The 288358-nt window shown below is 36.1% G+C and overlaps 1 protein-coding gene across 4 annotated transcripts; it reads right to left on the bottom strand.

Moving 5' to 3' along the window:
• Positions 1-116695: 116695 nt before the first annotated feature.
• SATB1 (SATB homeobox 1) lies at positions 116696-237503 on the bottom strand. 4 transcript variants are annotated; one of them, XM_083376140.1, is made up of 13 exons: positions 236809-237503; positions 211931-212016; positions 209253-209488; positions 206207-206383; positions 205543-205669; positions 204695-204818; positions 179168-179279; positions 173870-174318; positions 166208-166420; positions 158088-158243; positions 129498-129701; positions 128822-128917; positions 116696-118338 (listed from the first exon to the last, which is right to left on the bottom strand). In XM_083376140.1, the coding sequence occupies exons 3-13, from the start codon at positions 209461-209463 to the stop codon at positions 117841-117843; spliced, it is 2367 nt and encodes a 788-aa protein (XP_083232266.1). In that variant the 5' UTR covers positions 209464-209488; positions 211931-212016; positions 236809-237503; the 3' UTR covers positions 116696-117840. The 4 variants fall into 4 exon arrangements, with proteins under 4 accessions (XP_083232266.1, XP_083232264.1, XP_083232265.1 ...); XM_083376138.1 differs by lacking the exon at positions 236809-237503 and adding an exon at positions 212878-213196; XM_083376139.1 differs by lacking the exon at positions 211931-212016.
• Positions 237504-288358: the final 50855 nt, after the last annotated feature.

The raw sequence follows: 288358 nt of genomic DNA, 5'->3' as shown, positions 1-288358 counted from the left end.
TGCTATATCAGAAATAATTGAAATAAGTGATTTCTCATCAACCAAACATGGTGTAGCCCAGATATACAAGTTTCCATTTTCATTCTGATACATCCAAAGGTTGTGCTCAGGGAGAAAGGCAAACTGCTCACGAGGGGATTGTAGTAGCCAATGGACATACATGCAAAGATAAATGTACATTACAGTTTTTCTTGTATTTAATTCCCCCCCCCCCCCCGCATTACTAGGATCTTCAGATTTTAATTGTATGCATCATGATTTGTCTATAACTATTTTGCCCAAATTGGGACATCTGCAGTGTGGGGGTGAAAATTCAATTGCAATTTGGTATCACAGCTCCACTTTGTTTTTACACACACACACACACACACACACACACACACACACACACATTATTCAATGATAGCTATGATTAGTTCAACAGAACATTCAGGACTGCCATCTTGACTTTTTCCAAGGAGGCATCCTTGTTGGGAAGCATCAGCAACAATGTGCTGGAGAATTCCTCTCTTCCTCTGGAACAGCTATCCTGGGAATCCCTGAAGAGTTGCCTAAAAATACTCCTGTATTATATTTTTCAAGACAGAGCACCTAAGAATGAACCATAATAAGTAATCTTAAACTTTTAACTATTTTCATCATTCTATAATCATAAATGGAAGGTCATTATGCAAAGTGCTCATGCTACATAGCTGAGTGTTGTAAGCATGGTCATAGCTAAGTTGTGATAGCAAGAAGGTTAGCATACTTCTTTAATTGCTGTGAAGTCGATTTGTTTCAGTTCAGGAGTTAGCTATTGTAAGAATCCCATGTCAATAATGCATGCTGTGAAAACAATATGTGGTGATGATAAAAGCAACTCTTCAGATGACATGGTGATGACAGAACTGTCTGGATATAACATGTTGTTTTCAAAAATGATACATCATAAGCATAAATAATATAGCTCATCTCAATTTTTTTATCATCTGTGTGAAACAAAATGTAACTATAACAGATTTTTAGGTACCAGGTGGCTGGGATTTTCTATTCTACCAGGTGGTACTTGTGGATATTTTCTGACTGCACCATTTTATATTCATATACTTCAGTGAAAAAGTTATAATATTTCCTTTGCAGAATGTTTACAAAGACCCAGTCTCTACCTTCACCATATATAGCTTATGGCTATTAACTATGTCATCAGTACAGAAGGTACATGATATTATTCACGTAATTGGCTCTAGAAAATGACACATGATTCCTGCAAAGGTGAGGTGTTTGTGAGCCAAACAAGGGATATTTTTGACACAGATTCCTTTCTGTCCAGATGAAGGAAACTGGTGGCTGGGGTTTTTGATAGAGGAAATTGAACCTTTTAGGGAATATTTGGGGGAATATGTGCCAATGAGGGAAGTACATAAGGTAAATCAGAATTTCAAAGGAGTGGACATACTGAAATCTCTCCTCCCCTCCTGGCATGTATTTCTGTTTAGAGATCTTCATGATATCTCTTTATAGTGGAGGGAAGGAACCTCCTAAAGCTCAAAGGCTACAATTTATGTGAATAAATGTAGTTACCTTTTACAAGTACTATTTAAATTTCTTATTTGCCACTTTTTAAATATTTTCCCAGACATCTGAATTTGGGGAACTATATGCACTATAGGTAATAATAATAGTAATAGTAATAGTAATAATAATAATAATAATAATAATAATAATAATAATAATAATAATAATAATAATAATAATAATAATAAAAGTTGGAAGGGACCTTGGAGGTCATCTAGTCCAACCCCCTGCTCAGGCAGGAAACTCTATACCATTTCAGAAAAATGGCTGTCCAGTCTCTTCTTAAAAATTTCCAGTGTTGGAGCATTCACCACTTCTGGAGGCAGGTTGTTCCACTGATTAATTGTTCTAACTGTCAGGAAGTTTCTCCTTAGTTCTAGGTTGCTTCTCTCCTTGACTAGTTTCCATCTGTTGCTTCTTGTCCTGCCTTCAGGTGCTTTGGAGAATAGCTTGGCTCCCTCTTCTTTGTGGTAGCCCCTGAGATATTGGAACACTGCTATCTTGTCACCCCTCGCCCTTCTCTTCATTAAATTACACATACCCAATTCCAGCAACTGTTCTTTATAGGTTTTAGCCTCCAGGCCCTTAATCATCTTTGTTGCTCTTCTGTTTACTCTTTCGCGAGTCTCAACATCTTTTTTACATCATGGTGACCAAAACTGGATGTAGTATTTCAAGTGTAGCCTTGCCAAGGCATTGTAAAGTGGTATTAATACTACACGTGATCTTGATTCTATCCCTCTGTTAATGCAGCCCAGTAATGCTTTTTTGGCAGCTGCAGCACACTGCTGGCTCATATTTAAGTGATTGTCCACTAGGACTCCAAGATCCCTCTCACAGTCACGACTATTGAGCAAGGTACCAGCTATACTATACCTGTGCATTTGGTTTTTCCTGCCTAAATGTAGAACCTGACTTTTTTCACCATTGAATTTCATTTTGTTAGATAGCACCCAGTGTTCAAGTCTTTCCAGATCCTCCTGTACCTTAAGCCTATCTTCTGGAGTATTGGCTATTCCAGCCAGCTTGGTGTCATCTGCAAATTTGATGAGTTCCCCATCTATCTCCTCGTCCAAATCATTGATGAAGATGTTGAAGAGCACTGGGCCCAGAACAGAGCCCTGGGGCACCCCACTACACACTTCTTTCCATGTAGATGCAGTTCCATTGAGGACCACATGCTGAGTACGGCCGGTCAGCCAGCTACAAATCCATCTGGTGGTGATGCTGTCTAACCCACATTTTTCTGTGTTATCAAGTAGTATGTTGTGATCTACTTTATCAAATGCCTTACTGAAGTCCAAGTAAATTATATCTACAGCATTCCTCTGGTCCACTAGTTTTGTCACTTGGTCAAAGAATGCAATAAGATTTGTCTGGCATGATCTGTCTTTGATAAATCCATGTTGGCTTTTAGTAATGACTTTGTTTGCCACTAGGTATTCGCTGATTCATTGTTTGATTATCTTTTCCAGAATCTTCTCAGGTATTGAGGTCAGGCTGATAGGTCTGCAGTTTCCTGGATCTATTTTTTTCCCTTTTTTGAAGATGGCAACTACATCAGCTCTTTTCCAGTCCTTTGGTAGTTCCCTAGTGCTCCAGGATCTTTGAAAAATATAGCTCAGTGGCTCTGAGTTCACATCTGCCAGTTCCTTGAGAACCTTGGGGTGTAATTCATCTGGTCCTGGTGATTTGAACTCATCTAGGCTGGACAGGTACTCACTTACCATTGTCTTGCCTATCTTAACTTGTGTTTCTATTCTGTTTTTTATGGCACTGTTTTTGATAGGTTGGACTGTTTTTTTTCCCCTTTGTGTAAAGACAGATGCAAAAAAATGAGTTAAATAGTTCTGCTCTTTCCCTGTTGCTTGTCACCTTCTTGCCACTTTCCCCCAATAATGGACCAATCATTTCCTTAACCTTTTCTTGTTTTTTACATGTTGAAAGAAGCTTTTTTTGTTATTTTTGACTTTGGTTGCAAGCCTTAGTTCATTCTGAGCCTTAGCTTTCCTCACTTCATCTTTGCAGGCAGGGGCTATTTGCTGATATTCTGCCTTAGTTATGTGTCCCTCTTTCCACTTTTTATACTTGTCCTTTTTATCTTTCAATTTATTAGAGAGTTCTTTATGCAGCCATGCTGGTTTCTTTTGAGAGCTGTTATTTTTCTTCTTTGTTGGTATTGTGCTAGGTATTATCTCACTTTTCAAAATTTCCCAAGCTTCTTGAGTTGTTTTCCCTTTAAGATTCTCATCCATGGAATCCTTCCCAAGCTTTCTCTAAGTTTTTTGAAATTAGCTCTTTTAAAGTCCAAGACTCTAGTCTGACTGTCTTCTATTACTTGTGCTTCCAGAATGTTGAATTCCAATATTGCATGATCACTTCCACCCAAGGTTCCTATGGCTTTGACACATTCTATCATTTCATCTCTGTTAGTGAGAATTAGATCCAATATGGCTAATCCCCTAGTTCCCTTCTCTACTTTTTGGGTGACAAAGTTGTCTGCTAGGTTTTTCAGGAATCTGTTTGATCTTCCACTTGGTGCAGAATTTGTCTCCCAGTTGATGTCAGGGTAATTAAAGTCCCCCATTACTATCGTGATATTTATTTATTTTTTATTTTAATCCCATTTATATCCCGCCCTTCTCCGAAGACTCAGGGCGGCTTACACTCTAAGCACAAATCAATGTATGCTTCCTACATTCCTTAGTTAGCTGACTAGCAAAAAGTTCATCTATTTCCTCTCTTTGGTTGGACAGCCTATAGTATACACCTATGACAATGTCATTTCCCCCCCCCCTTTTATATTGACCCAAATGCATTCAAGATTACAGTTTTCATCATTGTTGTGCTTTATTTCTGTGGAGATATAATTATTTCTTATATGAAGAGCAACTCCACCTCCTCTTTTGTTTGGTCTATTTCTTTTAAATAATTTAAATCCCTCTAGCTGTGTGTTCCATTTGTGGGTTTTGTCCCACCATGTTTCCGTAATGGCAACAATATCATATCTGCTCTCATTTACCTGAATTTCTAGTTCACCCTGCTTGTTCTAAGATGGCGGCGCCTGGAATGGCTGCGGCTGCATTTGTTCTTGAAGGTGAATAGTTTTGGGAGGGATATAGTAAGGGCTATAGGCCACATGATCAGGAAGATTTTAATGTGTTTGAGCAACATGGTGGAACTAAGGTAACATACGACATATGACCGACAATCTTTGCTGGCCTGGCGAGTTTCTAGTTGTTTTGAAACTGTTGGTGAGACCGTTAAAAGTCGTTGGCGCTGTTTGAATTTGTTCTACCAGCAGCAAGATCTGACTGCTAGCCCAGTGATGGATTCTACTGCAAATCAGGGCTGTTTCCAGAGGAGGCACAGGAGAGGACCTGGAGCTTATGGGGCGAAGGAACTGGATGAGGCTGTCGGCAGGCCCAGAGGAAAAGAGAGAGGCTTTCGGAGGAGTTGGTGGCGGCGGCAGCAGCGTGCTCCAGGGGCGAAAAGAAGCAAGGCCTCTTTAAGGAAAGGATGGAAGAGTCAGGATCAGAAAAAGGAAAGAAGGCAAGGTTGTCAGAATACAAGCTAACTTGAGGGCTAATCCACATGGAGCCCCATTTCCATCTGTCCTGTTTGCCATCGTTCACTCCCTAGAGACTAAAATGGACAATGTGAAATTTGAGCGGGCCCCAAACAAGGAGTATGTGGTGACCCTTTGAGAGCTGCATGCAACGAAATTTCATTTTGATGTATGCCGATTGGTGTACATTCAAAGTGACAATAAAGTTATCATCATCATTACTGTTCATACTCTGTGCATTTGTGTATAGACATTTGAGTCCTTGATGATAGACCTTGTGTTTACTTTCTACATAACTTGTGTGGTACCTGAGTTCCCCTATTTTCTTAGATTGCTGGGGACAGGGATGTTCTGTATCAATTAACTCACTGTCCCTGTTGTTTAGTTTAAATATTCCTCCAGAAAATCTGTGAATTTATTGCCAAGTAACTCAATCCCTTTCTTGGATGGATGCAGACCATCTCTTTTATACATTTTTTCATTGGATCAGCTACAGACATCGTGATTAATATAACCAAAGCCTTCTCCTTTACACCACTCCTATAGCTACAGGGTTCACATCTCTTTACATCTTATCTAATTTTAAGCCATTTTTTTTCCTTTTATAAGCCAGAAAATAATGCTAAGTTAAAAACAAACAAACCTTGTTATGGTTTAGCCAACCCACATTAATAGATAAACTTTCTTTATTTTCCTCTTATGAACACTACCATTATGAAACACATTAATTGGGGTTGCACAGTTTGCTTGACTTTGAATTAGAAGCCAACAGAAATGTTCTATCATGAACTACCTACATGGTTGAGGTCATACAACAGTGCTGGGCTAAAATGTGGTTTCTTGGTCTATGGCTCCTGTGTCTGAAACCACAAACTATTTTTTTTTAAATCTTAAGGTTCTGCTTCATTGCATCTGCCAGTCATAAGGATGTTATTTCTCTTTCTATTATAGTCTCTCTTTCTTCCTTAGATTTATATCTAATCTTTAGTGCAGCCTACAAAGAATGAAATCACAATACAAACATTTATGAAACTGGCAACAAAAATTACAACAATACAGTTTATAAGAAAAAAACCCCCATAAAAGCTGTCACTAGCCATAAAAACTAGTACAAAGAAGTATAAAAATTAGTGGTCCTGATAAAACATATCAGGTTTAATAGCATGGGGTTTGCCCCCCCCCCCCAAAAAAAAGAGCCAATAGGTAAATCTCCAAAACAATTAGGATATAATCGCTTCCAGGCCAGAATCTCTATTTTTATGAGGAACAAGTTATTCTTCTGGGAAAGGTGGAAGGAAAGAGAAGAAGAGGAAGATCAGAGACAAAATGGATGATCTCAGTTACAGTGCAATCAGTGCACTATTGGAAAACCTGAAAGACCAGATTATAGATAGATTGTCATGAAGAAATCTATGTGGTCACTAAGCATCAAAAACAAGTCAGTGGCACATAATCATCATCAACTATCACAGCCGAAGATTTTGAAATATCCCTAATGTATTTGATGTTTTAATTCTAGACTGTGTTTTCCATTCTATCATCCCTTTAAAATCCCTGTCCCTCTAGCTTTTCTTGGCTTGATGGAAAATGCCTATTGTTTTTTATTAGAATAGAACAGGACAGAATAGAATGGAATGAACTGGAATAGAATAGAATAGAATAGAATAGAATAGAATAGAATAGAATAGAATAGAATAGAATAGAATAGAATAGAATGGAATAGAATGGAACGGAACGGAACGGAACAGAACAGAATAAACAGAAGGGACCTTGGAGGTCATCTAGTACTTGCTATGGTATCAATTCTACTGCCACGCTGAACATTTAGAGGAATTTTTGGAATAGGTTTTTTGATCACACAATTATATTCACGTTCTTGAAATTTTTTTGGCAGCCCCTCCATTCTTGAATACTATCTGGCTCAGGAAGAGTGGTGACTGCATTTAATTGCTTTTAAATTTTTTTACAAAGCTCTAGAACAGGGGTGTCAAACTGCTGGCCCATGGGCCAGATGCATCATAGCAAAACTGCACAAACCCCATTTCCGGTATTTGCAAAAAAGTCGTGATACATCACGACACGTCATGTGACATTGCGAGTTTCACACCCTTGCTCTAGAACTATGGCTCTCAGAGCCACTTTGTAAGAATTTTACATGGAGTTTAATTGCAAAGCAACAGGTTGGATTATTTCAAATAGGGTAGGAGAGCACTGACTGATATAGACTCATGTCTTGGCTCTACATGTATTCAAGGCTATTCAAGGATGCCAAATATTATTGCAAGTGTGCATATGACCCTATCACTCTGTCCCTAGATAAAGCTGAGTTGACAGAATCCAGGAAATATGATGGAAATCACTCCATGAATTTAACTCAGTGGAGGCTAGGTTGATAGAAAAGAGGCCAGCACAGTCTAGGTTGGTAGAAAAAAAATGGTTTTTAAATAACAATTGAACATACTTCTTTCTTGTCCTAGAAGAAAATACCCAAAGTTGAATATGTGAGCCTTCTGAAACTATTTTTACGGATTGGATAAGAAAGGCTGAGAAGTCCTGAACATTGAATCTGAACCAAGAGAATTGAAAATTAAATTAAATGATGTATTCAATTTATAACAGCTTTTTGTTTCCTTTCAGACTGGAGTAAATAACTGGGGATCTGATCCTGAGTCAGGATACCAAACATAGTAGGAAAAGTTTAAAAATTTCTTCCTTTGCCACTTTCCATAAATAGTTTTTCTCCCAGATAGTATCTGCAAAAGATCTACCACAAATCTACTACAGGATGGAATTGTGGGCTTGCCTTCCATTCTCCTTCTCTTATATGATTTTGTTCTTGCTTTGGGCACAAAAAGAAAAGCTAATGTTCCCTAATAACTTGAGCTAAACTGTAAGTATTAAGACTCCTGTTACAGCATATCATACCAACTCTGCAATTGTTAGGACTTGTGAGTTTCTGATGATGAAATTGAATTTATATCTTGCCTTTCTTTTTATTATAACACTCAAGTTAGCCTGCAATAGAAGTACAAAGTATAGAACAAAATTCATACAATTAAAATAAAAATTAAAGCAATTAAAAATAACAAAATAGATGAGCTTTTACTATCTGTATAAATACTGGGAGATGGGAGTCATACTGGGAGATATATAACATTCAAGCTTCTGGAAATAGGGCACCTTCAGAATAAATTCTTCTATGGATGGAAGCAGACTAATGGGGATGGTTTATAATTGGAGACTTATCCCACAGATAATATGGGCTTAAGTCTTTCAGACCTTTAAAAGTAATAACAAATATATTAAATTGTGCTACATAGACAACTGGAAGTTGTTGCAGATCTTTCAGATTACTGTATACATTATATATTCCTATGCAGTGAATGGTCATCTGTCTTGCATCTGCGTGTTCATCCAGTTGCAAATTTGGGATACTTATTACAGTAGTACTTCATAAAGAACTTTGCATCAATCAAAATAGGTTGTAACCAAGATTGGATAAGTGTCACTAAGCCCAACCTGCACAGAAAATCTGCAGTTGGCATTCTAACTGCCATTCTGCAATTGTAATCTTGTCACAGCTAGCACTTGCAAATACAGTGACATCTGGAACATTCCTAAACTGCACGAGTGCAGCGCAATCTCAAACAAGCTTCCTCTGTATCCTGGAGACAAACTCTTTCATTATTAATACTACCTCCATTTTCTCTGGATTTAATTTTACCTCATGCAACACATTATTTATTTATTTATTTATTTATTTATTTAATTTATATACCGCCCTTCTCCCGGAGGACTCAGGGCGGTGAACAGGGCAATACATAAAAACTAGATACAAAAATTAAAAATTATTAAAACGTGATTAAACAATGCCCATAAGTTAATACAAATTAAAATTGAAGTTCATTTATAAAAATCCCACCCTGTCCCATCAGGCCAGGCCAGCTTGTTCAAAGAGATGGGTTTTAAGATCGCGCCGGAAGGAGCGGAGATCGGGCGCCATCTGGAGCTCGACCGGAAGATGGTTCCATAAATCCGGTGCACCCACAGAGAACGCCCTCCCCCTGGGGGCCACCAGTCGGCATTAGATTAGATAGCTTTCAGGGATACTGGTTGTTTCTTCACAGTTTGAAAACAGATAATGGTAGGTTGACTCAACAGCATATACAGTATATACAGAATAACAGAATTGGAAGGGACCTTGAAGCTCTTCTAGTCCAATCTCCTGCTCAGGCAGGAAGCCCTATATCATTTCAAACAAATGTCCAATCTCTTCTAAAAAAACTTCCAGTGTTGGAGCATTCTCAACTTCTGGAGGCAAGTTGTTCCTCTGATTAATTGTTCTCACTGTCAGGAAATTTCTCCTTAGTTCTATGTTACTTCTCTTCTTGATTAGTTTCCATCCATTGCTTCTTGTCCTGCCTTCAGGTGCTTTGGAGAATAGCTTGACTCCCTCTCCTTTGTGGCAGCCCCTTAGATATTGGAACACTGCTATCATGTCCTTCTTTTCAGTAAACTAGATATACCCAATTTTTAAATATGTTTTAGCCTCCAGTCCCCTAATCATCTTTGTTGCTCTTTGCAATCTTTTTTTTTACATTTGTGGCAAAACTGGATGAAGTATTCCAAGTGTGGTCTTACCAAGGCATTATAATGTGGTATATGGAATCTCACTCCAAAATTTTGAATGTTAAGGATCATATGAAACAAGACACAGCTCAGCTAGATGCTATAGTACAATAAATTGAATGTTAGACAGTAATTCCATAAATTCTGTCCATGTATTGATAGGAAAGAATGAATCATTGCAAAATAATGCTTCAAAGCCCAGTTCTGGCAGATGGACAAATGGATACCATATTTAATCCTATTGAAAACTTCTGAGAGGCTAAGGAAAAACATAGGGGCCTGTAATCAAGCTTTAGGTGCAGCTCTGAACCATTCCAACTTGTTCAGTTACACAAGAAAGACTCTCAAGCCCATGGTTATAAAAAAATCCAAGTGGCTACAGAAGAAGCAAATCTGGATCTGAGATTTTCACTCTCAAAGCATATGGTTAACTTTCCCTTGTTCCCATCCACCCCTCTGGTTATCAAAGAGTGTCCAATTAGGTGCTAACAAATTGTTTGGGTAACAGTCCTTGCCTTTGTGGGCTGAATGGTTCTGCATTCCTTTGTGTAACCTTGGAACAACCAGCAAATTTCATGGGATGGCACGATACATAGTTTTGCTTCCTCATGCTAACCCTCTTCTCCCACCCCACTACTAATTCTCAGTACTCTTAACAAAGCCACTAGTTGAGTCTAAAAAATCAGTTTCTACAAGTTGCATCTCTATTTATGAAGCCATCATTTCTAAGAATGGAAAATTTAAAAATTGTATATATATATATATACAATGATCTTCCAGGCCAATGAATGGTCATTTCCTTTTGAGTTCCTTTTTTAAGCATGAAGAAACACACACTGCACTCAAGAAAGACTCATTAACTTTTTAGCCATGGGTCAATTCCAACAGAGCTGATTTCATCAGCTAGGAAGGGCAAATTTTGAGTAAATGGTGGCTTCAGTACTATGCCCTCCAATACTAGATTTCAAACTGAAGTGAATCAGATCAACTTTATCTGCAAGAAATGATGATAGCTGGATATGGTAAATGACTGATTTCTTCCTTCAATAACTTGATGCAGGAGATGTTTCATAGACAGCCATAACTAGTCTCTTCTATGCAAATGCATTATTTATTTATTTATTTATTTATTTATTTTATTATCTATCTATCTAACCATGGGATGGCTTACATTAATAAAAAAGAAGAAATTAAAGTGTAAATAGAACAGAATTCAGGTAACAGAATAATAAAATAAACAATGAGAATGAACACAATGAGAATGCAATAGTACGATGACCAGAAAACAAAAAGAATGGGTACAGAGAAGAGAACAAGGAGGGGGATGGGAGTCTGCCACCAATCTAACAGCTCACCTCCATTGCAGAACTTCCCCATTTGGTCCCTAGGCCTACCAGCAGAGCCAGGTCTTTAGGCTCCTGCAGAGGGATAAGAGGGCAGGGGCAGATCTTACCTCAGAGGGTAAGATGTTCCAAAGAGCAGATGCTGTAGCAGAGAAGGCTTTTCTTCTGGATCCCAACAGACAGAATTCTTTGACTGACAGGATCCAAAGTAGGCCCTCCCTGCCGTCAAGAGTAGGATGGACTTTTCCTAGTGGTATGAGGTGGTTTATCAGGTAGCCTGGACCTAAATATGGAGAAATAAATCCATTTGCTGTATCTCCTGCTTTAAAGCAGGAATAAATAATATTCTTTTTGCCATTGATGTCCTTCCTGCATGCTTCAAGTCTTTACTTATCCAATTCATTTCAAATGAACCTTACTACAAGGAATACTTAGGGGAAGCGGTGGCTCAGTGGGTTAGGATGCTGAGCTTGTCAATCAGATGGTTCGCAGTTTGGCGGGTCAAATCTCGAGTGCCGCGTAACAGAGTGAGCGCCTGTTACTTGTCCCAGCTTCTGCCAACCTAGCAGTTCGAAAGCACGTAAAAATACAAGTAGAAAAATAGCGACCACTACGGTGGGAAGGTAACAGCGTTCTGTGCGCCTTTGGCATCTAGTCTTTGGAGACGTCCTCGGACAAGTGCTGGCACTTTGGCTTTGAAACGAAGATGAGCACTGGCCCCTAGAGTTGGAAACGACTAGCACCCATGTGCAAGGGAACCTTTACCTTTACCTTTACAAGGTATACTTAAGCATTACAATATGAACCACCTGGGCCATCTCTGAATTCTGCAGCTTGGCTTGACTTTAACAATATCACCAACAAAAAACCTTGAAAATTCCCAAATGGTTTTTAGAAAACCATCCAGGTCTATCAAGCACAATTTTAATTGGTGCTCCACTTCTGTACAGATTTATAGTGGCTGTCTCCCCCAATACCACCACCACACATAGACACAAATTAGTTACAAAAAACTCTTTGTTTTGATGTCAGCACCAACTAGAGAGAATACCAAATTCAGTGCAAGACCTGCTACAACAGGGGTATCAAACTCGCAATGTCACATGACGTGTTGCGACGTATTGCAATTTTTTTTGCCATTGCTGGCAATGGGGTGGGTGTGGTTTTGCTATGATGCATCTGGCCTGCAGGCTGGCAGTTTGACACCTCTGTGCTACATATACGAGATCAGATCCCTTTTGGGATATAGCCATGGTTTTCATTGTAAATCTTACATTTTGACTCATTTCTGACTCATCATGGACATCCAGTTCCCCAGTTTTTGATAGTAACTTGGCAAAGATAATCCTAGTAAGTTTAGTGTTTAGAAAAAGTGATTCTAAAGTAGCAAAATTTTAATCCTTCTCTTTCCCAATCTTCTGCTTTTTACAGTCACTATCAGAAAAAGCCCAGAAGTTCAGTCACAGCCGCTTGAACTACATCAAGTGCACACAGTACACTCCTATGTTATCATTAAGAAGGGCAGGGAACAAATGTTTTAAAAAGTTAACGTGATCATCACAATGGTGATATTGAACATCTGCCTTTTTTTAAAAGGAGAGACATCTCTGACTGGTGGAATAACAGTGAAAAAATTGGAAAATATTGTAATCATAGAATCTGATTCTATTTCCTGTTATTTTCTTTAAAATTGTCTGTGACTATTTGCCGTAATTGCTTTGGCTTTAAAATAAGTTTTGCTCCCTGCTGTTTTTTTCTTTTCTTTTTTTAAAAAACAGAATATTTAGATATTGACCTGCAAATAAAATTAGACACAGGTCAAGAATGGCTGCCTATGTGAATACAAGTTATTTAAGGAAATACTTTCTGAATTATTTGATTTAAAGAGATACACTATGGGCACTGCAAGTATCAGGAAGTGCTGGAAAATAGGGCAAATAAAATAGATACATTTTCCCAATTTAAATAAAATCTCCAGTTTATATATTAAAAAATATGAAATAAAGGCTTATTTTCTTTATTAATTCTAGGATGCTTCACTGCAAGTCAGTGCTACATCCTCGTTTAAACCAGTCTGGATCATTAGCAAAGAGTATATGATGCAACTTTAGATAATTTTTAGCAGAAATGTGATAATGTGCCTGCTAGATGCTTGGCTGAAATACTTTTGACAATTAACTGTATTAAAAATAAACTCATCCCAACCATTCTCTGACTTATTGCACATCAGTAAAACCCATAGAGTACTTCAAAAGCTTTCTGTCAAGCACTTTCATGTTATCATGTTAGCTATATATATGATGCTTTTTGTCTTTCTCCCTCCATTGCTCTTTAATTTTACCTTTAAAAAAATAATAATAAAAAATCCTCCTACCAACAATTGCAAAATGGAGATAAATACAATGCTTTGAAAAGCATGCATCTAGATGACGCTTTCATAAAACCTACCAGGCCTTTAGTCCATCATATAGTTGCATCTGTATCCCAGCCTACTTTCTAATCACTACTTTTTGTTCCAATTGCGAACTGAGGGGGTGGAAGCAATGAGATTCTCTGCTAAGCGGCAGTAAAACAAGTGTGTTTTCTACAGCTGGCGAGCATTGCACAAACGTTAACAGTGCCTTATGGCAGTGTTCAATCAAATGAGTCCATAAACTAAAAATAATCACCCTAATACTAATACCTCTTATTCTTCATTGTCGCCGGTCGCTATGGTGCAGCATTTAGTGTGAAAAATTCACCGCCATTATTATCCTCTCTATGACTCTCTTCCTATGCCTCTTGTGCTCCCCCCAGTATGATCTAATTGTAGAATCCACACCTGTTCTACCCTTCTATAGAAGCCACTTTCGATGAACACTGACTTTTAAACATACACACATACATGCACCCCTCCACACACACAATATTCTCTAAGGTCTTCAGCTATGAGGAAAAATTAGATATAGAGTAAGGTTGACCAGAAAATAATATTGTTAGTGTTCAGGAAAAAAGGAAAGAAAGAAAGAAAGAAAGAAAGAAAGAAAGAAAGAAAGAAAGAAAGAAAGAAAGAAAGAAAGAAAGAAAGAAAGAAAGAAAGAAAGAAAGAAAGAAAGAAAGAAAGAGCGAGCCTGTGTTTTGTGGTCATTGGAAGATTGCTGATGGGTGCATAAATAAAGCATGCTGGAACATCTGTTCTTTGTTGTGCATTCAGCTTTTTAATGTCTTCAAAGAGCAGCTCTGACGCATCACTGAATACCACTCCCCATTCTAGCAACATTTTACCAGAAAATAATAAACCTTCCTGGTGGGGTGCAAAGAGCCAAGGCATTCGGGCAATGCCATTAATTTGGAAATATTTCTTCTTTCTGGGATTTTAAATTCTCTTTCCCTTGAACTCAGTTCAAGTTTGGGAAGCAGGCTGGCAACTCTCTCTGTCTGTGCAATAAATCACCCTGAATATTCCCCTCCAACCTTTTATTATTATTATTTTTGTTAGGTTTTTTTTTTAAAAAAAAATCATGTTAAAGTTTGCAGAGATTTTCTCTTATATCTCCTTTTTGTCAATTCAACCAAAAGACATCATTTCTGTCTTTTTTTCCCTTTAATGCCACAGTATTTATTTCTACCGATAAAATTCAGAGGCAGCATGGACCACCTGACAGCTTAACAATATTGGCTGGTGATTCCGATACAGTGTATGAGGCGGGGAGAAATTAAAAACCACAGAGCCCAAGACTGAGGGAAAGCAGCTTGAATTCTAGAATAAAAATTTAGCAGTATGCATTTCTCTCACCACAGGCAGTGAGGCTACTGAAAACGTCAGATGCATCCCTGGAGCTGTCAGTGATGTGAAAGAATGAGAGGGCCACAAATCTTTGTAATGCCAGTATGATTTGATATAATTGCCATGGAAGGTATAGCAACATAAAATGGCAGCTGAGAAATAGTTGTTCAGGGATCTGCATTATACAGAAAGGCATTTGCCCTGCTCTCCAGGATCAGAAGGGAAAATTACTTTGTGACTTTTTCTTCAGCTTCTCTTTTGTTCCACATGTCAGTTTAAAGATTCTGAAACACAGTTAGGTTCCAGAAGGCCACATCACCAGAAATTATTTTTTCAGATACCATGGGATAGGGGAGATTGTCCCAATCCAGAACTGTCCAAGGTGTTTGCTGAACTCTCCCAGCCAACATGGCACTCAGAAAGCACGCTAGGCTTAAAGGGGCTGATCTGTCTTATTAAAAATTTCAAGGGCTAAGCCAGTTGATCAGTCTTTTATTATTATTATTATTAAACTCTCTCTCTGTGTAAATAAATCTGAGTATCCTTTTGTAAATATCTACAGAGCTGAAAGGCGGTTCTGTAAAACAGACTAATCACAAATGCACATCTTTTATGTTTGGTTGATGTAGAGTTATGAAAAATAGCCATTACCTTTAAAAGGACAATCTTCCCTGTGTAGATGTGCAGTTTCCATAAGCTGCTTTCAGGTTTTTGGACATGTTTCACCACCCACTCCTTAGGGCCATCAAGACAGTATGCTGACAATGTCAACCTCAGTTGTTAGATTCTAATGTGTTACATCTTTCAAGAATTAATCTCCATATTGGATTAAAAACAGTTAAATAGCTTCATGAAAAGTGACAGAATGCATATTTTGCCTGAAAAAGAGCCAAGGATAGCAAAAGATTGTTAAGTAAAAGATTTATATCTTTATATCTTTCTCTTGGGGTAAGGTTGCTTCTAGTCAAAATGGACAATAGTACACTAAATGAATAGAACATCACCTACTAGACTTCGTAGGTTTTGCCATAATTTTATTTTTCTACTCCATGTATCCACTTAAGCAATAATAAAACTGCAGTAAAAGAAGAGAAATAATACAATTCAAAGACATTTCAAAACCACTCTACTATTCATTATTGATTTACAGGATAATCAGATTTGATTAGGAAAAAGATTTGATATGGAAAAAGAAAACTACACGACAATGTATAATAATAAAAATACTCAAAGAAATATGGCCAAAAATTTGGAAAATCCTTGTTTTTTTCTCTGAAGATATAAAAAGAATTATCATTTGCTGGAAGTCAATATTCTAATGTTTTATAATGCTTATTTTGTCTACATTTAATAAATGAACTATCCATAAATCATAATAAGTTAATGAATTTCAGCTATTCAAGATAAGAAAATATACACCTGTCACATGCACTGACCAATGTAAAATAATGCTGACGGTTTATAAATTTCAAACTAAAGTATAGTAGGATAGGTCAAAGTCATATGAATTAATGGCACAACTCTGAGAGGTCCAAGAATATTTTTGTTCTTTGTTAATCAAATTTTAAGACTAGAAATATATTGCACCACAAATTTAAAACTATCCGCCATTTTGAAAGAGCAGGGTATTCAAGTTATTATTTCAAATATCATATGTATCATTCATCTCATACCATCAATGTCTTTCAATTTCTGGTAATGATGAATTACTACTTTAAAAATATTACATGAAAAGAGCCAATATTTTGACAAGCAAGGAATTTCAGAATCTGAAGTTGCATCAGGACAGTTTAATTCTGAACTTGTACAAACTTTTGGCTACAAACTTTTCTTGTACGTATAAGTATAAAATAGGAACAATTTCCAACATCATGGATAGGTTCCAATTCCAATTATGTAGACCCTATTTGCAAGATTTGATTTCAGAAAGTTATTCCAATCAATTTAATAATAACTGAAGTTGAGCACTGGCTTTGATGCCATCCACCATCACAGGGTCACAGTGTTGGATCAGGACTGATGGATATTCAAAGTTCAGATTCCCTTATACTAGGAAATATAGCAGATGCCTTTATACCCGTTTTTCAAGCTAACTTTTCTCAAAAATATGACATAAATTTGGAAACAGGAGAAAAAGAAAAAATATCACATAATATTGAACTCTTTGGAGAAAAGTTGTCTTATATGTAATGATACTTACAATGAGCTGAAACTTTGAGTCCTTATAGATGCTCCAAGGGTTTCATCTCTCATAAATAGGATCATGGATAAAAAGTTTCAATAAGCCTAAATAATTGTTTCAATACCATGAAAATTCCAGGTTGAAGCTATTAAAGGTGTCTAAATAACCTGGAGAAATGCAATCCAGCCTAGCATTCTCTCAGTATTAGCTCCTCAAGTTTCCAATCAGAATCTTTAGCATTTTGCATTAGAGGATGCTGATGTAATCATTTATATATCCTCAAATATATTACATAACCTTTTGGGCTACAATTATATATATCTAATCTAAGAGTAAATATCATTACACTAAACATTGACAAATCTGCCAGTGATAATTTCTCACTGTTTCTTATTTTCTGATCACAGATTTGGCCAATTAAAGATATGTGCAAGTCTACTCCATTTATTTAAATTAAGCCTCACTGACATTCGTAGTAGAACTTGACAAAATCAAATACATGGATTTTGGATGTGTGTGATATGGTGCTGTCCACTGGACACAGCTTCAGCATAATACTTTCTACTTCATTTAATGCTATCTGAATGGGAATATTGTTGTTGTTAAATCCTATTGAAATGAAAGGAGGTTGTGCTATACAACTGCTTGAATAATTTTGTCCGTGGTTCTCTTTCCAGTTTTGAGCAAAATAAAAAAGAGCATATTAAGAAAAGAGCAGGATGGGGGTGAAAATATTATACACCCAAATATAACACATAGCAAAGATGATTTTATATTCTAAACTAGCCTGTGTGGTAAATTGTTTTACAGCTGGCAACTGTAACTATTTCCAACTGAATTTCAACATACTCATCTACTTTCATTATGCTGACATGGCTTAAAATCCAGTTAGATATAGTTGTAATCCTTAACTTTTCTTTTAAATGTATCTAGGAATAGATTCAGTGGCATTCTGAAACTGGGAAATGATCAAGTAAATATACTTTTGAAAGAAGCTGAAGCCTGTGAATCACTAAAAGGTGTCCACATAGTAGCAGAGAACAGAAAACTATAATGATAGTTCTCTGCTGATATTCCAACACCAAATTTCTAAGATGTACTATCTGTCTTTTGTTTTACAAAAGCGTGAATGAATGCTAAAAAGAACAAAAGAAGTACATTAATGAGTAGCTAGGATCTTAAGTTACAAATCTCTCTTTTTTCTATTAAATATTTATGCTTCAAAATGGAGAATATTAAGGAAGCAATTTTCATCGGAAAAATAATCCCATACATATCAGCATCATAATATCAACCTGTATTTCACCTTCAGATTCCTATTTTTTGATCAGGGATCTCTGCTAAAATAAAAATAACAGTAGGTTTTTTTTCTGATCCAGGAATAGGGATTTTTGCAACATTAGCATTTGGAAAAGGATTGTTACCCAGATTCTCCTTTTGCTGCTTATCACTGGATTTAGTTTTTACAAGGAGAAAATAGAAAGTATATAGTTTGACAAAGAATATCTATAGCAATCTTTATGATGAACAAACAACAGAAAGTTCCATGTATGTTTTTAGCATCCAGAGCAGTTATATATCAACAGATTCTGTCCACGTCCATTTCTTTCTTTTTTAATATAAATATTTTATTAATTTCTAGTTTTACAATCATAGGTACTTAATAAATAATGGGTTGTACTAGGTCCATTAGTAATTCAGTGATACATATTAACTTCTTCAAGCAAGCCCCAATATTACACCATCCAATGCTTCCTCTCTTCTTCCGTTAGTACACATTTTCCCACATTAGGCAAATACAATTCTTATTGTTGTTCATACATATACAATTGAATATCATCATTTTTGTTACATTTTCCTAATAATATCAATAATGTCAATTTAAAATATCTTTTCTAACCAAAATATATCTTAATTGCATTTGCACTTAATATCCATTTGTTCAATTAATTTCCTGTTTCCCCCCCTTTTTTAAAAAAATAATAATTTCCCAACAGTGTTCAAAATGTCTCTATCACTTATAATTTCTCATAATAAGTTATATTTGGGTAACCAAAAGCTTCCCTTATTCAAATCCTCTTAGCATTTTCATATTTCCCTTCTCATACCAAAGTATAATATTCTAGTTATAAATTCTATCTTTCTAGTTATAATAATACTTCTATTTCTAACAATTATCTATTCTCAGCCATGTTCAAACATCTGGTTAATATTATAATATCCCATCTAATGGGTCAAAACCTCTATTTTCTTCAGTCTTATTCTAGCTTTCTTCCTTTGCCAACTAACTTTCCAAGTCAATGCATTTGAATCATCAAGTAATTCTTCCTCTATTTTTGTGTGTTTTGTTTGGAATAAGAAAGACAATTTGATTAAAGTATTTTTAAGGATGTTCAGCCCATTGATATTCATTAATCAGCCTCCCTCCTCCAATTTTCCACAATTCTCCTAACAGCTCTATCTTCCATTCAATCAGCTTTTCTTTCTTATCCTCAAGTGTGTTCTGAGATCTTGACATGTAAGATATCTTTTCCATTTTCGATATTATTGCTACATCTAATTATTTGTTTGTCTGAGTCTGTCTGTTAGTTCCTTTCTTTAGGACCTCCATATTTGGATCTACTTCCTCTGATTTTCCTTCTAATTTCTAGGTTGCTAGCTGCTTCTTTGTAGTCATTTTCTGAGTTTGTAGATTTAAATTATGTCTTGTGCTGTGCTCACTACCCTCTGTAATACTTTCCTATCTGCGGCTGTCAGACCAGCATACCAAACCACAATACCATACTAGAGGACGCTCTCTATAGTAGACCGGTAAAAGAGGGTCATTAGCTGTTGTTCTACCCTGTTCTTCCACAAGACCCTAAGAAAGTGAAGCCTCTGTTGGGCCTTTCTAGCCACCTGAGTTGTGTTAACTTTCCAGGTCAGATCTTCACAGAGGTAGACTCCCAGAAATTTAAAGGAGGAAACTCTCTCTACACAGTTCTCTCCGATGTAAAGTGGGGCAGATTCCTCTTTTTCTCTCCAGAAGTCTAACACCATCTCAAAAGCCAAGAGTAATCTGACAGCCAAATATGATTAGGAAACATCATGCTCAATATTAAACTTTTTCTCTGTATATGTTTTAAAGAACAGTACATATATCTAACATCATTGTGGTGTTAACATTTTATAATAGGGTGTTTGCATCTTATCATAAATGTTGAATAAATTTGGATGGTGGGGTATGAATTTAAAATCCATGAATTCTGGGTCATCAGTCTGGAGTGGAATTTCAGCTGAAGATGGGAAATTCCTTGAAAAGTTTGTTCTGAGTTGGCAAAATTTGGCTAACTGCCCATGTCTTCTGTACAATTGACTCAAACAGGAGAATTTAACAGTTATTTAAAACTGGTTCCAATAAGATGGATCTGCTAGACTTGCCAAGGTTCTGTGACAAGATAAAAGATAATGATGACTTAAATGTCTCTCTTGAAATACGGTGCTTCTGAAATGTAAATCTGAAAGCCACATTTCTGCATTCTATAAGAAGATATCACTACTTTGTTGAAATTAATAACATATTTATTTTCCCAATGACACCCATTGATTATGTTTTAGGCCTAAATGGCTCTTCCAATGGCATACAGCTTTTCTTTGAAATTGTTATTTAAAATTATAAAGGAAGATTATTGATTAGTGAAGTTTGTACATGATCTTAGAATGCTTGAAAACCAAATTACAATAAATGTAAATAGTGGAAAATGTGAATCTTGCATCAGTAGAAAAGCACTGTTGAAGCATTTTGGGGAGATGGCATTAAATGGAAGAACAGTAAGTATGTGGCTGAGTACCCCCTCCATTTTTTTTACTTTTCACTTTTTTGTGGAATGTCCAGAGCTTGTATTAATTTTCAGATGGACTTAAATAAAAAGTATATTCTTTATTCTTGATCCCATTTTACTTAATAGAACAAGTAGTTTGAAATGGACTGTCAAAGATCAATACTTTAAGTGATCTCTACAAGTGAGGTGTTTTCCTTGTTGCTTTCACATTAATTCTCTTGATAGCTTGACTTAAATTATTGTTATCTCTTGAACTATTTATTAAAAGAATGAGTTTACATTTTGAATTAAACAAAACTATTACATGAGTATTTTCCCTGGCAATTTTAGAGTGCATAATATTATTATTCCAATTGTGTTTATTTATATACCAATTTGCAGAGCTCAACAAACTTACTAAATTAGGAATGGGTAACATGTTGGCATTCTGTATTTGAACCCAGAACTTACCAGTTTTGCCAGCATGATCAACAGTGGGGAGTGATGGGAACTGCAGTCAAACAGTTCATATGTTCCCCATCCATGCATAAATGTCTGGTAGGGTGTGTGTGCATTCAGAGTAATAGACTAGGTAGACAATTAATCTAACCTGAAATAAGGAAGCTTCCAGTGCTCACATATTCAACTAATTAATGCTTGTAAAATGCTTTAACATCTGCAGAAGGGTGGTGCTTATATAAAGGTCAAAGCTTAACCATTCTAATTAAGCAAATGACTCTCTTTCCTGTCATCTCAGAGCAACAAAGTTTATGGGCAAAGAAATTTGCTTATTGAATTATGCAGAATCCCATGAGTATTGAATCAATGGGCTATTTCCAATGTGTGCTTGTTATCAAGGTGACCCTTGTATATGAATGATTTGGATGTATATTTACTAAGGCATTGCTTAATTTACGGTGTAAGTATTTTTATATGGGAAAGTGACAAAACTATCTTTTGTTGATATATCTGACAGTGCAAAATTCATGGCAGCAAATAGTAATGGAGTTCATACAAGCTAGAAAACCAGTGTAGTTTAATCACTGTATAGCATATTGTTTCCCACTACTTCAGTCCTGCTTGTTGATCAGTCTAAGGAGTAGGCATCGATGAATAGCCATGGACCATTTCATCCATTGTTTGCTTAGTATACCATCCAAATCAGAGATTCTGGCTTGTTCAAATGTGCACAATCAGAATAATAGGCAACAACATTTAGCTTTCTTATCCATTATTAATTTTTGACTTGCACTACAGTGATGTTTTTCGTGTCCTCTTTTGAAATTCAGTTGACCAACTTCAGTTATTTTTCTATTTATTTTCTGAACAGTAACTAAACTATTACATGTTCATTTTCATTTAGTCATTCTCCATCTTATGTTGTTGTTGTTAGTTGCGAAGTCATGTCCGGCCCATCATGACCCTATGGACAGCGTTCCTCCAGGCCTTCCTGTCCTCTACCATCTTCTGGAGTCCATTTAAGCTCACGCCTACTGCTTCAGTGACTCCATCCAGCAACCTCATTCTCTGTCATCCCCTTCTTCTCTTGTCCTCAATCTTTCCCAGCATTAGGCTCTTCTCCAGTGAGTCTTTCCTTCTCATTAGGTGGCCAAAGTATTTGAGTTTGTCCCTTCACCACGACAAGGCAGTAATCCATGAAGGGCTCTCCATCTTATAGTGTAGAATAAAGCCAGAGTCATGGAGAGATAAACGGAGTTAAAAGAAGCATCAGTTTAGAATTGTAACACAGCCACAAGTGAACTAAATCCAACTTTCTTCCCCCTTTGAATGCTGTTGACCCTTATCTAGTTCTAACCAGGAACTGATCGTCAGTTGAGAAAATTCATTTTAGCAATACATCACTTACTTGTATCTGCACACCTGACCCTTCACGCCTGACATATAGGTTCTTCAGAATTGCTCTTAGTTGATTTGACATCTACATCATCTTTAAAATCTCTTAAATACAAAGTAAAATTATAGTCAGTAAAGAAAACCTGAAGTAAAAAAATCAGTTCCCTTTCCCAGTATATATTCCAGTGAAATTAGAAGTTACTTCAGAATTCATTGTTCATTGTATCAGATTCTTAACACATGATCACGTAGAACCTTAAATAGCCTTTTATTGTCATCAGCTGTTATTGTCATAGAAAAGGTAAAAAAACACGATTGTAATTACAAAACTTCGTGACCAGGTTTTTTAAAAAAAGAAGAACAACAAAAAACAATACAGTTACTGCTGAATTCAGCTTTACACTATCAAGTAGTAAGAAACATTTAAACCTTCTCTTTTCAGAAAGAAAACATGGATCAGAAGAGTGGGAAGCAGAAAATATGATCTTGAACTTTGTTTATTTCACTTGAAATCTATGCAGTTCTGTTTTTAATGGTTTGGCAGATGCTTCCCAAACTATACCATTACCACTATGTCTTTGGGCTTAGAGATAGAATATAAATTCAGATCGTTGTGCTCTAAATGTTTTTCTTTCACTTCAACCTTCAGCTGAGAAAAGTAATACTGATAAATATTGTATTATTGTAATTTATTCATTATAAAGAATATTGCATTTTCTTAAAAACAAGCCATGAGACATAACTTTTAGTAGTATAGCAATGCAGCTGTTACAAACTTCTATATGATCCAGCAGGTGCAATAGGGCAGAGCTATTGCACCTGCTGGATCATATTATATTATTATTATATCATATTATGCTAAGTGCTAAAATCTGGTTTAATGCAAAGTTTGAACCAAATGAGAAAGAAGAGGACCGACAGAGAACCAAATCAGAACCACACCCAGGCATGTTATCAGAATGGAAAATAACTATTCAATTAAACATCCCCTAAAGGTACAGAATTACAATTTTGGATTTTAAAAGAGGCAGCATGGTGTCAATGTGCAACAATGTGTTCATTTTGTTTTTTGTTTTCAATTTACATTTATTTTGTTTGTAGCATATAAAGTTCCTATTGCTTTTAATTAAAATATTAAAAGCAATAGGAACTTTAGATGCCACAAACAAAATGCCAGCTTTCACTTCAGCATCATCTCTATTTCCAAGTTTGCTTCTGGGCTTCAAGTAGGCCCCACAGATTTTTTTAGAACATAAAAATGGAAGATGGCTGCAGCTCAAAAATGTATGCCTTATTTGTACAGAACAAAAAGAAAGGAAAAGCTGTATTTCTAGGAATTCTGGATATACCATATTGCCTTATAGATGGTAAAGAGTTTGCCATTGTTCAAAAGTTTACATGTTCCATGATTTCCTGACAAATGCTTAATAACTTGATGTGGTATATTTGCTATTTTACCATGAGGACCTTACTGCACTATGATGAAACAACTTCTTTATAACAACTCTGTTAGGCTGCATAATATTCATTTGACATGACCTTATTTGATTATGGAGCAATCTGTATTTCCTCTGATGGAACTCAGGTTGATCAAAGTAAAGTACACACAGAAGCACACACACACACATTATCAGAGGTGTTGAAAAATTATTTGATTTTGTAAATTTTTACGTTAAATGTATTCCTAATTTTGCAACTTTGGCCACATCATCACCTTGATTTACCAAGAATATACTTTTTCAGTAGGATTCTGAAATCCAGAAAATCTTTATTCAAATCCAGTTAACTATTCCTTTCTCAGCTCATCCACTGTAACTGAAATGTTCTCATTCCATTTGGTATATTGGATGAAGTCTCTGATTTTCTTGGAAATTTTCCTCTTCAGCCCATTTCAGGGACTGCTTCCCATCAGCAGTCTTTATCAATAGGTACTACTGGCCAAACAAAACTATAAGCTTTTTTTTAGAAGAAACCTTTGGCCATCAAAGAGTCCTTGGACCTGGTACCATTTTCTAGAATAGATTTGTTACCCTGTAGAAGTGAGAACATGTTACAAGAACCAAAACTATTCACATGTTGCTGTCAATATTAGATGGACATATTTTTCCTTCATTTTGATTTTCTAATGTCCTTATTTCCAGGCAGACTGATGCTTTAAACTAGAATATTCTGACTTTATACTTCTGCAACAACTTTCTCACCCTGTGATATTCAGAGCAGTAAACATCATCAACTGATTGAACTTACTGGATAAGATAGATGACTTTCAGGCTACTTTATTTTCTTCCTCCATTTTTTTCTGGGAATAGAGAATATTGCATTACAACAGCTGATTATGATTTTGTTCCTTCCTTGAGGAAAAAGGTTTTACAATTCTGCCATAACCGTTAGCTAGTTTGTCATTCTGAGGTAAAAAAAAATACCTTATCTCTGTAACTTTTGGTGACAGAGCATTTGGTTAAGAATTACACCATATCATGCCAGATCTATTATCCACCTTTCTGAAAGGGCCAGAAGATAAAGTTTCTATAAACTATATAACTGAGTTACTTCATGTCAAGGCCTTTAATGCAATTTGGTGGGTATTGCTGATTTGTCTAGCATGGTCAAGTCTGTATTGATCTTTTCTTTACCCCTGAAATAACTTCATATGAACTTCAAATATTCATTTGAACATCTTTGTTTATTTATGTGGAATCACAGTTTTCCCAGCCATGTGATTTCTGAAAGAGGACCACAGTTCAAGGCAAGCTTCTTATAGGTCCTATCTCAGCTGCCTTTACCTGTCACTTTTTCTCCAAATATCTCTTTGCCATCACCAGCCCCAGATGTCTCCCAATTATCCAAGAGTTTCAAAAAGCTCAGCCCTTCCTTAAGGAATTGATAGATCATAAGTGGCATCATCATTATGGTGGCATCATCATTATGAACTCTTATCCTCATGACTGTTGGAGATTATGTTTGGCTTACTACCAAATGTATGCTCCTTTAGCCTCTGGTTGATCAGCTGCAGTTTCTGGCCATATTAAAGATACACCCAGTTTACCAGCATTTTCTCCTGATTTGAGAATGCTGTCCCTGCCCATCATATACTCCCATCTCAGTAGAGGGGGAGTGAAGTTTGAGATAGAGCACATTTGAGACTCCAAGCACTTTAGTAGCAGTATGAATATTTGAATCACTGGAAGGACTATCTGCATGTTGAACAATCCCTAGAGGCAGCAGATGGTCTGCATGAACATTGCCTTCTTCTCCATTTCTATTTGTAGTAATTTCACAAATTCATGTTCTTTTGACTGATTGCACAATAAAGCTTCTGCAGATACCAGTGACACTGACTTTGGGAAGGAAGATGACTTTGTGGAAGGTGAATACAAAGATAGATGAATGAAAAAAGGTGGAAAGACAGGACTGCAAGGAGAGACACTTCCTTGCAGTGTCTTAGAGTAGAAGATATTACAGTACCAGCAAGAGAAAAAGAATTATGAAATTACAGATATCTTGATAGCTTTAGCTAGACAACAGCATTCTGATATAAGACTGAAGGGAGAAAAGGAAATCTGTTCCTCTGATCCCAGACAACAATGTCTTAATGCTCAAGGAGATAAGCAAAATATACATTCTGATTTGGTAGAAATTTTGAATTCTGAATCAGAAGGAATGGTTCCTGTGTGTCCAGATATATAGAGACAGAAAGAGATGGAAGCTCAGAGATACAGAAGACAATACTATGCAGGTTATGTTGGAAGTCAGAGTTTCTTAAGGAAGCAATTTTGAATATATCAACAATCAGGTCTAATCAATCTTTATTATAGTTATAACTAGCATATCAGAAATGGACAGTTTTTGAGTTCCAAGGCTGAAAATGGGGAATAACCATTAAATCTTTGTAAAGGCAAGGAACTTCAAAAGTAACTGCATTGTGTATCACAAGGACCTTTCTCCACTTCATGGAGACAATTATCTATTTAAAGTGACTTCATCCCAATATGTAAGTTAAATTCTTGTCTACCTATCAACCATGTTTCCAATTACTTCTTTATAAACCTTCATTTTAAAAATCCAAATGATAGATTGTGAATGTGACCAGTTATAAGTCTTTTTCATTTTTGTTTAGTCCATTATAACAGGACAGATCAGTTACCACACAAGTCATTGCTTTATTTCAGCCTTATTTTGGGGGGGGGGAATTGCAAAGGACCAGATCTTCTATCTCTAGATTACAAAAGAAATGGCTTATCTTTTCTCCTGTTTTCTCTTTTTTTCCCACTGTCTCTATAAGCAGTTCAGAAATGGGGCCATATTTAACATAGCAGAAGGACAGGGTTCCCAAAACACTTTGTGAGAGTCCAAGCACAGAAGAAATTAAATGAACCAGAATAAAAATCTGTCTGCCCTTTTCACAGCTAGGACTGGTCATAAACATGCAATTATTTTGCAAAATTGTGATGAGACAAAATTAAATATAAACTTTACACCCAGCTAGGAACTCTTCCTGTTGCCTAAAAAATGCCTTCGGCAAAGCTAGTATAACAATTGTTATAATAATCTAATCCTGTTGGTAGCTTACTTCCTTACAACATAAGGACATTATTGGTATCTCTTTTGATGATAACATTAAGACATGGGGTGTGGAGAAGCTCTATGTTTATATGTAAAGAGTAGCAATGTTTTATCTTCACAAATAAATTAAATAGGTGGCAAGGGAAATGCTTGGCATAGTTATTCATATTTATATTTATCTGTTAATCTCAACCTTTTCTACTGAGAAGATTTCATCCCTTGTTAGAGACACATGTAAAACTGTAGCTCTGCCATTGAAACCCATGAATACCAGTTACAGGAAACAACCTTGGGACACTGAGACTTGGAATGCCTGGGAGTTGCAATCATAACACATCCAGTGTCAGACTATTGAATCTATCCTGTCTTATCATCTGTCATCTATTATATTTCCCCTCCTTCATGCATTCATATGGAGATTTGAAAGGCAACTGAGAGGCAGTGCTTGAAGGTGAGTAAACATTATTGGACTTTATTTTACTAGCATCCTGGATCACATGGAAAGGTGTAGTCATATTCAAGATGATGTGGGTAGATCTTCTATATCTGTGAAAATCAGAGAAAGTAGAGGGCAGGGTTCATGTTGTGCCTCACTCTCTGATCTCTACCTCATTTAAAGCTCCCCACATTTTTTTTTAATCCCATTTATATCCCGCCCTTCTCCGAAGACTCAGGGCGGCTTACAATCTAAAGCACATTTTGATTTGAATGGTTGAGTGGTATTTATATTTTGATATCAAGCACATATTTGTAGATTGACAAATACAGTCTTTCTATGTCTGGCAGTGATCTAGTCAATCTGCACTCATACTTATTCTGAAATTTAATTCTGTAACCAACTATTTACTGGACTTTGGCTACTTATTAGTTTGGCTAGCTTAATTTGCTTATAGAAGCTTTAGCTGTCCTTTGCTCCCATCTCAGAATTTTTAAAATTGATTATAAATTCCACACTGAAATTTCTAAGAGTCATTATCAGTCCATTGCATTCTCACATATTACAATGTATAGTTGAATGCATATTTCTTTTGTTAGAAGCAATTTAGCATCAAACCCTGCTTTCCTGCCCCTTCTGAAACGTAGATATTTACAGGCCTCCTCTTTAGAGCATTTATAATTATCCCAGCATGACTTGTCCATGTGTGCTTGTTGCATGGGTCTCATAAAATGTCCATCACATCAGTATTTTGTATATAAACCCATTTTATTTCTCCAGAGGATGTGGAATATACAAATGTGGCTCCAGGAGGAAATGTTCTAAAAGACATGATAAATATGGTCATAAAAGTCAAAATTCTCAAAACACTTCACTGGCTCCATGTTCAGAAGAAAATATTTACACAGAAAAACACATGTCAGCCTGTTTTACTGTTGTTATTGTAGATTAGATGTTACAGATGCAATCTGTCTACTTCCTACATAAACTACTGTCTCTAAGTATCTTTAAGTATCACCTCCAACCGTCAGAGCAAAAAAAGAGGGAATGTAATTTCAGAAGATGTTGCACTATCAATTTACTCTAGGAAAGATTATCTCTAATGAGATTATTTGACAATAATATGCAGTCAAAAATTATTGGAAGAGCAGCTGGTGTGAACCATCCATACTGGGAATTGGGGGTGGGTGGGTTGTCATTCTTTTTATATTGTCCACAGTAAAATTTTGTCAAACAAAAACAAACATCTTCAATTGGATAAAATACAGCAAAAAATTGAACTAGCTAATTGTGATTCTTGTGAGCCGATTGTTGTTTCTCTGATTTATAAGGTTTTATAAGATCTCATTTTGTGCCCCATGAATGGGAACTGTCCAGTCACTCAAGCTCCTTGGGGGAGGGTCAGGGGGCATGACAGACCCACTTCCTGTTACTTAGCTTGCCTTGATCCTTATTTGACCAGGAATACCTCTGCACTTTGTTCAATACCATTTACTATACCTGTTCATATCACTCTAGCCTTGCAAACCATCCTTGATCCCACCATATTAAACCACCATTTCATACAGCACCTTTTAATTTTAATTTTATGTCTTTTGGATACTGATATCAGCTTTATCAAGTCCTACCATTCAGAGTCTTCTCCTTCCTATTCATCTGCTCATTCTTCCTCCACATATTGTTTTCCAGCTTGATTCACAAACATTCTATCTAGGTGGCCTAACCACCTAAATTAATTTCTTATATTATTCTCTTTTATATTCAGTCCAAGTGCTTTCATTCGTTCTTACGCCTATCTATTCATGTTTCTATAAGTTGTTCTGAGTCACCATGAGTAAGTTGGATGGCCATGTAAAATTTCACAACAAAGAAACAAATGTTTTACTACACATCCTTCTTACATACTACATATCCTTCTTACATACTCAATTCCTATTTTACATTTTATATTTACATGTCTCATAACCTATTCAGTTCTCACTCCAGTATAACGAAAAACTCATTACATTGACAAACATTAATTTTTGCAACAGATCACAAACCATGACTTTTCTACATGTATGCACATTTTTTAAAAATTGTCATCCATATTTAGTAAGGTATACAAACTAATCTACTTGGTCTATTTTTTGTGCTATTACTGTACTTATGTTCCAGATCAAACACAACTTACCTTGATCTTTAATATATTTAAGTTCAGATTCATATTTCTCCTTATGTTGTACTTTTTATTTCAGTTCTCAGCCAACAACATACAAAAGAATATGCATGTTGAAGTATTAAATCAACACTTTTCTAATCAGAAGCAGTCAATAATATTCATCCATAGATACATTCAGGGATCAAGTGGACATTACACATTATTACTGTTTTCTTTTCCCATTGTTGGACCATTGGCTAAGCATTCTATTTATTCTCATCCAAACTTTACTTTCCACGTATACTATTCTTACCACATTGAGAAATCAACCATCAACTCTGTAATTTTGTAAAATGTTCCCCAATACAAGTGAATTTACTGTAAATCAGTAAACATATAAATCTCTTCATAGATATTCATAATATACAGTGACCCTCAAAAGGATGGGAAGAATAAAACAAATGCTAAAGAAAAAATCATTAGCAGAAAAAATAAATTTGTCAATTGTACCAAGTAACAGGAAAACTTGGGGAAGGAAGGTTGTTGATTTTGCTCCAAATGATTATATCCATGTGTTTTTGTTTCTTCACTGCAGCTTTCCCAACTTTTTTTGTAAACCTCTCCATTCCCCATACAGTTCTAATAATTTTATCAAATATGTAATAATAAAGGATTGTTTTTGTTTGGAAGTTGTGGTTCTTTATATGTTCAAATGATGGTGTTCCAAGAATGATTTTCAGGAAGGATAAAATTGCTCAATTAACTATGTGCAGGTCTATTCATAATTATGACTCCCTTTTTTTGATACTTTAGAATCTTGCTACAGGATTGCCAATATAGGGTTGGTTTTGCCAGGAAGACCAAAAACAAAAACAAAAAAACATGCTACATAAAATATGGCCCAAAGTGAAACAAGCTTAGCCATTGATCTACTCAGCAGTAAACATTGTGTGATTCACAAATGCTAAATATTAACTTTAATTCTCTTGGCCCCAGAGAAGCCAGAAGTAATATAGCTGCTTAAATTACCTGTATGTTGGCTTAAGTGGTTTTTACATACTTTGAATCATGCAAAACTAAGTTGATATATCTCAGTCTAGGAGAAATACAGCAGGAAAGCTGTTAAAAAGTCTTTAAGCTTGCCAGATTATTTTGTAACAATGGAAAGATATGCTATAGAACATTATTTTGGTTTACTCCATGCATAGGTTATATCTTATTTTATCTTTATTGACTATTCCAAGAGATTTTCCTGCCTTTGTATGAGCTGTCAAACATTTGTGTTGAAAACCTTTTAAGTACATTGGACCACATTCCATTCAGTCTGTTACAAGCATTGTGTGTGTGTTTGTGTGTGTGTTCTGTTCAGACTTGTAAAAAATCAGGAAGAATTTCTTACATCTAACAAAGTCCTGATCTCTTTACATGTCTAAATCAGAACAAATGCGTAATGGATTACTTTATTCACTGAGTAATCAACCTACAAATGTAGCTTTATCAAACACATTCCCATGTATTTACCAAGTCTATACACCTGGTAGATGCAACAAGAATGCATCAGAAATGTTAAAACTAAATCTTAATTTGCCATTCTCAAATTTTCAATTTGCCCCTATGAATAAAGTATGTGAACCATCATTGACAACAGTGTAACAAATGACACATTGGTGACACCAAATGAGCCTTGTGGGACTACTTTATTGAACACAGCACAGTGGTAAACTACACAAATAAAATGCATGTGCTCAGCCTTGTTGTGCAGAAACCATAAAGCTTTCTCAGATCTGAAAGAGAGCACCTTTTGTTGTTAGCAATCCCTTCCCCCCAGTTCTAACAGTATTATCAAATACTAAAAGAGATTTTTTTTCTTGGCATGACTTATATTCTTACCACATATATAATTTAATTTTTGATGCTTTAATTCTCATAAAGAGAATTTTTTGCACATGAATAGTAACAAAAGGTATATAAAATACCACACACCCAATCGTAGCCTGTGGATTTGTGGATGCCACCAAATCATGGTACTAAATAAACAAGGAATGAAAACTGGACTTTTAATTTAAAAACTGGAGACATAGTATATCCCTGATAGTATTAACAGATGTGGACTTATGATCACATTCACTCTGACTAATATCCAATTTGGGCAAGGTGATTATAAAGTATATCAATCCTTCCATCAATAGACACTATGATCATTCTGAACCTCAACAAATTCATACCTGAACAAGTTTAATAAAGATAGCATGATCTCATCTTACAGAAGCAGGAAAGAGTCAAACCAATTGTTGCTTTATAATTCTAATTCACCAGTGGAAGGCATACAGATTTTTCCATATTGCTGGTATTTGTAATTGGTAGTTCTGAAGAAAATAGCCCATGTTAATTAGTCAATCAGAATGTCCAATGTAGAACAGGTCTTTCTACATAAATACAATCAACTTGGCTATTAAATATATTGACTGGATATTGCATAAATTGATAGATAGATAGATAGATAGATAGATAGATAGATAGATAGATAGATAGATAGATAGATAGATAGATAGATGTGGGTACAATGGTACACATTAAAAATGAAATTTAGTTGCTTGCTCTTAAAGTGTACACATAACACACATTTAAACATACTATATACAACATATGTATAGACCTATACCCTTATATATAAGTAACATATAAATATTAATCACTGCCCATCTTGAATACATAACAGAATGAGGAAGCTTTAGAGTTCACAGTGTTAATACTGTATGGAACAAAGCTGTGACTGAATCTGGATGTTCTTTTTTGGATACCACAGAAATCCTCCCAGAAGGTAACAAGGAAAACAGGTTGTGAAAAAGGATGTGTAGTGTCCTGGACAATTTTCTGGACCCTGCTCAAGCAATGCTTATGTGCTATGTTCTGTGTGGAAGGGAGGGAACTGCCAATAATCTTTTCAGCCATCCTCACCACTCTCTGCACCACCTTTCTGTCTGAAGCAGTGATGCTTCTAAACCAGACTGTGATGCTGAATGACAGGATGCTCTCGATTGTCTCTCTGTAGAAAATGGCAAGGATAGGGGAAGGAAGACATGCTTTTCTCATGCTACGCAGAAAATGCAGGTGCTGCTGTGCCTGCTTCACCAGTGTCACACTGTTGAGCAACTAAGCCAGCCTACTTGTTAAATGCACACCCAGGAATTTGATGCTGGTAACCATCTCCACAGGTAAATCATTAATGCACAGAGAAGTGTGGCTGTGCCTGCCTTTTTTGAAATCAACAATGATTCTTTGGTTTTTCCAGTATTTAAAGCTAGGCTTTTCCTTACACCAGTTCACCAAGCCCTCAACCTCCTTGCATTAAGCACCTTCATCACAATAGTCATGGGTCAACAGGGTGAAAAGAAGCGGTCTTAGGACGCAGCCATGATGAGAACCTGTGCTCAAGAAAATGGTATTAGAAATATTTGTTCCAGTTTCTACACATTGGGGCCTGTTAGTAAGAAAATCAAGAATCCAGTTGCACAAAAGAGTGTTTAAGCCTAAAAGGCCCAGTTTGTCTACTAGATGCTGGGGAATGATTGTGTTAAATGCAGAACTGAAGTCGACAAACAACAAATGCACATGAGTATTTCTTTCCTCCCATATATGGATTACTGCCTTGTCATGGTGAAGGGCCTTACATAACTCAATGAAGCTATGAGCTATGTCATGCAGAGCCACCCAAGATGGACATGTCATAGCAGACAGTTCTGACAAAATGTGATCCACTGAAGAAGGAAATGGCAACCCACTCCAGTATCTTTGCCATGAATACCCTATGAACAGTAGCAAAAAGCAAAAAGATATGACGCTGGAAGATGAACCCCTCAGGTTGGAAGGTGTCCAATATACTACTGGGGAAGAGCAGAGGGCTAGTACTAGTAGCGCCAGAAAGAATGAAGTGACTGGGCCAAAGCTGAAAGGACGCTCAGCCGTGGATGCATCTGGTGGTGAAAAGAAAGTCCAATGCTGTAAAGATTTTTTCTCCATAGGAACCTGGAATGTAAGATCCATGAATCAAGGCAAGCTGGACATGGTCAAACAAGAGATGACAAGACTGAACATCGACATCTTGGGAATCAGCGAACTAAAATGGACAGGAATGGGTGAATTTAATTCACATGACCATCAGTTATACTACTGTGGGCAAGAATTCCTCAGAAGAAATGGAGTAGCCTTCATAGTCAATAAAAGAATAGGAAAAGCAATACTGGGATACAATCCCCAAAATGACAGAATGATCTCAGTGCAAATCCAAGGCAAACCATTCAATATCACAGTAGTCCAAGTCTATGTCCCAATCACTGGTGCTAAAGAGAATGAAATTGACTGGTTCTATGAAGCCCTACAGCACCTTATAGAATTAACACCAAAAATGATGTCCTTATTATCATGGGGCATTGGAATGCTAAAGTAGGAAGCCAAAGGATAACTGGAATAACAGGCAAGTTTGGCCTTGGAGTACAAAATGAAGCAGAGCACAGGCTGATAGAATTTTGTCAAGAGAATACAAAGGTCATGGCAAACACTCTTTTCCAACAACCCAAGAGATGGCTCTACACATGGACATCATCAGACGGCCAACACAGAAATCAGATTGACTATGTGCTCTGCAGCCAAAGATGGAGAAGCTCTATACAGTCAGTAAAAACAAGACCAGGAGCTGACTGTGGCTCAGATCATGAGCTTCTTGTTGCAAAATTTAGGCTTATATTGAAGAAAGTAGGGAAAAGCACTAGGCCACTCAGATATGAACTAAATCATATCTCTAATGAATGCACAGTAGAGGTAACAAATAGATTTAAGGAATTAGATCTGATAGACAGAGTGCCTGAAGAATGGAGTTTCGCAACATTGTACAAGTGGTAGCAACTAAAACCATCCCAAAGAAAATGAAATGCAAGAAAGCAAAATGGCTCTCTGAGGAATAGCTGAGGAAATAGCTGAGGAAAGAAAGGAAGCAAAAAGCAAGGGAGAAAGAGAAAGATACACCCAATTGAATGCAGAATTCCAAAGAATAGCTAGAAGAGATAAGAGTGCCAAAGAATGTTCAAACTATCGCACCATTGCACTCATTTCACATGCTAGTAAAGTTATGCTTAAAATCCTACAACCAAGATTCCAGCAGTATGTGGATTGAGATCTACCAGAAGTACAGGCAGGATTTCGAAGAGGCAGAGCAACTAGAGATCAAATTGTCAACATACGCTAGATCATGGAGAAAGCTAGGGAGTTCCAGAAAAACTTCTACTACTGCTTCATTGACCATGCTAAAGCCTTTGATTGTGTGGATCACAACAAACTGTGGCAAGTTCTTAAAGAGATGGGAGTACCAGACCATCTTATTTGTCTCTTAAGAAACCTATATGTGGGTCAAGAAGCAACTGGACACAGAACCACTGATTGGTTCAAAATTGGGAAAGGAGTCCGGCAAATGCTGTATACTTTCGCCCTGCCTATTTAACTTATATGCAGAGCACATCATGAGAAAGGCAGGGCTAGATGAATCAAAAGTTGGAATTAAGATTGCCAGGAGAAATATCAACAACCTAAGATATGCAGATGATACCACTCTAATGGCAGAAAGTGAAGAGGAACTAAAGAGCCTCTTGATGCAGGTGAAGAAGGAGAGTGCAAAAGTTGGCTTGAAACTCACCATTAAGAAAATCAAGATCATGGCATCCGGCCATCTCAATTCCTGTCAAATAGATGGGGAAGAAATGGAGGTAGTGACAGATTTTATGTTCCTGGGCTCCAAGCTCACCGCAGATGGGGACTGCAACCAAGAAATTAAAAGACACTTGCTCCTGGGGAGGAAAGCCATGGCAAATCTAGACAGCATAAAAAGCAGATACATCATCTTGCCAATAAAAGTGTGAATAGTCAGGGCCATGGTTTTCCCAGTTGCAATGTATGGCTGTGAAAGTAAAAGTGTAAATAGTCAAGGCCATGGTTTTCCCAGTTGCAATGTATGGCTGAGTGCCAAAGAATTGAGGCCTTTGAACTATGGTGCTGGAGAATACTGCTGCAAGTCCCTTGCACTGCAAGGTGTTCCAACCGGTCAGTCCTAGAGGAGATCAACCCTGATTGCTCTTTAGAAGGCCAGATCCTGAAGTTGAAACTCAAATACTTTGGCCACCTAATGAGATGGAAGGACTCACTGGAGAAGAGCCTAATGCTGGGAAAGATTGAGGGCAATAGAAGAAGGAGATGACAGAGAATGAGGTAGCTGGATGGAGTCACTGAAGCAGTAGGCATGAGCTTAAATGGACTCCAGAAGATGGTAGAGGACAGGAAGGCCTAGAGGAATGTTGTCCATGGGGTCACGATGGGTTGGACACAACTTTGCAACTAACAACAACAAATTTCTTTCCTCTAAGTGCTTCAAGCTCAGATGGAGAACAGAAGAAATAGCATCCTCCGTAGAGCGATTTGGTGGGTAAGCAAACTGAAGCAGGTCAAATGCTGGCAGGAGGCTAGATAAAATAATGTCCTTTATCAGCTTCTCAAAGCATTTCATAGTGATGGATGTCAGTGCAACTGGATGGTAATCATTGAGTTCTATAATTGTGGACTTTTTTTGGCACTGGCAAAATGATGGCCATCTTAAAACATGATGGGACCACTGCCTGCTGCAATGAGAGATTGAAAATATCTGTGAGAACACAAGCCAGCACATCTGCACATTCCCTAAGAACATGTCCAGGGATATTATCTAGGCCTGCTGCTTTCTGAATGTTAACTTTCCACAATGTTTTTTGGACAGAGGTGACATCAAAGCTAAGCACTTGCTCATCAGGATGGGGCACAGCTTTTCTAGCAGGAGTGCTATTTGATGCCTCAAATCTTCCAATAAATGTATTCAGCTTGTGGGAAGACAGCACCTCCCGCCCCCCAGAGAAAGAAATATTTTGGGAATATTTAAAAGGCAGAATATTATATTTCCTCAAAGGATCTTAAAGGCAGAAACCACCACCCCAAGTCTCTCTGCCCCAAACAGAAACCAGATCTGCAGAAATGCAGATGTGATAATCTTGTCAGAAAGATTGGAGCCAGGAAGATTGGAGCTGATGGGATTAGAAAGACAAAGATCCCTAGAATCAACAATCCCTCACACCAAAAAAATCCAACACAAGACATAGTCATCAGCTACAGCCACAGGGAAGCAGGATATGACCTTTGGGACATAATAGCATTAACCGACCACCATCAGAATACCAGAAAGGCACACTTAGACTCAGGTCAAAGTTCACGCCATAGTTGGAACAACACCAAACAAAAGCTCAAGAAGATAAAAACCCACCACTCCCTACTGCATGTGGTCAGCTTTCCCAGAGTCACCTTTCTGTCCTGCTCTTCTCTTCAATAAACTACAACCTTTTTTCTAAAGCAGTCTCCATTTTGTTTATTCCCAGCTTGGACTGGACCCTGAAGATTTTTCTGTCAACAAGCTTTTTTAGGAAGTCTGTGCTGTCCTTGCATCTCAATGGAGCCACCTTATAATCTAAAATGGCCTGGATTCCTTGCCACATTCGCCTGGTGTTTGTTGGATCCTGAAAAAAGTTCTGAATTTTCTGGCAATGGGCTTGCTTTGCACTTTTTATGGCACTTTTCAGATTAGCTCTGGCTGTTCTAAGTGCCAGCATTTCACTGGATTTAAAAGCCACATTCTGTGCCTTCAGCATCTTGCAGACCTCAAAAGTCAGCCATGGTTTTTCATTCACCTATCTGAACCTAACACAGCTATCTTATGTAGTTTCAAATTGTTTTGCAATTTCTGCATAGTATGAAATAGTTTGCACCAAAATAGGGGGCACCAGGACAGAGTCAGTACTACTTAGTAACACAGTGTCTCCATATTACAGCCAGAAAAAGGAAGGAGATTCAAATTCCATCAAGCTGTGATTGTAGGCTCAGTGCCAACTTTGTGTCACAAGTGCAGGTCTTCTTGAAATTAAAGGTCTTCCTTAAGAGTGAAAACTTCAGCCTTAAGCAGGTAATGCTGACTCATCCTGGAGGGGCCAGTAGTTGAAGGTTGTCCAGGGCACAAAGGATCTCTGGCATTATAAAGCTGTAATTTGGATACAGATGTTGAAATATCTTTATCCTGCTCCAGTTGTGCAGGCTAGCCTTGAATAGTTCCTGCATTCTTAACATTGATAATTGGACTAATCTATGGTTTCAGGCTTGCAAATTATATTGAGCCTGTTCTCTCTGTATTTTTAAAACTCTGATTTTTGTGGCCTACTTTACCAAATTGACTATATTTTTGGATAATTTTGTTTGCCTGAAGAATTGAATCTGAAACCTGGGCTGCTTTTGAGAGCACTGTTAGTCTTAGTAATAGTGTGTCACCATATTTGCCTAGTTAGAACAAAGACAAGGGGAACATGTGGCCTTCCAGATGTTGCTCAAGTACAAAACCCAGCAGCTCCAACCAATTTGGCCATTGATAATGCATACAGGGACTGGTAATTCCTATCTCAGCTCATTTCCTATTTAAGTATATCCTAAACAGTTTAAGATTTACAAGGATGGGATTAAAAACACAAGAAATTATGTGTGGAAAAGCCATCTTTATTCCATTCAATTCCAGTATTTTCTTATAGCTCAATAAAGATATATTCATAATTTATACATACTGCTAAGCTTGTAAGCCGCCCTGAGTCTTCGGAGAAGGGCAGCATATAAATGGAATTAAAATAAATAAATAAAATTAAATAATTTATACACTTTTTTCCACCATGTACAGTACTAAATATGATGTGGATTGTTTTCAATATATCCTTTCCGTACATTATCTTTATGAATAGTCTCTGAGTTGGTTAAAAAACAGATAATGACTTGCCCAAAGCCAGCCAGTGAGTTTCATGGCTGAACTAGGATTTAATTGTAGATTGCCTATAGATAGCTAAACTCAAATGCTTTACCTTCACTCTTAAGGTAAAGAACAGTCATGGGTTAAGAATAAGGCTTATTTGTATGCCACATTATTCTCCCAAGGTTTCCTACAATATTTGTTTTTATTCCACTCCCTGCTTAATGGCTGGTTTACTGTTTTGTTCTGCTTTGCATAGTTCCTTCTGCCAGTTTTCAGTATGTTTGAGAGCTTTGTTCCAGACCAGTAGCCATGATGGCAGACTGTGGGCAGTGGGGTGAAGCAAAGAAACTTTGGCAAAAAGCAAAAAAATGTATTTACAATGATGACAACAATAAAGGAGTTTTTTTTTAAAAAAAGCAAACCTTGGATAGCTTCTAAATAGAACAGGCTTATGAAAAAAAATGGCCATCCACTCATGCTGGAAGCTGAAAAGCTTGTTATTCCTGCTTTAAAGCACCCTTACCTAATAGCGACTGCAGAAATGAATAGATCTGAGAACACATATTGTATTCATTCTGTTTATATACGCTCAAGGTCAATTTGTTATTGGTTGGAAAGCTGTTGAGGTATTGACTTTGATGCTGCTTTGGGATGTGCCCAGCTTCTGTGTTGCAAAAATGCTTGGACAATCTGCTCATTTGCAAAGGAATGATTACTAAGATAACAACCCAGTGACATTTCTTACAGTAGCAGTTTATATCACTGAGCAGGACCTTTCATTTCATCACTACTTGTGGAATGCAGATCTTGACAGAATGTTTGAGACCCGTGTTTAGAAGGCTATAGCACAGTATTAACCATCTCTGTATAATGGAATGTGGCCATGGACATTTAATAGCAATAACATCAAAGAATTTTTCACACATTTTTAAGATTAAGATTAAGGACACAAAGTATTGGATCAATCAGTCATATATTATAATATGCATATTTTCTTGTAAAGATATGGTACCCATCTTTCTTGATTATTTTTTTTTGTGTGAGGGGGAGGCTTTCTGTATAAGTATGTTTTTTTATCCTCTGTATTCAAATCTTTCAGAAATGCAAGCATCCTTCAACATACTCTTTCTTTATATGCTACATCCTATACCCAAGCCTTTTATCTAATTTACATGCATTCAGCTGCTTGCTTTATGATTAATATGCTATATATTCATTTTATAGAGATACTTGCCATCCATAGATTGCTTTTGTGGTTAATTCAAGGCCTTTTCTTTGTCTCACTCCCATTAATCCAATGCACGTGCTAAAGTCTCTCATGCATCAAGAGAAGAATGCTCCCATCTTGCTGCGTATGTGATGCTCCTATATTATTAGCACCCTTCCTGTATGTTTGTTGTTTAGACTTCCTCTGCCTTCCTTTTTGGACAAATGAGAAACCGCTGGCTGTTTTGCATTCTTTCTGTTCATCAAAATAAGAAAATTAGAAACTGCACACACTATGGAAGAATGTGATGATGATGATGTTTGTAACTCTATGTGTTTGTGTGTGAATGTGTGCATGGAATAGATTAGTTCAAAATGTGCTTACAGACATTGGACAAATAGGATCAAAAATCCTTACAGGCAAAACTGGCTATGGGTAGGTTTGTGAGATAATCTCACTGGTACAATACATAAGCATTATCTGTTTCCAAAGATCAAAGAAAGGAAAATGCCTTATGAAAGCAACTTCCAGAATGGGAAAAATAATTGTCCAGCTTCCCAGTATACACATAAATCTCTTCTTTGGAGCCAAAGAGTTTCCTTAATAGCTTCTGAATTTCCAGATACCATACTTGGGCATTTCTATTCCATTTTTCTCCCACAGAGGAAAGGGACCAAAATCCCCTTCCCACTTTTAATAAAGAGGTGTGCATAAAATGGCTAATGTTATCAATGTTGGAAATGTTGAAATGACTCCTTGAGCTGAGTAGACCATTCTTTGCTTTGCATAAAACTCTAATATTGAATTTTAATAAAGTTGGCCTTTGATGCCATGATATATCAGTGGCCCCAGGTTTACCTCTCCCATTCCTCAACAAGATATTGGGAGCTTTCTAAGGAATTGTGAGTAGAGGTCCTTTTTTCATCACAAAGGTTTCCATCTGCTTTTGATCACAATCTTTGGCATGCCTCAAAAAGCCAATTTGGTAAGTTAGTCTGGCCTAACAAGGGTTGGGTACTGGGATTGCAACCAGAGGTGGAGTTAACAGATTCAGTACCAGAGATATCCTCTTCCATGAAGAAATATGCTTTTCACAAGGGAAAACTAGCTTCTAGATTTTCCCTTCCATTGCCTTCTGCTGTAACTAAGCTGCAACTATTATATGCAACTAGTAAATTAAACCTCAATGATGCAAGATATTTCCTCAAGAAGCTAGATACTAGTGGAATAAGTTGTCTATTCATTATCACAGAAAGAAGATGTGTATACATATACCCTTTCAGATATAAATAGCATTTTCTCCTCTACAATTTATAATGGGCACCTCAATTATATCAATACTTGGTCTCTTTAATTATTGTAAATTCAATTATGCTTCAAGAATATTATAGTGAACTTTCAGACCTGCTACTTTAGGAGGTAAAAAGTGACATTTTAGCCTTACTTATATGTGAAACACATAAAGGGAGCCCCATATTTGCTACACTTAGTTCTCATTAATATAAGCATTCTTTGCAGAAATAAATATCAAGTTGCTACTGTTTTTATATAAATATGCTTCTATACCACTGTCCTCATTTTAATACACTTAGCTTTTCAAAATGAAAAGCTTATTTATATGCAACTGTTTTAAATATAAACCTTTTCTGGTAGCTTCTTGCCCATATTTCACAATAGTCAATAGTGGGTACTGTGTACTACTTTGGGAAGTTAATTCAAATCCAATTGATAGATTGGCTACATATCCCACAGTGCTGCATCTGGCTATTTATTAGCTTCTGCACATAGCTCCAATCAATTGCATGTGGGCATTTCTTTCAAAGTGGCTCCCTAGAAGGCCAGTCATAAGCTCTGTTCTTCTGCTGTTCTAATCATTGTACATTCCACTTTCAGAAGTGCTATTGGGCAAAGGTGCTCCATTCCTTGGAAGCTGTAATTAAAGCCTCTGCTAGCCTTCAATCACCATCCCTGCAATATATAATGTTTACACAGTTAGAACCCTAAATAGGTCACACTTTTATCTTAGGTTTCATTTCAAGCTCAGGTATTTAGCCACTGTGCAAAACACATCTTTTATATTAAATAATAATAAGTAGCAGTTACTAATGATTTCTTCACAGAGGGGCAGCAACACACCATTACTCTCTAGTGTGTAATTATGCCCCCCTGAGATTTGCAAATAACATATACAGTAGAAGCTTCTGCCATAATCTCCCATCTCTTTTTCAGAGGGTAACGGTTGGCAACATAGAGAACAAAGAATCATATCCTTCTGCTTTGTCCTCTGTATTGTACAGAGAAGAAGACTGGAGGGGACAGAGGAGAAATGGAAAACTGACCGCATCTTTGTTTGCAACAGGCATTGAACTATGTTCCTCTTAGCTTTTAAAGCACCTGGGCAAATGTTATTTATGAAGTCTGTTTATAATCCTCCATGTTCCAGCAACCAAGCTCAGAAGAGAAGCATTAGGAGCATAAAGGGAGTGGAAATTATGTAAAACCCTGTACAGGGGGCATGACATAATGCAATGTGTCTTCTCTGAGCTTAAAGGGAAGTGCTGTATATTCTATTCTGATAGGCTTCTGAGTCGATTATAGAAACTAATCGTAATATACTTCTGAAGAACAGTGATATGTTCCCATTTACATCTAAAAAGAAAAAAGAAAGAAGATACGTGATGTAAGTAGTTTTCTGACACACTTATTACACACACCAGAGCATTTTATCTTTTCCTAGCAAGGAAGCATCTGATGGTTACATAGATACAGGCCGTACATTTATTACCTAGACAATATTTAAAGCAAAAGTATAATCAAGACTGATCGGTCAGGACCATAGCTACCTTTTATTAAGACAAAATGTAAGTCTTAAATAAAATACATTTTATTGCTGTTTTTATTAAATATTATTAACATTAAAATGAAGTCTCCAATCAGTATGCTCAAATCAATTCTGTAGGAAGAATTCTGGAAAACCTTGGTATACATAGCAATTTTACTTGCTTGTAGTATTATGGAGCATAGCAATAAAATTATGGGATGTTCTGGAATCAAACAGTCTGGATTAATTTTCACTTCTCACTAGATTATGTCACTTGCGAAGAGTTGTAAATATTAGGTTAGGCCAAATAGCTGGCTGATTTATTCCAATGTAAGATTACAATGTTATATATCTTGTTCATTTACTCATGAGATATATCTTTCAATACTTTTGTACTAAACTATCAATTGCCTAGGGCAAGGACTAGAATTGTAATTAAATTCATTTCAGTGTTCTCCTTTACCTTTCTTTCCCACAAACACTGAGCTGCTAATAACATATCAAACCAATAACAAAATCAGACTCCTAATCTGTAAATGCAACAATAACAATGAAGTTTTCCATATGTAAAAGGGAAGTCAGTTCAGTTGGTAAAATAGGAAAGAGTACTGCTGAATTTTAAAAGCTACTAAATACATTATGGCTTCAGTTGCATGGCTTACAGTCCAAACCAACAGATGCATGGACAATTATCCAACAAGCGGTCAACTAAATTTCATCTTTGAAGTGTGCTGTTGTGCCCACAGTAAAAAAGATTATCTTATCTTATCTTAAGACGTAAAGCGCTTTTTGTCAAGGCATGGTATTGGAGGATAACAATCTATATTCCATAATCGATACACAAAGGAGAATAGAATGATAATGGCTTGAGCACTTCTATGTAAGCAAAGGAAGAAGAATTCATGACAGAAAAACCATAACTTGCTATGTAATTACACCCTATATATTGATAGAATTTGGGCTTTGTTGTGGCTTGTTTTTTATGCTATTGGTTATAAATTAGGAAAACAGCCTCAGTTCTAGACCCACTATCCTTTTTGCTTTCATCACTCTTGCCAAGCTCCTAGAACTGTGAGTTGGATGGCAAATAAATCTGATAGATAGATAGATAGATAGATAGATAGATAGAGATAGATAGATAGATACTGTAGATAGATAGATAGATAGATAGATAGACAGATATTGATTCTTTATTGAGTCCTTCTGCTTAATAAGTAACCCATATGCTGATAAAAGATCTGCTTACTTATAAAGCAGAAATAATGAAAAATATGGTTGTTTCTATGTGATATTCAAATGGCAATTAGCATTTCTACTAGGAGATCAGTGGAATCCATGAAGCTTTTTAACTGTATGTTGAACTATTGAATAGTATGTAACTATTAAATTCACCCACTAATTTCCACTATTTCTGTTTCACAAATATTTTATTACATTTATTTTACAGGACATCAGTGGAATAAAAATAAAACTTCCCACTAGTTATCTATGTTTTTTTTAAAAAAATAAAACTATATTTTACCAGGACAGAATCAATCATTTTTCTTAATCATCCACCACAATCATCCACCACAAAAGCATCCATCAAGAACATCCTTTATACAAATGATTAAGAAATGACATAGAAACAAATTAAAACAATATGTAAGTAAGCATGCTTGCCTGGTGCCTATTAGGCAGGTCTTTGCAAGCTATGATGTTCAGCATACCAGAAAACAAGTGCTATAAATTTAACTGATTTTCTTTACAAGCACCTACTTGCAAGGTCCTCTTAGTAGCACAGTTGTTTCTTTTCAACTGTTAGCATGTCATGCGTGTAAAGGTGCTGACTATTTTTCTAGCACGTTCCAAACAATCTGAAGCTTTTTGCTAGAATAACAAATTAGCACTCACTATTGCCAAACCCACAAATATTTGTACAATTAAACAGCAAGCTTAGTAACCAGAAGGGTGAAAGAAGTGTTCAACAGTTTATGGCGCCAAGTGGATTTCCCCCCCTACCTAGCTAGCTTTAGTTAGATTAACCAATCTGATAGATAGGGCAGCTCTAACCATATTAAACAATACTTTGAAGCATTTCCTTTCAGGAATGTTTAATTCAACACTTGCTTTGATATTTCGAAGGTCTGGAAAACACTGAAGGTGGCATGTAAATAAGTTCTGATTTGGCACATAGACCTTGAGGCTTTATTGAATTTTAGAGCACAAAAATAATAACATGCTAGATTAGAACAAAGGAGGAGAAGTAATAAAGGAATCAAGGTGACTTTCTTTTCAATGAGTCCCTGCTTAGTTTATTCTGTAGGATATTGTAGCCAAGACATTCATAAAATTGGCTACATTTTAGTTCAAGCTTCACCTAGCTTGGCTTTTGTCTGCTGAGCAATATTCTCAGCCCTTTGTAGTTCATCTGGGCTTGATGTTCAAGGTTTCTTCCAGTGCAATCTAAAAATCAAATATACCAGCAATCCTGGATTTCAACTTCCCATGCATTGGTTCAATGCAAATGTTAATGTTTTGTGTATATTTCTTTTCAAAATAGATTCCCTGGAATTGAACTTGATTCTTGGTGACTACATGAATATATTCATGCAGTTTTCTTGGCTGCTTTCTGAAATAGTTTGCTTGCTTGCTTCAATGGCTTGAAATGGTTTTCCTAGGGGAAGTCTAATCTATAGCTATCTCCAAGGTCAAAGCTTTTTTTAGTTCAGCTAAGGTAGTTAAAAGGGACGCGGTGGCTCAGTGGGTTAGGACGCTGAGCTTGTCGATCAGAAGGTCGGCAGTTTGGCGGGTCGAATCCCAAGTGCCGCGTAGCAGAGTGAGCGCCTGTTACTCGTCCCAGCTTCTGCCAACCTAGCAGTTCGAAAGCACGTAAAAATGCAAGTAGAAAAATAGGGACCACTGCAGTGGGAAGGTAACAGCGTTCCATGCGCCTTTGGCGTCTAGTCATGCCGGCCACATGACCACGGAGACATCCTCGGACAAGCGCTGGCTCTTCGGCTTTGAAACGGAGATGAGCACCGGCCCCTAGAGTCGGAAACGACTAGCATGCATGTGCGGGGGAACCTTTACCTTTACCTAAGGTAGTTAAGGGGCTGTCACTGGCTGTAGGCACCTGACTATTATATCCAGGAAAGTTCCTGTGCTTTAAATAAGCTGTAAATCAGGTTTTGCAAACAACAGTTAGAATAACAGGAGTAATTGAGTACTGTTCAAGTATTACCACATTTCTGTTACTATATCTGGGGTGCAGAAATCCAGGCAAAGCAGACAGTACAGAAGTACAGAACTATTTGCTGTCATCTAGGGGTTGTTAAGAGTTCTGCAGCCCAGGTATAGAAGTCACAATTCAAGATGTTTATACAATAGTTAAGGGTAAAAGCTGTCAATATTATTTTGTGGTCAAATGTATTGGCTGTAATGGAACTACAATTTTCCAGAATCAAAACATCACAGCATAAAAATCTGAGTCACACAACTGGCCTACGGAGCTCAGTATTGTCAGTAATTACTGGTAATGATCTCCAGTCTACTGAAAAGACAGATCTTATGTTCATTTAAAATCAATCACATTTTCTTTTGCTGATATTTTTGTCATCATGATGTAGAAAATAAAACTTTCCTTAGACTTGTACTGCATGCTACATATTTAATCACTTAGTCTTGCCCTTAATAATTCTGCATTAAGTTACGATCTAATGCCCATTAGGCTAGAAATAAGACCCATTTAATTCCCCCTACTTCTAAGTATTGTATAGAATTTCACAATTAATGCATGGCATATTCTGCAATCCAAATGAAAGCAGACATGGAGCCTAATGGAACTGAATTCAGATCCTTTTCTAACCCTTCCCCCACATATTCAGACCACAAAACTAACTCTCTATTAATGTTTAGGACCTGTGCATTAGGACCTAAACATTAATAGTTAGTTTTTTCACCTGAATATTTGGGTGACAGTCAGCTATTATTCTCCGGCAGTGCAGTAGTCCACTCAGCGATGGATTGCATTCTTGATCTATTGACGTCTACTTCCTATATCTAGAAATAGAAGTTACTAAAGGTCTTGTTTAAGATTGCCATGGTGCTTTATACAATCCAGGATACTATTTCCTTGGTCGTATTCTTTCTGTTCACATTCTAGAAAATGGCTTGAGGTTAGTCCTTGATGGGCAAATACTTAATTTTGGAGCATGTCAATAAACTATATCAAGCTAAAGCAGGTCCTTAAAAAATAACAAGACATACTAGTTGCAGTTAAAAGTCTATTCTCATAATACAGTAGTAATAGTGAAAGAAGGGAGCTAACCAATTATGTACTGTATTTTCCGGCGTATAAGACGACTGGGCATATAAGATGACCCCCCACCTTTTGAGATGATTTTCAAGATTTTTCGTCTTATACGCTGGAAAATCAGCGAGCCCGGGAAGGCACGCCCTCCCATCTCACTGTGGAGGAAGCAGGGCAGGCTGGCATCTGGCGGGAGCTGGCAGGGCAGTCCTGCACACGCGCAGCCGGGGTGTACGCGGGTGTGCAGGACTGCCCTGCCGGCTGCTGCCCGACGCTCTTCCCTCTTGAGGCAGCATCCCCGAGGACTCCTTAGGAGCCGGGGAGCGATGCTGCCTCAAGAGAGAAGAGCGTCGGGCGGGAGCCAGCAGGGCAGTCCTGCACACCCGCGCACTCCCCAGCTGCTAAGGAGTGCTCCTTAAAAGCCGGGGAGCACGCGCATGCCCAAGACTGCCCTGCCGGCTCCCGCCAGACGCCAGCCTGCCTGCTTCCTCCACAGTGAGAGGGGAGGGCGTGCCTTCCCGGGCTCGCTGATTTTCCGGCGTATAAGATGACTGGGCATATAAGATGACCCCCCAACTTTTGAGATGATTTTCATGGGTTAAAAAGTCATCTTATACGCCGGAAAATACGGTAATATATATTGCTTTTTGAAATATTTTGTGACAGGTACTATTGTTTTCCCCATATAATGCCCTTCAGATGCCTTGAGTAACAACTCCACTCCATTAGTCAGCATTGTGATACAAACTGACTCTATGCATCTGAACAGCATTAGATTAAGAAGGAGGTGAGGTATAGAAATAGCTCCCATTTTGCTTAATGATTAATAGAAGGCTTCAGTTTTTTCATTAGTAGGAAGATATTCATAAGACTCTTTTTCTTTTCTTGTTATATTTGTTCCTGCTGCTTGTGTATTGCTTCAAGTTGTACTATTCACAGCTCTCAGTGACATCATAATCATCACCAGAGCAATTAATTGTGATGCCAAAAACACACAAGTGATTTCAGTGGTGGACTAAACAGCAGGAGTAAATGAGTATTCGTGTTGTAAATAGTGTTCTTTTTTTTCAAGCAAACAAGCATAGTAGTAACATACACAGCAGAAGATAATTTCCAGAAATGTCTGCAAAATTTTTGAACAAAACAGTTTTTAACAATCAGTTTCTGGAAAACTGCATTTTAAAAAAAGCATTTTGTTCAGTGTTTTTTTCTTATATAAAATAACCTACTGCAGAAAATAGAAAAGGTACTTAGTTTATTTCTGCGACATGACAGAGAATAAACCTGCAGGAGTTTCAAATAAAGAAGTAACTACCTATGTATTTACAAAGGTATAATGCAAGTCAGGTGCTCTGTAATCATGGTCCATAAATACTCCTTCTGGGCTAGGAATTTAAATAATGTTTTGTTTTTCATCCCTATTCCTAAAAAACCCCCATGACCTTATATAAGCTAGAATACATTACAACATGATAGTCCCATGGGATTAAAAAGGAGAATAGATGTTATACTAATCTAGAGCAGGGCTTTTCAACCTTTTCACCCATTGTACCACTTTTAGGATACAGCAACATCTGAGAACTGTCAGTCACCTAGCAAGGTTTCAAAAACTTGATGACCCCCCCCAAAAGGAAAAAAAGTGATGAAGTACAGGTAGTCCTCGACTTACAACAGTTTGCTTAGTGACTGTTCAAAGTTACAATGGCATTGAAAAAGTGCCTTTCAAGCCACAGCTGAGCAAGACACCTGCCTGCCCGCCCAGCAGTGCTGTTCTTCCTGTCCAAGGTTTTCATTGTTGTGAGCATTTCTGTTAAGGATTGGCAGAAGGGGTGGGGTGGGGAGGTGTTTGGTTTTTATTCTCCCCCCCCGTCTTCTGGGTGGTTTGCAGCAGGTTTTGGTCACTTCACATGACCCTGGGACACAGTGACCATCATAAATATGAATCAGTTGCCAAGGATCTGAATGTAAATCACAAGACCCTGGAGATGCTGCAACATTCCAGCTGATCGGTGCTTCTTCTGGGCTCAGCAGAAGCACCAGGATCAGTGTTGAGCTCCATCTGGAACCTGGCGCTGATCCTGGTGCTTCTGCTGAGACCTGACAGCCCCGCAGCTCCAGCTATCTCTTCAGCTCATTCCCCTCCCCTGCTACTACTTTTCTAGGATGGTCGCATACCATCTGCCAGGTGCCAATGTACCACAGGTGGTACCCGTATCACTGGTTGAAAAGCCCTGATGTAGAGTCCAAAACTGTTCTTCAACCATATGCCATTCTTACTCTCCAGTTATGGAGGACAAGTTCTTTCACACAGATATATGCACTGTAGGCATTCAGCACTATTTGCAAGGTGAAACCGGTTGGTTATCTCACTTCTATCTAGAAAGACAACAGGTGGGTGCTTCAACCAGCATCATGATATTATAGAATTGTAATAGATGGCCAATCTGCTTTGCTCACTAGCTGCTCTTACACCAACAGTGATCTTCTAGTGGTGAACCATGCATTGCCATAATTATCCTCCAATGTAGAAGAAAACAATAAAATCGCTCTCATAATCAACTTTGTACAGTTGACAATTTGCCTTAAAACTGTTTTCCTATTTGAAGCTAGACAGGGGGCGGGGAGAGAGAGAGGGAGAGAGAGAAATAGCTGTAAAAATAAGATTACAATCCTAGTTAAGCTGACAGTATAAAAACTCTTCAATGAATTACTTCTCTCACTCTCTCTCTAATTTACCTGAAATGTTTTAACTTGTTTTGTAAATGATGGTTGCACACAATACAATTAAACAGAAAAAAGCAAGTCAGAGTTAACAAACATATAAATTGTGTTTACATAATACTTACCAATGCTTAACTGGTTTATTCAACTAAAACTTGGTTCATACAATGATTGAACAATGAACTAATGACATGGGCTGATTCTCCGTACCACACAAAGTTTAAATAAAGTTGGTTTATTTGCAGTTCAGTAAGTCAAAAAAGCCCAGTTGTGGAGAAGGAACTATTCTGACGTTCATTCCAAATTTAGTTAAAGGCAAGCTCATCACAGTTTATATTCATCTATAACTGTTAAATGCATCTATAACAGAGAAGTCAGAGATCAACCAGCTAAGTATTGCTAAGCTTGTAAGCCGCCCTGAGTCTTCGGAGAAGGGCGGGATATAAATGGAATTAAAAAAAAAATTTAAAAAAAGAAATCTACAATTTTGGTGGACAACTTTAAAAACCCACTCTCTAGTGCTGGTATGTCTAACCCAAGGGTGTCAAACTGCTGGCCCGTGGGCTGGATGTGTCATGCAGAAGCCCTGCCCACCCCATTGCCGGCAATGGCAAAACTGTCCCAATACGTTGCGCGATATCACGTGATGTCACGAGTTTGACATATCTGGTCTATTTTACTGGAGGCAGCTAGGAAGGATCCCTAAGGTAGATCTTAATAAATAGGCAGGATTATTCTAGGAAAGCAGTTATGTTTTCAAATGCTTTGTCCCCACCAGAAATGAAAATGCCTGCTATAACCTTTAGATGATATTTAAAGCCAGCCCCATGAAAAGCAGTAACTGATTTTGAAAACAGTTAGGATACTGGTACCCAATTAGATATCAAGGTTCTGTCAGACAAGAACAAACAAATCAGAGGCTTGAAATTTCTTCAAAGAACATGTTCATTGATTACATAGTATCAGCATGGTCAAAAGTAAAACCAAGTCTGAAATTCCCTTCACATAGAGTCAATAATACAAAGTTGAACTTCCAATCCCAAAGCTATGCAATCACCTACATTCCCCAACAGAAGAGTTTGGCTGCCTTTCTCACCAATTGCTCATGCCCAAAGTGATGGGATTCAAATATGTGAACAACCAGTTCTCTGTGTGGATGCCACTTCCAGAAGTCCATTCTGGGTCTGGGCAACAAAAAATTAGCTACTGGTTCTGACGAAGTGGTGCAAACCGGCTGAATCCTACCACTGCACACACACACCCATCTAACAAACAGAAATGACCTTGATTCCCATGGGATAGTAAAATATTTAGACTAGTAAAAATCCTCTGCATCCCCTCCCATTCCTGTGGCAACCTACAATGAGCAAAATGGCTGCAGCCAGGTTTGTTGTAGAGTTGACAGTCGGAGCCCCACTAGGAAGAAAGCAACTCCTATAAATGAAACAAAATGCAAGTTAAGAATCCCCTCTGGGCTTCTGTGGATGTTTGTCATAAAATCTCTGAATCAATCTGTCAGTACTTTTTACCTTTCATGTCAGTACTTTTTACTCAGGTAGCCTCCAATAAGGGGTAGCCCTTCCATTGGACCAAATATTGTAATTTTCCCTTATACAATTTGGAGTCAAGAATACATTTTATTTCATAATGAGTTTCTCCCTCTACCAGAATGGGATCAGGCGCTTTTTTGGGAATTGGCTGCAAGGATGATTCTGTGACTGGTTTTAACAAACTGCAGTGGAAAATAGGGTGAACTTTCCCTAATAGTTGAGGGAGTTGCAACTGAACTGTGACAGGATTTATGATTTTGACTATGGGAAAAGGTCCAAGGAACTTAGGTCCCAATTTTTTACTTGGTAATTTTAATTTTAGATATTTAGTAATAGGATAAAACTTCTCCCCCACATGAAATGGCTTCTGGGGAGATTGCTTCTTATCAGCCTGTTCCTTGTATGTTTTTTTCAGCCTGGGTTAAAGCCTTTTTCACATTGACCCAAACTGCTTGCAAAGAGGTCACCCACTGATCTAAGATTTGTGAAGCAGGAGGTTCCTGGGGATATTCAAGCATAGGGACAAAATTCTGACCAGTAGCTATTTTAAATGGCATAAGTCCAGTGCTACTGTGTACAGTATTGTTGTACACCACCTCAGTGAAAAGCAGGAGGTTCGCCCAATTAGTCTGTTGGTAATTAACATAACATCCGAGGTATTGTTCCACCATTACATTTGTATGTTAAGCTGATCCATTTGTACTCAGATGAAAAGCAGATGAAAGCCCCTGGGTAGATGCATTGAGTTTCACAAACTCCCTCTAGAGGTTTGCAGTAAATTGAACCCCTCTATCTGATATAATCCATTTCGGTGCCCCATGGAGTTGATAGATGTATTTAACCTGGGTAGCTTTTGGGCAGACAGGAGCCCCAAACAAGCAATGAAGCAAGTTTGCTTCAAGAAAAGATTGATGACAGTCCAGATCACTGTACCACCCCACACACTTTCTGGTAATTTAACAATAAAGTCCATGACTATTTTGTTCCAAGGCTGGAAAGGATCTGAAACTTGTTGTAATAGACCAGGAGCTTTCCAGGATGCTTTTTCATAGCAGCACAGGCAGCACAGCTTTGTACATAACTTTGAATGTCCTTTTTCATGCCTGGCCACCAAAACTGCTGCTGCACCAAATGCAAAGTTTTTAAAAATCCAAAATGACCAGCTTGCTTTGCATCATGAATATGTTGGAGAGCTTGAATTCTGAGGGAGGCTGGAAGGTACAGCTTGGAGCCCTTCCAAGCTAGACCATCTCAGTAGGTCAATAGCGATTTATTATCATTGAACCAAGAGTCTGTTTTTAGTTCCTCTTTGAGCTTTTTTATTAATTGGCTATCATGTTCATTGGATCTCCTCTGAGTTTGATCTCTCATTATTATCTGAGAAGCTGACTGGGGCAGAGGAATTATGGAATTAATGACCTCCTCCCAGCAGCTTTTATATTGGGGCATTCTAGACAAAGCATCTGCCAGAAAGTTCTTCCCCCCAGGAAGGTATTTGAGAGTGAAATTAAAATGGTTGAAGTACTATGCCCACCTAACGTGCTTAAGAGACAAACTTTCAAGGGGTTTTCAGTCCATACCTCAAAAGGCACTTTACTCCCTTCCAAGAAATGGCACCAAGTTAGTAAAGCCCATCTCACTGCAAAAGCCTCCTTCTCCCAAACAGCCCATCAACTCTCTGTTTCTGAAACTTTTTGTGAGGTGTAGGTGCAGGGTTTTAGATCCCCTCTAAGGTTTTTCTATAGGAGGACTATGCCCACAGCAACATCACTGGCATTGGCTTGGATGATGAAAGTTTCCTTAGGATTAAGCTGTTTAAGAACTGGTTCTGCTGCAAATAATCTCTTTAACTACTCAAATGGCTGCCTGGCATTCTATAGTCCATTGTAAGGGCTGACTAGGTTGGGGCTTTCCTCCCCTTTTTTCGGTTTTTAATAATTCAGTAATAGGCATGGCAATTTTTGCAAAGGAGGAGATGAATTGCCGATAGAAATTCGTAAACCCCAAAAAGCTTTGAAGTTCTATGTGGGTCTGTGGAGGCTGCCATTCCAGCACGGCTTTGACTTTGGCAGGGTCCATTTCTACTCCCTCACTAGAGATTTGGTAACCCAAGTAGTTGAGGTGCATCAGATGAAAGTCACATTTAGAAAGTTTGGCATAGAGACTAGTTGTCAACGCTGCTAACATCGGATGTTCTTGCTTTAACATAAGATGAAGATGCAGCTATTTTATATTTCTACTTGTGTATCACTTTTAGAGTTAAAGTTAGATGAAGAAGGGAGGGGGAAGGAAGAATATGCATGGGGGATTAGTTATATTGCTCTAATAAAAGACTTTTAAGGTAAACAATGCCTCAGAGTTCTTTGAAGAGCTCATCTGCCGGAAGCTTGACACTAGTTTTCAACAGTTTCTTGAGCACCTCCTGAACTAACTTAATGTGTTCTTCCATGGCTTCAGTACAGATTAGGATATTATCAAGGTCAGGGGTCTGCAATCTTAAACACTCAAAGAGTCACTTGGACCCATTTCTCACAGAAAAGAAAACACTGGGAGCCACAAAACCCTTTTGATATCTAAAATGAAGATAACACTGCATGTACTGTTTTTTACCTTTATGCTATGTATAAAAAAACTATAGTGTGTTGCATTTATGAAATCAATGAATTTCTACAAAGAAAACAAATTTTTATTTCTGCATGCAACAAAAGCATTTTCAAATCCAAAAAAAAAAAAGATGCCAGGTTGATGGTTACTTTCAAATAAAATACTCAAATATGTATTTGAGTCCTCTTCATATTTATGAAATAAAAAGCCAGTGCAAACTATGAAAACTACAAACAAAAAAATAGAAAAGAAAAAAATTGCAAGGGGTGGGGGGAAGAAAAGGACAGGAGAAAGAGGGGAAAACACCTTTTTCCCACTGGTGCTTCTCTCCTGCCCTTGCTGCGTCTCCACGGAAGAAAGCGAGGCAAATAAGAATGTCTGAGTGGGCTCCCCCTCCATCTCCAAGGCAACCTGCCCTCTTCTCCATCCTGCCCTCTCTCTCCCCCAAAGAGATTGGCTGGCAGAGTTTGTCAATCACTGCTCTTCCTCCTCCTCCTCCTCCTTCTCCTCCCCCTCCTCCTCCCCCTCATTCTGGCTTGAGCACAGAGTTTGTGCCAGAAGAAGAAGAAACAGAGTGCTTCCCCCCACCTTCTGTTTCTCTTCCTCTCTTCCTTCTCCCATCACTTTTTTGGCACACATTTGCTGGGAGCCCATCCAGATTTGAGCATCTTGGATTCTGACTCTTCCTCCCACACACCCCACCCCCATGCATCCCTTCTTCCTCCCCAACCCGCTCCCCAACCTCAAACCAGCACTTCCCACCCCCTTTTTCCCATCCTTCCTGCACCAAGCTTGCAATGGGACCAACAAGAAAGGCAATGCTTCTGCTGGCACGAAGAAGGTAGCAGCCCTGGTGCCTGGGTGCAGCAGCCAGAAGGGTGGCTGAGCACCTCCCGCACCCCTATTAAACTCTCCCCACCCTCGCTGAGCCCAGGAATGTCCCCCCCTTCCCCATTACTCTGAGTGCTGTTGTGAAGCTTCAGTGCAATTTTGAGGGGGGCTGCGAGAGTGTCAAGGTACAAACCCTGCATGGTGCCAGGCTTGGGTTTTTTTTGAATGTGGCATATAATCAGGAAGGGGGGGCTGGCTCTCTGGCTAGAAAAAATCCCCCATTTTGCCTGTCCTCCCTTCTGCCTTCCCAGGAGGAAAACAGCATCTCCCCCTCCCCAAATTCTCTTTCCAAACGAGCTGCTGGCAAGAGCCGAGGTGATGCAACACCCACCTGACTTGTCTCCTGCTGGTGCCCTGCCCGCCGACCCCAATGCCACTACTTCAGTCTTTCTGGGTAACCCTTGACCTGACCAGGAAGGAAACTCCTGGGGACGATATCCTGGAAGGGGACCTGAGAGCCTGGGCAGGTAGTGAACTTGCGATCACATTCAGTGAGAGACAGAGACAGACAGAGAGAGACACACACAAAGAGAGAAAGAGAGAGGCACTTGTGTTTCTCTTCTCTCTCTCTCTCTCTCTCTCTCTCTCTCTCTTTCTGCCCTTGATCTGCCAGTCCTCTTCTCCCACTCAGTGTGTTTGTGTGTTTGTTTGTGTGTATGTGTGTGTGTGAGAGAGAGACAGAGACAGAGACAAAGTCAGAGAGAGAGAGAGAGAGAGTCACTTGCACTTCCTCTCTCTCTCTCTCTCTCTCTCTCTCTCTCTCTTTCTCTCTCTCCCAATCTTCTGCTCACCTCATGTTCTTCTCCAACAAGATGATTGGACTGACTTTAAATCAGCTCTCCTCTCCTGCCCTTGCTGTGTCTCTCTCTTCCTTCCTGGCAGCCGGGACTCTGGTGCACCTTCCTGGTCAGCGAGGCCAATGGTAGCACCAGCTGGGAATCACAGGAGCTGTGCTCCATCGGGGCTGCGCCTTGTGGAAGGGCTGACCCGCTCAGTGGAGGCTCCAGTGGGCAACTCCAAGGGAGGATCCCAGGGCTGCCCTGAATGGCTCCTCGGGCACGTGCACCTCAGATGGGGCCAGCCCAGGAAAGAGACTTCCTGGCCGTGCTTTTCCCAGGGGACAGGGCTCCTGGAAGCAAAACCAATCAGGAGCTCCATGAGGGGGCAAGCCCGCATGAAGAAAGAGAAAGAGAGAGAAGGGAAGCACAAGTGCCTCTCTCTGTCTCTGTCTCTCTCTCTCTCTGTAAATGGTGTAGGAGGACTGGAAGCTGCAGGAGAATGCCGAAAGAGCCACATGCAGCTCCAGGGCAGTCAGTTGCCAACCCGTGATCAAGGTAAATCAAAACCCTTTGTATAGGTGATCATGCAGCACTTGATTTATCAATTGCATAAACACAGCAAGAGCTGCTTGGAGTCCAAAAGGCATAACTTTGAATTGGAAACTCCCTAAGGGGAAATTGAAAGTTGTCTTCCATTCATCCCCCAGCCTAATTCACACTTGGTAATAGGCTTCCCTATTTCGTTTTGTGAAAATTTTGCTTTTGGCCAGCTGAGCTAACATGTCTTTCATCAGGGGGAAGGGGTACATATTTTCTATGCTGACAGCATTTAACCCCTTAAAATCCCCTTAAAATCAAAGACCCATCTTTCTTCTCTTTAAACAATGCTGGGGCAGTCATGTACAATTTTGCTGGTTGGATGAAACCTTTGGCCAGATTTTTGTCAATGTAGTCCTGCAGTTCCTCCATCTCCCTAGACATCATAGAGTACATTTTTGGCTTTGGGAGCTTGGCTCCTGGCAGTATTTCTATTGCACAATCTGTAGCCCGATGAGAGGGAAGGGTGTCAAATTTCCTTTCACCAAAAATTTCTGCCAAATTGCCATACTTGCTGGGGATAAGTTGGATCCCTGGCAATCATTCCACAGCAGCCTTTAATGTCTCGATAGCCTTCCCCTGAATTCCAATTGCAGCAGCCTCCTTTATCTCACTGAGGTCGGTTGGTGGGAGCGGTCTGGTGGTTAGTCTCACAGTTTGCATGCCATTCTCCCACCAAATATTGGGATGCCACTTGTCAAACCAAGCCAAGCCTAGAATCATAGTCTCTTTCATCTTAAGGACCACCATAAAGCAAATGATCTCCCAGTGTTGTCCCATTTCCAGATGCAATGACTCTGTTAGGTGAGTTGCTGGGGAATCTCCAATAAGTGACCCATCTGCCTGTTCAAACTTCATGGCCAGGGGCAACAGTTCAGCATGAATCCCCAACTTAAGAACTGTGGCAAGTTAATTAAGCATCTGGTGCAAATTGAGTCTATTAAATCTAAATCAGTTTGGGCCCTTTTCTTTGGCTCCATAATTTTGGCGGAAACAGCGAAAGGTGGGATGGGTCGACACCATCGGGTTGTCTTCATCATCCTCATCACTATCATAAGGCACCAGTAGGGGCAGATGTTTAGGTGAGGCTTCTGCTTCTTACTGTCGGGGGGGGGAGGAGATTTGGGAAGCTTGCTCCTGTTTGCCCCAATTGGACTTCTCCTGTCCTGCTCATGGCAGTGGTTTTCTTGACTTAACAGTTGAAACTGGTGTGGCTTTTGCTTGGGGGGCAGGGACTAAGCACTCAGCAGCATGATGGCCCTGCTGCCCACATCAGAAGCATTTGAGGGGAGTCCTGGCGGCCGCTTGAGGAACATCGACTCCTCTTCGGCAGGCTTAGGGGTACCTCTATGCTGAAAGATCAGTTCTGATTGATAGAGGTCCACAAGGATGACAGTCCCCTCTTGAGGCATCAACTTCCTGTCTGGATTATCCTGCTTTTTGGTCAGGCCCCCATCATCAGACCCTCTTTGTTAGCCAGAGCAGCCACTTGTTCTCCGATGGTTTTGGCAATGACAGAGCAAATTAAAGCCAAACTGCAAGAAAAATCTGACAACCTAAACCCACTAAATCAAATTCTGACCTTAAATGAGGAAATAATAATCCAAGAGCAAATAGAAGAAGTGGAAACTAACACTAAAATAGGAGATTTCAAAGAACAACAAATGCAACCTACAGAGAATCTTAAAGTCCAAACTTCAATGTCAACTACAAAACTTACAACTCAAAAAGCAATAGCACCTGAAGAAAGCAATATTAAGAGTGAAGACATTAAAGGCCTTCAAATATACTTTATTGAGAATTCAACTAATCAAATGACAACCATAACACCAGCTACTACTTTCTACCCAATCCAGATGGAATTGGAAGAAGAAAAAGACATGCCTGATTTAATGACAACTATATTACATCAGTCATCAAAAACTGAATTATTAAAGCAAAACTTCAATGGTTACAAAGGGGACACTTTCTTTGCAAAACTGACATTTGGATACTCTCCCTGGATTCAAATAAGGGGTATAGGAAGAAAGGGAGATACATTTGAGAATTTAAAGACACCAAAAGGAAAGCCTGATTGGCACAAAAGGAAGGCAAGAGTTAGATTTAAAAAACTGAACGTGTTTCTTTTTGGGGATTCCTAAAGAAAGACTTGTTGATCAGAAGGTCAGCAGTGTGGCGGGTTGAATCCCGAGTGCCGCGTAACAGAGTGAGCACCTGTTACTCGTCCCAGCTTCTGCCAACCTAGCAGTTCGAAAGCACATAAAAATGCAAGTAGAAAAGTAGGGACCACTACGGTGGGAAGGTAACAGCGTTCCGTTAGCCTTTGGCATCTAGTCATGCCAGCCACATGACCACGGAGACGTCCTTGGACAAGTGCTGGCTCTTTGGCTTTGAAACGGAGATGAGCACCGGCCCCTAGAGTCGGAAACAACTAGCACACATGTGTGGGGGAACCTTTACATTTAAAGATAGACTATAAAAATACCTTTCAATGGATTAAGCGGAATCTCTAAAAAATATAACTGACTTTACATTTAGGTTTTAGATCTGTAAGGGAAAACAAAAGTAAGCTTTTAGAATATAATTCTGAACTATATTATAGAATTTGGAATGATATATCGAAAGATAGTATTTTAACAATTGATGTATGGTTAAAATGACATAGAATATATTAGTTGTTACTTTTGAACTATATTATAGAATCTAGAATTTTATATACACAAGATAGTATTTTAATAATTGTTGAATGGTTAAGGCAAAAAAGATCTTTCTAATAATTGGTGATTTGTTAAGATGAAAAGTAGATTTTAAAGGTACTAGCATGTGTATACTCTTTTGACTATAGCGCTAAAGTTCTGTATAAGCTCTCTAGCTTCCTTGAAAATTTTGATCCCAAGACTTTTCAGGATATGGGGGAGTGGGAAATGGAGGTTTGCACTTAAATTAATCTGTTTATAGAATTGATACAACTTTGAGATCCAGTAAACTCTATCCCAGGCATAAGGAAATCATTCTCCACTCTTAGTTCAGTTCAATTATATTGTATAATTAGCCTACCAATTAATCAGCCTAGGTTGGCAGGATAACATCACATGAAATGCAGTTTCTTTATAAAACCATGCTAGTTCATTGCAGATGGAATTGTCACCTTGAGACTAGAGACCCATTCCTTAAAGGGGGTTATACTGAGTGGTGGATCTTTGCATATTCTGAATCCTTCAATAAGTATCACTTGCAAATTAAAATTGTTATGGACATATAAGAGCAATGCGGAGTATTTTATTTTTGGAAAATAAAGACTTACTGAAAGTCTTTACATTTGCGTGCATGTTTATTTTTTTAAAAAATGGTATACCCTGTATTTAACAACAACAATAACAACAACAACAGATGTCCTCAGAGTGAATGCAAGGTTGTAATTCATTCTCAAGGTTCTGTTGCTATTCATAAACTGTTCCAGCACTTTATGACATAAGCAGAGTCCCTCAAGTAAATTACTGCCCTCTATCCACTTTGGGGCCATACATTATCATATGTAACTGGCAGCCAAGATACAGTTGGCTCATATTACAGACTGGTGTTGCAAACAGATTTCTAATAAGGCAGAAATGAATCTGTGTTCACACTGGAAGATTTTTTTGAAAATATTATTGCACATACATACAGACACACCTCTACACTTTTGTTAAGAGAAGCAGAAAATAACAATTCTTGTTATAAAGTTTCCTAGCAGGCTGGGAGACATGTGTGAGGTGGGAAAGGTGACTCAGTTATACTAGTCAAGGAAGTATATCTGCTTTTAAATCTTGCACATTCCATGAAACCATTGTTTCATTTCCTCAAGCTGCTTTGCATGATAATGGTGCAACTCTACATTATCCATATGAACTGATATGTGGAACAGGTGTTCTGTCCCACAGCAGGTTAAAATGGGCTGTATTCCTTTGGGAAATAGACATTTCGCAGCAATAATAACAACAACAATAAAAGAGGACCCAGATGGGATATATTTCTGTATCAGTGAAGCTTTAATATCGTTGTCTAATAAAGATTTAAGATGCTTCTTACTTGAATACAATTTTCAACTAATGGCTGAAATTTCACTAGGCACATCATTCATGGTGCACATTGGCATGCAATGACTTGTTGTAACTTTATAATTCATTAACGGCTCATGCTATGCATTTTTGCACTTTTTAAAAAAATAATAATAATCCAGGACTGAAGGTAATATTTTGAGAATGGTACTGATAATATTGTAGACTGTACTAACCAGAAGCCTTCGAGAAATTTGAGGTCTACTAAGAACCAGCATTCTCAGTCAGCATGGCTAACAACCAATTTGGAAGTTTGCAAGGTTACAAAAAGCTGCTTTCTAGGTGCTAATGCAAGACTAGATAGCCTGCGGCCTTCCAGATATTACTGAACTATAAGTTCAGAAGTTTTAGACAACACGAACAGAGGTGACAAATGCTCGTGTTTCTAACTCAAGAACTCCTGGAGAAAGAAATATTCTCAATTTTTGCTACAGAAAATTAAACTAAATTAAATGGAAACAAAACAGGATGTTTATGGATAAATGAATGAATGGATAGGCACAGGGCAAACAAATCAAAATGGCATACAAAATGGTATACAAAATCCAAACTATAGTAGGATACGTAATAAAACTAGAGTCACTTTAGCGCTAGTTTGCTGCAGTGCTTAAGGAATCAAGATAGAAATCAGGAGACCATCAGTTCTACTCTATCCTTAAGCATGAATACAACTGGATGATTTTGAGCCAGTCACTCTCTCTCAGTCCTAGGAAGGAAGCAGTGGCAAACCCATCTTCAAAATCTCATGAAGGAAACTGCAGGGCCTTGTCCATTTTGAGTTAACATTAACTCATAGGCATCATCATCATCATCTGTTCATCCTAGCATCTCAAGTCCTTGGGAAGCACCTTTACAGGTGGATGAAAATGTCAAATACAATTTAAACATCTGGCTGACTGCACAACCAACCCTAATAATAACAGAATACACAATAAAATGAAAGTAGCATAAAGCTAAAAAGATTATGGACTACAATTGGCATCTCCTGAGGATCTGTGGCTGCACACTTCATGCTGCCATTTAAAAGCTAGCTATAATATAAATAGTAACAGACTTTTTCAACTTTTGCAATCCCTCTGATAGCCAAGGGCACATAAGTTCCTTGTAAAAGAGTCATTCCAATAGACCAGATGGGAAGACATTAAAATCAGCCTGGGAGAAGGCTCTACAATATTTGGATAGTACTGAAGCAGTAAATATTTAGCCAGCTGCAGGCTTGGGTTCAACCTCTTGGATCTAACATTGCTAGTAGGGATGTACAGAATGTATTGATCTAGGATCTGGAGAATTCTCCAGAACATTATTTTCCTTGATTGGTAAATTTTATGAATCTTATATGTTTAGAGCTAAGATTTAACTCATTTTGCTATTCGCTAGGAAAGATTTGCTGTTTATAATGCTCTTACATTTAACGGCTCTAGTTCAGTGTGTTCTCCAGCCTTAGCAAGTTCAAGACCTGTGGACCTCAACTCTCAGGATTCCAGGGATGGGAGTCCACACATCTTAAAGTTTCCAAGGTTGGGGAACAGAGCTCTGGTTTGATAATATAAGGCATACAAATGGAAAATATTTTCCTTTTCCCCAGAACACCCCATTCCTAATGGACAGATGTTTTTTACCCAGCACAGTTTTGCCAGATACACTGATAGTGGCCTAAACCAAGATAAAATCAGAAATAAGCTCTTTCATTATGAAGAACAAATAGGTTATAGTGGTGAGAGTGTTGCCGTGGAAATAAATACATATGCCATGCTTTAAATTTCCAAGTCCCTTTCCCAATGCACACTGTGAAGTTCACTGGATGACCTGGGAATGGTTACCCTTCCTTGGCCTAAATCATCTAATTGTGAGAAAGGTGTCAGCATGGAGAACCTTCTGAGCTTCTCTGGCTACTTGAAGAAAAGAAATTTTAAATAAAAGTGATATTTATATTTACAGCAGTGTAACTGCTGAATTTGAACAACCACAAGCACTTGCAAGGCTAGTATCCCTTCAACACATTTCAGTCATTTTGCCATTTGTTGCATCATCATTTATTTATTTGTTTGTTTGTTTAGCACATTTTAATGGCCAGTCTTTAGCCAGAACTTTGTGGCTTTCCCATTAACATGTTTAGGAAGAAGAGAATGCTAGCTTGCCAACATAGTAGAAGAGCTTTGTTCTGTGATGCCTTCACTTCTGCACAAAGAACTAAGATACCAAGTGTGGATTGGAAGTACCAGTGCTTTAGGTATAGCATATATGCCATATGTGTTCCTGACATATCAGCAGTAAGAAAAATACCATATCAATCTGGGTTCTTTATGGTATACCAGATATATAGAATTCAGCTGATGTATGATGAATAACCTTCTTTTAGTCCTCACTCCCCTTTACTTGCTTTAGTTTAAATCTTTCTTTTCAGCTGGATATTTTAAATTGTGCCAGTTATAGTGCTAATTATTTTTTGTTATTTTAAAGTAAGGTTTATATTTCTATTTTTAACTCTTGGCTGCCTTCAGTGCCCTATGGGCAGAAATTGAATGTATATTCAAATAAATAAAAGACTTGTTAGGAACTTTAAAACTCAGGATAGTGAGAAGGATTTCACCATGAGTCTGTCTAATTGCTTTCACCTCTTGATGACAGAAATTCCCCCTTCTTTCTTTCATCTTCATAACACTGCATTATCTTTTTCCTAGCCATAGGTGACAGCAGTTAGCTACAATCCTACTAAAATACTTGCCCTCTTCCTCTGCTGTGCATGCTTATACAACCCCAGCTTATGAGTTTGCCAGGCATAATTTGTTCTTAGCTGAATGGGCCTGACAGTAGTTTTTCCGTGTCAAAGGGCAAGACTTAAGATATTTAAGATCCATCATGCTTTGCTATGTATTAAATAAGAGGACGTTAGATGACCAGATGTAAATGTGATTTTGGGGGTTGGACTCTGTGCCAAGAAATATAATTGAAGTCTATGCAGACATGTTTCCTCTGTGCTCCCCTGTCTCAAATTATTTCCTGAAAAGAAAAATCTCAATAATGGGTCAGAGTAGGCATAGGAGAAATGCTAATCTATTCAAATTGGTTTTTTTAAAGAATTACGGTAACTAAAAGAAATGACAGAGTTGTCAAGTTTGCTTTTTTCTTCTTTAAAGAAATGCTCCTCAGTTGCAGTATATTCAGTAAGAAACTAGCAATGTTTTTGACCAAAAGTATGAGGCATAGGCAGTGGTGGGATTCAGCTGGTTTGCACCACTTCATCAGAACCTGTAGCTAATTTTTTGTTATCCAGGCCCAGAATGGACTTCCAGAAGCGGCATCCACACAGAGTACCAGTTGTTCCCATATTTGAATCCCACCACTGGGCATAGGGTAAATCAATCAAAAAATAAACTCTCCAAAGAAGGCAAATGTTAATATATACCTTAAAATCTTTCCATTTAGAATCTGATTCTTTGTTTTACACACACTGATGACCTGACCTCTCTAGTTCCAATCTTCTATTGCTCTTAGCCAGTCAACCAGCCAGAACTGAGTGATAGCACTAGACTATTCAATCCAGCTATGATCACTGTGAGATGTTTCCCCACTAGCTGGTAACGCATTGAATATGAAGATAAACAAAGCTTGAACGCTTGCTTTGCCTTTTCTCTTTCAGCTCATGTAATATCAATATTTAGCAGTGTCTCAGAATAGACATATTAGTAATTTAATTTAACTTAATTTATTAATATTTCTATACCGCCCTTCTCCCGAAGGACTCAGGGCGGTGTACAGGGCAAGAGTAAAACATGAAGTTACAAAAATTAAAAAGTTATTAAATACATGCCCATAAAAAAGTAATAAATACATTAATAAAACCCCCCATAAAATAGTAATAAAAAACCCCAGCAATCCCACCCTCAGGCCAGGCCGGCTTGTTTGAACAGGTATGTTTTCAGATCGCGGCGAAAGGAGCGAAGATCCGGCGCCGTCCGGAGCTCAACCGGTAACTGGTTCTATAGCTCCGGGGCGCCCACAGAGAAAGATCTCCCCCTGGGGGCCACCAATCTACATTCTCTGACCGGTGGCACCCTGAGGAGTCCCTCTCTGTGGGAACGCACAGGGCGAAGGGAAGTTGACGCCGGCAGCAGGTGTTCCCTAAGGTACTCCGGCCCCCTGCCATGTAGGGCTTTGAATACCATAACTAGTACCTTGAATCTCACCCGGAAGACAACTGGCAGCCAATGCAGCTCACGGAGCAGAGGTGTGACATGGGAGTATCGGGAAACTCCCAACACAACTCTCGCGGCTGCATTCTGCGCCAGTTGGAGCTTCCGGGTGGTCCTCAAGGGCAGCCCCATGTAGAGAGCGTTGCAGTAGTCTAGTCGTGAGGTCACGAGCGCGTGAGTGACCGTGCATAGATCATCCCGGCTTAGATAGGGCCGCAACTGGTGCACCAGGCGAACCTGGGCGAAAGCCCCCCTAGTCACAGCTCCTATATGGTCTTCCAGGGTGAGCCGTGAATCTAGGAGGACTCCCAAGTTGCGAGCCCTATCTACGGGGGGTAATGATTCGCCCCCCATAACAAGAGGTGGAATGTCCGAATAAACCCGGGATGAAGGTATGCAAAGCCACTCGGTCTTGTCGGGGTTGAGTTGAAGTCTGTTCCTCCCCATCCAGACCCGAACCGCCTCCAGGCAACGGGACATCACGGTGAGGGCATCACTGGGGTGGTTTGGGGTCGAAAAGAAAAGCTGGGTATCATCAGCATACTGATGATACCCAACTCCAAAACCACGAATGATCTCACCCAGCGGTTTCATATAGATGTTGAACAGGAGAGGCGAGAGGACCAACCCCTGAGGGACTCCACAAATGAGAGACCTCGCGGTCGACCTCTGCCCCCCTGCCAACACCGACTGCGAGCGTCCCTGGAGATAGGAGGAGAACCACTAGTATAGAGATGGACAAGAGAGAAAGAGCAAACTTTGTGCTCCTGTAGTTAGTTTCCTGCTGATTCAAGGAAACCTGTTAGTGGGGAAAGACCTAACTAGCTTTTGGTTAAGAGCTGAGTTTCCAAGTCTTTCACATGGAAACCATGAACTGAATGTGATGCAAGTGTCTGTTTTGTAGCACTTAGGCTCTGCAAATCTTTCAAAGCCAGTGCTTTATAACATACGGGAACATATTCAAAACCTCTCTGAGTATTGATAAAAGAGTTGTTCTTCTTTCTAGGCTCACAAATTGCAATGGTCCAGACGGTAATCAGAGAGAGAGAGGAGACGGCTTGGGTTCAACGATTTATTCGCTTCGGCTCCGGACGAGCTGACAGCGGCAAAACATGCCTTTATATAGTAAACTGTAAACATCAACAACAAATCAGGAACTCGTATTCTCCCACCGCAAGACCCACGTCCAATGGCCAGCTGGCAGCTTTGACAGCTCCTTGGTGATCGCGCATGCGCAGCTCGGCTGAGGGGAATCCGTCAGCTGGCTGCCACACCAGCTGAGTAGCGCATGCATCCCCGACCGCCATTCTGACAGCTTGCGGCTGTCAGTCTGTTGGTTAATGCTCCTGCGCGGCTTCTGACAGCTGTCAGTGTCAGCGGCTGCTGGCGCGCATGCGTGTTTGGTTCTGGCGGCCTTTTGACAGCTGTCAACTGTCAAACGCGGCCGCGAGGAGTTTCCTTGTTCTTCTGCGGCCGGGAGAATGTCAGTATGCAACACAAATCTTCTGAAAGTCTCCACATGAGTGTCCACTCAAACTCATCACAAGGGTTTCTGTATTTTCCTTTTCCTTGATTTTAGCCTCAAAAGATGAGAAAGGGGAGAACAACTCTGACTGTGACTCCAGGCCAAAGTGCTTCTGTAGAAAAGTATGAGAGTGACCATCTTTAGCCTAAGCATCTTTTGTAAAGTTCAGGCTGGAAACCATAGCAGGACTGCCATAATATTCCCGGTTCTTTCTTCCCTCTGTGTTTTATTTTTGCTGGCATGTCTATAGACTCAGGGTTATATCCCAAATTCTGGCATTGTATAAAACTTTAGCAAGGCAGGGCATAAATATTCAAGATGAAATAAGGAAGGTGTGAAGTTACAGCCTTGATTTATAGGAGAGAAAGTTACACTGCGAATATTGTTGTGGGCCCGGCTCCTGGAGACAAGATTTGTTAGTACAAACTGTCTCTAAATATTTATGTTCCACTAAATAATTGCTAAATAATTCCAGTTCTCAGCTGGAAATTCAGGATTTGGACTAGCCGAAATTAGTCATGAAAAGTAAGAATGGTATATTGGTATTTTATACAGCAGGACTCTTACCAAATGACACTAGTAAGTTTCAGGATATAATTAATATCTTTTTATAAAGTGCTCTCTCTGGCCTGACACTGAGCACTTCTTTAAGAAGTCTTTCATTAAAATAAATGAAGCACTTAAAAGCGATACATTACAGGGTTATTTATCTGAGAATTATTAAAGACATTTACATTTTCTAACTCGAACTGTAGGAACATAAGCTCCTTTTTGCTGTATTTTAACGAGTCTGAGTCTGACTAAAGAGAGAGAAAATTGAGGGGAGCTTGAGGGAGCGAGTTGGTTGTAGTGAAAACAAGACAAATTATTCTATCACTGTCTTTAGGGTAACTTTTCAATGGCCCCCTTTTTTTAAATCCTTGTCAATAGTTTCTAGAATGATTAATGATGGATTCTCTCCAAGGAGTATTTATAGAGAACAACAACAAAAAAAATATAATTTATGAACATTTATAGCAACTATATTAAAGAGTTATCTCAGGACAATGGTTTATAACAGTGAGAGCAAACCTTTTGGGACTGGCACGGTAAAAATTCAGAAAATACCCCCCCCCCTCTCTCTCTCTTTTTCTGGAATACTTACATGTCATTTAAAAATACCTTTAAATATTTTGTGAAACAAATATCCTGCCCCAGCCCTAGGTACCTCTTAGAAAAAACAAATATTATCTGAGGCAGTTCTAGGTCACATAAGGCCTTCACTCTAGAAAGTTTGGACAATACCCTTGTGTGGCCTAGCAGCCACTGAAATAATCAGGAAAGCAGGCCCTGTTCTTATACACTTTGGGGAGGATTCAGAGGCTGCATGAATGCAGGTTCTCTTGACTGAATTCCAGGGAGTCCAGAAGCTACTCAAGAGTTCAGCATATTTTCATGTAGCCTCTAAGTGTGTCACCAAAAATGACATAGCATGTCACTTGTCATATGCACGTTATAGGTTCACCATCACAGGTGTATAAACAGGGCTGTGTTGAAATGGGACTAATCTATGAGTCAAAATCTGATCAGACTTTCTTTCCCTTTCTTTTTTTTTCTTTTTTAAAAGTTAGAACTAAGTTTAGAAATAAATAAGCATTAAAGAAAGTTTTAAGGTACGAAAGTGATGTATGTATTGCTTGCATTTGCCTTGATTGAAGAATTAAGATGAATAGATTCAATACTTATTTATTTATGCAGTTAATTTGTCTACTGCTGTCTCAAAAACAACTTAAAGTAGTACACAATTAAATAAAAAGTAAACCATTCTAAATATATAACTCAACAAACAAAGGAATTATATTGAACAGAAACATAAACTGTACTGACCAAAGGTCTAGGGCAGTGGTGGCAAAACTTTTAGAGACTGAGTGCCCAAACTGCAACCCAAAATCCACTTATATATCGCCGGGTGCTGGGTGGATGTGGTCTGCTGGGTGGGCATGACCCACTGGGTGGGCATGGCCACAGTGGGCATGGCAGACTGGGTGGGCATGGCCAGGGTGGGCATGGCCAGCTGAATGTTGGTCCTGGGGAGGGATGCCTGTGGGGCCAGGCAGGGTTGGGGGAGATCCAGGGGATCTCTGGTGGATGGGGCAGTGGGCAGGAGGGTGCCTTGCTCAGCTGATGGCTTGGAGGGGAAGGGGGTAGCTACACAAAAGCAGGATGAAAACTCCAAAAAGCAACAATGAAAAAAGTTAAAACAGTAGAGTGTTTCATGATGGTTTTCTTCCCTGGGGGGGTGGGGGGCATGGGGGAAGGCTACTGAGCCCTGCAGCTCTTCCCAGGGGGGAGAGAAGAAGAGTGGGGAGGGGCTGTGCTGGAATCAGGGCTCCTTGTGTCTTCTACTGTCCACCTGAGCTCTTCTGCTGCAGATACCATGGCTCTGCTTGCCTTGCAGGGCAGCAGTGCACTCATGGTCGGGGACGCACATGGGGCTGCTGCCTCGCTTGCCATGCCGGGGCTGGGCTGGACTTGGCTGGGCATGTAGCCTCCTCACCGCTTCTTGCCCTGCGGATATCGGGAGGGTCCACCCTGCCTACCACTCATCCTGGGGCAGCTGCTGCTGTCCGGCACTCTCCAGCCCATTGCCGGCCAGCTGGGCAAGCTGAGCTTGGGCCATGGGTGGATTGAGGCCAGAGGAGAGCAAGAGCCATGCCTGCCTGCCTGTGCTCTTTTGCTGCAGATATCATGGCTCCACTTGCCTGGCAGGGTGGGGGCGCACTCATGCACGGGGGTGCACATGGGCTGCTGCTTCATGTTCCATGCTGTGCTGGGGCTGGGCTAGACTGGGCTGGGTGTGGAGCCTCCTCGCCGCTTCTTCCCCCATGGACATCAGGAGTGCCCACCCAACCTACTGCTCATCTCGGTGCTCTTCAGCCTGTCACTGGCCTGCCAGGTGCACCGGGGTGCCTCACTTTGGGCTCCCTTGGCGTCTCCCCCCCTCCAGGCTGGGGCTGATCAGATTTCCCCTGTGGGCAGCGCTGCGTCTGTCACCAGCCAGTCCTCCTCCTCCTTCTGCAAGCAGACCATGGCTTACCAAGCTGGGTAGGACCTCTCCCCGCACCTATCCTCAGGCAGAGGAGCCAGGCAGCCATGGCTCTCACTCCCCTCCATCTGCTGTAGGCCTGAGCTCAGTGTGCCTGGCTGCCTGGCAATGGGCTGGAAAGTGCAGGACAGTGGCAGCTACCCCGGGACAAGCGAGGTGGGTGCTCCCAATGTTTGTAGGGGAAGAAGTGGCTTGGAGGCTCCGCGCCCAGTCCAGCCAGCCCTGACATGGCATGGAAAGTGAGGCAGCAGGCCCACATGCATCCGACCCAACCCTTGCAGAGCTCCGTTCTCCCACCACCCCGACCCAACCCTCACAGAGCGCCCTTCTCCTGCCACTTTGACCCAACCCTCACAGAGCCCTGACCCAGTTCCTTGCCTCCGCCTGGCTTGTTCCGCAGGCTCATGGCAGCGGAATTGGGCAGGAGGTGGCAAATCGCCAGTCTTGGTGTGGTGTGGCCATTTGCCGCCTCACGTATTGCGCCCAATGCCACTCCGACCCAACTCTAGTAGAGCCCAGACCTGGTTCCTTACCTCTGCTCAGCTTGTTCCATGGCCTCATGGCAGCGGCATTGGGCAGGAGGCAGAAACAGCCAGTTTTGGCATGGCATGGCTGTTTGCTGCCTCACATATTATGCCTAATGCTTCTCTGACCCAAGCCTCGCAGAGCCCCGACTCAGTTCCTTACCTCCGCTCTGACCCAACCCTTGCAGAGCACCCTTCTCCCACCCCCATGCAGGGTAAGTTTGCCAGGCCCGCCCCCGTCCAGATGCCCTCGCCTTCCCCATGCATTTTTTTTACTAACCTGCCTTTCAGCTACATTCCGTTTCTCCATTCACTTCTCAGCCTTTGCTGTGTGTTTGTTGGTCTATAGGTTAAAAAAAAGTTCCATCAGACTTTCTAACTTCTTGAGATCTCAGAAGAAGTTAGAAAGTCTGATGGAACTTTTTTTTTGTCCCACAAACACGTGGCGAAGGCTGAGAAGTGAATGGAGAAACAAAATGAAGCTGAAAGGCAGATTAGTAAAAAAAATGCTTAGGCGTGGCGAGTGCATGTGGGTGGAGGTGGGGGCGGCAACTTACCCTGCGCGGTTTCAGCAGGTGTCTGGCAGTGGGAGGGAAGCAACTGGTCTACCACCAGGCTAGCACCGTCACATTGCTTCTCCACCCCATGCTTAGGCCCTGCCCCACCCCTCGCATGGAGCACCCTGCTCCCACTGCTCCCCCCACCCCCACACAGCACTTTCTTTTTAACTCCAATGCGTCACTTCCTTCGCCACTGTGTGGGACTAAAAATAAAGTTCAATCAATCAATTCCAACTTAGCGAGATCTTTTTTTTTCCTGCAAGAAGTTGAAATTGATTGATTGAATTATTATTTTTTTGCACACAGCGGTGAAGGCCTGAAGTGAAAATGTTTTATAAAACTCAACTGAAGGCCTAGGACTGGGGCTACAGCATGCATGCCCACAGAGAGGGTTCTGCATGGACCTGTAGCATGCGTGTCATAGGTTCGCCACCACGGGTCTAGGGAAAAACCAGGTTTTTAAGACTTTACAAAAGTCAAGCAGGTTTGGGCCACATATATTTCAGGAGAAATGATGTTCCATAGGGCAGGCCTAGCAACAGAGAAGGCAAATCTCTTGAATCCAAGCAAGATGACATTGCTTAAAAGAAAGGATGCAGAGCATATTGATCCTACAACTCTTATTGGATGGTAATCAAAGATGTTCAGTAAATATAGAGGCATAGAAACAGATGTTTCCACAAGCACTGTAACCCATCTTTTTGTTATAAATAACTTTAAAAGTGATAGCTGTTAAATAGCGGGTTCTTTGACGCAGGAATGAAGACGCGAACAGAGTACAGGTAATTCATACTTTATTTCGTGCTGTGACTGTACTAAGGGAAATGGCTGCAACCAGCCGCAATATATAGTCTAGCCCCTAGGCGGCAGCCAATAGGTTTGAATCAACCATTGCCGCCTGGGGATAGCCAATTGTGGCACAGGAGATTGATAGTCCAGGTTGCTAGAGAGCCATTAGCTGCTCCAGCAATCTACGTGGTATTCCCTCAATAAGCCCAGTACATAACAATAGCTATCACTTTGAATTGTACCTGGAAGATTGCTGGCAGCCAGTGCAGCTTGATGTTACATGAGTGTGCTGAGGTATGCCCATAAATACCTGTGTGGCTGCATTATGGGCCAGCTGTAATTTCTAAATGGTCTTCAAGGGCAGTCCCTCATACAACACATTACAGTAATCCAGATGAAAGATTACTTATCAAGGCCTAAGTAACTATAAGTAATGCCTTGATGCAGGAAAGGGCGTAACTGGTGAACAAGATATATCGATACAAAGACTGTTTTAACCACAGATCTCACTTCCTCTTTGAGAGGAGTCATGAGTGTAGGAGTTGGAGAGTGTATTCTGGCTTTGTCCATGATAGTACAATCCTATATAGAACTAGAGATGGAAAATCTCCAGATTTACAGCCACTTGGTATTAATAAGGTTGAATCTAAATCTGTTCTTTTCTTTCCAACCTTTCTAATTTCCAGACTTTGGGACAGAACTTTGATGGCATCAGCTAGACAGCATGATCTGAAGCGTAAAATTCGGGCCCATCACCATACTGATATTACTAAACCATACTGATGGATGACCTTACTTAGTGTTCTTATGTAGATGCTAAACAGGAGTGGGAAGAGAACGGAGTCCTGAGCCAAAGGAAAGAGCTGGCATTGCAGGAGCCTTGGCCTTTTTAAAGTAAAAGTAAGATTTCAAGTCAATGAGACTTTAGTTATAAATTCTGTTAGTCTCAGGAGCTCTATTGTAAATAAATAAATCTGTATCTAAGAATCATGCCACTTTATTTATATTTTCATGTAGTTTAGATAAAACTTTAAAGTACAAGAAAATTGTTAAAAACAATACAAAAGTTATCCAAAAATATAACTTTTTTCTTGATGACGTTATTCTGTTAGTTTTCAGAAAATCCAAAATCCAAGATGGAAATGTCTTTAATAATTTTAACTTAACCCAAACAGAGATTTATATTTGTCAATGTGGTTTCTTGAACTAGTCTTTTTTTAAAAAAACAAAAAACCCCTGAGGTGTGATAACTGGAATAATAAAAATATTTTACATAAAGACTTCAAAAAAACATCATGCTCTGTGCCCTCACTTTCTGAAAGATGGCAAAATAAATTGGAGAGCTTCTTTCTGAAGGCAGTTTTAATAGGGCTTTAAAAGGTAAAGGTAAAGGTTCCCCCACACATGCGTGCTAGTCGTCTCCAACTCTAGGGGCTGGTGCTCATCTCTGTTTCAAAGCCGAATAGCGAGCACTTGTCCAAGGACATCTCTGTGGTCATGTGGCCGGCATGACTAGATGCCAAAGGCGCACAGAACGCTGTTACCTTCCCAACGTAGTGGTCCCTATTTTTCTACTTGCATTTTTACGTGCTTTCGAACTGCTAGGTTGGCAGAAGCTGGGACAAGTAACAGGCGCTCACTCTGTTATGCGGCACTCGGGATTCGACCCGCCAAACTGCTGACCTTCTGATCAAAAAGCTCAGCGTCCTAACCCACTGGTAATTAAATTAGAAAATATTAGTGCTATTACAAAGTATAGAAATATTGCTACTTTGTATGAATATGCCCATATGAAGTTCAAGAAACTGTTTTTAACCTATCCATTTTATGCTATATTTTCAAACACTGGATACTCTTCTATGCTCTGATCAACTTAATGTACTCAGTTTGAAATCTGCGCTTTTTATTTTTTCCTATCCTAAGGATCTCGATCCCTCCCTCTCTTTTTCCTCTACATTGAACTGCTCTTGAAGACCACCAGAAGCTACTACTGGTCCAGAATGCAGTGATGCTGGTAATGGAGGGTGCCCATAGATGTTTACCCATGCAAGCTGCATTGGCTCCTGACTTCCAGATGCAATTCAAGGTGTTCATTATTACATTTATGGCATTATATATCAGTGGGCCAGGGTATCTACAGGACTGCCTCTCCCATCCTGCCAGATCAGATAAGGTCTAGTCCTTTTGCTTAAACATTGCCATTTTATGGGATCCATGAGTTCTTTTCTGTGACAGCCTCTGCCCTAGGGAACGCTCTTCTTCCTCATGTTTGGTAGGAAGTTACCCTCCTAACATTCTGAAAAATGCAGGTGTTTCTGAAAAACACCTGACCTTCCCTCCCCCCCCGGCCCCCAAGCAATGGAATAGATGAAATGGACAAGAGGATTTAGCAATGAATGTTAAAGGGTCTAATTTTGTGGTTTTAATAGATCGGTGTATATACTGATGTTGTTTTAACTGTTGGTTGGGGAGCTCTCCAGAATTTTACATAAATGGATGGTTACATAAAGGTTTTAAATGAATTAATAAGTAAAACCATATTTTGTACTGATAAAACACAGGCTAAGACTGGATTTGCAATAGAATGATAGAATATGACAATGTCTGTTCCCATCTTCTAACAACAGTTGGTGGCCCATAAAATAGGGCAACCTGGCAGGTTACACTCTGAAATTGACTGTAAAGTTGTGGCTGATGTTCAGCTTTCAAAGCTCCTGAATCATCTTCCCTTAGGTAACTATTGTTTCACATCAGGAGATAAAAGCAATCTTGATAAAACTCTCATATTATTCATATATATTAATATTTCTGTATTTATTTATCCTCTAATGATGGTTATAAATAATTTGGGTTTTCTTTTGTCCTTTCCTCTCTCTTACATTCAAGCCTTTATTCATAGAATGTGAACAGCTTGATCCACAGATCAGGGCAATGGGGGTTATTCTCACATTATGTAAGCATAGCATAACCATATATCTGTGCATGGGTTTTATAATAATTTCTTGCATAATTTTAGTGATTCTGCCTCCTGGGCATGTTTAATTCAACAGCACAGTTGTTTTCTTGTAATTTTTTTCCCAAGCAAATCTCGATATTCTCCAAAAGAACAAGATAGAGCCCTTCGTGGTTCATATTACTACAGAAGTTGAGACAGGATTTGATATGAAAACAAACCTGTAATTCTAGAGTTTCTAGAGTTGTGCAGTATGCTAGCTTCCCATTCAATTCCTTAGTGAATTGAATTAAAATTATTATTTTAAAGGAAACTAAGTCTGCTAAAGAGTAAGGACAGTGATTAATATCTTTTCATAAATCAGTATGTCATAATTGGATATATCCATCATGGCAGCCATTTTATGAGTGACCATGCCCTGGCATGGAAATTATTTGATACAGTTACAAGAGACATGTCCACCAGCCACCAAAAATTGAAAGTCTCTGCTGCAAATAAAAACTAGACTCCTGAGTCCACCCTAATACCTGAAAACAATGCAATTTCTGACAATGAGGAATATTGAGATTTATAATTCTTACTGTTGAGTTGCTATGCTTAAATGTCTAGTCTGATGCAGAAAGATTAAAAGGAGAGGGGGAGGCATGTTTTTTAGCACAGGTAGAAAAATCTTGCTTGAATAACACCTAGTTAGAGGTCTAGAATGTTACAAGACATTCTAAAACATGACTACAATGCAACTCAGATTTAGGTACTCTTCAGATTCAATGGAATAGTGCTTTTCAGAATTCCTAGTTAATGCAACTGAAGTTGGAGCTCCATTACACGTAGAAGACATCAGGTTGGAAAAGGTTACTTTAAACCTTTTCCATCTTCACATGGAGATATCACATTATAATAATTACTATGATGAATAATTGTTGCACAGGCATGGAAATAAACATGTGAAACAATACTACTAACAAATTCATAGCTCACCATGGAGTGGCTGTTTTATTGTACAGTGAATTGTTTATATACAGATTTTAACACCACAAGGAAACCTTATGTGTGGTCTTCAACTTATAATCACGTTTGGGACAAGAATTTCCATTGCTAAGTAAGGCAGTTGTGAAGTGAGCTGTGGACAATTTTATGACCTTTTTTCCGTGGTTGTTAAGTGTACTACTGCAGTTCTTAAGTGAACCAGGCAGTCATTTGCTTGTCAGAACATGGCTGGGAAGGTCACAAATAGTAACAAAATATGGCTAGAAAGGTCACAAATGACACCAGGATACTGCAACCATTGGGAATACATGCCCTCTGCCATGGATCCAAATTTTGATCATGTGCCTATTGGGATGCTACAACAATTGTAAGTGTGAGGGCTTGTCATAAGTCACTTTTTTCAAGGCCATTTGAACAACTGCTATATTGAATGGCTGTAAGCTGAGAGCTACCTGTAGGGGTACTTTAGTGGTATGAAAATCCTGTTTATGTAAATATTTTTGTTAATAGATATTCCATGCATAATAACATTTCCAGTGTCTGTTGGGGAGGCTGTTGGAGTCTGAATGGCAAACCAGATTCCAACTCAACAGGAGCAAGATGGAATGACTATGGGTATTTGGACCCTCCATAGAAAAGATTCTTCCATCTTTAGTTTTGGATGGGATTGCACAACCCCAGACAGACCTGTACACAACCTGGGGGTCTTCCTGGACTTGTGCCTCCTGCTCAAAGAGCTGGTTACAGCTATGGCTAGAAGGGTCTTTGCACATCTTTGGGTGGTGGGCCAGTTATATACATACTTGGACCAAAGTCCCTGCTCACAGTAATTCATTCCATTGTAGCCTCTCATTTAGACTACCGTAACCCAGCTTCCTGACTTTGCACTGTCAAATGTTGTCAGCAAGTTTGCTAAATTTGTATTTGCAACTTTCCCCCCCAGTTATGAATAATTTAAGGGATAGAAGAAGTTTACCTACCAGTGATCTCCTGTGCTATATTTGTCTTTAAAACTCTGAAAATCAACAAGCAAAAAAGAAAAAAAGCAATAAAGCCATTTTTTTGTAATACTATCATATTTTGAGATGGCCTCCTGCAGTCCTATGGAAAGGCAGGAAGCAAAGTTGCAGCCTCTGGTTCTCCAGATATTGTCCTCTTAGTATAATTTACTTCAAAGGAATGAGTATTTGTATCTTCAGGGTCAAGTGCAGCAGATTCATTTATAAATGTATAATCTGCTAATGTTATAAATGGATCTGCTGCACTTGATCCTGAAGGTTATAACAGTTAAAATAAATGCAGCTGTATTCTGCATCAGTTTGAAGGTAATATAAACAGCACAAGAAATAAATACAGCATTAGCAAATTGTGGAAGAAGTGGTTACTTTCATAATACACAAAGAACCTTCTTTGCAATGGTTCCTGAAATAGGTCAAATCCCTACATGATCTTTTGTAGTGCTTTCCTGAGATTCTTCAATAGACTCATTTTCAAACTGATTTTATTCTATTGTATTGTGCTGTTGATGCTCAGTTGCATTTACTAGCTCTCCTCCATATCTCAGGATCTGTTTCATTGTGCTAGAGCTCATAGAAATGTAGTAATGGATGCTATCTTTCTTCTAAATGATAATTGGGGATAGGTATCTTTGTTATGGACAATCCTTTGGCCCTTCTACCTAAGCTACTAATGCAACTCCACACCTAAAAATGCTCTGCTACTTTGCTCTTTTATCCTGCCTATCTGCTTTGCAATTTCTTGTACATGGGCTCTATTTACTGTAAAATGTGGCTTCACAGCACTTTAAAGCATTCGTGCTGACTATGCAGGTTAAGAACAACCTGCAAGTTAAACTTTGTGTTTGTCTGTGTGTGTGTGTGTGTGAGTGTGTATTTGTGTGTGTATTCTGTCTGTGCTTTAATTTGGTAATCCAGTTACTTTGCAGTAGGTAAATAGCATGTCTGAAATGACTGACACAAGCCAACTAAGAAGGAAGGTACAATCTACTGATGCTCAAAAGTATATCACTTTTTTCTTCTGTGAGTCTGCCTTGATCCTCACAGCAGAACTCTTACTGAAAATCTAAAAGTCAGGTCATGGTTGTCCCAAAGGTACTTTTTCAGGGGCAACTGGACTTTCTTGTTTTTCTTTGAAGATGTTTCATTTCTCATCCAAGAAGTTTCTTCAGCTCTGACTGGATAGTGGGGAATGGAAGGATTTATATTCCTTGCAGAGAGCTGGTCATTTGCATTCTCTTATCTTTGGGATAAGCACAACCTGGATGACTGAGAATCTCCATAGACATTTAGCTATGCACTTTGTGATGAACACCCTTTGAATGGTGCAGGAGTATGAATGGATTTCCAGAAAATATTGCAGACTATAGGAACCATTTGCATTTCAGTTTGAGATGCAGAGCCCAACTGCCTGCACCTATCTTCAACAGTGAAGGGACACAGGGCAAAAAAATATCCTGCAGCCAAGAAGACTCCACACATATTTGCATTGCTCAAGTGATCCTGAGAACACAGGTAAATTTCCAAATGGTCTCAATGACTCTCTAAAAGAATGCAATTGACCAGCTGTCTGCAAGGAATATAAATCCTTCCATTCCCCACCATACAGTCCCTTTGGGAGAAGGGCGGTATAGAAATCTCAATAAATTAAATTAAATTAAATTACAGTCACAGCTGAAGAAGCTTCTTGGATTAGAAGCAAAAAAGCACCTTTGGGATTTACTGAAACTTTAGTTGGTACCTGGATTGACCCAATGTGTTTTGCTTCTTGACTAGAGAATAAAGCATGGGTGGCCAACCATTTGGCTTTCATGGCCCACAATGAGTGAAGAGGAATTGTGTTGGGCCATATTTAGAATATATAATATTTTGTTTGTTTTAGCTATTCAGTTGTGTCTGACTCAGTGCAAATTCATTAGACAAATCAATGATGTGAGGAATGGTTAGTGGAAAAAGAAGGGACAAGCCAAGAATACACTGTTTTCATGACATCGAAACTGAAACAAAGATGAACATCCATCAACTGATAGAAGCTGTGCTTTACAGGATAGTGCGGAGAGCACTTGCCTAAAATATATAATATAGTTAATGTATAAAAATCATATAAGGATGTTAAAAGTTTATGATCTTGTGGGACCACATGATTAAGTGTTCAGGGTTGCATGTGGCACTTGGCCACAGGTTGGATATGTCTGGAATAAAGGATACCATTGTTCATCATTCCATTCCATGTATAGAAGCTGGACTAGAAAATAAATTTTGACATTTCAGCCAGATATTGCATTTAAGTTTGAAGTTTTGAAGGCACAGAGCTGACAGTGTGAACTTTATATATATTTCTTAATCACTATGTTGCCACCACTTTCCTTTCCCTAGCATCACTACTTCAGATTGCTTTTATACTCTGCTTAGTGTTGGTCCTGATTGGGCTTGTTGGCTGGAAAGCTGGCAGCCCAGGTTCGAGATTTGAGCACTACTTGACCAAGTAAGATCCCGTCCTCATCTCAGTTCCTGCCAACCTAGCATTTCAAAAGCATGCAGATGCAAGTAGATAAATAGATACCACTTTGGTGGGAAGATAACACTGTTCCGTGACATTACGCTGGCCACATGACCAAGGGAAGACCTTCCTACAATGCTGGTTCAATGGCCTTGAAATGGAGATGAGCACTGCCCCCTATATTTGGCAATGACTGGTCGAGTAAAATCCTCAAGGATTCCTTTACATTTTTTTAACCTGCTCCTGATTTGCAAGAACAACCCAGGATTATTATTAGTTTAATTTACAGGATCACACACACACACACACACACAGAGGTCATATTAGATAATAAGAAACCATTATGAATTTAGCTCCCCCTCCCAAGTCACATTAATATTAGACATGGCCCTAGGATCAATTCACAGCATATCTGTAGCAAGATTTATACTAAGATTTATACTATGTCCTAGCTAAGCACCTTATTTGTAGTGAATAAATCCAACATTCACCAAATAAAGTGACACTATGGTGTTATGTACTGGGCTCTTGAGAAATACCATGTGGGTTGCTGGAGCAGCTAACAGCTCTCCAGCAACCCAGACTACAACTCTCCTGTGCTGCAATTGGCTATCTCCAGGTGGCAATGGGTGATTCAAACCTATTGGCTGCCACCTAGGGGCTAGACTATATATTGTGGCTAGTTGCAGCCATTTCCCCAGTACAGTTTCTGCACGAAATAAACTATGAGTTACCTTCTACTCAGCTACGTGTCTTCTTTCCTGCGCCAAAGAACCTGCTATTTAACAATACATTATACAGTATATTTTTCTGATGCTGGAATAGAAAATATAGGTACTGGATGGAATATCAAAGATTTAGAAATGGTGGAAACATACATAGACATACAGATGAGAGACTGGGCAGTCAATAGATGTTATGCAAGAAGGCTTTGGTTACATTAGTCATGATGTCTGTAGCTGGTCCAATGAAAAATTGTACAAAAGAGATAGTCTGCATCCATCCAAGAAAGGGACTGAGTTACTTGGCAATAAATTCACAGCTTTTCTGGAGAAATATTTAAACTAAACAATGGGGACAGTGAGTTAATTGATACAGAACATCACTGTCCCCGGCAATCTAAGAAAATAGGGGAAGTCAGGCACCACACAAGTTATGTAGCAAGTAAACACAGGGTCAGTCATAAAGGACTCAAATGTCTATACACCAATGCACAGAGTATGAACAGTAAGCAGAGTGAACTAGAAATTCAGGTAAATGAGGGCGGATATGAGATTGTTGCCATTACAGAAACATGGTGCGATGAAACCCACAAATGGAACACACAGCTAGAGGGATTTAAATTATTTAAAAGAAACAGACTAAACAAAAGAGGAGGTGGAGTTGCTCTCTATATAAGAAATAACTTTATCTCTACAGAAATAGAGCACAACAATGATGAAAACTGTAAACTTGGATGTATTTGGGTCAATATAAAAGGGGGAAAAATGACATTGCTATAGGCCGCCCAACCAAGCAGAGGAAATAGATGAGCTTTTTGCTAGCCAGGTATGTAAGAAGCACATCACAATAGTAATGGGGGACTTTAATTACCCTGATATCAACTGGGAGACAAATTCTGCAGCAAGTGGAAGATCTAACAGATTCCTGACAAACCTAGCAGACAATTTTCTCTCCCAAAAAGTAGAGAAGAGAACTAGGGGATTAGCCATATTGGATTTAATTCTCACTAACAGAGATGAAATGATAGAAAGCGTCAAAGCCACAGGAACCTTGGGGGGAAGTGATCGTGCAATATTGGAATTCAACATTATGGAAGCACAAGCAATAGAACACAGCCAAACTAGAGTCTTGGACTTTAAAAGAGCTAATTTCAATAAACTTAGAGAGACCTTGGGAAGAATTCCATGGATGAGAATCCTAAAGGGGGAAACAACTCAAGAAGTTTGGGAAATTTTGAAAAATGAGATAATAAAGGCCCAGTCTAGCACAATACCAACAAAGAAGAAAAATAACAGCTTTCAAAAGAAACCAGCATGGCTGCATGAAGAACTCTCTGATAAACTGAAAGATAAAAAGGAGAAGTATAAGAAGTGGAAAGAGGGGCACATAACTAAGGCAGAATATTAGCAAACAGCCCGTGCCTGCAAAGATGAAGTGAGAGAAGCTAAGGCTCAAAATGAACTAAGGCTTGTGACCAAAGTCAAAAATAACAAAAAAAAAAAAATTCTTTCAACATATAAGAAAAAAGAAAAAAAGTTAAGGAAATGATTGGTCCATTAGTGGGAGAAAGTGGCAAGAAGGTGACAAGCAACAGGGAGAAAGCAGAACTATTTAACTCGTTTTTTGCATCTGTCTTTACACAAAGGGAAAAAACAGTCCAACCTACCAAAACCAGTGCCATAAAAAACAGAATAGAAACGCAAGTTAAAATAGGCAAGAAAATGGTAAGTGAGGACCTGTCCAGCCTAGACAAGTTCAAATCACCAGGACCAGATGGATTACACCCCAAGGTTCTCAAGGAACTGGCAGACGTGATCTCAGAACCACTGAACTATATTTTTCAAAGATCCTGGAGCACTGGGGAACTACCAGAGGACTGGAAGAGAGCTGATGTAGTTCCCATATTCAAAGAAGGAAAAAAATAGATCTAGGAAACTACAGACCTATCAGCCTGACCTCAATACCTGGGAAGATTCTGGAAAAGATAATCAAACAACAAATCAGTGAACACCTTGATGCGAACAAAGTTATCACTAAAAGCCAACATGGGTTTGTCAAAAACAGATCATGCCAGACAAACCTTATTGCATTCTTTGACCAAGTGACAAAACTAGTGGACCAGAGGAATGCTGTGGATATAATTTACCTGCACTTCAGTAAGGCATTTGATAAAGTAGATCACAACCTACTACTTCATAAAATAGAAAAATGTGGGTTAGATAGCATCACCACCAGATGGATTCGTAGCTGGCTGATAGGCCGTACTCAGCATGTGGTCCTCAATGGAACTGCATCTACATGGAAGGAAGTGTGTAGTGGGGTGCCCCAGGGCTATGTTCTGGGCCCAGTGCTCTTCGACATCTTCATCAACGATTTGGATGAGGGAATAGATGGGGAACTCATCAAATTTGCAGACGACACCAAGCTGGCAGGAATAGCCAATACTCCAGAAGATAGGCTTAAGATACAGGAGGATCTGGACATACTCAAACACTGGGCACTATCTAACAAAATGAAATTCAATAGTGAAAAAAGTCAGGTTCTACATTTAGGCAGGAAAAATCAAATGCACAGGTATAGTATAGGTGGTACCTTGCTCAATAGTAGCAACTATGAGAGAGATCTCAGAGTCCTAGTGGACAATCACTTAAATATGAGCCAGCAGTGCGCTGCAGCTGCCAAAAAAGCCAACACAGTGCTAGGCTGCATTAACAGAGGGATAGAATCAAGATTGCGTGAAGTACTAATATAACTTTACAATGCCTTGGTAAGGCCACACCTGGAATACTGCATCCAGTTTTGGTCACCATGATGTAAAAAAGATGTCGAGACTCTAGAAAGAGTACAGAGAAGAGCAACAAAGATGATTGGGGGACTGGAGGCTAAAACATATAGGGAACGGTTGCTGGAACTAGGTATGTGTAGTTTAACGAAGAGAAGGGTGAGGGGTGACATGATAGCAGTGTTCCAATATCTCAGGGGCTGCCACAAAGAAGAGGGAGTCAAGCTATTCTCCAAAGCACTTGAAATCAGGACAAGAAGCAACAGATGGAAACTAGTCAAGGAGAGAAGCAACCTAGAACTAAGGAGAAATTTCCTGACAGTTAGAACAATTAACCAGTGGAACAACCTGCCTCCAGAAGTGATGAATTCTCCAACACTGGAAGTTTTTCAGAAGATACTGGCCAGCCACTTGTCTGAAATGGTATAGGGTTTCCTGCCTGAGCAGGGGGTTGGACTAGATGACCTCCAAGGTCACTTCCAACTTATTGTTGTTGTTGTTGTTGTTGTTATTATTATTATTATTATTATTATTATTATTGTTATTGTTATTGTTATTGTTATTGTTGTTGTTGTTGTTATTATTATTATTATTATTATTATTATTATTATTATTATTATTATTATTATTATTATTATTATTATTATGCCTGGGAATCAGATAGCTAATAATTTTGATCCCATTTCATGTGGAGTGTGTTTTGCTTTCCAAAACATCTGATGGCTTTCTCAGTCTGGTACCTTCCCAATGTATTGGAGTTCAATTCCCATGGTCTCTAGCTGGTAGAATCTTCACTATATTGGTTAGTGATTATTAGAATGGAACTCCAACACATCTAAAAGTAAGCAGGTTGAGAATAGGACTTATGGCCTTTGTCCTACTCACATGCAATCTTTGCCTTCACACATGGAATCTTTGTTTCATATTCTCAATAATTCAGAGCATATATCATATTTAAAAGGAATGTTATGCCAGTTTTTCTTTATTGCCATTGCAGATTGTGATGGTGGCTTCCTATATTCTTTTTAAAAAATATTATTAATGTACATTATTGTAATATTTCCTGAAGAAGAATGTCAAATACCATTATTATCTATGTCTTCAAATAAAGTTGACTGTGTCCTAAATTGATAAGTTTTTTGTTATAAAGGAAATTAAAGGTATATTAATAATTTCATTAAGATTTTTTCTTACTGGGTAAGAAAGACAGAGATGAACAATTAAAGTATTAATAGTTTTGTCTGATAATTTTGATTATGGATAGCAATGAAATCAATAAGATAAAAGAGAAATTTATAGTAATAAACACAACCATATAGTCTCAATCAAGTATCATGGAATTTAACACATCAAAGGGTAAACCTTTGCTTATTATTAATTATGACAGTAATTTCTATCTCATAACATTTCACATAGCAACTGTCACCAAGAAAATCTGCATTTTGAGCTGATGGCACATCTATCAGCCTGAAGCTTATTACTGTTTCAACAGCGGTTTAAAATCCTGATTCCACAAGATGGTGAAATATGGACATACCTTTACATAAATGCATAAAAAAACCTAGCTGCTCCCAGGCAAACTGTTAGATAACATATCCATTGAAGCAAAAATTATTTTGATGTGCTCACTGTCTTGCTATTTAATTGTAAATAAGAGATACAAGTTATGCACTGCTTATAACACATGTAATGACTTGACCTAGTAAACAGCTCTTTGCCAAGTTCTTTGAAAATATTTTTAATTATGCATTTAATTAATAAATAAGCCCTCTTATCAGATTTTGATTATGGTTATCATCTACATAGAATGTAATCATAAGCAGTGAAATAGGATGATTATCAGCAGATTTATTTCTAGGGTTACAGTACAGCCTGTTCCACATAAAAAAATATATTAAATATGGTTTTAGAAAGGGTGTGTTGGATTTTTTTTTCAGACTGAACAACACCTTCAACCAAGTTTTATAAAAATGGCTTAGCAGAGTACTTAGGAACATGAGAAGCAGAAGAAATAAGAGAGGCAGGGCTCTGCTAGATCTCTCCTTCTATTCTTCCCAACTATTGCTTCAGTAATTGGCCCTTAAACAGAAAATAAATTTCAACCTACTAGTTTGCTTATACCTAGTTAAGTCTCATTGTTTTTTCTGCTCAATCTTGCGTTTAAACTCTCTCTCTCTCTCTCTCCCTCTCTCCCTCTCTCCCTCTCTCCCTCTCTCCCTCTCCCTGTTTCTCTTTCTCTCCTTCTTTAACCACCATTTTGTGAGAAAGAGCTTTATGGAGAGGCATCTTTTCAAATCCAGAATGTTAATCTAGATAACATTTTATTATATTCCTTTCACACAAGAACATCATCTAAGAGATTTCAACCAAGTGCTTATTACTTCATTGAGCTGGTTTGCATAAACAAACTTTCCCCCCCTCTTATTGATAAAGTATTTTATTGTTGCTTCAGAGCTATCTATCTATGCTATCTATCCATGGATAAGATTGAAGGTCAAAATTTGCCAAGAGCAAGTTACACCAGGACACATTGCACCTCATTTGCTCATTGACATAAACATAGCCTTTATCTAGCTAATCACATTTATCATCCATCATGCTGAAAAGGAAAATAGGAACATTGTTCAAACTTTTTCATCGTTGCTTTTCCTTCAGCTACTATCCAGTTGTCAAGTTAAGGAGATTGGAAGCAAACAGAACAAACAGCAGTTTGGAGATCTGCCCTTGAATTAGTTTCCTTGATGTGAAACACATTCTCTAGATAATATCACACATATCTTCATTCTTTATTGTATTCTTCATATTTTTCTACTACATTATCACTGAATCCTAGTAAGCTCTCCACTGTGATCTGTAAAAGATGGAAGTGTGGCACTGGAAAAGCTGGGATTGCCTCAGTAAGAGCCCTCTAGAATTCTTTCTTTTCTTTTCATGTATTTGGCCCATGAAAGAAAAAGAACTCTGACTGCTCTCTACTTTTCTTCCCTTTGGGTAGGTATATTAGTTGTAAAAGTAGTTATAAAACAATCAGTTATGCTTCTTGGTGAGGCATTAACTGTGGACTGATACTGGGTGTGTATAGAATAGAATAATAACTTTATTGTCACTTTAATGTACATTAATCAGCATACATTAAAATGAAATTTCATTGCATTCAGCTATCAAAGGGTCACCACCCTTGATATAAACAACATAAATATTATAAAAAATAAATAAATACAGAATTATGCATATACCCATGGCTTTTTTTTGTTATAGAACGCTCAGAACGGAGTTCCGGCACCTTTTTTGGATGGAACCTTGTAGGGTAGGCAAGGCGGGTTGTATGATATGTGTGAGTTCCGGCACCTTTTTCTTTTACAAAAAAAGCACTGCATATACGCCCATATATTATATGACACAGAGAAACAACACTAGTTCAGGTTATATCTACATGTGCATGGTGAAAAAAATGAATCCTGTGAGTTTACCAGATGAATGGCGTAGGGAGCAAAGCTATAACAGAATTGGGTAGTCCTGCTAGAAATACTTTGATACCTCTTCCTAGAGGGGAGCAATAGAAACAGACTGTAAAGTGGGTGTGTGGCATCTCTAACAATGTTTTGAGCTCTAAGCACATAGTGCTTATAAGCAGCATCCTGAATACCAGGGAGTGAGCTTCCTATGATCTTCTCAGCTGTCCTTACCATTCTCTGTATGGACTTTCTATCTGAGGCACTGCTGCCACCAAACCAGACAGTGATGCAGTTTGTTAAAATGCTTTCAATCGTGCCTCTGTAAAAAAGTAGCCAGGACAAAAGGAAAAAGATTGCTCTTCTCATCTGATGCAGGAAATGCAGATGCTGATTTGCACACTTCACTAATGGAGAGACCAATTCAGATTGTTAGTTATCTGCACCCCCAGATACTTAATACTGTTAACCACCTCCACAGCTGCATCCTTGATACTGAGTGGAGTATGACTATGCCAGCTCTTACTGAAATCTACAATGATCTCCTTTGTTTTATTAATATTTAGAATCAGGTTACTTTTATTGCATCAATCCACCAATCCAATCTTCCCTCTAAGCATCTTCATTGTCATCCTGGATAAGACTCACCACTGCTATGATGTCTGCACACTTCACAATATGATTGGTGGCAGATTTTGCACAGCAGTTGTGGGTCATCAAGGTGAACATTAGACAACTCAGGACACAGCCCTATGGAGAATCTGTGCTCAAGGAGATGGAATTGGAAACTTTCTTTCCAACTTGCACAACCTGGGGCCTATCAATAAGAAAAGCAAGTATGAATATGTATCTATATTCATATCCCAGAATACCTAGCTGCATTGAATCCACAATTATGTTTTTTAAAAGAACAATTGTTTCTTTGAAAAAAGAAAGATTGATGATGATAACCATAAACCATCATTTTCAACTACTAGGAGATCAGGGGATCTTCTCTGTGAGAAAAAAAGGAAATGGAAAAATGACCTTGATTTATAAAGAAATGAATATTATAATTACAATATTACATGATGTTGTTTAAAATATTGAGTACTTGTTCTTGAATGAGTCAGCTAGAACCAATATAAGCCATTTTTCACTAAGTCTAAAAGAAATAGTGTGTATTCTCCCAACTGTGGTATTCAGTTCTTCACTGCTGGTTTTGCTGTGAGGGCTGTTGTACATTAAAAATTGATGAACTTTATTTTCTTTCCCCATATTTTATTTTCTTTTGATGCCCTATCTTCTTGGATTGTCAATCACTCCTGGCACCTTTTCAATGAGGAACACATTTTAAAATTAATGCTGCCAAATAAATACCGTAAAAGTAAAAAGAAATTTAAAGACATTTTTCTTACATCTATCTTACATTTTAAGTTGGTGGACATTCAGTTTCATGCCTCTTGTTGTTAAGCCTATAAACCTAAATTCTAATTTAGAAATTAGGGTAATATTTTGCCACTAAAAGATTAATTAATAGTCTAAAAAGCCTTTATATGGTGAGATTATACCTCGACTCAGTATAGTGATCAGAACTGGTCTCTTCTTGCATAAGAATATTGTTTTATCCATAAGTAAAGATTGTCGCCCATTCATGGATTACTGCCTTGTTGTGGTGAAGGGGCTTGCATAATTCAATGAAGCTATGAGCTATGCCGTGCAGGGCCACCCAACACGGACAGGTTATAACAGAGAGTTCTGACAAAATGTGATCCATTGGAGAAGAAAATGGCAACCCACTGCAGTATCTTTGCCATGAAAACCCTATGGACAGTACCAAAAGGAAAAAAAAGATGTGACACTGGAAGATGAGCCCCTCAGGACAGAAGGTGTCCAATATGCTACTGGGGAAGAGCAGAGGGCTATTGCTAGTGGCACCAAAAAGAATGAAGTGACTGGGCCAAAGCAAAAATGACGCTTAGCTGTGGATGTGTCTGGTGGTGAAAGGAAAGTCCGATGCTGTAAAGATTTTTCTCCATAGGAACCTGGAATGTAAGATCCATGAATCAAGGAAAGCTGGACATGGTCAAACTAGAGATGACAAGACTGAACATCGACATATTAGGAATTAGTGAACTAAAATGGACAGGAATGGGTGAATTTAATTCAGATGACCATCAGGTATACTACTGCAGGCAAGAATCCCTCAAAAGAAATGGAGTAGCCTTCACAGAAAAGCAATACTGGGATACAATCCTCAAAATGACAGAATAATCTCAGTTCGAATCCAAGGCAAACTATTCAATATTACAGTAGTCCAAGTCTATGCCCCAACCACCGGTGCTGAAGAGGATGAAATTGACCGGTTCTATGAAGCCCTGCAGCACCTTATAGAACTAACACAGGATTAGAAAGGATCAGTTTACATTCCAATTCCAAGAAAGGCAGTGCCAAAGAATGTTCAAACTATCGCACCATTGCACTCATTTCACATGCTAGTAAAGTTATGCTTAAAATCCTACAAGCTAGACTTCAGCAATATGTGGATCGAAAAATACTAGAAGTACAGACAGGATTTCAAAGAGGCAGAGGAACTAGAGATCAAATTGTGAACATATGCTGAATCATGGAGAAAGCTAGGGAGTTCCAGAAAAACATCTACTTCTGCTTTATTGACTATGCTAAAGCATTTGATTGTGTGGATCACAACAAAGTGTGGTAAGTTCTTAAAGAGATTTGAGTACCAGACCATCTTATTTGTCTCTTGAGAAACCTATATGTGGGTCAAGAAGCAACAGTGAGAACTGGACACGGAACCACTGATTGGTTCAAAATTGGGAAAGGAGTCTGGCAAGGCTGTATACTGTCAACCTACCTGTTTAACTTATATGCAGAGCACATCATGAGAAAGGCAGAACTAGATGAATCAAAAGTTGGAATTAAGATTGCCAGAAGAAATATCAACAACCTAAGATATGCAGATGATACCACTCTAATGGTAGAAAGTGAAGAGGAACTAAAGAGCCTCTTCTTGCGAGTGAAGAAGGAGAGTGAAAAAGTTGGGTTGAAACTAAACATTAAGAAAACCAAGATCATGGCATCTGGCCCTCTCAATTCCTGTCAAATAGATGGGGAAGAAATGGAGGTAGTGACAGATTTTATTTTCCTGGGCTCCAAGATCACCGCAGATGGGGACTACAGCCAAGAAATTAAAAGATGCTTGCTCCTGGGGAAGAAAGCCATGGCAAATCTAGAGAGCACACTAAAAAGCAGAGACATCACCCTGCCAACAAAAGTGCATATAGTCAAGGCTATGGTCTTCCCAGTTGCAATGTATGGCTGTGAAAGTTGGACCACAAGAAAGGCTGAGCACCAAAGAATTGAAGCCTTTGAACTATGGTGCTGGAGAAGACTCCTGCGAGTCCCTTGGACTGCAAGGCGATCAAACTGGTCAGTCCTAGAGGAGATCCACCCTGACTGCTCTTTAGAAGGCCAGATCCTGAAGTTGAAACTCAAATGGTTTGTCCACCTAATGAGAAGGAAGGACTCACTGGAGAAGAGCCTAATGCTGGGAAACGTTGAGGGCAAGAGAAGAAGGGGACAACAGAGAATGAGGTGGCTGGATGGAGTCACTGAAGCAGTAGGTGTGAGCTTAAATGGACTTCAGAAGATGGTACAGGAAGGCCTGGAGGAACATTGTCCATGGGGTCGCGATGGTTCGGACATGACTTTGCAACTAACAACAACAAAGATTGTCTTTTCATTCCTTACAGAAGACACTTTGACAGGCTGTGGTTTGAGAATTCTGTTTCAAATAGACGCATTTCCATTCTTTGTGGTTTTCACAAATTAGGAAGCTTTGGAAAAAGGAAAGCAAAGGAAATTACAACTTTTTAATTTGCATTTTTCTATTTCAGAATACAGTACTGATTATTAAAATAACTTGCAACATTCAGGTGGGGAAAAAAACTAGGCCCATTTAACAAAAGTTTCATCACAACATTGCCAAAGACAAAGGGAAAAATGGCTGGATGCTAAACACCAAGGCAATCCTGTAACAGAACCACACTTAACAGAGACCTTTGGATATTGAAAGCTGCAGAAGAAGCCCTGCAGAGTTGGAACAGGCTTTCATTCTGCTTTTTTAAATACTGTATTTTCTGGCGTATAAGACGACTTTTTAACCCATGAAAATCTTCTCAAAAGTCAGGGGTTGTCTTATATGCCGGGTGCTGAAACTTTAGGGACAGGGCTGGCTGGAAAACCTGGAGCGGATCTCCCATTTAGTCTGCGCAGGGAAAGTGGGACCAATTGGAGTAGAAGCTGCAGTCTGTGATTTTTTACAGGCTGGGGTCTGGGCGTCTTTCCTTCTAAAGTTGAAGAGCAGCTGTAGTCTATCCCAATTTGAAAGGCAGGTGGGGAATGCCGCAGCCAGAGCAGCTGCTTAGCTCTAAGGACACATTTGACTCAGGAACTGGGTGGGCTGGCTGGAAAACCTGGAGGGGATCTCCCATTTGGTCTTTTTTTTTAAAAATCCCATTTATATCCCACCCTTCTCCGAAGACTCAGGGCGGCTTACAAGCTTAGCAATAGCCTTCATTCTATGTATATGCCTGCTTATTAGAGCTTTCACCCCCCCCACAGAAGCAGCATTATTACAAAGTCAGCTTATTGCTCCCAACAATCTGGGTCCTCATTTTACCTACCTCGGAAGGATGGAAGGCTGAGCCTGGTGGGATGCGAACCTGTACTAATTGCAGGCAGCTGGTGTTAGTTAAGGCTCTGCACAGGGAAAGCTTTAGAGTGAATTAGGAAAAGTGAAAAAGTGAATTAGGAAAATAGGAAACGGTTGCTGGAATTGGATATGTGTAGTTTAACGAAGAGAAGGGTGAGGGGTGACATGATAGCAGTGTTCCAATATCTCAGGGGCTGCCACAAAGAAGAGGGAGTCAAGCTATTCTCCAAAGCTCCTGAAGGCAGGACAAGAAGCAATGGATGGAAACTAGTCAAGGAGAGAAGCAACCTAGAACTAAGGAGAAACTTCCTGAAAGTTAGAACAATTAACCAGTGGAACAACCTGCCTCCAGAAGTGGTGAATGCTCCAACACTGGAAGTTTTTAAGAAGAGACTGGACAGCCATTTGTCTGAAATGGTATAGGGTTTCCTGCCTTAGCAGGGGGTTGGACTAGATGACCTCCAAGGTCCCTTCCAAATTATTATTATTATTATTATTATTATTATTATTATTATTATTATTATTATTATTATTATTAAGTTTAACCCACTTGCACTGTTTTATGTTTACATGTTTGATGACAAACAGCCTTATGTTTGTTTATAAGTGACAGTTTTCCTACTAAGTACCTGCATGCCATAAGCATTTGAATTAAAATTACCATATTAAAATTAAATCTGATGTTTTTTAATTTTTATTTGGTGTGCGTTGGAAGAGGGGTAGTCTTATATGGCGAGTATAGCCCAAACCCTATAATTTAACAGGAAATGTAGGTGGTCGTCTTATATGCCCAGTCATCTTATACGCCGGAAAATACGGTATGTATTTTAAACATTGTAAGCCGCCCATAGTCTTTTAGAGCTGGATAGCCTCAAAATCCAATGAATTGAACTTTAAACAAATTAATTAAAATTTAAATTAAATTCACCTACCTTGTTCCTGCAAGAGGGCAGACTAGCTGAAATATTGTACTGATATTAGAAGGCAAAGATGTAAACCAGGCATCTATGTAGGAAAGACTTGGATCTGTGAAGCAGAAGAGATTAGGATGCTGTGATGCTCTGTACAAGAAGATTCCAAATTTTGCCCAATTGACTATTGTTACCTTCCAGAACTTTTTACTCTGAGATAACGTTGCCCTTGACTTACGACACAGAGTCCAAAATTTCTCTTACTAAGCAAAACAGTTTTTAAATGAATTTTACCCATTTTACAACCTTTCTTGCCACTGTTGTTAAATAATCACTGTAGTTGTTAAGTTGGTGATGTGGTTGTTAAATGACTCTGGCCTTCTCATTGATTTTGCTTGTCAGAAGTTGTAAAAGGTGACCACTGCAACTAGCATAAATATGAATCAGTTGCCAAGCTGCTGAATTTTGATCATGTGACCCTGGAAATGCTACAACTCTTGTAAGTTAAAAATGGTCATAAGTCACTTTATTTAGTTCTGTTTTAACTTAGAACAGTCAGTAAATGAACTTGTAATCTGAGAACTACCTGTATCTGGATCAGATATTTTTCTTCCTTTACAAGGTGAAATTATTTTGTTGTTTTTTTAAAAAAATGTTTTATTAATTTTTTAACATAATCACTTAATATTCGGTAAACAGTGTGTTGCCTGTGTTTATATTTAAGAAACATTCACTAACAGTTGATTTCTATAATCTATAATCCACATAATAACTTTACTTGATTTCCTTTTTTCCTATAATGTTCTCTTAACCAACCTTAAGTTAATTCAATTCTTATTGCTTTAAAGAATGATGATTGAGTATAAAAGTTTTCTAATATTTCTACAGATAATAATCACTTCAATATAATATTTCTTTTCTATCTAGTCATTCTGATTGTCTCATCATAGATCCTATTTATAGTTGTTGTTTACATTTGTTTTTCCCACAATATTCAAAACATTCCTACTGCTTAAGATTTTCTCAAAGTTAATTACATTTAAATATTTAAGTCTATCTTTTGTTATGTAAGCCAATCCAATACTTTTACCTTTCTTAAGGAATAAATAAGACTAAAAAAAGAAAATAAGAATAAGAATAAAAAAATAAAAAGATAGTATGCTACTTAAAATCCCTATTTCTTATAAGCTAATACATATTTATTTGCAATTTTTTTCGTTCATTTTTACAATAATTAAAAATATATTTAATCTTTAAATATTTCATTTAATAAATCTAGTCCTCTAGTCTTTTAACTCTTATTCAAAATGTTTTTAATCCATTGTAATTTGCTTAAAGTCAATCATCTTTAGATATCTAAAACATTTCCTTTATATAAGTATAAGCCATTCCAACTCTTTTCTATTACTCATATCAAGAAATAAAATAAAAAAAGAAGAAAAAGAATGTACTATGTTACTTGAGGGGCTCTTCCCTCTTAAAGTCAAATTCACATCCAAATTTTTTCTATTTCTTTAACAATATTCAAATGGGCATTTCTTTTTTAAATATTCTCTCTGATAGCCCCATCGTCTATTTTCTTAATTTTCATTTTAGCCTTTTTCTTTTGCGCAGTATCTTTCTTAATCAATATGTTCCGCTGAGTCAAAGAATCTTTCCATATTCTTGTAGGTGTTACTGTACATATAAAAGGTAAATCAAATACAATATCTTTGTCAGAGGCATTTGCCCATTCATTTTTTTTTGAAAAACTTTTTCTTTCTTTTTCTCTCTGCTTCTCTTATCATTTTTTGTCTTTCCAGTTCTAATGTTTTTCCTGGCATCTCTGCAGTCCATTTCCTCAAATTTGTTTTGTGGTGTTAAAGTATAAGTTGTCTTTTCCAAATCCAGTATTTCTTGTAATTTTTTCCACTTGGGTTAAATCATACTTCTTTGTTTTGTTAGGTTCCATCTTTAAGTCTCTATCCTCACATTTGTATTCAGTTGTCTGTTTTATCTGTTCTTTCTCTGTTGTTGTTTCCTGGGATTTTTTTGTTGTAAAGTTAAATTGGCGATGAATTGGTTTATATTTTCAAAGTTATTTTGGATTTCTTTGTGGTTTGAAATCATTGTTCTTTGAATTAGTTGCAACATATCATATGTCTCCTCTTAAAAGCATTTATTTTTTCTTGATAGGTTCTTTCTATAAATGTCTGATTTTCCATGATGACCAAGAATCCAAATTTTCTTTTCTCTGCAAATAGCTTTGGGATCTGATTAAATAGATACTTGTAATCCAGAAAGTTTAAAAAAAATTTTTTGTTCCCTGAAGTTTGTAAGTCTCACTTTATCTGCAGCCCAGATAGTTTTCTTTTTTTGTCACAGCTGTTCTCTATTATTAGAGCTCTGAAGGGCACAAATAGAGATTAGTTTTTTCCAGATTTTGCCAAGTCCTGCATCAAAGCCATAGCTGTTGTGGTCTTCATCCACCACTAGATGTCAGCACTGGTTTATTTTTCAAATTTTCAAAATGAACAAATTGCCTTTAAAATGAGAATCTTAACCATTCAGTAACTTCTAACTTATCCAAATTTAGTTTTTATAGTCATTTCATTTCACTTCAATACATTTTGGTCCTCCATAAAAGGTTTAATTTGCCACTTCCATTAGTAAAAGTGTGGGGCAAAAATTCCCCTCCTTCACTTTCAGAGGTTTTTTGCTTCTTGGGTTTTTTTTCCCTTCAGGAAAGTTGATAAGTAGGATAGAGAAAATCAATGTTCTTACCCAGATTCAAATGCACTGTTTACAATCAGCTTAAAATAGAGCTTTTGACTTTGGTTGCTTGCAGCTTGGGCTAGACTGAAGTTGGTTTCTGGAAGGCTTCTCCTGGACTGATCGGGTCGGCCACCATATCTCCGAGGTCCCCAGGACTTCCTTCCTTCTTTGCCGCCTCTTTGGGGTGGCTTGTGGCCCATTTAAGATCCCCTAACAGGAAGAAACTCAGCTGAAGGATAAGGAGTCCCGAACCCCTCGACTGCTGCACTGCTGTGCAGTACCAGATGTCTGGTTGAAAGCTGTTTTGATGCCCCCAATAAACATACAAGGGCAATTCAGAAATAAACCTCCATTTGGTTATCAATGACAGTCATTGTGACTAGAATTATGCAGTTCTTATAATAGCATTGTTTTTTTAAAATGTTATATAACAATGATAGCATTCGGAAGGAAGAAAGGGAGGAAGGGAGAGAGAAAACTCTATAATAAAAGGTGACTATGAAAATTTTTCTGTGGATAGGCCCAGCAATTTGTGATCTTGTAGAGCAGGCATGCTAAACTGCTGGCCCGCAGGCCAGATGCATCACGCCAAAACTGCACCCATCCCATTGCTGGCAATGGGGAAAAAGCCCTGATACATCACACGATGTCACATGATGTCGTGAGTTTGATATACCTGTTGTAGAGCCATTCAAGGAAGAATGGTGAAACTGACTGAGCATTGGAAGATGACTTTTATCTGGCCATGTAACTTGAGGGTTAACAGTTCTTGGCAGATAACTAAAATTCTGCTCAAAAACTGGGGGCTGCTCTATAGGGAATCGCAATTATTTTTTTGAAGTCGATTATTGTAAATCATGCATTTCTACTCCAGCCAATTAATTATTTTACAAATCATTTGCAAGTGGTAGTTATACAAGGATTTTTTACAAGCACAATTCATTGCTAATTCAAATTTTTCAGTGGATTTATAAGAGCCATATTTTAAGGAAATGAAATGTGGTTGTGATTGAGCAGAGTTCCCATCCTTGAAAATATTTATTTTTCAGCACTGCTGCCTCCAAACTGATCTCCATAGGCACCAATTGCCACAGACATCTCCTTTGCCAGCTACAAAAGCCTTATTTTAGCTGGGTATTTTTAAAGAAAAATAATATGAAAAATGCATAAATTTACATAAATGGGGAAATGGCATTTTCTTAAAATTCAAAATATTGTATGCCCAAAACCAACTAAAAAAATAAAAATAAAAATGAAGAGACCTGCAAGTGTGTAGTTTCTTATTTGCCTTTGCCCTTAACATCCTAAAGAGTAATGGATTATTGAAATATTACAAACATCATATATTCACAGTCTTGTCTATTTCTTTTATATTTAATTTAGAATTCCTTTTTACAGTGAGAAAGTTAGCTTGAATTTCTTGGGCTAAGGTACATGCTGTGAAAGTAGGGATATGTTTTAGACCAATCTTCTCCAGTTTACAGTCAGCATGGGACATAGGGAGAGGTTGTGTTATATAAAGTAAATAAACCTTATTTTCCTTTTCTGTATAATTTACAATATATGGCTTTTCTTTTAACTATGTTAAAATATTAATAATATTTTAATTTAACCTTACCAACTCTGCAAATTCCTAATTTCTTTGCCTCACCATGAGAATTTGGGAAGCATTGTGCTTTGTGAAAAATGTTTATCATCACTTGTAACCTGACATCATGAAATTGCAATGTTTTAGCTTTTTAAAATGGATACATTGTAATTATTAAAAAATGAAGCTCTAACAGAAAGAAAAAGGGGTTATCCAGGGAGCATAACTCTGGATATTCTTCACACTGAAATTTATACCCTTTGGAGACTGCTTTGACCCTCCCAAGCTGTTGTGTGTTCCAGCTGAAATCTGCTCTTTGAAATAACTATGGAGTAGCTTAGTAGCTTCTTGGCCCTACTTACTCAGGCATAAGTAGAGAAATCTGTCAGTTTTCTTTAAGTAAAGGAGTCTTGGCTTATGGGAATCAAAAGGTGAAAATATTTTGATAAAGGCAACCAAAGGACAATTCAGAGATGTAGCTAGGATAGTTCCAGTGTTTAATCAGACTCAAAATAACTAGTTTGTAAGCCACTTCTTGTTCTATCAAGATAAGAACAGTTGCACTATTGGCAATCTGCCACAATGTGTATCACTTAAGGAATACTGGAATGGCTAGAGAGAAGTCCTGGTTTTAATAGCTTAATACCATTGAGTTATATGTTTATGAAAAGAGAGAGCAGCTGGCAGACTCATGTCGATCAAAAGTAACTTATTTGGGAAGTTCCTTGAAAAAAGCATCACCAAATAATCTAGATCTCCCTTGAAAGCTAATATCAAATCAGCTGGAGAAATATATCTGAGTGGCTGCCTCCAGAAGTTCAACTTGCTTTCAGAAGTTTGGAATGCTCCAACAATGGAAGTTTTTAAGAAGAGGTGGACAACTATTTGTCTGAAATGGTATAGGGTTTCCTGCCTGAGCAAAGGTTGGACTAGAAGACCACAAAGGTCCCTCCCAATTCTGTTATTTTGTTATTCTGGTAAGACCAATACTGACAAGACCAATACTTGGAAGACCAATCTTAAGGTAAATCATACCAGCAGACAAGAATAATATATACTGTAACATATAATCATGCACCCATGGCTTAATTAGAAAAACTTTAAAAACTTTTCAATCATGTTCATGCAGTGATTGGTACCCTGCCGTTTATTCTTTTAACTTCCTACCTCCTTTTAAGGATCTCAGCAACCTTATCCAGTCATAACGTTCTCTTATCTCCCTTCTTTTCAACCAATTCAGTCTTCTCTCATATATTTGTTTTGCAGTTTAATCCTGATTCATTCTCTCTTTATGACCAAATCATTTGTGTCCACTTTATTTCTTTCACTGAGGTCACTAATTTTTGTAGTCAATCTACAGTCATTCATTACTCATTGATTAGCTCATCTTGTTCATCACACACTTAAACTAGTCCCAGTCCAACATTTTATATTTCTCCTGCTATACCAAATTCCTACTTCAGTATAATAAATAGAAACATGTACTGAAGATATGCACAAAGGTTTTCATTTCTTTTGTTATTCACTCCTCACAATAGAAAATGTACTTCCCTCTATCTTTCAACCACCATTTGTATATATTAACATTTCTCCATTTATTTTTTACCTTTATTAAACATCCTACACAAGTATTAAATTTGCTCTTAGCTCAAAGGCCAATAAGTGTATAGTTGTTCTAGCTTTACACTATTTACATACAACTTGTTATTGTTTTATTTTCCTTGGCAAATACAATGAACTTGATATTTCAATCCACAGACAATAAATTCTTCCACATTTATGCATTTGTCAAGGACCTGCCCAGCAGGGTATATCCCAATTTTGCTCAGTGTCACATCTTGTATCTTTTGATCAGAATTATGCCAGGAATAACTTCCCAGGAAACATTTAACAAATTAATTCTAGTATAGTAGAATGTTAACAGTGTTCTTTCATATGTTAGACACAAAGGGAACATTTGTAAATGTATTAAACAAGTCAAACAGATGCTCCATAAGAAAGTCATCCAGGTTTGGGTAAATTAAGTACTTCATATAAATGCTTGTTAGGAGAATAAATTATGTGGCCTGAATTAGTACTCTTAGTTATTCCCTGTTAATGCTATGGATACTAAGGATCAATTTTGACCCATTTTCTCCAATTGTCACAAGTGCAATTAAAAATCATTAGCGGAAGCACCATCCTGTACAAGTTAGGAACTCTAATCTAGAGACCATTTTCCAAGCCAGTTTATTATTATTGCCTGTATCTGACCAATTCAGAAATGTCCAGAATACTGACAATTATTGAATATATAGAAAAAAGAGTTTCCAATGAACTAAAAATTAATTCCAAGATAAACTTTGGATTTTACTTGTAATTTTTTTTTACTCTATCAATTTGTCAATTACTTCTTCCACCCATTCTCTGTTCTCCTATTGGGTAATCTTCCCCGCCTTCTGCCAACATTTGTTACTATTACTTTGCAATTCTTTCAGAAATACAGTTCCACATTTATTGTATTAGATTGCAGGTATTTCCCACCACCTTTCTTTTTCTTGTATTCTACAAGGTTTTTTTTTTCCATTCTGACTTTATACATTCCCTTTAGATTCAACACCAAATAGTGCTAAAGATTTTCTGGTAAATATGTAGGTTTTATATAATATTAGCCCTACCTGCCACTGCTTAAAAAGTGTATTTCCCATCTGTTGGAGAGGTGGCATTTGGGCTTAGTGCAAGGAACAGTCCGGTGAGTCAGACAGTGATTTCAGCTTAATTGGAGGAAAGGATGTTTTTCTTCTGTGCCTCTTTAAGGGATTTACTAGTTGGCTGGCATTCATATTCCAATCACAGGCCAACCATCTTTGCAGGTGCTCGTGGATGCAGAGAGCTAATCGACATGAAGCTCTTCACTAGGAAGATACATTGCCAAGAGATGGAAAGGTAAACAGGTTGTATTTCTACAGCTGAACTTAAGCACAAGAAAGACTTTGTGGGCATTTGTACTCTTTCATAGTCTAATCCAGGAGTTATGAATCCCACCAATCCCTGAAATAATCTAGATTCTATTACACTAACATCCTTCCCCCATCCAACAAGTATATATTTATAGATATTCTGCTACATTTATCAGTTACAGTACATATTAAAAAGTAGAATATTACAACAAAGCTGTTAATAATAGTGCTCTCATTGTAAAATTATGAGTGAGAGCTAAATGGCTAAATGGAGGTTGCCACAATAGGATCAGTCTTTTCTTAACCTTAAAAACAAAACAAAAACTCTCATGTAATGAGAATTAACTAATAGTGCAGAACATTATTTTGTCTTATTTTATTTTAGCTCTTAAGCTAAAACCTCTGAGATTAGTATGGTTCTGAGTTCCAAATAATATTCACTAGTTCCTTGATGGTGGCTCTAAATCTCCTTTTCTTGTTCCCTCCATATCCTATCAATATGGAAAGTAGAGTTATGACCCTTTTAAAGCAATGATTGTGTACCATTCAGAATGGAAGGCAGCAGCATTTCCACTATGTCTTGTCTGACCCGCCCTGGACTCTCACTTGTTCTAAGTCCAAATGCCACCTTTCCAACAGATGGGAGTTATACTTCGCAAGCAGTGGTAGCCAGAGCTAATATTATACAAAATCTACATATTTGCCAGAAAATCTCTATGATTATTTGGTATTGAATGCAAAAGGAACGTATAAAATCAGAATGGAAGAAAGAACGCTTGTAGAATACAAGAAAAAAGAAAGGTGGTTGGGAATTACCTGCAATCTAACACAATTAATGTGGAGCTGCATTTCTGAGAGAACTGCAAAGCAATAGTAACAAATGTTGGCAGAGGGAGGAGAAGGCTACCCAATAAGAAAACAGGGAATGGGTGGAAGAAGTTAGTAATTGCCAAATGGAGAAGGTAAAAAAAAAGTTTATAAGTAAAAACCAAGCTTTCCTTCCTCGCTTTTTTTGGCCCTCCTACTTCATCAAGATGACCTAACTGCCAAATAAAAGAGGTTTTGAGCAGGAGGTGAGATGGTAACCCGATTGCTCCGCAGCCACAGACCTCATGAAGAAAAGTTTGAATAAAGAGAGCCCAAAAATGGGTGTTAAAGACACAAATTTGAATACTGTCAGTTCTGATGAGAAGAGGGAACAGTACAGGAGACAGCAGCTGAGAAAATGGGAAAGAAGAAGTGTTCCTTTCCCTCAGGACTAGTATGAAGTTCTTCTAACAATTTCCATCCAATTTTCAATAAACATTTGGAAGAACATGAGTAGGATCAAGTGGTCAGCCAGGAACAAACAAAGAAAAAAAATAAAAAAAAAGTATAGACTAATAGAACAGAAATATAAAGCAGATTTTTTTAAAAAATACAAAAAAACACACAGACATATACGCACACATCCGCATGTATGCACACAGACACAGACACACAGACACACACACACGTACACACACACACACACATACACACACACACACTGTAATCTATTGGCCTTATCTGTGTAATTCACTTGCTTTATGTCTAACTAATTGCTTAATGGCTGACCTACTTTCTGTATGTTATGTAATGGTTGCTGGGCTGAGCTAGACTTGCTGTCTCCAGTCTGTTAAGTAGGATTGGGGTGGGAAACTGCTACTTTAAACCTATTGGTCACCACCTAGAGGCCAACCGTATAAATAGCTGCAGAGCAGCTATTAGCTTGTTCTGTTGTGTTCTGAGTTAGAATAAACTTGTTGCTGTTTGAACACCTTGTCTCACTTAATGCCTTCAAGAACCAAATATTTAACACACACAACCTTTCTTTTTGTAAAATAATAGTTTCCATCCAAACACTGAAATGAATTAGAAAAACTAAGTCAACTGTCCATGCTTCCATTGCTTTGTCTTTTGAGTAGGAGTTAATCTGGCTTTTCATAGTTCAAGGGGAAAAAAATCATACAATTGCAATAAGTTGTCTGCAAGTGAGAAACTGGACAAAGCAATAGATAAGACTACAAACACTAGCTGTATCAGCCAAGCCATATCAGTTTTATAATTCAGCGTCCAAACAAATATTGCTTTTTTCCTCTAAACTTCTTTAAGAAAGAAAAGTGACTTATTTCCATTTGAAATGAACCTTTACTTTGGTTTGATTAAAACTGCATATCCATCTCTGCAGAGACACTAGCAGGACTAACCTAATGTCAAGAAGAAGCCCATCATTGCTGAGAAAAGGAGAACAAACATTTTTAATCTAATCAATCTTTCGGAGCAGATGGATACAGTAATTAGTGCAAAAACAATTTTGCCAAGAGTATTAACATTTCTATCATTTATCAGAAAGGGGTGTTGTCTTTGGTCAATAATTTCCTGATTATTGCAAAAACATTTATACTTGTTGATGAGTTTGTGTAAAGGAAAAAGCCGCTGCTTGTTGGCCCAGATTGCTGTTTTGTGGTAGAGAGATTGAAAGTTGCAGCCCAAGAATTTTTGGAGAAGCCTGCATTTCCTAAACTTAAAAATATACAAAGCCAGAAAAATATGAAAAGTATTCAAAGACTATGTTTTTATTCCGTTGTGCTAATCATTGTGATATTTGGGTGCCTATGATAGTATAAGAAAAGGGAGAGAGAGACAAATGAGCACTGCCACTTCTTTGCCAAATCAAAGTCCATCCTTCTTTTTCCCCACTGATGATTTAAATTCAATGACAAGAGGCTCATGTATTGAAAAGGGTCACAACAGAATGCCAACCCACCTAAATTAAAAGACTGGTTTTCAATGCATATAGATAAAAATAGATTCTGTTTTGAAGCTGCATTTCCAACTGAATAATGAGCTGGCAAAGCTTCACCAGACATGGGAATAATTTTTGGAAGTATAAAAGAAAGAAAGAGAGAGAGAAACAGAGAGAGTGAAAGAGATTTGAGAAAGCATTTATAAATTATTATTCATATGTTGGTATAAGAAAATTGTGGTGGGCTATCATTGTTTTACCATGTTAAAATTTTTAACCATTTTTTTCCTAGACTTATACTACTCTGATCACTTTGTTAAAAAAAAATAGAAAAAATACTACAATTTTCAATTCAGTGGTTCATTTATAAATGTGTGTAAGCTGCATACTGATCCTTAGTAATCCTTGGAATGGGCTTAGACATATTGGCTATTTGATTTTCAATACAGTCTCATGCTATTGTCCTGAGCCTTATTATTAAATATTACTATTTTGTAAATACTTAGGAGTATATTCCAAATATCCATGCTTATTTAAAGAATTATTCATGCATATAATTTGATCATGACAATGATTGAGTATCACCTGACCATGGATTCTGAAGTTTTTACAAATATTATACAACCTGTGATTTGTTGGGTCACTTTTTCAGGAATATTTCCTCAGCGTCATCAACAATGGCAGAGTTTCTAAAGGACTAGTAAAGTTCTTAACAATTCAAGGTGATATCCAGAAATGTATCTGCTTTGAAAGCGGCCCATATTGAACTGTATAGCATAGTTGAACATTACCAGTTGACCACAAGAAACATTTTATGACATTTTGTGTTATGTCATAAAACATTTTATGATAAATTTTGTATCATAAAATGTTTTATACAATTTGCCAAATTTCAGTTCAATAGTAGTCATGGTCCTAAATGTTGGGCACATTCTATAAGTTAGTCCATTTGAGGTATTTTGGTTGAAAATATTTTACCCTATGGTGCACTATTTCATCCAGGTTACAGACACAAGAGTTTTAATAATACACTATATCAGCAAGGTTGTAATTATTCAAGGTTTATGTCTATAGTATATCAAATTTTGGAAAAAATAAGCGCTTTATTGTTATAGTTTTATTACTCAAAATTGCATGTAGCATGATCCAAAACATATTACAAAAGCAATCAATTTGAAAGTACCTTTGAAAATAATGTGGTAATTATGACAGCACAGATTAATCAAAAACAAATCTTGCCAGATAATTTGGGTCATTTTTTAAAAAAAAAAATCAGGCAATTTCCTTAATAGATTATGATAACACTGTAGATTTAATAGTATTTCAGTAATGTACTTGATAAAATACCCCACAATTTTCTGATTATCTTGCTAGTTAAGGGTAACCTGAATGGCATGGCAATTCAGTGGATATAAACCTTATTCAAAAACTATACTCAAGACTCCCATCAGTGAGTTTTTATCAACTACTTCACTAGAGTGAAGTATCAAAATGGAATTTGAGAAATTATACAGTGAGCTTCAGAGGTGTCACAGGTTCATCTTGTCTCTTCCAGACATCATACAGTTGAGAAACTCCACTTTTAGTATTCCTGATTGAAGTGTATTATAGAAAATACTTGTAACTGTGGGTTTTTTTGGTTTCATTTTGGTTTTGAATTAGAAATATATGAACCCCTTTACAATCAAGGTTTGTTATTTGGTCATGACTAATGCTATACCAGTTTCAGTATAAATTAAGTGAATTTTGTATTAGGGTTTAATCAATAGGAATGATAGCTTTAAAATGACTAGGAAGTTAAAATATATATTATAAATACATTATCAATATTTCTAGCTGTTGGTCATGATCTTAGCAATTTAGAAACTTATAAAAGGAAGCTCTGTAGAGATAAACCACAATCATGCCGTATAGAAATAAAAAAAAATCAGAACAATTCCAAACAAAAGATTTCAGTTTCATTCAGGGTATTAAACATCAGTACCAGATTAAGCAGCTGTTTCTCTGCTTTGCTTTTAGACATGAAAAATGCTCTACTTTGCAATGCTTAAAGAAATAATTCTGAAGAAGAGTTTAAGATTCAGAGCAAGTCATTTTTGCATGTTCCAGGATATACAGAGTAAACAATAGAAGGTGTGTTTATGCGTTCCATCTCACTACATCAAAGCATTCCCATATTATCTTATCTATACATGAAACTAAGTATATTCTCATGTGTTAGTTAATATATTTCACAATCACTTTTAAATCTATCCCTTGAAAATCACCAGGTGTACAACCCTTGGGCAGAGAACAAGAATATTAAAACTGGGCAGAGCTATTTCCTTGTTTTTCAAATCTCATTCTCTTTTCTATTTTTCTCTCTTGAATCAATTGGTTGCACAGTTGAAGCGTCTTCACTGAAGGTTATGGTCTGATGCTAGTCCAGTGTGAATTAGTAGATAAATATTTTTTTTTCTAATTTCCTAGTCCAGGGCTGAGAAAGAGAACTGCTCCAAAGTCACCTGTTTGCTTTTGTCCTAAGGGAGGACTAAAACCCACTATTTTTTAGCTTCTAGTGTAATACTTTTAGCTGCTACACCAAAGTAGCATAGAAATGAAAATATAGTAAAAAAAAGTGTAGAAAATGTATTAAACGTGGCACAAGACCACATGAATGGGACTGAATAGTTTCCTTCATGAAATTCAAAGCTATTTGAGATCTAGGTCAGTAGCAGAGAAAAAGAAAAAGAGTGAGAGAAGGAAGTAATGTGAAAGAACTGGAATAGATATATTTTATACACAAGTTAAAAGTAAAATCCATTACTTTAAATTATTGCCAAGATTCAATTTTTTTTCTTTTCTAATTGCAGGTTTCATGATGATAATATTATCAGTGAAATTTGTAATCATTATCTTTGTAATAATGTGTAATCATAATCTTTATTGCTATGGACACTGACCAGTATTTTGTTCAATTATTATAAAAAGTTACAAGATTAAATTAAAAAGGATAAAAGTTTTAAAAATCAGGAATACTAAAAGAAAGAGTTCACTGTAATGTAAATGAAAATAGAATACTAATAAAAACTACTAATAAAAAGAAAAGCTAAATATTAAAAACTAATAGCAGGACCATAAAATTACTTCATGAATAGAGTATTAAAAAAGCCTGCTTACTAAGCATTAAGCTTCATAGCAGGTACATATGTTTGTGCATGTGTACAGACATAAACATTTATAACCAGTGACTGATGAGATGTAAACTGATATATTGGTGGAGTTAAAGGACAAATTTCCTGCATAAAACATCTGAAAGAAATGTGACTGTCCTAAGATGTTAAGCTCCATTCCAACAGTAGGAAACAAGTTATTCTCAATACCACAGCAACCTTCATTTGCAAGTGAAGTTATAAAAAAAGGACACTAGGATACTAGAGGTCATTTGCTGAAGTGAAAAATGTCTTCTTTATATTCTGCCAGAATTAGTGGCCTGATTCATCTGATCTGGAGAGCTATGCCAGATAGCTGCTAGTGGACTGCAACTCTGCTTCCTGGTAAACCCATGGTGAAGAGGGTTTTGTTTGAAAAGTAATATGTTTGAAATAGATAATATTTAAGTGCTTTAGGTTATTCTAAGTACATATCTGAGGGCTTTATAATATCTGAGAGAATGATTCAACATTAAGGACTCCATCTCCTTTTCTCTCTCTCTCTCTCTCTCTCTTCTATCTATCTATCTATCTATCTATCTATCTATCATCTATCTATCTATCTATCTATCTATCTATCTATCTATCTATCTATCCATCTCTCTCTCTCTCAGCTATCTGTATCTCTATCTTTGCCACCTACTTGCACACAATCATGGGTGGCTGATAACAGTGACGAAATCACAAGCAATAAGACAAGACAAATCAGGCATCTGGTTTTATGCAGTAGCATAGCAGCTGAGGGATCATGGGATCCCTCATCCTACAGACAATTCTTTTTTGTTTGGGCACCCTAAATGGGCCTAAACTTGCCCTGTAGAAGCAAAAGAGAAGGAGGGGTGTTCTTCTGACTGTGGAGAGATGGCAGTTAATCCATTTGTCTGAGGGAAGCCCTCCAGAAACCAGTAGAAGAAAGGCTAGCTTCACTCCAAAGTCTAGCCTAAGCTACAACCAGCTGAAGCCAAAAAGCACTAATTTAAGTGTGATCATAAACAATGTGTTTGGAACTGGGTAAGAATACTGATTCTTTCTCTTCTACTTGATAATTGATTTCCTGGGGAAAAAACCCAAGAAGCAAAAATCCTCTGAAAGTAAGAAGGAGGGAGACTTTTGCTCCACTCTCCCACAGGTGGAAGTAGCAAATTAAAATTTTATGGGGGACAGAAATATATTGAAATGAAATGAATATAAGACTTAAATCTGGATAAGTTTGAAATTGGTGGAATTAGTTAAGATTTTCTTCTCAAAAGATTATTGATGAAAACAGATTGCTTTCTTTAAAAACTGAAAAATGAACTGGTTCTGTCATCTAGTGGTGGATAAAAATATACAATTGTAGTTATTCTGATACAGGAATTGGCAGAAAGCCCAGAAAAAGATAACTTGTTTTTGTGACCTTCAATGTTTTAACTAAACAGAGAACAGCTTCAACAAAGAAAAGAAAACATTTTGGCTATCTTCAAAGTGAGAACTATAAACCTTAAGGGGAAAAACCTGATCTTCCTGAATTATAAATACCTATTGAACTGTGACACTAAAGCTGTCTGCAGAGAAAGAAAAACTACTAAAGCTGTCTGCAGAGAAAGAAAAACTTTGATTTTTGACTATCATGGAACACCAGAGATCTGCAGAAAGAACATATAAAGGAAAAACAAATACTTTCCAGGAGGAAATGTATGCTATGTTGCAACTAATACAAATGACAATGACTTCAAACCACGAGGAAATTAAAAACAACTTTGAAAATATAAATGAACACATTTTCAATTTAACCTCACAACAAAAAATCTCAGAAAATAAAAAAGAGAGTGATCAAATAAAGCAGACAACTGAGCAGAGGAAAGAGATTTAAAGAGGGAACCCAACAATGGAAGCAATTATGACTTAGCCCAAGCAGAGAAAAACTTGCAGGAAATATTGGACATGGAAAAGATTACACTTCAAGATTGCAAAATAAATCTGAGGACAAGAAAAAGATTCGAAAAATGGATTATAGAGCTGTCAAGAGAAATATAACAACTTGAGAGATAAAAAATAATAAGAAAAATTAAGAGAGGAAAGAAAGAAAAAGATCTTTAATGAATACAAAGGGGCAAAACATTCCTACAAAAACATCTTACTTGACTTGTCTCTTGCACCTACAATAATAGATACAAGACTATCGGAAGACCTTCTGGTCCAGTGGAGCATACTGATTAGGAAAGACGTTTGGCAAAAAAAGGCTAAAATTAAAATTAAGAGATTAGATGATTGGATTTATCAGATGAAATATTTAAAGATTAAATACTTGTTTGAATATGCTTAAGAAAATAGAAAAATTCTGGATATAAATAAATTTTAGTTTAAGAGGGATGGGCCCCTCAAATAACATAATATTTTTTTATGATATGAGAAATATAAAATTTTTGGGATGGTTTAAATGAGGGAAATGTTTTAGATACTTAAATGTAACTGATTCTGAGAAAATTTCAATTGATAAAAATGTTTTGAATAGATTTAAAAGGTTAGATGATTAGATTTCTTAGATGCAATATTTAAAGATTAAACATTTGTTTGAATATGGTTAAAAAGAATAGAAAAATTTTGGAGGGAGCGGGGCCAGCTGTCAGAGCAGGCGGCTGTGTGAATGGGCTTCTCTGTATTGCACAGCCTCTCACCCAGTGTCCGCAGGGGCTCCTCAGAGCCACAGGAGGTCCTGGAGGGACAGCCGAAGTTGCAGGCATCCCAGAGAACCTACATGAGTGGCAGCCCATGTTGGAGATCCAGAGAAAACCCAATGCAAGTGGACTGGGGAGAAGGAGGCCAGTAATGGCTGACAGGAAAACCTGACAGAGGGACAGAACTAGCATCAACCTAGTGGAACAACAGTGTATCAGATCTGATGAAATGTAATTCCAAGATTTTATATTTTAAAAAGTGAAAGGGTGTGCTTTTGAAATAGATGCTGGTTAGAAGAGGGTGCCTTACCAAGAGGGAGCAAGTGGCGAGAGAAGTGACGAAGGATAAGGTGGCAGGCGAGAGCGACAAGAAGAGGAACCCGGGAAGTTAGAAGATCGTAAACTAGCCATGAGACCAGGCGAACGGACAGAAAGGTAACGGGAAAAGACAAGTTTTTGAGTCTTGGAGACTGAATTTTTGGATAAATGAGTGTGGACTATAAGTAGAAGGAAAGTGAATTGTTTGGACAAACTTTGAACTTTTGACTTATAACACATGGGAGTATAATGGATCCAAGATGGAGAAAGTGACACAGCAACTTTAGGACTGCAGTTCGGATAGTGAGACTGTTACTGGCCACTGGCTGAAGAAGATACAAAAGGAGCTACAAATCCAGAGTTGGAAATTTATTATCAAAAAGAAAAGTGACTTTGATGGGACAGGAAGATAAAGGTGATATATAAATATAGATAAAAAGACACACATAAATATAAATATATAGACTGACTGCTTGCTATATTCGTGCAACAACTATATTGCTGCAATTGTTGACTGCTATAATTCAATAAATTAATAGAATTGGAATAATTAAATAGCTAATTAATTAATCACTTGATTGTTAAATATACATATATATGTATGTATATTTAATTGATATATTGATAAAGATTTAAGGTTAAAGAAATCAAGTATTTTTAAAGAGTGATATTAACTGAGCAATGTCTTAGGGGTTTGGTTGAATTTATCAATATTATATGAGTTACAATAGAGTAGAGATAGAGGATAGGGTGGCTGTTGATTTTGACATATCTGCCCCAAATTAGGAAATAGATAAGGAGGTTGTGGTGGAGGGAGATAGAGGGGAGAAAAGAAGATGGAAATACCCCATAAAGAGTATTTTTATAAAAATACTGGTTTTATAAAAATCTGGTTAAATATGACAAGCATACTGAACTTAACGAAGATCAGCGCAGGAAAGAGGGCAGCGCCACAGGGTTTAGGGATGTCCTCAAGCCCTTCTAGTCAGAAGTCCATTGACAACATGCTACAAAGGGAAAGGTCAAACTCCCTTAAAATGTACAAAATATGCAAGAAGCTATGACTAGGAACCATGAAGAGATGAAAAAAGAAATGAAGAAAGAGATAGGCCAAGTGAGATAAGATACTGGTGAGCTCAAGGAAAAAATACAAGCAATTGATGGTAAATTTGAGGTGATTCAACAACAATTAATAAAAAATGAGCAAAGATTACAGGAAATGGAAGTAAGAATAGAGAACGAGGAGAAGAAAGTAGAGGACTTAAGTGAAACTTTAATCCAGGCAAACAGAGAGCTCGAAACAACAGTGATCTTCCTGGACGTGGAGAAAACCGCCCACTATCTGCACTTTCAAAATGTTAAGGAAAAAAAAGGTGAAGACTTGCCAGACATGATGGCGGACTTAATGGCGAAAGCATTAGGCATAGGAAAAGATGAAATGTTGGCAGAAATAGATGAGACATATAGGGTCTAAACTAATTATGCGAGGAGACATAATCTTCCAAAAGAAGTACATGTGTCCTGGGGTGAACTACTACATAGATCAAGAGAGGAGCCACTAGATTATGGAGGACAACAAATAGTAATTCTCAAACAAATACCTAAAAGAATGAGAAACTTGAGACGAGGCTACCAATTTTTGACATCGAAACTGATTAGATACAATGTGAACTTTAGATAGCTAACTCCAGAAGGCATCTTAGTCACGTGGCAAGATGGAAGGTATAGATTAGATTAGATAGACAAGGCAGAAGATTTTTATAAGCTCCATTTGGAATGGTGGGCTTACTTACAGATACAAACACGATATGGGAAAGATAAGAAAGAGTGGGGGATAAATATTCAAGAAACTGCATTGGATAAAATCTTACTGGGGCCAGATGAGAAACAAATAAGGAAATTGTGCAGTCTGCTGTTGGGGTATAAAATGATTGAGCAACAAGTTAAAGAACCAATGCTGATATGGGTTAAAAATTTGGGACACGGTATCGATCTTGATATATGGAAAACTCTCTGGGATAGAAATAAAAAGATAATTCTGGCCTCAGCTTATAAAGAAAATTCATATAAAATGTTCTACCGGTGGCATCTCCCTCCAGCTCGATTAGCTAAGATGTACAAAACTATATCCCCTAGCTGCTGGAAATGTTCTGAAGAAATAGGTACTTATTTTCATGTTTGGTGGTCCTGCAATAAGATGCAAAAGTATTGGCAAAGGATATGGATATGGGTAGAAGAAATATCAGGATGGAGAGTAGATTATAGACCAGAATTTTTCCTATTTGGCATAACAACAGAGAAATATACCAAAGAAGAGTTATATATAATGATACACATCATCACGGCAGTGAGAATGATGTTCGTCCAGAATTGGAAAAATAGTGAAATACCTGATAAGAATGAAGTGATAAATAAAATTTGGGCGTGCACATAAATGGACAAGTTAACTATGGAAATTAAAAATAAAGATCAGTCAGATTATTACAAAATTTGGAATAAGCTTTACCTATGGTGGGAACACAAAGGAAGGTCTAAATAGAGATATACAGGATATTGATTTCACACATTATTAGAATAAGATAGTTGATAAGATCAAATATTGTATAATTGTATATAAATGATATGTACATAAAATGTATATATGTGTTTAAAATACAAAAATGATGTAGACAAGAAGGAATGTCAGACCGTTAACACCTTGTCCAAAGTTTTAAATAATAAAATTTGCAAAAAAAAGAAAGAAAGAGAGAATAGAAATTTTTTTGATATAAATGTATTTTAGCTTAAGAGGGATATGTTTCTCAAGTGGTATACTATTTCCTTCTTTTTTTCTTCTCTTTTTGTTTTTGTTCTAAGATATGACAAATCTAAAATGGTTGGGATGGCTTGTAGGAGGTAAAAGATTTAAATGCTTTAAGTGTAATTAACTCTGAGAAAATCTAAACATTATTTTGTGGAGAAAATAAATCTAAATAAAAACTTTGAAAACAGGATTTATAACAAGATAATTAAGATGATCAATTAGAAAAGAAGCTTTATATTGATGTGGTTGTTACTAGAAAAATGTCTGTATTCAGTTGTTATCTATCAAAATACTAAGAAATGTATTAATTTAATGTTGATAAAAGAGAATATTATTGGAAGAAGAGAAAATCAAGGAAAGCTACTATGTGGATTATGGAATTATAGAAATTAATTATTGATTGTTCTTAAATATAAATCAAGACAACACGCTGCCTACCAAATATTAAGGTGATTATGTTAAAAATTTAATAAAATATATATTTTTAAAAAGACAAGACTAAATAAACAAACAAAAAACAATCAAAAAAAGCCAGGCACCCAGTCGCTCATCTACATCTATTCATCATGCAATATCCAACTTTTATACCAGTAGTAGATTGCTGTTTATTTAGGTTGAAAGAAGTCCATTATGGCCTTGGCCTGAATTAGAAAGTGATTAACTGCTTTATCAACATTGAGAGGCACAGCCATTTTCTTCTAAGTGTGAGGCGGATGGAATCAGTCTTAGCTAAAATGATGGCCATTCAATTGAATTACAATCACCGATCATGTCTACATTGACTCTGAATAGCACATAAGAAAGCAAAAAAAGTAAAAATGCAGTGTAAATAGAATTATAAAAAGAAGAAAAAATAAAATGAACGGCTAGGTATTGAGAAGGGGTGAAAAATACAACCTCGCCTTTCTGAATTAAGATATCTGCAAAGAGGTAGTTGTTTCTAGTATATCTAACTTGTGTAACTGTATTTTGTGCAGCATTCTGTTTAGATAAAGTAACCTCAAATGTATAGAGAAATGAAGTAATTTCTACTAGATTCTTCCCCAAGAAGTGAATTAAAGGCTGATATTAAATCAATGAATGTGATATATAGATAATGGTAATAATCATGCCTGCATCTTTTTGCTAAAAAGTGTAATATTCTATAACACTTTAGTCCATCATTGACTTGCTGTCCTTAAAGACTGCTTGTTTGTTAAATATAAATTTTTCATGTTGTGGCCAATCTAGAAACTCATAAAACAAAGTGTGCATATAATTTATTGAAAATGCTTAGGACACTAATTAGATGGTAGTTAGAGTGATCTGTGCTGTACCTTTCTTGAAAACTGGGACAATGTTAGAATAGTTCCAGTGTTTAGGGATTTAGACTTGATTATTATCAAGTATATAGATACAATGGTATACCAAAAACATGATGGAGTAGAATGAATAGTTATTTCTTATTACAACCTCTACAGAAAGGATAGTTTACGTGGGAGAGATGACAATATAAAGACAATAGTATACTGACAAATATTGGAAGACTGGATTTTCCCACTGAACTGCAATGGGTAGTAATATCAGGCCACAAAGGTAAATTAGATTTAGTAATATGCTATCACTATCTGATCAAAAAGCCAGGTGGATCTTTATATGGTGCAAGAAATGAGGGAGGCAGATAAAGGCGTAGTTGTTTTAATAATAAGTGACTTCAGTTATTATGGTACATTCTGATTAAGTCAAGAAAAAATTCAATACCAAATTGTCTAAATTGTCCCTTGAACAATCTGTCTTTAGGACAATCAGAAGGGAGGTAAATTTAGATTTAATCCTAGAAGATGATTCTGATATTGTGTTCTAGACTGACAGGCAAATGTTGTGGACTAATACTATATTTTGCATACTTGTCAATGAAAAATTGTAATTTGGATTTGACACAGTAAGTGGAAGTAATAAAAGAAGATATTCAATGATTTCTTGAGGAATTACCTAGCAACATCATGATATACCCATCTGAGAGTTGTTAAAGAACTTCAATATAAAATTGCCGACCTAGCAGAAATATGAAATTTATCTCTCATACTGGCTTCAACTGCTAAATGACCTGTCAAACCCACTAGGTAAAGTAGACTAGGAAATTTAGCCTTCATAAGAAGGCTAAAACTATTTTATTAAGATTAGCTATAATCTTGCAAATCTGGTTATGCTGCACCTTCTCCTTCAATTTTAGTACATGGAAATATCCACTGTGGATAAATAGGGCTTTATTGGAAGAAAATGCTAGGCAGTTTACCAGCAAGAAGATGATGATGCTAGGCTTCAAAGCTACAAAGGCTGTGGTTCAAGTGAAAGATCGAAAGATGTGGAGAGACCTGGCCCATAGAATTGCCAAGGGTCAGACATGACTGAATAGATATCATGATCATGATCATGATCATCATCATCATGATCATGATTGTGATCATGATCATGATCATGATGATCATCATCATCTGTGGTTCTAAATGGCAATGTTTCTGGTGACCTGAACATAAAACTGCTACTAGTCTACCACTTTGAGAACCCTTGCACTCTCAAGAACATCTCACTTCTTGTTGTGTGGAAGGCTAACAAGAAAATTTGATTCATTCTTCTCATCTTTGGAGACTTGCTTTTCACTATTTCATCCTGGAAATGGGGAGGTAAAACCCCCAGCAATTTGAAGATTCTGCTCACGTTGGACACTACCCAAGATCACCTATAGTTTACTTGGAAAACTCTCTCCAAATGTGAAGACTATATATCTGCTTTTGAATAACCCCTCCGCCCTCACACTGGAATTTTCAGTATACATGTGGGCTTGTAATCATATTCTTTCCAGTAACTAAGCAATGCTTTACAAGGTAGAAGGTACAATCCTTCTTTGGTTAGACTGTGGTGAGGAATTAGATGTTAAGTACTGGCAACTCAGCAATACCAAACATGCCACATAAATGTCATATACATGGTCATATTTTTTTCTCTGCCTATTACTCCATTTTTATGTTAATATACACCCATCAACACATTAGTGAGTTGGTTCTTCTTGTCATAACAGCATTTGTGATTCAATACTAATTTATTTATTTTTATGCCATCTTTATTAATGTTTATAAATAACTCAAGGTGGAAAATATAGCTAATACTCTTCCTATTTTCCTCACAACAATAAACCTGTGAAATGGGTTGTGCTGATAGAGAGTGATTGGCCCAAAGTTTTTCATGATTAAGACAGGACTGGAACTCGTGGTCTCTTGGTTCTTAGATCTTAAGTAATAGAATAAATTGGTTCTGTTACGAAACTGGTAAACCCTTTCCTGAATTTAATAGTTCACTAAACAACTTGTGCACCACTGGGTCATTCTTTCAGAGTTATTTTCTTATACAGAGAAAAAGAAGAACCAAGGGTGAGCAAAAATGCAGGAAGAGTGAGAGTGACTTCTGACTTCCTGGCAGCTTCCTCATTAAGTTTCTTTATGAGAATCTAGCATTGAACATCAAAAATTCTTCCTTCCCTTCCCTTCCCTTCCCTTCCCTTCTATCTCCAGAAACAGTAATATCAAATTAGAAAACTATGGGACTTGTTTATACAAAATACAGGCTAAAAAAGCAAGATAGTAAGTGTAATACATGCACATACACAAACATACACTTATATAATATTTGAATTAGGTAATTATATATTGAACTGTAACTGTTTACTGTGACAGCATATTGAACTTTATTTTTTGTTCAGTTTTTTCCATCTTTTTAAAGCATTTCTTAAGCATTTTAATGTATTTTTGTCTTTTGTTCCTTTTAATTTTTCCCTATTATTTTAAAAGCAATAAAAATGATTAAAAAAAACACTTGGGAATTTTGTCCAGTAAGAAATTGGTCAGAATTTTAATTTAGAGCATTTCACATAGAAAGTCCAAATTTTGATTAAGTAATTGCATTTTATTTTATACTAAATTTTTCTTATCACCTCTTGGTAAACTTTTTTTTAAACTAAGGATATTTTAAAAAAAAACACTTTGTAGAGCTGTAAGGTTAGGGGTGGGGGAATCAAGAGCATATTTGGATTCCAGCCATTGGACAATATTCCCAAGTTAAATCTAACATGATGCAACCCTTTTGAAATAACACGATAGAAGGCCAAAAGTTAAAACCTACTTGTATTATGACAAAATTAAATCAGTAATAATTTAAAGATTTAACATTTGTACTGACAATGTGTTTATAAACTGTCACTGCTATTTTAATTGTTGAAAAACTGAATCAAATAATACAGTGCAGAAACAGAGGTCTTGCCCCTCAAACCTTCAAGACAGAATATTTCTGTTCTATTTGAGCCTGTCAAGCACTAACTGAAGTGTTATTTAATGTTTTCTACCAATCACAATTGGCTAAGCTGTCATCTGTCTCTCCCTCCCCTCTAAATTATTTAAAGCTGGAGTTCTCTCCTCCTGGATGTCATAGACTACAGTTACATAAATGAGAAAAAAATATGAACTGAAATTTGTTTTGTAGATCTGTCTTCTCAGTATTAAACACATAATTTTATTTTATTATTCAATGCAACCTTTGTTTTACCTTAAATACATTGTCATAAATGAGGCCTCCAACCAATTTATATAAGAGCACAGCACTAATAACTAGTTTTCAAACAGTGTGGGGTTTTTTTTTTGGAGTCATAAAACATTTCCTTCAGCCTTAAAAGAACTTGCAGAATATACCCCCTTCCTCATGTTGTAATGGTTCCCAGCATCCCCCGCCAAACTGTAATGCTAAAATTTTATGGCAAATTATTGACCATTAGAGACCCAAAGTGGAGGAAGGAAGTACAAGTAGTTTTTAATTTAGGACCGCTTGTTTACTGACCATTTGAAATTAAGATGGACTTTTAAAAGGCTACTTATGATCTATTTTTGCAGTTACAACTACTACCCCAAGCCCATGAACATGTGATTGTATTTCAGGCACTTGGCAATTGGTGTGCATAATTGTTCTAAGGATATGAGAAATCTTTTGAAGTCAAAAAATATTTTCAAATGTTTACATCTCAAAAGAAAACAAGCATGAAGAAAACTTTTCACTTCAAGAATCATTCTTTCAGATGTTCCACTTGTTTAAAGCTTTGGGACTGGATTGACTTGTGGATTGCAGAAACAATGGGAACTCCAGACAAACCTATGCTTAATTTTTCACCTTAGGAGTGTATGAGAAAATGAAATGGAAATCCATGCAAACAGTCGTGGCCTAAAATTAGCCAAAGGAAAAAAAATATAGACACTTGTGATTTTGAAATGTGTTCAAACAAATCACTCAATCCATTTTGACTTTTGTTGCCTCAGAATGCATCCAAATAGCATTATAAGTGGGGCATTTTGATACAAATAACCAGCAAGACACTTAGTTTGGTGAATTGTGTTCCCATTCATACTTCTTATATATAGATATATGTGAAGCTAATTCCTAAAAACAACTAAAACTAGCCTTCTTACTTAGCAGCTTTTTCTTCACAGACTTAATTAAATCTCTTAATTATCACAGTCAAGTTGCCAAAAATACATGCAACTGTAAATGTATTTTCCTTGTTTTATGATTTGTCTTATCATTCCAGTATCAAACTGATTCATCTTGATTGGCAAAAGATATCAATTGGTTTGAACAAACCATGGTTAAGATCAAACACAGTTTAAGAACTGGGTGACACATTAAACTGTAGTTCATCTAAAGCATATAGAGGTTTGCCATTTCTGTTAGCTGTACTGGCAGTCAAAAATCGGAGAATATATTAATATGACATTTTGTGTTGTTTGTTTTAGTAACACTAAGCTAGTTCTCCATGATGTAATGCTCAAGCATTTGAATTTGCTGGCCATACATCGTAGGAGTTGTAATCCAGTGCAATTAGTAAATTGGAAATAAGTTTCAACAGCAGTGGAAACTACTTATCTTTTATAAAATGTAGTATACAGTCTAAAAACATAACTTCTTCAAGAATTATTGTAGTCATAAACACAGTAATAATTATGAGCCTTGAAATATAATTGCTTTAAATTTCCATTTAAATGTTTTAATGGAATTTATGAAGACTTAATATGCTTTTATTTTTTTAAGTCATACATCCCTTAGTAGTTTTGCATCATCACATCAGCTTTTACAAGCCTGAACATGAAACATGAAATCAAAACCCTATAATTTTTTTTATCAACATCATTATTAAAGTTTATTAAATAAAATCTTACCTAGCAAAGAACTGTATATCCTTCCTCCTAATGGTTATCTTAAAATGTGTATATGTTAGTGTAAGAATCAGTGTTATCATAAATTTAAATATTGTAAAACAAAACCAGCTGCATTCATTATAAGTGTATTACTGCCAGGAACCGTAAATATGTTTTTGCCTGATAGCCTTTTGACTCAATAACATCCTGCTATCTTTGTCTCCCAGGCAACTTTTAAAACCAAGTCGAGACAGGTTATGATTTTTACAGTAAAACATGAGTTTCTGAAATGCATCTTTTCAGTTTCATAGTTTGGGATAATTAAAAATCCAGAATACAAGTTGTTGTTAAGGTGATTGAAAATGATCTTTTAAGATAATTAATAAAAAGTCCAACACACTTTTTGGTGTTTTTCTATAAGATACACAAATGCACACACAACCTATCATATCATACCATACAAACAATTTTAATTGTGTAGTTACAGTCAATAACCACTCCTAGTCAGAACATTTCTGCATAAAGAAAATTGTGATACACTTATAAAAACAGCCAGCTGTAACAAAATAACTGGTGTTTTCATAGCAATAAACTCATAAAAAAGAAATACACCTTTATACAGAAAATTTATACAGCTGTAGCTTTAAAATTGATTGTAAACCAAAGGAAGACACATTGCAAACATCAATTATTTTCACATTAATTGCATAAGTTTCTAAGGTGATCTATTAGTTTGATTTACCTAAGCTTATTTGCATGATAGTAAAAATTGCATACAACAATAAGAGTGAAGCTTATAGTATGAATTGCTTGGATAACATAGAGCACTTTTTATAGGCAACTGTGTAAAGCACATTTTTTTCTATTTAAAACTTTTAAGACACTTTGTTTTACTGCCCATCAAAATACACTTATAAATAGAAAAAAAAACTCAATATGGTAACAAGAGAAGCAATATTACATTTAACGGAAACTTCTAAAATTAATTACAATATGATATTTAAAGATCTACAAATAAATAATGGGAAAAACCATGATTCACATTTTGTTTTCAAAAATTCATATAACAAATGAAAATGAAAAAGATACAGTGACTTCTTACTTTTGAAAAAAAAATCTGAGTTACGGCAGTGCCATATAATACAAGGCATTTGTTGGCATATGTGAACTTTAAACTGCATTTCACAGTCTACAGTTCTTTTGTAACATACAATAGAGCAAGAGTAATTAACTCTTCTTTTATCTTTTACTTAAATAAATGTTAAGCTTTCATAGATCAAGTGTGGAGTGTTAACAATAACTGGGAAAAAATAAAAACAGTAAGTCACAAAGTAATGCTTGTCTGAAAGCTCTAGAATAATAACAACAATAAGAAGAAAAACAACCCACAGATATCATGCTTATTGGATACATGTTGATGTACCCAGTGAACACAAATTGATATGAAACAATCTTCAATGCTTCATTTCTATCACTGAAGCAGTTTGTAAAATATCTAGTGCAGTCTGTATTTTCCTTTTTTTTTCAACTTTTGTGCAAGTTTTGGAAGATTCATAGGCCAAACAATGACAAAAGAGGTTGATGACAGTATACAGGATGGATTTTTCTTTTTATTAGTAAGCAGAGATGCTGTTGAATAAATACTATTTTTTATCAGTCTTTCAATACAGTGTTACAGTCAGTGTTCCCTTCTACTGATAACTCATCTTCTAATTTAACTGAAAAAAGTGTGTTCGTACTTTTGTCTTGGACACTCTCTTCCAAATCCTTAAGTAACTCATCTTCCTTATATTCTGCCACATCTACTTCTAAGCCTGAGTTATCTTTCAGCTTTCCATGGTGTTTGACATAGTATCGCTGGTTCTGAAAGAACTTGATAATGGTGTATTTCGGTAGGTCGAGCTGGGCTGACAGAGTCTGGATTGCTTCTTCATCTGGATACAGGCCTACATCTTGGATAAAACTCTGAAGAATGCCCAGAGCTTCTACGGAAATTTTTGTTCGTGGACGATTCTTCTGACGATTTTCATCCTCAGATTCAGCTGGTGATGCTACTGTTGGCTGTCTTGGGGGTAATCTGGGACCTGGAGGTGGGGGCTGTTGCTGGGCCTGCTGCTGGGATGGCTGTTGCTGGGGCTGCTGCTGCTGTTGCTGATAGACAATGAAAGAAAAAGTTAAGAACACAAATTGAGAAAGACACTTCTGTTAAAAAAAATTATTTTCACCTATATTATTTAGAAACAACTGTAACACTGTTTGATTTGCAATAGAATGCCTCTGGGTATGCTTAGCCCTTCTGATTTCACTTTCATCATCTTTCTTTTTTCTTTTTTGCATAAATTTGTCTTTCCTGATTTATATAGTCGATAATCTAATATTACTAATTAATATTAAGTAGTAATATTACTAATTAATATTAATTAGTGATATTACTGATATTAATAGTAATATCAATACTAAATTAATAGTATTAATACCATTTAATACTATTAGAGTAGTATTAATACTATACTGATTAATACTATTAAATTAGTAATGCTATGTTAATATTAATAAAGTATTAGTCTTTAGTAATAAATACAGGTAGCACATGATAAAAATGTTAATGCTAATGATGGTTAATTCAACATTATCAATATTAACAACTGTATTATAATAAAATATCTATGCATGCTATTTACTTTGACATAAAAAGTTCAAGGCACTTTAAATGTTTGAATAATAAAAAACAGCACCTTCATTCTAGTAGATCAAAGTGTAAGTATGTGCAATACAGAAGAGTACTGACACATTTCACCATTTGTACTGAACCTCATCTAAACTATTTTGTCACGCTATACTTATACGCATGAATCAGGGAAGATTTAGGTTTAAAAAGGGAAAGGAGTTTGAGAAAAGTATGTGAGTCTGTATATCATGCTTGATTTTTTAATTACGGTTCTTACCTATTATATATTGCAGTGTGTTTGTAGTAGATTAGTAAAGAAATGGGGGTCATCAAATGACTGGACTCAACTATATGGCCATTTTTATTCTGGCTGTTAAGTGAATCACTGCAGTAATTAAGCAAATCACATTGTCAACAAGTGAATTACATGACCATGAAATAAATTTGGCTTCCCTCATTGACTTTGCTTGTTGAAAGCTAGCTGGGAAGGTTGCAAATTGGGGTCACTCATCCACAAGATGTTGCAATTGTTTTTAATGAACACTGGTTGCCAAGTGTCCAAATTATTATCACGATTGTGAGGGTGGTACAACAGTTCCAATTTTGAGGACATTGTAAGTCACTTTTTTCAGCATCATTATAACCTTGAACCAGCGTTAAATGAAATTTAAATTGAGGACTGCCTATATATTTTCCAATGAAGTAGTAGTATTGCTTGAAAATGTCATCTGATTCCAACAAGAAATTCCAGATGATTGGATGGAGTCACATTATTTTAAAAGAGGAATGAGGGCATCCTTATCCGACAAAATGTCCTATCAACAAAAAGGCCTTATTCAACACAATGCAATTCAGTGGTGAGAAAAGTAAGGTTTTACACTTACTTTTGGCAAGAAAAACCAAATGCACAAATATAGAATAGATGGTACCTGCCTCAACGGCATAACTGTGAGAGATCTAGCATTCCTAGAGGACAATCCCTTGAATATGAACCAGCAACATGTTGCAGGCACCATAAAAATCAATGCAGTTCTAGGTTATATCAAGAGAGGGATACTATCAAGATCATATGAAGTGTTAGTACTATTTTATACTTCACTGGTAAGACTATACTTGGAATACCGTATCCAGTTTTGGTCAGCATGAGACAAAAAAAGATATTGAGACTCTAGAAAGAGTGCAGAGAAGAGCAACAAAGATATTAGGGGACTGGAAGCTAAATTATACAATGAATGGTTGCAGAAACTGAGAATGTCTAGTCTAACAAAGGACTAGGGATGACATGATAGCAGTTTTTCAATATTTGAGGGGCTGTCACAGAAAAGGGGTGGGGGTTAACCTATTCTTCAATGTACCTGAGGCAAGACAAGAAGAAATGAATGGAAGCTTAACAGAAATCTGACATGGAATTTAAGACAAATTTCCTGTCAGTGAGAATGATTAGTGGAATGGCTTGCCTCCAGATGTTGTGAGTGCTCCATCACTGGAGGCTTTAAGAAGTGATTGAACAACCATTTGTCCAAAATGGTAGAAGGTTTCCTGCTTTAACAGAGGATTGGACTAGAAGCCTCCAAGTCCCTTCCAACTCTGTTATTCTGTAATGTGAAGAACTATAGAGAACTTGGTCTTACATCCTTACTGGGGACCATTGTGTATCAGATCATAACCAATCTTTTAATGCTTTGGAAAAAAATTGCAGTCATTACTAAAAATCAGCATGAATTTGTCAAGAAAAAAAGTCCTAGACTAATCTTGTTTCATATTATTGGATACTATCAGAATGATACAGAGGTATATTAACTTCATCAAGATGTTTGATAAACTGTAACAAAATATTCTGATTGATAACCTAGGACTGGGTTATATGTGATGTGGACTCACAGTCATTTTGAAAACTATACTGAAAGAGTGCTCATCAACAGTGTCTTCTCAAAGTATTTTAGATTTTGGATTGGTACTCTTCGGAATTTTTTGTTTACAAATATACAGATGACCCATCACTGAGTGAGACACCAAGTACATTAAACTAGAGAAACAAAATTCAAAATGATCCTTATACGTAGGAGAAATAAGTTAAAAAATTAAGGCAAAATTAAGGCAAATGCAAAGTTTTTTCAATTAGGAAATAAATGTTAAACATAGAGGTGTGGAGGACATACTTGGCTCAGTTAATGCCAAATATGAAAATAATTCTGGTATATTAGTTCTGGTCCAAAGCTAAATATGAGTTAGTGGTATGAAATAACAGCTAAGAAGCAAATGCTGTTTTAGATTTTATCAGCAGAAGATTTTTCAATTAAAATAAATAAATAAATCCCAGTATAGTAGTAGCCCTTGACTTACAACCACTTTAGTTACCATGTGAAGTTATAATAGCACTGAAAAAAGTGACTTAGACTGTTTTTCACACTTATGACTTCCCCATGGTGAAATGATCAAAATTCAGATACTTGGCAACTGACATATTTATGACACTTACAGTGTCCCAGGGTCATGTGATCCCATTTTGTAATCTTCTGATAAACAAAGTCAATGGGGAAGCAGTGATAATCTTTTATGAGGAGAGAACTGGGTGTATTCTTAGAAATAATTGAGGACAGAATATAACTTTTTAAGTACATAAGGAAGGGATTTCTGACTTAATGTTCCATTCTACCATTATGATTTTTAAAAAATGTTGCAGAAACTTCTTTGTATTTGTATATGCATGTGTAATCTAGGGTTTTTCCTAGACTGATGAGTAGAGCTCAGAGGAAGTAGCAATTGTGTCTTGAAGAGTCTTTATGTTGTGCATCAGTTGCACCTTTCATGGATCGTGAGGCCCTGCACTCCGTCACTCATTCCCTAGTCAACTCTCAGTTGAATTACCACAATGTGTTCTACATTAGGCTACCCTTGAAGAGTATTTGGAAACTATACCTAGTACAGAATGCAGTGGCCCAGACAGTTCTGCAGGCCCCTACGGTGGCACATATAACACTGCTTTATGCAAGCTGCATTATTTGGCAGTTTGCTTCTGGGTCCAATTCAAGGTTTGGTTATTACCTTTAATTTAATTTAATTTAATAATTTGATTTCTATACCGCCCTTCTCCCGAAGGACTCAGGGCGGTGAACAGGGCAATACACAATAAAAATATTATACAAAAATTAAAAAGCCATTAAACATTATGCCCTTAAAATTAATACATATTACAATTAAAACTATTTATAAAAACCCAACCCCATCCCGTCAGACCAGGCCAGCTTGTTCGAAAAAGAAAGTTTTGAGATCGCGCCGGAAGGAGCGAAGGTCGGGGGCCGTCCGGAGCTCAACCGGTAAGCTGTTCCAAAGGTCTGGCGCGCCCACAGAGAACGCTCTCCCCGTGGGGGTCACCAATCGGCATTCTTTGATCGGCGGCACCCTGAGGAGGCCCTCTCTGTGGGAGCGCATTGGACCTAGGGAAGTTGACGCCGGCCGCAGGTGTTGCCGTAGGTAATCCAGACCCATGCCATGAAGGGCTTTGTAAGTCATCACTAACACCTTGAACCTCACCCGGAGAGCAACCGGTAGCCAATGCAGCTCGCGGAGCAAAGGTGTAACATGGGAGTATCGGGAAACTCCCAAGACAACTCGCGCGGCTGCATTCTGCACCAGCTGGAGTCTCCGGGTGGACCTCAAGGGCAGCCCCATGTAGAGAGCATTACAGTAGTCTAGACGAGAGGTCACGAGCGCATGAGTGACTGTGCGCAAGGCATCCCGGTCTAGATAGGGCCGCAACTGGCGCACCAGGCGAACCTGAGCAAAGGCCCCTCTGGTCACAGCTCCAATATGCTCTTCCAAAGAGAGCTGTGAATCTAGAAGGACCCCCAAGTTGCGGGCCCTATCTACGGGGGGTAATAGCTCACCCCCCATGGCCAATGATGGGATAATCGCAATTTCCCGGGATGCCGGCACGAACAGCCACTCAGTCTTGTCAGGGTTGAGTCGAAGCCTGTTCCTCCCCATCCAGACCCGGACCGCCTCCAGGCAACGGGACATCACGTCGAGGGCATCGCTGGGGTGGTTTGGGGTAGAAATAAAAAGTTGGGTATCATCAGCATATTGGTGATACCCAACTCCAAAACCACGAATGATCTCACCCAGCAGCTTCATATAGATGTTGAACAGGAGAGGCGAGAGAACCGATCCCTGAGGAACTCCACAAATGAGAGGTCTCAAGGTCGATCTCTGCCCCCCTGCCAACACCGACTGTGAATGCCCCAGAAGGTAAGAGGAGAACCACTGGAGAACTGTGCCTCCCACTCCTAACCCCTGAGACGCCGCAGCAGGATACCATGGTCGATGGTATCAAAAGCCGCTGAGAGGTCTAAAAGGACTAGGACAGAGGAGCAACCTCTGTCCCGAGCCCGCCAGAGATCATTCGCCAGCGTGACCAATGCCGTCTCCGTGCTGTACCCGGGCCTGAAACCCGATTGGTACGGGTCTAGGTAGTCAGCTTCATCCAAGAACAAAGGGAGCTGCTGCGCCACAACGCTCTCAACAACCTTCGCCAAAAAGTGAAGGTTGGAGACCGGACGATAGTTGTTTAAAATTGCTGGGTCCAAGGCAGGCCTCTTGAGGAGGGGTCTCACCACCGCCTCCTTCAAGGCGGCGGGAAACCTACCCTGACTCAAAGAGGCAGTAATCACTGCCTGGAGCCAGCCTCGTGTCCCATCCCGGGCTGCATAAGTCAGCCAGGATGGGCACGGGTCCAACAAACACGTGGTGGAGCTCAGCTTCCCCATGATCTTGTCCACTTCTTCAGGAGTCACAGGATCGAACTCTTCCCAGATTAAATCGACAAGGCCGCCCGTATCCTCTTCGTCAGACTCTGCCCAGTCGGAGTCCAAACCGGTCCGGATCCGAGCGATTTTGTCCGACAGAAATCGGCTAAATTCCTCGGCTCGGCCCTGCAAGGGTTCCTCCCTCACCTCCTGATTAAGAAGAGAGTGAGTTACCCTAAACAGGGCGGCCGGGCGATTATCTGCGGACGCGATGAGGGTGGCAAAGTGGTTAGACCTAGCCACCCTCAACGCTGCGAGATAAGTTCTCGTAAACGACCTTAGTCATAACCGGTCGGATTCGCATCGGCTGGACCTCCAACAGCTCTCTAGGCCCCGTCTCCGACGCTTCATCTCACGGAGCTCCATGGAGAACCATGGGGCCCGTTGGGATCTGCGTCGGGTCAAGGGCCGCATGGGTACAACTTGGTCGAGTGCCTCTGTGGCTGCCCTTTCCCAGGCTTCCACTAAGGCATCGACCGAGCTGTGAGCAAAGGAGGCAGGTGGGGGCCCAAGTGCCATTTGGAAACGCTCAGGGTCCATAAGGCGCCTAGGGCGGAACCATCTTGTTGGCTCAGCAACCCCACGACAGGGAGTGGCAAAACGGAAGACCATCCGCAGGAGATGATGATCGGTCCATGACAGGGGTAAATTAATTGGGGAACCCCCCCAAGATCATCTAACCACCGTCCGGATAGAAAAACCAGATCGAGCGTGTGACCCCTCCCGTGAGTTGGGCCCAGAATAACCTGCTTCAGGTCCATGGCCGTCATGGAAGCCATGAACTCCCGAGCTAACTCAGATGATCCCCCCAGGGATGGTAGGTTGAAGTCACCCAAAACTATAAGTTTGGGGAACTCAACCACCAACCCTGAGAGGATATCGAGAAGCTTAGGCAGGGCTGCTGCCACGTGTCTAGGTGAAATGTACACCAGCAGCAAGCCCAACTGAGCTCTGGGACCACATCTCAGGAGGAGGGACTCACACCCGGCTATCTGGACTGTGGTGGCCTCCCGCGGACATAGGGTCTCCCTCACAACAACTGCCACTTCACCGCCCCTACCCTGAGCCCTAGGCTGGTAAAGCACCCGGAAACCTGATGGGCTAAGATCAACCAGGGGGACTCCGCCCTCTGGGACCAACCAGGTCTCCGTGATGCAAGCCAGGTCCGCATGCTCCTCCTCAATCAGATCACGGATGAGAGGTGCTTTATTCATAACAGACCTGGCATTGAAATACACGAGCCTGAGCTCAGGTGGCTGCACATCCTCGCTCCCGGTACCACGTGCTGAAATCAGAGGGTCGGAGCGCATCACCGCTTGAAGACAGCGGGGACGCACCCCCGGGAATTGATGTGGCCCTCTGTTCCTACACCTGTGGCCATTCCCAACCGCCGTGGGAATAGATAATCCCACACCCTGCCCCGGGGCCCCGTAGGTCCCCAGCCCAACTCCCACCACGGCGCGATCAATCCCTGACCTGGTCTGAGAAACGGTTGGCGGAACCCCCCTAGTTTCCAACCGAGCTGGTAAACCCACCCCCCTCCCTAACCCCTCAAAACATTTAGCTAAAAAACACACCAGGGGCCTCTTGTTAAATTTGGAAGAGAGGCTCCTGTCCCTGCCCAGCCATCTCTCGGGGTCCCAATAATTGGGCCCGTCATCAAGAGGTCCGATGGAAAGGCAGGCGGGTCGCACCCAGGAGAGGGGGGCACCCCTGAGCGCCAGTATGGCATGGAATTAGGTTATCTAAAACAGGGTCTTCCTCAATGGAACTGACTTGCCTTACTTACTTACAGAATGGGCCTTCTTCAGATTCAATCAGTCAAGGCATTTCAATTGATGGAGTCTTTTCTGCCTTAGCACCCAGCTTCTGGAATATTTTGTCTCCTGAGGAAATATCTGCCTCTGGTCTTTTGGACTTAAAACCTGGGCCTTGGAGCTCTGACAGGGGTATGCTATTCTGGATGTGGCAGATTGAGTGATTTTCTAATCTTGATTTTAATGTTTTTTTTTATCTATGCTTTCATTTTATTGCAGCTGTCCAGAGTCACTTGGATTAGTGAGATGGAATGTATATACATTTAATAAATAAATAAAATATAATTCAAACAAATTTTAGTACACAGTATAAACCAAATTCTGCATTTATTTTTTGAATTACTGCAAACTTCAAATTTGCACCTATGTATTTCAACCCACTTTATCAAAAAAGAAAAAAACTTAAGTAATTAAGTTGATAAAATAGCCAATTTGTAGTAGTAGAGGTATCAGATTAGAAATTGGGAGAGTGTGAGTTCTAGTCCTGCTTTAGGCACAAAGCCAGCTGGGAGACATTGGGCCAGTTACTTTTGCTTATCTTTGAAAGGAGGCAATGGCCAAACACTTTGAAAAATTAAGAAAACTCTAGCGACTTGTCCAAACAATTTTTAAGAATTGGACAGGACTGAATGCAAGAAAAAGAAAAAGATGATGAACATGAAGCACAAAACCTCCATCAAATTAAACAGCTTCCAAATTGCTCCACATCAAATTTCTAGGACTTTTTGTTTGGTTTGAAAAAATACCAATTCTACTATGTGAAAGAGGAATAACTATTTTCTTCTAGAGATGTTCAGTCTGAATGTATAAACATTGACAGTGAAGGAAGCTGCCAATTGTCAGAGCATGGTCACCGAGTAGGCTTTGCTTGCATGGAAACTATCATTATTCGAATTGTTGCCAAGATCCAAAATCAGTATCTGTAAGCTAATTGTTTAATTTGATGTTTAGTTCATATCACAACTGCGGTACATAGTTTTCAAAAGTAATAGAACTTCATTTCTACCTTGTATATTGGATAAATTACTGTAAGCAAAGCATACTTGGATGTATTTTACACTTCAATTGGCAAATTGTCCTGAACCTTTAGCTAGTTAAATCTCTAAACAGTACACACCACTTTTACCAAAAAGAAAAAAAATATTTTCTGTATACTACTAGTCTTACACTGAACAATTAACAATGAGAATATAATCAGTAACCTTAAAAATATTCTGTGATAGGGAACAGAATAAAAGGACATTTAAATAAATGAAGTTATTTTTTAAAAAAGACAGTTGCATATTTTGTATGTTAACATTTATTATTATTTACAATTGTAAGAAAGTGCTTGTATGACAGTGTTGGTGGTGCCAGCTAGAGTCAGAAAAACCCAAACACCTATTCAATTATGAAGTTTAATCTATCTCATAGGACTGCAAGGAAAAAAAGTCTCTCTCTCTCTCTCTCTGTGTGTGTCTCTCTCTCTCTCTCTGTGTGTGTGTGTGTGTGTGTATGTATAAAACAATGTTACACTTAAGAAGTACTTAAGAAGCTACTTTGAGAAACGGACAAAATCTGGGACACATATATAATAAAATATAAAGTATTTATATGAAATTAATGATTCTAGAACTCTTCTACATTTAGCATCAAGTAAGACAATTGTTTATTTTGGACAAATAGCATAACTCTTGAACAGGACATGACAGGACATGTGTGGTTGGCTTAATGCTTCTGAGTTCAATGTTGCAGTATTGCTGTTTATTGGCTGAACCAGTTGGGGCTCATAAAAGCTGAAGCATCACAAGTTCCAATTTTTGATGAAAAATTCTGCATTAACATATATCTCTATTTGTATAAAACAAAATCTGCTGGGAATAATTACTAGTACTATACATTATGAGGGTCTTGTGTATATGAGCAACTTTTTTAGTTTTTATGCTAGTACTCAAAACCAAGCAAAACTGGATTTTTTGTTATGCATTTTGAGTTGGATTAGTTACAACTTTAACTGATGTTCATGTTTTAATTTATACTGTCAAATTGAATGCCTTGAATATGAAGTGGGATATAAAAATGCATAATTAAATAAATAATGTGCCCATCCAGAACTGGTAGCTACTAATTTCAATGGGGATTTATTTTAAACAAATATATTTAGAGATTGCAGACATTAGTCTTACCTACAAAAGTCAACAAAATTTTACTAACAGTTGGACAGATCTTGGAAATACATTGCTACATAATTATTTCCTTTTATTTCTACAAGTGGTAAGTGTATTCAAATGTGTAATTTCCAGGCATTTGCAGTAACACTTTGTAGCATAATTATTTGTTTACCATCTTTGGCTAAATCACTTATTGTAAGCTACTTCACTTTTACAGTTTTGATCAACTACTATCCAATTGTTTCATTTGCTTTATTTTTTAATATCACAGTTATGCTAACTTTTGAAAAACTATAAATGACTTTCTGATAAGCATTATAAATAGCTTTTATAATAAAATAAATGATTGAAAATCTTAGAGTAATGAGGTAACTCTCCATTACTTGTAAAAAAAGAGAGAAAGAAAAGTCCAAAGCATGTTTTTTCCACAAGGCAACTGGACTTTCTTGTTTTTCCTTTGAAGAAGTTTCACTTCTCAACAAGAAGCTTCTTCAGCAATGACTGGATGGTATGGAATGGAAGGATTTTTATACTCCTTGTCTTTTAAATGCAGATGTACTGCTGAATCTTGTTCTGATGGGTTTGTTCTCCTATGTTGTGGTTGTTTTGTTTCCCCAATGTACAGATCTGCACATCACTCATTGTATCATCTGTCTCCAGTCTACAACAAAGTCCTTTCAACAGTTCCAAGAAGGCTCCACATCCATTTGCATTATTCAGATGACCCTGAGGACACAGATAGCCTCAATAATTCTCTGAAAGAATGCAAATGAGCAGCTGTCTGCAAGAAGTATAAAATATTCCCATTCTTCACCATCCAGTCAGAGCTGAAGAGCTTCTTGGATGAGAAGTGAAACATCTTCAGAGAAAAACAAGAAAGTCCAGTTACCTCATGAAAAAGCATCCTTGGTACAACTCTGACCTGGATGACTGAGAATCTCCATAGAGAAAAAGAAAGTCCAATCCCACATTTTAAATAGAATGGACTTAAAAAAGACACAGTTTATTTTAAATCTGTATTTAAAACTTGCCCTTTAAAGACATTGTCATGATGGGTTACAATAAAATTAAGCTTCGTCCATCCTAAAAAAAAGGCAATTTACTCTGATCTGTTTATAAATGGAAGGAAACAACTGGATCAAGTTCTAAAACCTCTCCATATCTCTCCTACACATTAATCTTGTGCCAGCTCACCTGAGGAGCAGCACCCAGCCAAGGTCCAGTAGTCAGCAGGCCAGGTAAGAAAGCGCCTCTATGCTCTCCTTTCCCAAGGGTGGTGGGAGAGGGGCTCTAAAGGAAAAACAAACAAACATTGACTCATCCTAACTTTCAAACTGAGGATAAGTAGGATGAGAAAATTGGCTCCAAATCTATTCCTATTCTTTGTGCTTAAATAAATCTTTGATCTTATTTTAAAGCTATGACACCTACAGTAGCTAAGCATTATGCATTTATAAATTATGACATGTGAGAGGTGTGTGTATATGCACCATTTTGTTTTTTAAAAAATGTTATCACTTTTAGTAGTTCAGCGAATTGCTGGTATAAAAAATGCTGGAAACTGCACCCACAATATTCTATTAGTGAGCCCACTTTTAAGCAATTTTTGCATGTACCCATTATTTTTTAAGTTTAAAAAGAACTTTGGAAACCCAACATGGAAGACCTGCTAATAGAGGGCTTCTAAAATTAATTTTTACAAACGCCTTTGCATTGAAAAAAAAGTCACATATTCTACTGAAGATAAGTGTTTCAATTCATACTAAAACATTTCTATTTAACAAAACAAGAAGAGATAGAAGGGTTTTCTCTTAAGAATAAATTGTTTTGTTTTCTTATTCCTAAAATGAATTGGTCAAGGTAAACTAACCTGAATTTGCTCTGCTGGAACGTGAATGATGTGAGAAGGTCTGTCGCTATGGTGATGAACTGCATTGCTTTCTTGTTCATAAATGGCATCTCGTTCAGGCTGAGGAAGACTGAGGAACCTCCGGATCATTGACAGATTCTCCCACAGAGTTCTGTTCTCAGGCGAGGGATCTTCTTTCCAACGTAAGAGTTCGCAGAGCCAGCCCTTAAGACAATAACCAGCAAAATATTAGGTGACTTTATAAAAAATTTAGGTGCCACAAGGCGCTTTCCTTGGAAGCAAACTGAATAAATTGAGAACAAGATGAACATCTCTGCCCAGTCTCACTTCATTGTTCTTCTTGAAAATCCTATAGACATTTCATAGGGAAAAATATGTTTATAAAGCTGGCATCATGAACTTTTACCAACCTAGTACACAAATATCTAGATTAAGAAAACTATGAATTGTTCTTAAGAGAAAGCAACTGCAGCTCCTCATTATTTCAAGGATACAAGAAAAGAAAACATGCTATTTGAGTTCAGTCTACTATAGTATCTCTACTGCTGATTTTTATCTAAGTCTATAACTGTATGAAAGGGGAAAAACATACTTGTATTACATATATTTTTAAAAAAGAATCATGACATTATTCTCTATTTCATAATTAGATAATGTATCCTATATCTAACCTGAGTAGGGATCTATTTCATATTAATCATATAGTACAGAACCTATTTGAAGAAACATTACGGAGAAACTTTACAGAGCACTTGTTAAGGGCTCAGAGGGGTTCTCCAGACAAATCAAACCTGTTGATACTGTTCAAGCCAATTCAGATCTTCTGGTTTTGGAAAAAAATGCAAATAAAATTTATTACTTTAAGCATTATATGAACAAGATCATATTTTTCAACCATGTTGCATATCCATGCAAACTATGTATAAAAGCACCTGTTTTAGCCCAGATATATTCTAGTAAAAAGCAAGCTTGAAAGTATGCCAAAAGATTGTCCCAAGAGAACTCTTGGGCAAATGTTAATTTGCTTCTAAAATAGATGCACAGATTTTTTTTCCTTAACAGTTTAGCAATTGCCTACATGCCAAATTATATCAATGGCATTATTTTTTAAATTTAAATAGAGCAAACATGACAAAGGTTTAGCTTTATCAGTCTAATGCCTCAAGACAAAGATGAAACTGATACATAGTTGTCCATGGCAATTTAGGTTTAAATGCTAGAATGCTTTAATTATAAAATAGTTTAAAAGTATTGTTAACATTAACTTTCTATTTTTAAATATTATTTATGAAGACCAAGCCTTTAAGACAATTCACAATGTAATAAAACATTAAAACACAGGAACAAATCCTGTTTAATCCACAGATTAAACTGTAACAACCATTAACAAAAATCAATAAAAAATCTTGATAGTGTAGTTTTTATTGATAGTATAAAACATTTTAGGATGTTTGTAAATTGTAGATAAAACACAGTGATAAATGGCATGGGCAACCACTGAAAAGACCCTGGGAACTGCCAAGTATCATAAATATGGAATGCAGTTTTTAAAAACATAAATAAATATCTTAGTTTTAGTGGCAGACTGCCGGGTAGAAACATTACATAGAATGTACAGTGTGCGTTATTAATTCAACATGGACAGAGATTAATATTTATATGTTCCTTATATGTAAGGTTGTAGGTCTATACATGTGTTGTACTGTATATAGTATGTTTAAATGTGTTACGTATGTGTACACTTTGAGAGCAAGCAATTAAATTTCATTTTTAATGTGTGCCATGGTGCCCACAGTAAAAAATGACATTAAAGGTTATCTATCTATCATCTATCTATCTATCTATCTATCTATCTATCTATCTATCTATCTATCTATCTATCTATCATCTATCTATCATCTATCTATCTATCTATCCAGTGCTTTTTTTGTAAAAGAAAAAGGTGCCGGAACTCACACATGTCATACAACCCGCCTTGCCTACCCTACAAGGTACCATCCAAAAAAGGTGCCGGAACTCCATTCTGAGCGTTCTATGAGAAAAAAAGCCCTCTATCTATCTATCTATCTATCTATCTATCTATCTATCTATCTATCTATCTATCTATGTTTTCTTTTGGACTGATTCCTGTTAATCTTGAATGACAAATATCCATGACAGTTACATTATTCAGTGAAAAATTATGTTTTTTTAATATATACGTATCATTTAGACAAAAAGATCACCATGTTGTCCCATAGTTTCCAAGCATTTGGCCCATTACAATACAGTAAGCAAGCACCTTTGCTTAAAAATGTTTTCTAAAAAATGAAAATAGAGTTTAGAAGAGAAGCCTTGTTTGCAATTTTTTCTTGGTGATAAGAGCACAGTAAGTCAGCCCAAAGCTAAAAGCTCTCTGCTATTCATTAAAGTACCCAAGATTTTTGTTCTTTTTGTAAACGCTTGGGAAGAAAAATGTTGCTGCTCTGAGGAATCCTAGTGCAGCTTTCTACCCTGGTGCAGTAGGCCACGGGTCAGCAACCCACGGCTCTGGAGCCACATGCGGCTCTTTCAGCCTTCTCCTGCAGCTCCCAGTTTGCAGAGGGAAAGACAGAGACAGAGAGAGGCACTTGTGCTTCCCCCCCTCTCTGTGTATAACTCATGCTGTCCTCTGAAAAGCTGATGAGCTTAGTGGGCGGGGCTCCTGCTCCACAGGAAGCAGGAAGCGAGCCAGCCCAATAAAAATGTGTATCAGCTTGTCCAAGAGCAGCGTGAAGCCAGTTTGCCAGGTGAGCAGAAGATCAGAAAGAGAGGGAGAGGGAGAGGGAGAGAGAGAGAGAGAGAAAGGGAAGCGTAAGTGCCTCTCTCTGTCTCTGTCTCACTTGCACACACACACTTGCACACACCACACAAACACACTGAGTGGGGAAGAGGACTGGCAGACCAAGGGCAGAAAGAGAGAGGGAGGGAAGAGAGAGGGAGAAAGGGAGGGAGGGGGGAGAGAGAATATATGAATATATGTGGTTGTTCTTACTGGACTTTTAGTAAAGAATGTTTAATGAAATATTTTGATGGTTTTTTTAAATTAAGAGGTGAGGTATGGGAATAATTATGCTGTATTTAAAGATGGTAGAAAAGCTACTAAAATTGTTTTTGACTGTTGGAATGAAGGAGAAAGGTGTTTTCCCCCTCTTTCTCCTGTCCTTTTCTCCCCCCCCCACAATTTTTTTCTTTTCTATTTTTCTATTTGTAGTTTTTATAGTTTGCACCGGCTTTTTATTTCATAAATACGAGGACTCAAATAGGTATTTGAGTATTTTATTTGAAAGTAACCATCAACCAGACATCTTTTTTTTTTGGATTTCAAAATGCTTTTGTTGCATGCAGAAATAAAAAATTGTTTTCTTTGTAGCATTGATTTCATAAATGCAGCACACTATAGTTTTTTTTATACACAGCATGAAAGTAAAAAACAATATATGCAGTGTTATCTTCATTTTAGATGTCAAAAGGGTTTTGCGGCTCCCAGTGTTTTCTTTTCGGTGGGAAACGGGTCCAAGTGACTCTTTTGAGTGTTTTAGGTTGCCTACTCCTGAAGTAGGCCATACTAACTCTTATATATATGAAGGGCAGAATTACTTAATTGGGTATAAAAAAATTAATACGTGATTCTGCCCCCTCTTCAACTTCAGTGGACTAAAATCTTGATGTCACATTAAAGCAAAAATATATTTGATCAAATAAATATATGGAATATATCTATCTATAAAAAACCTTCTCAGTATATTCTTTGTAATTATCAAAACCTAATTTCTTAGCAGTTTGCATGAATCAAAAAGTAAATCTGGGGGAAAAAATCCACAACAAAATCTACCCATTTAGAAAGTATTTTGTTCGTTTTGTCACTTCTACGTTCAACATATCCTAATTAATTAGCTATGTCTGATAAAACATTTCCAGTAGTTGGCTATTAACCTTTGCCCTGAAATAATACTTCCAATTCCTTACCCCTCCCTCCCCCCAAATAGTGTGATGAATTGCAAGTTTAAATGTAGTCTTAAAACACGAAACAAGTAAATTATCCCTCACTTGCTTATATTCTAAAATAATATTTAAACTTTTAGAAATGATATTTTTAATGAAGCAATATAGAATTTCTGCATTTTAAATGTAAAACAATGTATTTGTAATGTTTTTCTCAAATATGCTAACTCCACATTTATTTAGCATATTTATTTTACTACTTCTGAGAAACCCACCCCATTCTTACCTTTGTTGACAGTGGGAGATGCTTTTATGAAAAAATTCTATCGAGTTGTAATTTGCATATTTTGTTTAACAAAATGGCGAACAGTATTCAAGCTAAACAAACAATACAAATGAAAATTTAGATATATAACTTGTAATATTTGTAACATTATGAAAAGTGCATCATGGTTCAGATATCCCTTGATGGCTGAAATAAATGTACATGGGCCATTTTCTCCATAAAAATTACGTATTCATTAAAAACCTTTCTATACTGATATATGAAAACACATATGGAAGACTACCCTTAGGACTTGTACGTACTTGGAAAAAATACATCCTAAAGCAACAGTAGGAACATCCTTCGCTGCCGTGCAGCAACTCTGCCAGGCAGCATTGCACTGCATATAAAGAAGGAGCAAAGCAAAGCAAAATATAAACATTAGTCACATGTAAATATGTAGATGAACTTTCAGGATGTTACTACTTTTCAAACTGACAAAGTTTAATTTGACACCTTCTGTTCTAAAGCCTTTGTTTCTATTCAAAATCACGCCTTTAGCTGCTATCAATCACTACACTCTCTCCCTATTACTTAAGATACTGGCATGGGGCCTGGGATAAGCTGAAAATGCCATGCAGATGAATTCTGAGATAATGTGTTCAAACCTGTTATATACAACACAAATCTTGTAAAGTTATGTATTGTAAACCTACATTTATTGAGAAGTCAAGTTTAAAATCCATCTGCTACAAAGGAAAAACTGCTCTGCACTTTTATAGTAGCTGAGTGACATATGCAAGTCTTGCTACAGTTAGCAAAAAATGATGAAAGGGAGGCAACTAAGTTTTTTCTCCGTTAAGAATGCTATTAAAGAAACATAAAATTGTAAAACAAAAAATCAATTGGCAAACAGTTCAGTGGAAATTATATTGGATGTTATTTTTTTTTTGAAAAATAATACAGCAGTGTTATTTGTAATCTTTTTTGCATCTTATTGTGACAGCCATACATTTCTGATTTCAAAAAGTTTAGGTAAATTATTTTGCTGCTCAGCATTTGAAAGAATGAATTGAATAATGCTGTTCAAATAAACATGAATAAAGCTTTTGATTTTAATTTTTATTGTGATAGACTTCTTCACAGAATATAATTGCTAGTCCGCTGAAACGAGGGATAAAAATATAATTTGGATAGACAAGTCCAGGGGCTAGATTTTCAAGCTAAACATGACTGCAAAGGGATATCACTATCCCTATGCACTTTCTCCTAAAATTAATTCTTAATACTTTAATTTAATTTAATTTAATTTAATTTAATAATATTTCTATACCGCCCTTCTCCCGAAGGACTCAGGGCGGTGAACAGGGCAAGAATAAAAATACAGAATTACAAAAATTAAAAAATGATTAAATACATGCCCACTAAGAAACAATCAATACATATTAAAACCCCAATAAAATGACAGTAAAAAACCCCACCAATCCCCCATCAGGCCAGGCCGGCTTGTTTGAACAAGTATGTTTTTAGATCGCGGCAAAAGGAGCGAAGATCGGGCGCCATCCGGAGCTAAACCGGTAACTGATTCCATAGCTCCGGGGCGCCCACAGAGAAGGATCTCCCCCTGGGGGCCACCAATCGACATTCTCTGATCGGTGGCACCCTGAGGAGGCCCTCTCTGTGGGAACGCACAGGGCGAAGGGAAGTTGATGCCGGCAGCAGGTGTTCCCTAAGGTACTCCGGACCCCTGCCATGTAGGGCTTTAAACACCATTACTAGTACCTTGAATCTCACCCGGAAGACAACTGGTAACCTATGCAGCTCACGGAGCAGAGGTGTAACATGGGAGTATCGGGAGACTCCCAACACAACTCTCGCGGCTGCATTCTGTACCAGAATGCAAATACTTTCATTACATATCCCTAAAATGTTGAGCCACAAAGCATATTAAACATAGTATTGCTCTCCTGCTTGGGTACCCAGTCCTATTTTAAAACCTTTTAAAAAATAATATAATAAGATTTCTCCATTAAACTCAAAAGACTAACTCATGCTTCCTAATCTTAGTATTATGAGAGGTTTTTTCTTTTCTAAAATGATATGCGAATGCATTTGGTTGTATCTCTGTAGTGTAATATATCGCAGAAACACAGAATATTAAAAGAAATCAGTTTAAATATGCATGATATTTGATACAAATATTTTCATCAAAAGCATGAATTACATTTCATATGTAGTATGAACAGGGTTTAAGTACATAATCCGTTAAGCAGTAGTTCTGAGTAAAAAGGAATTCAGTCTTGTAGGCTAAACTGCAATACGCATTTTGAATGAGCTCATTGTCAACAACAACTAACTGTAAAGCTAGCAATTTATCATTCAGCAAATAATTTTCTAGTTTCATAAAGAATCAGTAAGTGTTCCTTATGCTAATGAAGACTGTTTTAATCTGCCCACAAACATGCTAATAGAGGGTAATTTTTCCCATTTAGAAAACTGATGGCACTCAAACATAATTTCATACCAGTATTCTACAAACTGGATAAAATGGACTTCCAAAATAATTAGTCACCTAATTCTTCACCTTTACACCAAAAGGAGAAAATGGATTAAAGCTCTGTCTCTCTGTCTGTCTGTCTGTCTAGCTATCTAGCTACCTAACTATCTACACACACATACACATACACAAACACACACATACAAACACAACTTACACACAGACTTTCCTTCTAATAAATCTTAGGATTGCACAAATATATATGGAAAGCAAACACACTGAACTTGCTTTGGGCTCCAACCTCCAAGATCAAAAGATTGGGATGGGGAGGTTCTACAGAGGAGAGTCATAGTTTGAACAATGAGATGCATAATGGTGGCAAAAGATTACTGAAAGCATTTTAAATTATTTACTAGGTTAAAAGAGAACTTTAAATACATCAAATTTCATCGGGGGAAATTTTTGGTGGCAAAGTGGTATTGATCTTTCCAAATGCTTAAAATTAACTATTTCCAGAAGGTCATTATTTGATTAAAGGCATTAAAGTTGAGGGCAAGAAAAGATTCACCCTTATATCTCATTCTAATAAACTTGTAATTTAATCATAGCCAACTTTCTCATGTCCAAAAATAAAAACGTTTGCCTTGATTTTTTTTATTTTTATCTCTTATATTAACTCCTTTAAATATTCCAGAGTTCTTAAAACAATCTCCATTACTACAGACTTTTTTATAATGGAAGAATACACGCTAGTTAAAAGAAATATAAACATTTCTGCTTTCAATATTTAACTGTAAACTTTTCCCCTATAGAACTAGAATGTGCAATACATTGAAAGCAGCTCTCTGGATCTCTGGCATTTACAATTCTTAACCCTCCCCCAAAGCCCAAATCTCAGAAAGTCCACCATGCAGACCTTGCAAAATACTCTGCATGTCCAACTAAGTGTCTCATAAAATTACCTGCCGCGTCCTAACAGATAATTTCCAGATATATTAATTGTACAACCCTGAATCTCCAGCATCAAATCTCTTATATTATGGATTTCTTGCCCTCCAAATGTTGCTAACCTATAATTGTCATCAAAGCCAACTAACATAACCATCCATGATACTGATAGTTGGAATTCAGTAACATAAAGATGGCACATATAAACCCATCTCAACTACATACACTAATTAAAGTTGCACTGAACTCAGTGTAATTTACTTTTGAGGAGATATGAACAGAATTACACTGCAAATCTTATATGTGTGTGTCATAAATGCATACTTTTTCAGAGAAAAAAAAATCTATGTTCCAAGAAAGACTCTCCATACTGACTTTTTTCATTGCTTGAGTATTCCCACAAACAATATATTTCTATGGCCATACAGATAGTTTGTTCCTATAACTGGAGAGTTCCAAAATGTAATAGTGACTTTTTCCCAGATAGATAGATAGATAGATAGATAGATAGAGATAGAGATAGATAGATAGATAGAGATAGATATATATAGATAAAGGATTATCAGTATGTGGCTGAGATAATCACTACAGTACTATCATATTGCAGCTTCATTTCTGGAGGAAATTTTAACATTTTTTTTCAAGCAGGTCTGTCATAGCTTCCTCAAACAAGGAACTTCTTCTCTTTATGTATTCAGTGCACTGAAGGCTGTGGCTGGCCCTACTCAATAGAATACCTGGCTTTCGTAATGTAACCATGAGTCTCCCAAGAACTGACCCAGTGCTACTCTTCTTTGGGTAAATCACTATTCCTGTTGAAAGGGGATAATTTTTGGTTTGATCAAAATAACTGCAATATCATATTGTTTCTTTACTGTTTCTAGAAATGAAGAATCCAAAATATGGGCAATAAGAAAAAAGGATATTTTAAATCTATTTCATATTGATAATTGTACACAGGAAGCAAGTATAATAAATATCTAAGTAAAACAAATAGTTTATCCCAACATATCCAAAAAGATGTGCCTTCTGACAATTTAAATATGCTGTCAGTCTGTCTGAGCAGACAGGAAAGTTCTTGCCTGCCAGAGATGGGTCTGTGAACTCATCAGGAATTAAGCAAATATGATAACATAAACAGTCCTCAACTTACCATTGTTTATCAATGGTTAAAACTTGCAAGGGCCTTACAACCTGTTCTTGAAGTTAGGATCCTCTTACCAGCCCTGCAGTCACATGATCACAGTTCAAGCACTTGGCAACTGGTTCACATTTATAACTGTTGCAGTGTACTACAACATAAATCCTAGGTTCACCAAAATTTGGGCAAGTGTGACCTTATAATATGATCTGCAGATCAGATTCTATAAACAATATGCAGAAATAAATTACACAGAATAATATTGGGTAGAGAGTCAATTTGGTGTAATGGTTAAGACATCAGCTTAGAAATCAGGATACTGTGAGTTCTAGTCCCACCTCAGGAACAAAGTCAACTGGATGACCTTGGGCCAGCTACCTTCACTCGGTCCTTGAAAGGAGACAGTACAAAACCACTTCTGAAAATGGATTTGTCTTGGTAGTCACCAAGAATCAGAGTTGATTGAATGGAAGAAGAAAAAATGTGTAAGTATATTTAAAACAGTTATATAAAATGTATTTCTAAAAACTCATAATTAGCTTTATTCCAACTTTTGTTATTTTTCTAGTAAGATTTTAAAAAAAACAAGTCAAACTTGAGAGTTCTAGTTTTTGCTGTATTCCAATTATCTAAATTTGAGCTATTGTTTGCCTAAATTATCTATTCCCTTATATTAGATACCATTTTATTTGTTCAATCTTTTTTCTCTCTCTCTCATTTACATACATTTGCAGCATTTGTTCCACTTGCTCTTTTCTGATTACAACTACACATACACAAAAATGTTGCAAAACCAGCAAAAATTACCAGATTTGCAGATTTAAACCTCTGTGTCTTTGTTGAATAAAGAAAACTGCAATTGTCCATCCTCAGCCCTGATTGGACAAGTGAAATGTTTTAAATATTCTTCCCATCAAAATATCCCCAGCATTCTGCTTATATTTCACCTTATATATCTATTTCTACTTTTTGCAATTTAGCTAGTGCATATATTTAGAAGTATAGCTGATACTTTTAGGTGCATTAAGAACAGAGCAACATTTTACAAAATGTAATGTCAAACTGTAATGTCAATGGTATTAATCAGCAACTATCCAATTTGAAACAGCTTCCCATAAATGCTGGTCATAGGCAAATAATGACCCTCATATACATGAAACAGTGTTCCTTTTCTGATGTTGATACAAGGATATAATTAGATACATTGTACATGACATATCTGGGGTTTTTGAAAGTGTTATAGAAATGCCAGAAATTATTATATACCAAGTAAATCCTGAAATCTCTAAAAATTGCACTCAAATCTTTAATAATTTATATTCAACAGCACAAGAATGGCATCTACCTCAAAGGAAAACAATTTAAGGTCAACCTCCAAAGAGCATACATATAGTGCAGTCAAAAATCCAATTTTATATTCATCTTCCCCATAGAATCAGCTGTAACTAATTCTGGTATTCCCAATAAATGTATCGTTATAACATGTTAATTTAATTGCATGTATTTTATATGTATCCCCACTCATATGACTTCAAAGAAAGCCAAATTAAGAACAAAAAAACTTTTAATATTAATGTGCTCTAATAGCCACCAATTAAAAGTAACTGCTAGTAAAATAACATGTTCTATTTATAAAATTAATTTATCCTGTACCTCATTGCACCAGGTATATTTTTACATACATAGCCCACTTTTTCATACATAAAATAAGTTCACATAATATTCCTTTCCTTCCTTTCTGGAAAAACAGCAAAAACAATTGTGAATAAGTCAAAATTGAGATGGAATGGGGAAGGGGAAGAAGAGAGGGTAGCTGCATTGGGAAAAATATATAGGAACAAAACTATATGAAGGTTTGAAGGAGAAGTTGATGGAAATAGAAAGAAAAATAAGACAGAGAAGTTTTGTTTAGGCATTTCAAAAAGAATTAAAATTTGTCATAGAATAGCTCCTCCCAATGCACTGCATGTCTTTTTTTGTTTCAAATCAAATCATTTTTTTATTATGCTCAATGACCAGATGTAGGTACAATTCAGCAACAATGTAACAGGATGAAAAGGGGAGTGGGATATAATTAAGGGTACAGTTTACTGAAAAGAGAGAAAAAAAGAAGGAGAAAAGTTGTTCAGAACTGGAATAGCAGACTTGATTTAAATATGTAAGGCAGTGGAAATTGCAAGAATTCACTGCTAAGTAAGTACAAAGATATAGTACTGTAACATACAGTATATAGTAATATTACTGTAAGTACATACAACGGTATATTACCGAATGACCATCTAGTAAACGATTAAAATGCTGATATATTAAAACATTTAGATAAATAAAATATATAACATACATAAATATACTCTAATAATGTTCTACCTGGAATACTTTGAATATAGGTAAAGTAAAGGTAAAGGTTCCCCCGCACATGCGTGCTAGTTGTTTCCGACTCTAGGGTCTGGTGTTCATCTCCGTTTCAAAGCCGAAGAGCCAGCATTTGTCCGAGGACATCTCCGTGGTCATGTGGCCAGCATGACTAGACACCAAAGGCGCACGGAATGCTGTTACCTTCCCACCGTAGTGGTCCCTATTTTTCTACTTGCATTTTTACGTGCTTTCGAAATGCTAGGTTGGCAGAAGCTGGGACGAGTAACAGGCGCTCACTCTGTTACGCGGCACTCGGGATTCGACCTGCCAAACTGCCGACCTTCTGATCGATAAGCTCAGTGTCCTAACCCACTGAGCCACCGCGTTCCTATATATATAATTGATATTTCAAGCACCCCAGATATGTCATGTACAATGTATCTAATTATATCCTTGAATATAATTGATTCTATTTATTTGGTTCCAACATATTTATTATTATATAATTCAGAGTTCTATAAATGGAGGAGAGAAAATAAGAGAAGGGTAAGAAAAATAAAGTGGTTCAAGAATTTTGAGATCAGGTTTAATCTAAAGTTAAATGTGGTCTAGTTTTAACTATTTCAATGGCAAGTTTAGCTAATCTGTGAGTGATGTTAGGATTTGAAATTGCCCATTCTTCCTGGACTTGCATAAAAAGGACTTATAGTGTTACTTTAATGGTTCTTGTATTACAGAAGGACATGTTATTTCAACTTCCCTAGAATTGCAAGGCCACAGATGCTAAGATGTGGGGATTTTGGCCTACCTGCCATATAAAAGGATTGAAGAGAGCATCTGGTGCCTAGTCTTGAAAAATACTTTTATGAATTTATAGGAAGCTTACAAGAGATTTGCTAATTCCTAGGAACCTGAATTTAGTAGATTCTAGAGAGCTGACTTCAAGCTGATATTCAGTGTCATTCAATCTTTGAAGCACTAGTGCTTGGGCCTGAGTATAGTCCAAAGCTATCATGGAGTTTACAGGCAATCCAGCTATATATAGTTTTTGCTCCACAGTGAAATAGATAGATGCTTTTACGAAGCATCTATCTCCCTATCCTCAGCAACCTCTTCTTGTTTTCCTACCTTTTAATAGAATACTTCCACTCAACACCATTCATCTGATGGCAATCTGTAGAAAATCTCTTGACTTACAAAGGATAGCTTTATGGGATATGGAAAGGAAGGGGAGGCTGAAAATCCCCCTAATGCATTGACTGATATACATACACATCTGAACCACTAAGAATTGTGGTTACTCAAATAATAAAATATCAGCTTAATTTCATTTCTCTGAGATTCATACATTGAACAAAAGGAATGCACTTGCAAACCTTGAAATCCAAGGAAGTTTTATTATTGACATATCTTAAATTTAACGGCAAAGAATACACATAACTGAACTGGGAAGGTCAACCACAAAAAGAACTGCTTTAACAAGCCCCGATCCTACTCAGGTTCCTCACATTGCAAAATATGAATATTTTTACATTAGCACAAAAATAATAATTAACCTTGTTTAAACAAATATGTATTAATAATCAAGCCATTTGATTATTATAAATCTCATATGGACCCCAAAAGCTGCCTTTCATTCAAGATAGATAAATTATCAATTTTGATTCATATTTGCAAAAAAATATTTTATTTAAAATAAAATTTATAAAAGGAAAAAATAGTATTGTGTCCAGGTGTGCACTGAGAACAACAGAGTGGCTAATACTCTTCTGCTCTAATCAGCAGCATTCCAAATAACTATCACTCCCATAGCGCTTGGGGATTTTCTTTTTTGGTTGTTCTTTCACACAACCATTGTTGGCTTTTCTGATCACACTAAATGTGATTTTATATTCAGAGATCTTGTTCACTGAAAACATCCCAACTCTCTTCTTTTGATTTAAAATAAAATCTGTAAAGTGAAAAAATATTCTTAATGCTATATTTATACTTAAGATAAACTTAAAATGTATGTAATATTCTATACACCGTTACTTGAGGAAAAGCTCCATTAAGCATGAAACACCTGAGAAAATATATGCAGGATTTTGTTATTATATAATAAAATAAAATATTTTTATTAAAATTATCAATTTGATCATTTTATTAAAGCCTTTCAGAAAATTATTTTATTATTTTATTTTATTATACTAATTACAAAATCCTACATATATTTTCTTAGAGGTTTTATGCTCAATGGAGCTTTCTCTCAGGTAACTGCGCATAGAATATTACATACATTTTAAGTTTATTTTATAAAGGCAGGATTAAAAAAAAGCTCCCCTTTTCCCTTAGAAATGTTTAGGACAATAGAAAATACATGAATGTTTCCTCATCCTCCTGACTTTCTTCCAGATGGCTATGTTGTATATTATAATAGCTCCTCTAGTATTAAGACTAATCAGATTCCTTCATAATCAGGGTTTTTAATTGTATTGTAAATCTTTACTTAAAATTTAGTTATGAGAGAAATTTTAGTATACTTCACCATTATGGTGAATTCTATAAAAATTCTATAAGAAGAAACAGAGAACAGCAATAAGCCTATATTATACTATATTTTCAAAACCAAGCAAAGAATGTTACATTTCAAGACTGTGAAATTTTATTTTATATTTTTCAGATATTGTTAAATATTTTGTTATTGGATTTTTCCCTGATGTAAATTATTATGAGAAGCAAATTTCTTTTATGCATGTAATCAGCCACAATTCACTTTAATATCAATTAGTTCTTGATAAAACAGAAGTTACGCTTATACATCCTCCTATAATTGTAACTCTTACTGACATGTTTTAAACATATAACAATAATACTTATATTATCACACTTATCAACTAATCTGTTTCTATGGAATGAAATTATTACCTCTCTTCTGATCACCTGTTACTTCTGCTTATTAACTATAGCTTCTCTAATTATTGTAAAATTCCAAAGTTTGATTAGTCTTTTGATGATAGAATTTCCTTGCTCTAGTGATTTTATGAGTTATCTTTGCATGAGATCTTAGTGTATTGTTAAAACTGATGCAATTCATTTTTAATCTGTTTAGCTGACTTCAGTTTTCAGGAATGCAATGAATTCTACTAACAATTTCTTCATAAAAAGAAAAATATTGCTCTCCAAGGAGAGGAGCTGCTCGGGCATCACCCCTGAATTGTATCGGAAGAGGAATGGGAGGGAAGAAAGGAGAGGAGAGAGGGAAGAGAGTAGAGGAGGGGGAAGGAAGTAGGAAGGTTGGAGGGAAAGAGGAGGAGAAGTGGGGAAAAACGGGAGGGGAGTGGTGAGGGAAAGAGGAGAGGAGAGGAAGAAGAGGGAAGTAGGAAAGAAAGGAGAAAGGGAGAAAGAAAGTAGAGAAGAGGGAAGAGAGAGGAGGGTGGATACAGTGAAAGGGGAAATGGACGAGCAGCACCCAAAGTTACGTGTATGTATTTATGTATGGCGATATATTTGTTGACTTGTTTGTGGAAGAAATGGGAAATAAAATTGAATATATATATATATATATATATATATATATATATATATATATATATATATATATATATATATATATATATATATATATATATATATATATATATATATATATATATATATATATATGAAAAATATTGATGAAGTAATGCTAAACAAACCCCAACCTGAAACATTGACCCTAAGCAACTGGCAAATACAAAGTTTCATACTCATGCCATCCCTTTAGATTTTTCCTAGGTAATGACAGCAACTCTGTTGTACAACTTAGCAAAAAAAAAAATACCATAACATAACCTGAAGAAGAAGAAGTTCTATCTTATCTTTTCTTGTTGTTGTTAGTTGCGAAGTCCATTTAAGCTCAAACCTACTGCTTCAGTGAATCCATCCAGCCACCACATTCTCTTTCGTCCCTTTCTTCTCTTGCCCTCAATCTTTCCCAGCATTAGGCTTTTCTCCAGTGAGTCCTTCCTTCTCATTAGGTGGCCAAAGTACTTGAGTTTCAACTTCAGGATCTGGCGTTCTAAAGAGCAGTCAGGGTTGATCTCCTCTAGGACTGACCGGTTTGCTCGCCTTGCAGTCCAAGGGACTCGCAGGAGTCTTCTCTAGCACCATAGTTCAAAGGCCTCAATTCTTTGGCGCTTAGCCTTTCTTCTTAAGGTCCAGCTTTCACAGCCATACATTGCAACTAGGAAGACCATAGCCTTGACTATATGCACTTTTGTTGGCAGGGTGATGTCTCTGCTTTTTAGTGTGCTCTCTAGATTTGCCATGGCTTTACTCCCCAGGAGCAAGGGTCTTTTAATTTCTTGGCTGCAGTCCCCATCTGCGGTGATCTTGGAGCCCAGGAAAATAAAATCTGTCACTACCTCCATTTCTTCCCCATCTATTTGCCAGGAACTGAGAGGGCCAGATGCCATGATGTTGGTTTTCTTAATGTTAAGTTTCAGGCCAACTTTTGCACTCTCCTTCTTCACCCACAACAAGGCTCTTTAGTTCCTCTTCATTTTCTGCCATTAGAGTGGTATCATCTGCATATCTTAAATTGTTGATATTTCTCCTGGCAATCTTAATTCCAACTTTTGATTCATCTAGCCCTGCCTTTCTCATGATGTGCTCTGCAAATAAGTTAAACAAGCAGGGCGACAATATACGGCCTTGCCGGACTCCTTTCCCAATTTTGAACCAATCAGTGGTTGCGTGTCCAGTTCTCACTGTTGCTTCTTGACCGCATATAGGTTTCTCAAGAGACAAATAAGATGGTCTGGTACTCCCATCTCTTTAAGAACTTGCCACAGTTTGTTGTGATCCACACAATCAAATGCTTTAACATAGTCAATGAAGCAGAAGTAGATGTTTTTCTGGAACTCCCTAGCTTTCTCCATGATCCAGCGTATGTTGGCAATTTGATCTCTAGTTCATCTTCGAAATCCTCCCTGTACTTCTGGTAGTTCTCAATCCACATACTGCTGGAGTCTAGCTTGTAGGATTTTAAGCATAACTTTACTAGGATGTGAAATGAGTGCAATGGTGCAATAGTTTGAACATTCTTTGGCACTGCCTTCCTTTGGAATTGGAATTTAAACTGATCTTTTCCAATCCTGTGGCCACTGTTGAGTTTTCCAAATTTGCTGGCAAATTGAGTGTAGCACTTTTACTGCATCGTCTTTTAAGATTTTGAATAGCTGAGCTGGAATACTGTCGCCTCCACTAGCTTTGTTGTTCCTCAGCTTTCCTAAGACCTATTTCACTTCACATTCTAGAATGTCTGGCTCGAGGTCAATGATCACCTCATCGTGGTTATCAGAGACATTAAGCTCATTCTTGTATAGTTCTTCTGTGTAATTTTGCCACCTGTTCTTAATCTCTTCTGCCTCTGTTAGGTCCCTACCATTTTGGTCCTTTAACATGCACATTTTTGAATGAAATGTTCCCTTCATCTCTCCAATTTTCTTGAAGAGATCTCTGGTCCTCCCTATTCTATTGTTTTCTTCTATTTCTTTGCACTGTTCATTTAAGAAGGAATTCTTATCTCTTCTAGCTATTCTCTGGAATTCTGTAGTCAATTGGGTGTATCTTTCTTTGTCTCCCTTGCCTTTTGCTTCCCTACTTTCCTCAGCTATTTGCAAAGCTTCCTCAGACAGCCATTTTGCTTTCTTGCATTTCTTTTTCTTTGGGATGGTTTTAGTTGCTACCTCTTGTACAATTTTGCGAACCTTCCTTAAATCTATTTGTCACCTCTACTGTATATTCATCAGGATATGATTTAGTACCTACCTGAGTGGCCTAGTGCTTTTCCCTACTTTCTTTAGTTTAAATCTCAATTTTGCAACAAGAAGCTCATGGTCTGAGCCACAGTCAGCTCCTGGTCTTGTTTTTACTGACTGTATAGAGCAGGGGTAGGCAACCTTTGCTCTTTTATGACTCGTCAATAAAAGAGTCAATCTGATTTCCGTGTTGACTGTCTGGTGATGTCCATGTGTAGAGCCGTCTCTTGGTTTGTTGGAAAAGTGTTTGCTATGACCGTCATATTCTCTTGACAAAATTCTATTAGCCTGTACCTTTCTTCAGTTTGTACTTCGAGGCCAAACTTGCCTGTTACTCTGGTTATCTTTTGGCTTCCTTCTTTAGCATTCCAATCCCCCATGATGATAAGGACATCATTTTTTGGTGTTAGATCTATAAGGTGCTGTAGGCCTTCATAGAACTGGTCAATTTCATCCTCTTCAGCACTGGTGGTTGGGGCATAAACTTGGACTACTGTGATATTGAATGGTTTGCCTTGGATTTGCACTGAGATCATTCTGTCAATTTGGGGATTGTATCCCAGTATGGCTTTTCCTACTCTTTTATTGACTATGAAAGTTACTCCATTTCTTCTGAGGGATTCTTGCCCACAGTAGTATACCTGATGGTCATCTGAATTAAATTCACCCATTCCTGTCCATTTTAGTTCACTGATTCCTAAGTTGTCGATGTTCAGTCTTGTCATCTCTTGTTTGACCATGTCCAGCTTTCCTTGATTCATGGATCTTATATTCCAGGTTCCTATGGAGAAAAAATCTTTACAGCATCAGACTTTCCTTTCACCACCAGACACATCCACAGCTGAGCGTCCTTTCAGGTTTGATCCAGTCGCTTCATTATTTCTGGTGCTACTGGTACTAGCCCTCTGCTCTTCCCCAGTAGCATATTGGATGCCTTCTGACCTGAGGGGCTCATCTTCCAGTGTCATATGCCTTTTCATGGCAAAGATACTGGAGTGGGTTGCCATTTCCTTCTCCAGTGGATCACGTTTTGTCAGAACTCTCTGCTATGACCTGTCCGTCTTGGGTGGCCCTGCATGGCATAGCTCATAGCTTCATTTAATTACACAAGCCCCTTCGCCACGACAAGGCAGTAATCCATGAAGAGGATCTTATCTTTATTATCATTTAAAAACTGGTTGCAATATATATCTTTAAATATCATCTGTGGTTTGGAAATATACAGTATAGCCACTTAAAGCCATTACTTAATTTATAATATAAGTATTCAAATAGAATGCATAGGAGTATCCCTTGACAAGTTTGCAAGTTCTAATATGTACTTGCACTGGTAAATCTAGCAGATCTGTACTTTAGGGCTATATCAAAATAAACCAGCAAACTAACAAACCCTGTAAAAGTATTTATATTTGTATTTTAAATAATCCTGCAAGTAACTTTTATTCATTAATACAAATCAAATCAAAGAGCTGGATCACTTGTCTGTGTGTAATATTTATTAGGTCAATGACCAGCAACATAAAACAGACAAAAAGGAATAAAAGGTAACAACTAGAATCAGAGTAAGATGAATAAACACAACTTTATATTGGCCAGTGTAAATAAATCAAGTACAGGGTACTTTGAACATTCCTATTATAACAATATTCATTAATAAATACTATATATTTAGACTATACACCAGAATATATATCCTCCAAAAATTACTAAAAGATAACCAGATGTGATATTAATTACAATAGGACTCCTATAAATCAGTTTTGCCTTATTTTCATTTCAGCAGTACCAAATTTAGCTACTGCATAGATTTAAATCTGCAGAAGATGGTTCATATAAAAAATTCTCTGGTCTCTTTAAAAATCTATAAAGGGAAAGGTAGATATTGATCTAATATTCCTGTAGAATTTGCAGCATAAAAACACATGAGATATTTTAAACCTTGTTATTATCACATATACATATCACTTTGCTATGGGATTTTGCTACACCTGCTTTGCAAGAGTGTTGATGGGAGCATGTTCAATCTAGCTCTAAAAAGTGTATTCTGATCTTAAGGAAAGTTAGGTCTTTCAGATATCTTGCTAGTTTCCATACACCGTAGTATCACTATTCTGATCCTACTGATCCAACAAAATGCCCAGGAGAAATTTACAAGGAGTACACATACAAATAGCACTCCAGCAATAAGCTTTCCTGGAAACAGAACCTGAGAATAAAATGTTCTGATATTGCTTATATATTATAGTTATCATATCTTATCCACCCAAGTTATTTTTGACTTCACTAAAGTATTTTTTCTTTCTTTACTGAGGGATTCAAAACAAAGTAATACAGGCATTTTACACACACCCACACAGAGAGAGAAAGAGAGAGAGAGAGAGAGAGAGAGAGAGAGAGAGAGAGAGAGAGAGAGAGAGAGAGAGAGAGAGAGAGAGAGAGAGAGAGAGAGAGAGAATAAAAAGCAAGAGCTTATTCATTAACCTATTAAAATACACTATGGATTCTCTTCCACTTATGATCAGTCAGTTAGTTATAAAGGACCCAAAAAATAAGGTCGCGTTCATTTAACGTAAAAAAGGTGTAAAATTGAGCACAACACATGATGACCTGCTTAATGACAAGCACGATTTACAACTGTAATTCTGGGCTCAATTACAGTTGTAAGTCAAGGATTACCTGAAATGTGGTGCTAAGGTGTTGAACTTCAATTGGAAAGACCCAGGTTCAAGCTCACCCTCTGTCATGGAAACTCACTTTGTGATTTTGAGATTCTCTCTCAGTTTAATGCTGTCATGGGGAAAAACTGAGAGAAGGAAAACTATTTAGACTGGCTTCAACTCAAGGAGAAAAAGATAGATATAAACCCTATGAAATATTTTTAAAAAGTATAGCAATGACAATACTATAATGTCCACTCTTAATTTAATAACTATTTTAAGTTTTTTTTTTAAAAAAGAATTCAATGTAATATTTTTCATGCTTTTATATTTAATATATTGCTAGAGTTTTAACTCATAAACATTTAGAAAACATGGAAGAGTTTTGTCTTTCAGGGTACACAGCAATATAGAATCTTGGGATATATTTATATAATGCAGTTATGTAGCATTGCTGAATCTAAACAATAGGTGGTAGGAATGAGAACATTAAGTAGGCAGATAACTTGTACCTTTAGCTTTTATCTTTTTGAATCACAAAACTTACTGTTTCTTATGAGTTCCTAAAAATGCAAAGGATGCATCATCAATCTTTATTTTATTTCAGTAAAAATTCACTTTGGGAGATTTCTCCAAGCCTTTGAGAAGCTATATCTTTGCAAATAAGAAATATAGTTGCAACCTGATGAGATTTGTTTTTTAAATAATCCTGCAGGATATTTTCTAAAAGTAGGTTAAGGTGATAACACACACAAAATAGTATCTCATGAATATTTTGCTTTGCCGCTGGCTGTCTGGCTGACTGACTGACTTTGTATTACAGGTTTAATGAAATGTAGTTACCAAGAAATAATTTGAGAAGCTTGGATAACAATTATTTTCTATGTGTGTAAGTCAAGATTTTACAACCTATGTGGCAAAAATACACCTCAAATAATAAAGCAACTAGAAAAAGAAATATCACTGAAAAGAGGCCTGGAATTTTAGTTGCACCACATGTGGTTTTCATTTGTGAAAAATGAACAAGCTGTTTGTGGTTAAACTGTCTAATCTGCTGTTATCAATCTAGCACTGCATTCAAGATTTACAGGATACATCAGCTTCTGTGCCACATTAGCTGTTAAAAGGGAGAGGGGGTTGGAGGAAAAAAAGGAGGAGAGAGTTTATCCTGAGGAATAATATTTCCAATGCAGCCACACTTGCACTACATCTGGTTGTGCTGGTAGCGGCAGTTAAATTGAAATATTTCACAGCGTGTGTCAGAAACATGCAGAATGGTAATTATGACAGATCTGATTAAGGCTGAGTGCTACTAGCTCCCTGGCCAGCTCTGGTTGTGCAGGTGTGACCTTGTGCGTGCCTGTGTGTGTAAATAAAATTAATTACAAGCAAGAGGGCGAAGGCTTCAGTGACATCACAAAGCGGAGAAACTCCCAAGGGGGAGACCTAATGGAATATTTTCCCTCAGTCTAATAATACAGTTCATATTGACTTGAGGTAATTAGTGGGATCATTAAAGCAGTTTTCCCGGCGTATTTGGCTGCCTGATCAGATTAGTGAAAATGTTCTTCAGAACAAGCCCTGTGTGGTCTGCCAGAGGAAGAAGCTGGGGGGGGGGGGGGAAAGCAACAAAGCATCGTGAAATGATAAATGGTGCTGGACTTCCACGTCTACAAATTTTGTGACCAGAGTTTACAGTTAAGAACAGCACCAGCTAATAAGCATAGGCTTCTCTGTCAGAAATAAACTTTCTATTTCACTGACACTTAGATACATTTGGATATATCATGGTGGCAATTTCCTGCTTATTTGGGACCTCTATGTTGGCTATCTCTTTAGTGAAGGGGTAGAATCACAAATTATCATACACATTGCATGTATATAAACAAACAAAATTAGGTAATCTTCCTCCAAGAAAGAAAAATATTAATTTACATCATGAATTCAGCATAGATTACCTGGTTCAATAATAAAAGGCAAACATGATATTTTTTTCTCTTATTAAATAATTTTTGTCTACTTAATCCTTTCACTTAAAAATGAAAATAAGCAACTGAATTGTTTGCCTTACAAACAGCAAAAATGTGAAACAACATCTGTAAATATTTTTCTAATTGTAAATTGAAATAGATTAGTTAGCATTTTTTGTGACTGATTGAGCATAACAGAAACAGGAAATATAAAAATATCATCCCCTTTACCATACCACAGCAATTTCTGATCAGGCAACAAACCATTTGTTTCAAATCAACTCACTGAGCATGCTCTACCTTGCTAACAGAATATGCCAGGCTCTGTCACAGATGGCAGGCTATGACAGTTGCCATCCATAGCGTCGATACTCAACAGTTCAGCACAAGATCAGTGACATTCTGTCTCATTAGAGCCACACTAATTATCACAGCTAGTTTCAGGGGAAACCATGTGTTGCAATGGTCAATTTGAAGGAGTCTGTGCATCAACAAACTGGTAATAAGGATCAGACACCTTATTACATGACAGCATGCAGCCTATGATCTGATTTTCTGAAACAGAGGTACTGAGGCAACATTGCAGCCCGAGGAGTTACAGAACCACTATGTACATCATTGTGAATTTCTGTGAGCTCATTTTACCACACGGTATTATAAGACAGAGAAGAAAGGCACAATCAATGTCTTAATGAATGAAGCATCCTGTATTCTATTAATATTGCTTCACTATATTTAATGATATACAAAGAATAAAGGTGAAAGGATATGTTTCCTTAATAGAAAAAAACCTTAAAAAGTAATATTGCTTCAGACCAAAGACCTATTCAGGTCAGTATTTTATTTCCAGTTACCAAACATTGCACATTATAGTTAATCTCTCTCTCTCTCTCTCTCTCTCTCTTGCAATTTCTTTTAATATCATGAAATTGCTGAGAGACTGGACTTGTGAAAAGACCTTTTTATTGCTCTACAGTAATGGGACGATGGCTCAGTGGTTAAAGATGCTGTACTTGTCAGTTGGAAAGCTTGAGTTCGAGACCCAAATATTATGCAATGAAGTGAGCTCCTGCCAACCAAACAGTTTGAGAGCATGCAAACATGAGTAGATAAATAGGTACTCTGCTTCAGTGGGAAATGTTACTGCATTCCGTCCTTTCAGGCTGGCCACATGATGAGGAAGCATTTTCAGATAATGTGAGACTCCCTTGACTGAGAATCGGAGATGAGCACTGCCCCCTTGAGTTGGTCACAACTGGACAGGGGAAACGTTTAAACTGCTCCACCAAAAGAAAATAATCAGATTTATATATATATTGATAAGTGTGTGAGAGAAAGGAGAATATAGCACAGTAGAAAATTGTGTTCTCCCAAATCTTGACATTGTCCCATTATGTTAGCACAGCATTCCCCAAACTGTATGCTAACTTACACCACCCAGTATCTGCAAATCAAGTAGCTAGTAGCGCACCATCTGTTTTTTATTTACATGCAAATAAGCATGTAAGATCTCAATCTAGATTCATTCACTATTTTTTTCCTAATTCCTGCATAGCTCTGATGTATTCCAAAATCAAATGATGAATGGTAGCTAAGTTTAAATCTGCCTTCCTGTTCATCTGTGGTAGTTCTAATTCAGACTTACTCTAATGTCAGAAAGGCAGAGCAGCTGCCTATTATATATTTAATATATCTTAATTAATCCTATTAGCTCAGCTGACCAGGGAATCATATTGTTTATGTTATTTTACTTTAGAGTACTAAGAATAGCATGAAATATCTGAGATCCAATTCTTGTACTGTTAATAGTTTTAATTTCAATATTGATCTGTTTTCTCTACTATTAAATTAATCATTGAGGTTATTACTGTTATAGCAGGTAAGACTAAGGGACAGAGCAATAAAAAATCTCTGTTAAGTACTTTGGGGCCACATACATTTATCTTGCACATTTTTATTCACACTTCCATCACACAGTGCTCAAAGCAAATTTCTGCTTGGCCAAGACCTCCCACAGACCAAAAAGAAATTTAAATCTAAATATCTCAAAATTACTTTCAACATTCCAATCCTGAATATTGAAACCTGAGTTATGAACTGAAAAGCCTGAAGTGGGAGTATGATCAGAAAAATGTTAGTGTGATAGTGTACATTCCAGTTTGATATATGTGAATCATTGGTGGGGAAACAAGGAAAAAAACGTGTAAGAATATACTTTCTCTCTAAGCATGCGTGTAACTCTTTGAATTGGGAGAAAAAAGTACAGGACAATTACATTCTCCAACAATTATGTAAGGAAATAAATGTTTGAGAAAGGTCACAATGGGTCGGACACAACTTCGCAACTAACAACAACATATAAAGAAAAAATATTGAATGTTTCTAATGAAGAGTCACAATTTAAAATGCTCATGTAACAACTAAGTATTGGATATACAATGTAAATCTTCATTGAACTATTATTTCTATTCTGACAGAATATGTATAGCCCAGGCTTGAAGTAGGGGGTCATTGATGCTCTCTGAGCTTGGTGGTTTTCTTGCAGATGTTTCATTACCGAACATCATCAATAACTGCACTGGTGATATTAGCTCATTTGGTAACTAAATAGCAATAGCACATAGACTTATATACGGCTTCAACATGCTTTACAATTAATGCCGGGCTTGCATGAAAATCACCAAGCTCAGATTGCACCAAGGATCCCACAATTTATGTTCTGTTCAGCAAATACAAACTACAAAGAAAAGTACCAATAAAATGCCAATATTGTATGTTGTGCTGTTTTTAACACCATACCAAACAAAACCCAGGTACTGAATATGATAATACTGCAGGATAAGACAGTATCCTGAAGACAGGATAAAATCACAATGCATTGCTGAAAATTACAAAAATTATAAAAAAAATCTCTCTTGTAGATAGATGTCTTTATGTATAAAATCCTGGAACTCAATGTAATTTTTACATGTATCAAAAAAACTGGCAATATATTCTTAGGTGCTTCTAAGCATTCGTATGTCACCTGAATAGATCATCATAAAAACTTAAAGGTATCATCAACATTCATACTAGATAATATATATCTTTATAATGTAAGCAATAGCATGGCACTAACTAAAAACAATGTAATTTTGTGTTTGTATTTCTATGAGTTATGCGGTTCAAATGATCAATAATAGCTGTTGTTAATGGAAGCAATGATAAAGTATAACCAAGACTTTATATTACACTTGCCTAAACTTGGCTTATGTCTTTGGATTCTATTTAGCATCCATCAATGTCCAACACTGCAGAGAACAAAAAGCTTTGCAAATAAGAAACTTCCATGCCACAATATCTATGGCAAGGCAATGTGAATGCTTGAAGTAGTCACCATAAAACGGTAATATACATTTTATATGGGCATATGAATGCAAAAATTAAAGTTTTAAGTGCTGTCTGTGAACAAAAGTATTATTTGGTGATGAAAACTCAAATGAAATAAAATATTTTTTTCTTAGGAAGGAACTTTTTTATATTTTTTTATAATTTTTATTAAAAAATATTAACCTGGTTTTTCAGAGATCCCCAAATAGGGAAGAGTTAAAGGCAGTTTACAGTAGATTAAAAGCAATTAAAAATAAATTTAATAAATTTCTAAAATATTAATTTAAAATTATAGACACCTGAAATCCTATTATTTAAATGGGTATCCACATAACATAGATGATATATAATATCATTATAAATTATAAATCAAAGGTAATGATTCCTATGAAAAATATAATTTTAACTGAGGCAACATTTTTAAGTAGCTTGTTACCAATAATGATGATGGCTTAGGTCTAAATCTTCTTTAATTTTTTTTAATTGCATATATACGCTATATTATTAGGACAGTAATGAATGGAGAGCTATTTATTTCTGCTGCCCTTTTAAGAGGGATTTTTAGTGCTTTTACTGATTAACTTTCTTTTAAATAATTGAAGAAATCAACTAACAGACAAAGCCTTGAGTTTGATCCCTTGAGTTATTTATAAAAATAATAAAGGAGATAAAAACCTAATAATAATAACAATAATAAATAAAACATACAACATCTAAAATTAATAGAAATCCAATATGTGACTGCAGATGCAATTCATGGAAAACAAAATCTTAGTATCAGTGCCACCAAATTCAGTATACAATTCAGTGGCTATAAATTGTAGTAAAGTAAAAAATACTAAGGATAGGTAATATAAAGAGATACTGACAATGGATATTTCTTCTTAATGCACACTGTATAACCTTCTTTTGAAAATAGAAATATCAAAAAAGCATACAGGTTTGAAGTCATAGTTAACATTCTATCATAATTAGAAACATTTCAAGAGCCCTGTAATATCCAATCAAAATTACAGTAATTTCCAATACACAAGCCATGATTCATGACAGAATTTTACATTCTACACAAGAGATTGTAGTGGCCTGATGTATGACACAGTGAGTGCAATGCTAAGAGAAACAATTCAGTTTAATGTTTAAACAGCACTTGGTGTTTAGAATCCTACAATAAAAGAAACATATTATTGCAGAAATTATCACTTTGACAGTGATTGAAGGGTAGGCAGGCATGTGGCCTGTAAAGCTGTAATTTTTTACAGTCCACAGCTTGAGTTTAATCATTTTGATGTAACATTTCCAAAATATCCTTTTAAGTATTCCTTACAGCATATAACTTTAAAAAGAAACATATTTTTTATATAATGAAAGATGGAGCAATTCCCAACTGCAAACATTTCCAAACTTACAGCTTAAATAATAAAGCAAACTGCAATAACATAATTTAAAGTCTATCATGTCTAAAGAAAGGTGGCATCAGTCAATTCAGCCAGGACTGAAAAGGTGTTTCTTTTTTTAGGGGGAAAATGGGAACTATATTTGACCTTTCAGGTCAACTTTGCAATTCAATATACAATTTTTTAATATTTTAGAATAATTTAAATTTACAAATATATTCCAAGAACAGTGATCAGCTAGCAAAATTAAGTCAAAACTTACAATTCATATATTTTAATTCTGCATGTTTATTCAGAGATGTAAACTCATAAAGTTAGTCCAGCACTCTAAAAGGATTATCTCATTGACAGATGAAATTTATTAAAATGACATTTTAAAATTTTAAAATTGTTGTTAATGTCACTTTTTCCTAATTCACCATTTAACCAGTTATTTGAAATGGATGTTTATTCCAAAATAAATCATTCCATATTCAAGGAATATACTCTATCATATTTTGTACTATATAAAAACATCCAGGTCAAAGTTTTATACTGTCTAAACATATATTGTGGGTTTAATTCAATATCCAGAAAATAACAAAGACAAATTCCAGATTAGGAAAAATACTTTAGTTATATCAAAGCAACATTGTGCTTGTTTGTTACTGAAGGTGCACTAAAGTTTGTGCATAGGGAAAATAAATCCATCAAAGATACAAAGTGAATTATTAAACCTGATCAAGTCAAAATCCAAACTACTGTCACAATATGTTCAAACAATATGAATAAATGGGCTCTGTACATTCAGTCTTTGATTGCCCTCATTTTTGGCATCCTGAACTCACACCACAAATTATTCAATCTGAATAATTTGAACTATCATTTTTGTATTGATATTTTACAGTTATTTGGGACTATTTCATTGTAACTTACTAACAATATGTTGGCTGTGGTTTATGGGTGAGGGAGTTCAAAACAGATGAAAAGAACCAAGTTTCCTATCCTACATTAGAGTGGTATATTAGGATTAGGGAAATCCAGTTAAAACTTTCAGCCCTAAAGACCACCAAGTATTGTTTAGCTGGTTACTTGAACATAGTTTGTTAAATATTGGATAGGAAAAAAATGGGTGAAATGAATACATAGATATGCTGACTTGAACTTTTAAAGAAAGACAGGCTTTTAGGGATTCAAAAAAATATTTGGGGCATCAGAGTAGAACCTTGTGGTAACAAAAAATATCTCTGGATCTCCTGATTAAGATGTAAAGTTTTAATGATAAAAAACCCAGTTAAGTTCAAGTACATTTTTCCCGATTTATCTCATGGAACCCCATCTTATGGAATCTCATGGAAATCCAGGATTCCACGAAGCAGTTTGAAAACTCTTCTCTATACCAAACATATATGGTAGTTCCTCAGGGTCACATTTAGCCTTAAAAAACAACAACAGAGAAGTTGTTGCTGACAAGTTGCTCCTTGAATGTCATGTGCACTGAACTGCTGCACAGTTCTTTTGGTTTATCTTAGAAACAGTTTGGAAGCACCACTTTTTTCTTACTATTTTAGTTATTAAGGTCTTTATATGTTTCCCCATTGAGACACCCTTAGCAGCAGATCATCAATCAAGTCATAAAACAAGTCACACTAGCTGGAATCTACTTAGAATAAAGCAGTCCTAAGTTCTAAACCACCAAACTTTACATTAAATTTGTTTATTTTAGGTTCCTTATAAAATTATTTTCTCCCTAAAAACTCCCCCCACCCCCCACATTATGTTTTCTCACCTTTGGATTCCTTTCTCTTAAATCTGGACTCCTATTTTCAGTATGATTCAGAAAGCTCTAGGCATATATCAGAATAACCATTAAACTTTCTAATTTTAAATAAAAAGAAGATTAGGTTGGGGAAATGGAACAGAAAGGATTGCAGGATATCTAGGTTTTCACCTATACAGAGTGGTAATATATTGAATGTATTAAAAGGCTACAAAAGGCTACGATTGGTTAACATAACAGTTTTTCACCATATTGCCCATAAATATGCCATATTTTATAATATCAGAAAAAATATAGTCATATAAATATAGTCTAAATATAGTCAGATAAAAACATCTTGACCTACACTCTAGAGATGCCAATAAATTTCTTATTGTGTTTAATCACACTTAACGTTTAAAGGATTTTATTCATATAGTCATCCAACTAAACTGAACAACAAAGAAGCAAGAATAGCAACATTAATTCCCAGATGACCACAAAACCTACCTGGCTTTTTGTTGCTGCAACCTTTGCAAATAATGCTTGAGATACTTTAGCTCTTTTCATTTCCTGTTGGATCTCATCATAAATGGAAGCATTAATATTCATGGTATTATTTTCAGGTTTTCCATTTCTTTCTGTTGAAATAGCAGTTGTTTTTACCTAGAAATATGATATATCATTATTCAACAGATAAAAAAGATGCCCAGTTAAGAGGCACTATAACTGTCAGCACACACTAGAGTTTAAGTGCTCTTAATTAGAAATAAGTTCCACTGAAATCAAGAGGCTTATTCTTAAACTCAATTATAATAATAAGGTAAAATAATTATATATTTCCTATAACAAGCTACTGCCAAATGTTTAAATAACATGCCAAGAGAGACAAGTAGAGCTTTAAGTGAACTTCCCTATTTCATCTTCAAAAAGAGAGGTCCTCTGAAGATGAAAGTTGCCTTATATATCAGACATCCTTTTATTCTGTGTCGTACCCAAGCACAGGAATGCACTTGTGAAAATCTTTTTTGCCCGCCATGTTCAACACATATAGAGAATAAGCAAAATGCCTTTTTGCCACACTTTTCCTATTCATTTTAGTGTTTTTTTAACTTCAATTTTTTAATTTTTTTTTTAAAAAAATATTATTTCTAAGTAGATTCTGGTAGAAGTGGTCAAATAGAATGTTTCATTTAAGTGCTTTATCTCTTCCTACAGTGTTAAGAATTTTTTTTATGGCAAATGAAATAAATAAATGCTTTTAGATAAATAAATATATAAAAAACTAATAAATGCCTGCACATTTTCCCAATTTTCTTTGTCATTTTTTTCCTAAACAAGTTGGAGGAATATTTACCTGGCTTCTTCATCAGAGATAAAGCATTCAAACTTTATACACAATTTCAAAGCAAGATAAATTAATCCCATTTGAGGATGCTTAAAAATTGGTGAACCCATTTGAGCTTTCAAAGTTTCTTCGTAACTATGACCTAAAACCTAAATCTGTTCTCCATGCAATTGTAATAAGATAATCTTTATTGTCATTTTTTACTGTGGGCACAACAGCACACATCAAAAATGAAATTTAGTTGCCCACTCTCAAAGTAAAACACATACATGACACACATCTAAAACATACTACATACAACATTTCTATAGACCCACACCCCTACATATACATAACAATAAAATATTAAATACTGTCCATCTTGAATATATAATGGAAGGAGGAAGCGAGAGGTCACAAGGTTAATGCTGCACGGAATGAAACTATGGTTGAATCTGGATGTTTTGCTACAGATACCACGAAGCCTCCTCCCAGAAGGTAACAAGGAAAGCAGGTTGTGAAGAGGATGAGTAGTGTCCCAGATACTCTTACGGACCCTGTTCAAACAATGCTTTTTTTCTAAGTCCTGGATGGGAGGGAGGGAAATGCCAATGATCTTTTCGGCCATCCTCACTACTCTCTGCACTGCCTTCCTGTCTGAAGCAGTGATGCTTCCATACCAGACTGTGACACTGTATGACAGGATGCTCTCAATCGTCCCCCTGTAGAAAGTGGTCAGAACAGGGGAAGGAAGATGAGCTTTTCTCATGCGACGCAAAAAGTGCAGGCGCTGCTGTGCCCACTTCACCAGTTTCTCACTGTTGAGCGACCAAGCCAGCCTACTTGTTAGCTGCACACCCAGGAATTTGATGCTGGTAACCATCTCCACAGGTGAATCATTAATGCACAGAGAAGTGTGGCTGTGCCTGACTTTTCTGAAATCAACAATGATCTCTTTGGTTTTTCTGGTATTTAAAACTAGGCTGTTTTCCTTACACCAGTTCATCAACCCCTCAATCTCCTTGCGATAAGCTTCCACACTGTCATCATGAATAAGGCCCACTACTGTTGTATCACCTGCAAATATGGTTGGTGGCAAACCTAGCACAACAGTTATGAATCAACAGGGTGAATAGCAGCAGACTTAGGACACAGCCCTGAGGAGAACCTGTGCCCAAGAAAATGGTATTAGAGGTATTTGTTCCAGCTCGCACATATTGGGGCCTGTTGGTAAGAAAATCAAGAATCCACTTGCACAAAGGGGTGTTTAAGCCTAAAAGGCCAAAACCAAGATAAACAAATAAGTCAAAAATATTATATTGTTCATACAATTTGTTCATCATATTTCTTGAGACATATGATCCAAAGCTATATCTTTATGTGATAAAGTATGTGAACCTTTAAGATCATCATTTAGTTTGATGGGGAAAGTAGAATCAATTGTTTCAATCAATGGGATAATAATCAGGTGTGACTATGAGAGGTTATTTTTATTTAAAGAAGAGAATTCTGGTTATTTATTATGAAAATCTAAACTTTACAGTGTAATGCATTTCAAACAAAGGAGATTTTTGAGAACATCCAAGAAACAGTTGTTGATGCTCATCAAGTTCGAAAACTTTATAAAACTATTTCAAAGACTTTGGACTCTACCAGTCCATTGTCACACAAATTGTGTATATTCATCACTATTATTACCCATGAATAGTTGACCAACCAAGATCATATCAAGAACAAGATATGTAATTGTCTAGGAGGTCTCAAGGTCCTCAGAATGATATCTATGGAACCAAAAACTCCCTTGGTTTGGTGAATGTTCATGACATCATCAGGAAAACAGTGAACAATAATGGTGTGCACAACAAAGTTGCAAGAAAGCTACCATATTGCTCCCTGCTTACAATTTCCAAAAGGCCACATCAATAAGCCAGAAGGCTATTGGAAGAATTTTCTGTAGATAGAGAAGAGCAAAATAGGACTTTTGGCTGAAAAGAGAGGTGTTATATTTGGTGAAAGGCAAACACTGGATTCCAGCATAAAAATCTCATTCTATCTATAAAATATGGTATTGGCAATATCATGATTTGAGTCTGCTTTGCTGATTTTGGAAAAGGACAGTTTGCCATTACTGATGGAACTATGAATTCTGGTTTTCTGGGGGAGAAATGGCAGACTGAAGATAGATTTGCGTTTTGCAGAGATGCCAATTATGGTTAAGAACCATAAGAACAAAAGTCAAGAAATAGATTGGCTCCTTTGACCTCTCTGAAGAAAGAGAGAATGTGAGATTGCCTAAGTTGCACTTCATATGTTTGCTCCTCATGAGGAAGACTCCAAGATTATGGTCTCTGGAAGGTAGGAAAACTGGGAGATGAGGAATTTGCCATTCTTGTTCTAGCCACAGCAGAGTCTTCAGAGAAGACTAAAATCACACTTTCTTTGCCTTTAGAAATTACCTATTAATTACTTTAAAAAGTTGGACTCTTTCAAAATGGCAGAGACTGGAAGCACCAAGTGAGTGCTTCTAATTGTTAATATAAGAAAATAAAACTGTATTTTTATAAGCTTTAAGAATTAACAGTGAAAAGCAAGGCAAAGTTTTAGCTATAGAAAATTTTAAATGGAGTAAGGTCTCAGAAAAGGAATGTTTGATTTTCAATATTAAGACTTTGAAAATAATTTTAAAGAATAAATGCATTTTTGGGGAAAGAACCATTATTTTGATATTGGATGCAATTAACTTATAATGGTTATTGTTGAGGAATGACAATTGGACTGGGCCAGCACTATGAGGTATGTTGTGTGCTATTGTTGTTGTTGTTGTTGTTCTTGTATTCAGAAGAAGCTGTTATACCAGAAGATGTTAGAAAAAGGATTTTGAAAAAAATTAATCTGATATGATTATGGAAAACAGTATGAACAAGAATTATCACAGAATATACAAAAAAAAGATAAAATAAAATAAAATGAGGCTCTAAAAATTAAAAAGGGAATAAAAATTCCAATTCAAGACAGTGATTGGTATAATTTCTTCCTTCTGTACTTAACAAAGGACACTTGTTAAAGTTGTGAAGAAATTCAAGACACAATAACTATTATACACACAAATATATTAAATTTGATCACTTTCCTCAATAAATAAAATATTACCTTTTTGACATTCATTTATTTGGGTTTTCTTTATCTAGTTTTAAGATTTGTGTGGAGAACACATAATATTTTAGGTCATATTTATTCAGAAATATTGAAAATTGAAAAGGGTTTACATACTAGTAAGTACTCATAGCATGTCTAACTTTGAGAAGACATCAGAGTAATTCTAATTCATTCATGGATTATTTCTGATGAGGTATATGTTAAACATAACCCTCTCTCACAGTCCATTATAATCCATCTCAAACTTTTAATACTGCCAATTTATTAAATAAAATATGTTATTTATTTATTGATTATTATTAAATTTATATCCCTCTTTTCTTTTGTACAACTGCAGGACTTTATAATTTATCATAGAACTTCTAATTACAGTATGACTATTTTCTGGTGAAGAATGTCAGCTGGTCAAAGTTCCATATTCTATAAAAGGTAAAGGTAAAGGTTCCCCCACACATGCGTGCTAGTCATTTCCAACTCTAGGGGCCGGTGCTCATCTCTGTTTCAAAGCCGAAGAGCCAGCGCTTGTCCGAGGACATTTCCGTGGTCATGTAGCCGGCATGACTAGACACCAAAGGCACACGGAACACTGTTACCTTCCCACCATAGTGGTCCCTATTTTTCTACTTGCATTTTTACATGCTTTCGAACTGCTAGGTTGGCAGAAGCTGGGATGAGTAACAGGTGCTCACTCTGTTACACGGCACTCGGGATTCAAACTGCCGACCTTCTGATCAACAAGCTCAGCGTCCTAACCCACTGAGCCACCACATCCCCATTCACATACTTTTAAAAAAATATTATATTCAACATTTAATTTTGTCATAGCTTTATGAGTTTTTTCCAAAAAAACTTTCTAGTTTAAGATAATCTGAAGTACATTTTAGTATTCCAATGTCTTACAAAATAATGTAAAAAAACAACTATTTCTTAGAACCCGTTACTCTAAATTATTGCTGCAGTGGTTTGGTTTACATCTGATATTGATTAGAAAAAGCATTGCAGGAACATGTGCTAGATTATTTTGAGTCACCAAAGGCATTTTTTGTTATTTGCAAGATTATGGTATAGGTCAGGGGTCTTCAAACTTGACACTTTTATGACTTGTGGGCTTCAACTCCCAGAATTCCTCAGCCAGGCATGCTGGCTGAGGAATTCTGGGAGTTGAAGTCCACAAGTCATAAAAGGGCCATGTTTTAAGACCCCTGGTATAGTTTCCCTATCCAGTCATGCATAACTGTAGGGTACGGTACTCATCTCTGTTTTGGCCAAAGGAGCCACTATTGTCCAAAGACATTTTCTGTGGTCATGTAGCCAGCATGGCTGTATGCCAATGGTGCATGGAATCTTCCCGTTGAAGTGGTACTTATTAATCTACTCTCATTTGCATGCTTTCAAAATGTTAAATGGGCAGGATGAGCTGGGGCAGGAATGGGAGCTCAGCCCATTGTGCGACACTCAGGTCTCAAACCAGGGTTGCCAGCTTTCCAGCTGACAAGCTCAATGTCTAACTGCTGAGCCATCACACGCTCCTTTGCAAGATTAGAGAACATACTTTTGAAATGTGCTAAAGTAACATAGGTTATATCTTACAAACCATAAAACATATATGTACATATGAACATGAACAGACTCCTTCTCTGCTATTTACTTTAGTTAAAACTTGAGAAAAGATGATACTGCATTAAATTTTAATAAGTCAGCCCCTTGAAGCAGTATCACTATTTTTTCAGACTTATCTGAATAGCTGCAAATTTTAGGTTGCTTTAATGAAAAGTAGTGAAGTGCTGCTCTGAAGCCAGGTCAAAATTCTGCTTCTAATTAACATTTGAACCATATACAAACCTAATAAACATATAAATATCAACATTATTAAAATGTTAATGTCTAAACAGTATTTTACTGGACAGTTATGTATATATATATGGACTTATGAAGTTAAAAATAATATAAACACATAAACACACAAGCAAACTGTATTTACTTAGATACATTAGTATTTTGTTCACATATTTATGTTTAGGAAAGCTTTTGACTGATTATAATAGAGGTTGCTTTGACTATAAGAATATTAGTGGATAAAGATTTATATATCTCTATAGAAAAAAATGTATAAACATTTAATAAAATATTAGGAGACAATTGATGTGTGTTGATAAACCTGTTATATAGTTGGTTCAAAAAAAAAATAATTCCGCCAATTCTTGCTTAACAGCGTAACCTGAATATCTTTCCCTTCTTTCTTAACATTTTCTCCTGACCCATTAAGAATAGCATGGATGAATTAGTTTGCCGGGCTCTAGTGAACACTATATTATATATTGTTAATTAACCTTTCATAGGCTATGGTTTTCCTCCATAATTTCTACTGAAAGCATCAGTCATCATTTATTGTATGATACTTTATAAACGTAGTTCTCCCCAAAAAGTGAGGTTATAAAATTAAGATTACTAAAAAGGAGTGAAGAATGAATGATAAAATTAAAGAACAAATAATAAAATAAAAATCTTCAAAATATTAAAGTCAAAACAAAGACTTCAAAATACCAAAATGATACATTTAAATACGAAACACATTAGCTCTGGTTATTTATAATGTAATACTATTTGCTGTATTAATTGTAATGAAGAAAAATTCTGGTGAGACAAAGTCCCCTCAGGATGGGCTCCAGTATGAGCCTGAAAGTTCAGAAGACTTAACCTCTGGTCCTTGATGTCTGACACAGATTGGACCCTGCAATACAATCATGGGACATTTGCCTTCATTCATGGGGAGGAAAAAGTCCACTAACATTTGTAAAAACATATTCTTTTAGGCTCATCAGATGAAGCTGTTTAAATATGTTTAAATTCTAGAAAATCTAGCACATCACACTTTTAATTGATAATAAAACTAGAAATAATATAGCCAAAAAAAATGAAACCTGAAACAATTAAATTAGTACATATTAATAAACATAAATGTTCATATTTTTCTCAGGTATGTGCACACACACATGCACACACACACACACACACACACACACTTTATAAATAAGTACTGTTAAGTACTGTTTTAGTTTAGGAACAAAATTACTTTTAAATCCTTGTTTAGCTTTTAATCTTATACTGTGCATTTAAATTCATGAAGTATTTCATTTCAAGGAAAACAGACTACTTTTCAAGCCTCTTCTACAAATGCACAAGAGTTATAATAAGTGCACATACTTTCCAAATAGCTTTTTATTGGGACAAAGTTTACTACTCCATTATTACTGTGGCGCCTAGAAACACAGTTATATTTACATACTAGCATTTCTATTAACTGCTCTCTCCATGGTGATTTTTTCTCAAGAATGGAAGGCTCTATATTATATTTTGTTATTCCAAATATATCATTAAAAATGACATTAAAAAAGACAATAGTTTATATTTTTTCATATAAACTACAAAAGGCCATTTTGATTTTTAAAGTTTAAACAATTGGTCAAAAGCTATAGCAAGATGGTCTCCAAAGTTATTTTATATTCTAAATATGAAGGTCAGTTCTTATAACAAGAAACAGGAAATGTGCATCAAAAAAGTCTCTCATTAGATATTGTAATACACTATTATTTTAGCCAGATTTATAGAAAAATATGAAAATAAGATTTATAATTATGATAAAATGGATGGTTTCCATGTATTAAAAGATATACCAGTTATTGACATATTTTTGTTGAAAAAACTATTTACTGTAAATTGTTCTGTCAAACCTTAAACTCTTGTTCTCATGTAACTGAATTCATTAAGAAACTATAAGGCATTTAATGATTAAACTAAACATAAATGTTGCCAGTTCTCCTACATGTATAGCATTGCACTTAAACTAGTATAGCAGCATCAATATTCACTAAAATTAGTATTTAAAATATTGAAATGGAATGGGCTAAATTGTTCGATTCAACTGACAATTTCTTTAAAATGTCTTCTCCAACTTGATGTTTTTTTTAAAAAGAACACTCTAGTAAACTATGTTGTTACACAGACAGCAGTTCTGATGTTGTTAAAATAATGAATTAAATCTCCTGCTCTTTATTACATTATTTGTAAAAAATACTGTGAAGCTTGCCTTAGTTACAAATATATATAGATGTATAAAAAGGTGTGAAAAATGTAGAAAATAGTTTACTTGTGAAGGTCGGCTGGGTGGAGTGCTTATAAGAGGTGTTGGGCCCATAGCAGAAGCTGCATTCAAGCTTCTTTCTCTTTCATCCTGATATATTCGATCTCTTTCTGCTTCAGGCAGCTGCAAGAAATTCTGCATTGCCCGAAGATTTACTAATAAAGATTGCGAAGCAGTCTTGGGGTCTTCTTCCTTTCGCAGGATTTCTGAGAGCAAACCCTGTAGAATAAATAAGTATATAAGTATACAAGTATACTCAAATGGCCATAAGGCATAGTAAGAAGCCACAGAAAAATACCATAAAACCACAGTTGCCTTTGTTAGCAACTTCAGAAAATGCACATAAAAAAAAAACATTAATTCTGAATAGGAATTTAAGTAGCCCTAAAGAGAACCTGAGCTGTATTCTTAATTTTATTAAGCATCTGTTTTATATATAAAACAAACTAATTGTGCTTAATTAGTCTCCTCTTTTCACTGACCTTTTATTTAATGTAAAATTTCATATTCGAAATTCGTCTGTGTGTATACTTATTTATTTATTTAAACATGAAAAATGATGGAATAATATTAGATAAGTTTCAATTCATAGTTGATTCTCCCAGGAATTCTTTTTCTATTTAGCTATGATTATCTAAAGTTGAGGTTTACCACTTATAACTAACAATATTTTCCAAATGAATCATTTCAGGCAAAAAAAAAATGCTAGGCTCTAAGTTCAAATTCAATTGTTTCAGCAACAATGGAATAATTGTTTCAAATTCAAAATGTTAGAATTCAAGACATTTTGCACTTTCAAGGAAATATGTTCTTAAATTCTTTTTTAGGGAGCACCCTTAAAATCTTTATTTTATAATTATGGAATGCTGGAGCTATTTATATTTTACCCTGTGATAGTTAATTACTTCCCAGGATCAAATTTATTTATTTTCATATTTAGAACCTACTTCATCACTAGATACTACAAATCAATATTTTTGCCTCTGACATTAATTCTTCCTCTGAAACCAATTGATTTTTATTAAATGAGAGGAGCTTTATACAATATACAAGTGTATACTCTTATCTTTCATGCTATATGTTATATGCATTGATATTACTATTATCTTTGTAAAAAAACAAGCAATTGTGATTTCTGCCACTTTCAGCCATCAAAGTCTGTGGCAATTATCATGGTAAGCATACATATGGACCATTGAAGTTGACTACTTAGTAAAGTAAAGGCAAAAATAAATATATTAATCTGAAAAGAATAACTCTCCCCCAATAAACCATAACTGAAGGTGGGAGGAGAGGATTTTATGGATGGGACTGGCTCTTGTGGTTTGCATGCAGTTTTTGAGTGTCCTATATTACTATATTACAACCTAAGACTATATTTAATGGAAAATTTATTCTATTTGATACAAAAAAGGAGGCCCTTTGAAAAATGAAAAGAGGATCTCTTTTCACACATAAAGTTCCAGGACTGATAAATCTAAGCCTATGTGGAGCTTAACCTACTTTTTTTGCTTAAAAATTAAAGCAAATTAACTAAAACAAACCAAAGCTTGTATCCAACCCTCCCAACATTTTACAATACACCAATAATGTCAGCTCCATTGCTCATTATTGCCATCAGTCCTAAAAAAATCAAATATCAGCTTTTTCCAGATCTTTAGGAAAAACTTGATAGGTGGATAAAAGTGTCTGAACGTCTGGCTGACTGCAACTAACAACAACAACAACAACAACAACAGTAATATAGTGTGGTGATCAGCTAAGTAAAAATCCCCACTGCTGTCATGATTACATTTAGAATTTGATACTAAAATTAAACAGACAACTGTAACTTACTTGCATCTTAACTAATGAACATAGACCGGCATTCTCCAAATGTTCAGATAGCCAAATGTAATTTGTATCTTAATTTATGTTATTATTCAATGTTTGTTCAGATCTACAATCATCTATGTTTTCTTGCTGCAATACCACTTGATGAGAAATATATTTTCTGTGTAAGAACCCTTCTAAGCTATTTTCAGACAGACTAATACAATCATTACAATTTAATTTAGATAGTGATTTGGAGTTTAAAACTTATCTTACTTTACTATTCTGGTGCTTATCTTCATGAATATCACACCTGAACACTATATCCCTTTTGTTTTATATTTTTGATTACAATTGTACTGTGTTTCAATTTTTGTATGAAATAAGGAAATATTTAATTATATTTACTTATTTTCCCTTGCAGTATGTTCATCATAACCACATTACAAAAAGTAATTAATTTTTTTTTACAAATCATCATAAATAGAGAAATGATTTTAAAAATATCAAGGGCTTCCAGTGCTAATTACAAATTCTTCATAATGAAGGAACTAAAGCACAGCTTTTTGGCTCACAGTTTGTCTGATCTTTAAATATAATCACTATTTCAGAAAGATTTTTATCAGCTTCATGGAATTTCAAACTCTCCAAAGAAAACTATGATATGTTGAAACTTTCCCTCGCCCCCAAATACCAATATGCTTAACATCACTGTATGCTATCTGCATTGCAGTGGATTGAAATCTCATATCCAGGTGGAACATTATTTTCAAACTCCACCCGCGTATCTGGAGTCCTGCCAAGGAACATATAAGCAGACACATTTATCTTTGTCACTTATTAGCAAGAGGAGAGCTGTCATGATAGTGTAATAGCACCTTTTTACCTTTTACTCAAACAGTAATATGGGTAGTGAGTTTTTCTTAAATTACACTATGAAGAATTATATGAACACAGTAGCAATTTCTTTTATACTTAAGCAGGCAAATTTTCCTCTACCACATAATTTGCAGAACTCAAATTCAATAAAACATTACAAGATGGTCCATTACTGTTATCTTTTTTGAATAATCCATCTTCATCCTTCATTTTACTGGAAAATAAACAGGGTACCAAACATGAAATGAAAAGAAGAAGAAAGAAATGAACACCAAACGTGGTAAACTGGATAGGCCTTTACTGCAGTTTTAAATTCATTTCTCACTTGATCCATAATGGCCTTTTCCTTAAATATGAAAAGGTCATTATTTAACAAGTGGGACAGACATGAAAAAACACAGGAAGCTAAATTCAATTATTTTCATAAGTTTTATCTAGTTTCATTATCTATCACTGATAAATGTAATGTAAACATATTTGTATTTTTAGAAAAACCTGTCTGAAGATTATATCTAAAATCTCTAGTAAGTATAATAGTAACACAGCTAGTTCTCATTTAGCAACTGCTTGGTTAGTGACAATCACAGTTACAATAGTGATGAAAAAGTAACCTAACAACTAATAATTGCATTAATAATCTTTGCGGTTCTCTAAAGCAAAGTAAAGCTGAAATATGATCATAAGCACAATCATAGTCTCACTTAACTAAACAAAGATTACCTGTGTAGCAATTAAAAAATTTAGTATAACTTTATGATATTGTCTCAGCAAAAGAACTTGATACTATTTCTCTGATAATCAGTCTAGGTGAGATGGAAAGCAAACAATCTAATAAGTAAATAAAATTAAAATGGAAGACTGTTAATTTTAATTACAGGTTGTCCTCAACTTATAGCCATTTGTTTAGTGAATGTTTGAAGTACAACAGCACTGAAAAAGTGACTTGTAACTGTTTTTCACACTTACGACCATTGCAGCATTCCCATGATCACATGATTAAAATGTGGTTGCTTGGCAACTGGCATGTATTTATGACAGTTGGAATGTCCCCAGGATCATATGATACCTTTTGTGACCTTTTAACAAGCAAAGTCAGTGGGGAAGCCAAATTCACTTAACAACCATGTTACTAACTTAACAACTGTGGCAAGAAAAGTTGTAAAATAGGGCAAAACTCACTTAATAACTATTTTGCTTAGCAACAAAATTTCTGACTTAATTGTGTTCGTAAATCAAAGACTACGCTGTTAAAATCAAACTGCAATTTTCATTTGTTACTTGATTTTTTTTTGTATTAGCAAAATGGCTGCAATAATTATGGCTACAAACATATCCATGCTGATTCATAAATAAATTTTTAGCAATTTCAATGAAATCTTAAGATTATTAATTACACTTAATTATTGTTCTTATGATAAAATAGCAACACATACAATTTATCAGTGAAAGAAGTGAAAACAGCCCTCATGATCCCTCTAAGCTGGAACATACGTATCATAGTTTCAATATGTTCAATTTAATAAAAGTTCATAGATGAAATATGAAAATTATTCCAATGTTCAGTGAAAAAAGTCACAGAGCCAAGATCACAAATATTTCAATGTATTCTTTCAGAATGCTTGAAGAGTCACATTTTTCATTTTCAAACCTTAAATTGCTGGACTTTACTAATGAAGTCTGAATTATAAAAATCAAGCAATTGTTTGTGTTTATTTTATTTATTCATGAATCAAATTTATATAGGCGCCCATCTTATTGAAGGCAACTCTGGATGGCATACAATTATAAATAAAAATATAAAAAACAGCAATTGTAAATATAAAAAGTAGTAATGAATATCTTAAAAACCCAAAGTAAAGAGAGAATGAAAAAAAATGACCTCCTCAACCATGGAGCCATCTGGTCAAATATCCAGTTCCATAATAGTTTCAGGCCTGGTCACACAATCATATCTTGAGAGTCTTTCAGAATATCCAGAGGGATAGGGCCAATCTAGTTTTAGGGGAAAGGATCTTCCATAAGCCAGACATTACAGCAAAGAAGGCACATTTCCTAGGACCTATCAAATGTACATCTCTGACCAATAGTACATAGCATGCCTTATCTGCAAGATCTGATTAGGTAGGCTGATATAAGTGGGAAGAGGCGGTTCCTCAGGTAGCTTGGGCCCATGCCCTAAAAGGCTTTACAGGTTAAAACCAGGGCCTTGAATTGGACACAGAAGCAAACTGGCAGCTAGTGCAACTCACAGAGCCGAGATGTAATATGCACTATCCTAGGAGTAAATATAAGTGTTGATGTTGTGAGTCTGGAAAGAGTGCCTAGAAGAGCAACAAAGATGATTAGGTGACTGAAGACTAACACATATGACGACATAAACCTGGATCAGAATGCCCAAACCAAACCCACTCAGTCTTGCCAGGGTACAATTGAAGCTTGTTGTTTCCTATTCAGACCTTCACAATCTTCAGTTACTGGGATAAGACAGTCATGGTATTACTTAGTTCATCAGAGGTAAAGATGTAAAATTGGATATTATCAGCATAATTTCACCCATGGCAACAGATGCACTTACCCAGTGCTTCATCTTAAAAAGGAAAGGAGAAAGCCACATAGAAGGGCCAAGAGCAGGACCTCTCCTCCCCAATCATCATCATCAATTTGAATCAACCCCAAAGAAGGAAATGAACCAGTACAATATTGTGCTGTTCACCCCCAGCCCAAAAGATACCATAGTCAAAGGTCACCAAAATGTCATGAAGAGCAAGGATGGATGGATTACCCTTATCCTACTCACACTAACGGTCATCTAAAAGCATAACCATATCCAGGTCTGAATCCCGACTGAAAAGTATCCTGATAATCTGCTTCCTCGATGGCCCTCTGAACCTGTAGCTCTACCACCTTCTCTACTATCTTCCCCCCAAAAGGAAAGTGAGATAGTGAAAGAAAATTGTCCAGTACAGTAATGCCTTCTTGAGGTGGGGATAGCCTCTTTAATGATATAGGAACAATGCCTCCTTCCAAAAAGGAATTAATCACTGTCAGAACCTACTCACATGACCTTATCCAGGCTGCTTTAACAAGCCAGGAGGGTCATAAATCTAAAGAGCAAATGGCCATGCTCACAGCTTTTGATGACCCTACCAACTTCCCAGGTCAAAAGGTTCAAACCAATTCCAGATAACTGGGTAAAACTCTTCCCTAGACATCTCCTTGGGACGATGACAAGGTCAGAATCTAACTGAGAATGAATCCAAGCAACTTTATCTGATATATACATGACAACTCGAATTATTGTCCTAAGAAGCTTGATTAATTTTATAAAGAAAAAAAATCTGTTTAAGTTGTGCAAGAAAAAATATAAAGGATGGAGAAGATTTAAATAGCAATAGATATTTGGAGATTTTGAAGCCTAGAAATGCTAGTAATGCAGTGGATTAAGAAATTATTAAGCAAGTATTCAACATATTTTTGTTGGCATTTTTGATTGTTAAAAAGTTAAGAGATATGAATTTATGACCTTATTCATAATGAAGAATTGTTATACAATTAGCAGTCATATGTCAATTATAGCTCTATTATACAAGGGGTTATGGTCTCATTTTTTATTAGATATTCATTCATTCATTCATTCATTCATTCATTCGTTCATTCATTCCATTTCTTAACCACCCATCTCCCTCAGAGAGGGATTCTTGTCTATATTTCTCGACAACTCAAAGGTGTGTAGATTCCTATTTTATCCACAATAAGAATTCTGTGAGCTGACTGAGAACAAATGATTCAATTTTACCTAGTAAGAGAGTGTTTCTAGACCAGAACTTTAGGCACAATTTACACTTATAGAGCTATTATTTTTTAAAAAAATAAATAAATTTATTTAATAGTTATTGAAGCCATATTTTTAGCAGAATATTTTTCAAAGTGGTATTTTTATACTATTTAATTTGCTCTCATTTTGTTTTACAACACTGGGTCTCCTTTTAGAAATAAAATTGAAATAAAAACATTGAATAAAAGGATCATATATACTTTAGTCTCTGAAAAAAATCAGTTTGAAAGAGTCTGTGTAGCACCATCTATACAAGTAATAATTTTATACAACTATAAAATATATAATTGGATTATAGTAGTGTATTTAAGTACGGTAATATGTAAAATTTGCTTTTGGATAAATTTCCTTTTGTTATCCTTGAACGGTTTTATCTTCTGTTTGTGCAAGTATCAAAAATGATAGGACCTTATTGCAGGCTCTGAAGTAACCTAATGATTGCTATTTAGTTTTACCTAATTCATTTGCTTGAGATAATTGCACAGTAATAGTCTGAAATGCAATGCTTAGGGTTGAATGTTGCAATCTGCAGTATCTATTGTTGAGTGTATTGATGCAATTGAACAAACAGCCACAACTATTTCCTCCCACATAATTCTTTTTCCAGAATTATGTGATTCACTTTGCTCTGCTGGCTAGGTAATAAAGGTAGCAACAGTTCCTGCTGCATAAGTAATATTAAAAGATATAGTTCAAGATTTCAGCTTGCAAATACTGCTTCTATGTGTTCAGAACCACACCATGTGCAAAGTGTAATTAATTTAGAGAGGTGAATTGAGTCAATAATGTGGATAAAAAAGTTCTTAATTACTGTAGCTTTATAATTGATCTAGATAAATAGATCTATACTTGCAGACTTAGAAGGATGAATGTGCAAGATTTAATAATATGGGGATAAATCTATTAAATAGATTCTTAAAAAACTTAGCAAAAGATTTTGTCTTTCTCAAATAATTGCCATTAAAAGAGATCTATAAAGAAAAGAGAAAGATGAAGAAAAGATAGACAAAGATAAAGAAAAGAGAGCAAAAAAAAGAGAGAAATTTCTTAGCACAAGTAAGGGTGTTTGGGATCACAGTCTATATGTGGTTAACTACCAGCTCTATATAAATTATATACATTTTTTTAAAAAAAAGGCTAACCTGAGTTCTGTTAAATGCCACACGTGCAAAAACTGCCTGTGAGATTCCTGCTCGTTTCAATTCATCACGCACCCACTGGTAGATTTCGGAAGACACCTCTGTGTTAGTTGAGACCTGTTGTTCTAACGGCTTGTTGATGGATCTGCTGACAGGAGGGGGATGGTTCAAGTACTGTTGATTTAAGGACTGTTGGGCTAGAAGTCTGTTCACTGCATACTGCTGGTTTAGCAACTGGGCCATTACCAATTGTTGGTTTACCAACTGAGGACTAATGGGAGTAAGTCCAGGATGCATGTTTGGAAGTGGGGTCCGAACAGATGGCTGACTGCTATGAGAAAGCTGAACGGGGGATGGTGGCTGTTCAGCAGTGTTTCCTGGGACTGGCTGGTGACCAAAGTTGACATGGTTGGGACCTTGTTGTGATAGTTCAGAAAGGCTGTCCATTTCAGCTAAGAAGGAGAAAACAGAATATAAATATTTGGTCCAAGGAAATAAATGAATATATAAAAACGAATAGCTGAATTTGGATCATTGTTCTCTTTATTCTCAGCATTCAATTCAAGAGATGTTAATCAAATGATACTTTAGGGATGTGCAAATCTTTGCTTCTTCAATATCTTCTTTCTGAACATACATCTGGCTACAAACCTTCGGCTTCAAAGCAGATTCGTTGCACCTTTAAGAAGCAGATTCAGATGCAAGCAAAGGGTTTTTTCAAATATTTTTCACAAATTTTACATTATTTTCTCAGAAGATCCCAATATATAAGGATATTTTTATACATTTTGGATTTTTATGTAAATATAAATGATGGTTTATATTGTATACCCATTATTTTTGTTTTTTAAATTCATTTCACTTAATATATGTATATGTATATAATAATATAATATAATTAGTATAGTATAGTATAGTATAGTATAGTATAGTATAGTATACTATAGTATAATATATTATAATATAATATATTATAATATAATATAATAAATATAATAATAATATAATATAATATAATATAATATAATATAATATAATATAATATAATATAATATAATATAATATAATATAATATAATATAATATAATATAATATAAATATAATATAATATAATAATATAATATAATATAATAGTGTATGTGTATGTGTGTATACATACATACACACACACACACACACACACACACACAGAGGCACATATTCACATATACACACACATATATACACAGGTAGTCCTTGACTTAAAATAATTCATTTAATGACCATTCAAAGTTACAACAGCAACGAAAAAAGTGACAGATGATTGTTTTTCACACACTTAATGACAGTTTCAGCATTCCCATAATCACATGTTCAAAGTTCAGATGCTTGGCAACTGATTCATATATATGGCAGTTGCAGTGTCCCAGGTTCCTATGATCACCTTCTGCAACCTTCTGACAAGCCAGGTCAATGGGGAAACCAGGTTCATTTAACAACTGTGTTACTAACTTAACAAATGCAGTGGTTGACTTATCAAGTGTGACAAGAAAGGTCATAAATGGCCTTAACTTCACTTAACAACTGTCTCATTTAGCAACAGAAATTTTGGGCTCAGTTGTGGTTGTAAGTAGAGGACTACCTTTAAATATATATATATATATTTGATTGAAAGATCATAGGAACTTTTTCAATTTTTATCAGGATCTTGAAAAATATACTTAATATAGTTATAAAAACAAGACAATATTATATTTACCTGAAGGAAGGCAACCCCTCAAAGCACTTTTCAGTAAGTATATTTGCAGACAGAGCGGAGGGAGCAATTAATTTTCCCAAGGGGCCACATGAGAAACTGAGACTGTTGTGGAGGGCCGCTACTACCTCCCCCCCGCAGCCACTGCTCCCCCAGCCGCCGTCACCGCAGACCTGACAGGGACAGTCAAAGGGCTGGATGTGGCCCGAGGGCCATAAAATGCCCAAGTCTGAGATACCGACTCTATTTAAAGAGGTAAATACTGTTGAAAAGGATAGAGAAGAACCAAAATTCCTATGGGTTATTTATGTTTATTATTATAATTTTGATTCATAAGACTACCACAAATAAAAAACCAATGGTACCAGCAAACAAATAATACCAATTAATTCCTAAAAATAATAAAATAACAAAAGCAGCTTTATGTAGTAAGAAAAACACTTTTACAACTATATCAAACAATTCATATCAATTAGTCACAATCTACTTTACAAAGGGAGAAAGGCAACTTTTTAAGAATAATCTAAAAGCTTGAAGGCCAAGGGCATATTATTCTAGACACCAGATATAGGATTATAGGTAAGGTGCACTTTCTAAGATCCCTCCAAAGATTTTACTTAATAGATGGAACATGAAAGGCATGTACTCAATCAGAACTTATGGGGCAGGAAGAAATTTATTTAATTATTTAATTACATTTATATGGCTAACTATATCACAGACATGAAATGATGTCATAGAGGTAGTTCTTCAGGTAGCTGAACTCTGTTCAAAAATGGTTTTAGAGATTACAAAAAGATTAGAGCACTTTTAATTTCACCAGAAGCTCACTTGATATTAAGGTAACAGAGATGTTACATGGATGAACCAGCTGCAGCTTCTTGATAGTCTTCAAGGCAGCCTCTGCACATTGTAATAGTCTATGCATTATATGACTAAAGCAAGAGTGACCATGAAAACGGACTCTGGGTCTGAAAAAGTGTGCAATAGGTGCACTCTTAAACCTTTACAGACATTTGCCTTCTAAATGCAGAGGGCAAATTGTCTAGCTATGTTCCAAGTATTGTTGAAGTGTTAAAAGTAATCAGGCAAACAGCAAATATTAACCCTAGTCCATCCATATTGCTCTTGATTATCTAATTCTCTGAAGCAACCAAACTGATAAAGCTGATTGCAGATGGATGGTTGCCTTTAAAGACCATAACTTAAAAGGAAACAATTTACTCCTATTGCTTGTCTAGGTGCCTTTAATTCATTTATGTAGTACAGTAGCTAAAAGGGTTTATCTTTCTTAACAACAATACAGAAGTTGTTTTCCTTACTTTGGGGGATTTTTTACTTTTAGCTTAGAACAAGTAAATACTTTTTTGAAATAGATTTTTTTCAACCATTCCAATATTTTAAAAAACGAAGAAGTGAACTAGCATAAAACTGAAAATAAAGACAGCATTCCTAAAATACTTCAGTTATGTATCAAACCATTTCTGTGTATGAATTTGGACATTTATCTATACAATTTAAAATGTTAGTTTTAAAAATACATATAGTATATACAGCATTTTTACTCTTGCATTAGAAAGCATGATGTGGTATAGGTTTGGGGGTAAAAAATGCCTGTGAGTATCAAGAAACATCCTGTACCAGCAGCCACTTTTGTTTATGTGGGAGGCTGAACTGCATTAGAGTATTAATAGTGGGTGTTTAATGCTTCAAAATTGGCCATTTGCTGTATTAGAGTTTGCAGACATTTATTCATAGCCCAAGATCTGGTGAAGAAAGACAGGAGAAATGGTGCAGACACTTAGAATTCTAAAAAGATTTCTAATTTGCATTATTCAACTTATCTTAAAGGAGTACCATATGTCTGTTTGTCTCTCTGTCTTATACAGAATTGCTTTAGGGGTAGCGGTGGTTAAAATGCTGAGTCAGAAGACCATTTAGAGTTTGACAGCTCCACACTTCTAAATTCGATAGTGCAAGGCGTGTGGTGTAATGAGCTCCCATTAATTTATCCCAGCTCCTGCTCATCTAGCAGTTTGAAAGCATGCAAATGCTGGTAGATAAATAGGTTTCACTTTGGTGGGAAAATAATAGGGACATGACAGGAGCCTTTTTGGGCATTGCCTGGGCAACAGTGATGTCAACAGCTAATCTTTTCAGTTCCTTAGTAGTGCTTCCGGTATGAATGTAGTAATATACAGCGTTGCTCTTTAGCTACAACCCACATGCGCAAAGACTAATTATATTTTCATATAGGCAAGCCATACTTTATTTCTCTCTTCAAATATGAACATGCATAACTTCACCTGCAGTCTGTTCCATTTTCCTTCTTAGGCCAGTAGCTTTTCTGTCCTGTTACCTTTGTTACCTTCTGTACCTGTTGAATCTCTCTGGTGAAAATGCTGCCTAAATTTTCAAATGTTAAAATCGTATAATAAAAGATACCCATTTTGCTAAGTTGATTACTACCCAGACCTTACCCTAAAGAGACTGAAATTAGTAAGTCATGTAAGTTTTTCTGCCTCATTAATAATTGAAATTTTGTATTAGTAATTTGTATTAGTAATTTCACAGAGTATCTCAAAATATTGTTGTATTAGATTACATTATGTCTTCATATGATATTGCTGATGGAATTAAATAAGTCTCATGTTTTTACAGCACAGCTCAGAGAAACTAAGATTTTATGTGCAACTAACAATTGTGTGCAACATTTATATCATAACTATCAAATCTAGGCTAGTATGATATCTTATATAGGTTGCATCACTAATTACACTTCTGTTTATTTACTCTGTGTGTGTAAAATTTCAAAAACAAAGCTTGTTAAATTTGAATGTGAAGATGGACAATGCAAATTTTGTTATATTTATAGTACATTCACTGAAATAAATAAGAGTTATGTAAATCAATGTTTTATCTAATTCAGGTTATATCCATTCTCATGTACAGACGGTTGCAAATGGTTTACTTTACTTTGTATATAAAGATCAGCAGAAAATTCTTATATGACTGCCTTATTGCCAATTCTATATTCTTTGTTGTCTGAGGTAGACATGTAACAAACAAGGAAGTAATATAATACTGATTTAGGACATATTGTAACACTTGTGATAGATAAAATACTTCTGAAAATATTTTCAATAACATTTGCAAATACTACACAATGTTATTACTAACAAATGTCATGTAATAGCTATGGGCTATATTCAATATGCAAAATAAGTTAAATATCTTTTCCAAACTATGGAAAGGGTAGTACATACTTAGGGCTGATTTTGAAACTTAAACATATGTGATACTTTTCTTTCTTTCTTTCTTTCTTTCTTTCTTTCTTTCTTTCTTTCTTTCTTTCTTTCTTTCTTTCTTTCTTTCTTCTTCTTCCTTCCTTCCTTCTCTTTTCTTTCTTTCCATTATATTTTGCAAAATGTTATCAAATATTTGCTGTATCAAACATCACTATCAGATCTACAAAAAATTAGTCCATTTCTACTATCCAAAGGTTAAAATGTATTCAATCATAAGCATGTAGACAATACCACTTGAACTTTGATCGTTTTGCTTACCCATCATATCTTTTGCCTTCTTGAAATGTTTATACCATCTCCCAAATTCCTGACATTTTGCTGCTGAGACATTTGCATAGTAAGTGCTGTTCACAATGGAAGATATCATACTCTAAAAAAGAAGAGACAGAGCAATTAAATTACTACAATATTTAATAGAAGGTATTTTAATTATTTGATCAGTAACATTCCCAGTTAAAAGACAATATTCAATTTTATTTTGTTACGATTTAAACCATTTATTTTGGCAAATCTTGCAGTATATTCAGCAGCCATTACATTACATTTAAATATTGTTTTAATATCACATTCTGTTCTACACAAATATATACAGATGTAAGAAAAAAATATTAACAACTATGCAACTTTGCATAACAACTATGCAAAAATATTACAAATCATGTAAAGTTTATGTTTTTGTATAGCTAGAATTTATAACTTATATGAAATTAAGAGGAATAACAAAATGGGAAACTACTATACAACATTGTTCATATATTGTTCTTCATGAAGGTTGTTTGCTCAAAAAGTCATAATGAATGAACAACTTGCCTTAATTGTACCGAAATAATTTTCAAATGCATTTCACTATTTTCAATGCATAACTAAATCATGTCTAGAATTACTACTAAAAATCTATTTCCAGGAGGAAAAAATACACCATATGCCTCTCCTTTCTCACTAGTGCATTCTGAATTTATACAGTACATACATACATACATTCCTTCATACAGCCAAGAAAACTGTACACTTAAACATTTACATTAATTAATCAATTATCCACTGCTAAAAGAAAGGGGAGCAATTCAGCTACCGTTTTTATATTATTTTTGACCTGAAACTGCAACACTGGATTGTGTACACTTTAATAATAGTAGCAGTGATAGTAGGTGCATGACCCTGTTCTTCTGCCTTTTCAGTTTTAGGTGAAAAGGCAATTCAATCATAATCATTGCAATACTCAGGGGCATATGGGCTAAAATTTATATTGTTTATATTGCAATATGTCCTTATTAATCTATTAAAATGAGGGATAGTACGACAACAAAGTATGAAAATTATTCATAGTGAAGTGGTGATACAAGGCAACTTATTTTAGAAGACCAAACTTCCATTAGAGTACCAAGGGAATGAGCTTCTGCATACTTTCAAAACTATTAAGCCTCACATTGCCATCAGTCATGTGCTATCTATATAATCTTATAACAAATATAGGTTTAAAAGATTACTGTTAGAAGATCCTTACAAGGAATTATTGCATTCATTCTGTTTCGTATATGCATACATTATCTTCCAAAATGATCACTGATTAAGTCTTACAACCCTGTCATATCTTTAGTGATTTTTATAGGTTGATGAAACAAAAATCTTTGCTATATTCTCTTCAGCTTCAGACTATAGGTTCATTTGAAGGTAGTCAGTTTTACAAAAACTTTCAGTTGTTTTGTATTTTGCTGTAGATGTAAAAATCTGTAAGCCTAAGAAACTAATTACAATATGGTATGGCATCAGAAGTAGCATGGTGTCAGAAGTAGATGTATCTATGATTTGATGACAACTTTTGCTCTTTCTTGAGACATAACTCAGAAAAAATATTTTAAAAACTCACAGAACCCTGTCTCCACATTTACTGTAAGTTTACTTTAGTTCATATGACTCACTATCTAAAAGTACCCACATGTATACATATCCAGTAGCTGTATTTCTTTTTGTGATTGTCTGATGAAGATTTGATCTGAAATGCTGCCACCTATGCAAAAACCCTACTACACTGGGATGATACCATCTGCCACAGTCTGAGCTTTCTTTTGCAGCCAAATGCATTATTTATAATTATCTCTTCCATAACTGTATGGCAATAGGGATTGATTTTTTTTCTAAAGTTCATTTTTGGTTCATCTGGTCAGCTTTAAAATTCATTCAATATCTGGAGTTGTATTATTGCATATAATGAGAATAATGGCATCCAAGTAATTGGGCATATATTTTCTAACTTAAATAAAATATATTCTTAGCAATCTACTTGTATTTATTTATTTTGTTAAGATAACTTTTTATATTTGATTCATTCTTCAGGAATGAATGCAATGTTTTAGGTTGCATTCAGAATAGGTTCATAATAACCTGAATATAGATTCCCTCATCATAAATGGCTGTGTTTGAAAGTGCATTGTTGTCTTTTTGAAAAACAACAAAGAACAACATTAATCAGGTCAGTTCAATTATCTAAACTAAGACTGTTCATGCTTTACTGCCAACTCAACCAGCCACTACAAAATCTATTATCTGTGATTGCTCAGCTGCAGGTCAAAAATCCATTTATCCTCCACTATAACCAAATATCCTCTATCCTCTTTAACAATATCTTAAGCTTTAGACATACACATCTTTGATAAAAAAAATTATGAACAACTTTGTGGATTAAAATAGACAATGTACTGCTTATGAAAGGGTGCCAAATAATATAACAGGAAATTTCAAAAAAAGATGTTCTCTGAAATAACTTAATGAACAAAGATATTAGGATATATTCTTCATATGTTCAAGATAATTCAAAGTATCATCTACAAAACTTTAATAGGTCTTTTTGATTTTTTTTAAAGAAGGAAAATAGACATTTGTCTTTGCATATTGAAAGCATTCAAGCTAGATCAGTAGAGGGGGCAAGAGTTACAACAATTTATTTACACTATTATCTAAATATGATTAAACAGCTGATGAACAAATATTAAACTAGAAAATGTATAGTCATTTCAGCTTAATATAATCCTCTTTTAGTAAACACCCAAGACAATTTTTCTCTACTAGAACAGTTCTGACATCTCATAAGCCTAAGGGTGAATAACAAGAGATTGTTTTTGATAGTTATAAATATTCAAAAGAGATGCAGACCATCTGCTTTCATATTACAGGTAAAGCAAGATTGAAATTGTGACTGCTAGGAAAAAACAATTCTTTTAACAAAGTCTTCCTCACCTCAAAATCTATAAAAACAGATATCAAAATATGTTTATACAAGTAAGGTGGAGTATGCAAGATGCAACATTCCTTTTACAGACATAGCTTGTTATAGAGTTTCTCTTATGTTCCATCATGTATTGTACTGCATTTCTAATGTTTAAAATCTTTTTTAACATATGAACCAAAATATGGTAAATGGGTTATAAATGTAAATGAACCAGGTTAGGTATTTTTCTTACACTTGAAAAATGATTTGAAATGGCATTTTATTATTTCAGTTCTTGCTGTATCCTGCCTTTCTACCGAGAAAGTTTACATTAATTGGTATGTGGTAAAAAAAATACACAAAATTATGTTATTTTATCATGCTACAAGCTTGCACACAAATAAGAATCTACTTGTTATAAAACCCATGTCTATGTTTTCAGATAGGTGTTTAGTCTTATTATTTATGAGAGGACATTATGCTTTTTTAAAGAGACAAAGTAAACAATACCCACTAACTTTATCAGGCAGACCAGATTCAAAATACAATCAGATGAGCTAATTCAATTTTATTGTACAGTTACATTAACAGAATATTGCAAGTTTGAAAATACAATTCTTCTGTTTCTTTTACACTCTGAGAAATTAGGGAAGGTATCTTCTGAGCCTTTTGCCCTGTCCATTATACAACTATGAGCTATGCTAATCTGATAATTCCCTAGGCAGCATTTGTTGGCCCATTCCCCTAGATTTTTCCCCCGGATTCCATTACACAGTTCTCTCCTTCAGACTCATTGCCTTAGTCCCGAGTTCATAGTGGAAATTGAATTTGGACTATGAGAAAATGTAGCTAGGTCACTCCTTTCTTCTGCTGGTAAGTCACCAAATTACACAAGAGTTGTCTCTCCATCAGGAATCTTTTTGTCTCTGGCCCTCATGTCCTGAATTGCATAGTTGGAGTATTATTATGGTTTCTGTGTGTGAGAGGTGGAGTGCAGGAGGGAGGGAAAACATACATTGAATTGTCTTAGGTGAGAAACTATCTGAAAAATTGTTTTGAAAGCCTAGAATATTTGTAAAAATCAAAGCAACTTGCTGAGAGATGAATGTTTTGCAGAACCTCTAAATTCTTACGGTCTGTATGAACTTGTAGAGGATGGATTGCTTCTTCCAGCAGATATCTCAATCACTAAATACCTTTTTTTTTACTACCAGCAACTCTTTATTAAAAATATCAAAGGTCCTTTCAGCTGGAACATACCGGAGTAAAAGATCCACAATAGCAGTAGCACTTAAATACTACTTTTCAATGTTTTACAGTCCTCTTTAAGCCATTTATCAGAGTTTGCAGATTGTCTCCAATAATATGGTTCCTCATTTTACTGACCTTGGAAGGATTGTTGTTGTTAGTTGCGAAGTCATGTCCGATCCATTGCGACCCTATGGACGTTCCTCCAGGCCTTCCTGTCCTCTACCATCTTCTGGAGTCCATTTAAGCTCACACCTACTGCTTCAGTGACTCCATCCAGCCACCTCATTCTCTGTTGTCCCTTTCTTCTATTGCCCTCAATCTTTCCCAGCATTAGGCTCTTCTCCAGTGAGTCCTTCCTTCTCATTAGGTGGCCAAAGTATTTGAGTTTTAGCTCCAGGATCTGGCCTTCTAAAGAGCAGTCAGGGTTGATCTCCTCTAGGACTGACCGGTTTGATCACCTTGCAGTCCAAGGGACTCGCAGGAGTCTTCTCCAGCACCACAGTTCAAAGGCCTCAATTCTTTGGCGCTCAGCCTTTTTTATGGTCCAACTTTCACTGCCATACATTGCAACTGGGAAGACCATAGCCTTGACTATACGCACTTTTGTTGACAGGGTGATGTCTCTGCTTTTTAGTGTGCTGTCTAGATTTGACATGGCTTTCCTACCAAGGAGCAAGCGTCTTTTAATTTCTTGGCTACAGTCCCCATCTGCAGTGATCTTGGAGCCCAGGAAAATAAAATCTGTCACTAACTCCATTTCTTCCCCATCTATTTGCCAGGAATTGAGAGGGCGGATGCCATGATCTTGGTTTTCTTAATGTTACGTTTCAGGCCAACTTTTGCACTCTCCTTCTTCACCCGCAACAAGAGGCTCTTTAGTTCTTCTTCACTTTCTACCATTAGAGTGGTATCATCTGCATATATTAGGTTGTTGATATTTCTCCCGGCAATCTTAATTCCAACTTTTGATTCATCTAGCCCTGATTTTCTCATGATGTGCTCTGCAAATAAGTTAAATAGGCAGGGCGACAGTATACAGCCTTGCCGGACTCCTTTCCCAATTCTGAACCAATCAGTGGTTCCGTGTCCAGTTCTCACAGTTGCTTCTTGACCCGCATATAGGTTTTTCAAGAGACAAATAAGATGGTCTGGTACTCCCATCTCTTTAAGAACTTGCCACAGTTTGTTGTGATCAAGACAATCAAAGGCTTTAGCATAGTCAAAGAAGCAAAAGTAGATGTTTTTCTGGAACTCCCTAGCTTTCTCCATGTTGGCAATTAGATCTCTAGTTCCTCTTCCTCTTCGAAATCCTGCCTGTACTTCTGGTAGTTCTCGATCCACATACTGCTGGAGTCTAGCTTGTAGGATTTTAAGCATAACTTTACTAGCATGAGAAATGAGTGCAATGGTGAGATAGTTTGAACATTCTTTGGCACTGCTTCTTTGAAATTGGAATTGGAAGGATAGGTTGACTCAACCTTGAGCCAATCAGGATCAAACTCCTATAGTGGGCAGTTAGCCTACAATACTGCATTCTAACCACTGTGCTCAATACAATGGTAAATATGTTCCCCTCCCTTCTGTGCTAGAGCAACCCTATCACCATATTAAAAGCATCATTGTGTATCACAAAGGGACAGAACAGGTCAGGTTCAGAAACAAAGAGGTGTTTTAATCCTTGAAATGCTGTTTGCTCCTGGATTAATCACAATTGCTGATCCTTTCTTAGGAGCTGGGTCAGCAGTTTTAGATGGCCAACAAAATTAGGAATGAATTTCCTATAAAAATTAGCAAAATCCAGAAAGTGTTGCATATCTTTCATGCCACCAGAAGTGGAACAGGAACATGACTGTACTTTTGCTGATCCAGCTACAAAGTCCTGCTCTTAGTGGATATCTGTCAATCATCTCAGCTAATATTAGGTTTCCTAGAGCTTCAGTAGGCAACTTTAGTTTCTGTATTATTTCTATAGCTATGAAATTACTGGTTGCTCTCAAGCCTACAAAAGCAGAAAGTCCCACCTTCTGCCTAGAATCTAAAGAAACAAAAATAGGAGTGATTAAATATGCTTTCCTGCTGTCAACAGTTGTCCTTAAATGGTGGAAACCCCCCACCCACCCAGAGCTCCTTGGAAATAGATCAGCAAAGTTTTGCCAGTGTGTTGTTTCAAAGCAAGCTGAGCACTTATTGGTTACATGATCTGTTGATTTATAAGTTCTACATCTTTTGCTATGTCTAATGTTAGTGCTTTACTAAACATCATCAGGCTGTGTCCTTGGGCACCTCAGTAAAAGCATAGCTTTGATACATTCTTCTTTGCTTCTCTAAAGACAGGGATCTTGGTTGCAGGGATTCTCCCACATTAGATATTGAGGAGGCCACTGAGGCTTTAAGTTATTTTCCCCTTACCATTCTCTCCCTTCCTTAAATCTTCCAGTTATTACAAGACATTTATACAGCTCCTCCAGAAAATTTGGGAGCCTTGCCTCTCCTAGCCCCTCAGCCAGACTTTCTCTGAATTGATCAGTACAGCTAGCTTTCAATTGGTTGCTTACATTGCAGGCAAATAATTTAAAATCTGAAATATATGACTTTATTTTGTTTGGATTTACAGATCACTTGACTAGCAGCAGTTCTCTATATGGGATGTTCAAAGTATCATTTGAGCTTATGCATGAGGTACTAACAGTTGTCCAGCATCCGATTGTTTTCCCCAATGAATGATATTGCCCAGTTAGCTGCTGCTTCCTTCACATTTTGGTGTGATTAATAGAAACTCCTCTGGCCTGCCCCTCATATATATTTCACCCTGGGTGATGAATATCCTGAATTGATTCTGTTTCACTCTGAACTTTACTCTTTGGGGCAAGCTCCCATAGAAATGCAGGCTCATTGTCTGAGCCACTTTTTGTTGTGTCCAGCTGTTGCTTTAGTTGTATCATGGCAAACTGGCCCAGGTCTTTCCTACATACCATTAAAATATCTTACATTCTGAGTAAAATAGAAAAATTACTACCTATTATTCTGTAAGGGTAATTTTCAGATTTCAAAATGTTATGTTATTAGTAACATTTTAAAGGTATAGTATCAATATCTTATCAATATAAAGGGGCATCTAATTTTATAATTCTCAGCTGAAGACACACTTGCTGAACAACCTGTCAAACTTAGTTCCTTTACTTTCCTATTTACAAAATGAACTCTGACTGGCTTTTAATGCCTGTATATTTTAATTCATTAAAATAAGGCTTATGACATAAATAATACACACATATTAAAGAGCCACCAGAATTACAGTTGTTATGTTCAGGCAACCAAATCTCTATTTTATAAAGTGAAATGTGATCTAGCTTCATATATATTCACATTGACATTTATTTTCTTTCATTGGAGTAGGAAACAGATCAGGAAACCATAATTAATTATAGCTTCCTTTATGTCCAAACTGGAAACAATGGCCAAGTTCATTTATAGCATCAAGCCAGAATATTTTATCCCAGAGTTTATTCAACAGGTCACAGTCGCATCATTTAGACTTCTCATTCAGCTATAACAGGTAGCTATGTTCTTAATTTTTTGAAAATTATTAATGACAATTTCAAACATTATGAGAAGCATCATAAACTTTAACAACCTCCTATGCAATGACCAAATTTACAACAGTGATAAGCTTTGTAGTTATGATGGATCCTTATATTTATGACTATTGTAGTATCCCCAGCTTGTGATGACACTGCAGTTTCCCAGGATCATGTAATTATGATTTGTGACCTTCCCTGTCTTTCAAGAAGCAAAGTTACAGGGGAAGCCAGCAGGAAGTTGCATATTGTGGTCACTTGTCCCCACTAACAATCCATAGCTCTCAACATTTAACAATAGCATCCAGAACTGCCATCACTAAGTACATAGTAACAGTTTTTTTCAACTTAAACCATGTCATTTAATGACAGAATTGCAGTCCAAATTTGCATGTTAAAGGACTACCTGTATTTTTACACACACACACAAACACACACACTGAACTTTATGAACTTTTCAAGCCTTAAAGAAGTAGTAGCCAATCATGAAACTAATATTAAAAGAACACTGATGCACAACATATATTTTACAAATAATTATTAATACAATATTCATGCTCAGAATTTAATAAACAATCTACAAATTCAAAGCAATTAATGTTGTATAGCCAAGTTGGGGCTGTAAATATATTGAAAACAGGAAGGAAGGAAGGAAGGAAGGAAGGAAGGAAGGAAGGAAGGAAGGAAGGAAGGAAGGAAGGAAGGAAGGAAAACACAGCTAATTTTTAACATTGCATTTTATCTCAGAGGCACTATCATGTACTCAAATGGTTACAATAGCTGCTATACTATACAGTTAAAACTATATATAACTGTATATAGTTATTAAATAATGTAATTGGTTTAGAATTTGGGAGACATTACTGAAACACCATAATAAGATGGAAAATAATCACTTTACACAATATTCTTTAAAATATAATACTATGAACAATATCTTAACTTTCATTATGTATGCATTTATACCCCATAGGTGTTCCTGCCATCCATTGTCATGTCACTTTCCCCCCCAAAAAACCAAAAACATTACTGAAGAAAACTATTTTCCTAAATAAGTCTTCCACCTCTTTGTAAAAATTTCTACAGGAAAAACAGTAACCTTTATTTATTATATTTATATTTACTTTTCATTCATGAACTCAAGATGGCATATAGAGTTCCCTCCTCTGATTTGTTCTCCACAACAATCCTGTTAAGTAGTTTAAGCTAAGAGAGTGTGACAGCCATTGAACTTCCATGACTGAGAATGGAACTGCATTTAAGTCTCCCTGGTGCTTAAATATTATAAAGTAGAATGTATAAAATATTATGAAAAATAGTATTTAGATGAAAAAAGAATCAGAAGTGGGACAAACCTCAGGGTAATTGTGATTTCTCTAATGACAGAATGGATAGTGGAAGCAAGTACAGCAAAGTATAAAGGATCCTAGTAAAAGAAACAGGTTGTTCAACAACGAGAATTGGGTTGGGCAGTAAGTTTAAATAAATAAATAATTTTACCTTTACAGAAAATATAAAAAATAAGGTCAGCATACTAGTTGCTTGAGCCTTGCTGGTTTGAAGTAAATATGGAAATTGTTTGCAACACAATGCCCATTAGGCTAGAAATATAGCTACTTCACTTTCCTTATTATTATTATATTTTGCCTTTCTTTCTGTCTCTCTTATTCATCTCAAGATGATTGCTCTACCTTTGGTCAGGTATATTCTGAGTAAGGTAAAGGTAAAGGTTCCTCCACACATGCGTGCTAGTCGTTTCCAACTCTAGGGGCCGGTGCTCATCTCTGTTTCAAAGCCAAAGAGCCAGCATTTCTCCAAAGACGTCTCCGTGGTCATGTGGCCGGCATGACTAGATGCCAAAGGCGCACGGAACGCTGTTACCTTCCCACCGTAGTGGTCCCTATTTTTCTACTTGCTTTTTTACGTGCTTTCGAACTGCTAGGTTAGCAGAAGCTGGGACGAGTAACAGGCGCTCACTCTGCTATGTGGCACTAAGGATTCGACCCACCAGACTGCCGATCTTCTGATCGACAAGCTCAGCGTCCTAACCCACTGAGCCACCACGTCCCTATCTTCTGAGTACCCAATGTCAGCATGTACAGCAAACATTATAAACAACTTAATAAGAAAGTTAATTTTTAAGAAGCAAGACATAAAGAAGCAAATATAAATATACAGATTTTGATTGGAGTCCCCAGTCATGTACAGTATTTCTACTAAACTATAGTTAGTTTTATAAAAAAAAGTATTTAAAAGATAATTATAACAAAATGGCACATGGTTGCAATTTGACAGCCTTTTGATACCTCATCACTTTATCAGTACTATTAAGTCACACATTTTAAAGATTTTCAAGCTTTCTATTTGTTGCCATTCTATATACTGTCAAATATTAGTGCCACTGCGTTTACCAAACAGTATTTAATTTTAGTAAAAAGTTATGTACATTTTAAAAGGAAATCTAAAATATTATTTAAGGAACACAGAAAATTCTGAGCAACATAATAGATACAATGATGTTTTAGAGATGCAGTTGAAAAACAGAAAACATAATTTGCCATGTACATTTACATATCAAAACATTATGCAAAGAAAAGTGAAATTAAATTCCAATGCTGAATTTAATTTTTAGACTATTAAGTTCTTTTTATTAAAAGCAAAGCATTTGGACAAATATTGTGAGTAGGAGGCATATTCATTTAATAAATACCTTCCTTTTTAGAAGAACGTTTGATTCGTAAGGTTAGATACTATTTTAAATTAATTGCTGTTTTTAGTATGTTACAATATTTATGATTTATGAGCATTGTGTTTTTGTGCTTATTTTTGAGTTTGACATTAAAGGTCTTGTAATAAAACAGAATGGTTAATGGTTAAATATATTATCGGTAATGAGCCCTTTAACTCTTGGAGAATAGATGGAATTCAAATTTTTAAAATATGTAATAAATGCACAAAAATAACTGTGGGTGGAATCATAGCCCCAAGACTTCAATCCTTAAGTAAATGAAATGTGAGGAAAAACTGGGCATATAATAACTTTCTGAAAGTTGAAAGAGGCTGAGGGGATAGCTATTATTTAAATAATATTGAAGTATCCCTTTAAGACTGGAAGAGGGGACAGGTATTAATAATTAAAATCTGAATTAGACTTTACATTTGTGTACAATAACAAACAGAATGTTATGTGTGCACAAGAGCATATAGTGTACAAATTGTATCTTTGGTGCCGCAGTGATTAGAATGCAGTACTTCAGGCTAATTCTGCCCACAATTTGGTTGATCCTGACAAGCTGAAGTTTGGCTCAGCCTTCTATCCTTCTGAGGTCAGTAAACCCAAATTGTTGTAGACAATACGCTGACTTTGTAAACCACTTAGAGAGGGCTGTAAACCACTATGGAGTGGTATATAAGTCTTAGTTCTATTGCTATTGTATCTGTAATGTGAATGTCTATTAAGGGTTTATTATACCTGCAAATGTTTCTTCTTACTTTATATAAAAGGAACAGATGTTTGAGTTTTCATAGTTATAATGCTTTGTTTAAAATATGAAAATGGTGAGGAAATAAGAATATTTTGATAGTAACATCAGTTTTAAGCTTTAAACTTCTGTAAAGTTTTATGGTCTCCACCTATAAAAATCAAGAGAGTGGGAATTACACAATCTTTAGGTAAAATTTCAAAAAAATTTATCCATGGCCAATTGCATCAATGCTTTATAGCAGAAATTCTCAACATGGCAATCTGTGGGTGTATTGAATTATAACTTTCTTTATTTCCTGAACCAAAGGGCTATAGACTGGCTATTAGTTAGGAATATGATTTAGAACATCTGGAGGGCATCAAGTTGCTTTATAACCCAGTATCTGTAACATCTTTTACACAAATAATCTCAGTACTTTATATATTGTTCTTATAGCTTAAGAATATGCAAATTTTTGTTTGTATTGTATGGTATGGTATGGTATGGTATGGTATGGTATGGTATGGTATAAAACAGATCTTGCTTTACTATGATCTTGAATTCTAGACAATATGGTGACAAACAGTTTTCATAGTTAAATTTTATTTTAATTTGTTTACAGTATTTGAAATTACTTTCCAAAAAAATGGACAATAATTACTGAGCCTGTAAACTCTTTTAAGCCTTTATAGTGAGGGTTTATAACCAAGAGCCTCTGTAATTTTGAGATACCTCAAGCCTTCTATATGTAATATCAGTTTAGCAAAACTGTGTAATGTATTTGGTCAAATCTATGTTTCTTCTATATGACGTTTTCAGCATTAATGTCCTTATTTATTTCTCACGCCATATCATTTTCAACCATTTATTTCTTAAAATTAGCACTGATTCCCAATTAAAATAGACAGTTAAAGGACTGAGCATAAACATTAACAATCCCAATATTTGGGTAAACTTTCCAATCATTACTAAATAAAATAATTTTGATAACTGTAACTTGATAAGTGATATCCCCATACTAGCCCTAACATTTAATAATAGAGATAGTAAAAATCCTCCATGTCAGCAGAACTGTAATATTTTCAAATTATTAAATTTGGGACATGATTTAAATATAACAGCAATTAATGCATTCAAATTTAATAACTTGTAGAAATAGCACACATGCATGTTTGCACAGGCATACATACAAACATTGTTTGCACTAACCTTCTAGAATCTGAATTAATGCCCCAAAGATTGTATTTTTCCTATCATAATTAATTACATCTTTAGAACACAAAGTTGTATATACATACCCTTATTTTGTAAACTATCAAACTCTATATAAACCACAAATGTTATCTAAAATATAACTAAGTTTATGCAAGATACTGCAATATAATTCTAAGCCATGATTCAATATAATTAGATTGTTTTGTCAATTACTAGATTGTTTGATGTTCAAACTGCTTAAACTGTCAGTTTAAATGTTTAAACTGTCAAAACCTTTAACAAATAATCACATAGTATTTATTTCAGGAAGGACATAGTCTAGTTGAAGTCAGATTCAGAATCACGTTACCCAAATAGTTACTATAAAACTTTTATAGTAACTATTTAAATACTTCAACTAGTAGACAAAGGTGCAATTTTCTATGGAAAAAATGGATGGTTTCCTACCATTCCATATAGACAGAAGCCAATAATAGAAGTTTATAATGTTTGCCTGGACATTTCCAAAAAGAAAGGGCTCCATAGAGTTATTAGTCTCTTACCCATTTGGAAGTATGGGCTTTCATGGGATTATAGCTCAGATGTCCTTCACTGTCATGGATTACTGTGGATTTAACATAAATTTCTCCACTGTCGTCCTGTATTTCATTTGAAAAATTCCTGTTCCATACCAGTATGTTCCTTCTCTTCTGAAAATGTATTTAATAGCTGTTAAGAATATTGTAATTTCAACCACATTAACGCTTTGTATTGTGGATGAAGATACTCAATTCCTTTTTATTCCAACAATATAAGCAAACACACACACACACACACACACATCATGTGTACTACATACATACATATCTTTTATATATATATATATATATATATATATATATATATATATATATATATATATATATATATTATATATACATATATATATATATATATATGTATTATATATATATACATATATATATATATATATGTATTATATATATATACATATATATATATATATATATATATATATATATATATATATATATATATACACACACACACACACACATACATGCACACACAAACACATACACACATATAATTATTATTAATCACTGAAAGTGCTATAGGAAATTAAAAAAATTGGGAAGAGAATTTATTAGAAAACCATAAAATGGTCTTTCTTTTATTTTGTTCAGGAGTCATTTGGTACTACATGGAATATACCAATGGTATTTTTGGGAAGCAAAATTTAAAATATAATGGAAACCATTTTAGCTGAAGTCCATATATGTATACATTCCAAGAAATTTGCAGCTTAAGTTGTTAATGCTATTCAATGCTTTTAAGTTAAAAGTTTTTAAATGAGAGGGACAAAATGAAATTGGTAAATAAAATAAATAAATAGTATTTGGCAATGTAGCCTTTATACTAATACATGTATATCAAAAATGACTTATTTTCAAAGTCTTTTAATTAAAAAATGAAATAAAATTATTATCAGTCTGAAAAGTGAAATTTTGCCAGAACACACACGCAAATTTCTTTTCCTATTTTTTTTAAAGCAACCAGAGATTAAAAGTTAAACCATGACAATTATCTGAAGTAAACTCTCCAACCTGAGGTAGTAACAATGAAGACAATTTACTGCTGGAATAGCAATAGTAATAGCAACAGTATTTAGACTTATATACCACTTCACAGTGCTTTACAGCCCTAAGCAGTTTACAGAGTCAGCATATTTCCCCCAACAATAGAGTAGAATAGCTTTATTGACCAAGTGTGATTAGACACACAAAGAATTTGTCTCCGATGCAAAAGCTCTCAGTGTACATGCAAAGTAACAGAGTAATAATCACCATAATAATGATATCAATAAGAGGGGTAGTATAGAAGATGGAAAGGATTATGATAATACTATAGCCATACAACATGGGTAAATATACTTAGACATAAGACTGTACTGTATTAGGTGTTCAGCAGCATGATGGCATAAGGGAAAAAATGTCCCTGTGTCTGGTTGTTTTGTTAAACAATGCCCTAAAGTGGCATCCCGTGGGGAATAGTTGAAACAGGATGCTAAGGATCTTTCTCATCCCTCCTTCTAACCCACGCAATATACAGGTCTTCTATGGAAAGTAGGCTGGTTGCAATTGTTTTTTCTGCAGTCCTAACTAATCTGCTGCTGTACCCAGCCAGACGGTTAAAGAAGTACAAGTGACAGTCTCAACAATTCCTCTGTAGAACTGTATGAACAGCTCCTGGGGAAGTCACCGTTTTTTCTAGTCACTATTCTTACTGTAACTTAGAAGGTTAAATCAGTATTCTTATAGAGAAATGCATTTTAAAAATATAAGAATTTTGGGGGAAAAAGTTAAATTTAAAAAGGATATGCTAAGGCTAACATATACATAGAGCATGTACCACATAATGTATGCTAAATAGAAAAGCGTTTATTAAGAGTAGATGTATATAAAAAGTAGTAAATTTTGGGGGAAAAAATAGGGCTGTGCAGAACACAAAACAAATGGCTTTGCCAAGCATGTTAGTAAAATACAAGCATTTCTTGTATGCAGAGACAATAAATCTACTGAGCTTTCACCTAGGTTTTCCAAGAATGAGTCTCTCACTCTTCAAGGTAAGGTGTTTCACTTGTGTCAACATGCTTCTTCAAATTCCTCTTTGAAACACTTTGCACTGTTTCAAGAGTACATACAATTTTCAAATGAGAAAAGTAATGAATTTTCTGATTTTTTTAAAAAAAATCACTGAAAAATTAAACAGAATAAATAATATAGACGCATAGCTCTAAAACAAAACAAGATTTTCAGTGACCTTAACACCAATGCTAAGAAATATAGAATTTTAAAATTATTTACAATACTGTATTGCATTTGATAAAGATATTTACAGCTGTCTATAGATGTAGAAAGTGCTATTGCTTACCATCTTGTTATTCTAATAATGTCCAGTTGCCTTTCAGTGTTTATAAAATCAAATTCTGAGGTTATTATTTTCAGTATGGTTCAAGGATACAAAAAAGAAATCAAAAGGTGCTCCATGGCTGCCTAAATCTAATCCAAGTGAAGTTGCTCTTTGTTCAGAAAGGCAACCTGGTACGTTTAGTTGTAACTTGGGATGTTTTGCCACGGCCCCTGAAGAAGCAGGTCCATGATCAGAATGATCTTCCTGGACTCAGGATTATTGATAAATAGTGGGTGGTAGTCATGGTCAAACTCTGAATGGTATACTAGTTAATGTTCTAATTGGAATAAAAAGCCTTAACAACAGTGACTCATGAACTTATCAGTACACAACTAGTCTACTATAGCACACTCAATATAACACCACCTTTGAAGATCAATTAGAAATTGCAACTAGCACAAAGTGCAACAGCCTACATATTGGCAACTCTAGTTGCCGTAATTATGTAATACCTTTATTGTGGATTTTGCATTAGTTACCAATGAGTTCTGAGTGCAAATCACAGTTTTAGTGTTCATCTACAAAGGACTTACATGGTTTTCTAATATTTTCAGAATCAAATCTTTGCTTCAGAGCTTCTCACAGTTTGTTTATAATCTCCTATTACTGAAAAGTTAAGGAGCAAAGCTTCACACACAGTGGATATTGTTTTTTTTTTTGTTTTTTGCTGTAGTTCTCTATTATGGAACAGCTTTCCATAGAAGTAAAATTAGCATATTCTCTAATCATCTTCTGGAAGCTGGTAAAATAGACTTTAGGAGATCATTTGGGGGAAAGAAGAATGCATGTCAATTGTATTATTACTATTTTGCTGATGTTTTTATTTTATATATTTTTATTATTATTATAAACAAGCCAATGTAGACTGTGGCAACTTATAAAAAGAAAATACTAACTAAATAAAATGGAATATTTAATAATGTTTCATTCCTCTTAGTTCAATTTATTAAGCAAACATCTTATTTTAAAATGACATTTTCATTTTAAAATAATTTTCTAGTCTATCCTTAAAGTGTTATGGTGAAATTTCATCCAAGTACTGATCTCAAATAGATACCAGCCAAGATCACCCAGTGACTGTCAGCTTATTATTGTAAGATCAACTAAAAATAATATTGACACTGGACGACAAAGATTTTGCTTCCTGAACACTTTGGGGTATAGATTTATTGTTCCTAAGCATGAAAATAACCTATAATTTAGCCTATGACGTACAATTTTATAGTAATCTTCTGTTTTTACACAATGACTAGGTTGCACATTTGGAAAAAAAATACAAAAAACATGAAGTGTAGTTGAAGCATATCCAGAACACCAAGAACACGTGGAATATCTGTGAAGATCTAAAGTGGTGGCTCTGCTGCTTGGAATGCAGTTCGGATATATCAGGGGTAGGCAAACTTGGCTCTTTTATGACTTGTGGATTTCAACTCCCAGAATTCCTGAGCCAGTTGAAGTCCACGAGTCATAAAAGAGCCAAGGTTGCCTACCCCTGGGATATACAAAGTATTGTTGTTACATATGCAAAAGGGACAGCCATGCAAAAGGGTCACATTACTTTAAAAGGAAATGGCTACTATGAAAGAATTTGGTTCCAGTATAGGGGGGGGAACCATAACACATATTGTTGCCTTCTCTTCACATAAAATTAGGACTAATGAAAAATGTTGTGAAAGTGATGATCAAGATGAATTTTTTTGTTACTGGAGACAGATATTTCCAAGAATAACTGATGCATTTTTGTTTGTCCACAGATCAGATATGTTGTCAATGACAAGTGGTTTGAAGATCTGTTAGAAGAGCTAGAGAAAATCACCTGGAAAGCATTCAAGAATGTCACTGAGAATTTTCTTGGCAACTGCAAAGCACCAAACTATATCCAGCTGGTTGACAAACTTCTTATAACATAAAAGACCATGAAGTGCAACATATCACTGAAGATTCACTTTCTGCATTTACATTTGGACTTCTTTCCTGAAAATCTAAGTCCGGTCAGTGACAAAAATGGGAAAGGTTTCACAAAGACAATGCCACAATGGAAAAATGGTAACAGGGAAACTAGAATCCATCAAGTGGTTGACTATTGCCACACACTTCAGTGAGATGCATCGGACATTGAGTACAAACAAACATCAGCAGCAAAACACTTTTAGTCCTGTTTAAGTCATGCAATGTATCTGAAACATTATGCAATTAAATACATTATAGTTATTAAAAGTTAATTTCATTTTTGAAATATTCCTATGTGATACAATTATTCTGAAATTGTATTTGTGTTATTTGAAGGGGTCTATCATAATCACCAAAAGTTTTTCAAGAAGCAAAACTTTTGAAAAAAAATTGTTGTCCAGTGAATTATTCTTTGAATGTGTCAAGCATTGAACAAAACTTTGCAAACTGCTTCTATGTTGTCTGCTATTTAGATTAAATTAGATTAAATTCTTTGGTCCTATCTGGAACATTGACTAAAAAGGATGAAGGAGTTATACACATGAATCGCTGTAGCTATCCCACCTCATCACTTGTACACAAAAAGTGGGACTTATTGGAATCTCTTTAAATTAGACTGATGAAATAACATTTAAATGGGTTACATTAAAGTCCTTTTTTTATTTGCATCAATCAAAATTAGGATGGCACTCCCATTTTGGTGGTTAATTGGGAATCATGAGTCATTAACTGAGTAGCCAAGCCATTCCTCAGTAAGATACGGACTGCCTCCATTTCCCCCAGCTACCTATCTTCTTTTCCATCTTTGCTCGTTGTGTGATCCAGTACCTGTGAGTGGCAAAAAGCTCTGCAGATGGTTGCCATGCCCTGGGAAGCTGAAGTTGCTTTAACCCAATCCTAGTTGTTCTCACCATTCTGCATTCCAAAATTCCTGCTGCCTTGCACTCTGCCATGCCAGTTCACCCTTCACTTGCTTTTGCTGCAGGGCTGAGCTTTGGCTTTGTTCTACAGAAAAAAGGGGGGGGGGAAAGGCAAAGCCATCTCTTGGGCCACACTAAGCCAAAACACCACTCTATAAAGAGCTCCTGTGTAGGTCTGGGGCTGGCTTCATGCTGTGAAATAAAAAGACTGATTTTGGCTTATTCCCCCGCCCCTTTTAACAGCATGAAGCCAGCCCCAGACTGGCCCAACAACTAGGCTGAGAATGCCTCATCATAAGCCTGAGCAGGAGGCCGGTGAAGCCAGTTCATTTGGAAAAGAGAAGAATGGTAGGGGCCCAAATGATGGGAGAGATATAGGAGGGTGGGGGAATTGTAGTGTCCCTGGAGTTTTAAGTGCAGGTAGGCTGCCAGTCATGTGACCATGGGAGTAGTGTAACAGCACTAATTTCATGCAGGGGTCTTTTACTTCAGGACTGTCATAACTTTGAACAATCACTGAACAAATGGTTTTAATTCAAAGACTACCTGCACTGTGCAAATTTTGCCACCACTTGGAAGTTTACCACTTAGGCCTAAATCCCTTTGCAATCTAGTGGTCCACTTAATGGTCAAAGATCAAACCAAACATAAACAATATGCTCTATGAATACTTGTGTCAACACAAATTATATATTTTATTCTTTTTGTCAGGTAGTCTGTAAACTATTCCAGGGAATTAAAATACCAACACAATGTTAAGACAAATGAAGTTGAATCAAAAATTGAACACATATTATTTTGAACCTCTATTATAGTTTGCTTTGATTCCTGTGAGATACTTTTGAAACCTATTAGATTAATAAAATATTCTCTAAAATTGAAATTATATAGTTCTCAAAAATTCAAATTATGTATTTTCTTCTTATAAATACTTGAGCCTAGCAGACAACTGACTCATTACTTTTGCATTAAACATTCAACTGCCATTGAGATATTGTTTGCATATCTTGTATACAAGAAACAGCCTTAATTCACAAAGGGCTGGTAACATAAAGAGTTGTATATTAATAGTCGTGTTAACTATTCTATGATATGATGCAGCTGTTATGATTATGAGAAACACATAAAAATATTTGTTGTTGCTGTTGCTACTGCTCATGTGGTTTTTCCCTACTTTTCAAGGACTTAGTGAGTATAAGTATTTGTAAAATTAAAAAGAATTGTAACATATAACAATTCTAAAATATAAAAGTACATTTATGTGTATGATCTTATATTTCTGGCTGTTCTATACCTGAAGCAAGTAACATATATTACTTTTAAAGAGAAGTTATTTCTGAAGAAATAAAATTCTTTTTCAATAAAGAAATGTAAAAGAATCAGGCCCTAGAACCAGTTTGACAATGGAAACAGATATCACTTGTTTTATCCTTCAGGCAAGTGCTGTTTTATAGTCTGGTAAATGAAGAATCTTATAAAGAAAATATGGAAAGATAAGCTACATTATCTTAGCCATCATCCCATGTCTATAAGTCAATGAATTAGAAAGCAAATATAACTTTATATAGCACTTTTTAATTCAATATTTATTAAATAATTTATTTATTAAAGCTGATTCCAAATTGTTACAATTTTGTGGCATTATAAATATTATGTTATGTGATAGTTAATATCGATCAACATGCTATAAATGTTCTGCATGTGGACTATTTATAATTCAGGTTGATAGCAAATATATCAAGTGTAAGGAAATTAGACAAAAAAGGGTAAGGCAATCAAAGCAAGAAACATTATAAGGAATCTGCTGAATTTATTTTATTTATTTAAATTTATTTAAATTTATTCATTTTGGGAAGGATAGAAAGTTTGCAAGATACTGTCCATCAATCCACCACTTTACAACTCTTGTCTTTTGTATTCTCTCTCTGTACCCAATCCATACCACTTCACAAAAAATGTTGCCAGGCATAAGGAGAATGGTATTTCTATTCTTTGTCCATATCAGTGTCTACAATCTCAGAAGGCAACAGCAGCAAAAAAAAAAACCAAATTCAGGATAAAAAGCTGTGAACCATTTGCTGTCTTTGGCTTTGGCAAAAGTAAGATATCAGTGTCCTATAATTCCATGACAGAAACAGTGGTGTAATTCAAGTGAAAACTATTATTGATATATATTATTTGCTTCTGTAGAAAAATTGTGCTGATGTGAATATGGATCTGTACAATATACTCCATTTTATGTATGCATATGTATATTTGTTACATGACAGAAACAGTGGTGTAGTTCAAGTGAAAACTATTATTGACATATATTATTTGCTTCTGTAGAAAAATTGTGCTGATGTGAATATGGATCTGTACAATATACACCATTTTACGTATGCATATGTATATTTGTTACTTCAAGACTTATATATGCAGTGTTAAAAAGTATCGCAAAGTATTTCCCTGTGTTTGTACAAAATCAAATGAAATATGTATATTTTAAATCAAGTAAAATTGGTCATATTTTAAAAATACCACACACCAATTTATTAGAATCTCCAAAATGGGTCTTTAAAAAAGCAAAACAAATGGAAAGTTGAGGCCTGGCAGTATTAAAAATATTCTACACATGGAATGCCATCAAGTGAAAAGATACGCTACTAATACTGAGTCCTTCGGGAGATAGGGCGGCATATAAGTCCCAATAATAAATAAATAATACTATATCTGGCATTAATTATATAGTGGAATCAAGTGATTCTTGAGATAAACTAGCCCCAAATTATCTGGGACTTAAAATTAAATTCAGTACTTAAAAATGGTATAAAAATGAATGCAATAGATCACATAGCAACAGATGAATATGTTCAGATGTTAAAACCTGAACCCTTATTTTCAATGGAGTGTTTGCAGTCTTTTGAAAGTATTTCACATATAACTCAGTACTTTAAGTGGAAGCTTCCAAAACTATCTAGGCTATCTCAGAAAGCTGCGATAATTGCCCAATTTGAGCTACCCAGAGAAGGGAGATGAGCGACTAATATAAATTTGATGGATAAATATTAATCAAACCTGATAAAAAATATTTTGAACAATTGACAGCACCTCTAGTAACAACACAGCATCAAGTAATTAATATCGAGTCAATATAATACCTTTACAGGAAGCACATTCCCCCTCATCACCCCAACAATCCCCCTTAGTGATTGTACCTCTATCCTGTCTGAATTCATTCTTAATTTGCAAAAAACTAACCCACTGCTATATTCTGAGGGATTAATTTAGAACACATACTGAGCTCCTCATCCATATCTGAAGAATACTATTCCCTGCATTTGAATTAAACCTCACTCAATAATCAGATCAATTCAAATAATAATTTTACTGGCTTTAAGGAATTAGTAGTATAGTACAACACTTCGATATGACTTTCAATGAGAATAAATCAGTTAAAAAACCATGAAAACACAATGTACTCTTGCTTGAAATTGGTTTCCCACAACTTCATTCAATTCCATAGGATTTTTCTCCAACTTGGTACCCAGATGTGTTTAATATTAAATTGGAGAAATCTTACTTTGTAGGAATAATGGCTTTTAATTTTGATTACTTTTCCTCAACCATAACCTACATATTGTATTCTAATATACAGGGTTCAGTCCTAGAAATTAAAATATTCATATCTTACATAAATAAAATGTATAATAGAGGAAGCTGAACACTGGTGCTTAGTTTAAATCTGCAGTGAAATGAATATTGAACACATATTAATGAGTAAACTTTTTATTTCTCCTTCTGCAATGTCATTTTCTCATACTTCCTCCCTTTTATTTTATTCCTATAGGACTATTCTAATGATAGTTTTATCAGAAGCTTGGTCATTTGCAGAAGGCTTTCAAAATAAGGCTAAAGACTACTAAAATAACAAAAAGCATGAAGGTAGGCAGAACAGCTCAAAAGACTGGCAATGTGATCCTGTAGTGCTTAAGCAAAGGTCAATGTATGATACTCTGCATTTCAAATCTAATTTCCAAAGACACAAAATAATCTTTTAAATAAGTAGCTATTTGCTGCTTATTTATTCTGCAAATAGCTAACAAGCTTTAGGTCCGAAACTTAAAAATAGGCACATGTGAATTTGTCAGAGTGCTACAGGTTGTAGGTTGCTTTAGACATAGCGGCAAGAAATATTCCTGTGCACTTAATATGTACTGCAACCACAAAAAGGATGTTCACACATTTCTTAAAAGCCATAAGAAAAAAAAGAAACTATGATTGACCTTATAAACAAAGAGCAGAATGCAATTTTCATTACACTGGTGGTGAAAAAGTGCTAAACAAAACACAAAATATGCAAGAAGAAAAAAGCCCAATACATAGAGTATATTTAAAGAAGATTTTGTTTGGTATAAGCAAAACCATTCATTAGTTATTCTTTATTAATAAATTCCTTAGGACTTTTAGTAAAAGTTTATATAAAGCTAAATTTTTGACTCAAGGTCTCAGATTCCATACAAATCTAGGTTTCTTAGGTTTTGGTATGTTGAAGATGGAAAATTAGTAGGCAATGGCAAGTCTTCTTAATCACTTTAAATAACATGATTTTATATCCATCTCACACAGAGGATTATCTTTCTCTACCCATTATATTTGGTATAAAATTATACAAGAAGACAACATTCTTTTTTGAAATTGTTACAATTCTATACTTAATTGAAAGAAAACCAGCGATACAAGCGTGCAAAATGGAATACAACTCTTTCACAGTGATACTAGTCCAATGAGACTTGGCATGTAAAACTTTTCATCTAGATTTCTGGGGGGGAAAAGAAGAGTATGATTGCTTGATTACTACACTCTTCCAGAATCGCCAGGAGGCAGGTGGCTTACAAATTGAATAAATTAATAAAATACCTAAGTACAATGAAATTAATATTCTCTTTTTACATTAATGCTGTTTAGCATAGTGGTTCCTAATGGGTGATATGCAGGTGCAAGTTGAATTTCATAAAACAATCTAGGTGGGCCAAAAGGCAAATCATTGAAACATTAATTTTTAAAAATTTTCTGGAAATAATAATTATAATGCCTATAAAAATACCAATGTCCTTTTAGAGAAAAATAATCCTTCTGTTTTATCCTGGTTAGACTGAAATACTTCGGCAAAGTGAACTTAAAATATTAAAGATTGAGAAGTACTGGCTTAGTAGATTTCAGATTACCATTTATTGTAATGAAACTAATATAAAGGAGACAGGTCTTTTCATTTCTCACTGCATCACATTTATTCTGGAAAGCTGCAACTTTGCCAAAATAAGCAAAATTAATTTGCTTTTTTATTACATAGGCTATACAAACCTATTTACAAATACAAAACTACTGAATAAAGTGGAACTTATTTCTAAGTAAACGTGCATATCAAATATGCATAGCATCCAACTATCAATCTGCACTGTTTTTAAAATCAGCGCTAAAGAGACTACCCATGCATATTAGCTACATTTATTTCTGATACCTGTATCACAATCTTTCATTGGAAAACACTGAATTACCAGGATATTTCCATTTACACACAGAACTGAATGAGACTTTGTCAAATGTAAAGAATATAATTCTACAGCCCCAAATGAATGTTCTTGTACAATAAAAATCGCAAGCATCATTTTTGTTTCTATCTCCTAAAAGTAATAAGAGATTGATACATAAATATACTCAGGTTGAAGATTCTAGTAGGCATATGAGTTTTCTAAATACAAATGTTCTTCTATCTACATAAACATTCAAAACAAAACAAGGAATATATCCTATATCTTGATTCCTGAAGATTCAACATTTGTTTGGATAAAACATCCATTTATTTCAGTAACATTTATTAAGAAATGTGCATTTAAAGTCGGTATGTTAAACAAAAATTAAGTAGTTATTCAAACATAATTAAGCTACTTTCTAGAAGCTGAACAATGAATAGTGTCAGAATCAAGAGAAAAAGATCAAGCTGTAAATCAGGAAGTTCCAAGTGCAAATCTGTCTCCAAAATGAATTAGGTGTCCCTTAGTCTCAAGCTACAACATAAGAATAAAAACATTATCTTATTTTACAGACTTGTAAAAGGGATTACTGAAATAAAATATATTAATTCTTTTGTTAATTTTAAATTAATATCGCACACATGCTTTTTCATATGAGAATATTTCCAGATCAGTAAGTTTGGTTTACCATATAAACTAATTATGCTTTTCTATCTAAAATCAAAATAATTTTTCTTTTTATTGTGAAAGACACTACCACGTTTGCATAGCCTGTAAGGGAATTCATATTGCTCTGAAACTTAATCTGACAACTATGTGGTGTGATTCATGATGGTGTAACCATTTGAATTTTTTTATCTCCATGGTATATCTAAAAAAAAAATTCTAAGAAAGATTGATTATGCTGACAACTGGTCAACTGAACAAGAAAGCAAGAAACCAAACTTCTGTAGAAATAACAGAAGTTACTTTTGGACAATTGTTTATGGTTATGGAAATCAGAATGAATTAATGAAGGGAACTATATTGTACATCCTGATTATGATCAAGAATACATTTCCTTCAAAAAAAAAATTAAAATGGGGAGGGAATGTTGAATCTAAAAATCCATCAAAATCATTTTTGATTGAAAATATTTATCCACATAGAAAAATACTGTAATTAAATTGAAATTAGAATTTTTTGCATGATCATTTTTCTTTCTTAAAATCTACAAGTGCATTTTAATTTGCACATTTCTCATATAAACCTCAACAATGAATTAAAATTTTTTTTTAGCAATGTCCTTGAATAATTTTCATCCATTATGAAAAAGCGGTATATTTAGTATTATATAGCTGGATTTTGTTAAATTAAGTTTCTCTATAGTAACTCTTTATTTTTATAACATTTCAAGATTAACCTACTTTTTATGTAACATAAAATTTAAACCTGGGAATGTGTTTTACAAACTCCATTGTTTAATTATTATAATAAACAGGTGCCTCTGATAAAAAAAATTCAAAGCAGTTTTGGTATTAAAATTGAATGAATATTCAACTTTTTCACAGGCTACACTATCCTAAATGGTTGATTGATGCTTAAAATATAGTACATCAATGTAAAAATATGAAATCTTATTTTTTTCTCAAAAATTCTAGTGGCAACTGTATGCAGAAATCTCAGTTCAACACTGCCTATGGTGTTTTATTATTTACTGAATGTTATGCTAAGTACCTGTGAAAGGGGACACTCCTTGGCCAATGAACTCTGGTTCATATCCTTCAGTAAATCCTTCAGAGCATTTCTTACTGTTGTGTGAGACCATTGTTCAGGAGGCAAGTCTTCTAGTTTAGGGCAACTATTTGAGACATTGATTAGAAAAAGGATTATTACAGGATTGCATTCTGCTGCTGAACATTCCTTTAAGACAGACAGATTTCATTCTGTGCATCAAGCAGATGCATCTGGAGATTGCTCTCAGTCTCCTGATTGTTCCGATTAGTTAATTACTTTATACAACACATCTGCTGTATTGATGCATGAATTATACATCAGCTGCATGTGGCGACTATTTTTCCATGTTACTTCTACCTTCCTGCTCTGATGCGCTTGGTAAAACAATTTAAGGTGTAATGCCTTTTCACGACTGATCATGAAAAGAATTAATATATTAGCTTCCCCCCTTTTAGTTACAGCGAAATTTTAAAGCCTTGACTGCAACAATAAGAGTGAACAAGTCATTCTTTTTTCAAAATGCACACAGATGGTGCTGTTCATGATATGCAAAAATATTTTTCTCTTAAGTAAACTTTATGTAAAATGCCTTCTTGCAATGCATCATTTAATTGACTAAAATGCTATATACTTTTAATGAGATCCCAGAAAAAGAAAGCTATGAAACAGAACTAACTAAATATAAAATTTCTTACCATATTGTGGGCTGGTTTTTTTTACCCCCACACTGCAATAACAAAAGAACGTAGGTAGTATTCACAGATTTTGTGCTGACATAAGCAGATTTGGAGTAGTCACAATATATCAGATTCTGATTCTTACTCAGATTTCTGCTTTATGTGACATACCTGTGCAATTGGATTTTCAGTGTGACTACGTGATAAACATCCTGCAGCATGTCAGCTACAGTGGCATCAGGAGCATCTGTCACATAGGATAGAGGAATGGGGTTCCATTTTCCAACCTGGATCAATCCTGCATCAAACAGAACGATTCCAGGAAAACTATGTCAACAATGTTAAGAAATTAGATAAAAGAATATATGTTTGTAAAGTTACTTGTCATAACTTCTTTTAATGACATTTAAAATCAATTCACCATCTAATTTTTTCTTGTCTTGCAGCAAGAAATGATAAACAGATCAGAAATGTATAGAAATCATAAACAGTGCCCTACGCCTTCTTACTCTTTTGCACATTGTGCAAATTTCTCAAGAGAGGCTTAGTGCTAGAATAAAGTTGATTTTCTATTGAAAAATGCTTTACATTTATATATAATTAATGTTGCCTCTTCCACTGAAACTATTTGAAAAATACTATCACACCTCAATATTTACTATGAATAAAATAAATAGCTATAAAAATGGAACTAAGCAAAATCTGAAGGATGTATTACTATTATATATACAACAACCAGATTTGAAACTCTTAACATTCCTGAAACCAAGGAAAATTATGCTTCACTACCCCCATTAATAAATACAAATATTTTGTAATTTATCATGACATTTACCTTTTGCTTGGGCAGCAGAGCTATGAGAATATCCAAGTGATAATAATGCCATTTCAATTAGCTGGTTGAATAACATGTCCTTCCTTACTAAAACAAATTCTGCATGTTCTTCCTTGCAATCATACTCAATGGAATTTTCATAATGTTCCACAACACAGAAAACTGGAAGCATGGTTCCTATAAGATAACAATGTTCAGAAATAACATTTACACAGTACTTACATATACTTTCTGAGTGGACTATTAAAGAATTATTACACAGATGAACAAATGGCCAACTCTAGGTTTGGAAGGTATGAGAAACAACACAAACACATTTTAAAAAGAGTGCAAAAGTTTTTGATCTGTTGAGGAATTCAATACTGAACTATATAAAGAATAAGATTGCTTGCAGAGAAATAATCCTGGTTGCCCATAACCTGTATGATTACTTGTGAAAAGTACTACTTCAGTACTACTACTTAAACACACATTGCAGAAAACTTCAGAACAAGTCACTGCAATGCAATTTACATAACTCTATTTACAATGAAAATTGTTGGCAGTACACGAACTACTATAGAAAGTTACTGAATTAGCAGTACTCATAAAATATCACTTTAATCTGATTTTTCTTTAAATTTTTATATTTAGAAAATAGTAATCTAATCTTAGATAACTGTATGATTTAGAATAAGAGAAAACTGAATAAGAGAAAACTGAATGTAGATGTTTTCAAAAGCTAATTACTGTAAATTTATTGTAGTCCAAATTGCACAAACACACACACAAACACACACACACACCACACGCTTTAGACCCATGAATTCTATTGAATTCAACAGGTCTTATTTCTAAATAGACACGGTATGATTTACATGGGTATTCTTTATTTTTTTTAATAAAGTGCTCTGTTATATATATTTCCAGGACATTTTAATATCCATTTCAAGGAACTATTGACACCAAATTTTATGATTCTACGGAATGAGATATTGTTCCGTCTACATTTTTAGGCAGAATCATGAAAGCCAACTACGCTTGCTTGCAAAACAAGCTCAAATTTGCTAGTTTGTTAAACAAACTCAACATGAAACACAATTCTAAATGCTTATCAATATTGTACATCTCATACATTGTCAAAAAAAAATCTCCAGACAAATATCAAAATATAAATTGGTAAATTATTCTTTCATTTCTTTTCAGTGGTTTGGTAAGCTCTCATCTACCAAAACCAGAACATAGCAACAAGGCTAGGAATTTAACATTATTAATAACAATATTAACTGCAGAATATTCATTAATTCCCTTCATACTTCATATCCATATTTCAGAAATACAATAAGGTATCTATTTACCTTATAGTTTTCTTACACTGATCTCAAAACGAGAGAGAAATGATTACTAAAACTCAAAAAAAAGCAGTGTGTGTGAAATATGTCTCAACTGAAAAGGAAAATCTTTCCCCATTAGGATAAGTATGCTATACTTCTATATGATACTGTAATGGCAAAGCTTCCTTGATTAGTATAACTTGACAAGTTGCTGATCACTCAAGTACTTAGCAAGACAGTGCAGAAACCTTATAACCTTCTAGCATTAAAGGGGAAAGTACTGGTCAGTGTTCAACGCTAAAAATATAGTATGATTTAAACCTGAAAGCAATGTCAGAGGATTTGCTGAAGGTTTATGAGTCTATATAAACACAGTGTCTGCTGTAAGGAGCAGAGAAGTCTGTTGAATCCCTGTCTAAAACTGTCCTGGCATTAAAGTTTGCTGTGCAAATATCACATAATACCAGACACAGCTGAAATCTCCTATTTAGGAATTTATGGAACTTATATGTTTACAGGCGTCAGAAAGTCCTTTTTACATAGCCTCAGTGCTTCAAAGTACAATATTAATGCACTCTGTTTAAAAAGCAGCAATAAATTATATTTTTAATGCCTTACCCTTGGCTTTCTTAAGATGCATACATTCTTGGCAAACAATCAATAAATAGGGTAATCATGAACAGAGGCCAAAGAATTTGCTGAAGTGCTGTTATTCTATTTTTAATAGATACAGATCTAAACAATACGGACTGCTGTGTCTGTTCATTTTAAGATCAATATATTCTTTGTTTTCGCCAATCCAAGGAAAAAGTAAATTATTGTATGATAAATGTTATGCATCAGAATGGAAGCCACTGCTTTCTAACTTGGTGTTCTTAATTGTCTCAGTATAGCAACTGCAAGAAATCTTAGAAACATGCAACAATAATACTGAGGAAAGAAGTATTAAATGAATTTGAAATTATATGTTTATTTTGATTAAATTATCATGAGTGCTGTTTATGATCCAAAAAGATCATCATGTATACTATTAATTTTACTTCAACAGACCATAATACAAACAGCCATGGACACACACATACCGCATCAGTCACTGGCTCTAAAAGCATTTTTTCTTGTGTGAGAATGTCTAATTACAGCAAACCAGTCACTGAACAATATGACACCCAAGTTGTTCATTGCTCAGTAATGAATTGTACTTAAGGAAATAAAAGTGCGAAAAAATTGTCATCATAAAGGAGTTTTCCACAGAACACCAAAAAAGCTTTATATTACTTTCTTGAATTCAACTAGCAAATGCGTCAGAAATGTTGATCTTCCAATTTTGGATTTTTGTCAAGAGCAGATAAAAGTATAAATCTGGCTACTTCAAGAACCTTTTCTACTTATTTACATGTTATAAAGTATTTTGACAATATACACACAGATGTCTGCAAAATTAGTTTATAGGAAAACTAACCTTGATTAATAGCATTATTTGTGTTCAATGAGAAAAATAATCTGAAAATATGACAGGTTTTTTCCTATTAAAAAGACCCCACCCTGCAAAACAAGATGCTCCACCCAGGCATACAATTCAATCTTCCAAGTATCATTTCTATCAGATTTTAAAATGCGATATTGAACAAAAATGCCATTGCGAGGTACAAATCATACACAAACGTGAAGGTAGGTTTCTTCTAAGACAATATAAATAATTTAAAAATTAATGTTTCATATTATTAGTGTGTTACCTTTTCTAATTTGTGTTTTCATCAGGTGTCCAGAGTGTTTTAAAGGCACTCCTTGCATTTTAGTTCCTGTACTTCCAAGTCTTCCTCTTCCTAATGGGCTCCCATTCTGTTCCAAGCGGGCAATTTTGGCTGGTGGACCCTTCGGATCGCTTACATTGTTAGACATTTCTGAATGTTCTTTCCCCTGAGTTGTCTCGTTCAAGTGATCCATACTCAGTCCCGCCTCTAAAGATCACCTGCCATGATTTGAAAAAAAAAATGTGTTGTATACGCGTGCGTAATTTTATGTAGGCAGTTTTGCACATGTACATAATACATCTGTATATCATGTTCACATAATATTAACTGGCTCTTAAATAAGAATGTATTTATGGGAAAACTGTTTAACTATCAAACCTTTCATAACATTTCAATATACATATATATATATTTTTCTACCGTTTATATAATAAAGTTCATTCTATACCTGTATATGAGATTTATATCTTAGATATTGTTAGTGAGAACTGCATATATATTTAGTAGCATTCACAGAATAATATAGTCTGCTACAAATTTCTTATTTACAACTTCTAAGATTATAAATTTAATATGATTTATGAGCTTAGTATGATTTCCTCAAATTACTAAAATATTTCACTTCAGTTAATAGAAATCTTGGATTATTTAACTTCTCAGGAAATAAAGGGATTAAAATTTTACCCAGGCATTTAATAGATTAAACTGGGAATATGAAGTTTCCTTTATGTGCATCTTTAAAAAAAGTCTCCTATATTAACTTAGAATTTGTAAAAAGAATTGTTCTATCAATAAAGGCAGTTGAGTATCAGATACAATTAAAAACTTATTTTCCTATAGCAACATGTCAAATTCTAGGTCGCTTAAGTTACCATATAAATGCTACATATGGAAGTCTCCTTAAGCCCTCCTAACCTTCTTGGGTATCAAGCTGAAAATCTTTCAAACCTATTACACCATTTGATGAATTTTTGAATATTGACAAATTTGTATTATTAAGCTGTTAGCCTAACTACTATCATTCAATATTGGTTTCAAATTCTTTAATTCTTTTACTATTTTTCTAGTATAACACATACACAGTAACCACTAACTACTGTAATACCAAAGCACAAAAGTACTTTTAATTATTAAAATTATATTAATACATTTATGTATATATTACTATGAACATATATTTGCTTTATAATAGAGGGTCTGCTGCCTTTTTGAAGATTTAATCACACTACCTGCTTTATTATATATGCAGTATAAACACTAGGAACAGGTGACCAGTCATTTATGAAGCAGCACTTACACAATTAAGTGTAAACACTATAACTGTGGATGGGAAAGGTGAGGTTACATAAAAAAATATATCAATCCATTAATAAATAATGTTTTAATCTACAGTAAAAATACCCCCTTTTCAGCTCTGACAAGATTTTCGTTGTAGTGACAATGCTATATATTCTCACTGCAAATTTGTTCCTTACTAAATCATAACTGCTTTGTCTTTCATAATACAAAGTAATGTTAATCTTAAGAGTTAGCTGTACCCTTAAAACTGCCAATTGAATAAATATAAATTTTAGAATATAATGGTTATTTATCCTTGCACTCTGGGATGACATGCTGCGAACCAAAGGTTTACCATTGATTGTGGTCCCATCTGTTTTTGGTTATGAGTCTCATTAACAATAAATATGCCTACTTTAATCACTTTTTTAATCAAGATTATTCTTTTTCATTACATTAACTGCTATTTACCTTAACTCAAAACTGCGTATCTAAATTACCAACATCTACATGGTCCTTGGTAGTACTTCATCGAAACATGTCTAATACCCAAGCTTTTCTTTCCTTAATTTGAAATTAGTTGAAGGACCTAAAATATTTTGAACTAGAAAATTACTACCACTTTTTAACAATTGAAACACATTTTTGTTTCATTAGTTAACATATATACTTCTACAGCCATAACCAGTGAATAAAAATATTAAGCTAGCAATCAATTGTATATACAGTATAGTGACTAAAAATACTGAATTGATCACATCCACTGTATCTACACTTCATCACCTTGCAAAAAAGAGTATAATGAAAAAAGAAATGTAAACAAAAGGTGCAAAAAAAAACTCCACATAATTTACCAATTTAAACTTTTACATTCAAGGCTAAAGTTCAACAAAGCTTCTCTCCATCTGAAATACCAGTGAGATATACTCAACATGATTTGTCACGAAGAGTTAATAATTATCTTTAGATATGACAGGAAGAAGTATCTGCTGGTTTCCTATTCAATTATTTGTTCTGTAAGTTTTTAGAAAAATATATATTACTGCATGTGTATACTGCTGAAGAAGGAAGATGACATTTTAAATATTTTGTGAGTGGATTTCAGTTGTTTGCATATGGTTCTGCAAGTAGAAATGACTACTGCATCTTCAATACTTTGAGACTTAGCTCCCTCCCCTTTCTCTTTATCTCCTCCTCCTTTCTCTGATAAAACCTCTTAATCACATTTAAGAGAGGCTCTGCTCTTATCCATTCCATATGGTTGTGATAATCCAGGCCAAGCTTTCACTCTGACCTTTTAAAGAGACAAAGAAGCAAAACACTATCTAGAAACAGGAAGATTGCAGTTTGAGTGAAATTTCATAAAAAGACCTGAAACTCACCACTTCAAAACTTGACAGCATATAAATAATGGAAACAAAGGAGATTTCCTTTGCAGAACGATGTCTTGAAGATGATTTCTAAATCCCTTTTTTGTAAAAAATAAAAAAAAATAAACTGAAGGACACTTCCTTCCAAAATTCTAATTTTATTAACATAGTAAAAGGAAAATATATAAGCCAAATGTAGCAGTCGTTGAAGGGGAAGCAATAAAATAAACCCAAAGAGAAAGAGAAGTACTAGTAAATTTACAGAAACATGTGGTGATTGCAATAATAGGGAATGATGATGAGAAAGGGAAATAATTATTATAAACAATACATATTAATAATATTTAAACCATGCTGACAATACCGAATCAAAACATTTTTTAAAAAAAGAGGGAAACAGATTAGGAATGACCTGCCTAAATCTGAACAGAGGAAAAAAAGTAAGAGAAAGAGATGGGGGTGAGATAGCTTTTCTATCTGACACTCTAGAAAGCAGAAAAGCTGGTGAGTTTTCTATTTGTAATTATTTTTATAATAATTATATTATAAAAAGAAATAGAGAAATAGAAAACACATGCCTTCTTCCCACAAAAAGAAAAAAAAACTAACCCAAAAACTTTCTGCACAAAGCTTCAAAGAACAGAAACAAAATAAAAATACTAAAAGCTACAGAAAAGTAGAAACTAAAGATATAAAAACTTAAGTTTCACTATCGCCTTTGTTGTTTATTATTTTGTAATGCATAGAATTCCTCTTTCTCATTTACCCGGAGAGACGGACGGACGGACGGACGCAGGAGGGGGGGAGGGACGGAAAGAAATACAATCACCATCAAAAGTAAAACAAAAGCCAAGATCCTTCAGTTGAGAAAATTATAAATAATATACTTAGGAATAGTTAAGCAACATCAAGGTTAGGGACAAGAGAGATGGGAGTGAGAAAAAGGGAAATCAGGTTACCAAAAAACAGTAATAAATTAATCCTGTGAGATTTCAAATTCTTGTTGTCTGTCGGCTGGCTATAACTGTTATTTAGGCCGGTTTGGTGGCTCTTGCTAGATGTTACTCTGTGTGTGTGTCTGTGTGTGTGTCTGTGTGTCCCCCGGACGCAGCTTGGCTTGCTCGCTCTCGCCCTCTCGCTTGGTCTGTCCCCATTAAATTATTAGTTGACTCATCACTCCTCCTCCTGCTCCTGCCGCCGCCGTCCCTTGCTCCTGCTCCTTCCTCTCCGCTACTGCTTTCTGCTGCTGCTTCAGGAGTTCCTGCTTCTTCTTCTTCCTCCTCCTCCTCCTCATTTTAATACAAAACAACACGGAGGGCTACCGGCTTTATTTTTTTTTTTTAAGGGAGAGATACAGTTTAAGACAGTAGGAGGACGCAGCCTCCCTCCTGCTGCCTGGAGCTCTTCCCCGGCGGCCCCGGATCATCCGACGCGCCGTCCTGGGAGGGAGAGACAGACAAGCAGGAGGAGGTGGTGACGGCGTAAATCGATGCGCGGGGGTTTGGGGGGGGGCGAAATGGAGGAAAGGGCATCTAGAAGGGGTGGAAATGGGAATTGGATTAGAGGGTTAAGGCAGAAGGGGGGAGGGGGTTAAAACCAGAAAGCCGGAGGTGGGGGGGAGGGGAAGGGAGGGGTAGAGAGAGCCGAGGGGGTGCGATTTCCGGCACTGGGCGCGCAAGAATTTGTAATCAGCTTGATTAGTGTGAGGCGGCTGTGCATTTATTACACACAATACCCGGAATAACAGGGAGCAATGCGGCCGAACGAGAGATGCCGCTGGGGCACTGGGCGATCGTGTAACGCGTATGCAGAGCGGTCTGCCGCCGGCTACGGGCCAAAACAGAAGCAGCAGTAGCGACTTCCTGATAAAAGCTAGCGAGAGAGGGCGCTCAGGGGTTGAGAGGGCAGCGAAGGGGAGAATCGAGGAACGGGCAAGGAAAAGCAAGTGTAAAGTCTCTATAAACTCCAAGCAGCCACATACATAGCTCCTTCATCAGCACCAGCGGGACAGCAGCTATTGACAGCAGCAGGATAGGGATAAGGGAGCACTCGCAATAGTTGCCAAAGGCGAACGGAACTCCCTTGTCAGTCCCGAGAGGTAGCGCACCTAACAAACTTAGAAACAAAGTGGAGCTCGAAAGAAGTGGGCATCTGCCCAGGCAGAAAGATCTACAAAGGTGGGGGATGGAGAGCAGGTGCGCATAAAGCACAGGAGCATATGGCTGGTATTCAAGATTTCTTAGCTAGGGACAAAAAGGATGGAGCGTGCTATACTCTATTAAGGAGAAGGAAGGGGGGGGGGATACCTCAATTGTCACAGCTTAAAGTAAAAATGCATATACACAACCAGCAGCCCCATTAGCCATTTCACTATGTACTACCCATACAAAAGTTATACTCCATGGTTTTCTTAACTAAGGTTGTACATTTATAGAAGCCACTAGATAATATTAATCATGAATAAAGCCAATTCAGTATTGGTAACCTGCTCCAATAACCTATGGCCTAGCTTGATTTAATAATTTTCCAATGATATATTAATGAAGTGTCTTGCATATTATGTATGTGAGGAATTCATTAATAAAATGGATTAATGTAAAGTATTATAATTAAATATATTCATTTAACTGTCAGTCAAAACAATTACAACAGATCTTAATTCCTGGGTTGTTTCTTTGAAATCTTATTGCCTTACAGAAAAATTGGGCAGGACATTTATGTAACACAGATGTTCATATCTCAGACACAGGTTTGTTGCCGGCAGGTTCACAGACAAAAAAGTCAATTTGGCAAACTCTTTATGTGCCTGTACTTTTTTTTTTAGTAGGGAGGAGTTACAGTGAAAAATAATATAAAATAGCTCAACAGAATAATACTGTAGGACTTGTACCAATTCTTTGCAATGCTGCACTAAAGTGTATCATTGTTATAGGAAATAACTGAGAAGGAATAATTATACTAATGCAAATATGACATGCAAATGGGACAGCTATAATCATCCTAAATAATCTGAAGTATTTTATATTGCATGTTTTTATAAGATATAAAATAACAAAACACACTTATATACATATTAGGTATACATCAGACTGAAACAGTATTTCTGCAGCCAGAGGCTGCATTTAAAGTCTTGATAAGACTGTAAAAAGAATGTCATGATAACAATTCATTCCATTTTTTGTTGTTTTTCTTTTTTAAAAAAAATCTTTGATACCTATTATAAGACTTTGACACACATACTTACATATGTTCCCTATTTTCAAGATACGCAGTTATGCAAAGTACAGAAAAAGAATAAATAAATTATAAGAGGACAAAGTAAAAAGAATCTTAGCAAACAAAATTTATCAGTATTAACAATTATACCACCATTATCTAGAACTCAGTGCCAATTGTTTTTGTGGTACAGTTTGTGGAAGGGTTACCCACATTAAGTCTATACGTGAACTTCATTTTCCAGCAATGACCATGCTGTTTAAGAAATTTTGGAGTTGAAACCTATATACTTTGATTTCTCAAGATGGAAAAACATCTATATAAGGTGTATCAATCATTTTAGCACATTGAAGTTAGAATGGATGTTAGCCTGCCACAGTACCCTATATTGGAAAGACACCAATCAAGCTATGGGACAGCAAATATTGCAGTTGCTAATTCATTTGCAACTGTAATAATTAGCAAAATTAATGGTATAGTAAATATGCTCTATCAGGTCAGAAGCAAGCCACATTAGCAGAAAGGAAAAAACAAGTCCATGCAAACTAATACGATAGATTTTTTTTTTACTAAAATACTGGCTAGTGACCAGAAGCTAGTTAAGCAAGACAACATGAATTAAAGTCTCATTCTCTAGATCTTTAGCCTAGATGCAGTCACTTAATTAATTTCTTGATATATATAACTAAGTATAACTAGCAGAAATTACTATTCTGCTTTTAAATGCACACACACACACACACACACACAAGTAAGTGGTATGTCACATGAACAAGATATTTTTTTAAAAAATAGAAAACTAATTTTTTCTTAAGGAAAATGAAAAACACAATGCTGAAAACTTCAATCAAAAAAAGGTATAAATTAGCAAATGTTTTCTTAAAAAGTGTATTAAACACATGCTTCCTTGTACGATACCAAAACAAAGCATTGAAGGTACACAGTTATATAGGCTGGCATCTACCGAAGTAGATATAAACACCATAGACTGTGCAGAAAATGGTAATGGGGTGAAATACATAAAATATTTATAGCAGTCAGGAACGCACAGAATATATTACTATATTAGAAATAAAAGAGTATGATGCTTGAAACACAGCAGTTATTTGAAAGATCAGAATATAGAAGTTAATACTCAGCCTGTCTGTGTATACACAAATATAGATATACATAAAATTAATGCAGGACATTTTTCATACGAATCTTCCTAATCAGTGTCTAACTTGAAATACTGTAACTAGCATGTGTAAAATAGCCATCAAACTCTAAGATTCCATACTATGTGTTATTTTAAATATAATTCTTTTCAGTCCAGGCAATTCAGTTAACAACATATTTGTAAATCTATCTAAAAATCTGTCATGAATGTGCACTTATTAAAATTCAGATGACTCCCCTAGAAATCAGTGTCACTATTCCAAAAGAACTAAGTACAGGACTATAACTTATTCACTTTAAGACAATTTCTTAAGAGAAACTAAGGAAATCAGCTTGACTAAAGGTTATAAGGCATTATCCATGCACTGAAGTTTTTTTTTTTTTGCTGTTATTAGTAGTGTAAGCCACGCAACAATCCCAAAAGTTGAAAATAAACTTCAAAAATGTTTTAAAAATAAGCAGCTATACGAACAATTGAAGCTATATCAGGTGTGTCCAAAGTGTGTTAGGAGAACTAATGGCCAGAAATTTTATGAGTGGTAATATTAACATATCTGGAGGGCTTCAGTTTAGTTTAGTTTAGTTTAAATTCTTTTATAGTTGGGACAATCTATTTAAATTAATTTTAAATCCAAGTTTAGAACATAAATACTCTCTGGCCCATAGAACTCTGCCACACACACATTATAATTCTACTTACCTAATTCTCTCTCTCTCTCTCTCTCTCTCTCTCTCTCTCTCTCTCTCTCTCTCTCTCTCTCTCCACACACACACACACACACACACACACACACACACACACAGAGAGAGAGAGAGAGAGAGAGAGAGAGAGAGAGAGAGAGAGAGAGAGAGAGAGAGAGAGAGAGAGAATATGCAAAACCTGGAAGCAGTTACAGGCAACTATCAATTTTCCTCTTTCAAAGGGGCCCTACGTGGTAGTTTTAATTTTTTTAAAAAAGTTCAAGTAACACTACAGACCTGTCCTTGCAGTATTAAGGATAAAGATATCTATGCTATTAAAATACAAATGTAAAACAAAATTTATGCTGTTATTATCATTCTATTAATAGCTAAATATCTGCCCCAGGAGCATTTAAAGTGACTAGGAATAAGGAAAGCAAAATTAGAATGATGATTGAACTCAAATTGAAAGATACCTGAAAAAAATCTAATTAAATTCAGTCATTCTTTCTGTCTCAAAAATGCATTTGTTTCATTATTATGGACAGCTTTTCTGAAAGTTTTTAAAATTTGGAATGAAATTTACTGGCTAATATGGGAACAATAGGAATCACACATGTGAAAGTACAACGATGAAAAATAAATAGTTTTGTAAAGAATTTATAACACAATTAATATATATTTTGAATAATATAATTTTATTAGATATCCAAGCTTTAAATTGATTATTCTAATAATTAGCTGCAATTGAAACCTGGCCCTTACTTCACTGGTCGTACTACATTTCAAAAGAACAAAGTAGAGATTTGGGAAGAAATGTTCCGCAATATTTTGCAAATCAAAATTACTAATAATCAGATATTAGATTTTAATAAATCCTGTTTAAATCAGCCGAAGTTAATTGAAGTGTTATGAACTTAGATTTGTTTATTTTTCTGAAATGTGTATTCGCTTTGTCTAAAGCCTCTAAATGTGTTCTAAGGAACAACAATCAATTTCCTGTTGATTTCAGACTAACAATCTGGATCCAGACACAATTTGTTCTGGCTTATGTTGATGGCAGGAGTTAAGTTTAGGTAATGATTGGAATGTGATTACTTGTGGTTCTTTGTGTCCCTGTAAATCTGTGTATAGGACCTCCCTCTTCTGTGATCCTTGTATTTGCATCCAATATCAGGCACAAAAGCTAGGTTTTGATTTCATAGAAAAAACAACTTCATCACTTTAGTTTGAAGATACAAAGCAAAAAATTCTTTCATTGTTTTCCTGCAATTTTTTGTTTCCTTAATTATTTTTAGCTATGGGCAAGACCAAAAATTTTGTACCAAAAACCTTTGGTTGTTAAAGCAAATTAGTTACAACTATGGTAAAACTCAAGTCATGAATGCAAGGTTGTATATAATGGGAAACAGCTGACACTAGGACAAAGCAATCAAAACATATGAGTATTTGAATTGTATTGCTCTTCTGCACATTTTTTTATTAGTCTAGGACAGGATTTCCAATATCAGGTTTTTTTTCATTGCAATTTTTATTATGTTTCAAATCCTAACTTATTTCGGCCTGAAAAGCAAAAAAAAAAAGATTCTTTTGATCCTATGTGTAGTATTTTCTGTTGTCTAAAAGAAGTGACAGGCATCTCCTCTATCAATCTCATTGCATGTGACTTAATCTAAATTCAATATATTGAATAAATTGAATTAGATATATCTAATTCAAGTATGAGTGGCAACTTTCGATGCCCAGGACCATACTTAACTAGTTTTTGAGGACATGGCTTTTGCTATCATAGGCTGGGCATTAGCAGGGGCACAACAGGCCAAAAAATGAGACCAGAATTTTAAATTTGAATACTGAAAAAAGAAGACAGTTGGTAATATGATAGTATTGTCTATTCAGAATACTATCCATTGCCTTTACCATTAATAAAACTCCATTTCATTTCAGTTTACCATATTTGAAAATATTGCACATACATAAGATACAATGTATCAATATAAATAATTATAAATTTGGCATAAATAGAAATTAATAGGTAACTTATATTCATGTTGCTCGATATCCTCTCGGGTTTGGTGGTTGAGTTTCCCAAACTTATAGTTTTGGGAGACTTCAATCTACCATCCCTGGGAGGTTCATCTGAGCTAGCTCGGGAGTTCATGGCTTCCATGGCGGCCATGGACCTGACGCAAGTAATTTCAGAGCCAACTCATGAGGGAGGCCACACCCTTGACCTGATTTTTTTATCTAGACGGTGGTTGGATGATCTAGGTGGGGGCTCTCCATTTATTATGCCCCTGTCATGGACCGATCATCATCTCCTGCGGCTGGTCTTCCGCTTTGCCACCCCCCGCCGTGGGGGTACGGAGCCAATTAGATGGTACCGCCCCAGACGCTTAATGGATCCTGATAGATTCCAAGCGGCGCTGGGGTCCCCACCTGCCTCCACTGCTCACAGCTCGGCTGATGCCTTAGTGGAAGCCTGGGGAAGGGCAGCCACTGAGGCACTTGACCGGGTTGTACCCTTGCGGCCCCTGACCCGGCGCAGATCCCAGCGAGCTCCATGGTTTTCCGCGGAGCTCCGGGAGATGAAGCGCCGGAAACGGGGCCTAGAGAGCTGCTGGAGGTCTAGCCGATCCGAACCCGACCGGTTGCGGTTAAGAACCTATATTAGGTCTTATCTCGCAGCGATGAGGGTGGCGAGGTGTAATTACTTCTCCACCCTCATCGCGTCCGCAGATAATCGCCCGGCCGCCTTGTTTAGGGTGACTCGCTCACTTCTCAATCAGGAGGTGAGGGAGGATCCCTTGCAAGGTCGTGCCGAGGAATTTAGTCATCATCTGTTGGATAAAATCGCTCGGATTCGGACCGGTTTGGACTCCAGCTGGGCAGAGTCAGGCGATCAGGACACGGGCGGTCTTGTCAATGTTATCTGGGAAGAGTTTGATTCTGTGACCCCTGATGAAGTGGACAGGATTATGGGGAGGCTGAGCTCCTCCACATGTTTGTTGGACCCGTGCCCTTCCTGGCTGGTTTATGCAGCTAGGGAGAGGACACGAGGCTGGCTCCAGGCGGTTATATCTGCTTCTTTGAGTGAGGGTTATTTCCCCACCGTCTTGAAGGAGGCGGTGGTGAGACCTCTCCTCAAGAAGCCTGCCCTGGACCCAGCCGTTTTGAACAACTTTCGTCCAGTCTCCAACCTTCGCTTTCTTGCGAAGGTTGTTGAGAGTGTGGTGGCGCATCAGCTCCCTCTGGTCCTGGATGAAGCGGATTATCTGGACCCCTACCAATCGGGTTTCAGGCCCGGGTACAGCACGGAGACGGCATTGGTCGCTCTGGTGAATGATCTCTGGAGGGCGCGGGATAGGGGACATTCCTCTGTCCTAGTCCTATTAGACCTCTCAGCGGCTTTCGATACCATCGACCATGGTATCTTGCTGCGGCGTCTCAGGGGATTGGGAGTGGGAGGCACAGTTCTTCAGTGGTTCTCCTCCTATCTCCTGGGACGCTCGGAGTCGGTGTTGGCAGGGGGGCAGAGATCGGCCCCTAGGTCTCTCGTTTGTGGAGTTCCTCAGGGGTCGGTTCTCTCGCCTCTCCTGTTCAACATCTATATGAAACCGCTGGGTGAGATCATTCGTGGTTTTGGAGTTGGGTATCATCAGTATGCCGATGATACCCAACTTTTCTTTTCGACCCCAAACCACCCCAGTGATGCCCTCGCCGTGATGTCCCGTTGCCTGGAGGCGGTTCGGGTCTGGATGGGGAGGAACAGACTTCAGCTCAACCCTGACAAGACTGAGTGGCTGTGCATTCCGGCATCCCGGGACATTCCAAATGTTCCATCTCTTTCTATGGGGGGTGAGCTCTTACCCCCCGTGGATAGGGCTCGCAACTTGGGAGTCCTTCTAGATTCACGGCTTACTTTGGAAGAGCATATAGTGGCCGTGACTAGGGGGGCTTTCGCCCAGGTTCGCCTGGTGCGCCAGTTGCGGCCCTATCTGAACCGGGATGCCCTGTGTACAGTCACTCATGCGCTCGTGACCTCTCGCCTTGACTACTGTAATGCTCTCTACATGGGGCTTCCCTTGAAGACCACTCGGAGGCTCCAACTGGTACAGAATGCGGCCGCAAGAGTTGTCTTGGGAGTTTCCCGGTACTCCCATGTTACACCTTTGCTCCGCGAGCTGCATTGGTTACCAGTTGTCTTTCGGGTGAGGTTCAAGGTGTTGGTTACGATCTTTAAGGCCCTACATGGCATGGGTCCGGGTTACCTCAGGGACCACCTGCTGCCGGCATCGACTCCCCTCCGCCCTGTGCGTTCCCACAGAGAGGGCCTCCTCAGGGTGCCGCCAGTCAGGGAATGTCGACTGGTGGCCCCCAGGGGGAGGGCCTTCTCTGTGGGGGCTCCGGCTTTATGGAATCAATTGCCGGTGGAGCTCCGGATGGCACCAGACCTTCGAACTTTCCGTCGGGGCCTGAAGACCCATCTGTTCGAATTAGCTGGTCTGGCCTGATGGGGGATTATGGGCTTTTAATTGTTTTTAATCTGTACTTCTGTTTTTAATTGGGCATGGATTTAATTCTTTTTAATTTTTGTATAGTGTTTCTTATGTATGCCCTGTGAACCGCCCTGAGTCCCACCAAGGAGAAGGGCGGTATATAAATCAAATAAACTATAAACTATAAACTATGTTGAGCTCGACTCTGTAAATTACATAAATACAACAGTATAATTTTCTTGGTATGGTCTAATGATGGGTTATACTGTTTTCTGGCATGTTCTACAACTTCCTATTCTAGTCTTTCGCCTGTGGATTTCCTGGTTGTTAGCAATGAAAAACCTACCAATGAAAAACAATTAATATCGTAACTAATGCCTTGGATATTGGCAATTTATAGTGTTCTTTTAACATACTATTATAGAACATAGTATTTACTCATGAAAGTTAATTGCATATTCAAATCTTATCTTTTACATTAGATAATACATAGGGTATATATTTGAGATAGTAATTGGGGAGTGTGATGGAATGTACACCTGCAGGAGCAATGGGGGAAAATTTGGCAATATGGAGCTTTCCTGGAGAGATATCCAGATGAAGAGATACACAATGCTAAACTGAAGAGGGGGGACGGTGGAGAAGTTCAAAGTAACCACACCCTAAAATTTCTGAAGATATATATAGTAGGTTAGACAGTTATAGCTTTACTTTGATAAAATTCTGACCATTAGGTGGAAGCAAATAAAAAATGGATTGGATTTTGCTATGTCGTCTCTGAACTTGGGCTAACAGGGAAAGAAGAAATAATTTTGAGGAGATAATTTGGGAAGGAAAAGAATAGCCTGCTTTGCATAAACATTCCAATTCTTGTTGGAAAATTACATTATATTTGTCAATATGTTAACATGCTCTCATATTCATAATCAAACTTGTGAAAAGATTATCAGAATAAATTATTATATGGATTACAAAAATATCAATTAAAATACTGTCCATTTTATATTGTTTTATTTTTTTAAGAAAAGATTTTCATATTTATTAATTTATATGGAAACCTTTTGAGAAACAGCAAGCCTCTGAACAGTATTAACACTGTTGTTCCCCAAAATGCTTAATTTTTCTCCTAGAAGATGCTATCCAGCCATTTTAGAAAAAAATCATGATTTTTTTTTCTCCTATTGTCCCCCTCTTCTTCCTTGTCCTATTTTGTTTTGTTTTGTTCTATTTTCTTAAAAGAAGTGATACAGCCTTTAATAGTTTCTTAATAATGTGAATTAACTCTATTTTATTTCTGTGAACTTCTCTGTTCCTCTGCCATTCTGCTTTTTAGTTTCACTTATTACAGTGATTTAATTTTAGTAAACCCAATATATTTGGTATTTTCTTATGGTTAATTTTCACAACTTCATTTTTAATAATTTGTTCTTTTTTTAAAGTAAATAGAAAGGATGATCAGCTTATATTTTAGCATATTAATGGTCCTTTACATCATTAATTGTTTAATCAGAAAAAAATATGTTTAGAAATATGTCCCACAAAATGTATAAGGTCTTGCTATTAAATATATGGGTATAAGGTTACAGTCTACATATTCAATCAGTTTGTAAATTTAAAGAAGAATCACTCATTTTTCTCCATTCTCATTTTTAGATTGCTCTCTAATTTTTTTTATTTTTTCAAATAACCTTGTGGATTTGATCAGAATAATCAGGACTGCATCTGGATGACCTCAGTACTAAATTACTTTGATATTCTCATCCATAATAATTCCATGTTTAAATCTTGTGTTTCTCCCACCTAATATATTTATTTTGATGAATACAGGGTTCTTCCTCAAGGCCACATTAATGTACAGTACATTTTTCCATGCCTTAAATTGCCTGAATAATTTGTGCTGTCCCAGTGGACAAGGTCTATTTCACTGCAGGAACAACAGTAACTAATGTTCTATAGTTAGTGGTATCTGCTAATTTAAAGGTAACAATGGTGGATTTGCATGGCTACCTTCTCCTCCCAATTGCTGTCACCAACTGACAAGAGAAATCACTATGTATTATTCCTCAAAATGAAGTGCAATGGGCTTAGGCATGTGCTGGGAGGCTTCCTTTCAAGTTGCTCAAGTAACAAGCCAAGCTATTTCTGAACTAGTGTTCTTGGAGGTGAGTAACTAGTCAATATAACAAATCAATTGAGTGCAAGTACTGTGTGAGGCAAAGCAGTAAGCTTGCATAATGTATACAGAAAGCTCCTTCCTACTTGATCTTGGGACCACACACTACCTCCAAATCTGCCAATTGGGACACAGGTTTATTGGTAATTAGTATCAAGCTTTCTTTTCCAGATTACATTGACTTTTCATTAAGATGCGTCTAGTTCTGGTGTTAAATACAGGAATAATTCTCTTACATTAAAATATTAGATATGTTTAAATAAGCAGCACCAATCAGTCTTTGCACCAAGCAAATGTCTCTGTGGAAGCCATGCACCCAATCTTTCCAATAACTTAAACCAAAATGGCCATGAAAAACAAGTTCTAGCACAGTACTACAAGGGCCAATAGGAACTGGACAATATCAGGCATTGACTGTGTCAGTACCAACACTATCAATGAAGGCTTGTAAATCACTAAACCAAGTACTGAGTCAGGAGAAATCTTTACTGATTTATATTAAAAGACCACAAAAGAGGAAAAACACTACTTTAAAATAAAAAGAGCCTCACCAGTGGACAAGGGATGAAAAAAAAAGATGGTTTCATGACAACATGTCCTTTAGTGCAGTGCCTTCTGATGCTATTAGTAGGATATGTACTACTATATGTTCATTTCTATAGATTTCATACTTCGAAGAATTCCCTAACCATTTAGATCAGGGGTGTCAAACTGCCAGTCCACGGGCAGGATGCATCACTCAGAAGCCACACCCACCCCATTGCTGGTAATGGCAAAACAGTCCCGATACGTCATGTGACATCACGTGATGTCATGAGTTTGACATGTCTGATTTAGATGGTGTAATTATATATAGCTGAATTCTCCCTTTTCTTCTGGTTGAGGAGAAACATATTTTATATATAGTTTACATAATAGACTATGTAAAATCAAATTAACAATACATTCATCATGAATATTACTTGTTAATTGATTAACATATATTTAGTAAGAAATAAATATATGCAATATACAAGCTGCCACATTTTATACCAATTGCAGTTTCTGAAAGCCTTATGTAGACTGCACCACAGTAATCATATATTGGTAGTATGAGAAGCTGCTTTTGGAATGAATAAGATTAGTCCTTTAGTCTCCAGCAGTGACTTTTTTCAAAACTTCCACTGCCATCTTAAAATGTCATAATGTTCATTCTCCAATAATAATCCTTCAGGAATGCCACTTTGCATAAATTCTGATATTAGTGGCAAACATTTGAAACTCTTTTGGGATTGGGGAAAAATTCTTATACATATCAGCTATTAAGAGAAAAAGAATAACCTTGTGCAGAATTGGTAAAAGCGAAGAATTTTTGCAGATAGGCCATCGTGCAAAACTATTCAATCTGTAGACCATTTTTTTCCCCTGCTTGATTTAATCTGTGTTCAGACTTTTATGCTGGGTTTACACCAAAATATTAAATATTGTTTGCCAAATAATCCACAATAGCTTCTTTTAAACACAATGCTAAGACACAATAAGAGAGTCTATTTATTATGCTAACAGCAAAAGAAACAAACCACATTATGGCTTAGAGTATTTAATTAGGCATTTAAAGTGATATTACTTATTTGGAGGGAACAACAGTATTCGCTTTATTTTTTAAAATTAATCACAATAATTCCTGATAATAAACAAGATACTATTTATTGAATGGAATGTTCTATTACAGTTTTTTTTAAAAAAAATATCCTATTTAAAGCACTGTTTTAAATAGGACAGTATGTCCACTGGTCCTATGTTTGTACAAGTTTTAAACTAAAAGAGTTATTTCCCAGTACTTTATACTATATTTTATATATTAGCATATTAATACATTTACATGTTTGTTAAATATGTAGTTTTCACTAAATTTTGATTTATTTAAACAGAGAATGGATGTTGCAAGGAGCAGGACAGCCAGATTATAACACTATGCACAATTTATCCACATCCTTAACCAGGACAAATTAGTTTTCATCCAGTGTGGAAATGAGAGTACAAGTACAAACACTTAAACACTAGTTAAAAACAGATTATTTGATATTGATTTGAAATGGAATGTCTAATAGATTGCAGTAATATTATGTTTTGTGTAGCATACATAAGAAAAAGCTGTAAAAAAGAGATTATTTTTTAATTGTTATTATATAAATAAAATGTCTATACTACTTTTATTTTAAGCTACTACAAACCATTCCAGAGTGAAGGATTTTAAATTTTCCATATTGGAACCCAATGCAAACATAAGTTAAAATACAGACTATAAGAATTATGGTAAGTAAGCGACCTGAAAACTTTTTATGGATTATATGTATATTTTTTTTAAAAAAAAAGCTTTTACACTGTCAAGAGCAGTTGGAAAATGATGATTTGCTTTAAAGCATCAGATTGTTAGGTCAATAATCAAATACATTAATGATTTGTTATTCCATCAACATATTGCTTCTAACAATATTGTCTGTTAATAACGATAGCAGAATGTTTTGGAGTAATTAATTCTGATGAAGAATACCTGATCTGAATAGCAATTAAGTTGGATAGGTAATTAGAAATGGGATATCCAAGGTGGATAATTTTTAGTTTATTCAAAGTTTAGCTTTTCTCTTAAGACTGATCAATTAACACTTTATTCAATAACATTGATTTCCACATATACATAGTGATGAATTGTGAAGTGTGAAAAAGAAGTATCATCCAATACTCAGGAATATATGTGGAATGCTCTGTGGAATATATGTGGAACTCTAATTAGTTGAAACTTCCAGAAGCATGTTCACTTGCCCATTTCCATAAAAATCCTTTCAGACTTTGCAACATTTTTAAGACATATAACTAGAGTGAAATGTACATTAAACTGATATCAGGGTATCAGGTCTGAACTACAAAATCTGAAAAAACTAGTGCTCATCTGGAGTTTTGAAGCCCAGTTATACTGTAGATTGCCTAATGTGATGAAGCATGAACTTAAGACACATTTTCCCACAGATAAGCCTTGTGGGAAGGCCTATTTTCCCACAAATACGCCTTCTCTGATTTTAAATTATTGAACTAGCCACAAAACAATAACAATTCTAGGTATCTGTTGGTATTTTGTTTGGCATATTAAAAGGATAAGAGTAACTAAATAGTCCATAGCAATGAACAAAGTATCTTTACTAGGGAATAAAACCTATTGAATTTAAGTTGCATATGATAGCAACTAAGTCAGATTTTTTTAAAAAATCTATTGTTTAAAAGTCCATAAATATTTTATTCTTTTTATAACATCAAAACAGATGTATAGATAATTTTCTAAGGCTGCTCAAGCTAAAGCAAATGCTAGAATGATATATCCTACTTTTCTTGACTTTGAAAATTTAGAGAATTTCTAGCCTACAGATGCTGTCATATTACAATTTCAAGTTTCCCTCACCATTGTCTGGATTTAGGACAGTTTCTGGTTTAGCAATATCTGAAGGATTCTCTGTTGTGTTTTAATTTAACACAGTAACCTTAAATGCATGGTGAGAATGCCAAAATAATTATTTGTTGTAGATGTACATGCATAAAAGTTTCACAATAAATTATGCAATTATGTGGAATATTTAAATATCATCTGTCTAGACATTAATTTTCTACTCTAAAGTGTGATATGCTATATAACTAACTAGGGAGACCTATGGATGTCTCTTTCACTATGCTATATGGGCTGATAAAATGCAGATTATTTCTCTTTTGAACAAGATAGTTTAGACAATAGTTCATTTCATTTTGGTATCTGGTTCTCTTTGAATAAATTGCACATAGATTACAATTTCATAAGCACATGTTTTGTTCAATATATAGAAACTAAAATACTGTCACTGAAATAAATTGGATACACATTATTTAAACTTTGAAATTAAGCTTACAATATAAAAGCTATATTTTCACATGCTAACATTTAACAAAACTTGCAATATGCACATCTCTTAAATATATAAATCAAGGAACAAATAAGTTATTTTTTTGCAAGAAAACATATTAAGATATATATATATATATAATTTAAAAAACCCTGTAAACTATGTTAGATGTTTATCTGTACATAAGAGACAGGTGTAGTACAAACAGGAAAAGAAGCAAGAAGCCAAATGAGAAATTTTTAACTCCCAGCATCCATCTGTTAAATTTGAATTCATGCATAACTGATTATTCCATGACTGATAAGTTTCCTTTTTTCTGCAATAGCTTAACATGTGTTTTAACATTACAAGTTAAACCACCAAAAAGAAGCAGATATTAAGAAAAAAATAACATCACCTCATTTAAAGAAGTGACCTAGGTTTTAAGAAATCTCAAAATATTTGGAGATTAAATATTGATAAGCTATGATATTATTATAATAAGGTTAAAGAAGCTCAGTATACTAAAAAAAGATAAAAATGTGGAAATAACTGAAGGAGACAGAGAGATCAGAAGGAAAAACATAAGAGAAAATGTGTCAACAATAAACAAGAGGAAATGAGAAAGAAGGAAAGATGAAGGTGGAAACTAATCTCTGTGTGTCATTATGACTGCCAGAATACTGGCAAAGAAACAGCATCCTTTTATTTCAATTTTAATCATTTCTGAATTTTAATACCCTATGCCTTTTGTAATTCTCCTGGCAATCCACATAAACAACCAACTCAGCCAAACATCAGTGTAAATTAAATGGCACATAAACCCCACCACCAATGTAGTACTCCCAATCAGGTAACCAAAAGCAGAAAATGTAAGTTTTTTAAAGTCTCTATGAATGTCTAGTCAATTAACTGATATAATTTTTCTTACAATATTTAATTTTAAAAGGAAATCAAGTAGTTAACATACATGACTGTTTACAAAAATGAATAAATAAAGCAAGTCAGTAATAATAGAATAATCAGTGACCATCAGGGTCTGAAAAAATGAGCTTGCTTTCAGTGGCACTAAGGAGCATCACATGATTATTTAATTACAGCTCTAATTTTTGTCTCATGGATGGCAACATATCAACAATTAATAGGGCAAATAGAGGAGACAGCAATTTTAAAGAAACAGTCTATATGCAAAACACAGGCTCAAAATACAACAGAATGATTTCTGAAACACGTATTCTACATGCCTTGAATAGTTTACTATTTTAATGCACCTATTACATCTATAGAACAACTAAGTCCATTCTGTTGTTTTAGGAAAAGATTTAGGAAAAAATTTTTCCTAAAAGATTTCTAGATTAGAAGATATTATTTTGGAACTGATACAGTATTTAGAGTGTATTTTGAAGCACACTAGAACGATCAAACCTAAAATAGCTAGCTTCCTTCAGTGAATGAACAGCTTATATATAATCAGTAATGAAATTACAAATTCAGTGAAATGAAACCATGCGGTTAGAAGAAATCATACTGTCAACTCTGCCTAGATTCTAGGAAGACCTCACACACAGGCCACGCATCTCACCTGATTAGCAGCTGAGCCATTTTTCAAACTTTACAAAAGCAATGTTTTTTTTAAAAAAAATTGCCTCACTTAATAGTCACACTGTGAAACTGAACATAGAGATGTTAGTCTGACAGGGAAATCCATGCAATTCTCTCACAAAGCTGACAGCATTTCTCATTATTTCCATGCCTGTCCCAGAACCACATCAAGGCTCCATATTCAAAATATTCTATATGTATATATATGTGTGTATATGTATACACAATATCCAGATTAAGATAAATTACCATTATTCTGTCTTATCTGGACTGTGTTGCTATATCCAATCCTGGGGATAGGGATAAAATAATTTGTTGTAAAGATAAATTTAAGCAAGACTTAAGTCATTAAGAAAAAAAACTTAAAAAGAGATTCTTTTTAAATACCTGCAACTTTTTAAGCTTGCATATAACAGAAAGAAAGTTATTTCACAATACTGCAGAGATTCTGCAGTTCTAATAAGCAAAACATCCTGGCATTTGAAGATGTCAAGACTAATATATAAAAAAGTTTTTTTTAAGTTTAAATATACAATATTTGTTTAATATATTTGTATGCCACTTCCCACTATCATAGATTGTGAAACTTTTTCTAATATAATTAAAATACAATATTATCAATATAGAATAATATCACTTTTAACAGGTGAGGGAAGAATTACTAAACAACATATAATTAATGCAACAATCATAATGGGAAGGCCTGGTCAAAGAAATAAGTGCTCAAAAATAGATATCTCACAAGTTAATTCCTTTTTAATATAAAGCTATGTAACTATTATTCTGCATTAGGGATTCCAAAGAAAAATTAGCTTAATGAATCAAACTAATACTGTTGCACCTAATTTACTTCAAGAATTCCAAATAATAGACAGTAAATAAATAGTTATTGCTTTATAAAGTTCACAGGAAAATTTTGTTCCTAAATAGATTTAAATATTATAATAAATGTATAAATCAGAATAACTCGTCTGTTCATGATACATGCAATCTCAAAAATATGTTTTATATAAAAGTCCAGTATATTTATGAAAAAAGGTACAGTGCATATAAGAACATTTACAAATAATTAGCTTCAAAATGTGTGGCTAAATCTTTATCTTATTTGGTTATAAGTACAGTCATCACTGTCTAATTTCAGTAACCAATTTATACAATATATATTACTTTTCTGCAAAGTTCATGTGAGTATTTATTTACCTATTCTAACCAATGGTTTGGGAACTACATTCTGCAGTACAGTAAGTAATGAGGAAAGGGTCCTAGAATAATAGATGGAAAAATTACAATACTGCTACTTTTTAAGATTTATTCTTCAAAAGTATAATACCGTGCAAAACATTTGCCCTGTTCATCCTTTTACAAGACTGAAAAGATGGATAGTCCTAAAGTAACACTACAACTATTTTATTGATGTTGATGTTTCAAATGCTTACAGGCATATCTACTGTATTAAATGTCAGATTACGGGTACACAAATGTTTAATGAAATATACAAGATTACAGACTATAAAAAGAACCTTTTTGCACATGAAAATTCCTGTGAAAATCATATACAGTATACCCTAGATACTTCTCAATTATAAATGGCTCTCTGTGATCTCAAAAAGGGGAAAGATGCAAAAAGAAGGTGTTTCACAAGCAAAGTAACATACAGACATACTTTCATCTTATTTAACTAGAAAACATTCTATGGGCCGAGGTCTTCAGCCTTATAATAAAACAGTGGAACTCACCTCAGAAATATATTTCCTTGAACTGTGCATCCTATTCCTGGAAAAGTATTGCGGAGCTATTATCTTCAAAATGGTTGCATGACCATTTGCAGAAAACAATAGTTCACAGTTATATGGTATTAGAACCATTGACCATTAACATGGTATATTATCATAGAATTAAATGCAAACTGACAAAAAATAAGCACTAAGTCAATTGGTATATGACTATCACAGTTTTTAAACTTCATTCCATTAGTTAAAACACTTCGTGGAATATTAATTGTAATTTTATTTTTACATGTGAATATCATATGTTGGAGATAGACAATGGTACAGATATCAATGCCTTATGATATTGTAAAAACTTTACAAAATGTTACCTGTATAAAAGTACCACCTCCACTCCAGCATATCAGTACATGCTACCCTTAATGCGCCACTAATTCACATTCTGGGTAAGCTTCTATTCCCAGTGTGAAGCCACAAGCCACATATTGCACCAGTCAAGAGGTATCATTCAGAAACTATCTAGAATACTGGTCATAAGGTCATATTTAAAAGGCTTATAATAAAGGATAAAATCAAGTCACTGAATTCTAAGAAAAACAGATAGTTTTTTACACTTGAGTGCTAGAGAATGTTTATGTATTGAGGCACAAACTTCTTTCAATTATAAGCATGTTTATTAGATTCTGTTTTATAATTTGAAATGCTAAAACCTGTTAATATTTATATTGATTTCTGGCAAGAATATTTCCTCCTGTATAATTTCTCTAAGAACGTTGCCTTTCCATAACCTATCTGTTGAGAAATATTATTCTCAGTTGCAAGAAAAATCTTTTGATGCTAGTTTTTATTTCTATATTTGTTGCAACAATTTGCAGTTAATTTGTTGTTGATGATGATGCTAAGATCATCTTGCAATGGAGAAAGAAAAAATATCAAGCATTAACTTGTTTTAGAAGTTGGATTTAATCTACTTGAAAATAAAATATTTATTTACTAAGAATTATCATAAGAAGTGGATACCTTAGTATGTAATTGTTCAACAGAGCAACAAGAACTGAGTAAGGTGCGAAACTCAGTTTAGTTTACAAAGATATTAAGAGCTCTCGCATGTTATAAGCGAAATGGAAAATCTGTGGAACTTTTGTTATTTAGCTTAAGGTTTATAGGTTAAACCTTAGTATGCCAGATAAAAAAATGAATCCTTGAATCAGAATTCTTAAAGTCAGGTTATATATTCAATAGAGAAATCTGAAGCTTGGAATAATATATGAGGATGAGGATGTAGTGAGTGTCCTGTAGATGAATTTTAGTTGGGATTTTTTATTGTGCTCAATATACTATTGTGAATTATTAACACACATAGACTGCTTTGTGAACAACATTATCAATGCACTAATAATCTAAAGTTTTGATAAGGTGATAACATTAGATTTTAGATGCAAATCTGCTATTGTGAACATATTCAACATAACATGTCCTAGAACTGAAGTTTCGAAAAAAGGTACTTCCAAATACTAAGACAGATAAACTGGTATACCGGGAAGTAGGTAAGGTTGGATATTTTGGCTATTTGGATTTTAGCTTTGCATATTTTTTTTTTGCTTTGCATTTCAGAAGCTGAAGGTAATTATCAGTCATTGTAACTTTTTTTTTAAAAAAATAGTAATTTACCCACTGAAATGAAAATAGATGACAATAAGATGCCTGTTATTGAACATTAGTAATCTCATTAAAAAGCTAAATGTTTTAAGATGATATGTTAATATGCATGAACACTCATCACAGTATGTTTTTAAAAAATTCTTAATCTTAATGTCAAGAAATTAATACTAAATGATACTTCCAATTGTAAAGTAAATCTAAATTTGTCTTGCAATTCCAAAGATGAACTATATTCAGCAGAATCTACAAACTCGGCCAGAGAAATCTTATCCTGTAGGACTGTTTCATTATATGTGCTACAAATAGAAATAGATTTAATTGTATTTTATACCCAACACAGATTCAGATTTCAAAATAAATTCAACTTAATGTAGGAACCTAGCTTTGTAAACAGCTTTTGTAAACCGCAGTAACTTTATTTTAAGTGGCAATTTTGTTTAAAGTGCATTGAACTTCAAGATGACAGATTTGCTGAACATTTTTCCTCACTTACACATATGTGCTTTCAGTTATTAATAATATGCTTCTGCCCCTATCTTCAGCAGCTCAAACAGATACTGTGCAACTTGCTAGTCGTGTTATTTTTCTTAAGATTCACTACTTAGATATTAGTTCTTTAAAACATATTCCCATGGAATCTTTCTTTAAATTACTCCTGGTACAAATAGTAAAACTTTTTTTTTGTATGCTTACAAGGAAGACTTAGTTGCCATGGTTAATACTGCCAGGTAGATATTAAAAAGGAGACAGAGCCATTATTTAGTGGAGACAGGGATATAAATACATGCACTCACTTATAAACTGGTATTTACTTCAGGAAAGTAATATTTTTCCCTTTGATTGATGCTCTGTCAGTTTAATGTAAGATAAATAAAGACTAGAAGCGTAATGACTTTAAATCAGAAGTGTTCATTCCTAAAACAGAACAAGATGACCAAGATCCTGTGCCCTTTATAGTAAAAATCAGATTTATACTTGACAGAAGATACTTTCTTGTATTCTAGAAATCAAGCCATTTTATGGAAATGGTACACATCAAAACACATACAGGTACACAAAAATAATAAAATCATAATTTACAGATGAGAATTCTCTTTAGAAACCAAGTATCATAATTTAATTAAGCAAAACACTGCTGTTGGTTCTAAACTAATACCTGGTTAATCATGAATGTCAATAGAAGCAACAAATAAGATTCTTTTTACAAAGGTACCCTTATTTCTATTGCTTCACCAATCAAAAATAGATACAAATATATATCTAAACATTACAGAGGGAAAAACAATTCCAGGGTACCTGGCTGTGAAGGAGGTTAAACATTTGATGGTGACTTAAATATATAACTATCCGATGACCCTCATACTGTACAGAACATATGATTTAGCAGTTAGGATTTTTAATGGAAACTAAAAAAAACTATAACACTCAGAAAACTCAACTATCATTAAATATCAGTAAAACATTTTTATAAAATATATACAGCACTCAAGTTAGAACAGACAAGACTCTAGGGATGTGGATGCATTTTGTACATTATATTCATACTAGAACAATTATCTTTATTATTGCTATTAATACAGGTATAGTTAAATTATTTTACAATGGTATAGATTAATCACATAAATAAGTTAGGCCAAATTTTCTTGAACACTGTATTAAATATAATTATGAAAATTTAGTTTTCAGGGTTTTTTTTAAGGTTTGCAAAAGTATTCATTTTTGGATTTGGAATACTGGATGGAACGTCCTTGTACTTACTTGATTTGGAGCCACATAGTTATCATGAGGCATTTAATAAGGAATGGCATTTTTCAGGTTATATATAGTTTTTGCTTACTGATCTTAACATAAGTCTTAACACAAATTGAATGCCAAAATAATTTTTCTGTGTCAAATTCCAGGTCTGAATTAAAATAAAATGGCATATGTTCTCTATTAAGTTAGTATACCTTAGGGAATAGGTAGAATTCTGAAATTCTTCTAAATTATGCAGTTGTAAGAAGATTCTCATAAGAAATTATGGTGCAGTTTATAAGATATGATTAAATGCATGAAAATGGAAGCTCTATTTTGGGCCCATTCCATTTACATGTTTTATCACTAAGAAACAATTATTAATACATATAACTATCTTACATATTTTAATTTCCAAAAAAGAAACAATATTACAGAATCATTCATACTGTCTTTCTATTCTAGTTTTTATTAGGATGTATAAAGCAAATATCTTTTGAGATCTTTTCCATTTTTAAGCCATTGATTTTTGTAAACTATATTACTTCATAAGGTGTAAAGCGCTTTATAGATTTGCAATGTCTTCTAATTCCAAAGTATTTTTCTTATATGTTTGCTTTCTATCTTTCTCTTTTTCTGTCACGATGTCTTCCAATTCATGTGAATGTTGGGAGACATTTACAAAGCAAAATTTATGCTATGCCTAAACTTAGTGAGGTATATTGTGCTTCTGGGTTATGTTAACATTGATTCCTGTCCTTTTTATTTAAGGAATTGCTGCAATTAAGTCTTCCATATCTAGTGACTGCTGTAAACATTTCTGAAGAACAGTGAAATCAATTCCTATACTATATGTAAAATTGAAATTTTACATATAGTATAATCCTTCTTAACAATGTGAGAAAAACAGAATAAATATATTAAATTTGTTTTGTAACAGATGCTTAAGGTTGTTAAGATTTAAAACATCGATTAATGATACTCTTGTCTGCACATTTCTCAGAAATGTAAGCCTCTTTACTAATTTCTGCCAGCAGTCTGGAGCAGGGGTATATGAATGAAGTGAACATAAATAATATTATGGAAATATAAAGTGGCTGCTAAATTAGATCCTTCAAAAAGGCATAGCAATAGAAATCCAGTTCTCCACTGTTATATTTTAGATGCTTTTTCATTCTTTGCCTATAAAATAAAGCAAGGTTGAATAAAAAAGTTATCTTAAAATAATCTGTCAATACAGCTAAAGCTACTAATCACAGCTTTCAATAAAACTAAGGGCTTCTTCACTAAAATAGACATTTTAACTCAGGAACATTAGCTGTCATTGCCAAAGCTTTTCAGAGATGAATATCAAAAGTTGCCAAAGCTTTTCAGAGAGGGACAAAAATGTAGGAAGCTTTGACAAGCACACCAAACTTTGGCACAGACTCTAGATAACACAACCGATACGGTTTAATATATGTCAGCAACAGTTCTATTTCCGTGTGGTCAAACGCCGTCAAAAAAAAAAAAGGGCCCACATACCGAGTAACTTTGCAGAAACATTTCCACAGAGGCAAGCGATCCAGCTGCCCCTTCAGTGATCTCCCAGCACCAGCTTCGCTACAGGTTAGCATCAAAAGAAAATTGAATTTCCTTTTTAACTCCTGGGAGACCACCGGGCTCCCCCTCCCTCAAAAAAGAGGCAGGACTGTGAGAGCGAAAGGAGGACCTCGCGCGGAGAGAGGAAGATACACCTGTATGAGGAGCCGCCTTCTGGAGGTCAGTGGCAGGCCAAAAGCCCTCCTTCTCAGTTCTCCAGCCGCAAAGCCCCAGCCCTTTTCTGCTGACACCTTAAGTTGACCTCTTCCCGATACTGCATGATGCATCCTTTCTCCCAGTCATACAAACCGCCGAGATATAAATCTTTTAAAACTCCCTCACTTTCACGACGCGGTGGCAGAACGAAGTGCGTCGCCGCGTTGGCGCGTCCCCCTTGCCTTCACTGCCCCGCTCCTCCCCGCACCGTTTTTCCTCCCACCCGCAAGCATCCCGCAGGCACCTCTCTCTCCCTCACCGGCGCTTTTTTCCTTCGTCCCCCATTCCCGAGGGCACAGGGCTTGAAACTTATGAACTGAGCCAAACTTCTGAGTTACAGTGAACGGCGAAGCCAAGCAAACTTGCCAAGGACCTCGCCTGCAAACTTCTTGGCTTTGGGAGGCGGCGGCGAGACGAAGGAGCGCGAAGCAGGTGTTTGCGCGTCTGCAAGCCGCTTTCCTCCAGAACAAGCTGCCGTAGTAAAATTTCCCTTTACTGGTAATGAATAAAGAGGAGGCTAAGAGGACTCATCTTAAGAGCCGATTCCGATAGCTCAGAATAAATATTAGAGGGTTCCACATACCCCCCCCCATCGGATTTCCACGCTTTGTCAGTCGCCGACCAAAATGGACTATCCGCAACAATAACTCCCTAAAAACCTTAAAAGTAGGTGTTAAACGGGAGTGACTGGTCGGTGCAGCATACCTAAAACGAGGGCGGGATGGGGGGGGGGGAAGGTAGAAGAAGACCAACTTACTCATGAGAGCGCGGCGAGAGGGCGGGCGAGGCTGGGCGACACCTTCAGCTTCCCAGGCGCCGGCGAAGTTAATTGCACTGAACTTCAAGTTGCCTTTTCACCCATCAGGAGTGGGCGTTTAAAGGAAGGAAGGAGGAGGAGGAGGGGGCTCACCCACAGCCACCCTCCCTCCCTCCCTCCCTCCCCCACTTCTGAACTGCCTGGCAGGCGGTGACTGAGCAAAGGAAGAAGACGACGACGAGAAGGCGGCGCCCGCCTGCCTTTTCCACCCTCTTGCCACACACCAGGGCCAACGAACTGCCCCAAAAGCGCAGCTTCGGTCTTCTTTCTGCAATTCTCAGCCCTGTCCCCAGGATCTCTTGGCGATCGTTTGTTGGGCGCGTTCCTTTTCTTTTCCTTCCTTTTCTCCCCCCTTCTTTCTCCTTCGGAACTGGAGGAAAGCAGAAAAAGGCTCGGCTTGAGCCGCCTGGGCTCACTGGCTCTCCCCCTTGCGGAGACTTGCCCGAGCTTGTGAAGGAGCAGAGCCGAGACAAGTCGCTACCGCCGCCGCGGCCGCCAGTCGCTGGACTAACGCGAAGGAAGGAGCTGCGCGCGGGTTCCAAGGAGCGAAAGGCGAAGGGTTGAAGAAGGCTGGCGGAAGGGTGGCCGGCTCGCTCGTACCGGCCGGTTATTTTTGTTATTAATAGAGTGGTTATCTTTTCTTTCTTCTCTCGTGCCCGCTTGCGCCTCCCATTTCTTCTCCCTTCTCGCCTTTAAGGGCTTTTTGTTTTTTTTGGAGGGAGGCTGCTTTTGGTTGGGAAGAGTGGTATGTGCGCGCCTGTCGCTGCCTCCCTCGCCGCCCCGGGGAAGAAGGAAGTCAGGTGAGACACACAACAGTTCCCTCCCAGTCCCTGTGCGACTGGTAGGAGCTAATCACTGTTGTTGGCTTGTGTTGTTGTTGTTGTTTTAAATGCTATTATATTCCCACCCCTTTCTCCCCCCCCCCTTTTCTAATGCTGTTCCCCTTTTTCACTCCCGGAGAGCAGCGCCCCACACCGGAGTATCAGACACACTGGGGCTGCTCTGCCCCCCACCCGCTTATCTCCTCCCCTCTTGTTTCCATATATTTCCCCTACCCGCTCTTCTCGCCCCCACCCCCACCCCACCCCGCTCGTTTATTCCAATATTTATACACCACATGCTTGGCTGTTCAGCTGCTGCTCACTTCCAACCCCAGGAAAAGCGAGGGAGGGGATGAGAAGAAAGAGCGAACAGGACAGTCTCCGAAAAAGGAATTTAACAAAGGTGATCAATATTTTAAAGCTCAGCGGAAATCGATGGGATATCAAGCGCCTGTCAAGCTAGCAGCCCTTCCTCCAAAGGGACAGAGGGAAGAACCCACCCTTCAATCACGGAAACCAGGGTTCAGAAGCAAAGGGATAGGCTAAAGAGGGCTAGGGAAGTGAGAAAAGAGGGAGGACCAAAAGCTGTACACCAGAAACAAATTTAGTGGCGTCTCTTTGAAATTTGAATTGACTATGATAGAAGCCAACTCATATTATCCATTAATTAAAATACAGGATAATAAAATAAAAAGCTTTTGTGCAAGCTTTATGCTGTGCAGTGTTACTTTCTAAGCTTATGCCTTTCTAAGCATATGCCTCAGCAATTGGATGGCTCTTTCTTGGTACTTATCTTGGCTTTGGAGAGTCACAGTAGATTCCTTCTTGCATTGTGTCTTTTATTATTGTTTGGTGTAACCATAACTCAAAGACAGCATTTAAACACCTTTTTATTTAGAAAATAGAGCCCTGTCTTAATGGTGTATAAACAGTATACCTGAAAAGTGAATCTGGAAATGGAATCCCACTCTAAAGATTGCCTCCGGCATTCAAAATCTAGTGTAAATCTAGAGTATTCCTTTTTGCATTTTCCTAATTTCTACATTATGTATTATTCTTAATTACAGATACATCTGTAAACATCTTTTAACATGAGAATGGTGTCTAGGCAATGATTATAAGGGCATACCTTTCCTTAATAACTTGGTGTAACTCTTGTCTTTTTTAAAAATGTTAATTATAATAATAATTAATTTGCAGAAATAGATATAAAACTAAAGATTTGCATAACACAATTAATATGCCTTACCCAAAATATATTGTGTGGGCATTAGGAGACTCTACTCACAAAACATTAAGTGGTTTTACTTATTCAAGTAGAATATTAAAAATGCTACAATCTTGACCCAGTTGGCTCAGTCCAAATCCAAGATGAATCTTTATCCTTACATTACCTTTATGAGATAGTTAAGTCTGCATACTTCTTATCTACATTGCCTGTACTACTTTCCTGACTTCTTTGATCTATTATATAACCCATTCTCGTAGGAGAAGCAGTATTGCACTTGAACCTACTAAGATTTTTATTTTAGTTTTGAGGACAATGATTTATGGTTTCTTAAGTATTTGTTGTTGAAGGCCTGCCTTCAATCTGGATGAATAAAAATATTCCATCAGGAGGTACTTACTGCTTGACAAGCTGTGCTTGAGGGCCATGTATGGTAAAAATATAGATGCAGTCCAGTATGTAATACTATGGTAATGTAGTTAAACCATATCATTAAAAACAGTTGCCAGTTGTCATTGTTAAACCATGCTGTCCTTTTGATAATTTGATAATGTAGACCTTTCTTACACTATAAGTTAACCACCAAAACTGTAATATGATCAAATAGCAATAGAAGCTAAATTTTGTACATACAAATTTTACATGAACATTGAAATATGCTTGCTAGGGATGAGTCAGATCTGAATTAATCCAAAATGGAATGAAACCAGTTTAGATAGATTTTTTTTGGCTTTACTTAATAAAAGGATACCGCCAAAGCAATCAGAACTAAAATGACATTATTTTTAAGTTTCATGTGCTTCTTGTATTTTAGAGCACTAAAAAAATCAAATATAATATATCTCGCTCCCACACTACTTTTGTTTCTCTGTAAAATCCCAGAAAAGAAAGAGTAGGGAAGAAAAGAATAAATGCCGATTGATTGACCAAGCTATCTTCTAATAACAGAATATGATGCATTCTAATCACAAGGATGAGTAGGAATAATAGGAATGTTGGGAGGGATAATCTTGCATTACTCTTCATCTACAAATGTGCTCTGTTTTTGTGAATTATATGCTCTTAAACAAATGAGTTTAAAAGAATCAAGTTCCTAATCTCATCACTTTTTTTTTTAAAGAACTGTTTATTAATCCAGTTTGGAAGTTCTTCAAAAGCATGCACCAACTTTCCCAAATTTTCAGTCAACATGGCATTGCTGAGAATTCTGGAAGCTGAAATCCATACTATTTAGGAAAAGAGTGTATACATTAGGGAAGGCTGTAATAAGACTATAGTTATTTGTAGGTTTTTCAATATGATAAATGGAAGACAGGAAGTTTCCTTTTTTCAAATGTCATCTTGAATTGGGGGTGTAAGTTGATTTGTGTGAACCAGATAGTTTTCTGAACAGCCACACTGGGCAATCCAATTCCAGATTTGCTCTCTGTCTTTTAAAAGTTTTGTGTCAGTGTATTATTCAGCTATTGCATTTCTAGTATGAATGAATAAAGGGGCATATTAACTATTTCTCAAGAGTAACTCTAAGTACATAAGGCATGATAGATCATGGAGGCCTCTATATTAGTCCTGACTACTCTGGACAAACTGAATCACACTAAGAAATAAACAAGCTTCATCCTCTACTCTTTGCTAATCATTAATAAAAGTTTAAATTTCCCAGAAGGAATTTATGTTTAATATTGCTTAATACTGTTTATTCATACAACAGGAATAATTATTTTGAATTTTAATTGTCTACAGCAGAAGATCATGACGAACTGTATTCCTTAAAATCTGTATTATAATTACAAAATCAATAACTACATAGAGAAAATGTTTGGAGAATTATAACCTTGGGTATTGTAATATATGGAGCCATCCTTATTTTTTGCAAAAAAATAAACTGAATGAATTTTATTAGGCATGTTTTATTTTCTTCCATAAACAATGGTCTTAAAGCTAATCTAAAAGAGGCAGACTTAACATCAAACTCCTATTGCACAGTTTTTCTGTGCATAAAGTAGCAAAGAAAGTATTTCCTGTTCTTTTAGCAAATGTGGTTTCAAATGTAAATTTAATTACTGCTAATAACTTGATAGAAAAACAGTTTATTGTTTATACATAACGGATCAGTGATTTTTCATCACTCCTCTTGTGTACATCAATCCACACCCTATGTATAAATAATTATTTTTATTGGCTTGCAGAATATTCAGAATGAAGGCCTTTTCATTGAAGTTTATAGGTTCTAATCTATTGCCTGATTTAGTTCATGCTAGTACACTCCTTCAAAATCACCCAGCTGGCTTCCATGTATTAGCCAATCTAAAACTGGGTTTCCTTGCATCTGGTCCAGCATCTTAAACACTACATCACATTGCCCAGGGCTTTTTTTCTCATAGAACGCTCAAAACGGAGTTCCGGCACCTTTTTGGGATGGAACCTTGGAGGGTAGGCAAGGCGGGTTGTATGACGTGTGTGAGTTCCGGCACCTTTTTCTTTTACAAAAAAAGCACTGACGTTGCCATATTTTTCCCCTTCAGTCCTCTTCATTATCAAAATATATAGCAGTGAATATCATTGTTGTTAATAAATGTCTTCCTTTGTAAACTTTTACATCTCTAGACAGACTGACCATTAAATGCAATCATTTCACTGAGTTAACTGATATTTCCATTTGAAAAGTTAACTCAAATAATTGCTTGACTGAATATATTTATTAGATTTTTAGAAGTGATGATTTTATTAATGCAGTGTTTAGACTGTTGATTTAATCCTAAACAATGTAGCAAATAGTCTCACTAATTTCAGTAGAAAAGATTGTATTAAATAGTTAACTATATATGAATAGTTCTATCTGAGTTAAACAAAATTTGCTCATTTTGCTCTTTCTAAACAAGGCAATACAAATTGAATACCAAATGTTTTGATATATACTGTTTTGAATTTTGACTGTTGATTTAAGAGTGACGTGCAACATAGAAATTACTGAAGAATGATAATTATAGATGAATCACACTGGTTAGTTTGTGATCCAGAAACCACATATACTTATAGATTGTATACTTTCTTACTGACCAGCTTTCTGATGAGGAATACATAATACGGATTTTCAAATGAAATTATTCTAATTCAGATCATTATTCTAAGATAAATACTGTATATAATATTATTTGGTAACTTTGTCCATGTTTGTTATAACCAGATTCTCTCTCAGGTAGTATTTTAACACAATGGAAAGTATACAAAGTTGTTTCCTCCATTCCTGAAATCCTCTAAAAACATTTGAGATTTTTTGTGCATAATTAAATACATACATTTTTTTATTTATTGCCCCAAAGGAAAATAACAGTAGTATGAAAAGAAAAATACAGGTATTGAGTAGGATATTATACATATATTAATTGCCCATCTCATAAAATTAAATCAAGCAAAATACATATAAATAAATAACAAAAAACAGTAACAAAAACAAGTTGGAGCAAACAAAGTAAAGCAATTTAAAAATAATACCATCATGACATTCCCATGTCCGATGACAAAACCATGTTGTTGGGGTCCTCCTGAAGGCCAATATTGTTGGGACCATTCTAATCTCAGGGAAGATGATGTTCTATAGAGCAGGTTCCACAGCAGAAAAGGCTTTCCTCTTGGATCCATCAGAGAAAATTCCTTAATAGATAGGACTTTTAGCATACACTTTCTACCATAGCTGATGGATGTAATATGAGGGAGAAGCCCTCAAATAACTCAGCCCCAAGCCATGTAGGGCTTTAAAGGTCATAACTAGCATTTTGAATTGAACCTAGAAGCAAAACCATAACTAATGCAGCACATGGTACAGAGGTGTAACACGCTATTCGTGGAGTGCACATAACTGCCTCCACTGCCACATTTTGCACCAGTTGCAGCTTCTGGATATTCTTCAACAATATCCCTAAAATTTGTTTGTTAAATGTGTTTATTATTAAATTTATTTCCTTTAGAAAACAGTTCAAGAAAATCTGACCAGATTGCTGAATACTCTTTTTCCTTGACTCATGATTGAATGATTAGAATTAAATTAATGGATCCTTCATACTCATCTATTTTTACCCCCAGCAAATTTCAATAATCTACTACATAAATTCATATTTAGCTTTCAAAAGAAATTAATTTGGCCCTAATAAGTATATACTGTTCAAATCTCATCTAATGAAACATAGGTTGGGTTCTCTTTCTTATAGGAATGGTACTAATTTTCACTAGTGGGTCAAAAAATACTTATTACTAATATTTTCTTGAACAAGAAACTTAACTACAGTGAAAGAAAATAACTGCATTTAACTGGAGTTCTTCATTAGTTTCAGGACTTGGTTTCAGAATCCTGGTTAAGTGTATGCTGGTTAACCCTGATGCTTCTTGTTAGGGCATATCTCTCAACCAGGCTTAAAGCAATTACTTAAAAGTCATCCATTTTTATGAATAACTAAGAAGAGAAATTTTATAATCCATGAAAAATAGTTAAAGGATATGGAGCATTACAATTGCGCCACATCTTAAGCCTTGTTTGAACATAATATTACCTAAGACATGGCATACTTAATTATTATAGGCATGCTTGGGCATGTTTACTCTGATTACAGATGAATGCCAGAGGAAAAGGAGATCTATTTATGCTTCCCATCCATCTCCTACCAACAATACCAGTATAAAGAACAAATTATTCAGTGCCCTGTCTGAATACATTTCGAAAGAGAATGTTTGTGCTTATTTTAAAATGTTTTCTTTAATAAATTTTGTATTTTGTTAACTGTATCAAGTGTGATTCCTTGACAAAGTAGTAAAGTATAAATTCAAGGTTAAATAGCTGAAACATTTATATCTTATACACCAGACATGTCAAACACAAGGCCCGGGGGCCGGATCCGGCCCGCGAAGTGGTTTCATGCGGCCCGCGAAGCCATCCTGGAAACAGTGAGGGAACGGCCCCCACTGCCTTGGCCCTGGCCCAGAGACCCTCCTCCTGCCAGAGACCCTCAGATCTGTCCCACTCCTGCCCAGGCCCCCACAGGCACCCTTGATGCCAACGATGTAGAGCTGGCCACGCCCACTCAGTAGGCCATACGCACTCTAGCCATGCCCACCCAGTAGCCCATGCCCACCCTGGCCACACCCACCCGGCCCCCTGAGGGCAACCGCAATGCTGATGCGGCCCTCAATGAAATTGAGTTTGACACCCCTGTTATACACTATTATAAGTCTGCGGCACTTCTATGCAGATGCAGGAAAACTATAGAAGACACAGGATTAAACTATCAAAATCCTGAAAATCTTTCCTGTTATTTTTACTCTAACAAATAGCCTATCCTCATTGTGAAGACCATAAATTTACAAGTTATACTTTGCAGCCAGTGTTTGAAACATCCTTTTTATTCCCATGTTAGTCAAAACTTTCAAAGAGTAGAAAGGACATTCTTACATATGATGGAGGATATATCCCTTCTAAATGGTTGGTATCTGTGTATTTATAAAGAACTGCATTTTCCCCCCTACCTGTTTTGAATACTATCCTGATCAAAATAGTAAGGAAAATAGCTCATTGATTAAAATTATATTTCTGTAATAAATCCACTGCATTAAGCACATACTATTAAGTACTGTATATGCAAAAAAGGAATAAACTTTATCTAATGTGTTTGCTTTATGCTGAGACACCATATAATATAGTAACGTCTTTATGAATATATAACTAGAAAGTACAAGGTGTGTCGTTATAATTTTATAATAAGGTTGGAGAATGGAACGGAAGGATATTCTGGAAAATCAACTTCTCTTTTGCTTATCTGCCAGATGCTGAGTTCATGAATCTATGCTTTCTGTGCTGTGGCTGATGATATCACAAATGCTCAGAGCTGTGCTGGGAGCAATATTGTAAAACCAGTTCACCTTCATTAGCCCACCAGGAATCCAGGAAGCAGAGGGGATAGGGTAAATCTTACCCATTCAGAAATGATCATTTAGGCTCCAGCAAGTCCTCTGGCTCAGAAAAGTGCTTCTGTTTAAACAATTAAGGTGTATTCTTGGGCTCACTTTGGAGAAATCATGCCTTCTGTTAAATTATTATAATTATGAGGTGCTAAAAGAAAAGGTTTGTAAACGGTCCCAATGTTCAATAACTGTTTCTGCAACTTTGTTCAAATCCTGTACAGTATGTGAGCTCTGGAATTTTCCTTTTGGAGGGTCACTGGAAGTTCACTCAAAACAATATTATTAGATATTAACATTTGAATTCAGTGCAGTTTAAATTGAGAAAGCAGGAGCCCGTTTGACTGGTTTTGCATGTGGTAGGTTATAGCTCAAGATTCTTTTATGGAGCAGTAGTTGAAAACTGAATGGATTTTAAAGTTTGTGTGTGTGTGTGTGTGTAATTCTTGTTTCAGTATTCATGTTCTTGTCTTTATAACTTGTGCTGTGATTGGCAGTAAAATAAATAGATGGAAATGTCTGGGGGGGGCAGGTTAAAATAGAGTTTCATTTGTTAACTTCCCTTGGAAAAACTAATGGTATTAATTTACTGATAATTATAAAAAGTTACGAGCCATCTCACTGAAATATGCAGTACAGTAATTTAAATTAAAAGTCTAGCCATGAGTCATCTACACTACTAATTTGTGGCATTGCTTCTCATAAGGAACCTGGAAAACAGGAATTGTATTGGGTTTCTGAAAGTGATCTGCCTAGATATCTTTTGGTCTCTCATTAATTACAATTCTCTTTACAAGTGCAATGTGGAGAACAAACAGAAGGGAAAATATTACTGTTAATTCATTTATGGTGTAGATATGGCCCTCAATAGTTTAAAAATAAGCTGAAAGTGCTTCAGTAGTAATGAAACTTCTTTCAGTGAACTGAAAACAGCTAACTTTTCACATTCATTAAGAAGCAATAACAGCTAGTTATTCCTGATGGGTTCTTTTATTTGATCTAGTAGAAAGTGAAATGAAAAAGAGCCTTTGCACACATATTAATCTTCAGAGCCATTCAGTTGCAAAACAGACCCTGTATTACAAATATAGGTTTAAAAAGCCAATGACATTTTAGAATTCATTCTTGTGTTTCACTAGGCCTAGACTGCATTATATCTATAGATGTTGATCAAAAGAAGTTGTGCAGCTATTGAGTAGGCTTACCAGCTGCTATCACAAATAAGTATTAAGTGGCAGGAATGAAGAGAACTTTGAAATAAAAGGCAACAGTAAAGCTGTTGGTTTCATGCATCTTTAGTGTTTATTTTGGAAAAGCATAATTAGCTGGCTTTAATAATGTGTTTACGTAGTTTGAAGAGAGCTTTGCTTTTTCAGGTGAGGGCTGGGTGAAGTGCTTTCAAGGAAAAATGACTTAAATCTAAAAAGATAATATTTATTTATCGTGACTAAATTTACATATATTTACAGAATTAAAAATTTGGTTTTACCTAACAATTTGGGACATTATAACTATTCTGATTATGAGAAATTTAAACTAATTAACTGATATCTGCAAATATCCTGGTCTGATCCTTAACCTTTATTTAATTCATTGTATCTATAGTAAGCCTGCTTGCTAATTTTTTAATTTATGAATGGCTCATAGAATGTGAACATTTTGTTCTGTTTTAAACCTCCTTTTTATAAGAAGGTTACTTTTATGATATGGTCTTAGAGCAGGGGTCTTCAAACTTGGCCCTTTTACGACTTGTGGACTTCAACTCCCAGAATTCCTCAGCCAGCGTGCCAGGCTGAGGAATTCTGGGAGTTGAAGTCCACAAGTCGTAAAAGGGCCAAGTTTGAAGACCCCTGTCTTAGAGTATAATCAAATATTCATTATGACAAGATTTTTATGTTTGTTTGTTTTTTAATATTGTAAACTGCCCATAGTCATCTGTGTGCGAACTGTTCTTCCATATGAATTTGTTTAATAAATATAATTAATAAGCTCACCTTGTTGGTTGCAATAAGGCAACCAACTGTGATACTGATTAGGACTGACTGGCCCAAAGTCATCTAACTAGCTTCCATGCCTAACTGGTTTCCTTGTTTCTAATTCAGCATCTTAACCTCTGTACCATGATGGTTTTCAAAAAGTTTCTATTAAACTTTTAAGACATGTTTTGACCATAAACAGAAAATAATAATAATAATAATAATAATAATAATAATAATAATAATAATAATAATAATAATAATAATAATAATAATTTTATTTGTATACCGCCCTTCTCCCGAAGGACTCAGGGTGGTGAACAGGGCAATACATGTTAAAAAACAAGAATACAAAAGTTAAAAGAGATTAAACAAGATGCCCCAAAACTATAACAATAAGTTAAAATACATAAAAAACAATAAAACCCAAACCCATCACCCATCAGGCCAGGCTGGCTTGTTCGAACAGGTAGGTCTTTAGATCGCGCCGGAAGGAGTGAAGGTTGGGCGCCATCCGGACCTCAACCGGAAGATGGTTCCATAAATCCGGCGCCCACAGAGAACGCCCTCCCCCTGGGGGGCCACCAGTCGACATTCTTTGACCGGTGGCACCCTGAGGAGGTCCTCTCTGTGGGAGTGCACTGGGCAGAGGGAAGTTTATCCCTTTTGTTCACATTCTAAGAATAGACATGTCGAATTTTTAAGTTATGTTAGAATATTGGAATATTTCATTTTTTTAGAAGATTCCCAGTAAGGAACTTTATTTTTATGTTAGTATTTTGAAGGTGGAGACGCATTTTCTCTATTAAGTTAAGAAATGAAAAACCATAAACTGGAATATATAAATACAAACTAAAGTCCACTGGATATACTTTAATTTAATTTTTGTCCTGAGTCCACTCTTTATAGTGCAGTAGAAGAAGACAAAATTATTCTTCTGAAATATCGATGTAAGTTCGGGTAATACAACATTTTGTTCTGAAGCCTAGCTAAATCATTATTAAAGGTTATTTGATTTTGTTGAATTTAAATTTCTGTTTACAAAGTGTGCAAATATCTTCATGAAATCAGTTTATTTTACATTTATTGACATGGCTTGAGACCTCTCCTCAAGAAGCCTGCCTTGGACCCAGCTGTGTTAAATAACTTTCGTCCGGTCTCCAACCTTCACTTTCTTGCGAAGGTTGTTGAGAATGTGGTGGCGCATCAGCTCCCTCTGGCCCTGGATGAAGCGGATTATCTAGACCCGTGCCAATCGGGTTTCAGGCCTGGGTACAGCACGGAGATGGCATTGGTCGCTCTGGTGAATGATCTCTGGAGGGCCCGGGACAGGGGATATTCCTCTGTCCTAGTCCTATTAGACCTCTCAGCAGCTTTCGATACCATCGAGCATGGTATCCTGCTGTGGCGTCTCAGGGGATTGGGAGTGGGAGGCACAGTTCTTCAGTGGTTCTCCTCCTATCTCCTGGGACGTTCGCAGTCGGTGTTGGCAGGGGGACAGAGGTCGACCCCGAGGTCTCTCGTTTGTGGAGTTCCTCAGGGGTCAGTCCTCTCGCCTCTCCTGTTCAACATCTATATGAAACCGCTGGGTGAGATCATTCGTGGTTTTGGAGTTGGGTATCATCAGTATGCTGATGATACCCAGCTTTTCATTTTGACCCCAAACCACCCCAGTGATGCCCTCGACGTGATGTCCCATTGCCTGGAGGTGGTTCGGGTCTGGATGGGGAGGAACAGACTTCAACTCAACCCCGACAAGACTGAGTGGCTGTGCATACCGGCATCCTGGGATATTCAGAATATTCCACCTCTTTCCATGGGGGGTGAGTTTTTACCCCCCCCCCTCCCCGTAGATAGGGCTCGCAACTTGGGAGTCCTAGATTCGCGGCTTACTCTGGAAGATCATATAGTGGCTGTGACTAGGGGGGCTTTCGCCCAGGTTCACCTGGTGCGCCAGTTGCGGCCCTATCTAGACCGGGATGCCCTGTGTACGGTCACTCATGCGCTCGTGACCTCTCATCTGGACTACTGCAACACTCTACATGGGTCTTCCCTTGAAGACTACTCGGAGGCTCCAGCTGGTACAGAATGCAGCCGCGAGAGTTGTCTTGGGAGTTTCCCGGTACTCCCATGTTACACCTTTGCTCCGCGAGCTGCATTGGCTACCAGTTGTCTTCCGGGTGAGGTTCAAGGTTTTGGTAATGGTTTTTAAGGCCCTACATGGCATGGGTCTGGAGTACCTCGGGGATCACCTGCTGCCGGCGTCAACTTCCCTCCGCCCTGTGCGTTCCCACAGAGAGGGCCTCCTCAGGGTGCCACCAATCAGAGAATGTCGGCTGGTGGCCCCCAGGGGGAGGGCCTTCTCTGTGGGCACCCTGGCTTTATGGAATCAGCTGCCGGTTGAGCTCCGGATGGCACCTGACCTTCGCTCCTTCCGACGTGGTCTGAAGACCTACATATTTGAGCAAGCCGGCCTGGCCTGATGGGGGATGTGCTGGGGTTTTTATTGGGGATTTTTAATATTATTCTACTGTTTTTAGCTCGGGCTCTTATTTAATTCTTTTTTAATTTTTCTATTCTGTATTTTTTATGTGCCCTGTTCACCGCCCTGAGTCCTTCGGGAGAAGGGCGGTATACAAATATAATAAATGAAATAAATGAAATGATCATGTCTTAATTATTGGGTTTTTAGGAAGTTGAATTCACCTAAACAAATACTTTTCTTTCTTCTTAACCCAAAGTTGCAAAAATGTTCAATATATTTCTCACTGTATAGGAGGAAACACTTATTCGGATAGAACTTTCTTATTAATTTGTGTATTAAAATGTGTTTTAAAAATGATAGGTACTAACTTTGAGGGAAGAAAGCACTGTATATGGATGTATTTTGGATTATTCTTAGCTTCCCACCTTAGCCTCCCATTTCACAGATCTAGTCAAGTTTTCCCTAAAGTTTTTTTCAAATTGTAGCCAAATTACGTTGCTATATATATAATTCATTATGAAGTACTAATTTGCAATGATATGTATATGCATTGTGCTTATGTTCATCTGAGGACACCGTTGAGATGCTGACAACAGTGATTTCAGTCTCATAAATTACTACTCAAATATTATATTTTGAGAGGAGAAGGTAATGATGATTTTACTATGAAATGAAATATGTTCTGTTTACTTCCATGAAATTACATAGAGAAATGTACTCCATTCAGAATGTTTGAGAAAATGATAGGGATGATACGCTCGTTACAAGGAAATAATAATTTCATACCTTAGTTTTAATAGCAGCTCACCCACAAGGTTACTAACTCATTGTTTTGTGATAGACAAGATTTTCACTAACTGGAACCCAACTATATTAAATATTTCAAAATTATGATTTTGGATCTGGGGCCATTCAGGAAAACTGTTTACTATCTGAAACAATATAGTATCCTCCCATTTTACATGTAGAAAATTAATTGGAATGGCAGCGGAATTGGTGAGAAAGTGTATATTTCATTTCATTGAAAAGGAATAATAATAATAATTTAATAATAATTTTATTTGTATACCGCCCTTCTCCTGAAGGACTCAGGGCGGTGAACAGGGCAACATATAAAAATACAAAGATACAAAATTAAAAAAGAATTAAACGAAATGCCCAAGCTAAAACAATAAGTAAATATATTTAAAACAACAATAAAATCCCAACCCATCCCCCATCAGGCCAGGCCGGCTTGTTCGAACAAATAAGTTTTCAGATCACGTCGGAAGGAGCGAAGGTCGGGCGCCATCTGGAGCTCAACCGGCAACCGATTCCATAAATCTGGGGCGCCCACAGAGAAGGACTCCCCCTGGGGGCCACCAGACGACATTCTCTGACCGGTGGCATCCTGAGGAGGCCCTCTCTGTGGGAACACACAGGGCGGAGGGAAGTTGATGCCGGCAGAATGATGTCTTCCCACTGTTTCACACACAAGCTATCCAATAATAAAGCAACTCCTAGTTGGATTTAACTCTGTCTGATATTGTGGTCAGAAGAAATGCCTATTACTTCTCATAGAGAATCTTGTTAACAGATCTTCTAAGAAGGCATCTACCAAAGCATCACATAACAAATATGCAATGTAAAATCCTAAGCTAATAGAAATACACGTAGCAATAAAAAAATAAAAGTAATAATAGACTATCTCAAAAGTGCATTTTCAAAAGGCTTTTTTCCCCCAAAAAAAGCACTTTTGAGACAACCATGACCTGGATGACTGAGAATTTCCATAGACATTTAATAATAGAACATGCTTTCTAGAGAAAGTTATGGAAATCTAAATAAGACTATATGTTTGCCATATTCACCATGCTGAATTCAGGTAATAGAAAGGGATTATTTTATTATTTTATTTTATTTTATTTATTATTTTTTGTGCAGTTCATTTTGAAGTGACTCTGGATGGCTAACTATTAAAAGCGTTAAAATAATGAAACATGATACAAATATTTCTAAAAAAATAAAAATGGAAATTACAATGAAAAATAGAATTATAGTTTAAAGATGGGGAGCGAGCAAGATATGTGTAGGGAGGAAGGTGGTGTTGCCTCTTATTTCATTAACCACGTCCAGTGTGATGCTCCCCAATTGGGGCCTCAAGCAATCTGCAGAAGGTTAGAAGGATGGTCATCAATCTCATCTCAGTAGGTAAGATATTCCAAAAGGCAGGCACCATGGCAGAGAAGGCTCTTCTGGATCCCCTAGTGGAAATTGCTTGGCTGATGGGACCCACAGCATTTATTTTATGGAGTGGGGCAGGCCGGTAAGACAGTTCTTCAAGTAACATGGACCCAGCCTGAATATGGACATTAATCTCAGAGGCTGTACTTAGATAAGTATATAAAATAGCAGGCTTTTTTAGAATAGGCATTACCTATGGACTACCTTGTACAAAAGTTATGTCACAAAAGTGTTCAAGTAATTAAATATAAAGACAGGTTTCCTTAGCAGGAGTTTTATATGTAGGATAAGATATAACAATATGGATGAGGCCTATATGATTTCTCCAGGTACTGAATGTTCAACATATATGTTACACCATATGGAATTTTTCTATTATTATTGTTATTGTTATTATTATTATTCTATGAGAAAAATGCCATATAGTGTAAGACACCAAATATGTGTTCTCCATTACGTAGTTGAAAATTTGCAGCTTTGAAATTCTTATATAACCCTCTATTCATGAAATGTAATTACTACTTGGCTCTGTTCAAGAAAGCAGTATCTTTGGACATGGTTATATATATCTTCTCAGATAAAGTATTATTGTCCAGATGTTTAATATTTTATTTCCCACCCTCCATGTCCATAACACCATAGAATTCTGGAAGTTTAAAAAGACTAAATACCTCTTAAATACTTACCATTCATGGCTTTCTATTCTTCTCCACAGATTATTGTGAGTATATCAGAAATAAAATTTAAAACAGCTAAAGATGTCTTAACCATTTGATTAATAAAATTGTTTCTCCAAATTTCTTTTTCAGAAACAGGAAGCAATGAATATAATGGGACTTACTCCTCAATAAAAGACTTTCTGTGTCAGAACTAAAATGTCAATAGGATGTTCTCTACTTTTAGTTTCTCCTTTCATTGCTGCTCTCACTGCCCATAACATCATTTTATTATCAAAGAATGGTAGAGAAAAGTGGAGCAAAGCTAATAGTCTTTCTCTTGTAGTCTCTCTGGATGTACTCTTTTCATAAGTGTCTTGAACTTGACCTCTTTTGAACGACACAGAGGTCCAACACACATTTTAAAAAGTTATATTTAAATTTTAATGTTTTTTTTTAATTCTGCAAAGCTATTTAATAATGCACTCTCAAAACACAGAGCGTAAATCTTTCAAGATGGTCATAGAATAGAAACTGATGGACAAAGCAAAGAAGCTCAGCAAATGCCCTGAAGCAGCTTTCTTTCTTTTACATAGATACCTATTACAGATGAATGTTCACATGATTTTTAAAAAGCTTTATTATGATTTAATCACCATGGTGCTGATACTAAAAATATAATTTAGTAAAGAATTGAGTTTGCTTTTTTAATACCCCACCCCTCATTATAAAAATGTTCTTTGTTAGTGAGGCAATGGGGGCATTAGAAAGATTTACAGTAACAATATAAGTGACTATAATGAACTTGGGAACAAGGGAGTATTGTTATGATAGAGATCTTCTAGCATTTCTATCAGCACAAATATTGAGGGACACAGTCTCCTTTCTGTGTATCTGTATATTAATATTAACATGAGCAGTAATTACAGGTACTTGGGATAAAGTTTATTTATGAGAAAATAATACTTAAAGGTAAGCTGTAAAAATGAAAGTCATCTACTCGTAACAAAACCATTATCAACCATGGCTTTTCTGCAATATGTCAATTACGTTTATTCAGACTGTCTAAGCATCTTTGCATTCTACTAATATTATTAATATTAATTTACCAAACTTTATTTCAATTCCAAATATAGCTGAGCTTGGGGACCTGTCCTTATTTATTGAAGGACAGAACTGGCCACATCATCATTTGTGTAAATAAAAAACCCTCAAATCATGCTGGTACAGCATTGATCCTTTGCAAGTCTTATTAGAATGAAAAGTTGGTAACCTACATTGAAGGTTTTGTTTCCTACCTTCTAAGTTTTACCTTGTCCTTAAAATTTTTATATCTTGCTGTTTATCTTTTTAAGTAGAAGAGCCTGTTCCTACATGTCAGTGATTCAGTGCAACCATTACCAAAATTATCACCAAGCTTTGATCAAAGAAAAGATAAGCAAGGATAGTATCCAGATAGCATTTTTATAAGACTACATCAGAATTTTCCAGTTAATTCTCCAAGTTCAGATAGCCTCAGAAAATACCAATAATATAAAATGGGTTTTACTCTGATTGTCTATAGACTGCCCTATTCTCACCTATTAATTGCTTTAGACAAGCAAATTATGGAGGCAACTATGATATAATTTGACCAGTTTTTAACAGTTGCCATAGCACATTTGACCAGCAGTTGTGGAAAAAATTTTAAAGGATGAATTCATCGTGAAGATACTGCAAACAGTAAGTATTTCCATCTTGAGCATCCATTACTTATGAGGATTACTTTATTTATGCATTTATTTATCATTTTGGCTTACATGTAACTCCATTTCTGAAGGCTTCAAATAGCTTTCAATTAACATAAAACCTAGAATATCAATAGTATAATCAATACAGCAAGAACATTTTGATGTATCGCTTATTTGAACAGCAGATCTTTAGTCATCCCCATATGCTGTCCGGCAGAGCCATGATTCCACAATTCTTTGAAAATGGATTCTGGAGCTGAAATCCACAAATTTTAAAGTTATTAAGGTTGATAAACACTGGGCTAAGGTTAGGCTGTTTCAGAAATGGGGGTGGGGGGAAACATTGCTGAGAAGAATATGTGTTTTCTGTTGGTGACCTTCCTGCAGGCTTGGAATTCTCAACAAGTCATCCTTAATAGATATCATTGGGAAGACATATTCAACTTGGGTGAATTATTCAATTATTTTAACTTAAAAATGCAAACAGGATATCATGCAAGAAAAAAAATGTTTTTATGTTGGATTTTTCTAAATATTAAGAAGAACCAGGGAATCATTTGTATATCAAAATATTTATCATGAAGAGACAAGTTATTGCTACAAGAGTAGTCAGTTTATGAAAATTTCTTTGCCATAATTGTTCAGAGAAAATATTCTATCATTTATGGAATATTGTTCTCCTGGATTTAAACATTTATTGACTGCCTGGTTGGTAAATCTTGGCTTCTATGAGAATGGCCTAGTGACCTAGTGGTGAAAACACTTTTCTCCTGCTTAGAAGGTTGAGCGTTTAGTCCTGGGTAATAGCAGATGTTTCTTCCCTAGGTGGAAAGAAAAAATATCTGCTGCAAACCCCGCATATGTTCAGTGGCGTAGCGTGGGTTGTCAGCACCCGGGGCAAGGCAACTGGAAGCGGAAATAGAGGGGCGGGCGGGTGGTGATGTCACGGCACTGCTGAAAAGATGCGCCCCGCAGTGGCGTAGACTTTCCAAGAAGAGTCGCGCGCATGCGGGATGCTTCCGGGTCCCTCTCGAGGGCGGCTGGGCGGGGCTCCGACCTGCAAGAGCCGCTGCATTCAAGCTCGCACGTGAGCCCCGCTAAATAAAGCCACGCATGCACACGAAGCTAGGCCGGCCGGCCAGCGGGTCCGTCTTCGCTCGGCCAAACCTGCCAGGGCGCCTGCGGGGCGCTTGCGGTTGGCCTGAGCCTGGGCGGAGAGTTGGCCGCTTCTATTTATTTTATTCAGTTTATGTGGCCGCCCATCTCACCTGCCGGACTCATTTCGCTTTGCAAGAAAGAGCAGCTCGAGAGCGGAGCCAAGCCAACTCTGTGCAGCCCTTGGGGCTCCCTGAGCAGCTCAGTGCGAGCGCGCGCCCCCCAGATGTTGCGCCCGGTGCGGCCGGCCCCCCCTGCACCCCCCACGCTACGCCACTGCATAGGTTTATATAAGATTGTGATAAATCTCCATACTCTTCGAGATGTGTCTTACTGTATAAGAGATTTGAAAGTTTCTTTTCACATTTTGGTTGTAAAAGCATGTTTCTTTTTAATCTAAAACACAATAGTGAAAGCTTTTTGTTTGTGTGCAATTATTTTGGCAATAGGTAATCAAATAGTATATATGTGCAACCACAAAATTCTTATCTTAGTATCAGAACAATGTTATTTTAAGTTTACAAAGTCTAAGAGGAAAAATGCATTGTTTTGACATTGGGCTTAAAAAACCAGTCTAAAGATACATGCTGATCTGTCAGTTTTATCTTTGTTTAATTCCCAGTTTGCTAATATAGAACATCCAAACATGTTTAACATGCAAAGTTTGTACACATAGAGCAGGTGTGAGGGGGTACATGGGAAATTGTAATGAGTAAAGGGTGTAGCCTTTTTCTTCTACTTGTGGAAATAAATGGCGTGGAAGAAATGCATCATCTTTTTATTCAAAAAGTCAAAATAATCTAGTTCAGCTACAGTTTCTTAACATAATTAATTTTATTTAAATTTGAATACACTGAATTAATTTTACTGTTCATTCCTCAGGCTGTAAAGTTATTCATAATGTTTATCTTGACTCAATCTTCTTGGTGGTTTCTTTACATCAATGGACATTGTACAATGTGTAATATAGTCTTGCTAATGGGCTCACTTTCAAGTATTTTCCCTCAAGGGTACTACTATTGTAGCATTATTTGCAGTGATAACTCAAATTTAAAAAGGTGTGAAAAGAGGGTGTGGCTCTCTACAATTACCCTAAAGTTATTTTCAAGGGTAATTTTCTGCACTTTCTAATTTGCTTCAAACGATTTAAGTCTGGAATGAAAAAGTCCTTTTTTTAATCTCTTAAATGTTGGGATAACTGATCACAGTATCCAGTCCCTTGGAGTTTGCTGAATCATTACCTAAAAGAGAATACTGTGCAATTGTGAGCACTTGAAAAAGTTCTTAAAAAATATAAAATGAGTATTATAATTTAGCTTCTGTTCTCCATGCTGAATAATTGACATACAATGGAAACTTAATTTTTGGCCATTTTGTAAATCTCCCCTAGAAACCATTTAATCCAATGAATGCTAAATTTATGTCTTAGTATTTTACAATAATGAAAACTGCACATTATTAGTTGTATCCTAGGCTGTATAAAGATACATTTCAGGCAAAAAGTCTGTATTGGCTCTAACCAGGTTAATGTTTCTCTCCTATTTACAGTGCTGGAAGTATAGCAATCTGGTCTCTGTTGAGAGTAAAAGGAAATGGGGAAAAAGGAGCATCAGACCTGCTAACCAGGCCACATATGTAGAAATCAGGTAACAGCTACCTGTGGTTCATGGGCTATGAGTTGGTCGTATGTCTTAAGAAGATAAGCACAATTTGGAAGATGAAATAAAAAATAAATGTCCAAAGAAACAAGTAAAAACATTTCTTACTACATGGTCAATTTTATTACTGATAAGAATATTATTACTTTAAATAGACTATCCTCAGATAGTTTGCACAGCAATTTATAATTGTCAGTTCAGCTACTATGTATTTTTTTTAAAAGGTTTCATTCTGGAAACAAAAATAAGAACTTCCATAAGTTTTCATATTTTCATAAGGGTTAAATCAGCTTTTGTAAATCTCTGGCATCAGAGGAATGCCAAGATCTTTTCAAAATTATAGCCAACATTATACAGTATTTGAAGGTATCAAGATGTATTTGCAAATCTGGGTTTACCAACATTTTCTCCAAATGTTTTTTCCGGCTCATATGACATATTGTTTTCAAGTCTAGTTTGTCAAAGGACCAAGCAAACAAACAACCTTTGAAAGGGCTTTTGCAGGGAAAGAAGTAATAAGCAAAGTGTTAAGTATTCTTCTCTTGTTTACACTTTTCCCCTTTTAGTTGTGTTCACAGTCCCCCACATTAGTCCTGAAAGAGAGTAATGTGAAATTTATATTCTTATTTTGTAATAAACATACAGTTTCATATTAAGGTTGTGTGAGTGTACCGTACTGAAATTGTCAATTGAAAGAACATCTGAGGTATCTTACATTTTTAGAGATAAAAAGTAAAATTATAATGTGTTAATGTTAATGTTAACATTGTGGCTCATACACTAAACTGACACCTCTATCAACTTTGTGTATTAGTAATAATCCTTTTCAAGGCTACTACATTTAAATCCTCCTTTTTCCGTACTAGGCATTCTATGACCATGAGTCCTCACTTTTTGAGAATTCACCTAAGGTTTTTCTGTTAAAATTATTTTAATTTTATGAAAGTAATGGTTCTTTCAGATTACTTTAGCCACCTTTTATAGATGGATGGTGTCAGCTAAGAAAGAATGCATTTCCAAACTCTACTTGTTCATTTATGTTAGAGAACTAGTTGCTGATGTTTTGGTTTGGAACCGGGTAAATCCAAGATTAGGTCTTCATTTGAACACTGAACTCTGAATAACTTTATGAAATAGACTAAGATACAGTAATTGATACAACATTATAAGCAAAAAATGATGTAAAAATGATAATAAAATAAATATTTAGACATTCAAAAGATTCTTGTATTTTATTGATTTTTATTTTAGGTACTTTTATGTTACTTCTCAAAATGGTATGGATAAATAAAAACATACAAATAATATTAAACAAATGAAAACAAGCTATGAATCAGTTCTACTCCATAATATCAAACCTATGGTATTCATTGTTCTTCCCTTAAAAATTCCTGTTTAATTACTGGATAAGGCATATAACTTACCTTTAAATCTCTTCTCTTATTCTGCTCTGGTTTTAAAGTACACGACATACCAGTAGTTCTATTGCTAATGTCATAATTTGTAACCTGTCTGCAGTACAGTAACAAGGTTACTCACTAAGAGTTGTTTTACATGCCATTAAGGCACTAAGAACTTGAAAAGTAGGAGAAACAGTTCATAGCAAATGTTTCCAGATGTTGACATTTTTCATTAGAAAATTTAACCAACATGACATATCACTATCTTATTCAATTCTTGCTTCATTTAATAAACACCAACATATTTCCATCTCCCCCCACAAAGACATTTGTAAGAAATAGGTATCTCTGCTGTAATTATGGGGCTCACTAGGGATGTCATGATTCTTGCTTGGAATTTTCTGAATAACTTACTAGCGATCACAGTTTATTGAGAATGACTAATTAGTTTCATAAATAAAAATAGAAAGTTGTGATATTGAATAGTAGTATTAATCTAACCAATAAGGAATCTTCAGATGTTTTTTGTTCCACCATTTTATTCAGTGATTGGTTAGCATTTTATTTATAGCTCTTTCATAATATAAGCCTTGATAGAAGTGCTCTTAAACTTATATCCAAGGGTTTCATGAATGCAGACCTATGTCTTCAACTCACTCATTTATGCATAACACAAAATTCTTTTGCATTAATAGCAAGTATTAAACCATCTGTTGTTAGTTAACGTCCATTCACAAATTAAATATAGGATTCATGGCTCAACAGTTCCATGTTCAAATGTTGGTATTCCTAAATACAGTGGAAAATTCCTCCTTGAAACCTTATAAACAGCATCAGAAATACTTAGCCAGGTGGATTACTAAACTAACTGAGCAGAAAGTAATGTTCGGTATTCTTACAGTATATCTTCAGATGCTGTCCATCTTGAAAGGGATAGTGTAGAAGAATTCAACAAGGAGCAATGGTGATTTACTGAGGATTACTCAGTGAAATTACATATGCTAATTTAATGTGTTCCATCCCAGAGGTTGAGATGGTGGGTATACAGAGAATCGATCTACTCTCTTCCAGATTTAAAAATTATTACTAATATTGCTATCAGTAATTTGCTGAAATTGTCTTGCAATTTGTCAAAAGGTTTTTTTTCTTCTCTAAAAGTGAAGATGAAACACTTGAGAAATGCTTCAGAATTTCTAGTGAGCTTTTGGTGAACAGAACTTTCATCCACTCAGAAGCACCTTGGATTCCCATACTTCCTAATTTGAAAAACCTCAATTGAAATTTTATTGAAACCTAGAAAGCCAAGGATATTACAGGCTGCTGGAAAGAATTCTATTAAAAGGTACGTATTTCTTGACAATCCCTTAACTAAACAGGAGCAAGAACACTATTTCTATCTTGGGTCCATGGGGCTTTCAGTGGAGAGTTCTACTCAAGGCTAACACATTGTGTGCTCGCCATTAAATGGTTCAGTTGAACCGTTTTTTGAAAGAGCAAATTCATCCATTCTATATGTCAGCCAGTGATGACACTTAACCACTAAGGTCATTTGGTAAGTAACATTTATTTTGAGGCCCAATGTGTTTCAACCTGAAATCTCTTCATTGTTTAATTCAGATTCTCTTTAAGTATTCCATTTTGAAAATATAATTTTAATGTCTAATTCTGCAGAACTCCATCTGCAGTGTCGATCTATGGCTGGTGTAGAGCTTCCAAACTCATATGACATTGGGTTTCTAAATTTGGGTTCTTAAACTTTTTATGTGTCAAAGAGAATGAGACTTAAAAAAAATCTACAGGAAAAATGTTTGGCATGACTAACAGCAATTGATGAAAAATTATTACAAAATACATACAAAGAGGGAAGTGAAAGACAAAAAAAGCTAGCAATGGTGCCAGCATTCATAATTACACTACCTGTCTCTTAATAGAAATTTATCCTGCCCTGAGAACGATATGTTTTGTTTATGTTCTGGTACATGATGAACAAAGAACTTTAAGCTTTGTTCATAGAACCTCCAGGTATAATTTTAAGAACACCTGTTACAACCCCCCTTCTTTTGCTAAAAGAAAAATTCATATTAAGCTACTGTATGAACATGCAATCAAAAAATTAACTGTAACTCAGCCTACTACACACACAAAAAAGGCAGAAGAAACCATAATATTTCTGTGATATTATAAAACATTGCATTATATTTAAAATCTCTAGATTCAATCACCAGAATATCTGAAATGTATCCAGTGTTAAACATATCCAAATATATATCCTTCCCTTGATTACTTCATCCTTGTATAGCTTGTCTTGAATACTATAGTGGCAGAATGCCAAGTACAAGAAATTCTATTTCTGGTCATTATAATTGTAAGTAAGTATATTAAGAATACTGTTAGCCTGGGAAAGTAATATATTCCAGACTTTGACATTTCAGACTGGCAACTGATATATTTTAAGGGACTGAAACTAGTATGGGAAAGGGACACTTGAAAGCAAATAATCATAGCTCACATATATATTTAGACAAAGCCATGTGGCATCTGAAACTATGATTTTATAATTTGCTCAAGATTGGCATTGTGTTTTTTATTTCTGGCCATGAAGAATTTTGGAGTGATTAGTTCTGCTTTTCTGGCTTCCAACTACTTCACACCTAAGACCTTTCACTGATGATTTCCCTCATGGCAATCTGTCTACTTTATGATATTGCTAAAACTCAATTTTCAAGGTACATTGGGGGTACATATAAAGGGGGAAAGAAGAGCATAGTAATTGAAATATGTTCAGCAATTTTGCAGAGTTGGGGATTGTTTGAAAAGTATATAATTTTTAGTAATATGAAGGATTTATTAGGACTCTTAATAAGTTACAATGCCTTAAATAAAAGGACACTAATCACTACAAGATTGGGATAAGAATTGATTGTATAATTTAAACATCTCAAATTTTACAAATATTTATCAACAGAAGAGGGGATTTTTCCCCCAATAATGCTGTAACATCTGTGAGAAATGCTATAAAAGCATCTAGGCATAGCTTTTTATATACATTAAGAGAATACAGTCATCCATAGAAATATGATGTAGGTCTAGTGGATACTTTTGTTCACATTTATAAGCTGGATTATTCATATAGAGCATATTTTCCCATGCTGAATGATATCTGAATCTACAACTATAATACAGATATAAGTGCTGAAATTGATGCAGGCCATTAATATGTGTCTGACTCTTCAAGCAGATATGCTTCAATACCATGATAAGAGCCTGTAGTCCAACTCTAAAATTAAACAGTGGCCACAGATCTTCTTGCAACTCCATTTACTGTGAAATTATTTATTAATGCTTTGTTCCAATATCATAAACAAGTGGAAAGATGGTAGACGAATTCACTCAGACAATAAGTCAGCTAAGTAGGGCAGAATCTCATAGCTAGTGGATCCATACCTGCCTTGGTCTAAGATTCAGCAGCCATATAGTACCAAGCTTAACAGAAATTTTAATACATTTATGTTACTCACTGTAAATTGTACCTCTCCCTAAGACATGCATTTTCTCATGGACTGACTATGGTTTATAATTGACTTAATAACAAAGGGAGCTACAAAATGCCCAATCCTCCTTAGGCAGAACAGTCCAGACTTAGATAAAGATATCAATTTTTGTAATACTTCTACCTGATCCTATCATAAGGGCTAACTTCAATGAAATGGCTGACATGATTGCAACCATGATATCCATGACCTCCTTGCAAGAATATATTGCTAATTTAACATTTTTAGTTTGAGGTAAGCTGGAATGAAAGAGATTTAAACTAAAGACATCAAATGAAATATAGGACAAACTCATTTGTCAGAGAATCCCAAACCTTCAAAATTGCTGAAATTTTGATGAAAGGCTAAGAATTTTGGCAGATACAACAGGAAAGGAAGACATTACTATATTCTTCCCTCTGATCTTTTATCATAAATTACAGAAATTGAATCCCTGCATCCAGAAGCTAGCAAAGCTGTTTGCAAGAGAAAAGTTGAAGTGATGTACATATATCAGCTTTCCTGGGTGAACCAGATAGAAAACATGACCACATGAGCTAATTCTCCTTTACTGTAAAGCTACTTTGAAAGTACAATTCTCCCACTGGCACCTTTACAGCCCAATAAGTTAGGGACGATCCCTCCTCAACCTCTTGCAACTAGTCTAAATATTTCAACTCTGGCCTGTTTTAGCTTTCAGAAGGCCATTGGCTAGGGGACCTGGAATATTTTTTTCAATAACAGTGTGATATACAGAGAAACTTAATTCCTTTTCTGTAAATAAGCACAGCTACCATTATGCTTGTAAAGTATGTTAAACTGTAACATACTTTTATCTTTAAAAATAATGCATACAGGCTATAAAAGCATATAAGTTTAGAACTACAACTGCAATGTCTGGTACACTAGGGGTATCCACAGTGGAGAACAAAAAAGGCATAATGGTAGTTGTGCTCATGCTGTCCAAGTCCTATTCCTTTTCACAATACCAAGCTGGGACTGCATGGGTTCAGCCAAACTTTTGACTTTTTCACTCTCTCTTGTGGATGCTCCTATTCTGGCACTGTAAATAATCATGCAAATATGCTCTATTTATTTGGGCTGTTGAATGTACTGTTCAGACTGAGACTACTGATGTCTTGTTTTCACACTCAAGAGAAATCACAAAACAAGATGGATTTCTATTTATCATTTACAATCTTTAGCAAACTTGCAACATTTTGAGTTCCCCATTAAATTTTCCAACAGTATTGGGAATGTATTGACTTCAGTCTTACAAACCACATATGCATTGGTCCAAACTAATGTAACTTAATTCCCTTGCAATTTTTGCTCCTTTATGGTTCTCTCAGCCTCCCTCTCAGAATCTATAGTAGCAACGCCTTTCTGCCTTGCTTGAAAATATATGTGAGCTATTCTGTGATGTTTCAAAATGGAAAACATATTTCATCCTACTCCTGCTCACCATACATTCCTGAGATTGGTAATTACCTGTAGAATACTATTGTCCATTACAAAGAAAACAAAAAAACCCACAATAGGTACAGCCTATTCCTCTACCTTATCATCAGCATAATTATCTTTTTTTTTGTTTAAAGGAATGGTTCTTTACAGTGCTTTTTTTGTAAAAGAAAAAGGTGCCGGAACTCACACATGTCATACAACCTGCCTTGCCTAACCTACAAGGTTCCATCCAAAAAAGGTGCCGGAACTCCGTTGTGAGTGTTCTATGAGAAAAAAAGCCCTGGTTCTCTATGTGTAGTACATTGATTACTGGCTTCTGAATTCAATAAGCATGAAAATGGCTATCATCTTCCTTGAAACAGTTACAAAAAGCACACATTTTTACCATATTAGTTTTCAGGGAGTTTGCAATTGGATTCTCTGGAAATAGGGTCTCAAATATTTAACTTCCTTTAATACTTGTTAGGAGAAGTTTAAATATTGTATTCCAATTAGTGTCCAATCTGGCAGCCTTTCTGTGATTTATGAAGTCTGATTCATTTTTATGAATCATGTTTTTCATGACCTTTTGACTGATTTTTTGGGGGGAGGTCTCTTCGACTGTTTGCTTATTTGTTCTGAGGATCCTGCTTTCCACACTGAAACAAATTTAGAAGTTATTTGTGGTTACAATGTCTCTATTAAGGTAAATAAAATGTTTTTAATATGCTGTATTGAATTATATATCTACTAGAGGCATAGTGGCTCAGTGGTTTAAGGAAGTTGGAGAGGGCCTGTGCTCCAGAGTTTGAGTCCTAGCACACACGCCGAGGTGAGCTCCTGCCACTTGTCTCAGCTTTTGCCCACCTAGCAGTTTGAAAGCATGTTCTATGTGAGTAGATAAATAGGTATCATCTCAGTGAGAAGATGAGCCTTCTCAGATGCAACACCCATTTGCAAGGTGTCTTTGGTGGAGGGAGAAGACCCTGGATAATGTTGCAGGATGCCATTTGTCTTTTTTTTCTGGTTCATCTAGCTTACCCACTGTGGTGCACCATGGAAAGCACCCAAGTGTGAACTGAGCGAGCTATCAGGCAGTCAAACTACTACTTTGTATTAACATTGTAGTCTCCTGGCTAATATAACACTACTCATATGATAGATAGATAGATAGATAGATAGATAGATAGATAGATAGATAGATAGATAGATAGATAGATGATAGATTACATTTTGTCAAAAGCAACTCATACGTATCAGCTATTGTGTGTACGTTTTGGAGGAGAGAGACAGAGAAAGAGGGAGAGAGAGAGAGAACATTTTTGGGACTTTGCCTATATTCATTTATTTTTCTAATTTTGCTCCCCTAACTCATTGCTGACTTAAGAGTAAATTATTTTACTTAAACAGGCACTTATATTTCAAACCATCCAAATATTGTCTCTTCATTGTAAAAGGTGCTTTCTGACTTTTTTGGGGGGGGAGGGGAAGGTGCAAAAAATTTTTTTTTCTAGATTCTGGGAGAAGCATCTTTCCCTACACATTCTCTTCAGCTAAAAGATGCTTTAACAAAGAGATTTGGAACATCAAAAAGTTTTATAGCATTGATATCTCCTTGAAATGGCAGAACACCCAATTTAGATTTAAACTAAATGTCTCACAGATTCACAGCACTAGTTCATGTGGCTACAATTCTCTTGTTTAAACTTTTGTATATCTTATATTTTTAGAATGTAAAACAACTAGGTATATATTTTATGATGTATACAGAATTATTTTCCTAAAATCAATGTTCTTTTTGTATCCATTAAACATTGCCAAACTGTTAACATTTAGACTCATCTCCATGTGAAATTCTTCAGACCAGTAGGAAGACTTTCTACCTGATTAAAATCAGGAATAGCAGGACCCATACGTGCAGACTTGGTTTGGATGGCTAATCTGCTTTTATTTGTCCTCTTTTCCTGGAATGTAGAAAAATGCATTATTATGATTAACTATTCACTCTTCTTTCCTTGAATAAATGTCTGGCAACTCTGTCACTGTATCTTTTTGTATGTACATTTATAAATACTTAAAACAATTATTTCCTTCTCTATCTTTGAACAGATGTTAGGGTCTGTCTTTATTCTTACTACCATAATAAGCCTCTCATCAACAAACTGACTATTACATCTTCTCCTTTCCTTACAGGGGCTCTGGGACACAAGTTTCCTTGGTCCAATCTTGATGTAGTTGACCACTTTTCTAAGATGGCTCATTTTACTCCCCCTCTCTGCTTCTGAAATTAGGAATAATCTAATTTTGCCCAAGTATATAATTCTTGTGCAAACTTGTTTTTACCTATTAGCTGTTAAAAATAGCTTCCTCTTTCCATTGCCAACAATTAAATCTAAACTGCCTGTAAGGCAATTGACCTGATCAATGGCTAGGTTGATGTATAATAATTCAGTTTATGCCTTGACTCAGTCAATTGTCTCAAGCCATCTACAGTTGCACCTGCTGCCAAATACATCCTGGCACACCTTCCATTGTTTTGGAGGCCTCCTGTTTTCTATGATGATTTAAGTTCCTCGGCACCTTCTTGAAGATTAACCCAGTCATGCTAGGTCCTCATAGAAGATTTTGACATCATACAGGGCATTAAACACTACAGTCCTTGCTTTCTATGAGATTTCTTTCCACTTTATTGTACTGTTCCATATAGTTTGAAGACCAGCTTTTGCCATAGGATACCACCCATCCTATTTAAAGCTTTGACAGAGGACAGGAGAAAAAAAGCTATTTACAAGTCTGTAAGATTTAATTGATTTTTTGAATTGTCAGTTACAGTAAATAGGGAGATGTAAACATTCTTGAAGAGTCATAAATCAAGGCGGGGCACAATTCTTGCCTGGATAACAATAAATATTGACTGGACACAGTTCCAAGCACAGGGTCATATATGCCAGAGAAATCCACAGAAAGCAATCCAAAGTCAAGCCAAAGGTCCATCCTTAGAGTTCCAAGGTAGATAGAAGGATTATATAAACAAAGTAGAGATATCTCTGGTCATCAAGACTGGATAAAAAAATGGCCCAAAGATTAAAAAAGTCATAAAAGAAGGGCTATTAGTTAAATCTTGGGACTGATATATACTTAGACATACACATGACCTATATGCATATATACACACCATTGTCTATGGTAGGCAGAATTTCTGATTATATATATGCCTTTTTTTCTTGAATATAATATACAATACATGTATCCAACCATACTATTAATAAAGCTTCTGCCATAATTGTTACAGAGGGTGAATTTCTGAAGAAACTATGTCTTGTTGTGCCTGGTTAAGTCTAATACTAAATTTCAAGTTTTTTCTTGTCTTGCAAGATCTTCTGTTACCAACATGAAAAATAATGTACTACAAGTGTAGCCAACTAACACAGAACAAAATAAGTTGTACCAAAACCAGCAATCTCATGTAACTATGTAGCTTACATGTGGCTCCTTCAATTTGTTCTACTTTTGGTCATATATCGGAAACATAGGAATATAGGAGAAGTCCCCTGCAGTTAGTCCATCAGTTAAGTTTTAAGTGTTTTAATAATTAATAGAATGAATAATCTGTCTTGAAGTTTATGAACAACTTTCATGCATTCTGAACTTCTTGTCTACAAATAAAGAACAGCTAAAATGGCAACACGTATTTCAGTGCATTGTTTTCCTTTGCTGCGTTGGAGTGTCAATCTAGTAAAATAAATGGATAGTAAAAGTAGAAGTTTTATTCATTTCTTTCTATAAAAAGTGATAATCAATTTTGTGGAAATCTACACTTACAATATAGTATGTATGCCTGGACTAAGCAAAATGCACTCCATTTCATTTTTATATTTCTAATATATATTCTGTGAATATCTTTGCTCAGAGTTTTAATTTTGCCAAAGTTATTTTGTGGAAAGGAAAATAGCTAAAGCAACTTTGTTTGCTTGGTCATATTGCTTGCTGTTTTATTCTTCCAGCAGCCTAATCTTCTTTCATTTGCAAGAGATAACAGCCACAGCAAACAAGGCCCTTATCCTGGGTCCAGCTAGAATTTCTTGAGTATCATCAGCATACTGATAAATATCACAAAGGCGTAAAGAAATGGGAAGTTAGAAATCAAATATTTTAAAACTTTTTTCCCTTTTTTTCTTCTCTAGAGCCATAGTATTAAGTATTAAGCTTACTTAGAAATCTTGTGTAATAAAAAAGCATTTTGCAGATTATATCTATTCTCAGCTATAAATATAAAATGCAAGTAATCATACTTATTGATATTTAAGAAATCCTAGTTAATATTGACATGAACCATTTTTCCTGTATCTTTAAAGATTTATATAATCTTTAGACAACACTAGAGATTATATAGTATGTACCACTGTACCTAAACACCACTGTACCTAAGTAAGTAATATATTATTTGTTCTTTATAATAATACTATAATATGATATAAAAAGAGAAAGAAAAACTTGAATATATCCATTTCTACTAGCATTAATATTTATTTATTTATTTTATTTTATTATATTTATATATCGCCCTTTCCCGAAGGACTCAGGGCGGTTTACAGGGTGATTAAAACAAAAAATACAAAAGTTAAAAACAGATTAAAAAAATATATATCTGTCCCTGAACAAATAAAACCCCAGTTAAAATTAAAATTAAAATTCTCAGCCTGGGCCAGAGAGCTCGAAGAGCCAGGTCTTCAGGTCCCGGCGGAACGAACGGAGGTCGGGGGCGGTCCTAAGCTCCACTGGCAGCTGGTTTCAAAGGGCAGGCGCACCCACTGAGAAGGCCCTATCCCTGGGTGTTGTCCGCCAGCAGTCTCTTACCAGCAGTACCCTGAGAAGACCCTCCCTGTGGGAGTGCACTGGACAAAGGGAGCTTGATGCTGGCAGCAGGTGTTCCCTCAGATAACCTTGAATATGTTATCTGATTCATTTTTGTATGATTTTCTCAGGATAATAAGAGATTCTGTTAATAGAATGTTCTCTTATAAAAGCGGGCATGGGGGGGGTCAGGGGAGAAATCCTTTAACATTCATATTAGAAATGCTTTTTCTTCTTCTTTATTTCTTTTTTGCATTTCTTTGAAAAAAGAGTTAATCAATCTACACCTTAAAGAAGGCTAATTTAAGGAATGCGAGGTGATGAATTCAATCAAAACTAGGCCTGATGCTGCCTTCTCTTGTAAACAGCCAACATAGTAGATGCCAAGTGTGGTACCTTCCATGCATCTATCACACCTCTTCAAAAAATAATAAAGTAATAATAGTAATAATAATAATAATAAAATAATATAAAATAAAATAATAAAATAAAATAAGTAAGGAGCAACTGTTAGAGCTAGAAAGAGGTTTATAGAAAAGTTGACACTAAGAGATTTTTTTTCCCATTTCTTGATGTGATAAATTTCTTTTTCGCATTTAGAAATCATGACTGATATACATTTTGGCAGAATAGTGCTTCTAGATTCATTGTTAATGCTAGTTAAGTTAAATTTCCCCAAGTTCAGACACATAGGCAGTTATATGCTATTAATGAAATAACTGAAGTTGTTTGATTACTGTGAAACTTCATTCCATAAAAATAGTTAAGTAAAAGTCTTTTGAAACAAAGCAGTCTATAAGTTGTATATGACACATTATAGAACACTATCAAAATTCAGGTGGTTCCTCTTGAGCATTTCTCAGTGGGCCCTGAAGACAGATTTTTTTCTGCAGAGCTTTTAATGGAGAAAAGGAAATTAGTGTTATGGGAGACCAGATTGAGCAAATATTTATAAGTTTTATAGTTTTTTTCATTGCTTTTTTCAGAAGTTGGCAATACTTAAATACTGTTAATATGTCCATTAAAATGAATAATATCAAATGATTTATCTTTTAAATATATCTGCATTTGCATAAATATTAATAGACAGACTAAAGAGAAGCAGTTTAGAATCCAGCAACTCTTATTTCTCTGTACAATTGCCAATTATACTATAGTCCTCAAATATAACCATATCTGCACATTTTATGTACATACAGATTCTTTGGAAACAGATTTCTAAACAGGCATTCCAATTCTTACAACAATGATTATATTACAAAGTAAATATATATATATTTTCCTGGGCTCCAAGATCACTGCAGATGGGGACTGTAGCCAAGAAATTAAAAGACGCTTGCTCCTTGGGAGGAAAGCCATGGCAAATCTAGACAGCACACTAAAAAGCAGAGATATCACCTTGTCAACAAAAGTGTGTATAGTCAAGGCTATGGTCTTCCCAGTTGCAATGTATGGCAGTGAAAGTTGGACCATAAGAAAGGCTGAATTTGAAGCCTTTGAACTATGGTGCTGGAGAAGACTCCTGCGAGTCCCTTGGACTGCAAGGCGATCAAACCGGTCAGTCCTAGAGGAGATCAACCCTGACTGCTCTTTAGAAGGCCAGATCCTGAAGCTAAAACTCAAATACTTTGGCCACCTAATGAGAAGGAAGGACTCACTGGAGAAGAGCCTAATGCTGGGAAAGATTGAGGGCACTAGAAGAAGGGGGACGACAGAGAATGAGGTGGCTGGATGGAATCACTGAAGCAGTAGGCGTGAGCTTAAATGGACTCCAGAAGATGGTAGAGGACAGGAAGGCCTGGAGGAACGTTGTCCATAGGGTCGTGGTGGGTCGGACACGACTTCGCAACTAACAACAACCACAACAACATATATCTAGCCGAATATTACTACAGCATTTCTGAATGATTCTGAGTCATGGTGGCTCCGCGGCTTAAAAATGCTGGATTTGTCAGAGGGAGAAGGTTGGCTCTCTGCATTCCAGCAGCCTGAGTGACAGAGTAAGCTCCCTTCAGTCACCTCAGCTTCTGCCAACCCAGCAAGTAGATAAATAAGTACCACTCCAGTGAGACTAGTGGTACAAAAAGAGACCAACTGGTGCTGGACCAGCCCAAAAATGTGAAGTGAAAACCAATGGATGAAAAGCCCTGGATGATGCTGACATTCCTGCAGAACAAAAATAGCTGTTCTGTATGCAAAGCTATTTTGTCCCCTGTGGTGCACCCTGGATGGCGTGCAAGTGTAAACTGAATGTAATACTAGTAATATTAGGCAGCCAAACTATTACTCTATAATAACATTGTAGTCTCTAGGATTTTCATGTACCGAATGCCATATTCTGTATAAATAATAAATAATGGAATAATTGAAGAGTATTTGCTTAAGAGTTTCTAATAGGAAAGTCCCTTGTCCTATATTAGTTTTATTCACCAAAATGTGCTGATTTCATTTTCAAGTGGTAGAATTTCTCAGCGATGATTAATTTTGTACAATATCCGACCATTTTTTCTTGTTGGACCAAACATAGTTGATTGTCAAACTTTTTCATATGTTGCAAAGTTGTTGCAATTCAAAGTGAATACAAACTAGAAAAGAACATACAAAGCATTATTTAACTTACAAAATAACAAGAGATTATAAAATCTTTATTATGTGTAGTACAAGATAACAAAACAACAACAACAACAACATTGGAAAGAGTAATAAGGGGAATTATTTAACAAACTTTAATACTAAGAAAAAAACCATACCGAATTTTTAAAGAAAATGCAGGCATAAAATGAATGCACATTTTCATGTGAATGAACTTCTTTTTTTAAAAAAATCACATGATTAGAAAGAGGAAAAAACCTGTGTTTAGTTGAAAGAATAAGGGAAGTGAATGAAATTCAACTAACTAAACTTGATTTCTTTATTTGTTACCCACTTTTAAATACAATCATAATAAATAGTACTATAAATGTATTATATATTTACTGTGCTATCTACAGACCAGGCTGTAGCCAATCACATTGCTTATAATTAGCAAAGGAATTTTCAAGTTACAGTCATGGACTAAAATGCTGTATAGAACATCAAACAGCAACACATGAATTAAATTGTTAAAAAGTTGGTATAATATAGATGATTAGTTTCTGATCCTTTAACATAGCTTAATTATACTCCAAGCAACTATAACTGAGCAACATTTTGCCACTTTTATTTAGATTTCTGTGGATTTATCAGCAGAAATGTATTCTCTGTCACAGTATAGTTATGGAGGTTACAAGGAAGGGTAATATTTGTTCAGACTTCCATTTTTATATAATGGGCAACATTAAAACATGAAATATTGATTCAATGTCATGGTCCACACAACCACACATTTGTCCTGGAAGAAAAGATACTGGTAAGGCAATGAAGTAAGAGGCAATGAAGTAAGAATGAAGAGGGCAATTGGTATCAGAAACTATATGTATAAATACCTAGTGACACATAAAGACCTGTTCCAAAGGCCAATGTTACAGTGGTAAAAAAAATCTATCCTTCAATAAGTCTAGGATATATTGCTTGGTCTCTTATAAGGCTCTTCCATATTCTACTGTTATCACTAACTGAACTGAATTGAGACTCTGCACTATTTTAAGTCTGAGACTATATTTTTCCATGAGGACTTGAACTTGTCAACAAAGATTAAGGTAAAAATCTCTTCCCCAGTTTTAGATAATGTTGAATTGGTGAATCCTTATGAGAGCTTTGATTGACAAATAACCTAGCTTTAATACAAAAAGGGTAATATGAAACAGGATAACAATATTAGCAGTTTATTTCACCATTTTCTAGCAAGAATGGATGAGCTGTGGACATCCTGGTATTGTTGAGCCACAGCTTCAAGTATTTTTACCATGTTCTGCTAAATGATACAATATAGTAAATTAATGTTTCCCATCCCTTTGGTTCTGAATCAGAATTTTGAAGAGTGTAAAAGCAGCAATATAGTAGAACAATGCACAATATATTTCTGAGTTGTGCTCCTGATTCCTGCATATTGATATCAGTATTGAAATTGTAGGAATACAAAAATTACCACTTAAAATTTACATTTATTATCCATGATTTTTCCCCACTTTAGTATATTCTCCTTATTTTAGCATAGTCTAGTTTTTCTTACTGTATCAGCATCTTCTCTGAGTCTTGATCTACACTGTTGCCGTAGTAATTTTTGCAAATATAAAGAATGGGAACTTTAAAAATCAAGACAGGAATTAAGAGATAACCCAATGTTAGGTAAAAGAATATGAATTCTGTTCCTTTAAAACAATCACTTCACTAATTTGAAACAGTCACTGATTATGATGTGTTTGCTAATCAACTTCCTTTCTATCACATACTTTTTCTGTCTTGAGTAGAGACAATTTGTGCTGCCTATTAAGGTGCAGTTCAAGTTTCTGCACATCGAAGTATAACATAATTCTTTCATAACCATAGATGCATCTGTGGATGAAACAATATTTACTTAGATTAAAATAATTCCCTATGATCTAGTTAGATAACTTCAAAATGCAATGAAATTTGGCAAAGAAAAAGGAAAGATGGCCCACAAAATTATTAGTAGGACTCAGTGCACAGAATCACGTTTAAAATGAAAAAGAAAGAAAATGTGTCTCAAAAAAGGACAAAAGAGGACATAGATTTGCATAAAATATGTATCTGTTAATTTATATAGAATAATTTGAATTTGGTAAATACTACCATTTACATAGAAAAGCAATATAAAAAGAAACTAGTAATTAAGAATGCTTACATGCTTGTCAGTTTCTAGGTGGGTTAGTAAGTATCACTGTACAATTTTAAAATTTGATCTCTCCCTTACTGAAGTTATTTATCTTAAAGTAGGCTTGAACTGGATAGATCTTGAAATTAATTTAAATCTCCCCAGCATCTTTCTGATGAAAAAGGAATGTCTGAAAAATTATTTCAAAAAGACAATTTTGGCAAAATCCAGATGAATATTCTTATACTTAATTGTACAATTACCAAAGACAGGTGTGAATATGTGTACGTGAATGTCTTATATTGTACAATCATCATTCCAGTTGTCCCATAGAAGACATCATTAAGGACCTTTGTCTATTGTATTTAGGAGCGCTGCTGTCATTATTTCTAAAAGGGACTCTGCTCTTGAGAAATTGTTAGAAAATTTCCTGTATCAAAGAAATCTGCCACCCTATTTCTCTCCCCATTAATTGAGTGAATTCCAAAAGATTATTTATGCCACCATTACACAGAAAATATTATAGAGGGCTATGCTTTGGCAGTCTTTCAAATAGAAAATTAAATAGAAAAATATCCTCTATTAAATAAGACAAAAATTCATCCTAAGATATTTGATAGCCTTATGAGTGTTGATTAGGGAATGAACAACTGGCTCAGCTACCATGAGAAAAATGCCATGACTTAAAAATTGTTTTGTTTCCTGGACTGTAATTTATGAAACTTTTGACAGAATGTTTTCTTCCTCAATCTTTTCTGCTTTTTTAGCTTTAACATAATGGAAGAAATATGAAATTAAGCCATAGAATTATTACAGAAAAATGCAGTTACAGTTAAGAACAGTAAATAAGAAAAATTCCTAGAAAACACCAATGACAAAAAGATAAAATATTCTTCTAATTAATCCAACTTTAAATGGTCTTTCTAATTCTCATAATTTATTAAATTTATATGCCATCAAATTCCCAGTTATGCTGGGCAGCTTACAAATGATTTAAAGCATGACAAAGATGACAATAAAAATAAGAAACAATCTGGCAGAATCGGAAACCAGATGAAAGCAAAAGAAAATAACAAATTAAAAGGAAGCTTCAGTCGTTTCCACCATCATATGGGATGAATTTATTTTATACTATGTTGTATTTGTTGAATAAGATACAGTGGCTAGGTTCACAGATTTGTTAGGAAAACTGAGGATTCCCAGAGCACAATAAGTTAAACCCAAACTATTATAAATTGTTTGGATTTGCTATGCTGTGTGAACTCAGTCTAGTTATGTTATTGTAATTTAATTGTTTTATTAAATAGATTTCCTATTGATTTCCTATTTTGGGGTCTTGTTTTGATTTACTGTGGAGAACCCTGAGGCATTTTAGCAGAAAGACAGGGCAATAATAATAATAATAAGCACACAGACTTGGAGTAGGTCAGGATATAAATACAGCTTTTAATACAAACCAGTCTTTCATACTGTTTTGCTTTGTTCTTAGCACTCATTAATCACAATCTTGGACTATATTAATAAAGAAGTGTGTGACCTTTTACTTAAGTTCTTCATTAGACATTTTAATAAGTGAGATGTTTCAGGGTAATTGCTCTTAGGTCTCTAACAATCATCCCAGGCTACGTAGACTCTTTACTCACGGTGTCTGTGTAGCTAAATTGCTTCTCATGAATGTTTGCTAGCAGATAGTGACTGAAAGTTAATTCGTCTTGTGAAAGTTGGATATTACAGATTCTCCAACTTCATACTTTTTTTTCCAATATGCCTTTTATGCTGTTAACATTAATTCTATTTAGGAAAAAAAGAGTTGTGATAGTAGCTTATTTAACAAAGTATTAGAGTCAGGAGCTACAAACCAGAGTAAAAGTGAACACCATGAAGGATCAGAACTCATGAACGTAATTCTCCAGTGAGTGAGTAAATGGTATGACTTCTATATGTCAGGCACAAGTTAACAACTACTTACACATTCACCACAAGGTTTTAGTCCTAAATTTCCATTAATCTCTGCATTTACAAAACCATTTACAGAATTTATGGGACTTTCATTTGGAACACTTGGAAAGCACCAGACTGAATAACCTTAAGCATAGCAGTTATACTCCAAGCCTTAGCTGATTATAATTCTTCAAGAAAGTAGAGCAGAGACTTGATAGGCATGTGAGATCTCAACTATTTTATGCTGAGGTTAGACCACCATATCTAAATGTGGTCTAAATACATATTGGTTTTATCTTCCACCATCTGGAGAGTCTCTTTCCTTGGCTTCCCTTCTGGGTTTAGTTATGAAATATTACAGATCCTGATGTTTAACTTCCTCCTAAGCACTCCCAAACATGACATTATCAAACAGGATGTTTATACAAGAGAAAAATTAATTACAAAAGGGGGAGGAAAGGGAGAAAATGGACTCCAATTTGAATTAGACAGGGTCAAAATTTTGCAGAAACTAGCATAAGGAAAGAAGAAGGAAAACTATGTGCTTCCTTTCAATTACGGTAAGTTTGATTTGGATCTGTTTTTTCTTTTGAATACCAGCAGATGGCTCTGCATAGAATTGTCTAAACAACACAAACTTAAGTTTCCAGAGGCTAAATGAGGTGTGAAAACAAATTAGTGTTTCTTGTTTTGTCAGATTTTATACAAGCTTATTCATTTCTTGTCACAGGAGCACAGAGACACACCCTTGTTTGGTGCGCTTGGAAAATGTAGTTGTGATTGTACTAAAGCAGAAAAGAAGCTTGGCATAAAGTCAGGTAATTTTCATAGCAGTTCTGCATTTATGTTTTCAAGCTTTATTGGCAAAATGAAAGCTGAATTTCAGGCAACATTATGTGCCTTAATTTTGAGATACAATTTGTTAGAAGAAGAAAATGAGTAGAGCTGTGAAGAGCTCATGAACAAAAGGGAGGAGCATTGTCCTAAAATGTTAAAAATGAATTCAAATTAATTTTTTTTACCCCCTCTGAGTTGAGTATTCGCTTAAAGTTAATTCTGGCCAAGCTGTAGAACAGTAGTGTCCTGGGGTTTGATTTTCAATGATTTTGAGATGAACTCTGTGACTCTCTTTAAATATTTAAAAACCTGGTCTCCTGACACTGAAGGAATGTTAAAGAAAGATTTTTCAAAATATAGTTCTCTTTTTAAGGTAGTGTCTATTTATTCTCTTAGAGCAACATATAAATGGGGCCAGAATCAATTTTAAATCATTAGTATTAGAAAAAAAATAGCTGGCAAAATACCTAAATCTGAAATCTTTATTTTAAATGATGACAACCCAGTAATTCTGCAAAACCCGAATATAGGCCTTCAACGATTTCTGAAGGGCAGAAATAGATATTATCATGTACTTGCCCCCACCTGCCAATACATCATTCACATCTCTTTTCTTGCTTGGCATTGGAAGCGGTGCCTTATGGTTTGTTTCTTATGGTTTGTTTGTTGAAACATATAAAAAAACTGATATTTTTTTATAAATGAAAAATCTATTTTTTAAATGCTATTTTTCTTTCCCTAACCTTACCACTTTTCTGCTCTGTAGTGATTGCTTTATTTTTCTTTTTTAAAATAGGTCTACTTGTGCACCATACTAGAGCAGTGAGGGTGAAACATTTGGGCTTGGTGTTGCAAAAATTTGGGAAATGCCTATTTTGCCTCTGCTGCATATCATCCGTGTGATTTTGAAAATAGTTGTCAGGTGTTGGTGAATAAAGTGTGTGTCATTAGTTCACCTAGAGGATTTTTTTTTCCCTTTTTATTCAGTTTCCTTTTTTTTAGCTAGCCCAGATAAGTGCAATGTTAAATTCCTTGCAGAACTTATTGAACCGAATGCTTTGGGAGGAAGGGTAAAACCCTCAGCTGAAAGCAAACCCCACAAAATAGTGCATTGCTGAACTTGAACCTATTAATAGCATTGAACCTATTAACTTTCTGCATGTCAAGCAAATGTAATAACTAAAGTAGTAGATTGCTAGAATGCCACTGTATCTGCAGTAACCATAGCCAAGATTAGAAAACAGAATTTGAGAAAATATAAGAAAGTAAATTTATTTAAAGCTTGTTGCTCTGCATGAGCTACTAGAGCTTCCATTAGACAATTTCATTGGTATATATATGTTAACTCCTTAACTTTGTAAAGGATAGGTTTAAGACCTATCCACAGAAAGTTGGGAAGTGAAATAGTGATATACCAATGAAATTGTCTAATGGAAGCTCTAGTAGCCAGTAGTCCAGACTGAACATGTTATAGGGTGTATTTTCATTTGTTTAGTTTCGTTCAATTGATTCTGGATTATAACAGATTCCCCCATACAGTATAAAAGATGGGCAAATTATTTGGCCTCAAGTAGTTGCAAGTGTTTCAACTTGAGTTCACAACTCTAATGAGACAAAAAGAAAGAAGAGAATTCACTGATATCTAAATAGTATGAGCATTTTCCTGCAGGCATTATAGTGCAGATCCAAAATATGAACAACTATATTTTTAGCTAAGCTTTGTGGCAAGTGCCAGGGCAGCTTTTTTTTTTAAATAAAGTGCATGGTTTCAGTTTTTCATAATTGATTTGCAATCCAGAAGTAGTATCTTCAAGGCCTTGTTAATCTGTGATCTGCAAAAGGATTACCATGTCTTCTGCATAAAGCAATATAAATATTCACCTGTTCGTTAACTATGGGAAATAATGTTCTTCATTTAAGTACCCCACTCTTGCATTAATATACCGGTAATAAATGAATTATAATGTAATCAGTACATACACTTGCTTAACTGCCTTGCTACTTAGCATCACATTTGAGATATGTTCTGATATTTTATATCTCCTCTCAGTCGTGATTTATCAATATATGACAGGAATCTACCATTTACCACACTTTCATATATCAACTCCTTAAGGCTTGCCTGGTACTTTTTCAGGTTTTAATTTTTGTGGACCTCTGCAACAATAACAGCAGCCTTCAGCCAAAAGCTTACTCACTAGATCAAGCTCAGGACTGGAACCTTCCCCTCTATATAAAAAATGGGACTTCAAAATGACTGGTGAAATATAACATTGTGATTGGGAGGGTGAAAAATTTAGATCATGAGTAGCAAATATGTGGAATTTGGCATAATCTCAGTCACATACTGCTTCTATCATTTGGGCCCAAGATGCATGAACAACTCTTTTTGATGCCCATAGTGAAGCAGAACTGTTGAATATGGAGTACATAAATGGATCATCCTATGGTAATTATAAATATGACTGCAATCATGTATTTTGTATTTTGACATTCCTTTTAGAAACAATATTTGCTATATATTGATTACTTAGCTATATATTATATCTGATTACATCAGGAAGACAACATTGGCTGTTTACAGGTTTGGATCATTTATTCATAATGTCTGAATGTAGTTTCATCAAGGAAATTTGAGGTCATCTCAATTTGGCTGTTTTAACTGGATGATATATAGAAGATCTTTCAAGGCCAAGCTCAATTTTGCTGACCAACCTATATGATCTGAACAGACTGTGTTTCTGTTTATCAGTTTGACTTTTATCAGGTAAATAGTCACTCTCTGAAGAACTGTGAAGTTTCTATATTTTTACCAATGCCTTTGTACTCATTTTTGGACCAGTACAGAAAGTAAATTCTCCTGGCCTATCACCTGCAGAAGGGACACAGTGGCTCAGTGGGTTAGGACGCTGAGCTTGTCGATCAGAAGGTTGGTAGTTTGGCGGGTCAAATCCTGAGTGCCGCATAATAGAGTGAGCGCCTGTTACTCGTCCCAGCTTCTGCCAACCTAGCAGTTCGAAAGCACATAAAAATGCAAGTAGAAAAATAGGGACCACTGTGGTGGGAAGATAACAGCGTTCCGTGCGCCTTTGGCGTCTAGTCATGCCAGCCACATGACCACGGAGACGTCCTTGGACAAGTGCTGTCTCTTCGGCTTTGAAATGGAGATGAGCACCGGCCCCTAGAGTTAGAAACGACTAGCACGCATGGGTGGGGGAACCTTTACCTTTACCTTTATCACCTTCAGTTATTCTATTTAAGGTAAACAATCAAATTTATTAACCAGTGTGCTAAGCAAAACCAGCACAATTGTATTTTTTTATGCTTAGGCCCATGTAGCTCTTATAGTGGTGGCCAATAGAGAACACAAAAGCAAAATAAATTTGCTATTTATTTAGATGATATGCAATAACTATGCCTTTTTAGCTGAAAGGTGGTTTTTTTTGTCCCAGATGCAAAAATACTTTGATTAGCTTGTGTATTGTGCCTTTTTTTTCAGTGCCATATTTCTGCTTCTTTCCATTTATCAAGCCAGCAAACTCTCTAAAAAAAGAAAATGAATGGGAATTGCACTGAATGTTGTTGTTGTTGTTGTTGTTAGCTGTGAAGTTGTGTCCGACCCATCGCGACCCTATGGACAACATTCTTCCAGGCCTTCCTGTCCTCTACCATCTTCTGGAGTCCATTTAAGCTCACGCCTACTGCTTCAGTGACTCCATCCAGCCACCTCATTCTCTGTCGTCCCCTTCTTCTCTTGCCCTCAATCTTTCCCAGCATTAGGCTCTTCTCCAGTGAGTCCTTCCTTCTCATTAGGTGGCCAAAGTATTTGAGTTTTAGCTTCAGGATCTGGCCTTCTAAAGAGCAGTCAGGGTTGATCTCCTCTAGGACTGACCGGTTTGATCGCATTGCAGTCCAAGGGACTCGCAGGAGTCTTCTCCAGCACCATAGTTCAAAGGCCTCAATTCTTTGGTGCTCAGCCTTTTTTATGGTCCAACTTTCACTGCCATACATTGCAACTGGGAAGACCATAGCCTTGACTATAAAATCTATCACTACCTCCATTTCTTCCCCATCTATATGCCAGGAATTGAGAGGGCCGGATGCCATGATTTGCCATGAACTGAATACAACAAAATAAATGCAGGCATTATTTTTATAATTGTAAATTTGTGTCAAAAATAAAAATACTAATCTTGCATATCTAATCTTGCTATGAGTTCCAGAGAGATTATCCAGGTTTTCCCCAAAAGTCTCCAAAGTATTCACATGAAATGGAGAATAGGGCAGCTCTAGCTATTCCTTGCTGAGTCATGAACTATGGACATTTCTTGGGCTAGAGGTGAAAAGCATTTTATAATAAAATAGAAAAGATAAAAATGATATTACCAAAAACTAACAGGATGGATAAAAGAAACTATGATTCCCTTTGCACATGTTAGTGAAAACAGATTGTGAAAACACAATCACAGTTTGAGCAATTCCCTAAAATATAAATAGAAATATCTCCATTTTGTTCATTCCTGCTGGATAAACAATTACTAATCTACTTTTATGTTTGTATAGCAAATACTTTGGCATCATGCCTTGTGTTCAGGCATTCTATTTGCAGAGCAGATTCACCTTTGTATCTTCAGATGAGCTTTAGATGACCTCAGAATCCTATCCTGGCACTTTCTTCCTAAACCTATTCAAGGTCTTATCTTCTTAAATAGTTCTGATTAGAGCTCATCAACAAGCTATCCAGCACCTTGCTATAAAGCAGATCCAGAGTAGTGCAGGTTTACTTGTATCCATTGATAATTGCTTGCCTAAAGAGTTACATGTAAGTCACGTGATAATTAAGTACTGGACCACAGACATGCTTTACTATCTGAACAGGATTTTCTGAAGGTCCCATGATTTCTGAGAGAGCAGAAAATAATCAGCAATAGTTTTTTTAGTCAATATTAAAATTAAGAGTTGCACCTGGAGAAGGATAGGCAGGTACCTTCTTCCCAGTCCTGACCTGAACTGAGGTCAGAAGAAGAGGTTAGGGAAGCCACAGCCTAGAACTTCCAAAGACATATCTATTAAGTCAGAAGGTTATAGCTTTAATCTGGCAAGATTTTATTAGGTGTAATCAAATAAAGAACTGGACTAAATTGGACTTCACTGTGACATTTTTGGGCTGAGGCCTGACACTTGGCCATATATTTAATTTTTATATTATTTGTAATTCAGAATCAACATGGTTCATAATTATGGCTAACCACCTAAATAGGTTATAGGTACATTTTACCTATTTTTGTTTTGTTTTGTTTTAAAAATGTAAAATAAGATTATAGAAGAAATTGTGCTTGCACTACATGACTCAAAGACAGGTTGAAATTGTGTAGAAATGTAACAAATTTTTGCTACTGAAATTATACATATTATGTAAATAGTAACTCCAACCCACCTAGGTTTGTTTTCACATTTAAGCCAGTAAACTAAATTGTATTTTTGCGGAATGTTTTTAATTACATTAATTAAATATTAAGACAAATACCAATTTACTGCTCATTAAGTTCTGATGTTATCATTTCAAAATCCAGCAGATTAAATGCAAGATAGAAACTAAATACATGGATGTAGCCATCAAGTATGACAATGAATGTGTATGAACTATGCATTTTAAACCAGAGTTGCAAAAAAATGATTGTGTTAAAACAATAACCTTTTAATCATTTAAGTGAAAATATTGGGAAAAATCATTCATTTATACACTTGGGTTTTTTGCATATCTAATATCAACAAGAATGTGTTTTTGACTAATTAATGAAAAGAACTGGTGGATAAAAAAAATCAAAAATTTTCTTTTTGCAGGCATGGAGTTTATTGAAATATTTATAGTCTTAAAATATTCTTTTAAGGCTGAGCAATCTCAGATTATTAAATTTCATATTTTAGTAAAACATCTCCTTAGAATCATAATTAAAGCATCTCTGTACTGGACCACAGAGATGCTTTACTATCTGAACAAGATTTTCTGAAGGTCCCATGATTTCTGAGAGAGCAGAAAATAAATCAGCAATAGTTTTTTTTAGTCAATATTAAAATTAAGAGTTCCACCTGGAGAAGGATAGGCAGGTACCTTCTTCCCAGTCCTGACCTGAACTGAGGTCAGAAGAAAAGGTTAGGGAAGCCACAGCCTCATATTTTAGTAAAACATCTCCTTAGAATCATAATTGCGATGGTATGGCGATGGTATGTGGGAATGACCTTGGGAAAGAGGAGGAAGAGCAGCAGCTTCGTCAACAGGTCTTCTTCCTGTCTTCAAGGTCATTCCCATCACAATAATGCACAATTGCTTTGTTTTTCTTAGTCAGATTATGTAAATGAATCCTTCAAATATGCCATTAATAACCATTTATTTTACCAGCCCATATCATATGAAATCTGCTCTGTAATTACAGTCAAACCTGGATAGGCAAACTGTGTCCCCAAGCAGTATCTGAGCCCTGCTAATTACAGCTTCTGGACATCTCTGACTGCCCGCCTGCAGAGATGATACAGCTCCACCCAGTTTATAGCTTTGTCCTACACTCTGTAACCTTGATCCATCTTCAGCAGTCCAGAGTGATTTCAGGCAATCAAACGTTGTCCAGAGATAAGTTAAATGACATATTCAGACAAGAGTGTGTATCAAGAAGGGTTAATGATATAAATTAACAACTGCATGGGACAGAAGCCAGAATTGGTCATTCATATACAGAAAGTAATAGAATTCTCTGTAGGGATTCAATAGAGTAAGTTATGAACCTGGAACAATTAGTATTAGAGTCTGGTTAAACTATTAAACCCCTTTGGGGAATTCCTGTTGTATAATAGCAACTGGTAAATAGCCTCAGGTTTCATAGGGAAGACATGGATATTGTTTATCTGATCCAGCAACTGTTTTAAATATATGCAGATTTTCAATTTTGTTCCTGCCTACTCATAAACTTTAGGATTAAACATTGTAAATATACTTTTAAAAAGTAATATTGTGTGTGGTTTCAAACCAGACAGATACTTTGCCTTCCTTACCGCAGCTTTTCAACTGTCCTCAGCTGCACTTTGTTTTTGACTGATATTAATAATGGATGTATGATTTCTCAAGAGCCCCTTTGCAACCATTAAAGCTTTCTCTGACTGCTAAATCTATAGAGGTCTACTGAGAAAGTTTCTTGTAGGTATGATCCCACTTATCAAGCACGCAGCTGCCACCCTTTTCCTTACTGACAGGTTTCTTGTCCTTTTAACAGCTAAGTGGTTGAAGAACTGTAATAGCATTTAGTCTTCTGAATGTGATCATGCAGCAGTAGAAAATGCCTACTTAATTTATGCCAACCAAATGATGTCATTAAGAAAACAAGTAGACAGTGATAAGTGATAAGAAACTGCTATATCCCATGTTTGGCAATTCTTTCCAACGATTTTGTGAATAAACTTAAAAAGTAATAAAAATAAGATTTAAAAATAAGACAAATTTTCTTATATGATTACAAAAGTTCAAAATCTCTAAATTACAAAAAGTTATGCAGGTGTATTTTATATAATCAGATATTTCTAATATATGTATATAATTTAAGTAAGGTAAAGGCTACCTTCACCTTAAATAAATTAACAAATATTTGGAAACTGACCACAAGTATTTGGTTATCTATTGTTATTGCACTTGTACATGAAATATTAGAAGATTTTTTTGTAAAGAGACAATATATAGAATTACACTATGCATTTATAAAGGGTACATTATTCACTATGAGACAGAAAGTACTAATAGTTTGTCCTCACTTTTCCTTTATTAGCCTTATGAAGAACTTCAGACCAAGAAAGTGACTTCGTGGGAAAACTAGAATTATACTTTATTGGGATAGACTATAGCAAGAAATTCTGGCAAGTCTGATTATGCTTTTCATCTTCTCATTTATATACCCCACTGAGTGAGGGAAGAGTCAGCCTGAGTATCTTTTTAATATTATCTCTCTTCCCAGGACTTAAGGAATGCCTCTATCTCTTTTGTTTATGTAACAGATTCTGAATATAAACCCTTCTTCACCCCACTAACTATTCATAGAGGATATGTCTTTATGATGTGATCCCATTTTGTTGCTGACACAACTTTGGTTGTTCCATGTGAATCACGTGTCTTTCCTTTTAACTTAAAACTTTCAAAGCAGATAATAAAAATATTGAAATATTGGGATGATGCAAATATTGGGTTGATGCAATCAGGTTATATTATCTGATTGGTTCTAGGTGTCCCCCTAAAAATGCTGTGGGACCACTTCTACCATTCAGTCACCAGGCACTGTGCTCCCAGGTCTATTGTGGTGAAAGAGATTGGACACTTCATTTTTGTGCACTTTAAATCTACTTTTGCCGAGGGAAATTTTGATGTGGGTATATTGATTTAATGAAAGACCAAATTGCGTATAACTCAATTATTTTGTGCCATCAAATCAGTGTTGATTTTTAGCAACCTTATAGCTAGTTCTTCTATAAGATAATTTGTCCCCAGTATGGTACTTCAGATTTTCCAACAGTGTAGCCATTGCCACTGTAATTGAGCCCATGCTCAATTGGCTGTTGATCGTCTTCTCTTTGTTCTACATTCGAGCTGTTCTATATTGTTGCTGCTCTCTATCTTTAGTTGTTTTCTTGCAGATGTTTTATTATCAAACTAGGTAACATGATCAGTACATCAGTGCATTTCAAGCATTGTTGCAGTGCATTCAAGATAGACTTCTCAAGAGAACTATCTTTGCATAATGTTTCTGAAAAAGGATAGTTTGAGCCTGGTCATTTGTGCCTTGAGAATTCTTGGTTGATTTGATAATAAACACACACACACACACACACACACACACACACACCACAACTAAAAAAAAGTGTTTGGCCCTTAAAATGCTCTGGATAACTCACATGAAAATTGTAGAGTAGAAAAAAATGTGTGATATATACTTTAAGGTGGAATAGGAATTGGTAGAGAGAAGGGGTTCTTTGCATGCCTATAAATGATTTGTGGGGAAAATCAGGAGGAAGAAAGGAAAAAGATTCATAAATACAAGAATATTCCAAGCTTTCTGATTCAGGTTTCTCTGTTTTGAACATCAAATCAGTTTTTCCAATCACTCAGACAACTTTTTTGAGGCAGAAAAAATGTTTTATATGTTATTTAATTTCTGTTCCAAATTCGGCCGAAGTATCTCTGTAACTTCCAGATGACAGTTGTGGGAAGCTCTCTCAGAAGAAAATGGCAATAAATAATAATAAAAATAAGTCTAAAAAGACAAATAAAATGTAGGCTTCCATCTTACCCCCCCACACACAAATACATTTAGGAAAGCAATTGGGGGCTAGTGTGCTGACTGGTCAGTGTAGTGGGGGAATGCAACAATTGGTAAAGATAGGCTCTGGAAGGAGTTCAGTTAATCTCTGTGTTTTTTTTTTCCTTTTAATTCAAAGCTGGCAAGACAGCACCTTCACTGGATTGTGAGAAAAACCCAAAGAACTCCATTATTTAAATAAAATAAAAATAATAGACAAATTATCATTAATTTAATCATAGGTAAAAGGTAAAGGTTCCCCCGCACATGCGTGCTAGTCGTTTCCGACTCTAGGGGCCGGTGCTCATCTCCGTTTCAAAGCCGAAGAGCCAGCGCTTGTCCGAGGACGTCTCCGTGGTCATGTGGCTGGCATGACTAGACGCCAAAGGCGCATGGAACGCTGTTACCTTCCCACCGTAGTTAGTCCCTATTTTTCTACTTGCATTTTTACGTGCTTTCGAACTGCTAGGTTGGCAGAAGCTGGGACGAGTAACAGGCGCTCACTCTGTTACGCGGCACTCGGGATTCGACCCGCCAAACTGCCGACCTTCTGATCGACAAGCTCAGCATCATAGTATGCCATAAATTGGAATCAGGGCAGATGTAGCCCTCTAGCTTCATTTTGTAAATGACCAGATTTTAAACTCCAAATAAAGAATTTACCTCCTAGGAAGACAAAAGCAATAAACAGAAATCTCTTTTGTTGCCACCCTTTATCTTTTGGAATTAAAAGACTGAGTGATTAGATTATTGCAATAAATTCTACATGGGGCTACCCTTGAAGATCATCTGGAAGCTACAGCTGGTTCAAAATACAGGAATACAAGCAGTAATGGGTATCACTTGATGTCCCATATGTTACTACCACTACATCAGCCACACTGACTGCCAGTCAGCTTCTGGGTGCAATTCAAGGTGCTGGATATCTGAGGGGTCATTTCTCTCCAATGTTTCTGTCTACACAATAATTTCCAGCAAAGTGGGTGTTCTCTAAAATGTGCACATAGTAATTGTGATTTCTATATTATTGTCCTCAGCCTCTGTAGAATCATCGTCCCTCATCCCAAAAGATAAAAATGGCACTCTTATTTCTAGAATTCCTGAAAGTTTTGAAAAGCTGGCTTTTGTTCCAAGACTGTGGCTGATGTTTATTATTTGTTCAACCGGTCCCTGTTTTGTTGATTTTGCTGTCTATTAAATTAGTCTGGGCTTACTGTCTGATTCAATGTTTTTAGTTATTCTTATGTTTTTGCTAGTTTTATCTCCAGTTAGGCAGCCAAGTTAGGTAGGTAGGTAGGTAGGTAGGTAGGTAGGTAGGTAGGTAGGTAGATAGATAGATAGATGGATGGATGGATGGATGGATGGATGGATGGATGGATGGATGGACGGACAGGCAGGCAGGCAGGCAGACAGACAGACAGGCAGACAGATACCACTGAACAGGGGGTCAGTATAAGGATGTTTTTAGCAAAAGTGTTTTTATAATGGCTGTATAGAATATCAGAAGACTTCACAATTCCTACTGACATCCACTTAAAATTACACCTATTCAGTCTGTAATAAAGCCATTGAGGAATACTGGCAAGCTTCGTATGCATATTTCTTGCCTTCTGTGCTTGTTTTGCCTTGATATTTTAGCAATCGGCATGAATACATCAGTCTTATAATCTACATGCCATGTTCAAGGTATACTTCATCCATTCTTTTGGCAGTAGAAATCAGATGGTAGCATTGTCCCATAAGGCCAATTAATATTCACCCTACACACACACACACACACACACACACACACACACACAGAGAGAGAGAGAGAGAGAGAGAGAGAGAGAGAGAGAGAGAGAGAGCATACACATACAATAATGTGTCAATTGCTTTTCTTATATTTTACTGAGACCTCAATCATTAATTTGATATTACTTGTGCTTGAAAAGGCAGTTACTATCTCTAATTCAGAGATAGAAAAACATCTTTGCATGTAGGAGATATATTTTTCTCAATTTGTTTTTATTATCATTATGGTTTGTCTCACAGTCACACATATGGTTAGACTGGATTTAGCATTTTTATCTACTTATCAAGTGCTTCCCAAGGACCTGGACTAGAGAGATCCTGCTTAATAGTATTAAAGATATTGTTGCAGGGTGTTAGGCTATTCCAGATAAAGCTGCCTTTTGCAAGTGACTGATGGTGATTTTTCAATGTCAGTGGTGTTCAAATGGTGCACATCACTAGTGGTACTATCATTATTTTCTTTTCCCACAGTGTTTTGTTTTTGCTTGGGTGAGCTGCATTTTGAGCTCTTTTCAAATTGTGGTGGGAGTTGTTTTTCCATATTTTTTTTCATTAAGAAAAAATATGTATACATCTGTTCTGGGCCATACTTTTAAAAATATACATAAAAATGTATATTAAAATGTTTCTGTGATGAAATTGTGGAAGCCACAAAGCAGGGCTTGTGGGTATCTGCATGGCTTTAAATGATGGATTTTTCACCATGTTTCTGCATAGAAACTCATACTGATCTTAAAGTGTGGAAGAATAGATCATTTTCAGTATCTATACTTTGAATATATCTTTTGTGAAAAGTTTTAATTACAGTAATAAAAACTAATATGAACTAAACTTAGAGAAAGAGAAAAGAATAGTAAAAAATAAAAAAGTTCAGAAAAAAGAAAATGAAAGAAGAAAAAGAAAAGATCATGATAAAAAGAAAAATATATATAAGAAAGTGACTTTCAACATTCATCACAAGTATTAAGAAGTTTTATAATTCTTGATTCCTTATAAGATTACAACCAGATATTTTTTTTATCTCAAATTACATTTTCATCTGTAAGCAAATCCATAAAACATAGCAATAGCACTTAGACCAGGGGTGTCAAACTCAATTTCGCTGTGGGCCGCATCAGCATTGTTTTTGCCCTCGGAGGGTGGGTGGGTGTGGCCAGGGTGGGCCTTCTGAGTGGGTGTGGCTGGGGTGGGTATGGCCCACTGTGTGGGCATGGTTAGCTTGACGTCACTCATGTCAGGGGGGCCTGTGGGGGCCTGAGTAGTACTGGGGCAGATCTGAGAGGCTCTGGCAAAGTGGGGTGGAATAGGGTGAGCACCAGAGCATGGTCCACTGGAGGAGTCTATCTGTCCCACTCAGGCCCTGCTGGGGGGAGGGTCTGGATGATGGCGTGGGATGCCCAGAGCCCTGGGTAGAAGAGGTAAAATGCTAAGCCCAGCCCTTGATCTCCCATGGCAATTAGCCCAGCCCCACTTTCCCAAGAGGTGCCCAGCTGTGCTTTCCTCCTCCTCAAGGCTGCTACTGCTGTGCTCTCTCTCCTTAGCCAGGTTGCTCATGGTGGTGCAGAAGGGAAAAGTGAATGGGTCAGAGGGAGGTCCACTCCCTCTCCATGTGAGGAGACCTGACTTTGTAACCAAAGCAGCGATAGGATGGGAGATCCCCAAGATAGGCCAGGAGGACGGGGCAAGAGGATGGCAAAAGGGCAGCAGGGCAGGACTAAGGCATGACTT

Source organism: Vipera ursinii, assembly GCF_947247035.1.
Source record: "Vipera ursinii genome assembly, chromosome: Z".
Taxonomy (NCBI): domain Eukaryota; kingdom Metazoa; phylum Chordata; class Lepidosauria; order Squamata; family Viperidae; genus Vipera; species Vipera ursinii.
Note: the sequence above shows the minus strand (reverse complement) of the source record. Positions and strands in the feature narration are given on the sequence as shown.

What these genes read in the sequence shown, in the direction of transcription:
- SATB1 (XM_083376140.1), bottom strand. Translation starts at nt 209,463, where the DNA reads ATGGATCACTTGAACGAGACAACTCAGGGGAAAGAACATTCAGAAATG. An exon ending in AGGAGTGTCCCCTTTCACAG is followed by an intron (nt 179,280 to 204,694) that starts GTACTTAGCATA and finishes CTTCTTTTTTAG; the next exon opens with AGTATGATATCTTCCATTGT. An exon ending in GGCTGGGTGCTGCTCCTCAG is followed by an intron (nt 118,339 to 128,821) that starts GTGAGCTGGCAC and finishes ATTGTCTATCAG; the next exon opens with CAACAGCAGCAGCAGCCCCA.